General features: G+C 41.7%; 10 protein-coding genes and 1 pseudogene across 25 annotated transcripts; 8 read left to right on the forward strand and 3 right to left on the reverse strand.

Annotated features, from left to right (window-relative positions):
* The first annotated feature begins 9824 nt into the window (after positions 1-9824).
* pi15b (peptidase inhibitor 15b) lies at positions 9825-13194 on the forward strand. Of its 2 annotated transcripts, none has more exons than XM_024435671.2 (6): positions 9825-10355; positions 10595-10883; positions 11369-11487; positions 11659-11791; positions 11981-12117; positions 12435-13194. In XM_024435671.2, the coding sequence occupies exons 2-6, from the start codon at positions 10617-10619 to the stop codon at positions 12568-12570; spliced, it is 792 nt and encodes a 263-aa protein (XP_024291439.1). In that variant the 5' UTR covers positions 9825-10355; positions 10595-10616; the 3' UTR covers positions 12571-13194. The 2 variants fall into 2 exon arrangements, with proteins under 2 accessions (XP_024291439.1, XP_024291441.1); XM_024435673.2 differs by having other exon boundaries at positions 9838-10355; positions 12002-12117.
* A 1417-nt stretch (positions 13195-14611) lies between these two features.
* On the forward strand, positions 14612-25175 carry LOC112260510 (cysteine-rich secretory protein LCCL domain-containing 1). 2 transcript variants are annotated; one of them, XR_006084334.1, is made up of 16 exons: positions 14612-14865; positions 15282-15601; positions 17559-17677; positions 17938-18070; positions 18170-18285; positions 18442-18542; positions 18639-18809; positions 18957-19017; positions 19683-19749; positions 20337-20467; positions 21751-21794; positions 21885-21957; positions 22045-22114; positions 22471-22604; positions 23054-23588; positions 24762-25175. XR_006084334.1 is itself a non-coding variant. In XM_042328792.1 (15 exons), exons 2-15 carry the CDS (start codon positions 15344-15346, stop codon positions 23103-23105), a joined length of 1530 nt encoding a protein of 509 aa, XP_042184726.1. In that variant the 5' UTR covers positions 14612-14865; positions 15282-15343; the 3' UTR covers positions 23106-25175. The 2 variants fall into 2 exon arrangements, 1 of the variants encoding a protein (XP_042184726.1); XM_042328792.1 differs by having other exon boundaries at positions 23054-25175.
* Positions 25176-31747: 6572 nt separating this feature from the next.
* Positions 31748-35290, forward strand: LOC112260511 (suppressor of cytokine signaling 6). 2 transcript variants are annotated; one of them, XM_024435677.2, is made up of 2 exons: positions 31748-31853; positions 32712-35290. In XM_024435677.2, the coding sequence occupies exon 2, from the start codon at positions 32791-32793 to the stop codon at positions 34330-34332; it is 1542 nt and encodes a 513-aa protein (XP_024291445.1). In that variant the 5' UTR covers positions 31748-31853; positions 32712-32790; the 3' UTR covers positions 34333-35290. The 2 variants fall into 2 exon arrangements, with proteins under 2 accessions (XP_024291445.1, XP_024291444.1); XM_024435676.2 differs by lacking the exon at positions 31748-31853 and adding an exon at positions 31895-32405.
* Positions 35291-46921: 11631 nt separating this feature from the next.
* Positions 46922-48163, reverse strand: LOC112261117 (cerebellin-2-like). Its single transcript, XM_024436456.1, has 3 exons — positions 47856-48163; positions 47645-47764; positions 46922-47553 (listed from the first exon to the last, which is right to left on the reverse strand). Exons 1-3 carry the CDS (start codon positions 48105-48107, stop codon positions 47356-47358), a joined length of 570 nt encoding a protein of 189 aa, XP_024292224.1. The 5' UTR covers positions 48108-48163; the 3' UTR covers positions 46922-47355.
* Positions 48164-62923: 14760 nt separating this feature from the next.
* Positions 62924-63559, forward strand: LOC112259610 (annotated as a pseudogene).
* A 4514-nt stretch (positions 63560-68073) lies between these two features.
* Positions 68074-83212, forward strand: LOC112260512 (E3 ubiquitin-protein ligase MARCHF6). 5 transcript variants are annotated; one of them, XM_024435678.2, is made up of 26 exons: positions 68074-68371; positions 69118-69217; positions 70948-71021; positions 73366-73509; positions 73612-73684; positions 73824-73998; positions 75000-75177; positions 75509-75570; positions 75673-75705; positions 75817-75868; positions 75971-76029; positions 76210-76290; positions 76406-76474; positions 76705-76779; positions 76874-77008; positions 77130-77249; positions 77370-77470; positions 77719-77856; positions 78074-78272; positions 79566-79635; positions 79766-79965; positions 80376-80510; positions 80706-80795; positions 80932-81079; positions 81198-81333; positions 81599-83212. In XM_024435678.2, exons 1-26 carry the CDS (start codon positions 68353-68355, stop codon positions 81687-81689), a joined length of 2757 nt encoding a protein of 918 aa, XP_024291446.1. In that variant the 5' UTR covers positions 68074-68352; the 3' UTR covers positions 81690-83212. The 5 variants fall into 5 exon arrangements, with proteins under 5 accessions (XP_024291446.1, XP_024291447.1, XP_042184727.1 ...); XM_024435679.2 differs by having other exon boundaries at positions 79766-79947; XM_042328793.1 differs by having other exon boundaries at positions 75003-75177.
* Positions 83213-90545: 7333 nt separating this feature from the next.
* LOC112261118 (ankyrin repeat domain-containing protein 33B-like) lies at positions 90546-96184 on the forward strand. Its single transcript, XM_024436457.2, has 4 exons — positions 90546-91582; positions 94204-94333; positions 94543-94683; positions 94786-96184. Exons 1-4 carry the CDS (start codon positions 91130-91132, stop codon positions 95598-95600), a joined length of 1539 nt encoding a protein of 512 aa, XP_024292225.1. The 5' UTR covers positions 90546-91129; the 3' UTR covers positions 95601-96184.
* A 2866-nt stretch (positions 96185-99050) lies between these two features.
* LOC112260513 (catenin delta-2) lies at positions 99051-237527 on the reverse strand. 7 transcript variants are annotated; one of them, XM_024435681.2, is made up of 23 exons: positions 237278-237527; positions 218781-218914; positions 203160-203272; positions 164077-164111; positions 163251-163361; positions 159639-159784; positions 157787-158339; positions 157425-157568; positions 147231-147540; positions 142467-142523; positions 122295-122427; positions 118578-118791; positions 115172-115355; positions 110964-111081; positions 108886-109071; positions 107560-107748; positions 107051-107201; positions 104990-105221; positions 103962-104046; positions 103249-103375; positions 102103-102234; positions 101854-101930; positions 99051-101747 (listed from the first exon to the last, which is right to left on the reverse strand). In XM_024435681.2, the coding sequence occupies exons 2-23, from the start codon at positions 218907-218909 to the stop codon at positions 101496-101498; spliced, it is 3678 nt and encodes a 1225-aa protein (XP_024291449.1). In that variant the 5' UTR covers positions 218910-218914; positions 237278-237527; the 3' UTR covers positions 99051-101495. The 7 variants fall into 7 exon arrangements, with proteins under 7 accessions (XP_024291449.1, XP_024291452.1, XP_024291450.1 ...); XM_024435684.2 differs by having other exon boundaries at positions 147231-147471; positions 163245-163361; XM_024435682.2 differs by having other exon boundaries at positions 107575-107748; positions 163245-163361.
* Positions 237528-250338: 12811 nt separating this feature from the next.
* LOC112261119 (probable G-protein coupled receptor 141) lies at positions 250339-251413 on the reverse strand. Its single transcript, XM_024436459.1, has one exon. It carries the CDS (start codon positions 251395-251397, stop codon positions 250492-250494), a length of 906 nt encoding a protein of 301 aa, XP_024292227.1. The 5' UTR covers positions 251398-251413; the 3' UTR covers positions 250339-250491.
* Positions 251414-260553: 9140 nt separating this feature from the next.
* Positions 260554-263629, forward strand: LOC112261120 (retinol dehydrogenase 12-like). Its single transcript, XM_024436460.1, has 7 exons — positions 260554-260693; positions 260975-261090; positions 261478-261633; positions 261783-261887; positions 262048-262257; positions 262635-262827; positions 262961-263629. The coding sequence occupies exons 1-7, from the start codon at positions 260671-260673 to the stop codon at positions 263061-263063; spliced, it is 906 nt and encodes a 301-aa protein (XP_024292228.1). The 5' UTR covers positions 260554-260670; the 3' UTR covers positions 263064-263629.
* Positions 263630-274494: 10865 nt separating this feature from the next.
* On the forward strand, positions 274495-276478 carry LOC112260515 (protein transport protein Sec61 subunit gamma). Of its 3 annotated transcripts, none has more exons than XM_024435689.2 (4): positions 274495-274637; positions 275561-275675; positions 276102-276204; positions 276343-276478. In XM_024435689.2, exons 2-4 carry the CDS (start codon positions 275582-275584, stop codon positions 276350-276352), a joined length of 207 nt encoding a protein of 68 aa, XP_024291457.1. In that variant the 5' UTR covers positions 274495-274637; positions 275561-275581; the 3' UTR covers positions 276353-276478. The 3 variants fall into 3 exon arrangements, with proteins under 3 accessions (XP_024291457.1, XP_024291455.1, XP_024291456.1); XM_024435687.2 differs by lacking the exon at positions 274495-274637 and adding an exon at positions 275032-275158; XM_024435688.2 differs by lacking the exon at positions 274495-274637 and adding an exon at positions 275062-275158 and having other exon boundaries at positions 275564-275675.
* Positions 276479-278723: the final 2245 nt, after the last annotated feature.

A 278723-nucleotide genomic window follows, 5' to 3' on the forward strand; every position in this document is an offset into this window, starting at 1 on the left:
CTTTTGATAGACTTAAAGGGGCAACCAGTAGTTGCTACATTAATTTTTGGATTGATAAATTCTATATATACAGTACCAGTCAAAAGTTAGGACACACCTACTCATTCAAGGGTTTTTATTTATTTGTACTATTTTCAACATTGTAGAAAAATAGTGAAGACATCAAAACTATGAAATAACACATATGGACTCCTGTAGTAACCAAAAATGTGTTAAAAAAAGCAAAATATATTTTATATTTTAGTTTCTTCACCCTTTGCCTTGATAACAGCTTTGCACACTTTTGGCATTCTCTCAATCAGCTTCACCTGGAATGCTTTTCCAACAGTTCCGACACATGCTGAGCACTTGTTGACTGCTTTTCCTCCACTCTGTTGTCCAACTGATCCCAAACCATCTCAATTATGTTGAGGTCAGGTGATTGTGGAAGTCAGGTCATCTGATGCATCACTCTCCTTGGTCAAATAGCCCTTACACAGCCTGGAGGTGTGTTGGGTCATTGTCTTGTTGAAAAATAAATGATAGTCCCACTAAGCGCAAACCAGATGGGATGGCGATTTGCTGCAGAATGCTGTGATAGCCATGCTGTTTAACTGTGCCTTGAATTCTAAATAAATAACCGACAGTGTCACCATCAAAGCACCCCCACACCATCACACCTCCTCCTCCATGCTTCATGGTGGGAACCACACAGGCGGAGATAATCCTTTCACCTACTCTGCGTCTCACAAAGACACATCGGTTGGAACCAACAATCTCAAATTTGGACTCTACAGACCAAAGAACAGATTTCCACTGGTCTAATGTCGATTGCTTGTGTTTCTTGGCCCAAGCAAGTCTCTTCTTCTTATTGGTTTCCTTTAGTAGTGGTTTATTTGCAGCAATTCTACAATGAAGGCCTGATTCATACAGTCTCCTCTGAACAGTTGATGTTGAGATGTGTCTTTTACTTGAACTCTGTGAAGCATTTATTTGGGCTGTAATTTCTGAGGCTGGTAACTCTAAATAACTTATCCTCTGGAGCAGTGGTAACTCTGGGCCTTCCTTTCCTGTGGCGGTCCTCATGAGAGCCACTTTCATCATAGCACTTGATGGTTTTTGCGACTGCACTTGAAGAAACTTGAAAAGTTCTTGAAATGTTCTGTATTGACTGACTTCCTGTCTTAAGGTAATGATGGACTGTCGTTTCTCATTGCTTCTTTGAGCTGTTCTTGCCATAATATGGACTTGGTCTTTTACCAAATAGGGCTATCTTCTGTATACCACCCCTACCTTGTCACAACACAACTGATTGTCTCAAACACATTAAGAAGTAAAGAAATTCCACAAATGGACTTTTAACAAGGCACATCTGTTCATTGAAATGTGTTCCAGGTGACTACCTCATGAAGCTGGTTGAGAGAATGCCAAGAGTGTGCAAAGCTGTCATCAAGGCAAAAAGGGTGGAGACTTTGAAGAATCTCAAATGTAAAATATATTTTGATTTGTTCAATACTTTTTTGGTTACTACATGATTCCATATGTGTTATATCATAGTTTCGATGTCTTCACTATTATTCTACAATGTAGAAAATAGTCAAAATTCAATAAAACCCTGGAATGAGTAGGTGTCAACTTTTGACTGGTACTGTGTGTGTGTGTGTGTGTGTGTGTGTGTGTGTGTGTGTGTGTGTGTGTGTGTACAGTATACATATTTTTTAAAATTGTTTCTTGAATAATTAAACTTAGAAATGCCTCTTGAGCTTAGTTCAACTGTTACACTCCATGAGAACCCAAAATATAGGCTTGTTTTTCTCTAATGTTTGTAAACATTGTAAATGTAAACAAATACTGTGTAGCCTCATAACATGGTAAAACAATAATATTGATATCATGGATGTTCAGTCCTTGCATCCATAGCTCTGTCTATTAATCTGAGAGTGGTTACATTTCTCCAGGAACATCCCTCCAGCTTTTTACCAAAACAGAGGCAGGGTGTCATTTTGTTATTGTTTCAATGAGCTGTATAGGGCCATAAGCAAATGCTCATCCAGAGGCAGCGCTCCTAGTGGCCAGGGACTTAAATCTGTTTTACCTACTTTCTACCAGCATGTTAAGTGTGTAACAAGAGGGGGAAAAAACTCCAGACCACCTTTACTCCACACAGACAAGCGTACAAGCAGTAACTAAAGCAGTAAGTACCAGTGACTCGCTCACTAAGGAAGTGGTCAGAGGGCGCAGATGCTAAGCTACAGGACTGTTTTGCTTGCACAGACTGGAATGGATTCTTCCGATGGCATTGAGGAGTACACCACATCAGTCACTGGCTTCATCAATAAGTGCATTGATGACGTCATCCCAACAGTGACCACACGTACATACCCCAACCAGAAGTCATGGATTACAGACAGCACTGAGCTAAAGGGTAGAGCTGCCGCTTTCCAGGAGTGGGACTCTAACCTGGACACTTATAAGAAATTCCACTATGCTCTCCGACGAACCATCAAACAGCCAAAGCGTCAATACAGGACTAAGATTGAACCGTACTACACCGGCGCTGACGCTTGTCGGATGTGGCAGGGCTTGCAAACTATTACGGACTACAAAGGGATGCACAGCTACGAGCTGCCCAGTGACACAAGCCTACCAGATGAGCTAAATAACTTTTATGCTCTCTTTGAGACAAGCAACACTGAAGTATGCATGAGAGCATCAGCTGAGAGTATCAATTGTGTGATCACGCTCTCTGTAGCCGATGTAAGTAAGACTTTTAAACAGGTCAACATTCACAAGGCCGCAGGGCCAGACGGATTACCAGGACGTGTACTCCGAGCATGCGCTGACCAACTGTCAAGTGTCATCACTGACATTTTCAACCTGTCCCTGACTGATTCTGTAATATCTACATGTTTCAAGCAGACCACCACAGTCCCTGTGCCCAAGAACATCAAGGTAACCTGCATAAATGACTACTGACCCGTAGCACTCATGTCTGTAGCCATGAAGTGCTTTGAAAGGCTGGTCATGGCTCACATCAACACCATTATCAAATCAAATCAAAGTTTATTTGTCACGTGCACCAAATACAACAGGTGTAGTAGACCTTACAGTGAAATGCTTACTTACAGGCTCTAATCAATAGTGCAAAAAGGGTATTAGGTGAACAATAGATAAGTAAAGAAATAAAACAACAGTAAAAAGACAGGCTATATACAGTAGCGAGGCTATAAAAGTAGTGAGGCTACATACAGACACCGGTTAGTCAGGCTGATTGAGGTAGTATGTACATGTAGATATGGTTAAAGTGACTATGCATATATGACGAACAGAGAGTAGCAGTAGTGTAAAAGAGGGGTTGGCGGGTGGCGGGACACAATGCAGATAGCCCGGTTAGCCAATGTGCGGGAGCACTGGTTGTTTGGCCCAATTGAGGTAATATGTACATGAATGTATAGTTAACGTGACTATGCATATATGATAAACAGAGAGTAGCAGCAGTGAAAAAATAGTGTTGGGGGGGGGGGGACACTGCCCTTTCCCACCTGGACAAAAGGAACACCTACGTGAGAATGCTATTCATTGACTACAGCTCAGTGTCCAACACCATAGTGCCCTCAAAGCTCATCACTAAGCTAAGGACCTTGGGACTAAACACCTCCCTCTGCAACCGGATCCTGGACTTCCTGACGGGCCGCTCTCAGGTAACAACACATCTGCCATGCTTATCCTTAGTACAGGGGCCCCTCAGGGGTGCATGCTCAGTCCCCTCCTGTACTCCCTGTTCACCCATGACTGCATGGCCAAGTACGACTCCAAGACCATCATTAAGTTTGCAGACGACACAACAGTGGTTGTCCTGATCACTGACAACAATGAGACAGCCTATAGGGAGGAGATCAGAGACATGGCCCTGTGGTAACAGGATAACAACCTCTCCCTCAATGTGATCAAGACAAAGGAGATGATTGTGGACTACAGAAAAAGGAGGACCGAGGATGCCCCCATTCTCATCGACAGGGTTGTAGTGGAGCAGGTTGAGAGCTTCAAGTTCCTTGGTGTCCACATCACCAACAAAAGAACATGGTCCAAGCACACCAAGACAGTCATGAAGAGGGCATGACAACGCCTATTCCCGCTCAGGAGACTGAAAAGATTTGACATGGTCCTCAGATCCTCAAAAAGTTCTACAACTGCACCATCGAGAGCATCCTGACTGGTTGCATCACTGCCTGGTATGGCAACTGCTCTGCCTCGGACCGCAAGGCACTACAGAGGGTAGTGTGTATGGCCCAGTACATCACTGGGGCCAAGCTTCCTGCCATCCAGGACCTCTATACCAGGCGGTGTCAGAGGAAGGCCCTAAAAATTGCCAAGGACTCCAGCCACCGTAGTCATAGACTGTTCTCTCTGCTACCGCATGGCAAGAGGTACCGGAAAGCCAAGTCTAGGTCAAAAAGGCTTAACAGCTTCTACGCCCAAACCATAAGACTCTTGAACAGTTAATGAAATGGCTACCCGGACTATTTGCATTGTCCCCCACCCCCCATTTTTATGCCGCTGCTACTTTCTGTTTATTATCCATGCATAGTCACTTCAACCTCTACCTAAATGTACATATTACCTCAATTACCTTGACTAACCGGTGCCCCCGCACGAAGACTCTACCGGTACCCCCTGTATATTAGCCTCGCTACTGTTATTTTATTGTTGCTCCTTAATTATTTGTTATATTTCAAAAAAAAATAAAAAATTCTTAACTGCATTGTTGGTTAAGTACTTGTAAATAAGCATTTCTCTGTAAGGTCTACACCTGTTGTATTCTCATGTGACAAATACAATTTGATTTGATCTGTGGATTTGCCATTTAAACAGCTGCATATTATCAAGATATCAAAGTGTCACCAACAAAAAGGGAAACAATAGGCAAATATCAAATGCAGCATATGGCATTCATTTTTCACATGTAAATAGCCCTTTTCAGTAGTGGTCAATGCATACCATTCTATGAGCGCAGCATTTATTTTTCAAATCGATTCAATGAGCCCAATCAGTCCTCCATGACAACAAAATCATAAACAACAGAGTTGGGCTGGCTAATAAATCCTTAGTTTTGAGATTATGCTCAGGTAAAACAATTTGGCTAATCTATACTACCATATTTCCATATCCTATTCTTGAAGATCAATGGGTATAACATGCATTGGAATGATTGGAATTCTGATAGAATTTAAAAATTTAAAAAATGTATTTATTTAACCTTTATTTAACTTTGGGTAATCTAAAAGTTACGTTACTGATTACAAATTTGGACAGGTAACTAGTAACTGTAACGAACTACATTTAGAAAGTAACCTACCCAACCCTGCAGCTAGAATAGGTGATTTGGTATTACTGATACACTTACCCAACTCACCTTTGTCCTATTATATGAGCTAAAAGAGCAAAGGCTAAGCTACTTCTAGCTCTCTGTGAGGCACATGGAGTTGTTGTACATGGAAATGTTGGAATTGTTTTTATGCCAACTCCTACCAAAGACTTATAGACTTTTTAGGCTGGTTTGGAAAGCGAAAGAATGCCAGATTCTCATGCCTCTGAATGATGCTTTATAGCCACCGAAACAGTGATAGCTCTTGTTAAACAGTAGTATGTCATCGAAGGAAATAAGTTGTACAATTCCCACACATAGTTGTCTGTGTGTTAAGGAGTTGATGGGATCTTTATGCAACTATTTGGTAGACCAAATGGAAAAGAGAGTATTTATCCATAATTAGATCAAATCAACCATGTTTGACAAATTATCCAAAAAAGTCTAAAGATTCAGTAAAACTTCAGGAATTATATGTGTGGAATCATGATGTTAGTGTAAAGTTTCTAACCCCCATATTGCAATGCAATTCATACAGTAGGTGTATGACCTTCAAACTGCCCACTTGATAGAAGGTGTAGGGGTACCTCCTCAGCCAGTAACCCTTACTGACAAAGCAATGCAGAGGTTATGCTGGGACAGCACTGCATTCCCAGTCCAGCTTCAGGCCAAACCAAAGTAACTACTGTGCTATAAAACAAGCAATAAATCTATTCTTATGTGTGCAGAGGATGTAGTGCTTAAACTTTCACTATTCTGACTTGTTACTGTATAACAAAACCATGAGAACTAGAGCGAAACATTTCACAATGTCACACCCTAGCGATAGAGAGGTTTTTATTCTCTATTTTGGTTAGGTCAGGGTGTGACTCGGGTGGGCAGTCAAGTTTCTTTATTTCTATGTTTTCTATTTCTTTGTGTTTGGCCGGGTGTGGTTCTCAATCAGAGGCAGCTGTCTATTGTTGTCTCTGATTGAGAATCATACTTAGGCAGCTTTTTCCCACCTGTGTTTTGTGGGTAGTTGTTTTCTGTGTTGTGTCTGCACCAGACAGAACTGTTTTGTTTTGTTCCACGTTGTTAGTTTGTTTCAGTGTTCAGTTTGAATAATCATAAACACGTACCACGCTGCGGTTTGGTCCTCTTCTTGAGACGAGCGTTACAGTCAAACTCTCGAAAACACTCCCAAGATTACAATATATAGAGAAAAACTATTTTTCCAATATCACCTACTGTATTTCAAAACAAAAAAAAGAACAAGATATAAAATCTTTGCTAAATGTTCTGTTCATCCGAAAGGTTTTTATTAGGAGCAATTGGTTGATAAACAACCAGCATTCACAGCTGATTCCCATTATAGAAGTTGAGAGGCTCTGGCACAAAATGGGACAATGGTGTGTATCTCATTCTCATGGAAGTGATTTCAGAACCACTAAAGAAGTTTAGACTTACAGTACTTTCATGTACTGTAACTGTAACAGACTTTGGAGAAAGGCTTTGTAACTGTACTTGAGGGAGGGGGCTGTGGGTATCGGGTGTTTTTCCAGTTGTCAGCTAGCTTACAATCAATGGGAATGAGATTCATTATTTCTTTCTCTTCTTGGTTCTTCCATCATATAATCATTGTTGCATCCTTGTGCTTGAGGTTAATGAAAACAGAAATGACAGAAAAGTTTGTCAGTCAGTAAATGCAAACATCTGCTCTTCTAGGAAACAACCAGGGCCACTATGATGTCAGGGGCATTTTGATATTCTACGGCAACACAGCAAAAGTGGACCCTGTTTGTACTGCTCGCTTCAACACAGTCGAGATATATGCGACCCACACAGATGTGTTTCACCAGCTGGTCAGATTTGCTTTGGCTGAGAGGTTTGGTTCTGTGTGAGTGGCAGCCAACCATCAATGCTTTCCTTTTAAATATTCTCACAGTCCTCCTCCCACAGCATCCACACCTGTTTACTCACATTATGCAAAGCATGTTAAATCAACCAGAACATTGTCCAGAGATGATAAGACCTTACATTTTTGCTTAGAATAAGTTTAATAAAATTATATAATCCGTTTGTACTGTCTGGCATGCAGCTTATTTCATTGGCATTAACATTTGGGTTGGATCTGCTAATTTGCCGAGCAGGTTTGAGGGTGCGTGCCAATAGAGCTGAGCTGCCCTGCCCGTCTGAGTAACATACTGGCCACAGCAGTGTGGGGTCTGAGGTAAGACAGGCCCAGGATCTGAAAAAACAATCTCACGGTCATCATCTTTGGTTGATGGCCAGTTTGCTGTCACGGGCCTGCCAAGTCTCGATAATCTGTGAGAAGGCCAAACCTGAATTTAGAATACTAAGCCATAGAAAGCCCATTATCTCAATTAGAACAAGCCAACAAAGGGGAAATATACAGTACGTAAAGGAGTGTGTTGATTGCTTGATTTCACTACAAAATATGACTAATTCTGTATAGAATAATATTGAGAATTTGAACATGTGCAATATACCATTTTATTACCGTGAAAGTCAAGCTATAACATAATGGATATGAGTCATTCAAAAACATAGTTTTTGCTCTGATTGTTTTATTTCAGTATGAAATTGGGATAGTGTCATCACAGAAACTACATTTGTCAGTTCAGTCACAAATTACAGTAAGTCTTGAAACCAGCCTTTTGGGAGACTGCATTTTGCCCATGCTGTCTGGTTCGTCTGAAACAGCTTGAAACCTGTTTCTAATATTTAAAAAAAATGAATGCTTAAGTCCACAGAGAAATATTGTGGGTTTAACTGGACTGTTTCTCTTGGACAGAAAAGGGGATCAATCAAGCTCGCCTTCGCTCGGAGGTGGGAGATGGGCCTATGCCACCGGTTCAGATCTATTGGGACTGCATGAGACTCTGAATGCACTGCAGAAGTAGTCTTAGTTTTTATGTCCCTGGAGGAATCTCATTCTGCCCCAGTTGCTGATCTTTTTTTAAAAATTATTGTGAAAATAGAACACATGAGAGGTTTGGAATGGAATAGAATATTTGAGAATAGACAATGGAATATTTGAGAATAGGCATTGTATCCCTGAAGAACCCCATTCCTCAATTACATGGTTTACTAAGCTATATAGGTCACCCTTCAATTCTAACTTTGTAATTTGTTTGGCAGCTGGAGATCTCATTTAGGGTTGCTTACAGCCTTACTAAGCTTGTATATTTACACATCTAACTGGTCTATACGAATTGTACATTTATATGAATGTTTTAAGGGTAATACCAAAACACAAGCCAGATGGGAAAAAAATACCATAACTAGTTTAGTTTTTTATATAATGTAATTGATGTGAATGCAGTTGTGATTTCTAATGAAATAAAGCCCAAAATGGGTCAAAATACCAAAACTGATGTGAGCTTGTATAGTTTTAACATCTCATTCTTTCAAAATGGTCAAGTCTACGGTTCTAGACTAACCCCTGCCAATGGGTAAGAATATAATTGGGTGGAGTGCACAAGTGGCAAATTGAAGAGTATAGTATACTTTTAAACCACCACATAGTTTCATGTGTGTCTCCAATTTGGTCAGCTTTACTGGAATATTCTTCACTTCTCCAATACCATAAAATGAGAAATAAAATTAAAATACATTTTTTTCATCTTAAATTAAACTATCCAAAATAATATATTTGGTTTGGACAAAACTAAGTCAATGGTAACAGTCAAAATCCTGTGTCCCTTGAACAGCTGCAATGGGAGAGAGTCAAAATCTTAACAGGCATGAATAGATTTTTATAATCCATAGTATAACAAACATTAAACCAGTACAGGAAGTTATTCCAAGCGGCTAATTACACTCTTCTTGTGTAAAGAGTGATGATGTCACACCAAAAGCTACTGCCTAGTGATCTAGCTCCACTGTACAATCAATCACACAGGGAACTAAGTCCTTGTGGCTCAGAAGGGAAAACACTGCCTTGAATGGTAGGCTACCACTAAATGACCATGAATGAACATCACTTGAACTGTGCTTTTAGTTTCTTCTAAGCTGTAGCCTAACGTATTATTTATGTCATTCTTTGCAGGCAACAAAATAGGACACAACTCCCTTGATGTATATGAATTGTCATTCTTGATGTTGCAATATTAAAACTTGAGTTAACTGAATCAATGGAACTCAAAGACGGCTCTGAGTTTACAGCCAAGTTTTTATATCACTGCACTATTTGGAAGAAAACAAGTATGTCATTCTTCCAATAAAACTTTCAAAAGCACTAAGCAAAATAAGCAAAATAACAGAAACGATGGGGTAAATCACTGAAGCACTTTGCTTCAGTTCATTTCCAAATGGCAAAGAAATGTATGACCCTCTTGAGGTTTTTTCAACTTGGCACTTATTTTATTCTAGGGGGAGGGGGGAGAGTGCCCAGGCAGTAGATTTGGCCACTGAACAAGTGTAATCCTTCCATTACAATGAACATGACAAGAAACCCTAGGCACAGGAGACCTCAGACCAGGAAAATGACTTGCAATACTGTAGTTGGAAAACCTGAGACTATCTAAATCAGTGTTTGTTCTCTTCCTGGCAAGGTTTTGTTGCTCAAGGGCATGAGCCTGATCCAATTTCAAATAAGAGTAGAAAGTTAACTGCACCATGGACTGATAACTAATACAATATCATCGGGAACAACAAGCATGGCATTGTGATGCTGACAACCAACTGAGAGAAGTCATGAAGAAGACACCTTACTATTACAGTAATATAAAGGATATAATCCTAACTTGACCTAAATGTAATGCAATTTGATTTTCAATAAATAAGCATGCAATAAACAATGTTACAAGTAGCATACAAATGATATAATGTTGACAGTAACGCCGCAGACACTGTTTACCATATGCTCCTTGAGCAATGACAGATTATAAAAACCGTGGCCAAGGCAGAGGCATGTCGCAGTAGAGTGAGAGGGACTGAACAGAGTACGCAGGGAAGGGAATTGTACAACTTTGAACAGGCACCTCTGAGACTTTCTGAATTGCGGGTAAGACATTAGCTATTCAACAATGTATTTTGGATCAAACGTTAGTGTTATATTTTGAATCTAATCAGGGAAGTGATAGTTTGAATAGTATAGTTATTTGCAAAAACATTTTTTAAAGAATTGATGTGCTCTTTCTACCTTTGCGTTTTTATTCAAGAGCATGACATAATTATCCAGAGTAATGTAGGCTACCTGTTTTATTTCAAACGAGACTGTTATTTCTTTGTTTTTCTTTACAGTACGTGACTAACCTGGAGAAGAATGAAAGGCATGTGCTATTTTACCAATGTGGTCCTGTTCTGCATAGCCAGTGGAGCAAGTGGATGGCTCATCCATAACTCGACAGATTCCACTTCAATAGCCAATTTCACCGACATGAACTCAATGTTAAACGCGCAGGTGTCTGCGCTCATCCCCAAGTCTAGACGGAAACGCTGGATTTCACAAAGTGACATGCTTGCCATCCTTGACTATCACAATAAAGTCCGAGCAAACGTCTTTCCACCTGCTGCAAATATGGAGTATATGGTGAGAGCAAGTTTTTAATTGAGATTCAATTGAAAATGTTTTACATGCTAAACTAGTAGGCTACTTTTTATTTGAGATTTGTTGGCGTAGTGTTGTCTTTGTGATTTGATCCGATAATTTACTGTATAACTTTTTTTGCCAATTAAAATGTAGGTATGCATCATGAGTCATGTGCCTACTATGGCTTGGTCTATGGCTCACCCTGCTGGAAACATAAGTTTACTACATAAAATCAGTGTGCTCATGGTCACAGATTTTTTTTTTCTTTTTGGGGGGCGGAGGGGGGTTCTGGCATCTATTCGATATCATTGCAAGAAGCTTTACTCTTTCTATTCGGTATCAACATATAACTGATGAGAAGTTTTGTGCATTTTGTTTTCATGCAAGGTAATTCAGGTAGATATTTATGAGAGCAGCTCACAATACATGGTTTTTGTGCACTTTTAGGTTCAATGAATGCATTATCATGTCTGCAACACATACAGGTGTGGGATGAAGGCCTTGCCAGATCTGCTGAAGCCTGGGCAGCCACGTGTCTCTGGGAACATGGACCACCATTTCTACTGAGATACCTGGGACAGAACCTGTCGGTCAGAACAGGGGGGTATGTAAAAGCCTGGCATGTGTCAATCATATATCAACTGACCACGTGTTGATACAATATTTTATTTGTTTTTATTGATTGAGGGGGATCCGAGCAATGCCATCTTTGAGTCCAACCTCATGCAATGTTGACTATGGCACAAAATGAATGTACTTGATATGTTTCTTCCAGATATCGCTCCATTCTGCAGCTGGTCAAACCTTGGTATGACGAAGTCAATGATTACATGTTTCCATACCCTCGTGACTGCAACCCCAGGTGTCCAATGAGGTGCTCTGCACCGATGTGTACACATTACACTCAGGTACAGTAGCCATCTAGGCACCAGATTTGGGAATGTTTGGGGTAGTATTCTCCTGACGAAGACCCTGATGAAGGTCTATTGACATAAACATTGCTTCTACGAGATCAATTCAATCATTTGTGCAGTATTCAGGATAACCAGGGTGCTGGAGTTTCTTATTTTTCAGGAAAGTATTTTTATCCTCAAAAGACTTATCTGACTGATATTCAGATGGTGTGGGCTACAACAAACAGAGTTGGCTGTGCAGTTCAAACGTGCTATAACATGGTTGTCTGGGGAGCCATGTGGAGACAAGCAACATACCTGGTCTGTAATTATTCCCCAAAGTGAGTCCTGCTTAATACCTTAACAAGCTCCACTTATCACACCTGAATGATTGATATCCTCTCTCTTACATTTCAGAAACTCATTGTCAGACCGAATGGGAACAGATTTATAGGTGTCCGCGTAAACTGATGTCATTATGAAAGCATCAAGGCTATTTTATGCAAAATAAAAAAGTATAGCTGCTATTATGCTTTAGATTTGTGAAATGGGAAATGACTACTACATTAATTCAAATTGGAAAATTACATGTTTAATGCCCAAGGGAGCATCTTTCAACTTCAACAAGAATGACACATTATTACTCTTTCTTTTCCAGGGGGAACTGGGTAGGAGAACCTCCCTACAGAGTTGGCATCCCATGTTCAGCATGCGCACCAAGCTACGGAGGCTCATGTAGTAACAACCTATGTTTCCCTGCAATAACGTCCAACTACATGTACTGGTTCAAGTAAACCATTTAGACATCTGTTTTAATAATGAACTGTCAGATATCATAATTTCACATTGCTTCAAATGTCAGATGTATTTCCCCCAAGTACTTTATATGTACAATGTACCTTTTTATACAATTACACATTTTGAATTATAAGCTACATTTGATTTGGTTTTGAGATGTAAATGAGTATCATACATTGTTATGTTGTAGCATACAACTTATTGTTGTCTTACCATCATATTGATGGTCAAATGTATTGATCAGCAATCATGTTGTTTTTGTTGGTGACTTTTGATTGACTATTTGGTACAGAGGTCAAACCTACAAATACCTCCACTAAGGCAGTGGTCAATAAGCTTCCTCATAATTATAAAGACAAGAGTATATTGGATCGATCGACTCCAGCTCACTGTACCATATGTCAGTAGCATTTTCAACATTGATAAATATTGTTTTATTAAAGATTTACTGTATTTTTGTAAGTACTTCTGAAGTGTTTTCCAGAACATGAATTACATGTTGTTGTTTTTATTTGCATGAAGCTTCATATTTTTACACCATTGAATGTCACTTATATTTGTGTTCATGTAATTGCTGTGGCCTGTTACCATTGTTATAGAATAAAGACTGCTAAACTGTATGTCCTGCTTGAGAAAGTGTGTTTGGAATGTCCAACTGCATCAGAAGAGGTTTTAGCAGCTGTAGTGAGGAAAGGAGAACACCAGAGGGCAAGCCTGACAAAGTAAACCTTTTTTTTCTCAAATCAAATTGTATTTGTCACCGGGGCTACACAGTTTACAGCAGGTATAAAAGGTGCAGCAAAAAAAACTCTGCCTGCAGTGGACTATTCCCTTGTGAATATTCAACAATGTCCCTGTGACTGAAGACAGAAGACTGATAATTATGGAAATGTTGCACATAAGTCACACAAAGACAAGTCATGAAATGAATAATAGGGAAAACAACACAGGAAAAGGTTATTTAGACACACGTTCTGTACACTGCTAAATAAAATCAAAAGAATGTCCCTGGTCAACATCATTACAGAGAATGTGTTTAGGCCCGGCCCATAAGCCAATTATCTCTCGGATCTGTTCAGTTCCCCACTGACTTGGAGTCTTGCAGTGCTATAACCCAAATGACCCCTAGCATGGAGTGTCTGCATCTCTACTGTAAAGCACCGAAGAGGACTATCAATGGGATTAAAATTCCCTTAGTAGGCAACTTTGATTTGGCAGTGGTATTTATTCACCCAAAATGTATTTGCTTGTACAAGTTACCCCATCAATGCAGTCACCTGGAAGCAACCATGGCACTGTACAGCAACCTTTTACAGGTCTTAGCTGGGCACTGACTTCATTTCCACCTGAGTGGACTTTTCTTGGTCATGTGGGTTGATTCCTCTAGACATCTTACTAGGAAGGCATGATTGAAGTCAGCATGACCTAAGGTGCTGAGAGTCTGATGCCCAGGAAGGCACTCATAAAACAGGGAGCACAGCATGCCCTCTACCCATAGGATACCAGCTATCTCCATGATACCCACCTGAGGAACAGAGTCTGTTTCTCAAACTTGGCTTGATGCTCACTGAAGTGGAAAAAGCCTAATCAGTTTTGATGGGTTTGGCCATCCTTAAGCTGCAGAGCTCAGTTGGGTTGTGTTGCTTAACAGGGAGTTTGGGAGGACAGCAAGTTCAGAGTGAAGCTTTTCTTTGTGTCATGGATGCAGGCACGAAGCTAGAGAGGCTTGTAATAACATAGACAGTGATGTTTGGGGTGTACATTACAGTAATAGTTCATTCATCCATTCAACTCAAATCCCATTACAGTAAATATGATAATTGAACATCTCAAAATCTTACCAACAAACATGAACAGAAATACTATTCTAAAGAAATACTAAATTTACATGTGAGTGGGCTCTTATTACCCAAAGTTTACCTTGCTGTAACTTGAGTGGGATGGCTGGGATCAGAACCAGAGTCTTCCAATAGTTCAATCTGGGAACACAGGAGGAGGCCAAGGGCGGGGTCTGCGGCGTTACGCATCGCTAAATCTAAATTTGGCATATAAACGCAGGGAGCGCTCATACTTGAATGATTATACAGGTACGCTCGAGAATCCTTGGTGGATGTACGATATCCGAACTTACTTACTTATTACGTATATTTAGGCTCCTATAGATGTCCTAAATCTTAGGATGTATGAAGAGTAGCTTTCATGTTCACCATTCTGCTTCAATACAACTTTTGGAGCTGGACATTGTTTCCCGGGGATAGTTGACCAGATTGAACAAAACGTTTTGGTAAAAGGTACATTAAAAATATATATATATATTTGACACTGGGATAACGAAAAATACTGTTTTGAATTATAACTTTGTATTACAACAGGATCGGAGGTGATTGCCTTGCCTTGCCTAGGCTGTGAGAGAATTTCGCAAGCAATACGCATGCTCATGAAATATTGCATGTGCTTGGCAAAAACGTATTTTTTGTGTGAACAGTGCAATTGACCTACTGTCAAGAGCTTAAAATACACCAAAGCCATGTACAGTATTATCGTTCTAATACTAATGTATGATATCCTTGTGCCAGAGATGTGATAATTCATCAGTTCTCACATTCAAGGGAATGCATAAATCAATAACCATTAATATTAAATTGAATAAAGATCTCTGAATGCTTGACCAACCATCATATTCTATTTCATTTTTAATTTTGTTTAGCCGACAGAATACAGATTTTGTATTGGAGTGAATCACAGAGGCTGGAGAGGCTGATCATCATCATGAAGGGTGTACCTCAGGACTGGCTGAGAGGGTTCGGGTTGTTATTCTTTGCCCAAACAGTAATTTCTATGGTGATCCCTAACTCTACTCACCTGGAGGCTATACTGGAGAAGTATATGAACAAAGATGATGAGTGGTGGGTGTCCAAACAGAGAGGGAAGAGAGCCATCACTGACGGTGATATGCACCTCATCCTCGATTTGCACAACAAGCTCAGAGGTCAAGTTTATCCTCAAGCTTCAAATATGGAGTATATGGTAAGAAAGCTAAACCAGGACCATCTGTGTCTGCTATATTTATGTTATGTTTAGGTTTTCCTAAGCTGGACTGTAGGCAATTGGAATATGACACTTGCCCCTACTGAAGAAGGAGATTGTACAGTACTACAGATTGAAGCAAGTGTTAGTTACGTATTATGCACTCATACTTCATCTAAGCTAACGTGTGATACTTGTTCATAGACTCAAGACATCTAGGCTTGAGAATCTGGAACATTCTCAAACCCATTCAACCAGAATGGTTTTAGCAGATCACATTTGGAAAGTCAGGGCCAATGCAGAGGTTTCACACCAAGCTCTGAGAGCCAGTGGTGTAAAGTAACTAAGTCAAAATTCTTTGACGTACTACTTAAGTAGTTTTTTAGAAATATCTGTACTTTACTTGAGAATTGATATTTTTTTACTCCACTACATTCCTAAAGAAAATATGTAGATCTTTACTCCCATATATTTCCCCTGACACTCAAAAGTACTTTCGAATGCTCAGGCAGGACAGCAGTATGGTCCAATTCACAACACACCTACCAATATAATGCGTTGTCATCCCAATCGCCTCTGATTGGGCAGATTAACTTAACAAATACTGCATTTGTACATTTTTGTCTAAGTGTTGGAGTGTTGCCCCTGGCTGTCCGTAAATGTAAAAATATGATAAAATTGTGCCGTTTGGTTTGCTTAATTAATATAAGGAATTTGACATCTAGCATTTACTTTTTACTTTTAAGTATGACAATTGAGTGAATTTTCCACAACTATACTTATGTAAAAACAAATATTTTTACTCAAGTAGTATTTTACTGGGTGACTTTCACTTTTACCTGAGCCATTTTCTATCAAGGTATCTTTACTTTTACTCAAGTATGAAAATTGAGTACTTTTTCAAAACCTAAAAACAAGCCTGACCAACAGCCAAGCAATAAAGCCAGTATGTTACTGCCCCTGTAAAACCTCGAGCTCTGGCCCCTGCCTTGGCTACCGACCAGCTCTCTCTTCCACTGTTATTGTGCACTCTGCCTCAACCATTTAAACTCACGTTTTCAAATATTAGTCTTTATTTAATTGCCTTTGGCAACAGAGCTGGGTCTGTGTTGACTCAAACTTTTAACAGTTGAGCAGCATCCTTTGAAGTATGGTTGATCAAATATAGGTTTCTGCAAAGGATTCCTGGAAGCAATGTAAAGTACTGTTCCCAGATGGAGGGGTTAACTGTAAATGTTGAGAAGAACACAAAGGATTTGCCATTTAGAGGACATCATTTTGATGTCTTAATGTAAATATCCAACACTATTTGGACAATTTGGACGATTTACATGTATAAACAAAGATTAGTATCCAGGCTTACAGTATGTCCATTTCCTTCAAGCCCACTGCACTAACCCTAAGCAGTGCATAATGCATATATCACTAATGTAATGTACTACACATGGAAGACATTAGGACTGTACAGGGAAGCCGACTGGCACCTTTTTCAATTAACCTTGATGGGTGTTAGTGCAGTTAAACAGCAGAACAGCAGCACACTACACCTATTCTTCTAATGGACAATTTTACTACAGCTTGGCAGAAACATTAGAATTCCTCACATCATATCTACCTAGCTCTTTGTCAGAAACAAGTGGCGCACAAATAGTTTATAGTGTCAATTGACCCAATACAAGATCTGTATCATGTGCAGATTGGTGCACTTTAGTGCAGAGTTGTTGCAAAGAGGCCAGTAGTACTAAAAATGCCATCAGGTCCCCCAATACTTTCTGGGAAGAATGTTAAGATTTGCATTTCCAATGTTTGTTTATCAAGAATGCTGTATTTCTAGAGTCTAAGTAACACTAATACAAGCATTTTTAAGTTTTAGTCTCAGTAGCTCTAGCACCAATCTGATGAGCCTGCAGATATGCATTTAGCTTATCAGAGTAACTCTGACTTTCACATTTGAAAGGTTTGGGATATGGAGCTGGAGAGGAGTGCTGAACACTGGGCACACACCTGCCTGTGGGAGCATGGACCACAACACATGCTAACCCAGATTGGACAGAACCTGGGTGCCCACTGGGGAAGGTCTGTATAATAACAGAAGAGATGACCAGTTTGATTATATGCATTATGTCATTATAGAGTAGTACTATATATCCATTTCCTAACATGATTACTCCTAGATACTTTGTTTTAGGTGGCTTCAACAGGATGAATGACAGTTGTGTGGTCATATAAACTCATGAGGCAACAAATGTGTGATTAAACAGTGGAGTACAGAGTACTGACATATTGCCATGGGTTGTGTCCAGTTAGCTCAATTGTTTTGTTTCCACTTTCCTCAGAGACCGACCACCAACATTTCACGTCCAAGCCTGGTATGATGAAGTGAGAGACTACAGCTATCCCTATCCACAGGAATGTAACCCACACTGCCCTTTCAGATGCTCTGGTCCCGTCTGCACTCACTATACACAGGTAAGAGTTTCCTATGACAATATCATAAGACTTTATTTAAGGACAGAGAAGTCTGAGAGGACCATTATCTGAAGGGAGCTACTTTGTCTGTCTTTGCAGATGGTTTGGGCAACAAGCAGCCATATTGGATGCGCTATCAATGTGTGCTACAATATGAATGTGTGGGGCATGATTTGGACTAAAGCTGTGTACTTGGTTTGCAACTACTCACCGCCGTAAGTTTTCCAGTTTAAAAAAAAATATTCTTATGTTTGTCCCCCCCACAAAAATGTTTTATTAAGTTCAAATTGCTGTATATTATGTAGTGTATTGGAACTGGGAGGGATTGAGTCAAAAGGTTCAGTGTGTTTTATGATGTAATTTGTGTGCAGGGGAAACTGGTGGGGGCATGCCCCATACAAACATGGCACCCCGTGCTCTGCCTGTCCGCCCAGCTACGGTGGAGGCTGTAGGGACAATCTCTGCTACAAAGGTAGGCTGCTTTTTTGGTGCAAAACAAATTGGTTGCTTTTCACATTTTTGTTTTGCAGGGCATATAACATGTGATGTGGCTCTTGTTCTTCTTCAGAGAACGGAGTACAGAGACGTCCTGCCCCTGAACTAGAAGAGACAAATTACATTGAGCCGGAGACGCAGCCAGAACCGAGGGCCCAAGAGCCTAGGGCGAGACCACTGCCCCCAACACCATCATCCAATGACAACGTGGAGAGGAATGAGGTGGTCAGCACAGTGCAAATGTGTAAGAATTTATCTCTCATTTGATTGCACTGTATTTCATATACAATGTCATTGTATAGTAGGACATTTCTGTCACCAGACAGATAAGTTTATATTTGGAATGACTGCCAGAAGATCTAAGTCAGATTGGTTTTCTTGTTTTATAAAGGTCAACAGATGGACTGTGAGACCAAGCTGCGTGATCGTTGTAAAGGAACCACTTGTAATAGGTAGGCCTAAGTTGTAAAGGAAACACTAGTCATACTGTAGGTAGGCTTAAGTTGTAAAGGAAACACTAGTCATACTGTAGGTAGGCCTAAGTTGTAAAGGAAACACTAGTAATACTGTAGGTAGGCCTAAATTGAAAAGGAAACACTAGTAATACTGTAGGTAGGCCTAAATTGAAAAGGAAACACTAGTAATACTGTAGGTAGGCCTAAATTGAAAAGGAAACACTAGTAATACTGTAGGTAGGCCTAAATTGAAAAGGAAACACTAGTAATACTGTAGGTAGGCCTACGTTGTAAAGGAAACACTAATAATACTGTAGGTAGGCCTACGTTGTAAAGGAAACACTAATAATACTGTAGGTAGGCCTGTTTGTTTTACTTATTCCATTATGTTTGGGGCGGCAGGGAAGCCTAGTGGTTAGAGTGTCGGAACTGGAAGGTTGTTGCAAGTTCAAACCCCGGAGCTGACAAGGTACAAATCTGTCGTTCTGCCCCTGAACAGGCAGTTAACCCACTGTTCCTAGGCTGTCATTGAAAATAAGAAACACTAGTAATACCGTAGGTAGGCCTATGTTGTTCCTAAAGTCGATGCTGTCACTTACCAGATCTTACTCATTCCTGTGAATCGGTCAAAGCTGAGTTATAACTATTGTTTCTTCTTGCAGGTACGAGTGTCTTCCTGGATGCTTGTCTAGCCCAGGAAAAGTAATAGGGACTGGGTATTATGATATGGTATGAAAAGAAAACACAATTTTGTATATGTCAATTTGTTTTGTCTATTCTCAGTGCACAAGTTGTAGGATATAAAATAATGATATAAAACAACTTTAGTCATTTTGCTCACATATTCTAATTCTTGAACAGTATTGGATAACACCCCTCAGAGCGGGAGTTGAACAGTTGGGGATGGCCATAGTATACTGTCATAATACATAAAGCGGGGGTCCCCAACTAAATTCAACTGCAGGCCGAGGATGGTCATGGGGCCGGAACGTAATTATAAATAATTTGTACACTTCAAATTGACCACAATAAGAAGAAGCGCAAACCGATATAGTACCTGACAAAAACATAGTGATTACATTGGGATACGATCACATATGTCTCTCTATTTATTTGGGAACATAATTCCTCAAATAAAATCACTTGGAGCTGATTTCCTGGTGTTTTTACAGTGTTTTATGTCCAACAATGAAAATTCACACAAAAAATGAATATGCTCATTAAACTTGGGGGGCCAAATAAAATGATTTGGCCCACGGGCCGCCAGTTCGGGATCCCTGGTATTAAGAGTAGTGAAACATATTTTAATTTTTCAGCAATCAAGTGTTTGCGGAGCTGGTTTGCACGCTGGAATCATAGACGATGGCGGAGGCTGGCTGGACGTTACAAGACAAGGAAGAAAATCTTATTTCACAAAGTCCTACAAAAATGGTGTTCAGTCTGTTGCGTGAGTTAAAATTTTACTCACTCCATTATATTTGTTTTACTCATTCCAGTATGTTTGTTTTACTCAATACACTATGTTTGTTTTACTCATTCCATTATGTTTGTTTTACTCACTCCATTATGTTTGTTTTACTCATTCCAGTATGTTTGTTTTACTCATTCCACTATGTTTGTTTTACTCATTCCATTATGTTTGTTTTACTCATTCCATTATGTTTGTTTTACTCATTCCATTATGTTTGTTTTACTCATTCCACTATGTTTGTTTTACTCATTCCATTATGTTTGTTTTACTCATTCCATTATGTTTGTTTTACTCATTCCATTATGTTTGTTTTACTCATTCCATTATGTTTGTTTTACTCATTCCACTATGTATGTTTTACTCACTCTATTATATTTGTTTTACTCATTCCACTATATTTGTTTTACTCATTCCACTATGTGTGTTTTACTCATTCCACTATGTGTGTTTTACTCATTCCACTATGTTTGTTTTACTCATTCCACTATGTGTGTTTTACTCATTCCACTATGTGTGTTTTACTCATTCCACTATGTTTGTTTTACTCACTCTATTATATTTGTTTGACTCATTCCGCTATATTTGTTTTACTCATTCCACTATGTGTGTTTAACTCATTCCACTGTGTGTTTTACTCATTCCACTATGTGTGTTTAACTCATTCCACTATGTGTGTTTTACTCATTCCACTATGTGTGTTTAACTCATTCTACTATGTGTGTTTTACTCATTCCACTATGTTTGTTTAACTCTTTCCACTATGTTTGTTTAACTCATTCCACTATGTGTGTTTAACTCATTCCACTATGTTTGTTTAACTCATTCCACTATGTGTGTTTAACTCATTCCACTATGTGTGTTTTACTCATTCCACTATGTGTGTTTAACTCATTCCACTATGTGTGTTTTACTCATTCCACTATGTTTGTTTAACTCATTCCACTATGTTTGTTTAACTCATTCCACTATGTGTGTTTAACTCATTCCACTATGTGTTTTACTCATTCCACTATGTGTGTTTTACTCATTCCACTATGTGTGTTTTACTCATTCCACTATGTGTGTTTTACTCATTCCACTATGTGTGTTTTACTCATTCCACTATGTGTGTTTAACTCATTCCACTATGTTTGTTTAACTCTTTCCACTATGTTTGTTTAACTCATTCCACTATGTGTGTTTTACTCATTCCATTATGTTTGTCATAAAGCCAAACCAACAAGTGACACGTTTTCACACCAAATGATTCAAATTTACAGGATGAACAGGAGTGCAAATGCCTTCAACGTATTTACTGTACCAGGTATGTCTGGTCTACTATCATGTTGTGCACCTTTATGTCTCAGTAATGCATGTATTGTTTGAATGACATTGTGGCATCTTTGCTCCTCAGTAAAAGCAGTCACATGTGAGACCACCGTTGCACGGTTTTGTCCCTACAAAAAACCTGCACGGCACTGTCCAAGGTAAAGAAAGAGGTCACTTTCTAATAAACCGAACTTGACCTTCTACTGTAAAGTTGATACCGTGTTTAATAGATATTTTTCCACCAGGATGTATTGCCCCCGCAATTGTCTGCATGAGACCCGTGCCAGAGTCATTGGAACACAATGGTATTCAGATGTAAGTCCTTGTCTGTCTGTCTGTCTGTCTGTCTGTCTGTCTGTCTGTCTGTCTGTCTGTCTGTCTGTCTGTCTGTCTGTCTGTCTGTCTGTCTGTCTGTCTGTCTGTCTGTCTGTCTGTCTGTCTGTCTGTCTGTCTGTCTGTCTGTCTGTCTGTCTGTCTGTCTGTCTGTCTGTCTGTCTGTCTGTCTGTCTGTCTGTCTGTCTGTCTGTCTGTATGTCTGTATGTCTGTATGTATGTATGTATGTATGTATGTATGTATGTATGTATGTATGTCTGACAATGGCCTCCAAATATTTTATTTCTCTCATAGAACTGGCATGTGTTTTACGCTAACCTACCTTGTTCTTTTCTAGAAATCCAGTATATGTCGAGCAGCCATCCATGCTGGTGTCATTCAGAATGACTCAGGAGGCTACCTGGATGTGCAGCCCGTGGACAAGAGGAGACAGTACAGTGGTAGCTATCAGAACAGAATCTCTTCAGAAAGGTAAGGGACATGAATAAGGGAAACGCGTGCCAATTGTGGGGTTTTGACTCTGTTGCAAATGCTTTTGGATGAGTAATGGCTAGGGACCAAGATTTTTTCTTGGTCGGCTCATGTGGTCAGAAAAACTCTTTGCCTTGTCAGATTTGGGGCGGCAGGTAGCCTAGTGGTTAGAGTGTTGGACTAGTAACTGAAAGGTTGTAAGATCAAATCCCTGAGATCACAAGGTAAAAATCTGTTGTTCTGCCCCTGAACAAGGCAGTTAACCCACTGTTCCTAGGCACTCATTGAAAATAAGAATTTGTTCTTAACTGACTTGCCTGGTTAAATAAAGCTCAAATAAAAGATACATTATAGGCTAGTATCAGTGTCATATACTGTACCTTGGCTTGACTATGTGAACTGTTCTAAGCTGAATGCAAACTTACACAAGTGTCTATTCTTCCTCCCAGCCTACAGAATCCTTCAGGTGGCAAAGCATTCAGAGTATTTGCAGTCATTTGAATCCACATTGCAAGGACACTGGCAATGAAAATGAGCACTTGTCATTTCACGGCCGGTAATTACACTGCTTGGTTTCCTTCTCTTGCTAAGCTGCACCTCAGCTTCTCAAGGCTGTTCAATTCACTTTGATCTCAACATATACAAAGATACACTGTTCAAATGTAGATCTTTTAAGACTGTATATTGGATGTATATAACATGTTGTAAATAAGTTGAATGTCTAACAAATTGCAATCTCTCATAGATATTTGTATCAGAACAGAAAAATATGTAATGTGCATGCATGGTAAAGGTTTTAATTCTATGATATTTCAAATCTTGTATTGTTTTTAAAAAATGTGTAAGTATTTTATACATTTTGATGACTGATGTTGATGTTATATTTCATGATACAAAATTGTATAGCCCTTATTCATAGATTTTTACAGTTCAAGCCTGGCTGGCCAGGAGTGCGTCAGAGAATTTCATAGCACGAACCACATGGTGAGACACCCAAAATATGCATTATTTATTTACATTTGTGAAGAAATCATTGTTATCAATGGTCAATTCTGGAAGGACAGTTGGGATTTTCATAGCATGTCTTTAAGCTGAACATACAGTATAGCAATTATGATATGTTTCATGAAAACCTTATCAGTTCTCCATTGATTGCTACTGTTCATAATACAGTAGCTGTATGGTATGTAGTTTATAAAGCACTACCTCACATTGTTAGAAAGGCACCATTAATGTACTGGAAACTACTGGTACCCTGTCTGGATGGCAGAGAGAGTACTGTCTTACTGTCCTAAATCTAACATGTGTTTGTCAGGTTCACAGGGCGTTACTGTGTGATAAAGGGCTAAATCCTGGTGTACTCAGTAGTAGCTTTTCATATTTCTACAGCCCCCCCCCCAAACCCAATTATCTGGTTGAAACATTAATCATATTTTTTATATACATTATACAGCTATTACACATGTTCATCTATACACAGAACTCAGGCACTCATATTCAACATTTCAAAAACAGAATTTGTAGAAAGCCCATATCCTTTCCAGGCAGGAGCAGTAAAGAATGAAAGCTGAGCAAGCCCTTATGTTAAACTACTCGGGCCCACTGGCTGTGCGCTAGGTAGAGCAGACAAAGAGTGACTTTGTGTGTGTTGATCTCGATCTCACTTCCCTGGATGCATTTCCCCCACGCCTGCCACAGATGTGGTCAACCCCAGCTGAAAGGTCTCTGTCAGTCACCCGTACACACACATACCCTCTGTGGGATGCTTTATGTAAGGGTTGAGATTCAAGTTCAGTATATTTTACTCAATAGTTTCGTCTGAAAGGAGTTTGCTTCGGATAACGCATTTTAACTAATGCTGTAACTTTTTTAAAGGGGCAAGATCATATCTAAGATAATGTACGGTATTCTCTAATTTTGTCAAAAGCTCTTGTTAGACTACGTATATAGTCAGTCAACATAAGAGATGGTTAAATATTAAAGCTGTAAGTGGGTCAGACTTACTTCAATATGGAATAGAAACAAGGGAATCCAACAGGACAGACATATTGACCTTTATCCATAAACTTTTTCCATTCTTTAGAAATAGATATTACATACTAGCTTCCATTGCTAGTGCAACGCTATGGTTAATACATTGTATACACTGTATTGTAGTGGTGACCCATTATAACACACAACCCCCACTATCACCACCATTCTGCTGAGTGACCGGGGGGCTGGACTGAGAGGAACTTTTCCAGGAAGAGGACCAGGGCTGATAGAGAGCTGCTGATGGCCTCATTGAGTTCCGCACCACTCTCCAGAGAGAAGAGGCATGCATCAGAACACTGTCAAAATTCACAGGGCAGTGTTGCAGAGGAGTCCACTGGCAAATACGCCAACTGTTCACTGCTGCAGGAGTGTTATACAACATGAAAAGACCCCACCGTCACAGACCCGCACAAGGATCAATACATCACCATCTCAGAGGTGCTGTTTGGTGAAATTAGATTAGTTTCCTTTCATTTGAACTGTAGCGACTGCTAATAGTATACCTGATACTAAATAAAATAATAATCAATCAAAAAAGTTGGAGAATATTATGTGTTTATCATGTATTTAATGAATGTCTTCCAGTACTTAATGCTTGTCCAATGTCTGTGGTTGCTGTGAGTAGAAATCAGCTCCATCAAATGAATGTTGTTATAGTATAACCCTCCTAAATTTGACACACTGTAGTACAGTGCAGTACAGTACAGTGAACAGTGTTCCCACTGGGCACAGACATCAGTTCAACATCTAGTTTTGATTTACATTTGGTTGAGTTGTCAACTAATGTGAATTCAACGTGAAATCAACAACAACAAAAATTGACCATGCCATTGGATTTAGGTAAAACATTTGGTGGGAAAAAAATGTATGACTTTTAGCAAATCCAATCATTTTTGCGCGTTGATTCAACATCATCACATTGAGTTTTTTTGTTGAAATGTTGTGGAAACAACATTGATTCAACCAGTTTTTGCCCATTGGGTTCTGTGCAATCATGATACTTTATATCTTTATAGAATTATCTCACTTGATCCAATTTACTCCTGAGCCTCTAATGACATCATTTATGTTACTAGTTAGAGTGTGAGTACTTTTAAAATATTTTTGATTGTGGATGTTGGTTTATTGTACAGTACAACTACTGTATGTAAAATATAGTCAGTAATTATATGAGTTTTGAAGTATGTTTGAAATGTCAAGGCAGCTAACCGCTAGAGAAACATTAGCTGGTGTGTAGAGGTGAGTGGTTTCTAAATATGACTTGTACAATCATTCTCATGCTTTATAGCTTGCTCCTGAGGTTGACTTCTGGGTGGACATATATAATGTACTGTATATGGGGCAACAATCACTAACTCCAGAAAAATAAGTGTTGTGGTGGTTAGTGCCTCATTCCTGTACTCCCTGAGAGAGTTAACCATTATTATGGTAACATAGTTGCCAGCTGTGTTTAGTTGGAAGAGAGTAATTATATTTGCATTGCTGGTTTTATAATGATAATGTGTTATATATAACAGCGATAATTTAAATTCACTCTCACATGCAATAGATAGGATACATGTCACGGAATTCCCCCCCAATTTATTTTTAAGAATTACAGTAGTCTGGAAATGATTTCAAATTCTGTGTCCTGTGAGATGTGTTCAATTCAAATGCAAGAATTGAATTGGAATCAAAGAGCAATTTCCCACTCAATTCAATTCTGACCCCAACACTGCACTTCAGAACATGTAGCCTATAGAGTTTTTACAACCCATAGGGTACATATTCTGAAGTAGGAAATGCAACAACAAACTATTCTCAATTTCCATTTAAAACTCAAGTTTTTATTCACAACATGAGCATTTCAGAGTTAGAATAAGGTTCTCCTGCATCTCTACATAGTGGATCAAACATGTGCAGCCTCCTGCTCTGACCTCATCACCCTTCCTCCTCCACACACACCCACCCAGTTGTGATGATGGCAAGCCTCTCTCTTTCTCTCCCTATTTGTTGGTATCCCACACACAGACTTCCACTGCCAGTGTGGCAACCGTGCAATATTCCCCACAGCCTCGCACTGAAATAGTAGAACCAGTCAACTCTTTATGGACTCTCTTCATGCCCCTACTGTTTGTCCCTAAAGAACCCTATGAAACTTTTTCCGTAAATCCCAGAATAGTTGTCTAACGTCTTGGCACACTTTATTGGTGCCCTCCTGTCGCTGCCTTGAGCAGAGTACACATAAATGATGAGACTATTTTCATCTTAATATTTATGAAATTCATTAAATCTGTTTTTGTAACATCTGTTATTAGGCTACCCCCCATGCAGCACACTGCAGGATAAGTGTTCACCAGTGGCGGTCGTGACGTTTAAGATGAGGGAGAACATTTTTTTTTTTATGAGCATGGCCTTATTTCTATTACAGCATATTGAATGACTCTCATTCATATTGCATTCACCCAGTTCAATGTAACAGTGATAGGTTTAGGCTACTACATGATACTCTAATTGTCCCTATATCCATCATGAGGTTGCTACAACCCAGCCTATGAATGAAAGGTGCACAGGTTGAGATATAAATTAGAGTAATCAAGGTGACAGACAGTGACACATTCAATACCACCTTGCATACCTCTGCCTGCATCTGGCTGTTCTAGTTGGTAATCATTAGTCTAACAGTTGCAAATGAGAGTTTCTATTGGACAAATTCTGGTATGTTCATCTCCGTTTACTGTTGTCTAAGAAACATTTGTCAACAGAATCTGTGGAATGAATACACCCCTGACCACACTCAAACACAGTTCACTTTCACATCATCACATACAAACAGCATGATAATTTTGCTTGTTGTATAAATTCCTTCTTGCATCTATGCGCTCTCCTCCTCTCACCTTTCCCTTCACTTGTGAACAACACATCAGCTGTCTTTTCGAAGGCAAACTATATCATAACCGCTAACTGCTACACACAGCCTACATCATTTTCACCATATTAGCTAATGTCTTAGACAACATAGCTACCAAAACTAACATGTTAGAAAACCTGCTACAATCATACAGTACAGTCTACAGTCAGCAAGCAGTTTAGCGGTTACACCGGCAGCCTCGGTGGCATTACATCTATAAAACCAAAAGCTTACATTGACTTGGAAGAGTTCCAGTGTTGGATAGCCATAGCCAGCGAGCTAACATAGCAACCCTCTCTGTTTGAGCCTGGTGTTTGAGTAGGCTAAGCTAGCTAGTGGCATATGCTAGCTAAGTGAAAGTGAAATACAATGAAATATAGCTAGCTCTCTCTCTTTCTCTTGCTTCTTCTACATTTTTAAAGAAATGTATTTGTTCAAAACTGTTCAACTATTGTCTTTCTCTCTCTTTAAGTCAACAACTCATCACATGTTATGCACTGCAGTGCTAGCTAGCTGTAGTACATGCTTTCCGTACTAGATTCATTCTCTGATTCTTTGATTGGGTGAACATGTTTATTCATGCTGCAAGAGCTCTGATAGGTTGGAGGATGTCCTCTGGAAGTTGTCATAATTACCGTGTAAATCTATGGAAGGAGGTGAGAACCATGAGCCTCCTAGGTTTTGTATTGAAGTCTATGTACCCAGAGGAGGACGGAAACTAGCTGTTTTCCGGCAACACCATGGTGCTACTGTACAGAGTGCTATTGAGGCTACTGTAGAACTTCATTGCAAAACAGTGTATTTCAATCAATTATTTGGTGACGTGAATATATTTAGTATAGTTTTATCTAAAAAAGAATAACTTTTTTAATCTTTCACTATTTTTGTTTTTATGAAATTCACTGAGAAGTATGGTCCTCCTTTTCCTCCTCTGTGGAGCCTCCACTTTCATTATACTAATACTCATTAATTAGTCACTTGTGTACAGTACAGTACAGTACAGTACAGTATACAGTACGTCTTACAAACATTCAGCTTTGCATCAGTTAGCCCCTCTGTGGGGCAACTGGTTTACTCTTTACTTCTTTTGACAAACACAATATGCTTTCTGACTGGAGACCTGCATTGTGAATGCAATTGAAAGTAATTGTAGATACTGTGCCCTACAGTATGAAATACACAACCATTCAAAAGTTTGGGGTCCAGCATCCTGGAGTCGCCTCTTCGCTGTTGACGTGATACTGGTGTTTTGCGGGTACTATTTAATGAAGCTGCCAGTTGAGGACTTGTGAGGCGTCTGTTTCTCAAACTAGACACTATTGTACTTGTCCTCTTGCACAGTTGAGCAAGGGGCCTCCCACTCCTCTTTCTAGTCTGGTTAAAGACAGGGGCACCGGTACCGAGTCAGTGTGTGGGAGCGAAGTGACTTTTACAACATTAACAATGTCGACACTGTATTTCTGATCAATTTGATGTTATTTTAATGGACAGAAAATGTGCTTTTCTTTCAAAAGCAAGGACATTTCTAAGTGACCCCAAACTTTTGAACGGTAGTGTATATAAAAGTTAATCTACACAATATATCACCCACTTGCATTTTCACTGCACAGTAGAGACTCAAAATAACCTCTGTAGTGACATAAGAATTCGTCCAAGCCTCCATATTTATTTAGTTTCTTGGGTTTGGAGTGCAGACTGTAAACAACAAGCAAGGCTACAAATAGAATTTACACACTTAAGAATATAGTCACCAAGGGGCTGGGCCTCACTCCCCACGTCATCTCTGACCTTTTTCTGTTTACAGGAGGGTTTTGATTTCTCCTTTTTTTCACCATTCACACATAAACCATTCTAGAATCGTGGAGTATAAGGAGTATAAAATAGTAGCTTTTTGTCTTGATGAAATGGGGGTGCAGGATCAACATGCAGCTGCCAAGCCATAAAAGAATGGTGCCAACAACCAGCACCAATTGCCAGCTCCAGCCCTCACCTGTTTTTTATTACGATTTCCACCTACATAAGGAACCAGGCTAGAAAATAGACCTGAGTTTATGTACTTTACTTCCGTTACTTAGAGTCACCTAACTGGGCACAGACGTCAGTTCAACATCTAGTTTTTATTTATTTGGTTGAGTTGTCAACTTTAATGTGAAATCAACAAAGAATTTGATCATATCATTGGATTTAGGTTAAAAGTTTGAAGAAATTCCCTTACGTTGATGACTTTTTTCAAATCCAATCAGTTTTCACATAGATTTTTTTTTTTTTATGACGTGGAAACAACATTGATTCAACCAGTTTTGCCCAGTGGGACTGTACACTTATTATGTCTAGAGGTATGTGCAAACGAACAATGACAATGATGCCCTCTGCAGGATAAAAGTTATGTCAAAGCACTGAAGATAATGTAATGTATGTATACTCATGTACCATTAGGGGAACATACAGGGCACAGAGAAAGGTCCCTATGGAATATCTTAAGTGTCGTCTCGTTCTGATCAAACCACAATTTATAATAATCATTTCTAATCAAAGAAAGTAAAGAAATAGCTAAACGTAATCAGCTACATTCTGGGGGTTCTACACAGTTAAATTTCTTGAATTACTTTAATATTTTATATTTTAGCAGAGATGCCATTGCACCTCTTGGTGGCAGCATCCCACTTTCCCAGGATGCCTTTCTCCAGCAGTGGGTGGCATGCCAGGCCTGGGGGGGCAGAAAAATATTGGACAGGAAGCAGATACAGAATAGTGAGGGGTCAAAAGAACAAACAAACCGACTAGGACTGGGAGAGGAAGAGATGAGAAGAGATCAAACTCATTCTGCTGACATGAGTTACTTTTAACACCTACCCTCAAGCTCAAAGTGCACAAAATGATCCAAGGTGGAGAAATGGAAATAATGAGAGAGAGAGAGAGAGAGAGAGTGAGAGAGAGAGAGAGAGAGAGAAAGAGAGAGAGAGAGAGAGAGAGAGAGAGAGAGAGAGAGAGAGAGAGAGAGGGGAACCTGGCCAATTCTTGTTAATTTACAGCTCATTATATCCAACAACTTTTTGTCTATTATTCTTACAAGTTCAAGAAGTTAACCATGTTCCTCAGTGATCAAGATCTTAGTTAAACTGCCCCCAAAGTGAACAGAATGAGGGTTCACATGAACAATCAGTGTTAATTTATGATCTGTCATTCACCTCACTCAGAGATGCTGGGATATACTTAATTTGGAGAGATTGGAACAGCTTGTGATTTAAGTCATTGGGAGCTCTCTCATACTGAGCTTCATTGCAGTCTAATTAACCTTATTGCCGCATACGCTGTCTGCTCCCATTATACAGCCGCCATGGTGCATGTCTGTGTTAAAGAATGACTTGTCAGGGCTTTGAGTTTTGACCCAGTGACCACACAAATTACTCATGCTCGTTTCCCATCTGGCTGCACCACCACTTGCCTCGTGACTCAGTATAAAGTCAGATGATATTGAAAAAAACTCATTCTCCTCAAAAAGCATGAAAGCAATGTCTGCCTCAATCTGTTTTGTAATTTTAAGGGTAAAGATAATTTCTAGAGCATAACATAGTTTCTCAACAAAATACGCATTGGGCATCTTTTACATCCTTTCCTATTAAAACAAACATGCTTTACTTTCGGGACCATACAGTGCACAAAGCAGTGCCTGAAGCCCTTTTTATGGACAGTGCTGTCATTGTCTGAGAAGTTCATTTGGGAGCTCTTGTGGATATGGGAGTGGAATTGCTGTGTTTTCTTTTTTATTTCATGCTGTCCAAAAGCAACAGTTCTGTAGAACATTAATAATCTATGTATCCTCCATTACTAAGCAAACATTCAAACCTAGGCCTATGAGACATGAAGCAGTGGACTTCCACGGCATGGAAGGACATAAAGTAGGAAACTAACATGCAGGATCAATATTAAAATTAAATACCATGCCTGTTTAGGTCTTTTGCCCAAATATCCTATATAGGCTAAGTACTGTTACAATAATTTTACAATAAAACCGTTTACTCCAAACGAAAAACATTTTCAATGAAAACGAGAGTTTCAGGTACGTCCCTCCTCGTTTCGTTCCATTTTCTCTGTTTGCTTCCATTAGGTTCCTAGAGTAAACGGGAAACGGTTTCCTTTACAAAACGTTTTGCAAATCCTACTAATGAATAAACCTCGGGGGCGTATTCATTACGGAAACCGGTTACCATCAATAAGGAAATGGAAGCAAACAGAGTAAAACGAGAGGTTATATTGACAAATTCAGGTTTTGCAACAGAATTGGCAGAATGAATACACCCTTGGAATCTAATTCTAAAACAAAGGTTAAGGTTTTATTTTGGAAAGGTTTTGTGCTGATTTAAATCAAATATGTGACACCAAATGTATTGTGTAGGCTAAATATGAAAATTACATGTACATTTAAGTGATTATCAATGCGTTCAGATCTGGGGAATTCCTTACCTCTTTTCCCACAATGCAATAGTCATGTAAACAAAGGACAACGACAGGAAGGGAGACTGAAAAGTTCTAGCTAGATAGCTAGCATTAGCTAAGTATAGCTACAAATGTGCAACTTATTAGCTACAGCAGTTCTGCAAGGAATATTCAAAAAAATATATATAACGTTATTTAGCTAGCTTCCTAACCAGTTAGACATAGTTTGTATTGCTTTTTCTACATTGTATCGTGTGGGATCTCTAAAGCCAGTTAGCTAGCTAGATGCCTGGCTAGCAGCCTGTCAGAAGCTAGCTAACGTCGTTAGGCAGTAACGTTAGCTGTCAAAACCAAGCCAAGTGCTTTGATTTCCCAGCGAACTCAAAATGCATCGATCTTGACAGTTTACTGGGGAAACCGTTTTTAACAGAGGATGACAGGTAATATCAAAAGTTAATCGAAGTATGAAAGAAGCTAGCCAGCTAGCCCTCTTTGTTTCTTGGGTGGCCACCTTAGCCGGCTAGCTAGCTAGCATCCAAACACTTCTACTAGCAGCAGGATGTATCTGTAGTGTTGGGCTTCTTCATAGATATCGCCAGCAGTTGGAAAAATAGGCTACTGTAGAAAGGTAGCTAGCCATGATTGATAAGACAGCGGTATTCGAAATGTAATGACAACTACTGAGGATATGTATTCTTTGTCTTGTCTTGATGTGGAATAAATTAATGGGATTTATTCTTCTTCAGGGATGACTGCTTTTGAAGGACAACCTTTGTGGCCATCCACACATCTATGAGATCCCCACATGTCTGAGGGACTTCCAAAATGAAGAAAATTAGTCTGAAAACAATACGAAAGTCATTCAACCTAAAAGGCAAAGAGGAGGGAGAGGATGTTGTACCACAGCCAAATTCAGATACCAACTTTTCAACAGATTCAATGTTTGGAAAATGTTACAGCAAAGAACTTGTTTGTAACGATTTTGATCACGAGGAGAAGAAAGGCCGTAAGAACGGCTCAAAAAGTGAGAGTCTTATGGGATCACTGAAAAGGAGGCTTTCGGCAAAACAGAAAAGTAAAATAAAAGAAAGTTCCACATCCGTAACCTGTGAAGATGACACATTCTCGTGCTCCTCAGCACCCATTTTCTTTAACGACGTAAAATCACAGCACCATCTAAGATCTAGTAGTCACCATTATAGCCCCACGCCATGGGCCCTCAGGGCAGCGAATTCTGAGGAAACATGCCTTAGAATGGATGGGAAAGTGAAAGCTATGATACACTCATCAGACCCCAGCCCATCTCTTTATGGCATTCAGAAAGTATTCCCTGACCCCCAGATGGATAGGCCTTTTCAGGATTCATCTGAGAGCACTGAGCCTCAGAATTGTGATTTGCATCTAGATATTGATGTGGAAAATGTGCCTGCGATTATTGGACTATCACCTCAGAACTATATTCACTATGCAATGCCTTTAGATGATGACCTTGAAAAAGGCTTGGATAATTCCTCTCCAATAGATGAGGTGCCTCAGCCCGAGGGCTTCCCTCCTCATGCAGCGGAAGACCCCATTGACCAGGAGGAGCTGATGTCACCAGACATATTCATGGACCCATCAGTGAATAGACTGCTCTATGAATCTGCAGGTGTCTTTATTCCAGACTCTAGAATAGATTCTCCTCTCTCCCCTTTGCTACCTCAGCTACCTGGCAGTCACATTCGAAGGAGTTTCCAAGTATATGGTGGTTCTTCTCATTCGCATGGTGCAGAGAGAGTAATGCACCATCTCAACTTTGACCCCAATTCAGCCCCTGGCGTTGGCAGGGTTTATGATGCTGTTCAGCACAGCGGGCCCATGATTGTAACCAGCCTTACAGTAGAGCTAAAGAAACTGGCCAAGCAGGGTTGGTACTGGGGTCCTATAACGCGTTGGGAAGCTGAGGAAAAACTTGCTAGCCTGCCAGATGGGTCATTCTTGGTGCGAGACAGCTCAGATGATCGTTATCTTTTGAGCTTGAGCTTTCGTTCACAGGGTAAGACCCTCCACACCAGGATCGAACACTCCAATGGCAGTTTCAGTTTCTACGAACAGCCAGATGTGGAGGGTCACATATCAATAGTGGAACTCATTGAACATTCCATCAGAGATTCTGAGAGTGGAGCCTTCTGCTATTCACGATCTCGTACACCAGGGACTGCCACGTATCCTGTCAGACTGACAAACCCTATCTCAAGGTTTATGCAGGTGCGTTCCATGCAGTACCTCTGTCGGTTTGTCATCCGTCAGTACACACGGATTGACCTTATCCAGAAATTGCCTTTGCCAAACAAGATGAAAGATTACTTGCAGGAAAAGCACTACTGAAGAAGATCAATGAAACCCAGTTGGACTTTCTTGCACATTTTAGATCAGCAACATAATGAAATAGGCCTAGTTTTTAATCTTTTGGACATGACCCTAACCCAGTGATGTGTCCACCAGCCAATGCCAGTAACTGACATGTCTTGTGAGCCATACAGTTATACTCCCCACCTCAAAGCCAAGGATTGAAGCTGAATCTTGATCAGCTTTTTGTTACATTGAATTATTTCTGTAAATTCTGTTTTGATAGACCAAGTGTTTTGTTATATAAAGCATGTAAAAAGAAAGAATTTCGTACACTCAATATGCTCCCAACAATTTGGGTACAACCAACATTTCAGCACTCAGTGCTTTCTTCAGGGTGTCAGTCAGTCAGCACCTCTGCAAACATTTTTGGGTGTGCGCCAACTCATGTTTTTTTACTAGACTGTTATATAAAGCACATACATTATCTAATCATTACTACACTCAACTTTTCCTCATTATCCTATGTGGTTTGTTGTCCTACATTAAAACAGTTTTTGTTAGGGGTCTGTAGCTAGTATGATTTTGATACCTGAAAGTCGCCTCTGCTGAGTCTTTAGTTAGAAGTTTTTTCTTTTGCCTCATTGATGGTTACTCATTGCATGTGAATTACATTGCGTATATGGAGAACTAATATTTGATCACCACACACCTGAAGCTGATTTGGGAGAACTAATCGGCATTGACTGTGTATAACCATATAGGGATAATGGCTTGTTTTTGTAGCCTTAACTTGACTGTTTGCCTGTCACTAAGTATAAGGAAAATTGCTTCACCTTGTTACTTTCCAGATCATGAGTTGCTACCTATGGTAAAATACTTGGTATCACCTAAACATACTTTTATGAACGGCTGTACACCGTTTTTATTGCACATCTTGAATGCAGTTAAAGGAGGGGTGTTTATTACTGTTAATAAAATACTTATTCACAGATAAGTCTGTATATTGTTAATCATCATACAGAAAGTTTTCGTTTGAAAATGTGACTCTGAACTTAAAATGACGCAATACATATTTAAAATGTCCGGGCTTCTCAATCTACAGAGATCACGAATCCTCCAGTTAAAGTGGTGTTAAAACTTAATCCCACCCCGTCTTTGCCAGCTACTCCCTCCTCTTCTCAACATGCCACTGGATCCTGTATCTCTCAGGCGACTGAAAAGTAGCCTCAGCCTTGCCAGCTGCCCTAATCACCAGAGTGGCCTACTATCTTTATCTATGAACAATGCATTTTCATAACCAACTTTTAACTACTAACTTTGCTCTTTTGTTTAACAGTGTTGATTATACAACAAATCATTCTAAGGATGAGGCTGAGTATTTTTACATTTTTATGAATGCCCTCTGAGAACAGAAGAGGAAGTGGCAGTCGGCCCTCTTGTGGCTTTAATCCCAGGTGATGGCACTGAAACAGCAGGAATAAGCCTAATATGATTTGGGCTCCCGAGTGGCGCAGCGGTCTATAAGGCACTGCATCTCAGTGCAAGAGGCGTCACTACAGTCCCTGGTTCGATTCCAGGCTGTATCACATCCGACCGTGATTGGGAGTCCCGTAGTGCGGTGCACAGCGTTGGCCGGGGTAGGCCGTCATTGTAAATAAGAATTTGTTCTTAACTGACTTGGCAAGTTAAATAAAAAATATATGTTTTTTTGGATTATTTAATAGTAGAGGCTGTAATTACCGATAATCATTGTATGTTTTATTTTCCATCAAACCACCCATAGACTACAGAGTCAAACGGTAATCTCAGTACTTACAGCGGGTTCTTGGCCCTGCAGAAGTTTGTCACATTGATGCTTTGTTCTGAAAGTCATGCCATCTGCCACCACTAACCCCAGAGGGCTTCTTATCCAGCGCTGCATGTATCTTCACATTAGAGGGCTTCTTATGCAGCACAGTTTTGAATAATAATGTGAAACGCCATGCATGCTCATCCAGTGACAGCTTCACTGAAGTAGGAGATTACTCTGAGCTGGCTGCCTATACATGCAGATGTGACCAATAATCATGTTTGCCAAGCAGGATGAAGATTGAATATGTCCATGGTGGATATGGAAAGGATATATATATAGATATATATATAAAAAAGAACAATGTCTACACTGTATTTCTGATCAATTTGATGTTATTTTAATGGACAAAAAAAACTCTTAAGTATATATACAGTGGGGCAAAAAAGTATTTAGTCAGCCACCAATTGTGCAAGTTCTCCCACTTAAAAAGATGAGAGGCCTGTAATTTTCATCATAGGTACACTTCAACATTGACAGACAAAATGAGAGAAAAAAAATCACATTGTAGGATTTTTTATGAATTTATTTGCAAATTATGGTGGAAAATAAGTATTTGGTCACCTACAAACAAGCAAGATTTCTGGCTCTCACAGACCTGTAACTTCTTCTTTAAGAGGCTCCTCTGTCCTCCACTCGTTACCTGTATTAATGGCACCTGTTTGAACTTGTTATCAGTATAAAAGACACCTGTCCACAACCTCAAACAGTTACACTCCAAACTCTACTATGGCCAAGACCAAAGAGCTGTCAAAGGACACCAGAAACAAAATTGTAGACCTGCACCAGGCTGGGAAGACTGAATCTGCAATAGGTAAGCAGCTTGGTTTGAAGAAATCAACTGTGGGAGCAATTATTAGGAAATGGAAGACATGATAGAAAACGTTTGACCTCTGTCATTGCCAACAAAGGGTATATAACAAAGTATTGAGATAAACTTTTGTTATTGACCAAATACTTATTATACTGTATATACAGTGGGGCAAAAAAGTATTTAGTCAGCCACCAATTGTGCAAGTTCTCCCACTTAAAAAGATGAGAGGCCTGTAATTTTCATCATAGGTACACTTCAACTATGACAAACAAAATGAGAAAAAAAATCCAGAAAATCACATTGTAGAATTTTTAATGAATTTATTTGCAAATTATGGTGGAAAATAAGTATTTGGTCAATAACAAAAGTTTATCTCAATACTTTGTTATATACCCTTTTTTGGCAATGACAGAGGTCAAACGTTTTCTGTAAGTCTTCACAAGGTTTTCACACACTGTTGCTGCTATTTTGGCCCATTCCTCCATGCAGATCTCCTCTAGAACAGTGATGTTTTGGGGCTGTTGCTGGGCAACACAGACTTTCAACTCCCTCCAAAGATTTTCTATGGGGTTGAGATCTGGAGACTGGCTAGGCCACTCCAGGACCTTGAAATGCTTCTTACGAAGCCACTAAAATAACATCAAATTGATCAGAAATACAGTGTAGATAGACATTGTTAATGTTGTAAATGACTATTGACTAACTAGTCTAAAGAAGGCCTGTTTTGTTTCTTTAAACAGAACAACCATTTTCAGCTGTGCTAACATAATTGCAAAAGGGTTTTCTAATGAGCCTTTTAAAATGATAAACTTGGATTAGCTAACACAACGTGCCACTGGAACACAGGAGTGATGGTTGCTGATAATGGGCCTCTGTACACCTATGTAGATATTCCATAACAATTCTGCCGTTTCCAGCTACAATAGTATTTTTTTAATTTAAATTTTAACCTTTATTTAACTAGGCAAGTCAGTTAAGAACAAATTCTTATTTTCAATGATGGCCTAGGAACAGTTTGTTAACTGCCTGTTCAGGGGCAGAACGACAGATTTGTACTTTGTCAGCTCGGGGATTTGAACTTGCAACCTTCCGCAACAACATTAACAATGTCTACACTATGTTTCTGATCAATTTGAGGTTATTTTAATGGGCAAACATTTTCAAAAACAAGGACATTTCTAAGTGACCCCAAACTTTTGAACAGTAGAGTGTATATATATGTATATAAATACAGCACCAGTCAAAAGTTTGGACACAACTACTAATTTGTTTGTTTTTTCTTTATTTTACTATTTTGTACGTTGTAGAACAATATTGAAGACATCAAAAGTATGAAATAACACAAGGAATCATGTAGTAACCAAAAACGTGTTAAACAAATCAAAATACATTTTCTATGAGTTTCTTCAAAGTATCCACCCTTTGCCTTGATGACAGCTTTGCACACTCTTGGCATTCTCTCAACCAAAATATTCTCAACCAGCATTTCAATTAACAGGAGTGCCTTGTTAAAAGTTAAGTTGTGGAATTTATTTGCGTCTTAATGCGTTTGAGCCAATCAGTTGTGTTGTGGCAAGGTAGGGGTGGTATACAGAAGATAGCCCAATTTGGTACAAAACCAAGTCCATATTATGGCAAGAACAGCTCAAATAAGCAAAGAGAAATGACAGTCCATCATTACTTTAAGACATGAAGGTCAGTCAGTACGGAAAATATCAAGAACTTTGAAAGTTTCTTCAAATGTAGTCACAAAAACCATCAAGCACTATGATGAAACTGGCACTCATTGGTCTGATGAATTAAAATGTGAGATTATTGGTTCCAACTGCCGTGCCTTGGTGAGACGCAGAGTAGGTGAACGGATGATCTCCGCATGTGTGGTTCCCACCGTGAAGCATGGAGGAGGATGTGTTATGGGGTGGAGGTTCTTTGCTGGTGACAGTGTCTGTGATTTATTTAGAATTCAAGGCATGCTTAACCAGCATGGCTACCACAGCATTCTGCAGCGATATGCCATCCCATCTGGTTTGCGCTTAGTGGGACTATCATTTGTTTTTCAACAGGACAATGACCTAACACACCTCCAGGCTGTGTAAGGGCTATTTGACCAAGAAGAGTGATGGAGTGCTACATCAAATGACCTGGCCTCGACAATCACCTGACCTCAACCCAATTGAGATGGTTTGGGAAGAGTTGGACCGCAGAGTGAAGGAAAATCAGCCATCAAGTGCTCAGCATATATGGGAACTCCTTCAAGACTGTTGGAAAAGCATTCCAGGTGATTACCTCATGAAACTGGTTGAGAGAATGCTAAGAGTGTGTAAAGCTGTCATCAAGGCAAAGGTTGGCTACTTTGAAAAATCTAAGATATAAAATATATATTGATTTGGTTAACACTTTTTTTGGTTACTACATGATTCCATGTGTTATTTCATAGTTTTGATGTTTTCACGATTATTCTACAATGTAGGAAAGAGAACAAATAAAGAAAAAACATTGAATGAGTAGGTGTGTCCAAACTTTTGACTGGAACTGTACAGTCGTGGCCAAAAGTTTTGAGAATGACATAAGTTTGTATGATGGCAATTTGCATATACTCCAGAATGTTATGAAGAGTGATCAGATGAATTGCAATTAATTACAAAGTCCCTCTTTGACATGCAAATGAACTGAATCCCCAAAAAACATTTCCTCCTGCCACAAAAGAGACCAGCTGACAGCATGTCAGTGATTCTCTCGTTAACTTCTTCGATATAGGGGGCGCTCTTTTAATTTTTGGATAAAAAAACGTTCCCATTTTAAACAAGATATTTTGTCACAAAAAGATGCTCGACTATGCATATAATTGACAGCTTTGGAAAGAAAACATTCTGACGTTTCCAAAACTGCAAAGATATTATCTGTGAGTGCCACAGAACTGATGCTACAGGCAAAACCAAGATGAAATTTCAAACAGGAAATGCCCCAGATTTTGAAGGCGCTGTGTTCCAATGTCTCCTTATATGGCTGTGAATGCACCAGGAATGAGCTTACACTTTCTGTTTCCCCAAGGTGTCTGCAGCATTGTGACGTATTTGTAGGCATATCATTGGAAGATTGACCATAAGAGACTACATTTACCAGGTGCTCGCTTGGTGTCCTCCGTCGAAATTATTGCGTAATCTCCAGCTGTGTGTATTTTTCCATTTGCTTCCGAGGAGAAACCCAACTGCCACGAATGATTTATCATCGAATAGATATGTGAAAAACACCTTGGGGATTGATTCTAAACAACGTTTGCCATGTTTCTGTCGATATTATGGAGTTAATTTGGAAAAAAGTTTGGCGTTGTAATGACTGGATTTTCAGGTTTTTTTCTTAGCCAAACGTGATGAACAAAACGGAGCGATTTCTCCTACACAAGTAATATTTTGGGAAAAACTGAACATTTGCTATCTAACTGAGAGTCTCCTCATTGAAAACATCCAAAGTTCTTCAAAGGTAAATGATTTTATTTGAATGCTTTTCTAGTTTTTGTGAAAATGTTGCCTGCTGAATGCTAGGCTTAATGCTATGCTAGCTATCAATACTCTTACACAAATGCTTGTGTAGCTAATTTTGAAAATCTGAGATGACAGTGTTGTTAACAAAAGACTAAGCTTGTGAGTGAATATATTTATTTAATTTCATTTGCGATTTTCATGAATAGTTAACGTTGCGTTATGGTAATGAGCTTGAGGCTATGATTACGCTCCCGGATACGGGATTGCTCGACGCAAGAAGTTAACACAGGTGTGAGCGTTGACGAGGACAAGGCTGGAGATCACTCTGTCGTGCTGATTGACTTCAAATAACAGATTGGAAGCTTCAAAAGGAGGGTGGTGCTTGGTATCATTGTTCTTCCTCTGTCAACCATGGTTACCTGCAAGGAAAAACGTGCTGTCATCATTGCTTTGCACAAAAAGGGCTTCACAGGCAAGGATATTGCTGCGGATAAGATTGCACCTGAATCAACAATTTATCTGATCATCGAGAACTTCAAGGAGAGCGGTTCAATTGTTGTCAAGAAGGCTCAAGGCGCCCAAGAAATCCAGCAAGCACCAGGACCGTCTCCTAAAGTTGATTCAGCTGCGGGATCGGGGCACCACCAGTACAGAGCTTGCTCAGGAATGGCAGCAGGCAGATGTGAGTGCATCTGCACGCACAGTGACTTTTGGAGGATGGCCTGGTGTCAAGAAGGGCAGCAAAGAAACCACTTCTCTCCAGGAAAAACATCAGGGACAGACTGATATTCTGCAATAGCTACAGGGATTGGACTGCTGAGGACTGGGGTAAAGTCATTTTCTCTGATGAATCCCCTTTCCGATTGTTTGGGGCATCCGGAAAAAAGCTTGTCCGGAAAAGACAAGGTGAGCGCTACCATCAGTCCTGTGTCATGCCAACAGTAAAGCATCCTGAGAACACTCATGTGGGGTTGCTTCTCAGCCAAGGGAGTGGGCTTACTCACAATTTTGCCTAAGAACACAGCCATGAATAAAGAATGGCAATCAAATCAAATGTTATTTGTCACATACACATGGTTAGAAGATGTCAATGTGAGTGTAGCGAAATGCTTGGCCTTCTAGTTCCGACCATGCAGTAATATCTAACAATTTCACAACAACTACCTTATACACACAAATGTAAAGGAATGAATAAGAATATGTACATAAAAATATATAAATGAGCGATGACCGAACGGCATAGGCAAGATGCAGTAGATGGTATAGAGTACACTATATACATATGAGATGAGTAATATAGGGTATGACATAGTTTCCTAGGAATGTGAAGCGAGGAGGCCATCTCAGTCAGTGCCGGAAGTACCAACACATCCTCCGAGAGCAACTTCTCCCAACCATCCAGGAACAGTTTGGTGACAAACAATGCCTTTTTTTACAGCATGATGGAGCACCTTGCCATAAGGCAAAAGTGATAACTAAGTGGCCCAGGGAACAAAACATCTGTGTTTTCGGTCCATGGCCAGGAAACTCCCCAGACCTTAATCCCATTGAGAACTTGTGGTCAATCCTCAAGAGGCAGTGGACAAACATAAACCCACAAATTCTGACAAACTCCAAGCATTAATTATGCAAGAATGGGCTGCCATCAGTCAGGATGTGGCCCAGAAGTTAATTGACAACATGCCAGGGCGGATTGCAGAGGTCTTGAAAAAGAAGGGTCAACACTGCAAATATTGACTCTTTGCATCAACTTCATGTAATTGTCAATAAAAGTCTTTGAAACTTATGAAATGCTTGTAATTATACTTCAATATTCCATAGTAACATCTGACAAAAATACTTAAACTTTGTGGAAATTAATATTTGTGTCATTCTCAAAACTTTTGGCCACAACTGTTGAAGTCGGAAGTTTACATACACCATAGCCAAATACATTTAAACTCAGTTTCTCACTTCCTGACATTTAATCCAAGTAAAAAATCTCTGTCTTAAGTCAGTTAGGGCACCACTTTATTTTAAGAATGTGAAATGCCAGAATAATAGTAGAGAGAATGATTTATTTCAGCTTTTATTTCTTTCATCACATTCCCAGTGGGTCAGAAGTTTACATACACTCAATTAGTATTTCGTAGCATTGCCGTTAAATTGTTTATCTTGGAACAAACATTTCAGGTAGCCTTCCACAAGCTTCCCACAATAAGTTGGGTGAATTTTAGCCCATTCCTCCTGACAGAAATGGTGTAACTGAGTCAGGTTTGTAGGCCTCCTTGCTCGCACACGGTTTTTCAGATCTGCCCATACATTTTCTATAGGATTTATGTCAGGGCTTTGTGATGGCCAGTCCAATACCTTGACTTTGTTGTCCTTAAGCCATTTTGCCACAACTTTGGAATTATGCTTGGGGTCATTGTCCATTTAGAAGACCCATTTGCGACCAAGCTTTAACTTCCTGACTGATGTCTTGAGATGTTACTTCAATATATCCACGTAATTTTCCTGCCTCATGATGCCATCTATTTTGTGAAGTGCACCAGTCCCTCCTGCAGCAAAGCACCCCCACAACATGACGCTGCCACCCCCGTGCTTCACGGTTTGGATGGTGTTCTTCAACTTGCAAGCTTCCCCCATTTTCCTCAAAACATATGGTCATTATGGCTAAACAGTTCTATTTTGTTTCATCAGACCAGAGGACATTTCTCCAAAAGGTATGATCTTTGTCCACATGTGCAGTTGCAAACCGTAGTCTGGCTTTTTTATGGCGGTTTTAGAGAAGTGGCTTCTTCCTTTCTGAGCAGCCTTTCAGGGTGTCGATATAGGACTTGTTTTACTATGGATATAGATACTTTTGTACCTGTTTCCTCCAGCATCTGCACAGGGTCCTTTCATGTTGTTCTGGGATTGATTTGCACTTTCGCACCAAAGTTCGTTCATCTCTAGGAGACAGAACACGTCTCCTTCCTGAGCGGTATGACGGCTGCATGGTCCTATGGTGTTTATACTTCCGTACTATTGTTTGTACAGATGAACGTGGTACCTTCAGCTTTTTGGTAATTGCTCCCAACGATGAACCAGACTTGTGGTCTAATATTTTTTCTGAGGTCTTCGCTGATTTCTTTTGATTTTCCCATGATGTCAAGCAAAGAGGCACTGAGTTTGAAGGTAGGTGTTGAAATACATCCACAGATACACCTCCAATTGACTCAAATGATGTCAATTAGCCTATCAGAACCTTCTAAAGCCATGACATCATTTTCTGGAATTTTCCAAGCTGTTTAAAGGCATAGTCAAATTAGTGTATGTAAACTTCTGACCCACTGGAATTGGGATAAGGTGAAATAATCTGTAAACAAATATTGGAAATATTACTTGTGTCATGCACGAAGTTGTAATGATCTTCGTCTTCATCGGATGAGGAGTAGGAAGGATCGGACCAAAACGCAGCGTGGTAAGTGTCCATGATTATTTTTTACAAGAGACAGAACACGAACAGAACATAACACGAAAATACAAAATAACAAAGTGAATGTTAGAAATTAAAATCGAAACAGTCCTGAAAGGTGAAAACACAAAACAGGAAACTACCCACAAACACCAGGTGGGAAAAGGCAACCTATGTATGGTTCTCAATCAGAGACAACGATAGACAGCTGCCTCTGATTGGGAACTATACCAGGCCAAACACATAGAAAAGAAAACATAGAAAAACAACATCGAAGTAAAAGAGGCAAAAGGCCTCCTGCGGGGTCGGGGGCTGGGATTCAACTTCCATGTTAGAGTTGCCATGGGAAAATGGGCTTGTGATTAATTCAGTAAGATCTAATGAAGAATATGAATATAATAATGGCAAAGAAATGGTCATATACACTGTGTACACAAAACATTATGATCACCTGCTCTTTCCATGACAGACTGACCAGGTGAATCCAGGTGAAAGCTATGATCCCTTATTGATGTCACTTGTTAAATCCACTTCAATCAGTGTAGATGAAAGGGGGACAGGTTAAATATGGATTTTTTTTTAGCCCTGAGACAATTTAGACAGGGATTGTGTATGTGTGCTATTCAGAGGGTGAATGGGCATAATTTAAGTACCTTTGAATAGGATATGGTAGTAGGTGCCAGGCACACCGGTTTGAGTGTGTCAAGAACTGCAGCACTGCTGGGTTTTTAATGCTCAACAGTTTCTCGTGTGTATCAAAAATGGTCCACCACCCAAAGGACATCCAACCAACTTTATACAACTGTTGGAAGGATTGGACTCAACATGGGCCAGCATCCCTGTGGAAAGCTTTCGACACCTTGTAGTTTTGAGGCTGTTCTGAGGTCAAAATGGGTTCATCTCAATATTAGGAAGGTGTTCTTAATGTTTAGTACACTCAGTGTAAATTGCTAAGGCTGCGTTTACACATGCAGCCTAGTTCTGATCATTTGACCAATTTCTTTTTTTCAAGAATCTGTCAAAAGATCAGAATTGGGATGCCTGTGTAAACGCAGTTTATGATACCTTTTTGAAGCCAGTTAAAGAATAACCAGCATTCTGTGTGCCAAGTGTTTCCCAAGAGAGTTAAGTCAGGGTTAACTAGATACAGCCAGGATCAAGGTCGGCTGGGTTTCTGTGAAAAGGATACTTTCCATCTCAATAAGAAAGGGCAAATCCACATGTTTCAACGAGGAATGATTACGGACTTTTACATGCCAGTTGTCAGCATAGTGCAGATAGTTTTTTTCCTTGGTCATTCTACTGCTCTCTGTGTGAACTCAGAGGCAGAGGACAGACATCAAAAGGCTACAGCCATGGTCACACGCTGAGGAGCTGTTGAATTGGTGCTTTTCACAATCTGAGTACTTTATCCTGAAGGCACAGGGGTGCACGCTCACCAGACGTGACTACTGCTGGGGTAAGAGGGATATCACCATGAATGAGAGAGAGAAAGAAAGAGAGTGATTTTATAATGTCAAGGTAAATGATACGTGTCATCCTAATACACAAAAGGGTTCCAAAAGGGTTCTTCAACTGTCGCCATAGAAGAACCCTTTTTGGTTCCAGGTTGAACCCTTTTGGGTTCTATTTAGAACCCTTTGTGGAAAGGGTTTTACATGGAATTAAAAAGGCTTCTTCAAATGGTTATCCTTTGGGGACAGCTGAAGAACCCTTTTAGGTTCTAGATAACCTTTTTTTATAAGTGTGTATAGATACAGTTGAAGTCGGAAGTTTACATACACTTAGATTGGAGTCACTAAAACTTGTTTTTCAACCACTCCAAATTTCTTCACAAACTATAGTTTTGGCAAGTTGGTTAGGACATCTACTTTGTGCATGACACAAGTAATTTTTACAATTGTTAACAGATTATTTCACTTATAATTCACTGTGTCACAATTTAAGGAAATTCAATTCAATTCACATCAAGGAAACAGGTACAACAGTATCTATATCCACAGTAAAACAAGTCCTATATCAACATAACCTGAAAGGCCGCACAGCAAGGAAGAAGCCACTTCTCCAAAACCGCCATAAAAAGCCAGACTACGGTTTGCAACTGCACATGAGGACAAAGATCAAACTTTTTGGAGAAATGTCCTCTGGTCTGATGAAACAAAAATAGAACTGTTTGGCCATAATGACCATCATTATGTTTGGAGGAAAAGGGGGGAAGCTTGCAAGTTGAAGAACACCATCCCAACCGTGAAGCACAGGGGTGGCAGCATCATGTTGTGGGGTGCTTTGCTGCAGGGACTGGTGCACTTCACAAAATAGATGGCATTATGAGGTAGGAAAATTAAGTGGATATATTGAAGCAACATCTCAAGACGACAGTCAGGTCGTTAAAGCTTGGTTGCAAATGGGTCTTCCAAATGGACAATGACCCCAAGCATACTTCCAAAGTTGTGGCAAAATGGCTTTAGGACAACAAAGTCAAGGTATTGGAGTGGACATCCCAAAGCCCTGACATAAATCCTATAGAAAATTTGTGTGCAGAACTGAAAAAGTGTGTGTGCACAAGGAGGCCTACAAACCTGATTCAGTTACACCAGCTCTGTCAGGAGAAATGGGCCAAAATCCACCCAAATTATTGTGGGAAGCTTGTGGAAGGCTACCCAAAATGTTTGACCCAAGTTAAACAATTTAACGGCAATGCTACCAAATACTAATTGAGTGTATGGAGACTTCTGCCCCACTGGGAATGTGATGAAAGAAATAAAAGATGAAATAAATCATTCTCTACTATTATTCTGACATTTCACATTCTTAAAATAAAGTGGTGATCCTAACTGACCTAAAACAGGGAATATTTACTAGGATTAAATGTCAGGAATTGTGAATAACTTTATTTGGCTAAGGTGTATGTAAACTTCCGACTTCAACTGTGGGGGGTAATGAAAACGATGTTCTCTGTCTCATCTAACACACACACAGGTTCTAGTCAGTCGTCTTTATTTAGAGGTTAAACTGTTCAGTACATAATCTCAATGTGCAGAAATGGTCCAATTGCCAGCATGAGGAGGAAATAGTTTTTATTATTACAGTATTTCAATTACACTACTGCAACAACGTTGATACCAGAGCCAACATTCAATCACCACCTGTTGGCTCGATGCGCTTTGTGATTTCAGCACCACTGACAGCTACCGAGTAGATCTGTGTTTGCGGATTCAGGACCTTGGATAGCCACTGTGAGTGCAACTGACATTCGCTTGAACAGGTTACTATAATATTGAACTAGTTTATATAATATCATACCAACAGTCACATTCAGCAATACAAATCCCAACATTATAGCACAGAATAATTTCATCATAAATGACCAAAATAGCCTACTTTATCTCAGTCAGTTATACATTTCTTCAAAATTAAAGTCCAAAGGAGGGTGGCCAACGTCCTTGAATAAAATAAGAATCACTTGATTTGAGACTTAGAGTGGAAAAACCAAGAATCCAGAAAACGTGGAGTACCTCCATCCACCCATTAGATTTCCCCGCTCAAGCTTTAAGTAGAGTTTGTCCTCCCGTTCCATTTGCAGAAGAACTGAATTGCTCGCAGCCTCTCGAGTGACATCCTGGTCCCCGGCGAAAGCTGATATGATAGGGTATTCGTTGTGCATCAAGTTCACCTGCAGAATGCAATGCCATGGATATGTGATACAAAAAAACAAGTCCACAATTGGTGTCTCAACTAAATCAATCACCTCTCTGTGCGCTCACCTGTATAGTCTGCCGGTTGTAAACCTTCACCACATGGAAGCTGAAACTGTAAATGCCTCTTCTTGGTGCTTGAAACACACTTGCTTGTAGATCAAAATGGTTGCCAATGTTTACTAATAACTGAAAAAAATACAAATAAATAGTACACACGTACATTATGAAGATTATGCTAATTTGTAAACACAAATAATGGACAGAATTAATCCCTGACCTGATCAAAGTAGATGGTCAGAGACGTATTGCTCATATCAGAAGGTTCGTGGTTAGTTCCTCTGAGCGCAGAGAAAGCCACTTTAGCATCGCCTGCCTGGACAGATATCCCGAACGAAGAGGTGAACGCTCTCTCTGCAGACGGGTTCGCATCACAAACCACCAGACACTTTCCCTCCAAAACAAGAGGCCCCGTGTCATTCTGTCCCAACGAGAAGGCAACGCCAAAACCTAGAAGGACCAACGGCAGCATGGCACAAGATCGACTGTTACAGTTTATGGGGTGCGACTGCTCTGCTTCAGGCAATCAGTCCCCCTTCACCCCTCTCTCTCCTTACTCGCACATACACAGCACGCATAGTGCAGTGTCAATGCTGTGATATGAGTTACACTTGCACCATCAAGTGGCTGACAAATGCAACAAAGATGTAGGCCTGCAAGTTTCTGTCTATATAAAAGGATTTAACAATATATGGTAGTAACAGTCTGTTCTCAAACAACGTTACCCCTCAGTTTGGCCCCAGTCGGGCTCTGAAGCCTTCATCCAGTCTGCAGACTTTCATTGTCTCTGTGTGTAGGTATAACACAATGTTCTGACATTCATAGAATGTCCAATGGAGACTGATCTGTATTATTTCACATTTACACTCAATATGGCCTACTTTTTATTCTTAAAATGATTGCTTACCTTATTGAAACAGATAGCATGTCTGGCAATAATTTTGTTTCTTCTCAAATCTCTGAAGTCTATTAAAACAAGACTTCAATCTCTGGTTTTGGATTAGCCCCATAATAATGTTTAGTAATGTTTAGTGGGGAGAGTGGAGGGACTCCTGAAAGATACACCACACTTGCCCTGATATTCCAAGCTTGCTGCAATTGCATGTGGCTCCATACAGATAATATTGTGTAATTACAGATGTGATACTTAGTGTACATGCAGGGGTCTCAGATTGGCTAGACTGTGCATGCAGGGGTCTGCACCAGCGCTCATGGCTATCTTAGGTTGTACCGGTATATCAGATTAGCTCAATCACCAAGTGATCAGCCTCTGAGTATCACAGAAACACTTTGATTAACAAAAACATTTTCATAACAATTGGCTATGGATGAAATTTAACAAATTAGTTGTTCAAAACATCTGCTCAAAAGTTTGGACACTGTCCGCTGGCATAAAGGGTCAGGAGGCCAGCAGGAATGCGTAATAGGTTTTTTATTTACCCAAATTTACAAAGACCAAACAAACAAACAAACATGTATACAAAACACAGGGTTGAGACGCAAACAAAAGAGCGATGAGTACCTCAAATAAATACACTGGGGCGAGACCCGTAACATACACACAATGATTCCACACGGGACAAAACCCGTAATCATCTGCACACAACAAGTGGCACGGAAGCCAAAACAACGAAGCACAGGTACAGTGCCTTGCGAAAGTATTCGGCCCCCTTGAACTTTGTGACCTTTTGCCACATTTCAGGCTTCAAACATAAAGATATAAAACTGTATTTTTGTGAAGAATCAACAACAAGTGGGACACAATCATGAAGTCGAACGACATTTATTGGATATTTCAAACTTTTTAACAAATCAAAAACTGAAAAATTGGGCGTGCAAAATTATTCAGCCCCCTTAAGTTAATACTTTGTAGCGCCACCTTTTGCTGTGATTACAGCTATAAGTCGCTTGGGGTATGTCTCTATCAGTTTTGCACATCGAGAGACTGACATTTTTTCCCATTCCTCCTTGCAAAACAGCTCGAGCTTAGTGAGGTTGGATGGAGAGCATTTGTGAACAGCAGTTTTCAGTTCATTCCACAGATTCTCGATTGGATTCAGGTCTGGACTTTGACTTGGCCATTCTAACACCTGGATATGTTTATTTTTGAACCATTCCATTGTAGATTTTGCTTTATGTTTTGGATCATTGTCTTGTTGGAAGACAAATCTCCGTCCCAGTCTCGGGTCTTTTGCAGACTCCATCAGGTTTTCTTCCAGAATGGTCCTGTATTTGGCTCCATCCATCTTCCCATCAATTTTAACCATCTTCCCTGTCCCTGCTGAAGAAAAGCAGGCCCAAACCATGATGCTGCCACCACCATGTTTGAAAGTGGGGATGGTGTGTTCAGGGTGATGAGCTGTGTTGCTTTTACGCCAAACATAACGTTTTGCATTGTTGCCAAAAAGTTCAATGTTGGTTTCATCTGACCAGAGCACCTCCTTCCACATGTTTGGTGTGTCTCCCAGGTGGCTTGTGGCAAACTTTAAACGGCACTTTATGGATATCTTTAAGAAATGTCTTTCTTCTTGCCACTCTTCCATAAAGGCCAGATTTGTGCAATATACGTTTTTATACGATTGTTGTCCTATGGACAGAGTCTCCCACCTCAGCTGTAGATCTCTGCAGTTCATCCAGAGTGATCATGGGCCTCTTGGCTGCATCTCTGATCAGTCTTCTCCTTGTATGAGCTGAAAGTTTAGAGGGACGGCCAGGTCTTGGTAGATTTGCAGTGGTCTGATACTCCTTCCATTTCAATATTATCGCTTGCACAGTGCTCCTTGGGATGTTTAAAGCTTGGGAAATCTTTTGTATCCAAATCCGGCTTTAAACTTCTTCACAACAGTATCTCGGACCTGCCTGGTGTGTTCCTTGTTCTTCATGATGCTCTCTGCGCTTTTAACGGACCTCTGAGACTATCACAGTGCAGGTGCATTTATACGGAGACTTGATTACACACAGGTGGATTGTATTTATCATCATTAGTCATTTAGGTCAACATTGGATCATTCAGAGATCCTCACTGAACTTCTGGAGAGAGTTTGCTGCACTGAAAGTAAAGGGGCTGAATAATTTTGCACGCCCAATTTTTCAGTTTTGATTTGTTAAAAAAGTTTGAAATATCCAATAAATGTCGTTCCACTTCATGATTGTGTCCCACTTGTTGTTGATTCTTCACAAAAAATACAGTTTTATATCTTTATGTTTGAACCCTGAAATGTGGCAAAAGGTCACAAAGTTCAAGGGGGCCGAATACTTTCGCAAGGCACTGTACTCACACGTCCAACGAACATTGTAACAAGAATCGACAGGACAAATGGTGAACAAAGGGCCCACTTATACAATTACTAATCAATGGGAATAGGGGCCAGGTGTGCGTAATGACAGTTTCTGGAAGGATCCTTGACAGGATCCCTTACAATTTTCTACATTGTAGAATAATAGTGAATACATCAAAACTATGAAATAACACAAATGGAATCATGTAGTAACCAAAAAGTGTTAGACAAATCAAAATATATATTATATTTTAGTTTCTTCATAGTAGCCACCCTTTGCCTTGATGACAGCTTTGCATACTATTGGCAGTACAGAGAGATCCTTCATGAAAACCTGTTCAAAGCACTCAGGATCTCACACTGGAGCGAATGTTCACCTTCCAACAGGTCAATGACCCTAAGCACCCATCTAAGACAATGCAGGAATGGTTTCAGGACAAGTTTCTGAATTTCCTTGAGTGGCCCAGCCAGAGCCCAGACTTGAATCCGATTGAACATCTCTGGAGAGACCTGAAAATAGCTGTGCAGCGACGCACCCCATCCAACCTGACAGAGCTTGAGAGGATATGCAGAGAAGAATGTGAGAAACTCCGAATTACAGCTGTGCCAAGCTTTTAGCGTCATACCCAAGAAGACTCGAGGCTGTAATCGCAGTCAAAAGTGCTTCAACAAAGTACTGAGTAATTTCATTTTCATCATTCATTTCATATTTCATTTTTATTTTTTATTTATCAGCCCAAATTTCTAAAAACCTGTTTTTGCTTTGAAATTATGGGGTATTGTGTGTAGGTTGATGAGGGGGGGAAAACTATTTAATCCATTTTAGAATAAGGCTGTAACGTAACAAAATGTGGAAAACGTAAAGGGGTCTGAATACAGACTGTGTTGCACCCCTTTTGTCTTCAGAACAGCATCAGTTCATTGGGATTCTACAAGGTGTCGAAAGTGTTCCCCAGGAATGCTGGCCCATGTTGACTTCAATGCTTCCCACGGTTGTGTCAAGTTGGCTGGATGTCCTTTGGGCGGTGGACCATTCTTCATACACATGGGAAACTGTTGTTGACAAACCCAGCAACGTTGCAGTTCTTAAATATTTTGTCTTGCCCATTCGCCCTCTGAATGGCACACATACACAATCCATGTCTCAATTGTCTCAAGGCTTAAAAATGTTTTTTAACCAGTCCCCTCTACACTGATTGAAGTGGAGATAATAAGTGACATCAATAGGGGACCTGGATTCATCTGGACAGACTATGTCATGGAAAGAGCAGTTGTCCTTAATGTGTTGTTTTACTCATTGTATTTTTGAGAGGAAAAGGTGGCTTGAATTCGTGTCTAGACCGTTTTTATGCAGAATGTCCACGGGAAATAAACACCACAAGCACTGATGATGATGATGATGATGTGCACTAGGACTACTAAGGCATGTGGCAGATTTAACGCGGAAAATTTTCACTTGTGAAGTCTAGGCTCATAGATACAGAACACATGGTATATCGCTATGGCTGGGCTACTCATTGGAGGATTGAAGGTTGCTGTCAATCGGTCGGATTGTCATCGCTGCACTTAGATGGAAATCAGTATTCAGGAGAACATTTAGACCTGTCAAAGCAGCAGCAGCAGATGGATTGAGACAGTTGTTCCTCCGGTACCTTTGTATTTCTGTGTTTATGTGGACATAAAATCGGGATATCGTGGATATAATTTCTCCGATTTATTGTTGAATTGTCCCATTACACAAAATAATGATTCGGTCATTTGGTTTTGGAAATACAGCGAGGATTAGGCTAGACATGGTGGACAAATTTGACTTGCCTCTTGGTAAATTCAGTCTTTTGTATTGCATCTCATCAAATTCATAGATAGATGCTCAACTTTAATACTTTATATTAATGCTTGCCATTGGACTTTCCAGCAGTGACACATTATTTATAAAGGCTAAATGTGACTGAAATATGCTATGAATTTCTGGCTATTGTGGAACATCATTTTATTTGGCGGTTTAGGAACAGACACAATTTCTGTAGCCAATTGTTTTACTGTGATTTTATTTAATATACAACATTAATTTCCTTTGATTTTTACAGCAGTAGTTGCAAGTCTAATCACTCTTGGGTTGCCTGGTACACCTGAAAAGAAAGCAGGTAACACTGAAATAGCTTATACACATAACTATTTATTTTTGTCTGTTTTGTTGAAATCTACACCTGTGAAAATGATTGTTAATGAATGTGCTGCGAAGAAGACAATGACACACCAGATCAATAAAAATACATTTGACACATTTTTCATGTTAAACAAAGCTGAATGGTATAATGGAACAGAAATGTTCTGTCTGATTGAGACCTTAAAATGACTCTTGTGCTTCAGTGACGAACAATTCAGGGGTGACCGCAATTGGTCAATTTGGCATCTGGATAAAGGAGGCTGAAGGTGGTCTGTTTACCTCCCCCAACTACCCCCCAGAGCAAATGTGTATTTACATCATTGAGGGTAAGACATATTAACACCATCTCAACAATTAAGAGTTTTTTTATTGGATGTTGTGTTACTTTTGCTTACATTTCCCCGCTATTTTCCCTCAGCTTCACCAAGATAATGCATCAACCTCTTCTTTGACGAGAAGTATTCAATAGAGCCTTCATGGGAATGAAAATTTGACCACATTGAAGTCCGCGATGGGCACTTTCCCTTCTCCACATTAATTGGTCGATACTGTAGCCAGGAAAGCCCTTTGTATATTAAATCAAGTGGGCGATACCTGCATATAAAGTTTGTAGTAGACAGGGAATTGGAGGCAATTTGATTTTCTGCACGATATAACTTCACTCAAGGTAAGGTATTGTTTGAAATACATTGATTTATTATATGTTTTTTGATGTTATTCTGAGGTTATTGAATATATTTATTTATTTGATTTGTTTCACCTTTATTTAACCAGGTAGGCAAGTTGAGAACAAGTTCTCATTTACAACTGCGACCTGGCCAAGATAAAGCAAAGCAGTGCGACAAAAAACAACACAGAGTTACACATAGGATAAACAAAAGTACAGTCAATAACATAATAGAAAGATCTATATACAGTGTGTGCAAATAGAGTGGGGTAAGGCAATAAATAGGCCTTAGTAGCGAAGTAATTACAATTTAGCAAATTAACACTGAAGTGATAGATGTGCAGATGATGATGTGCAAGTTGAAATACTGGTAAATACTGGTGTGTAAAAAAGTAAACAAAAACAATTTGGGGATGAGGTAGGTAGTTGGGTGGGCTATTTACAGATGGACTATGTACAGCTGCAGCAATTGGTAAGCTGCTCAGATAGCTGATGCTTAAAGTTAGTGAGGGAGATATAAGTCTCCAACTTCAGTGGTTTTTGCAATTCGTTCCAGTCACTGGCAGCAGAGAACTGGAAGGAAAGCCAGCCAAAGTGGGTGTTGGCTTTGGGGATGACCAGTGAGATATACCTGCTGGAGCGCTTGCTACGGGTGGGTGTAGTTATGGTGACCAGTGAGCTGAGATAAGGCGGAGCTTTACCTAGCAAAGACTTATAGATGACCTGGAGCCAGTGGGTCTGGTGATGAATATGTAACGAGGGCCAGCCAACGAGAGCATACAGGTCGCAGTGGTGGTTGGAAAATGGGTCTTTGGTGACAAAACAGATGGCACTGTGATAGACTGCATCCAGTTTGATGAGTAGAGTGTTGGAGGCTATTTTGTAAATGACATCGTCGAAGTCGAGGATCGGTAGGATAGTCAGTTTTACAAGGGTATATTTGGCAGCGTGAGTGAAGGAGGCTTTGTTGCAAAATAGGAAGCCGATTCTAGATGTAATTTTGGATTGGAGATGCTTAATATGAGTCTGGAAGGAGAGTGTACAGTCTAGCCAGACACCTAGGTATTTGTAGTTGTCCACATATTCTAAGTCAGAACCGTCCAGAGTAGTGATGCTAGTCAGGCAGGTGGGTGCGGGCAGCGATCGGTTGAAGAGCATGTATTTAGTTTTACTAGCTTTTAAGAGCAGTTGGAGGCCACAGAAGGAGTGTTGTATGGCATTGAAGCTCGTTTGGAGGTGTGTTAACACAGTGTCCTAGAAGGGCCAGATGTATACAGAATGGTGTTGTCTGCATGTGGTGGATCAAGGAATTACCCGCAGCAAGAGCGATATACACAGAGAAAAGAGTCGGCCCAAGAATTGAACCCTGTGGTACATCCATAGAGACTGCAACGGTCCAGACAATAGGCCCTCATATTTGACACAATGAAATCTATCTGAGAAGTAGTTGGTGAACCAGACGAGGTAGTCATTTGAGAAACCAAGGCTGTTGAGTCTGCCGATAAGAATACGGTAATTGACAGAGTCTAAAGCCTTGGCCAGGTCAATGAAGACAGCTGCACAGTACTGTCTTTTATCGATGGCGGTTATGATATCGTTTAGTACCTTGAGCGTGGCTGAGGTACACCTGTGACCAGCTCAGGAACCGGATTGCACAACGGATAAGGTACTGTGGGATTCGAAATGGTCAGTGATCTGTTTGTTAACTTGGATTTGTAAGACTTTAGAAAGGCAGGGCAGGATGGATATAGATCTGTAACAGTTTGGGATGACCACAGCAGCTTTCCAATCTTTAGGAATCTCGTGCGATTCGAAAGAGAGGTTGAACAGACTAGTAATAGGGGTTGCAACAATGGCGGAGGATCATTTTAGAAAGAGAAGGTCCAGATTGTCTAGCCAGCTGATTTGTACGGGTCCAGGTTTTGCAGCTCTTTCAGAACATCTGCTATCTGGATTTGGGTGAAGGAGAAGCTGGGGAGGCTTGGGAAAGTAGCTGTGAAGGTGTGGAACTGTTGGCCAGGGTTGGGAGTAGCCAAGAGGAAAGCATGGCCAGCCTTAGAGAAATGCTTATTGAAATTCTCAATTATCGTGGATTTATCGATGGTGACAGTGTTTCCTAGCCTCAGTGCAGTGGACAGCTGGGAGGAGGTGCTCTTATTCTCCATTAACTTTGCAGTGTCCCAGAACGTTTTGGAGTTAGAGCTACAGGATGCCTAAGGATGAAAAAGCTAGCCTTTGCCTTCCTAACTGACTGTGTGTATTGGTTTCTGACTTCCCTAAAAAGTTGCATATCGTAGGGACTATTTGATGCTAGTGCAGTACACCACGGGATGTTTTTGTGCTGCTTGAGGGCAGTCAGGTCTGGAGTGAACCAAGGGCTATATCTGTTCTTAGTTCTACATTTTTTGAAAGGGGCATGCATATTTAAGATGATGAGGAAATTACTTTTAAAGAACAACCAGGAATCCTCAACTAACAGGATGAGGTCAATATCCTTCCAGGATACCTGGGCCAGGTCGATTAAAAAGGCCTGCTCGCAGTAGTGTTTTAGGGAGCGTATGACAGTGATGAGGGGTGGTCGTTTGACCGCGGACCCATAACGGATGCAGGCAATGAGGCAGTGATCGCTGAGATCCTGATTGAAAACAGCAGAGGTGTATTTGGAGAGCAAGATGGTCAGGATAATATCTATGAGGGTGCCCATGTTTACGGATTTAGGGTTGTACCTGGTGGGTTCCTTGATGATCTGTGTGAGATTGAGGGCATCTAGCTTAGATTGTAGGACGGTCGGGGTGTTAAGCATATCCCAGTTTAGGTCACCTAACAGAATGAACTCTGAAGCTAGATGGGGGGCAATGAATTCTCATATGGTGTCCAGAGCACAGCTGGGAGCTGAGGGGGGTCTATAATAGGCAGCAACAGAGAGACTTATTTCTGGAGAGATTTATTTTTAAAATTAGAAACTCAAACTGTTTGGGCATAGATCTGGAAAATATGACAAAAACTTTGCAGGCTATCTCTGCAGTAGATTGCAACTCCTCCCCTTTTGGCAGTTCTATCTTGATGGAAAATGTTGTAATTTGGGATGGAAATCTCAGAATTTTTGGTGGCCTTTCTAAGCTAGGATTCAGACACGGCAAGGACATCAGGGTTGGCGGAGTGTGCTAAAGCAGTGAGTAAAACAAACTTAGGGAGGAGGCTTCTGATGTTAACATGCATGAAACCAAGGCTTTTACAGTTACAGAAGTCAACAACTGAGAGCATCTGGGGACACACAGGGCCTGGGTTAACCTCTACATCACCCAAGGAACAGAGGAGGAGTAGGATGAGGGTATGGCTAAAGGCTATCAAAACTGGTCGTCTAGTGCGTTGGGGACAGAGAAAAAAAGGAGCAGATTTCTGAGCGTGGAAGAATAGATTCAGGGCATAATGTACAGATGGGTATGGTAGGGTGTGAGTACAGTTGAGGCAAACCTAGGCATTGAGTGATGACAAGAGAGGTTGCATCTCTGGAGGCACTAGTTATTCTACAGTGGGGAGAACAAGTATTTGATATTGCAGGTTTTCCTACGATTTTGCAGGTTTTCCTACTTACAAAGCATGTAGAGGTCTGTAATTATTATCATAGGTACACTTCCACTTTGAGAGACGGAATGTAAAACAAAAATCCAGAAAATCACATTGTATGATTTGTAAGTAATTAATTAGCATTTTATTGCATGACATAAGTATTTGATCACCTACCAACCAGTAAGAATTCCGGCTCTCACAGACCTGTTAGTTTTTCTTTAAGAAGCCCTCCTGTTCTCCACTCATTACTTGTATTAACTGCACCTGTTTGAACTTGTTACCTGTATAAAAGACACCTGTCCACACACTCAATCAAACAGACTCCAACCTCTCCACAATGGCCAAGACCAGAGAGCTGTGTAAGGACATCAGGGATAAAATTGTAGACCTGCACAAGGCTGGGATGGGCTACAGGACAATAGGCAAGCAGCTTGGTGAGAAGGCAACAACTGTTGGCGCAATTATTAGAAAATGGAAGAAGTTCAAGATGACGGTCAATCACCCTCGGTCTGGGGCTCCATGCAAGATCTCACCTTGTGTGGCATCAATCATGAGGAAGGTGAGCGATCGGCCCAGAACTACACGGCAGGACCTGGTCAATGACCTGAAGAGAGCTGGGACCACAGTCTCAAAGAAAACCATTAGTAACACACTACGCTGTCATGAATTAAAATCCTGCAGCGCACGCAAGGTCCCCCTGCTCAAGCCAGCGCATGTCCATATCCATCTGAAGTTTGCCAATGACCATCTGGATGATCCAGAGGAGGAATGGGAGAAGGTCATGTGGTCTGATGAGACAAAAATAGAGCTTTTGGTCTAAACTCCACTCGCCGTGTTTGGAGGAAGAAGAAGGATGAGTACAACCCCAACAACACCATCCCAACCGTGAAGCATGGAGGTGGAAACATCATTCTTTGGGGATGCTTTTCTGCAAAGGGGACAGGACGACTGCACCATATTGAGGGGAGGATGGATGGGGCCATGTATCGCGAGATCTTGGCCAACAACCTCCTTCCCTCAGTAAGAGCATTGAAGATGGGTCTTCCAGCATGACAACGACCTGAAACACACAGCCAGGGCAACTAAGGAGTGGCTCCGTAAGAAGCATCTCAAGGTCCTGGAGTGGCCTAGCCAGCAGTTTTACAGTGGATTTCCTGCATTTCGCCATTGAGCAGAGAAAAAAAACTTGCAGTTTTACAGTGAATTTCCTGAATTTCTACACATTTTGCCATAGGGTAGAGAGAAATGTTAGCAGTTTTTAATGTGATATGTTAATGAGAGTGACTAGCAATATCCATGGGGGCCCCACAGTCTATAATTCGACCATGATTACTATAAGTTTAGATAGCTGGCTAGACTAATCTAAAAAATGTTAGCTGACATGGGTAAGTGACTGTCAATGACTGACATAACAAGAGAAAAATTGCTGATGTACAACCAAATTTCTAAATTGCACTTTCTGCTTTCTACTTTCTACTATTGGGTCTCAACAGTAGATTGAGACCCAGACTGAGTTCCTGGGTCTCAATTTACTGGTCCGTGAGCCTACAAAAGGGGATCATGCCACGGGCCGCCATTTGCCCATCCCTGCTCTAGCCAATAGAAAACTTTTACAGGCCTATGCTACTAGATAGATGCTGATTACCCAGTGTTTACATAAGAAATAATTAATCTTTTAGCACCAAATGCTAATCTCTTCTAATTCCTCTCATCAGTGGAAGGATAATTAATTGACCTGTTGTCGTCTTATTATTACACTATTACATAAGCGTGAGTGATTGCAGTAAATATTTGTTTTAAACTGCAAGTTTGAAACACAAGATGGACATACAATAGCAGTCAAAAGTCTCGACACACCTACTCATTCCAGGGTTTTCTTTATTTTTACTATTTTCTACATTGTAGAATAATAGTGAAGACATCAAAATTATGAAATGGAATTATGTTGTAAGCAAAAGTGTTAAACAAAATCAGAATATATTTTATGTTTGAGATTCTTCAAAATTGCCACCCTTTGCCTTGATGGCAGCTTTGCACACTCTTGGCATTCTCTCAATCAGCTTCATGAGGTAGTCACCTGGAATGCATTTCAATTAACAGGTGTGCCTTGTTAAAAGTTCATTAGTGGAATTTCTTTCCTTCTTAATGCATTTGAGCCAATTAGTTGTGTTGTGACAAGGTAGGGGGGTATACAGAAGATAGCCCTATTTGGTAAGAACAGCTCAAATAAGCAAAGATAAATGACAGTCCATCATTACTTTAAGACATGAATGTCAGTCAATGCGGAACATTTCTAGAACTTTTAAAGTTTCTTCAAGTGCAGTTGCAAAAACCATCAAGCTCTATGATGAAACTGGCTCTCATAAGGAAAGGAAGACCCCGAGTTACCTCTGCTGCAAAGGATAAAGTAATTTGAGTTACCAGCCTCAAAAATTGCAGCCCAAATAAATGCTTCACAGAGTTCAAGTAACAGACACATCTCAACATCAACTGTTCAGAGGACACTGCATGAATCAGGCCTTCATGGTTGAATTGCAGCAAAGAAACCACTACTAAAGGACACCTCGATGAAGATACTTGCTTGGGCCAAGAAACATGAGCAATGGACATTAGACCGGTGAAAATCTGTACATTAGTCTGATGAGTCCAAATTTGAGATTTTTGGCTCCAACCGCCGTGTCTTTGTGAGACGCAGAGTAGGTGAACGAATGATCTCCACATGTGTGGTTACCACTGTGAAGCATGGAGGACAAGGTGTGATGGTGTGGGGGTGCTTTGCTGGGGACATTGTCTGTGATTTGTTTAGAACTCAAAGCACACTGACGCCATCCAGCGATACGCCATCCATCTGGTTTGCACTTAGTGGGACTATTATTGTTTTTTCAACAGGACAATGACCCAAAACACACCTCCAGGCTGTGTAAGGGCTATTTGACCAAGGAGAGTGATTGAGTACTGCATCAGATGGCCTGGCCTCCACAATCACCTGACCTCAACCCAATTGAGATGGTTTGGGATGAGTTGGACCGCAGAGTGAAGGAAAATCAGCCAACAAGTGCTCAGCATATGTGGGAACTCCTTCAAGACTGTTGGAAAAGTATTCCAGGTGAAGCTGGTTGAGAGAATGCCAAGAGTGTGCGAAGCTGTCATCAAGGCAAAGGGTGGCTACTTTGAAGAATCTAAAATCTAAAATATATGTTGATTTGTTTAACACTTTTTTGGTTACTACATGATTCCATATGTGTTATTTTATAGTGTTGATGTCTTCACTATTATTCTACAATGTAGATAATAGTAAACATAATGAAAAACCCGGGAATGAGTAAATGTGTCCACACTTTTGACTGGTACTGTATGTCAGTACATTTTCCCTAAATGCTGACACATTTTCTCACAGACATGCATGCATGCACGCGTAAATACACCCACACACATACACACAATGTTAATAATCCATGATGCAGAGGTAAGAAACAAGAGGATTAATAAGGATTCATGGGTTATTTTCAGTTTAAGAGTTCAGCTGTCTCTTTGCAATGATCTGCCTCTAAATATAACTGTTTTATTTTAGCAAACTGGATTCTCCCTCAAAATCCAAAACGATGAGGGTATCATGAAACATTGTTTAGAAGTCCCATTTTATTACTCGGTTCATATTGCCTGCACAGCCTAATCTGTATAAAACTGGTCTAAAAATGATTAATCCATCTACAAATCATAATTGTGAAGCTTTAGGAAACAATTTCTGTTCTCTCTGTCTCTGCATGCTTTATTTTTTTAATGAAGAACAAGTTTATGATTGCATTATGGATTAAACTAAGCACAGGGCTCACATGGTCAAGATGATGCATTGCTGGCCTTTAACCTTTCCGACACAGAACATGTCATTTGTAAAATGGCAGAATGATTATACAATAGGTTTACTGTTGTGTGCTCTCTTTTCAGACATTGAATTTAAAGACATGGGTGCCCTACCTCCTCTGCCTTGTAGGTACACAGTTGTTCTTATATCACCTATGTAAACATACATTATATAAGTCTCCCATTGTAACAGCACACTGTGCAATGGACTGGCCTGTACTAAATCAAATCAAATCAAATGTATTTATATAGCCCTTCGTACATCAGCTGATATCTCAAAGTGCTGTACAGAAACCCAGCCTAAAACCCCAAACAGCAAGCAATGCAGGTGTAGAAGCACGGTGGCTAGGAAAAACTCCATAGAAAGGCCAAAACCTAGGAAGAAACCTAGAGAGGAACCAGGCTATGTGGGGTGGCCAGTCCTCTTCTGGCTGTGCCGGGTGGAGATTATAACAGAACATGGCCAAGATGTTCAAATGTTCATAAATGACCAGCATGGTCAAATAATAATAATCACAGGCAGAACAGTTGAAACTGGAGCAGCAGCACGGCCAGGTGGACTGGGGACAGCAAGGAGTCATCATGTCAAGTAGTCCTGAGGCATGGTCCTAGGGCTCAGGTCCTCCGGGAGAGAGAAAGAGAGAATTAGAGAGAGCATACTTAAATTCACATAGGACACCGGACAGGACAGGAGAAGTACTCCAGATATAACAAGAGTTTCCGAAACTGTACTACAGTTTCCGAATTTGATCTGCGTGGATCAGATGGGATCATTGATTGTACATCAATACTCAAAGAAGGCAAAGCCTTGCAGACAGAGGCTGTGGACTGTAGGTGGTTCATTGGAGCACCGCCAAAAGGAAAGGTCAGTGCAGTTCAATGTCCCTGACTTACATTATCCAATATAATTAGAAAATATACACAAGTTAAGTTCCCATTTGCTTGGTTGAAAACCAGTTATTTCATGCTTTTATTTGCAGATATATTTGTGATTTTTAGAATATGAGATGCGCAACTCCAATGAGTGCAAACATAACGTAAGCTGTGTATGATGGAAGTAGCTCAGTGGAGCACCGGAAGAACAAGTTCTGCAGCAAAGTGGTCAACGATGTAATGTTGGTGACCTTGGTGGGGGTCATACGAATGTAGGCAGCCGAGAAAGCTGCTTCTGGATTCTTTTCACAACCTTCCTAAAGAGTTAGTGGATTAATTTGACGGAATTTCAACCCAATCTACAGCTATGTTCAGTTGTTGACACAGTTTGAAAAGTTCCGATTAGTTTGTAAGGAGAGGCAGCAGCAGGGAATACGAAGTTCTCTTCTCTGGGTTATAGAGAAGAAACAACACTCGTGGACCGACCTTGATCTAAAGTCGCTTGCACTCGGCCTCCGTATGCTAACAGTGTGCAACCAGCTTAAGCCTTATTAGTTGCTTTTCAATCGAATTGTATGATTTTCAAACCCTATTTAATGTTAGGGAGTAAAGTTACATTCCCCTTGTTTTCATCTCCATGCGAAGGGGAGGCTTTCTTCTGCCATAGCAACATATGTATCAACACCAGTTTATTGTGCAACGGGATCAAGAACTGTGTCTACCCCTGGTATGAGAACAACTGCAAAGGTGAGACACCTGCTCCATTTGGATCTTGAGATGACAAATATGAATCATGCTTCAATGTTTTAGGTTTACCTGTAAGACAAAAGTACAAGTTAATGGTGCAATGTAAATGTAATCTTGATAAATCTAAATGTGACTTTCATCACACTATTCATCACAATTCGAGCCTAGAAAACTTGATGGTATGTCATGTTTACTGTCCCCAGAGAAGAGGAAAGCCAGCATCTTAGACAATCTTGGCCACACCAATGTCACAATCATTATAGTCACTTGTGGTCTGGTGGTTGTCCTTCTAATTGTGGCAAGTATCATTCAAGTCAAACAGCCATGCAAAAAATACATCATCAGAAGGGATGACTTTGAGGCCACATTGTTCTACGAGGACTTTAAACCTCCACATTAAGAACTGTGTACCCTGTGGAGGGCAGCTTCTGCCGATCACATGAACTTTGAGAAGTTTAACAAACTCAGATGATCTTCGTCCAAATGCATCCGTGACCACAACTGCGGCGGTCCTCACTCCCAGGTGTCCAGTGTCAGGGGCAGCCAAAGTAACCTGAATGTGCAGGACGCAGCCATCATATCAGATGTGCCTCTCTCCCAGTCCCACCACAACCGACAGCCGCAGGAACATACTGATGATGAGGCACAGTTACTCAAAGGGCGGGCAGGATGGCTGTGACCAAGGTGACAACGTGGATGATTGTCCCACCACCAGCCACCATGTCCTGAACATGCATGCCCCACAACCACAAAAATGATCTGTTTCTCTTTGCTTCTTCCATTTAAAAAAGGTTCACCTTCCAACAGGACAATGACCCTAAACACACAACCAAGACAATGCAGGATTGGCTTCGGGACAAGTTTCTGAATGTCCTCAAGTGGCCCAGTCAGACCCTGGACTTGAACCCGATAGAACATCTCTGGAGAGACCTGAAAATAGCTGTGCAGTAACACTCCCCATCCAATCTGACAAAGCTTGAGTGGATCTGCAGAGAATAATGGGAGAAACTTCCTAAAAACAATTGTGCCAAGCTTGTAGACCCGAGGCTGTAATTCCTGCCAAATGTGCTTCAACAAAGTACTGAGTAAAGTGTCCGAATACTTATGTAAATGTGATATTTCTGTTTCTTAATTGGTATAAATTTGCAAAAATGTCTAAGAGTCTGTTTTTGCTTTGTCATTAGGGGGTACTGTGTGTAGATTGATGAGGGGGAAAACTATTTAATACATTTTAGAATAAGGCTGTAACATAACAATGTGGAAAAAGTGAAGGGGTCAGAATACTTTCCAAATGCACTGTATCTTACTAAATGGAAGGAGACAGATTGACGTTTACTATGTTACGTCAACGCCTGAGTCCAGGTTGAGTGTGCAGCCTCTGCAAATTGAAGTTAAGACTGCACATTTAACTGCACAAACTGAAGGATCTAACTTCACAAGCATACATTCAGTCAATGGCTGGTCGTAAAATTCTTCCATTCCCACTTCGATGTCCACGAGGGATCTAGATCTCGCCTAAAGCACTCTCAGGACATTTTCCACCTGTGCTGTGGTTGTGGGGACAGAAGGTAGACACCCTTCTCAAAGCAGGTGCAACAAATGGTCCTGCAACAGCGTAGAGCGTTAGCTATGACCCCCAACAATCCCAGTTGCGATCATTTCTAAACTTTTTTGAAGCCTCTGTCTTGAGCATTAACGTTAAATTATATCACCTCAGTTTCCAGTAGATTGTGTTGTGTCATGACTCGCTACTTTGGATCAATGATGGTTGACGGCTGCAAGCTGCTGGAAACGAATCCTCACACAGTAGCTACTCATTCAAGGACATGCCTTGATAGCTACATCAATAACATGTAGAAATGATGAGACTATACTCTGAAAGTACACTTAAACACGGGGAATGTAGCTAAATTAGAAAATAGCGAACTGGCATGACGTTTGAAAGTCAAACAAGTCAAAAATACTGTATTACAAGTGAAACCTCATTCTGCACCAAGGTGTGCTGCAGATCGTTTGTCCCAAATTGATACAAAATGCAGTTTCCTTAGTTCCTAATTCCACTCAATCGACTTGCTTTTTCCTTTTCACAAATGTTTGGTCAACATACAACCCTTTTACAAGTGCCATACGTGTTATAAAACCAAGCTTTTAGTAATATAATGTTGATATAAAATTAGAGAATACATTTGTTAGTTTAATAACAAAACAGAAGTATTTGCAGATAAATGATAACTGAAATTTTCTGCAAAGGGACCAGGACGACTGATCCGTGTAAAGGAAAGAATGAATGGGGCCATATATCGTGAGATTTTGAGTGAAAACCTCCTTCCATCAGCAAGGGCATTGAAGATGAAACGTGGCTGGGTCTTTCAGCATGACAATGATCCCAAACACACCGCCCTGGCAACGAAGGAGTGACTTCGTAAGAAGCATTTCAAGGTCCTGGAGTGGCCTAGCCAGTCTCCAGATCTCAATCCCAGAGAAAATCTTTGGAGGGAGTTGAAAGTCCGTGTTGCCCAGCAACAGCCCCAAAACATCACTGCTCTAGAGGAGATCTGCATGGAGGAATGGACCAAAATACCAGCAACAGTGTGTGAAAACCTTGTGAAGACTTACAGAAAACGTTTGATCTCTGTCATTGCCAACAAAGGGTATATAACAAAGTATTGAGATAAACTTTTGTTATTGACCAAATACTTATTTTCCACCATCATTCGCAAATAAATTCATTAAAAATCCTACAGTGTGATTTTCTGGATTTTTTTTCCTCCTTTTGTCTGTCATAGTTGAAGTGTACCTATGATGACAATTACAGGCCTCTCTCATCTTTTTAAGTGGGAGAACATGCACAATTAGTGGCTGACTAAATACTTTTTTGCCCCACTGTACAGTAGGTGATGTCATCAGCCCTCATTATACCGTTGGAGAAAATATGCTCCTAGCGTGTGAGGAATGTGTTTGCTGGCCTCATAAATGCTAGTCAGCTAGCGAATATGTTAACCTGTTTGCTATACCTTTAGCGTTGCTTGCGAGTTTGGTGGCTAGCTATAGAGGTTACCTGGCTAATTAGCTACTGCATTCAGTTATTGTTGTGTTATCATATTTAGCCTATTCCACCGTTTGTTGAGTACTTACTGGCATTTGAATATAGTGCAGGAAAAGGGAACCCGGACACGGTAGACACATTTAAATGTAGGTGTAGAGGCGTGATGGGTTCAGAATTTCAAGATTAGAATTCTATTATCAGAATACTAAAGCTACATGAACTTTCAAATCTAGACATGGCCATAAATATGTTATCCATGAGTTCATCTGACTCTGGGGAAGTAGATAAATGGCTTCATTGCTAAAATCACGTAGTATCCCTTTAAGACACAACAGAGCCGGCATGATACATGGCTCGGAAAACGTACCTCAATCCAGGGATAAGAATGATGTTGTACTCCAAATTGTCATATTATTCCAACTGTTACACCAAGAAGATGAAACTAGCAGTCGTTCAATCTTCTTGGTGCAACAGTTGGGATTATGGGACAATTCGGAGGACAACGCATTTCTCATCCCTGGATCGAGATACATTTTCCGAGCCATATCTCTCGCCAGCTCCACGGTGTCTCAATCTACATGGGAAGTCTGTCCGACCCTAGCTGTAAGCAAGAGGGTCATATCTGCTGTCTAGCTAACATGCATTTTTTTTGTAAATGATGTACCCAGTGGTGGAAAAAGTATCCAATTGTCATACTTGAGGAAAAGTAAAGATACCTTAATAGAAAATAACTCAAGTAAAAGTGAAAGTCACCTAGTAAAATGCTACTTGAGTAAAAGTCTAAAAGTATTTGGTTTTAAATATACTTAAGAATTAAAGGTAAATGTAATTGCAAAACTATTCTTAAGTATCAAAAGTAAAAGTATCAATCATTTCAAATTCTTTATATTAAGCAAATCAGACAACACTATTTTCTTGTTTTTAAGAAAATGTAGCCAATACCCAATACAGGGAACAACTGTTTGGTCTTTCATTTATGGTTATGCCCTGGTTCCCATTTCAGGTCAGTTTTGCTCAGTAGGCCTACTAGAATGTTGTCATATTTGGAGTACCTCAGATGGAGAGATTTGAACTGTTAATTCTTTGCCAGTCTTGATAACAATAATGGTAGTTTGTTATTTTGTAAATGCCACCATGCATGGCACTGCATCAACAATATGACCCTCAATAGGATGTTTGATTGTATGACTTCACAGATGGATCAATTGGAGGTCAAATTGCAGGCAGAACTACAGAGCGCAGCTAAAGTGGTGGCCTGCCATTTCTTCTTTCCCACCCGGGCACCTGATGGCACCGCTGGAGAAGGAATAGGCACTGTGTGGGTATATGATGCAGTCATTCAAAACAGAAAGAGGAACACATCAGGGACATATTGTAATTCCACAAACACCACAGCAGACCCCGGGCACTGGTGGCACTATCTAAAAGTATTTGGTTTTAAATATACTTAAGTATTAATAGTAAATGTAATTGCAAAAATATACTTACGTTTCAAAAGTAAAAGTATAAATCATTTCTTATTATTTATATTAATCAAACCAGAAAACACTCAGACATAATTGACAAAAAAACGTGTGTTTAGTGAGTCCGCTAGATCAGAGGCAGTAAGGATGACCAGGGATGTTCTCTTGATAAGTGTGTGAATTGGACCATTTTCCTCTTCCGCTAAGCATTTATTTACAATTTATTTAGCAGACGGTCTTATCCAGAGCAACTAGGGTTAAGTGCCTTACTCATGGACACATTAACAGATTTTTCTCCTATTTGGCTCAGGAACTCAAACCAGCGACCTTTCAGTTACTGGCCCACCGCACTTAACCGCTAAACTATCTGCAATCCCATTCGAAATGTAATGAGTACTTCTGGGTATCAGGGAAAATGCATCGAGTAAAAAGTACATGATTTTCTTCATGAATGTAGTAATGTAAAAGTAGTACATTAGTGGTAATGTAATGTACAGATACCCCCCAAAACGACTTAAGTAGTACTTTAAAGTATTTCTACTTAACTACTTTACACCACTGGATGTACCTGTATTTAAAATAATAAAAAATAATTGTGATAAAAATCTATGCAAATTCCCCTTCGTGCATTCGTCACTACCAACACCATGTATTTAATTTGACTTAATATGAACTAAAACTGTCCTAAAACGTATTTGTTGAATGTTTATTTTTGGAATAAAAGTATACTCTTTTGGCGTATTTCAATACCGTAAGCATACTAATAGTTGCTGTGCACTTCTGTTTTTAGCGGAGCTAGTCTAGCCTTCTAGCAGTAGTAGTGCCATGATGAAGTGTGCCCAATAAATAGCTTCATTGTGTCACAACGGGGAATCAAATAGACAGGTTACATTGTATTCCGGGGATCGTTGGTGTTCGAATCGAACATCATTCTGAGATGTTATGTTTATTTTATTTCGCTGGCAGCTGGGCATTCCACCAACTAGTCAGACGGTGTTTCGTGCTGTGCTGACTGTAAAGAGGACAGTGTGCGTCAGTATTCAAGATGGACACCGCCGAGGAAGGTAGCTAGCAAGCTCGTCAACCCATATCGTTACATTTACGTTACAGTATTGGTTAACTTCCTGTTGTGACACACATTTGATTGGCCCTCAAGGAATCTGTTTTGTGGAAATGTAACAACTGTTTCTTTCTGTCGATTCTGCTACCTGCGTGTAGTAGCTAACGTAATCGTCAGTTAGCTATGCTAGTAAGCTAACTAACTTAAGCTACATTCACTCACTCACCACTAGGTCCGAGATATAGCTAACCAACATTCGTGACTGCTAGTTAACATGAGTGGTGCGCTAACTGCACTGCTACGCGTTGTTGTTAAACGTCAATTCAATACAATAGTGGCGTAGTGCTCAATGATACAATCAACATCGGTAGCTAGCGAACTAACATAATAGCAACATGATAAAATGTAAATGTTTGTTTGCAAACCCTCCCAGTATGTGCCACCCACCCATTACATTAGTAATGTCACTCACTTGATTGGTGTCAGTGACAAGTAAAGCATGTGCACGATTCATTGCTGAATGTAATGTTAATCAAAACACCCAGACTATTTACAAATGAAAGCCCTTACATAAAGAGTATTGAGATCACTGAAATATCTGCAAGGTTATCATGCAAGTTGCACATTACGGTTTCTCATAACAAAGCCAGTCTGATTTTCTGCATACAGAATCAGCATCAGGCCTTTTTCTTTGTTGGTAGAACCCTGTTCTCTGTGATTTTGTCTGATTCGTGTCCTTGTTTTCTGCAGGGGATATATGCCGGGTCTGCCGGTCTGAAGGAACCCCGGACAAGCCACTCTATCACCCGTGTGTTTGCACAGGAAGTATAAAATTCATCCACCAAGAATGGTATGTGGTGTTGGCGGTATACTCAAACACAGGGCCAGTGTCATTTCTTTAGAGACAGACTGTGTTCTAGGCAGAGCATGATTCATTCAAGATTGGGATTGAGCCAAGTATTACTAAGGAAAAGTAATACTTAGTCAGAGATGCACTCTGATCCTAAACTCAGCAAAAAGAAAAATGTCCTCTCACTCTGTTATTTTCAGCAAACTTAAATATGTGTAAATATTTGTATGAACATAACAAGATTCAACAACTGAGACATAAACTGATCAAGATCCACAGACATGTGACTAACAGAAATGGAATAATGTCTCCCTGAACAAAGGGGGGAGATCAAAAATCAAAAGTAACAGTATCTGGTGTGGCCACCAGCTGCATTATGTACTGCAGTGCATCTCCTCATGGACTGCACCAGATTTGCCCGGTCTAGCTGTGAGATGTTACCCCACTCTTCCACCAAGGCACCTACAAGTTTCCAGACATTTCTGGGGGGAAAGGCCCTAGCCCTCACCCTCTGATTACAACAGGTCCCAGACGTGCTCAATGTGATTGAGATCCGGGCTCTTCGCTGGCCATGGCAGAACACTGACATTCCTGTCTTGCAGGAAATCACTCACAGAATGAGCAGTATGGCTGGTGACATTGTCATGCTGGAGGGTCATGTCAGGATGAGCATGCAGGAAGGGTACCACATGAGGAAGGAGGATGTCTTCCCTGTAACGCACAGCATTGAGATGGCCTGTAATGACAACAAGCTCAGTCCGATGATGCTGTGACACACGGACCCTCCACCTCCAAATCGATCCCGCTCCAGAGTACAGGCCTCGGGGTAACGCTCATTCCTTTGACGATAAACCCGAATCCGACCATCACCCCTAGTAAGACAAAACCGCGACTCGTCAGTGAAGATCACTTTTTGCCAGTCCTGTCTGGTCCAGTAATGGTGGGTTTGTGCCCATAGGTGACTTTGTTGCCAGTGATGTCTTGTGAGGACCTGCCTTACAACAGGCCTACAAGCCCTCAGTCCAACCTCTCTCATCCTATTGCAGATAATCTGAGCACTGATGGAGGGATTGTGCGTTCCTGGTGTGACTCGGGCAGTTGTTGTTGCCATCCTGTACCTGTCCCGCAGGTGTGATGTTCGGATGTACCGATCCTGTGCAGGTGTTGTTACACGTGGTCTGCCACTGCGAGGGCGATCAGCTATCCGATTTGTCTCCCTGTAGCTCCATCTTAGGCGTCTCACACTACGGACATTGCAATTTATTGCCCTGGCCACATCTGCAGTCCTCATGCCTCCTTGCAACACGCCTAAGGCATGTTCATACAGATGAGTAAGGACCCTGGGCATCTTTCTTTTGGTGTTTTTCAGAGTCAGTAGAAAGGCCTCTTTAGTGTTCTAAGTTTTCATAACTGTGACCTTAATTGCCTACCGTCTGTAAGCTGTTCTTGTCTTAACGACCGTTCCACAGGTGCATGTTCATTAATTGTTTATGGTTCATTGAACAAGCATGGGAAACCGTGTTTAAACCTTTACAATGAATATCTGTGAAGTTATTTGGATTTTTACAAATTATCTTTGAAAAACAGTCCTGAAAAAGGGACGTTTCTTTTTTTGCTGAGTTTATATCTCTCCCCGTGCTAGATGTACTGATCTTAGGCATGGTCAATTTATCTTTTGCATTGCTGCAAATGTGACACTGCACTTATATAATCTGTCTGTGTTTTCACAGCTTGGTACAATGGTTAAAACACAGCAGAAAAGAATACTGCGAGTTATGCAAACACAGATTTGCTTTTACACCAAGTAAGTCATTCAATTTCTTTCTCTGTCTGTCTATGTGCCTTCTGTTTTAACATATTATTCAATTCAGCATTTACTTCTCGTTAGAGTGATGCTGCGAGCTTGTCTGAAGACTCACTGAATTATTCCGCTGCTCTATCAATTGTTACATACTTCAGAATGTTTTTAGGGCCGATTCCAATTTTTGGGGGTCAAGAAGGCGGATGGCCGATATTCAAAATCATTAGATTAGAGAATGTTGATGACAAAATGTCCCGGACACAGTCATGTATGCATTCATGTATCAATTTTTTAATTAAACAATACATTTTACTTTGTTTTTACCAAAAGTATCTACATAACAACATAATGGTAATACTTGTATTTGAATGGTAAATCTCTTGATAAACTGGATAAATTAAGATGTCATGGTCCCTCTCACAATACAGGTGAATGCATATGCATTAGGAGTGTGTGCATGTATTGAGCTGGTTTTGGCTGATCAGTGGAGTCTGTCATCTGTAGCACCATAATCTGTTTGCCTTCCATTTGGGACCTATATTAGCCTACTGACCAGCAACATTTCCTCCAGCATGTCAAGCCTGTATGGAAGGACATAATATAGGCACTGCTGTTAGTTTGAGAATATAAAATAACATATTTTCAATGGAAATGGATCCAACGTAACATCATGATTTGTGATCACGGATGCTTATGAAACTAGCATTATTTTTTTTTCAGTGAAAGGGAAAACATGTATTTTTTTCAGCTGTCAGGACTCATGTCTAGATATCTCAGCTGCCAGGGTGAAATTCAAAACAACTCAATTGGCTAGTTCAGCTATCTTAACAAAAAATGGGCGGGTTGTAACTTGATCCTACTGCTACGATTGGATAGAGCGAGGGTGTAGCTCCGCTCCCTTTCAAAACTCCTCTCTCCATCCCTCATATCACTTGGTTCTGTTTTCTGCTACTATGAGAACTAACTCAATGGCTAGTTGCACATTTAAGGCTTGTTAGCAAATGTCATATCAAACAAGGAAAGCAAGGGTAGGAAAAAAATATGAAACGTCAAGGCACGTTCTTTTTGACTCAAATTGGCCTATAGTTTCAAAAGGTCCATAAACATGCAGAAAGATTATTAAGTAGTTAACCCTATTGCCAATCTTTTATTTAGGTATTTTAAAACACTTCATTCTATCCCTTTTATGACAATCATCTAATCCGACTATCAACTGTCAATTTATGGATACGATTGCGGCTGGTCAGATCAGGACACCAGTAAATAGCTAATGTTAGCTAGCTATGTTGGCTATTACCGCCTATCTGATATCTTAGCACCGTGTTTATCTAGCTAACACCACAGATAAAAGGGTTAGTTATCGTAATCTTTGCTAACACGTCGCATAGCTATCTGCTTAGCTAGCTTGCTTATTGCATGCATGGCCAGGCACGTTGACACAATCCCTTATTATTAGAAAATTCACTAAACTAATATTTGCAACAGGAGTTTGATTTTGGTCACTGTCAATTTATCCATTTCTCAATACTGCACCTTTCTGTTGGAGAATGAGCTAGCTTTCTGCTGATTATTTTTTTCAGATAGATTTTCCTCAGCATTGTGCCCTGCTCATGGCTCAGGCGGTGTTGTTGCTAGCATAGCAGCAGCTTATATCGGTCCGATATATCGGCTCTTTCTCTAGTCTGAATCTGCTATCGTTGAAGTTGTTTGTGGTGATGAGGGGCATTGTACAAAACAAAGTTGTCAGCAATTGGATCGTCTAACCAATCAGAGTATCAAAGACAATAAAGAATTTTCAAAACTTTACCCATGTGTGTTCTGGCTTTGGGTGGGAGTCAAATCCAGACTCATTGTGGCGAAGAAACAAATGTTTGCAGGCGTGTCGTTGTGGCGGAAACCATGAGTCTGGGTAGCCAGGCAAGCTGTGAGCTGCCCTGGGTCATTATCATACAGTAAAGGTCTAGGGGACAGACACACAGCCCTGTTTAAACTAATCCATTTCTCTGGAAGTGTGGCTCAAGCTAATGTGCATGCAACAGCCTGCTCTTACTGTCTCTTGTGTTTTGAGATTATTAATATCTTGTTTTTTGATATATTTTTTGCGTGGTTTTCTCAGATGATTAGATTGTTTATCCTTTAGACAGTCTGTCATGATACCAATAGAAAATGGTACGTTTTCTGACCAGGCAACAGCAGACAAATCTCAGGATAACCTCTAATCTGATCCAATGCAAGCTTTTGTTAGTTCAGAATGGACCCAATTAGGACCAGTAAAGGAGCGTTGGCATTTGAGGATGTGAAAATGAAGTAGCCTATTTGATCCTTTCTTTCCTCTGTTCTTTTCCAGTCTATTCTCCAGACATGCCTTCCCGGCTGCCTGTCCAGGACATATTTGCAGGGTTGCTGACGAGTGTAGGCACAGCTATTAGATACTGGTTTCACTACACACTAGTGGCTTTTGCTTGGCTGGGAGTGGTTCCTCTCACAGCATGTAAGTACAAACATCCTAAAACAGACTGGTGGTACATGTTGTTCAGTAAGTTATCCATTGTTAGCCCTTTGTAACTGTTGCCCGGCTGTCTTATTCCTGCAGGTCGCATCTACAAGTGTCTGTTTACCGGCTCTGTGAGCTCACTCCTCACCCTGCCATTAGATATGCTTTCTACGTACGTTTTTCCTTTTTCTTCTTCTCCCAAACCTGTACAAAACTTTACTCTGTAAAAACATGAACAAATGTTGTTTTGTCATTTAGCAGATAACATTCGGACTCATCGTGAGACAATTGTCATGTCCCTTCATCCACAGAGAGAACTTGCTGGCGGACTGCTTGCAGGGTTGTTTCGTGGTGACGTGTACACTCTGTGCCTTCATCAGTCTGGTGTGGCTGCGGGAGCAGATTGTTCACGGTGGCGCCCCCCAGTGGCTGGAGCAGAATCAGCAGCAGCAGCCTCAACATGCACCAGCTCCACAACCTAATGAGGTAGCCAAAAATCCCACTGTCAAGTCACTCTTTAAAGATATACTTCTCCTTAATGCAACCGCTGTGTCAGATTTCAAAAAAGCTTTACTGAAAAAGCACACCATGCAATAATCTGAGTACAGCGCTCAGAGACCAAAACAAGCTATGTTGTGGAGTCAACAGATGTCAGAAATAGCATTATAAATATTCACTTACCTTTTATCTTCATCAGAATGCACTCCCAGGAATCCCAGTTCCACAATAAATGTTTTTGTTCGTAAAAGTCAATTTATGTCCAAATACCTCCTTTTTGTTCATGCGTTTAGTTCACAAATCCAAATTCACAAGGGGCAGGCACATAAGTTCAGATGAAAGTTCCATTACAGTTTGTAGAAACATGTCAAATGATCTATAGAATCAATCTTTAGGATGTTTTTATCATAAATCTTCAATAATATTCCAACCGGACAATTCCTTTGTCTTTAGAAAGGAAAAGGAACGTAGCTAACTCTCACGGGTGCACGTGAGACTGAGCTCATGGCATTGTGCCAGACCCCTTAGTCAAACAGCTCTTATTCTCTCCCCCTTCACAGTAAAAGCCTGAAACAAGGTTCTAAAGACTGTTGACATCCAGTGGAAGCCTTAGGAAGTGCAATCGGACCAAATTTACACTGTATATTGGATAGGCAAAGACAGGTTTTTGCCTGCCATATGAGTTCTGTTATACTCAAAGACATCATTCAAACCGTTTTAGAAACTTCTTCCGAGTATTTCCTATCCAAATCTACTAATAATATGCATATCTTAGCTTCTGGGCCTGAGTAGCAGGTAGTTTACTCTGGGCACCTTATTCATCCAAGCTACTCAATACTGCCCCCCAGCCATAAGAAGTAGCATTCATTTAGTGCAACTTCATAAGTTGAGTGTTTTGAAGCACTCAATACACTCTTTCTTAACCACCTATTCTAATGTTTTGGAGCTACCTGCCCCCACCTTCATGTCCCATGTCCTTTCCCTATCAGCAGGCCCCTGCTCCTGGGCAGGGGGCAGCTGAAAACCAGCCTGCTGCAGCTGAGCTCCCGGCGGACAATGGTCCAGCGGCTGAGGTCCCCGACATCCAGATGGACCCGGCAGAGGATATGGAGCTGGAGGATGAGGCTGGGGCTGAGGATGTAGCGGATGCCAACAATGGAGCACAAGGTACAAACCTCAGAATGGAAAGGTTCTAGGCCTGGTCACAGTTACGTTGTGCTTTTGCCAACACTATTGCTCATTGTCAGTGACTAGGAATTGGTTTAATAGCACAAACAGACTGGCACTCGGGCTATAAAGGTCCAAGATGCTAAGCTAATACAGCCTTATTCAAAGGCTTATTAAGGATGTTGCATTTGCATTTAACAGTATTCAACATCATATTCTCTATATTTGATAATTTTTCATAGACTTTCATCTGTTGGCGATATCTGTTTGTTTGTCAAAGTATGTTCCACAGTTGGTGTCAGTGAGTGAGGTGATGCTTTTGTCTTTGTAGATGACATGAATTGGAATGCCCTGGAATGGGATCGGGCAGCAGAGGAGTTAACATGGGAGAGGGTGAGTCTGGCTTAGAATTCCCTCAGGCCTATTTGTGTTATACCCATTGGTCATTGTGTCTTTGAAAATTAGAGTGAATTATTATTATTTTTTAAATCCCAGATGCTCGGTCTTGATGGCTCCTTGGTTTTCCTGGTAAGTAGCTCATTTTTGGAGGGGGAAAAATAGCATTTGAAGTTTTCCCATGTTTGATGAAATAGCACACCCTTTTGAGAATGCCTTCAGTTTGTGTTCTTCCTTTTTTAGGAGCATGTCTTCTGGGTGGTCTCACTAAACACACTCTTCATTCTGGTGTTCGGTATGTATCATTAAACTAATATTAAGAGAATGTGCAATTGATGAATGAACAATATAAAGAGAAATATTCAAACACCTGACTTGTATTGTTAATTCTTTTCAGCTTTCTGCCCGTATCATATTGGTCATTTCACAGTTGTGGGACTTGGCTTTGAGAAAAATGTAAGTATCAGCTTAAATTAAATGTTTACATTTTCTCTCACACGTGCAACCATATAGATTTTATTTAAAATCTATAGGAATTGATTTTGTGAAGTTTGTTTTGGAATCTGAATGACTCGTTCCATGGAGCACAGAACGAAGAAAATCCGATTATTTTGATTGTGTCATTTCCTGTTGCAGGTGCGGGCTTCCCATTTTGAAGGCCTCATCACCACCATCGTGGGCTACATCCTCCTGGCCATGCTATTAATACTGTGCCATGTATCCTCTGGTGTCTTTCACACAAGTGTTCTAGCCTAGTTTCAGTCTGTAATAGACATGTACTACCTGTGTTGTACAGTATGTATTCGTGTGTCTTCCTTAACAAAAATACCAGGGATTGGCAGCGCTGGTGAGATTTCAAAGATCCAGACACCTTTTAGGAGTGTGCTACATTGTTGTCAAGGTATCTAAAACGATGCTAATGATTTCTCCCATGATTGGGAATGCAAAGCTGGACTGGTATATGGCTTTTTTGTTTCTTATGGACTCGGAAGTATATACATATAGAATATTGTGTTTGTCGTCCATATGTTCTGAACTGTTACATAGCAATCGGGATTACATTCAAATCTGCCTTCTATTGCCATAAAATAAATACCAGTTATTATAACTATTGATATTATGATTAACCAGGTATCCCTGCTGGTAGTTGTGGAGATCGGTGTATTCCCTCTCATCTGTGGTTGGTGGCTCGACATCTGCTCACTGGTAAGCCAACCATGTTCTTCTGCTTCAATGATTCCTACTTTCGAAATAATAATTGATAAATCACTTAGAAACCAAGTTGTTTTCTGTATTGCAGGAGATGTTTGATGCCTCTCTGAAGGACAGAGAGCTGAGTTTTGACTCTGCTCCCGGCACCACCATGTTCCTCCACTGGCTTGTAGGGATGGTCTACGTCTTCTACTTTGCCTCGTTCATCCTCTTACTGCGAGAGGTGAGATGGTATTCTCTCATACCTTCATAGCTGTCATTTGCCATGATATTTCTGCTGTAGAATTATTCATATATATATATATATCTCCCCATGGCTGATCTGTTTCAAATTTTCGATCTAGGTGCTGAGACCCGGTGTTTTATGGTTTCTCAGAAACCTGAACGATCCTGATTTTAATCCTGTTCAAGAAATGATTCACCTGCCAATATACAGACATCTCAGAAGATTCATTTTATCGGTGGTGAGTCGCAGGTCGCAACTAATTTTTTTCTTGTTTAATGTTAAATGCCATATCTGTGGGTGTCTGGACAGGACATGTACAGAACCAGTAACACTGGGTTTCTCCTGTCTTTCTCCACAGGTGGTGTTTGGCTCCATAGTTTTGCTAATGTTGTGGCTTCCCATAAGGACGATCAAACTCATCCTCCCAGCCTTCCTCCCATACAATGTTATGCTGTACAGGTACGTCTAGGGGCCTAGAATGACTTGACTTAAGATCCTGGCTCATAGTAATGTAATAAAGCTGTTACGGCCCAAGACTCCCATTTTGCATTTACTGGAGGACAAACCATTGGCCGCATTAATGCATGCCTCTTTAGTAATAAAAAAAGCCTCTTCAGTAACTAACAAATACCCCTCTAATGTACTGTTGTGAGTGATGGTAATGTCTCTGTTGATTGGGTGATGTGTTGACGGTCTCCATCTCCCAGTGATGCTCCAGTCAGTGAGCTGTCTCTGGAGCTGCTGCTGCTGCAGGTGGTTCTGCCTGCGCTACTGGAACAGGGCCACACACGCCAGTGGCTCAAAGGCCTGGTCAGAGCCTGGACTGTCACCGCCGGATACCTGCTGTGAGTGTCACACACAAACATCACACTGTAGACTGGGTGTGTGCAGTTTATCATTTACATTGGAAATCATTATTCTACTGTGATATTGTTAATGCAGGCTCTCATCGTTCTCCCATAAAACCAAGGTAAAGACCCTGAATTTAGGTATTATAGACTCACACACATCCTTGGTCTCATCTCAGAAAGCCCCATGTTAACAGTGCTGTCTGTGCCACAGAGACCTCCACTCGTACCTGTTGGGTGACCAGGAGGAGAATGACGATGATGCAGACCAGCAGGCCAATAACAACCAGCAGAGGAGGAATAACAACAACGCCATCCCTGAGGGACTGCACGCTGCCCACCAGGCTATCCTCCAGCAGGGAGGCCCTGTGGGTGTCCAGCCCTACCACCGGCCCATGAAGTTCACCTTTAGGGTGAGACAAGACTATCACTCTCACCTTTTTATCATACAGCGCATTTGGAATGTATTCAGACTCCTCTTTGTTACATTACTGCCTTCTTCTAAAATTGATTTTCCCTCATCAATCTAAACACAATACCCCATAATGACAAAGCGAAAACAGGTTTTTAGAAATGTTTGCAGGTAGTTTACATCAGTATTCAGAACCTTTGCTATGAGACTCGAAATTGAGCAACCTGTTTCCATTGATCATCATTGAGATGTTTCTACAACTTGCGAGTCCACCTGTGGTAAATTCAATTGATTGGACATGATTTGGAAAGGCACACACCTGTCTATAAAAGGTCCCGCAGTTGACAGTGCATGTCAGAATACAAACCAAGCCATGATGTCGAAGGGATTTTCCATAGAGCTCCAAAACAGGATTGTGTCCGCACAGTCGGCTCAGTAAAAGGCACATGACGGTCTACTTGGAGTTTGCCAAAAGGCACCTAAAGGACTCTGACTATGAGAAACAAGATTCTCTCTCTGGTCTGAGGAAACCATGATTGAACTCTTTGTCCTAAATGCCAAGCGTCACATCTGAAGGAAACCTGGCACTATCCCTACTGTGAAGCATGGTGGTGGCAGCATGCTGTGGGGATGTTTTTCAGCGGCAGGGACTGGGAGACTAGTCAGGATCGAGAGAAAGATGTACAAAGATATCCTTGATGAAAACCTGCTTCAGAGCACTCAGGACCTCAGACTGGGGGCAAAGGTTCACCTTCCAACAGGACAATGACCCTAAGCACACAGCCAAGACAACTCAGGAGTGGCTTCGGGACAAGTCTCTGAATGTCCTTGATGGGCCCAGCCAGAGCCCGGACTTGAACTCGATCGAACATCTCTGGAGACACTTGAACATATCTGCGCAGCAATGCTCCCCACCCAAGCTTACAGAGCTTGAGAGGATCTGCAGAGAAGATTGGGAGAAACTCTCCAATACAGGTGTGTCAAGCTTGTAGCGTCATACCCAAGAAAACTCAAGGGTGTGATTGCTTGCAAAGGCTCTTCAACAAAGTACTGAGTGAAGGATCTGAGTACTTATATAAATGTTTTTGCTTTGTCATGATAGGCTAGTGTGTAGATTGACAGGGCGGGGGGGGATCCATTTTAGAATAAGACTAACGTAACAATGTGGAAAAAGTCAAGTGGTCTGATGACGATCACTCTCTCCTGCAGCAGTAGACTCTTCACTTGTTTCCTCTAAGCCATCTTTGTCTTCTTTCTCAGAGCATGATAATGTAGTGTATTCTTGTTTTTCTAGATTGTGCTCCTGATTGTGTTCATGTGTGTGACACTGCTGGTGGCCAGTCTGGCGTGCCTTACGTTGCCAGGTGAGTTTTCTGTATAGTCCACACAACCCACTCAGTCACTCACTGAATTACACTATCCACTCCACTGTCTTCCTCTTTCACCTACTGTCACCCTCTCTCCCTGTCTCAACCCCTCCGCCCCCTGCTACAGTATTCACCGGCCGGTACCTGATGTCCTTCTGGACAGGCAGTGCTAAGATCCACGAGCTGTACACGGCAGCGTGCGGCCTATACGTGTGCTGGCTGTCCATCAGGGTCATCACCGTGCTGCTGTCCTGGATGCCCCAGGGCAGGAGGGCCATTCTACTCAAGGTCCAGGAGTGGACCCTCATGGTAATGCTCTGCAACACGGTAATGACAAGCAACACCCACCACCCACATCTGTCATGAGTGAATTGGTCTTCATAACTATTTTTGTTTTTCCCCACGTACTGAATTAGAAGGAGAATTATGTGATTTTTATACAACAAAATCTAGTGTGGGAAGATGGTTTAAAACAGATATATTGACATGTAAAGACCCATAGAGAGATTTAAGTACTGTATGTTCATATTGTTTATGCTGTTTCTATTACACTGTGCTTTATGTTAGTTTGCAAGGGCTCACCTCCTTTGTGAGTTCATGGCTCTGGGTGATGAATGTCCTCTACATAGGCTGAACCAGAATACAAATTCAAGATGGCTCAGTAAAATGACACCCACTAGGTGTGTAGGTGAGGCCTGTGTTTCTAGCCCTCTGTGTTGCCTTGTACTGCACTGTAGATCCTGAAGACAGTGGTCGTAGCTGTGTTGCTGGCTGGCGCCATCCCTCTCCTGCTGGGCTTGCTGTTTGAGATGGTCATAGTAGCCCCTCTCAGGGTGCCGCTGGACCAGACACCACTCTTCTACCCCTGGCAGGTACTGTAAGGACCACTCATCTAACACCAGTGTCCATATACCATTATGGTATTGCAGTACATTAGATGAAAATGGGAATCTTAATGTTTTAAACTGCACCTAAAACATGTATGATGCTGTCGTTAGATTGCCTCAATTGGATAACAGAACAAGAGGCAACTACAGCCAACACTACTGTTTTGTGCTTTGTTTCAGGACTGGGCTCTCGGAGTGCTCCATGCCAAAATCATTGCCGCCATTACTCTGATGGGTCCCCAGTGGTGGCTGAAAACAGTGATCGAGCAGGTCAGTCCCACAAGATTGCATTTTACTATGATTATTATCACCTTAATTACTCTGAAGATGGCATTCATGATATAGCTCAGATTCATGTTGAATACGTGTTGGCATAATTTTGACTTCCTTGTGTTTCCTCTTGTAGGTGTATGCTAACGGAATTCGCAACATTGATCTCCATTTCATCATCCGTAAGCTGGCTGCTCCGGTTATCTGTGTGCTACTGGTGTCTCTCTGTGTGCCCTATGTCATCTCTGCTGGCATCGTCCCCATCATAGCTCAGTATTCCCCAGGTACGGCAAATATCAGTTGATGAAAGTGGAATTTGTGATTTCAGGTGTGTGAGAGAGAGAGAGCGCTGTTATAAGTGTGCCAGTTAAAGGGATGATCCTCTGATTGCTCTCTCTGCAGGAGTTACCATGGAGATGCAGAATTTGGTGCAGAGGAGAATCTACCCGTTCCTGCTCATGGTCGTCATGCTGCTGGGAATCCTCTCCTTCCAAATACGTCAATTTAAGCGCCTTTACGAACACATTAAGAATGACAAGTGAGCACCATGACATTAAGCTCAGCACAACCACACTTATGACTTATACTTATTGCCAATGCTGACCTGACAAAATGTATTTCGGATGTCTGACTGTCATCACAAAGTCTCCATTATTACAATGGACCACCATAGTTGCCAGTAAAATCATAAAATAACGTCTCCAAGCCTCTGAGGACGTACTTGTTGGAATTTTTACACTTTTGTAGCCAGTATCCTTTCATGGCAAGGTATTTCTCTCTGAAACTGTCTTTTTCTTTCCCAGGTACCTGGTTGGACAGAGACTGGTGAACTATGAACGCAAGGTGGCAGGCAGAAGCAGTACAGCCACACACAGCAGCTCTTCCCAGGAGTAGGAGCTGTTAACACCTGATCTGAGAGCAGCCTCTAGCTGTGTAGCCTCTCCTCCCTTTTGATGTTTCTTCACATTCATGACTCAAGCACTCACCTCTCACCATGCCTTATTTCACTCCTTGCTCTCAAGCACAGCTGGAGAAAGGAGTGTGTTTTACTAAATAGATTAAAAGGCAAAATTACCTTGAAAACCAACCAACATGGATTCAAAAAAGAATGTTTCATCTTTGTACATCTTGAAAAAAAATACATGTATTTTGTTAATTAAATCTAGATGTCACATTATTCTTTTCCTGTTGTTAGGTCTAGATGCGTTCCTGTTGTTAGGCCTGGATAGACTACTACATTATTTGGCCAGGAGGAGGCAGAGTCCTGAGAGGCCTCTGTACAGCTCTATGGGGTAATCCCATTGGAACACATGACGGAGGCTCCGCTTTAGAGAAGTGATGAGCGTGAGACAAGGCAGAAGAACTTTGGGATCAGTTTTTGTAGTTTTTATTTATTAGTTTGGATTTTCCTTTTAAGGGGTTTAGTATTACAGTGTGTGGGTGAGAGGTTATCTGCAAGAAAGACAAGTTCCTATTGGAATGGGTGATTTACTCTTTCTGCAGCAGGGTTCAAAGCCAGGTAATACAGATTCATGCATTTCGGTTCACTGTCTGACTGACTGGCCACAGAGGAGCTGTTGAGTGTTTCAGGCTTCCCTGAATAGCTTTATACTGGTGGTGATGGTCTCCTGTCTCAGGCTGGAGTTATTAATGAAATCCCAGCTAGCCAGCTATTTGTATCATGTAGCTCCAATATTTGGTTTCATTTGAGGGAACCCTGAAAGGAAGTCTGCTTTTTAGTTAGAAGTTACAAGATTGTAACTGTGCTCATGATATCTGTGTAATTTCTGCTCTACATTTCTTGCTACGCCTGTTGTACAGAGTAACATAGGTTGTTACATATGCATGAATATCAGTCTGTTGCACTTAAGCTTTAACATAGTGGCAGTCATTCATTAACCATTTTAGTGAAATCAAGTCAGTATTTCAATGTGGTGGTAATGACACTACAATACAGTGAAATATGATTTGCTTGACAGGAGTTTTGGATCAGGTTTGACACTTCTTCTTTTTTTGTCTGTTACTGAGATTGGTACAATGTTTGTAAATAAAGCATTTCTATGGTTTGGATTGTTTACCATGGCAACAAAAACCTATTTTCTTCTTTTCAATGTGTAAAATTGGCTGTGTCAGTTGCAGGTTTAAGACTGGATTTCTGACTGTTTTAGAGGGTATTAAATGCTGAGATTCTGACTGATTTAGAGGGTATTAAATGCTGAGATTCTATGTGACCATATAGTATCTTAACAAAACTGGGTACTGTCGTTAGCCTGTTATCCGGACCAATTTTTTTTTTAAAGCAAATTCCCTATTTTTATATGTGCGTATTGTGTAGGTCTTTTGTGTGCTTCGTGTTGTTTTTCTGGGTGGTTAAGTGTGTATTGGTCATCTTAATAAATGGCTGCTTTCTTTCCTCACAGAATGTCACCTTGACCTGTTTGTCATATTCACAAGTTTCAGTTAAATTGGACTCTGGAGAGATCAAGTCAGAGGTCCAAGCAAAAGCCAGCAGGCACATGACAGTCCGGGAATTGAATAGAAAAACGCAATGGATGTGAATAGCATAAAATACATCCTCTTGTGTTGTATCATGAAAGTAAGCCTTGCTCAATCACCTCTCCCTATAGCATGTGTAGTTGATGGGGAGACATTGGTTATATAACAAATCCCTCCAGTACATGTGAGAATACACATTTTTATTTGATTAAAAATAACATATGTTACTTGTGATAGGGAATTTTGGCGATGTGGAAATTTGATCCTCCAATGAGGAGCTACTTTTCACCACTTCTCCCTTTTCCCTTAATGATGGCAGCAGTGGGTTCAGAACAGACTGTAATACTGTCATTTCATAGCCAATAACATAATCACACCTGATAGCAGCTGTAAATCTACATTAATGCTGAATAATGCCAAGTTAATGGCACTCAAAACAACAGTTTATCCTATAGAGATATCCTGGTTGGCTAGTTCGTAAACCCTTAACCCTGATTGTCAAACTGTCTTGTCTCATCCCTCGAAAGCATGCCGTGTCATTTTAACCAATTGATTACCATCCCATATCATCCAAGAAATGTATGGCATGTTATTGTAGGCTGTGAAAACTAATGGTATGACATTTCCATCAACAGGTGTATAGAGCTCAAGTATGGAAATACAGTGAGCTCCAAAAGTATTGGGACAGTGACACATGTTTTGTTGTTTTGGTTCTGTACTCCTGTATATTTGAATTGACTATGAGGTTAAAGTGCAGACTGGCACTTTAATTTGAGGTTATTTTCATCCATTAACTGAAAAATAGTAATTTTATGGAATCAAAAGTCTTGGGACAAATGAACTTACATGTGTATTAAAATAGTCAAACATTAAGTATTTGATCCCATATTCATAGCATGCAATGACTACATCAAGCTTGTGAATAATGATGAGTGAGAAAGTTACAGAGGCATAAATATTATACCCCCCCAAAAAAGCTAACCTCCCCTGTTATTGTAATGGTAAGAGGTTAGCATGTCTTGGGGGTATGAAATTTGTGCGTCTGTAAATTTCTCACTCATCATTATTCACGATTCATTCAGGACTATCCATAAATATGGAAGCATCCATATGAATGTAGAATAGTTTAGAAATATATTATATTCTTATTTACAATAAAATGCACCCCAAAATGACACAATACATTATTTACCATGAATTTCTATTGGGCACAAAATAATCTGAAGCACAACTAAACCAATCGGCAAAAGCATCCAACAAGTTTGTAGACAAAAACTTGACATAATCATTGCGTGCTAGGAATATTGAACAAAATACTAAACTTTTGACTACTTTATTACACATATACAGTAACAGTCAAAAGTTTAGACACACCTACTAATTGAAGGGTTTTTCTTTATTTTTACCATTTCTACATCGTAGAATAGTCGTGAAGACATCAAAACTATGACATAACACATATGGAATCATGTAGTTAAACAAATCAAAATATATTTTATATTTGAGATTCTTCAAAGTAGCCACTCTTTGCCTTGATGACAGGTTTGCACACTCTTGGCATTCTCTCAACCAGCTTTAAGAGGAATGATTTTCCAACAGTATTGAAGGAGTTCCCACGTATGTTGAGCACTTGTTGGCTGCTTTTCCTTCACTGCGGTCCAACTCATCCCAAACCATCTCAATTGGGTTGAAGTGTGGTGATTGTGGAGGCCAGGTCATCTGATGCAGCACTCCATCACTCTCCTTGGTCAAATAACCCTTATACAGCCTGGAGGTGTGTTCGGTCATTGTCCTGTTTAAAAACAAATGATAGTACCACTAAGGGCAAACCAGATGGGACGGAGTATCGCAGCAGAATGATGTGGTAGCCATGCTGGTTAAGTGTGCCTTGAATTCTAAATGAATCACAGTATCACCAACAAAGCACCATCACACCTCCTCTCCCGTGCGTCACGGTGGGAACCACACATGTGGAGATAATCCGTTCACCTACTCTGCGTCTCACAAAGAGACGGCGGTTGGAACCAAAAATCTCAAATTTGGAATCTCCACTCAGACCAAAGGACAGATTTCCACCGGTCTATTGTCCATTGCTCGTGTTTCTTGGCCCAAGCAAGTCTCTTCTTATTATTGGTGTCCTTTAGTAGTGGTTTCTTTGCAGCATTTTGACCATGAAGGCCTGATTCACGCAGACTCCTCTGAACAGTTGATGTTGAGATGTGTCTGTTACTTGAATTCCGTGAAGCATTTATTTGGGCTGCAATCTGAGGCTGGTAACTCTAATGAACTTATCCTCGGCAGCAGAGGTAACTCTGGGTCTTCCTTTCCTGTGGTGGTCCTCATGAGAGCCAGTTTCATCATAGCGCTTGATGGTTTTTGCGACTGCACTTGAAGAAACGTTCAAAGTTCTTTAAATTTTCCGCATTGACTGACATTCATGTCTTAAAGTAATGATGGACTGTTGTTTCTCTTTGCTTATTTGAGCTGTTCTTGCCATAATATGGACTTGGTCTTTTACCAAATAGGGCAATCTTCTGTATACCACCCGTACCTTGTCACGACACAACTGATTGGCTCAAACGCATTAAGAAGGAAAGAAATCCCACTAGTTATCTTTTTAATTGAAATGCATTCCAGGTGACTACCTCATGAAGCTGGTTGAGAGAATGCCTAGAGTGTGCAAACCTGTCATCAAGGTAAAGGGTGGCTACTTTGAGGAATCTGAAATATACAATATATTTTCATTTGTTTAACACTTTTTTGCTTACTACACGATTCCATGTGTTATTTCATAGTTTTGATGTCTTCACTATTATTCTACAATGTAGAAAAGAGTAAAAATAAAAATAATAAACCTTGAATGAGTAGGTGTGTCCAAACTTTTGACTGGTACTGTAAGTTAATTTGTCCCAATACTTTCGATCCCCTAAAATGAAGGGAATATGTACTAAAAGTGCTGTATTTTCTAAAAGGTTCCCCGAAATGAATGAAAATACCCTCAAATTAAAACTGAAAGTCTGCACTTTATTCTCATAGTCGTATAGTTTCAAATCCAAAATGCTGGAGTATAGAGCCAAAACCACAGAAAATGTGTCACTGTTCCAATACTTTTGGAGATCATTGTGTGTTGAGATTGGAAATACTGTTGGCTGCATATCTAATGTTGATTGACCTGGGTTGCTGAATTTTTATTCTAACACACTTTTCACGCTATAGTGCCGACCCAAACTTTAGTTTCAGAATATTGTCCCTTCCAACACAGTTCTAAGCCAGCACGGCTCAGCCCTATCTGGCACAATAAGATACAGTTCCTTCAGAAAGCCCTCATACCCCTTGACTTACAGTGCATTCGGAAAGAATTCAGACCTGTTGACTTTTTCCACATTTTGTTACATTACAACCTTATTCTAAAATTGATTAATACATTTTTGCAAATGTATTAAAAATAAAAACGGAAATATCACATTGACATAAGCATTCAGACCCTTTACTCAGTATTTTGTTGAAGCACCTTTGGCTGTGATTACAGCCACAATCGTCTTGGGTATGACGCTACAAGCTTGGCACACCTGTATTTGGGGAGTTTCTCCCATTCTTCTCTGCAGATCCTCTCAAGTTCTGGCACAGCTATTTTCAGGTCTCTCCAGAGATGTTCGATTGGGTTCAAGTTCAGGCTCTGGCTGGGCTACTCAAGGACATTCAGAGACTTGTCCCAAAGACACATCTGTGTTGTCTTGGTTGTGTGCTTAGGTTCATTGTCCTGTTGGAAGGTGACCTTTCACCCCAGTCTGAGGTCCTTGGTTTTCATCAAGGATCTGTCTGTATTTGCTCCGTTCATCTTTCCCTCGATCTTTCCTTCTCCCAGTCCCTACCGCTGAAAAACATCCCCACAGCATGATGCTGCCACCACCATGCTTCACTGTATGGATAGGTGCCAGGTTTCCTCCAGATGTGGAGGCTTAGCATTTAGACTTAAACTTGACTTCTGTTCCTACTACGACACCGCCATAAGAACCGCTATGTGGATTACGGCTAAAGTGGATCTGATGAATAGAGGCCAAAATCTCTCTGGATAAGAGTGTCTGCTATGAATAAAATGATGATTATGATTAAATAAGTACTGAACCAAACTCACTGGAAAGTGAGCGCAGTTTGGTTTGAGACAGTAACGGTGAAAAGGGTACACAGGCTCAGCACAGGATGAACCTTTTTCAGATAATGCTTGTGAGATTTCTAACTGCGTGCCAGGCTGCCAATCCAGACAGGAATCTAGCAGGAATACTGTTATAAAGTGATCCTGTTAAAGGTTTAAAAAAATGCCTGTGGCGTAGACCCTAAATACTGGTCCATACATGAAGAAGGGCTGTCCACTTTTAAACAGCAACTGACCTAGTTCAATTCTATAACCAGGACTGACCAGAGCCTACTGTACTATTTGGTTGTTGGCAGAACTGCTAATCTGCTCACCACCCAGATAACATAAAGACTAGGATGTTATCTTCAAGCCGATTTAAGTCAAAACTGTAACTAGGCCTCTCAGGAACATTCAACATCATCTTGGTAAGCAACTGCAGTGTATAGTTGGCCTTGTGTTTTAGGTTATTGTCCTGTTGAAAGGTGAATTTGTTTCCAAGTGTCTGTTGGAAAGGAGACTGAACCAGGTTTTCCTGTATGATTTTGCATGTGCTTAGCTTTATTCAGTTCCTTTATATCCTAAAAAAACTCCCTAGTCCTTGCTGATAACAAGCATACCCATAACATGATGCTGCCACCACCATGCTTGAAAATATGAAGAATGGTACTCAGTGATGTGTTGTGTTGTATTTGCTCCAAACATACTGCTTTGTATTCACATGTAGTCACATTTTTGGCAATTTTACTTTAGTGGCTAATTTACAAACAGGATGCATGTTTTGGAATATTTTTTATTCTGTACAGGCTTCCTTCTTTTCACTCTGTCATTTAGGTTAGTATTGCTAAGAAACTACAATGTTGTTGATCAATTCATTAGTTTTATCCTATCACAGCCCTTAAACTCTGTAACTGTTTTTAAGTTACCATTGGCCTCATTGTGAAATTCCTGAGCGGTTTCCTTTGTCTCCGGCAACTGAGTTAGGAATGACGCCTGTATCTTTGTAGTGACTGGGTGCTACACCAGCCAATGTGTAATTAATAACTTCACCATGCTAAAAGTGGATCTGATGAATAGAGCCCTAAATCACTCTGAATAAGATCATCTGCTATAAAAAAAAGTCTGAATAATAATTAAATAAACGCTGAACCAAACTCACTGGTAAAGTGAGCTAAAAGAGCGCAGTTTGGGTTGAGACAGTAACGGTGAAAAGGGTACACATCTTCAACACAGAATGAACCTTTTTCAGATAACACTTGTAAGATTTCTACCTGTGTGCCAGGCTGCCAATCCAGACAGTAATCTGGCTGGCACTCTGTTATAAAGTGATCCTGTTAAGGTAAATATAGTTTGTGGTGTAGACCTTAAATACTGGGCCATACATGAAGGGCTGTACTCTTTTAAACAGCAACTGACCTAGGTCAGTGTTTCAACCTGGACTGACCAGAGCCTACTGTACTATTTGGTTGTTGGCAGAACAGCTAATCTGCTCAACTCCAAGATAACATAAAGACTAGGACGTTATCTTCAAGCCGATTTAAGTCAAAACTGTAACTAGGCCGTCGTCTTGGTAAGTAACTCCAGTGGATAGCTGGCCTTGTGTTTAAGGTTATTGTCCTGCTGAAAGGTGAATTTATCTCCCAGTGTCTGTTGGAAAGCAGACTGAACCAGGTTTTCCTCTAGGATTTTGCTTGTGCTTAGCTTTATTCAGTTTTTTTTATCCTACAAAACTCCCTTGTCCTTCCTGATAACAAATTCCTCTCTGGCAACTGAGTTAGAAGGCGCCTGTATCTTTGTTGTGACTGGATATATTGATACACAGCAAACTGTAATTAATAACTTCACCATGCCCTAAGCCGATCTGATCTTGTTGTTATTGATTTACGCTTCATAAGTGTTTTTAATCTTATTTTAACAGCCACTTATTTGAATGTCAATACATTAACTTTACTACATTATTTTGCCCTACTATACTATTTACTACATAGCAGATCAGGGTTGCCTGGGTTTAATTGTGTACTGATTTGATATTGGGAATTAAATGTTACACTCATAAGTAGTTTAGCATTGACCTGACATACAACATATTGCTAAAGGCTTACCAGTTCAGGGGCCTACTTCTGAGGCCTACTTCAGTTGACAGCATCAACTAAGGAATCAATTACAGAAATGATGCATTGCTTAATTAAGATCAGGTCCAATGTCTACCATACACAGTAAGCAATCAATCATTTCAAGATCTGTAGATTGCAGCTGAATTTGCATAGCCCCCGCCAGAACAATCTGTAAATCCAGCATTTGAACGTGCCATTATTTTTTTATCTAATTTTATTATTATACTGAGATCTTGAGTTTGATTGTTAGAATTCTCACTGTGTAATAGAGTGGATAGGCATGTGTGATGAGCAATGAACAGAAGAGACTTTCAAGAGGGCTGTTTTTGCCACCCACATGATCACATACAGTACAAATCACTAAGACTATGGCGCTCAGACAAGCGTGGGAACCGCAATGTCAAAAGGTGCATCGTAAAACTGACACATCCAAGCTACACCCAAGCCTTTAGCTGCTTCTAAAATAATGTCAAACAACAACCAAAATAATGTGAATTAGTGGCAAGAAGTGTAGCTATACACAGTGAAGGAAAATGGGGGAAACGTATGTAAGAGGCCATGTTATTTTTGCTGAATCCAATTACCAGTCAGTTAAAACAGATCTAACAGCAGCCACATCCAACCGTAGATTAGGGTCATGGACAAATGTTGCACAACTCGTAAGGGTTGGAGGTAAGGAGGTAATGTCATGAAGTCACTTTTCTGGGTGATCCCCATGTTACTGTTGGAACCAGATTTAGGGTATGGGTATTGGATATGACGCAAAACCAGTATAGCATAAGACAGGAATGCAATGAAAATGTAGTTGATGTGGTTGCACAAAATCAAAGATATGTGGTTGTACAAATTCTAAATTATCTGTGTTTTGAGCTTTAGCTATGCAGACCAAGAAAAGACAATACAAACTATGCATTGTTCAACTATGCATTTTGGGAGAGAGAGAAAGAGAGAGAGCAGAGAGAGAAAGAGAAAGAGAGGAGGATAGGGAGAGAGAGGGAGAGAGAGAGAGAGAGTGAGGACTGATTAAAGGGATTAAGTAGCGTCAGTTTAGACAATTCTTCTCTTCCACATCGGTATAAGGAAACAAAATGATTTACAGCGGGGGAATAGAAGATTAGGGTATCAGCACAGCAGGACGTAGACACTATCTAAAATAATTAAGTGCCTTTTGTTGAACAGCATTTTGTGGGACAACTTTGGCAACAAATGCATTGAAGAGATGAATTCTCAAGCTGTCACACCGTTGTTGGTTGTTGCCATTTGGAAAGTGAGAAATACACAAGGCAAATGAAGAGCTAATGAGAACAAGAGGATCCTTTGAGGATGACAAGCTCTTTAATGTCCTTCTAATACTTCAGAGAACAAGCTTTATTCATGGATTAAAGGGGACATTCGGAGACATCCTCCTCAAGTGGCTTTTGAACCAGAACAAATGTTCGATCATGTTCCAGTTAGGGGTCATACTGACTTCTGCTTCCTCAACAAGACCTAGCTAAGTATTTACACTTTGAATGAGAGAGAATTGGTCAGATGAGATTGGGATTTTGGTGCCTTGTTCTTGTTGTTGTGGTGGATTTTAACCCGCGAGTTAAATGGTGCTGATCATAGAGGACTCAGGTGGAGGTGGAGGGACGTTGTTAAAAGTTCAGCAGAATGGCATCTCTGGAGGTCAGGCGGGGGCTGTCAGGGGTCCCATAAATGAGGAGTTGGAGACGGTCGCAGACGACAAAAATGAGGATCCTAATGTGGGAGACAATGAGGACAACAACTTTTACGATGACGACGACGATGATGTCTATCAGGAATTTGAAGAGTTTGACTTTGACACATTGCCAGATCGGCCAGAGGATAGCAGGAGTATCGCCTCTGATGACTCCTTCTATCCACCTGATGAGTCTCTCAAATACAGGACTCCCAGCCCAGTCACCCCTGAACCGCTGTCTTTCTTCATGGCCTGCTCCAATAACAATTCCATCATAGTGAAGATTATGATAAGGCAAGGGGTGACAGAGGAGGAAGTGAGAGAAACAGATAAGAACAACAGAGTATGTTTGCATTGTCATTAAAGAGATGAACTAGTCAATGTTCTCTGTGATTTAGAGTATGTCCATATTATCAAGTAAAGGCTAACTGTACAAACTTATTATATGGTCTCTGTTTCAATGTCCACACGAACATCCTACTTAGAATTAAGCGATGTATAATGCTTTTTACATGGTATGCTAGTATGGACATTGGAATATAGATCTTTGTAAACGCCGGTTTCCGCAAGATGAGGAATAAGCTTTATGTTGATTTGATATGAAAGACAGCACACATTTTAGGCTTTTTGCTCCCGTTTCTGCATTTGTACTAGACACCCAAACTGTGTCATTTCTGTGGACAGTGACAATATCAGAGGAATACTCAGAGCGGTTGGTTAAGCCCTGGAACAGATGGGGGGGGTGCGTTGAAGCAGCTCGTAATCATGGCTGAGCTTTTAAAAGGTTCACCCAAGATATCAGGGTGCAGCAGGACAATACTAAGAGCGGGTTGGTGCTTCAAATCCCTTATTCTCCACACCATTCATGACCATCATGGGTACCCAACAGGTAGACATTGGGGTTAGGCATAATGCAATTTTGGTTGTGTTTCTCACTGCTGTATCCTCATCAGTGGTAAAGCAATAATACTAGGGATATAACATAGCAGCCTACACATTCAGTGACTACTATTGGTCATCATATTCAAAAGGTGTTGCATGTAGATTCCATAGAGAGAAGTTCCGTGATTTTCCTCAGCATCTGATCAAGCTGAGAAACAAGGCTTTTACCCACTGACCTTTTAAATCCCTTCAACGCGTTGTGAAGAGACAGACTAACACAGTATAAATACGTGGAGAACTCTGCTGTCATGCTACACCTACAGTAACGGTACGTGTCTGGATGGATAAATGCAAATGTCCTCAGTTGTTTCACGTTACATCCTACACTGGCATGACATGAGCCCTAATGTGTGTTTGTATACATGTTAACAAACACACACACAGCAGTGTTTTTAAATCAAACCCTCTGAATGCGGACTGTTTGAGCAGAGTAGAACCTTACTTTGGCAAATCTAAAACTGTACTTGTCTTTTTTCCAATTGACTCAGACAAATGATGTTCTCCCATGGGTTGTTTATACATGGGGTGTTGAATATGGAAACTTTCAGTGTTAATTCCTCTTTGGTCCCAAAGCTTTGGTATAGGCCTACCTCAGACCTTTACCTTAGAGTTGAATATCGAAGCCATAAGCAGTGGGAATACTGGAAGCTCTGCTGATCCTTCAGGTTTTCATGATTAGTGGGCAAAATTATTTGTTTACGGTACATATTTTCTAAGGTATTTTCTTCAGATGGCTTAATCGTGATTTGTTTCACAGTAGCCTTGGTGACTGGGCATTTCCCCAAATCCATAAACCGGGTCATTGAGCCACCCTTGTATACTGTTACCTATGCGTCATTATGCTATCTTACCATAGGGCTGGTGGACTGTGATTAGTACTGTAGGCAGCAGCAGGCAGATGGTTCAGAAAGCTCCAGAAAGACAATTAGCTGAGACTTAACTTGGAATTCCCTTGGGGATCATTAGGCCTGTCGGTTGGGAATCATTAGGCCTGTCGGTTGGGGATCATTAGGCCTGTCGGTTGGGGATCGTTAGGCCTGTCTATTGGGGATCGTTAGGCCTGTCGGCTGGGGATCATTAGGCCTGTCGGTTGGGGATTGTTAGGCCTGTCGGTTGGGGATCATTAGGCCTGTCGGTTGGGGGATCATTAGGCCTGTCGGTTGGGGATCATTAGGCCTGTCAGTTGGGGGATCATTAGGCCTGTCGGTTGGGGATCATTAGCCCTGTCAGTTGGAGATCATTGGGCCTGTCCGTTGGGGATCATTAGGCCTGTCGGTTGGGGATTGTTAGGCCTGTCGGTTGGGGATCATTAGGCCTGTCGGTTGGGGGATCATTAGGCCTGTCGGTTGGGGATCATTAGGCCTGTCAGTTGGGGGATCATTAGGCCTGTCGGTTGGGGATCATTAGCCCTGTCAGTTGGAGATCATTGGGCCTGTCCGTTGGGGATCATTAGGCCTGTCAGTTGGGGATCATTGGGCCTGTCAGTTGGGGATCATTGGGCCTGTCAGTTGGGGATCATTAGGCCTGTCAGTTGGAGTCTCTGGTTATAAGTCACCCTCCAAGCATATACATTTATCAGTGTTGCTCTAAGTATTTGTTTATTTTGATTCTACCGTGTCAACACAATTCTAACACCACACACCTAGAACTAGAATAGCTGTTAATGTGCCTCAAAAGACCAGAGATATTGAGCACTGAGACCACGGCCTTAAGACCATAACGCTCCAGGGAGTGTAACAGTGGCAGAGTCTTGGGTTGGTGAGCTTGCCTTGTGTCCTTAGTTAGCTACATTGTCATTTGTAAGCACTAGCAGCAGTCACGCCTGAACTTTGAGATCTAATGTAGACAAGTGACGTACAGGTAGTTGTGTGACGTACTCTACCTTATGTGCAAGGTCAAATGTTAGAGTTGAACAGTACAACACTGTGCGTCAACAGATTTACCTGAAGGGCAAATGTTTTTTGTTGTCATCCAAAAAGAGAGATATGTCATTGACCTTTGCATGTGGTTTGTGTTTTTCAGAATGGGCTGATAGTAGCCTGTTACATGGGCTGGGTGGATGTGGTCATAGCGCTCTCTCAGTGTCCCCACATCGATGTCAACTGGCAAGACAACGAGGGGAATACAGCCCTCATGACAGCTGCTCAAGCTGGTAAGAATCCACAGATGTTTTAAAGTTGAAGGTTTGTTGGTTCCTAGTACAGTATATTTTGGGAACGTGTCAACACAAATATGATTATTCTCAATGAAAACAGACAGATTAAGCAAACAGATGTATTGATCTGGAAACAATGGGTATAATTCCACGTGGTTCATTGTGAATAAGGTGAATAACACATTTGGTTTATTTTTCAATGCCAGGTCACATTATGATATCCAGCTACTTGATCAACTACTTCTCCAACCTGGACCTAGAGCGTAGGAACTGCCATGGATTCACAGCTATGATGAAGGCAGCCATGCAAGGGAGGGCAGATGTTGTTCGTTTGCTCATGTTGTCAGGTAGAGCTAAAATATTTAGTATTTCTATGTCATTTTTTACAATGTTTTCATTGTCTCCATTTTGTTGCTGGACTGCCTTTATCTGTGTATTTCCTATAAAAGGAGCGGACGTGGAGGCGAGGGACTACGGGCGCAAGATGACCTCCAGGGAGTGGGCTTTGTTCACATGCCGCTACGAGACGGCCTACCTGATGATGCGTCTGATGGCCCAGCCGTGCGCTGAGCAGTTCTGTGAATCCTACAAGCTGGAGTGGCCCATGCTGCAGGAACTGGTGGCCCAACGCCAGGAACCCAAGAACTGTTGGCAGAAGGTGGCAGACAAAGCCTGCTGTAGGTTCTCCCTCCGCATGAAGACGGACCCTGTGGACGACGGTGTGATGGACCACATGGTGCGCATCACCACCGCCCTGTCCAGCCCATTGATCGCCACCGCCTGCCACACCGTGGCCCTGAGAAGCCCGCCCTGCATTGGGAAGCGGCGCTATGCTGTACCGGAGATCCTCAGGAAGCAGCGAGTGGACGAGCTGAAGCGCCTGGGGCCCGACCGGATCAACAACTACAAGAAGCTGTTCAATAACTCCCGGGTGCAGTTGGTTCCTAAGAAGACAGACCGGAGGGCCAGCCTGCAGACCCAAATGTTGCAGGAGGTTGCGGTGGCCGGTACGTCTGCCCTGAGGCGTGCCAGCTTGCTGCCCCTGAACATGATGAGGAGGAGCAGCGTCAGGCCGGGCATTGTGATCCCCAAGGTGAGGCTGTGCAAGGCCCCCTCGGGGCCCGCCTCCGAGAAGAGAAGGAAGAGCAAGGACCCTGCGCTCCTCCAGCTCCCCAAGTGGAGGTACAAACAGGCTAAGGAGGAGAGGAGGAGGCAAGAGGAGGAGGAGAAGCAGAGACGTTTTCCCACAGTGAGGAGGCGGTGAAAGAATTGAGCTATGAGGAGAGGGCAAAAAAATGTCAGGAGCCTTGGGAGGTGAGCCAACCTTTTATTACAATTGGTACTGAGCTGAAGAGTTGAAGTGATCACCTGCATTCGAGATTTTAAGGATTTTGCTACTAGATTATACTGTAGCCATGGAGCACCATGTCTTCCTGTCCTACATTTGGGTACTCTGTGTTGGGATGGGAACAATTGGCTTGAACTGTGCACTCACTGTGGGGAATTAATACTTGAACTTTGATCCAGATTTATTTTTGTATGCATTCTTCAGATTATGACTATGTTTGATATTTCCATTGTAAAAGGACAACTCACGCTAACACAATATTACCTCTGCACATTGTTTATTGTGTCAACGTTTCAGTCAGACATCCCCAAAAAATACTGACACCTACTGCATATTTAGGTTTATCTGAATGTTAAGGATATTCTCAAAGCAGACAGTACACTAATCAGTTGGATGTTTCCTCAGCTGTTAATAAAGGATACATGTACGTACACTCCCCTATGTGTACTCCAGCATTTTGGAACAGAATGTTAGCTTTATTTGAGGGTATTTTCATACATATCTGTTTTACTATTTAGAAATGATTGCACTTTATGTATCTAGCCCCCCCATTTGAAGCTGTCATAAATATTTGTACAAAATAGTGATGTGATCATGATTAGATATAAGGAGGGGTATGGCAATTTCTACTGTAACACTGAAGGAGCAAAACCACCTTCTGCAGGGTAATGTGATTTCACAATACAGATATATCAGGACAGGTGGGGAATTATCCATTAAAAGAACAAAGCAAGGGTTGTTAAAGCTATCCCAACAAAACACTGAGCGATGTGGAGTGGGATGTTCCGGTGCCAAATGAGCCTCAGTTTGCCCAGTGGGTACTCATTCAGGTAGATTCAGCTGGAAGAATGCAAATTGACCGTTTGACTGGACAATTAAAAAGGTGACTCAAGATTAATTCAATGCAATGAATAGGTGATGTAGGTCTCTAACAGTCGGCTACAACTATTTGACTTCCTATCAGTCAGAAGGCTATATTACATAAAACAATGCTCCTTGTCTACATCACAAAGGCAATCCACCACAGGATTCGCTGCCCCTCCACACGAATATCAGTGAATATTGAAAATGGTCCAGGTGATTATATAACTGCTCTAAATTCTCTGCAGCATCACATATTTGCATAATCACAACATTACATGATGTTAGCATTTTCACATTGAAGAAGAGATAAAATAAAACATTTCGTTTACTGTTCCAAACGAATATCAAATTCATGGGCCATGCGGTCAGTAACTTGAGCACATTTCTGCTTAGTTGCATCGGTATCTGTATCTGCTGTGTGCATCGCAGTAGTACTAGGGTAGTCACTAGTTACCACAGCCAAAAAGTCATAAACCCCGCCTATTTTTAAAATGTATCTTCTTAAAATGTGATTTTAAACCTAACCCTAACCCTAACCTTAATCACACTGCTAACTTTATGCCCAACCCTCACCTTAAATGAAGACTAAAAAGGTCATTTTAGTTTTCATTAACGTTTAGATAAAGCCAATGCTGACTTTGTGGCTGTGGTAAAGAGTGTAAAACAATACTAGACCAAAGACATGTATAACTAAACCAAGATAGACCACAGCCCAACGTTTCAAATGAGAACAAATGAGTCATAGTGGGCTGAACAAGCAAGGCCATGCATGAGCTAGCGAGATCCCATTGGATCCCCGTTTCCGTTAGGGAACAGCTAGTCTGTAAAGTGCGCGTGTGCAATAACTCAAATCGCATTTGCGCTCCTAAACAACGATAAAAAAAACGTTTTACTTTGGCAAGGGGTAAAGTCTACAAAACTTTGTCCACTCTGTTCGTAAGAGTTCTAGTTTTGGGAACAGAAAACTGTGTTGATATCAAATGTTTAATTATGAGAAAATTAGCAGAATGTCGGCCGAAATCCATCTCGTTCAATCTTATCCCACTGCCGGCCACTGGGCTTCCTTTCACTACCATGTTTGGTAGTGAGTGGAAAAGCCAAGCGGATGCATCACATTCAATACATCCTGGGAAATATCTGTTCTATCTGTGACTAGGCCTTGCAGAGTAAAATGGCAGACCCGACCTGCATGAGGAGAGTTGTCCCCAAGATACCCACTAGAGGGCACTGCAGACTGGTCCAAACTGTTGACATACAGTCAGGCTACACACCGCATGCTCATTCCCAGCACACAGGCCTCAGAATGATGGATTCTCCCAGGATTAGCGAAGCAATTAAAAATTAAAGGGATACAATGGAATATTCAATCGCTTACATTCTAAAGTATAGATCGCTTCTTTTCAGATACACTAATGCTGTATCTGGCACACTGGTGAAAAATGTTAGCATTTTCACAGAAACACCATAGGCCTTCTTGTGCCTTCATTCATCCATTCATAATCTATGTTCTTAGCTTTTAGAGTGCAGTTTTGGGAGCTGTGATGATCCTAAGGCAGATGACAGAGAGAGGCCCTAGCTTTGGGAGCCACAGTGGCATGACAATGGATGGATGGTAACCTCGGATTTAGCATTACCCAACTAGGCCAGCAGCATGGCAATTAACACCTATCACAGTGGTAATTTCACAAGGCTGCAGCTCACACAGAGCTGTCAGCATTACCTCCACTCAATGTCAAAGAGAAAACATTTAGAGAGAAACTGTAAGGACACCCCTCAATCAGTCTGCTGCCCTCAATCCCCTGGCTGAGTTGGTTGTGGAGGATTTCTATCAGATTCTGATTGGCTTGAAACTCTTCACTAAGCCTTGAGAATAGGAAAATGTGGATTGGAATAAGAAAACAAATTATTTATACAATTATTATTATTATTATTATTTAAATACTCTCAAAGTAACTGTAACATGCTGTCGGCACATCTAATAAATATTGGTGTAATTTTGAATTAGCGGAATGGAAGCTACAAAACAAAGCTAGGAGTTTTGTATGGTGGTTTTGACTTATTAACAGTCACATTCCATTAGCAAAATGAGTTCACTGCACTGAAATAATTTGGGAAGTGTCTGGTTGGAATGTTAATTAAAATCCCACACTTTTTTGTTACACCGGTCTGTCTCCCTTGGTTACAGGGGAAGTTTAGGAAACACTATGTTCTGAATCTGGAACGTCACCTCATCAAATCACCATTCAGACACACAGGGCATTGTCTCATCCACAACCGTGTCTCATCCACAATGTGATTGCAGATCAAACTTTCTATTTGAGTTGAGTTCGGTTACTTCAAAGAATCAAAATATTTTCTCTATTACTTAACTATATGCACATATTGATGTAGAGGAGTAAACATCATTATTCTGGCTGAACCAAAAGTTTTCAAACACAGTGAGCACAGACAAACCACACAAAGAGTTTTTGGTAACGAACAAACAACCCCCAAAACAGTGACTCTTAGATGGTCAGTTTATATTTTTGTAGCAGTTTCAATCTGTTGAGGCAATAAAAAGTTTCACTTCTATAAAACACATTGTCTAGCAACAAAAAGGTTACTGACACAGTTCAATACACTTTGTCAGGTATGCCTACTTTTCACAAGGACTGTGTCTGTTTTCAGATGCTAACTAATGAGAAGGAGCATCGTTTTAGGATATGTTGAACAATTTGGGTGTTTGCATCATTTATTCATTGTTCAAGCATCTGAAGATAACCTAGAAACTTCTAAAACAATATGTAGGGGAGACCAGAGCTCGTTGTCAACTTTTAACATACATTTTTTCTCTCCTGCTTTCAGTTTTAGTGTGTAGTCTACCACTATATTAATTCACATCGACTTAAATAAGATTTGTTCATGCATTAGTGGGCAATGTAATATATTTTTCTCTATGTTGCCACATAACGTTATTGTAACATTTGATCAAAGGAGGACTCACTATGAAACCGTGTGTCATGCTGGGGGGAAGGGTGCTACAGGGTTTGTAGAAAATGACCACTTTTGTTCTTTCACAGATAAACACACACACAGACTGGATCATCAGCTCCATTGTTGATAACTGTTCACCACATTGACACGTTTAAGGAAATCCAACAAGGATAAAGGGGATCATTTCCTTAGTCGGTGATGAAAGACATTCACCTGTGACAATTTCAATATTCAAAGCTAGGGACATGAAGTGGCAAAATACATTCTATAAACACCAAAATACAACGTTCTGTAGGTGTAACTTTTAGCACCTTGTCTTGTAGTTACGAGGTCTGTGACAACCTCCGTAAATTGTGGATATTCAGCCCCTGGTCTCCCCTATTTCTCATAGCAACAACATGACTACAAAGTCAACATTTTAGTGTGCAGACCAGAAAATGAAGGTGAACAAAACCCTACATGTATTATGAAGTCTTTTCCATAATTGTGCTGCTTTAAGTGACATCCACGTCCCCACATAAAAAGTATATATTTATATATAATATATATTCATACTCTATTAACAGTTTAGTCTACCATTAACTTAATTCCCACCCATTTCTGAAGAAGTAAAAAAACGGACTTTCTTAAACATTGATTATCTTTCAACACAGATTCAACTAATTTGTACATATTTGGAGGGAATTAAGCTCTCAAAGATATTATTTTCGCCCCCTGGTAATGTTCCAGTCTTGTTACAGTGTATATATAGCTTTATTCCATTGAAACACATTAAAAAAAAAGCATTTACAAACTGGCATCATTAGAACCAACAACTTGCTGTTGAATGTAAACTTCAACAGAAGTTCAACGTTACCCCTCAGCTTGGATATAACCATGTTTGGCACATTTTAAAAAACTGACAATGAGCACAATTCACTAGGAGGCTTGTGGAGGAAAAAAATTGTTTTCATGTAACAGCGTTTTAGGAAATGAAACGTATTTTGAGTATATCTACCGTCCATCCGTAAACTGTTTTAGGCAGTGGAAGAGCACCAAGGAAGTGGAATGATGCTGTTGAGCCGCTTAACTCATTTAGGTCCACCAATTCACATAATCAGATTAGCAATAACTTTGAAATCCGTCCTTCATATCGCTGCGAAAACATGTTTCATTGCTTGTAGTGGTTTGTTTGTGTGCAGACATTATGCTCTCTATTATCCCCCAGAATGTAACAGACAGACTAACATTATGCTGAGACAATAAAGAAAGGGACACAGGCAATTGTGTAATATACACAATGCACATGTATCTCCGTAATGTACATCAAATATTTTACATCAGAATGAAGGATTAAAAAAGTAGAAATAAAAAAAGAATTATAACAAATCAAAAGATACAAAGTCTAGAAGCAATTATTTTGCCCAGAGATTATACTCCTTACACACAACACAGGTTGAAGCCGTACGTTAAAACCTAATAAGAGTTTGTGACTGACAACTATTCTCTAGCTTGTGTAAATGACACTTCATTTTCTTGTGCTTCACGTACTAATCTCTTTACTATACCACATATTTACAGTTGTCTTCCTTCTAGAATACTGCTGATCATCTCCAAGATATTCCTCTCCTTTACACTCCAACGCTCCAAGCTTTTGGTGGTGACCCCATCATTTAATACCTTCCTTTCGCCTTTTGTGAGTTGTTTCTTAACAATATCCTGCTCTTTCTTTCTTCCTGTCTCTCTTTCCCTCCTTCCTTCTCTCTTTCGGACTCTAATTCTATTCCTTCTGCTCTGTGACTCTCTCTCTCTCTCTCTCTCTTTCTTCAAAGACACATGGGCATGGGACCTCTCTCTCTAGGACAAACTAAACTCGCTGAAGAAATGTCTTGTAGTATGCATGCACATGCATGGCCTGTCTGTCTTAGTCTCTCTCTCGGCTCCTCTCCCCCATCACAGCACACTGCTGACGACCAGTCCTTCCTCCATAGTCCACTAGACCCAGGAGTCTGGGGAGGCTGGGTAGTGACTGGTCTCATAGTTGAGTTCACTGTAGGGGCGGGATGCTGAGTAGAAGTCCACATAGTTGCCCGTGGACTTGAGGCCCAGGTGCATGTTTAGGTCTGTGGCCTGAGGAGGGCGCTGGTGCACCTGGTCCTCGTAGAACGCCTCCTCAAACTGTACGCCAGGAGGGTTCTGAAACGGAGGGTAAGGCTCCTGGCCTGGGTTGGGCCCCTGAGCAGAGACCTATGGAACACACAGAGGTTAGATCACTACTCTGCTACTGGAGAGAGAGTACCTAACAGTGAGTGTTGCTCTTATAATGATATCAAGTCATTTCTTCATTCCTTACCTGGTTGTGTTTGATGTCATCACTGGGAGAGATGTAGGCTCCTCGGAACAATGTTGAGGTTCCACTTGAGATTTCAACTATAGGTGGGAGAGAAACAGAGAGAAGGTATGTGGTCATTGTAATCAAGTTGATTATTATAAAATGACCAAAAGGCTTCACACAGGTTTTAGAGTACACCTTATCTGATGAAAACACACTGACTCCAGAAACGAAGAGGAAACTGACGGAGGCCTTGAAATTCCTTCCTACCTGCCATGGTGTCTTTCCTCGAAGTGTGCTCACCCTTGTTGCCATGGTAACTGGCACTGGTGCCCGTTGACTCGTAGTCTGTCTTCCTCTCCTTAAGGCTGATCATCTCTCGGGGAGAGGCAGGGGCACTTGCTGCAAACACACAGATGACACATCACGTACACCATTACCAGGAAAAGACGTTTGACATCCACTTGACTCCCTTCATCATTATTAATCCTCCCACTCTCCTACATTGACATATTCTGTTGATACAAGGCAAGGAAGCTGAGAATAAAGCAGCTGATGACAACATCAGATAACGTTACTGTGCCATAAAACGGCATGAAGAAAACACGCATGTAATGAAAACAAATACATAACTAACTAGATGGGGATCTAACATCCAGAAATAGCTCTTCTATGAAATCTTTACTTAGAGAGTTTATTGCTTTCTAATAGGATCCATTAAGTTCAGCATTTCCACTTTAAATTTCATTAAACTCCAATTAGAGCACCATGTAACCTTAATGTCCCGAACGGAATCGACAAACACCCTCTCGTCCAAGAAGATCCTCCTATAATCACCATTAAACGCAGCCAATGGCTGGCTACAGTACCGGGTTCTAGGTTTTAATAACAGTAGTACCAATACCTCTTTCATTTACATTTTAGTCATTAAGCAGATGCTCTTATCCAGAGTGACTTAGAGTCAGTGCATTCTGACGACTATTCAGGTTTGTAGGCGTATTCTGCATTGGCCCTAACTGCCCCCGGAGCTAACTGTGCCTCCCAAGGTCTCTTCCATGAGGCTGCTGTGGTGACGAACAGAGACTCAGCTGTGGCATTCAAACCAGCCGTGAAGAAATCTGCTGGTGTATGTCATCCGAGTCATCCCTCCATCCTCCTCCTTTCCTCTCCTCTTCTTTCATCTTAAAGGGTAAGTGAGTAACTGGCAGTTGCTTATTAGCGTCTGTGCACCTCCGTGTCTAAGCAGACACCACCTCATTCTTCATTCATCCTATCTTTTATCTGAAATATTACTAAGCTTCCCAATTATTTTTGTCTGAAATTCATGGACAATTTTTGGGGGGAAATGTCTGGCAATTAAAGCTCTAAAGCCTTGTGAGTTTGCAAAAAATGTCTATAAAGATAGAATACACTAACCTGAGCGATTATTGGGAGATGTCCGTACAGGCGAGATGGATGGGGTGCGGGAGGAAGAGTATGGTCTTTGTCTATCTCTTTCTATTGTAGAGGATGAGCCAACAAAATGATACTGAAAATATCCATCCTGGGGAAAAAGGAGATTCATAAGGGAACTAACAATAATGGACTGATCTATACTGCTTACTATGCTGTAGGATCATACTCTATGACCATACTGTAAGATTTAAGATAATCTGGTCAAATACAAATGGGGTTGGAACTATACACACATTTAAATGAGGCCAAATCGAACAGGAGAACAATACGATACTGACTGGCTACCCATTAAAGTAAAGCATGCAACACCAGTCTTGCAGTTGATTTTTTTTCTCCCCCTCTCAAAGCCCTTAAACCTTCAAATTCTTAATCTGTCTTTCATTAAAGAATGTTTATCTACTCTCCTCGGGTCAACATTGAGAGATTCTTTAGTTCATTAAACTGCAGCCCAGAGGGATTCCAGCTTTACTCTCACTATCGATTCATACACTTAATGAGCTTGCTGAACTGTGTCACACATGACGCATGAACTGCTGTACAGCATACATTTTTGCCCTTTACCTCCTCTCCTTTACCTCCTCTCTGGAGGACACTCCAGAGACTAATGCGTTACACTTCCAGCAGCGCCTTCGGCAGAGTTCTTGTGGTGGCAGCAAGTTCTTTGTATTACACACCTTTTTGTAGAGGCTGCGAAGGTCTCTGTACTGCCACATACTGTTGAGGACTTGAGAGGCTGCCTTCACCACTTTGGGTGTGTGTCTGGGAAGAGAAAAACAACACTTTATTTTCCTTGGATGAACAGAACAAAATGTTCCAATCAAAAGGTATTGAATGCTCGCTGCTGGATGAAAGGTCACGAGCACAAAACATTAAAAAACACAAATTCAATAACAACAAAAATCTAAGCCCACATTAAATGGAAACAAGGTCATTCTGCACTTCAGCACCATAGTCATTCTTGCAACAAAAAAAACGAGAAAAATTGGAATGGATAAACGCAATTAGCAGAGACAAAATCCAATGAGTTTTGCATCAGAGGCCCCTCTCTCTCACACAGCACCCATCCTCTCCTCTATCTCAGCACAGCAACTCCACAAGCCACAAATGTCAGCGCTACAGGTGATTAAATTCACACCAGAGATATGGAATAATCATCAAGTTATTACATCATAGCACTGCAGATACTGTATAGCAACACTTCTCTTCTCTCAAGACTCAAAGAGTGTTTTGTAATTTCTTCTCAATGGGGCAATGCATTCCTACAGTTGTCCAGAGTCCCTAATCCTTGGCAACGTTGAGTAAGTGCATCACAGGACTATGAGGAGAGATAGCCAATTACAATACCCAATTACCTTGCTAATTGCAAACTAAAAGGTCCTAAGGGAAAACTGTTTTCATAAAATCCCAAAACAGAAAACCCACAATTAGCTACATTTAAAAGGAATTTCTTTACACTGGTGAGTTATAGGGAAAACATCCGAAAAATATCTACTAAAATACATTCAGAGGGAAACTAACAGAACAGTGCTTATGCCCGATCAGCAGTTACATTCATTTACATTAGGGTTGAAGGTTAGGGTGAACAGAGTCTGTCTTGACAGTGGGATAACATGTTATATAAAGTAGCTGGCCAGCACGTATGCAGCATTTGGTTCCAGGTTAGAAGATGAGAGTGAACAAAGTATGACTTCTGGACACCTACTTGTCTCCTTTGCTCCTGGCGATGCCGATGAGTTTCTCGATGCCTCCAGCGTCACGCAGAGCCTTGGTGTTCTCCATGTTCTTAGTGATGACCTCGTGCAGGGCACAGCAGATAGCCGTGATGGTGTCGTCTGACATGGTCTTCCCAATAGCACCGGCAGCAGTCCCACCACTGCTGTTGTTGTTGTTCCCCCCGGGCAAACGGTGGACCAAGTCTCTCATTGCGTACTTGCCTGTTGTGGAGAGAAAGAGACCTCATGGTTAAGTTCTACTGTACATGAACATTTACATCTATGTGCGACCATTTAGGAAACACATCATGAAAACCATGGGTGCAGAAAAACAATATTCTTTGATTTGATTTGAAATAAATATGGCAAACATGCTCTCCAAAAAGCAATGTTCTGTTTGTGACCAAAATACTTTGCAAGTCACAACAGCAATATAGGGGAAAGGGTAACAAATGGTCAAGATATCAGAAACGGATAAAGACACGCAGTATTTACTAAACTTCACATGATATGACTGCTGTAATCAAACAGTAGTGGCTTACTGGCTGGTCTATGACCCCTTGTCTAACCTTGTCACCACTCTATGGACACTCAGCAGGAGAGCCTTCAAGATCAGAGATGTGCACAAGCCCCTTGTCCTATAGAGGCTACGTCCCCAATGAGCACTGAATGACTGAGCTAAAGTGGCCCTCTTGACATGACAGGAGAACCATAAATACTGCACTTGACACTGAGGCATCTTGAATCATTTTAAAAAGACAGTGCTCTAAAAACATTGGATATACTAATCGATAATAATGATGTTTCAGCATTTACAGTAGTACAGTACACCTATGGGGTTTTAGTCACAGACAAGAGATCATAAAATACTAGAAAAGACTAGATAGGAATAGAGAGAAGGATAGAATAAGAGAGAGAGAGAGAGAGAGAGAGAGTGGAAGGAAAGATGGGTATCAGCATATGCGAAAGGCAGGAGAGAGAGAGAGAGAGAGAGAGAGAAGAAATTCAGAGCACGGTGCTTTTAATAATTCACAATACGGCCTCAAACTCCCTGCCTGACATTCACAGCTATATGATGAGGCTTTAATACATTGTCTGGTCAATGGGTCTTTTTTAAGACCCCGCTCAGCACTCATACACGACTGTAGGCCTGAGGACACTACATTTGCAGCTGGGATGGAAATTTCAATCCCCTCACGTTTAAAAGAAAGGCCTGGGAATGGGAACGACAGGGACGGTCTAGTCCTGCCAGGGCACAGTCACTATGCTGCGATTCATAGTAAAAGCATTAGCAACTACAACAGATGTTTGTAATGTAGATAAACAAAGAAACAGACAATCCATTGGAGCACATTCCATGATATTCAAATATATTATGCCCATTTTAGCAGCTATGACGTCAGAAAAAAATGTAATATGATAATTATTTTTAAGAAGCATCCCTCAATAAAATACTATTCTAAACTAAAGCTATTAAAACTACAGTAAAAATCCACCAAGTATACCCCATCATTGCTTTACAAAGTTCTTAGATGTGTCATATATAGCCAGACATAACATTGGTTTAACATGACTTAAGCATGTAAACAGATACTTGTGGGTTACTCTATTCTATCCACAGAGTAGGACGGCTGAAGGCCTGCGGCTCTACGACATGATGCACACGTCTACTTAACACAGAGCTCCAGCCTGAGACGGCAAGAGCAGTTGCTATGGAGATGGAAGTTCCAACAGAAAACCAAGTTTATCAGAGAGATCAATAGTCTTTTAGTGCTGTTATGAGGAGAATTTCAACCATGTGAACACAGTCCACAAAGAGAGCTCTGCACACCCATCTCAGCAGAGAAAGACGCTGGTATAGCTGGCTGCAGAGAAGTGCATGGATATTAGCATATGCACACACGCGCACTCACGAGCGCGCACACACACACACACACACACATGCGCACACACACACACACATACGCGTGCACCAAACACACAGCAAACACACACAGAGAAAAAAACATTTGAATGTTTTCGAATACTGAATAACTGACAGCCGAACTAACCGATGAGGTCTTTGTTTCTGACGTCTAAGGCCATGTTTCTTAAAGCTGTGGCCACGGCACACACCACCCTGTCGTTGTCAATCCTCAGCAGCTCCACCAGGATGGGCAGACCCTTCTCTTTCCTCACTGCCGCACGGATATACACAGACCACTGGAGAGGAGAGGAGACAGAGAGGTCTGATTCACACATGTTTATGTTCTATGCTATCAGTCAGAGTAGGATGACTATCTTATAGGATCTGGTATCTCTTTCTTAACTAACATTACGATAAGGGAACAGACCAATGACTTAGACCATATCTATCTGTAAGAGTTATGGTATCTTGGCAACGGCAGTTGGACAGCTCTGAGGAGGCCATAGCTTACTGTAGTGCTCCAGCTTTCTTGAATAATACAGTGAGTTAACAGTCACCAATTAGCTCTCTGGTTCAGGAAGTTCATTTACATGACAGTGTGAACAGTTAAATGACTGCCGTTGAGCAGCTCTAAGGAGGGAGACCATAGCTTACTGTACTGTGCTGTACCTTCCAGCTGCCTGCAGCCAGGTTCTGCAGGGCCCCAGCCGCCCCCTCCAGGGTGTCTGGGTTGGAGCACTCAGACAGGAGAGTGAGGTAGGGTTTGACAATGGTGGGGTGCCACAGCATCTGAATGCCTTTGGGTGGGTCAGCAGAGTCCGGGAAGGGCCCCACGCCATCCCACTGGATGACACAGGATGGTGGAATGTTACTACTGGCCAATACTACAGGCATAATACGGGACATCAAACTGTTTGTTGCTTAGTTATCACAAAACAGTGAAAAGGTGGAAACATTGAATATGGTTGAGACTTGAGTGACAAGTGAATCACACATTGCTTTTTGAAATATGAACTTATAGGATAAATACAATTAAGAATTAAGTAGTTAAGTTAAAATCTCTGGGGCATATCTCACATACAAAATCATCACCACCAAGCCAACCACATGAGCATCTAATGTATGCCAGAGTAGATGAGTTAATAGCATAATCCAACTCAGATGATAATCAAATCTTGGCTTTTACCTGGTTATTGTCCCAGACATGGCAGAGAAAACCATGACAAATCTCTCCTCTTCACATTATATTTATGTTATTTAGCAGACACTCTTATCCAGAGTGACTTACAATTAGTGCATTCTTCTTAAGATAGCTAGGTGAGACAACATATCTACAAAAGTACATTTTCCCTCAAAGTCTTAATCAGCAAAGTCAGTGCTAGAAGGAAAGGTAAATGCCATTTTATTTAATGAAGGGCGTGTCAGGGGTGCCGTGAGATAGAGATACTGAAGATATATACTCTTCAAAGGTTTCAGACGTTTTCGGAAGATGGGCAGGGACTTTTGACTTTAGGGAGAAGCTTGTTCCACCATTGGTGTGCCAGGACAAAGAAGAGCTTTGACTAGGCTGAGTGGGAACTGACTTCCTGTACTGGTAGAAGGGCCAAGAGACCAGAGGTGGCGGAACAGAGTGCTCGGGTTGGGATGTAGGGTTTGAACATAGCCGGAAGGTAAGGAGGGGCAGTTCCCCTTGCTGCTCCGTAGGCAAGCACCAGGGTCTTGAAGATGATACGAGCTTCGACTGGAAGCCAGTGGACTGTGTGGAGGAGCGGGATGATCGTAGGAAGGTTGAACAACAGGCGGGCTGCGGCATTCTCTTCAAGCCCCTCTTTCAGAACTAAACCCAGTAAATGAGTAATTACCCATAAGATAGACCCCCCTCCCTAGCCAGCTTCCAGCACCACTGCTCTAACACGCTGGCTAATTGCTAACAGCTGCAGTTGAGATGTAGAGGAGAGGATAGAAAGGAGATGAGCCCACCTGATCATGGGCCTTCTTTTTCTTCTTCTTCTTCCCCCAGCAACCTGAGCTCTCGGAATCCTTGCCATTGGCATCGCCACAAAGCAATCCGTCAAGCTCATCCGTGCCTATCTGCTGTCCCTGAGATGTCTCTGCAGCTAGTCGATACGAGAGGTTCCTCAAAATGCACACACAGTTTTCAATGGTCTGCAAGGACAAAAGAGGGAGATGATGAGAGATGAAGGGAAGGAGTGGGTGAAAGGAGAGAGGGGGAGACGAACAGAGAGAGAGAGAGAGACAGAAAGAGAGAGAGGAAGATAAATAGAGAGCAGTATTTCATTTTGAGGAGTGCCATGAGATGCTTTGCTTGTCGGCCATGTAGCGAACAAAGTAAAGTTGTGACTTTATTTCCTCCAATGTGAGCGGACAGGATGTTTTAGGGATGCTATAAACTGGGGCAAATGCATGAGTTGCTTTCGAATAGACAGAGCATGCAATGCAATAGACCATGACTGCATTTGATACAACACACACAGACCTTGTTACTAAACATTGCCTACTGTATGTTACACTGTTGACAGTCTATTATTTAATGACATATTCCACAGCGAAATAGAGCAGATGCCAACCCTTCAATGGAACAATTAACAGAATTAAAGTATGGCTCTTTATCTAGTCTAGAAAGGCAATTCAATTGGAACATTAATTGACCAGTCTGTTAAATGCAATTGGTACAGTAAAGTCAGGTGCATCTCTTTCTGATGAATGACTAACTCCTTGTACTTGTTAGATTGCTGTGCTGGATCCAGGCCAGAGCAGTACTGTAGTGACAATCCCATTGTAGTAAGCAGTGAGGCATTCAACACCATAGTGGGGGACTCTGATCTTGTAAAGAATTTTCAGTGGGATTAGGGCTGCCAGATCGCCTTCAAACTGGTTGGCAGAAAGTAGTCCAGACATAACAAAGACCCTCAGAAATCAAACGAAATACGGCACTCATTTAGAGCGCGTATGTAGAGGTACAATTGGAGGAGCTTTACGGTACCATAACCTACTGCACATAGTTATGAGCGTGGTAGAGAGGACAGATATGGAAGGCATTTCAATAGGGAAGAACCGTTTGTCATGGTTACTGCTTGACATCAGAAAAATGTAGATGGGCTGCGCATCGCTCGAGGTTATCATGTACTGTATGTGTAACTGGTGTGAAATGGCTAGCTAGTTAGCGTACGTGCGCGCTAATAGTGTTTCAATCGGTGATATCACTCGCTCTGAGATCTTGAAGTAGTTGTTTCCCTTGCTCTGCAAGGGCCGAGGCTTTTGTGGAGCGATGGGTAACAATGCTTCGAGGGTGGCTGTGGTCTACGTGTGCAGAGGGTCCCTGATTCGGGGCGAGGAGAGGGACCGAAGCTATACTGTTACATATGTACCTAGTACCTAGTCCATTTTCTCTCAGATTCACAAGGTCTTCTACAAGCCATAAACAGGTGAACTTGAACCACATTGTCTGACATTGACAGTGTGTCAATTTCTCCATGCATGACCTGTGATTGAATCCTTCCAATAGTTGAACACTGACTAGTACTTATAGAGGATCAAATCTTAACATAATATACATAGGCTTTGTTTCAATTATACTAAATAATGCATTTCAAAGCAGGATAAAAACACTAGCTCCATAGACTTTGAGGCATTCATTCGCAGGAAATTGGACATCTGGTATGAGCTTTTGGGAAATGACCAGTGTAATCAGAGCTGTTGATGATCTGTGCTAGCGTCTAGCGTCTAGCCTGACTGCACTGTACGGTAGATCATCACCAATACCAGGAAGTCAGCGCCCCCTATCTCTCCATGCAGAGCACCAGCAAGGACAGGATAGGTGTTGAGCAGCTAAATCATGAATAAAGAAGGCCATTTACAGGGGATGATGAGGTGGAGAGAGCCAGGGAGGCAACCTTGACAACACACTGATCCAGATCCACAACATGGGACGTTCGTGTGTGTGCTGTAATGATGGGCAGCCCCTGTCTGTGATTCCCTCCGCGTCATGTTAAAGGGTCTGCTTTATGAAAGGAGATGAGAGGAACACAAAGTCAAACCTTGCTATCGATCTCGCTGCTGCCCAAGGCGGTCTGGATCACGTAGAGCAGAGCGTCGGTAAGGCCCTCGCACTCCCTCATCCTCCTGCGAGCCTCCTCCCCCGCAGAGCTCACATTCCTGCAACAACAGCCAGTCAGACATTTCTCTTCAGCATTGTATCACTGTCATATAGTACAGTCATATTGTAGTTAACCATCATCATGATTTTTCAGTTGAATTTCAGGACTAAATATTGTACTTCTTCAGTGCTTGCCATCATAGTTGGTTGAATATAGGATAACTAAATAATGTTAAAGATGTATAGTTTGACACCATGACAAGCCTGGCCCATCATGTACCCACTCTGGGTGCATCCCAAATGGCACCCTATTCCCTATACACTGAGTGAACAAAACATTAGGAAAACTTGCTCTTTCAATGACATAGACTGACCAGATGAATCCAGGTAAAAGCTATGATCCCGGCAGGTAGCCTGGTAGGCAGGGGCATTGGGCCAGTTACCAAAAGGTTGCTGGATTGAATCCTCGAGCTGACAAGGTAAAAATCTATCATTCTGCCCTGAGCAAGGCATTTACCCCACTGTTCCCCGGGTGCCATGTATGTCGATTAAGGCAGCCCCTGCACCTCTCTGATTCAGAGGGGTTGGGTTAAATGCCAAAGACTTGTTTCAGTTGAATGCATTCAGTTGCACAACTGACTAGGTATCCCCTAATCAATGTCACCTATTAAATCCACTTTAATCAGTGTAGATGAAGGGGAGGAGATGGGTTAAAGAAGGATTTTTAAGCATTTTGTGTATGCGTGCCATTTCAGAGGGTGAATGGGCAAGAGAAAATATTTAAGTACCTTTGAAAGGGCTATGGTAGTAGGTGCCAGACGCACCGGTTTGAGTGTGTTAAAACCTGCAACACTACTGGGTTTTTCACACTCAACAGTTTCCCGTGTGTATCAAGAATGGTCCTCCACCCAAAGGACATCCATCCAACTTGACACAACTGTGGGAAGCATTGGAGTCAACATGGGCCAGCATCCCTGTGGAATGCTTTCGACACCTTGTAGAGTCCATGCCCCGACGAACTGAGTCTGTTCTGAGGGCAAAAGGGAAATATTAGCAAGATTTCCTAATGTTTTGGACACTCAGAGTTTATTTTTATTTAACTCTTATTTTACCAGGTAAGTTGACTGAGAACACATTCTCATTTACAGCAACAACCTGGGTAATAGTTACAGGGGATGAACAAGCCATTTGTAAACTGGGGATGATTAGGTGACCGTGATGGTTTGAGGGCAAGATTGGGAATTTAGCCAGGACACCAGGGTTAACACACCTACTCTTACAATAAGTGCCATGGGATCTTTAGCGAACACAGAGAGTCAGGACAGCTGTTTAACGTCCCACTTGAAAGACGGCAACCCTACACAGGGCAATGTCCCCAATCACTGCCCTGGGGCATTTGGATATTTGTTTTTAGACCAGAGGAAAGGGTGCCTCCTACTGGCCCTCCAACACCACTTCCAGCAGCATGTGGTCTCCCATCCAGGAACTGACCAGGACCAACACCGCTTAGCTTCAGAAGCAAACCAGCAGTGGGATGCAGGGTGGTATGCTGCTGACTGTAGGGTATAGTGCACTACATACTGTCTCCTCTCCGCTGCCCTTTAAATGTCAGGTCATTAAAAGTCTGTAATGGTGCAGCCAGCCTGGTCTTATAACAGGCCTTTGTATGGACAACATGGCCTATCTGTGTCTCCTGTTAGAGGTTTGGCCCAATTGATAGGGAGATTATTCTGCCATACCAAGAAAAAGAGCAGTAACTGCACATTTGGTCAAAATTAGTTACTGACATTTTTGATACATTAAATACATGCTTATCATGTGGACAAATATCCTGCCTCCACTGTGTTGAGAAAATTGGGCTCATGTTTGCAGTAACTGAAAAGAGTTGCAGTGAAACCAGGGACAAAAGCAGTAACTGCCATCACTCACATCAGTTACTGCCTTTTACCTTGGTTTCACTGATCTTTGGGCTGCAGTGTCTACGGTTTACCTTGGCATTATTTATTGTCCTTTGCTGATACAAGTATCAAACTATATGACACTGACAGCCACATACAAATACATTTATGAACACCAGTTGTGTGTATAAAATTTAAAAAATCACAATGTATTCCAGTGGGTGTACCAAGCAAGAAGGCACTAACTGCCGTCTAGGGTCACAGGTCATGTCAGAAGTCAGGGTTAATATGAATAAAAAACTGCCTCATGTTAAGACAACAGATAACCACATCTCTAGTGATCTGCCTACAACTCATTTGGCTGGACAATTTAAAAACTATAAAACCATTTTTCTCAGTTCCACACTATGAGCAGCTAGGGCTCTTTTGCTTGGTAGGTCAGTATGGATGGCCTGTTTGTGACTCCGTCGGCACCTCCAGAACTGTGTAATGGGCCTGATAAACAAAGCAGACCATGGATCAATCTACTGGATCAGTATCTGTTCTGGAGGTGCTCTTTCTAGGTCAGTGATGAGTGACTTGACTGTATAAGTGAGAGACGGGCTCTGGTTAGATAGAGACAGGGTCCATTATTAGGTAGTTCCTAAAACACAGCAGTCACTGCCTACTGACCACCCCGGGTTGATACAAACAAGGAAACATGGAGCATCTTCAATAGGCTTGTTGACTCTATTGTGCATTGACAATCTAACGGTAAGGGCTTGTTGACTTTATTGTGAGTCTGATCGATAGTGATAATTAGTATATTCTCTTGCTGTCAAGGTGGGCTATGGTCCTTTTGACACTCTTCCTCCCGTTAGACACCAGCTGATCCCTGGCAGAGAGGCACCCTGTGAAGAATGGCAGTCAGCTAGCGTGCTGCGTTCGCTGTTAGCCATGGTGATTCTGTTCTGAAGACAGCCAGCGTGAGTGTCACAGGATGAGGCACAGGTGTGTGATGAGGCGGCAGGTGGCGAGGCATCTTAGTCCTGCACATTACATATTCAATCAAAGCTCCTGTTCTGTTGTTCCTTAACGACTGATGAAACAGATTAATTAGCCTGCTGAGCTCAGGGATTTAATGTACAGTCATTCATACCTGACAGGCAGGCATTAAGACTCAGCACATTTCACTTACAGTGGGCTTCCTCCCACTCCACGCTGCTGCAGTGCTGATTGGATGGGCTGCAGAGAACTACCTGTCTGATGGCCAATGGGAACGGGGGGCGTGCCCACAAAAGTCCACCTCCCTTTCATTAATCACTTCCTGCTTTGACAAGGTAATGTGTGGGCATATTAATGGTTTCAACTATTAGCAGATAATACCACTAAAGAGAAGCGGTGACATATTGCACAGAGAGAGTAATGCACTGTAGGTAGAATGAATAACCCCAAAATTAACAGACAAGCAATGTATTAGCTAAGATCTCATTATTCTCCTTCTTCGCAGATGCTTCTCTTGCTGGTACGCAGGAGACGAGAGCCCAGATATAAAAGAGTAGAAACACTTGACACATAGCCAATTTTCTTCCGGTGCCAGCGCTATAATCAGAAAGTCTTTGACAATATTCCAGAATTATAGAATGCTTTAATGGAATCCTGCAGGGAGCAGAGCAGACAGTTTTAAGCCTCACAGAGTGCTGACATGGCGTTTTCACACAACATCCCTCATAGTGAAGGTAATTATGGGGAAGAAGCATGTTACATGGGCTCCCATAATCAGTTTGACACTTGTGGCATTCACTGTCTGTGATAAAACTTCCTTCATCAATAACCCTCATTCGTCAAGTCAATACTCACAATACGTACAAAGCTTCATGAGTATACTCTGTTTGAAAGAGCAATGTGTTACATCCTGCATCACCAACACAAAGGAACTGGGTGCAGGCAAGCCAGGCAGGGACAAAGCAGGGAGACATTCACCTGAAAGAAGCCGACCGCTCTGAGTGAAAGCTACACCAAGAAGAGGAATAGTCTCCAGAAGACACCTTACAACCCAGTGCATGTTACCTCAGGTTGACATACACTGTCATGACTTGTGACTTTTAACCTCTAACCCTGCCACTGTGCTGTCACTTCTGCTTTGCTTGCTCTTTGGGGTCTTGGCTCTGTAAATGTAAAGAACCTTGTGACTACTGCTGATGTAAAAAGCTAGCAAACTTTATTAAATACATTTGATTGATTGACCCGAGGGTCCAGTAACAGTACTGACCTGAGGCAGCCGGTGGCGTTGCGGAGAACCTGGGAAGAGTGCAGGTGCAGTTTGCGGTCCTCCTGATGGGGCGAGGTGTCCCAGCCCGAGTGGGGGATGATGACAGCGTTGGTCAGCACGGCCAGGGCATCCTGGATAATGGGCATCTTCAGGGCATCACACGACGACAGGTTCCACAGCACACCTGAACAGAGAACATCAGATAGGACAGGACGTTGACGAACAGTGGTTTAACGTGGGAGAATGGTCAGCTGTAGAGATCCCGGGAAGGGAATGGTGATATATTGTTGTATTTTTTTGGAGAACAAAAGTTGAATATACTTCCTCTGAAATTAAAATAAGGATCATGTTGGACCAAAACTGTTCAAAACATTAAAAAGAAAATGGAAAACTGTAAGGCTCTATAACTGTTTAATAACTTGTCACAAAACAGCATATTTCAACCCTATTTTTGAATTAGTGAGAGGTTGGCGTGATTGTGCAATAAACTGGGCACCTGGGGCTTCATAGATTTATCTATTTTCCCAGTCATTTAATGTGCAAACCAGCCAACCTAAAAAAATGAAGGAATTTTCTCTCGCCTACCAATTACATTCAAAGCCAGCGGCTTTGGCACAGCCTGTATGAGTAAACCACAAAGACACAGAGGGAGGAAGCGCTCTCTCTCTCTGCAGCTGGGCTCTCCTCTCTCTTTAACCACACTGACTACGACTTCAGTCTTCCTCCTCAAGCTGGGGTGCTTTACTAAACACTGAACAGGGGCAATACGTGTCCACAGATAGTATACCATCCCAATTTACATATGACTTAAAAAGACAACCGACTCGCGTGTCACTATAAATTGCTTTCAGTAGGATGTGGTCGGAACATGGTGACTCTGCCATGGATGGTGTTAAGAAGTGAGCAGAAGCTGTCAGCCAAAGATCGAGATACACACACAGCACAAGAGCTGGCCGGTTATCTACAAGAGGACAGAGGAAGAAGAGGAAGGAGGAGAGGGTCCTTCACTTTACCACCCTTCATACGCCATAAAAAAATATATATATATATAAATAAATAAAGCAACACCTCACGGCACAAAGCCTCTCCCCCATGTGACCTACTTGTTGTGTGTACTGACATGTACTGACATGTATGTGTAACTGATAGATGCACACACACACACACACACACACATATACTACATGTTCATGTTTTTAAATGTATGTAAATTGTAAATTCTTTTGTTCTGTAATGTATTTTTAGTTCTTGTGTCAGACCCCAGTAAGACTAGCTGTCGCCACCGGCGTCGGCTAATGGGGATCCTAATAAATCACATCAACAATCAAACCAGAGGGCACACCCACACAGACACACACACACACACACACACACACTCAGAGCACTGATTGTAATGACCTTGACAGCTGGCCCAACACATTATAATTCTTGTTGACCTTCACCACATCATGTCCCTCCTAGGACACCGTAGCCGTAGCATTTGTGATTGCAATTACCAGTGGTGAGGCCGTCAGTCACTCTTCACCCGTTCCTCTCACAACAACAATGTAATTACATAGATCTACTTTAGTCTTATCAGCCACGTTGGGATGTTTTCCTTGTGGTCTGCTCTGCTCTAAATAACTAGCTGCGTGGCTCATAATTAGCGGAGACAGTAATCTTGCAGAGAGCATTACTTTACCGCGCTCAGCAGCGCACAACATTTCTGTGTTTTTTTTAAAATGAAAGAGCTGCTGCCTATAGCGGTGGCGGCGTTGGGCTCGGCCGATAATAACCGCCTATAACATCATCTTGTTCTAGTGGGGAAGAAAAGATGGATGTTTTATTTCGCTGGATAGAGGAAAGAGGTTAATTGCCTCAGCCTTACATCATCAGGGAGGCGGGGGGTGCGAGAGCATCATTTCGTGGAGAGAAAGCAGGTCGTCTGCAGAACTAGACCTAAATTATCTCTACGGGGGGTAGTGGAAGTTGAGGGCACTGTGCAGGTTGTCAAGGTGACAGAAATGGCATTTTAGGAGCATGACGTTTTTATGTGGTTCAAGTGAGGCAGCCGCTATGTCGTGAGCCGACAGTGATTCAGTGCAGATGACATTCCAATCAAATCAGGTCAAATCAGAACACTCTTTACAATGAGTCACTGTGGTACCGAAACAAATGTGAAGAAATAAACTTCATCCCAGCTCTGATGGGATAAGACATATAGATAGATGTCTGTACATCTATGTTTGTAGATGGCTGTACATTTCTACCATTCTCCTCCAACTTCTACTACTTTTAAATGAACCTACTCCGATAACTCCTATCCCTCCATCCCTCCACTAGATTAGAATAATTTTTACCTTGGCTGTGTAAGAGCAGCAACAGGGGTTTCTGTTCGACATCACATGGAGTCCAGGATACAATCTACATCTTTAATCTCAGAAGACAAGAAATTTGCCATTAAAAATAGTTGTATTTTTCTGAATAATCGTCTTTGGCTCCTCTACATGCAAGGGGGGCTTCTTAGAGCAGCGGGGGAAACAACAACCTTGTTTGGCTAACTGTGATGTCATAAACCACCGCTGCCACCGCATGCCTAAGAAGGGCACCCGTTGGCAGGTGGTGACAAGGGGAAGGCTCAGGGAAGGCTAGGAGACAGAGAGAGACTGGTAAATGGTCCCGTTAATCCATGCCCAGTCACAGGAAGGGGAGAGGAAGCTCAGGCAGCCACTGTGACTGATTTAAACAGCCAGAAGAGAAGATGTGAAGAGGCAGAATTCCTCTGGGCTGGGAAAGGTTTTCTGCAGCCTGATTAATTTGTGACAGGAGGGACTGTGTTCCAAGCGTTGAATTGTTTTCTAATTTATATGGTAATCTCCGTTAAGACAGTATCAGCACAAATCATATATTTCCTAAGCATTTCCTGTTTTAAAAACCTCTCTACAAAATACATCATAAAAGGATGCAGCAGCATGCTCTCTCTAAACATGACTAGGGGATTTAACCTCTGACTTCTTATTGCCTTTTGGCAATGTTGACTTTTAGAACATCGTCATTTAATAGATATCTGTGGTGCCACACCCCAATGAAGTTTCACATCATATTGTATGTCATCATGCATTTTCTATCCAGTCATGTCATTTATGGATATTCGTGTTTTCATATTCAGTGTTTAACTAGCTGACTTATATTGATGAGCCACTACTATGGATGTTGATGTGACACGTCCCTTTGGGATTCTTTGCCTCTACAGCCTACCGTAGTTCTCCAGCCCCCAGTAACAGTGACAGTTAAACATTAGATAACACGCCCATACGCATCCAGGTATAATCCTTTAGAACTTGTTTTAAATACTTTTTTATAATGTCATATAGCAAGGCTATGTTATGTCTCTCTATGTTATATCTTGTCAACAAACTCTGTTTACCTGTGAGCAACTCCCTAATCTCCATGTCTGTGGTCTTCCTCAGCAGGCGGACCAGGGCTGGGATCCCCCCACAGTTCTTCAGGGCGATCTTGTTGTCATCGTTGGCCTTGCCGTACACCAGGTTCCTCAGAGCTCCACAGGCGCTGCGGTGCACGTCGGTCATCCTGTGGTCTAGCAGATCCACCAGCAGCTGGATCCCTCCTTGTCTCCGGATCTGGTGAGAGGAACAGGGAGAGGACGGATGTAAGTGGATCCACTGGATCAAAATGAAAAGATAGAGCAAGAGCAGTACAAATATACATGCACTAGTGTAGCTACTGTTCTTTACTTTTCAATTGTCTACAGCAAAAGTCATAGTTAGTCATAGTTTTCAGCATTGACAACAATATCCCTAAAGGCATCCCTATATAAATACTATTCTTCAATAAACTAGAGCCATGTCAAACACGTGGCTGAACACAGACAGAAAGGCCCAGGACACACTGTCACAGTGTTCTGCCATATTAGTGACAGAGTGACAGGATGACCTGGCAGAGTGTGTGTGTGTGTGTGTGTGTGTGTGTGTGTGTGTGTGTGTGTGAGAGAGAGAGAGAGAGAGAGAGAGAGAGAGAGAGAGAGAGAGAGAGAGAGAGAGAGAGAGAGAGAGAGAGAGAGAGAGAGAGAGAGAGAGAGAGAGAGAGAGAGAGAGAGAGAGAGAGAGAGAGAGACACAAGAGAGAGAGAGAGAGAGAGAGAGAGAGAGAGAGAGAGAGAGAGAGAGAGAGAGACACACACACACAAGAGGACTGGTGCCAACAGCAGATGTGTGCTGCCAGGTCCAACAGAATGGATCAGCATTGCTGCTGTTTCTGTACCTCTCAACTTCCATTAAACACAGAGGAGAAACATGATTAAAAATCAGAGACCCTGTTCATCTGGGTGCTCTGCTTCAATTTACTGACAATTCATTTAGTGACAAGGTTTATCCCATCATGGCTTCTGTTATTACACTACACGTGCCATTTTATGGCTGACTCATATTCAGTCAAAGCACAAACAAAGAGGTGTTGGCAAAGGTGATAGACACTGGCTCACTAGATTGCAGGCTACATGCTATCATTATTCAGTACATGCTGTACGTACAGTTGAAGTCGGAAGATTACATACACTTAGGTTATACAGTTGAAGTTTACATACGCTTAGGTTGGAGTCATTAAAAGTAATTTTTCTACCACTCCACACATTTCTTGTTAACAAACTATAGTTTTGGCAAGTCAGTTAGGACATCTACTTCGTGCATGACACAAGTAATTTTTCCAACAATTGTTTACAGACAGATTATTTCACTTATAATTCATTGTATCACAATTCCAGTGGTTCAGAAGTTTACATACATTCAGTTGACTGTGCCTTTAAACAGCTTGGAAAATTACAGAAAATGATGTCATGGCTTTAGAAGCTTCTGATAGGCTAATTGACATCATTTGAGTTAATTGGAGGTGTACCTGCGGATGTATTTCAAGGACTACCTTCAAACTCTGTGCCTCTTGGCTTGACATCATGGGAAAATCAAAAGAAATCAGCCAAGACATCAGAAAAATAATTATAGACCTCCACAAGTCTTGTTCATTCTTGGGTGCAATTTCCAAACGCCTGAAGATACCACGTTCATCTGTACAAACAATAGTACGCAAGTATATACACCATGGGACCACGCAGCCGTCATACCTCTCAGGAAGGAGACGCATTCTGTCTCCTAGAGATTAATGTACTTTATTGCGAAGACTGCAAATCAATCCCAGAACAACAGCAAAGGACCCTGTGAAGATGCTGACATAACCTGAAAGGCCGCTCAGCAAGGAAGAAGCCACTGCTCCAAATAAAATCCCCACAAAAAAGCCAGACTACGGTTTGCAACTGCATGGGAACAAAGATGGGGGACAAAGATCGTACTTTTTTGAGAAATGTCCTCTGGTCGGATTAAACAAAAATAGAACTGTTTGGCCATCGTTATGTTTGGAGGAAAAATGGGGAGGCTTGCAAGCCGAAGAACACCATCCCAACCGTGAAGCACGGGGGTGGCAGCATCATGTTGTGGGGGTGCTTTGCTGCAGGAGGGACTGGTGCACTTCACAAAATAGATGGCATCATGAGGTAGAAAAATGATGTGGATATATTGAAGCATCTGAAGACATCAGTCAGGAAGTTAAAACTTGGTCGCAAATGGGTCTTCCAAATGGACAATGACCCCAAGCATACTTCCAAAGCTCTGTCAGGAGGAATGGGCCAAAATTCACCCAACTTATTGTGGGAAGCTAGTGGGTTGCTACCCGAAACGTTTGACCCAAGTTAAACAATTTAACGGCAATGCTACCAAATACTAATTGAGTGTATGTAAACTTCTGACCCACTAGGAATGTGATGAAATAAATAAAATATTAAATAAATCATTCTCTACTATTATTCTGACTTTTCACATTCTTAAAATAAAGTGGTGATCCTAAATGTCCTAAGACAGGGAATTTTTTTAATGAATTAAATTAAATGTCAGGAATTGTGAAAAGCTGAGTTTAAATGTATTTGGCTAAGGTGTATGTAAACTTCCCACTTCAACTGTATGTATGTTCCCTACTGTTTATGAAAACACTTACTAGACTCATCTCCCTCGCTCTGCTGTTATCAAAATAAAGCACCCAGTTAGTCGTCATTCCCTTCACACAGCCTCCTGGTCCAAAAATAACCAAGACACCGTTGTAAAGAATACGAGGGGAGACAGAGAGCTGATTTCAAGCGTAGGGCGCAGCAGGTGTTTATTGTAAAGGACCACAGGAGGCAGGCAGCTGGGTCCAGGGGCAGGCAGAAGGTCATACACAGGGGGTCCAAAAAGGCAACAGTACAGGCAGGGAAAAGGCTAGTAACGTCGTCCGGGAGATCAGGCAATAGGTAGATAACAGGAAATCCGATAGGCTAAAGTATAGGCAGGGAATAGGCAAAAGGCGCCGTTAGTGGGGCAGGCAAAAACTATCATACACAGGAGGAGTAAATCACGCGAAAAACATCGCTCCGAAAGAAGTGTGTCACAAACCAACAATACCTCACAGTGACAGGGTGCAAAAACTGAACTACATAGTGTGTGATAATGACATACCTATGTGTGATCAGGTGATTAGAATTCAGGTGATTGGGATCTGGAGAGTGAGCTGCGTTCAGGGGATCTACGTGTTTGAGAGTGTGAGTTGGAAGCAGATGTTACAACCGCTAGGCGAGAAGGGACCATCATGACACACACAGCTAACGTGGATTGCGTTGCAGTACTCAGTACTATACATAGTGTGTGGGTGTGCCTGTGTGTGTGCATGCCTATGGGGTGTGTATGTGTGCAATCACGGATATGTGTGTGTGGGTCTGCCCATGTTGCCTGTGTGATGTATCTCATAGTCTGAGTGAGGCAATGGGATGAGCGTCAGCAGTGTTCCAGGGGAAGCCATCAGCTGACCTAATGACTTTCTTCCAATCCTTCCCAGAGGGCATCTGACCTGCAACTTATCCCTCCATCTCCCCATCCCTCCGACTCCCCATCCCTCCGACTCCCCATCCCTCCATCTCCCCGTTAGCCACTGATTTTACAACTTCATGGGGCCTATACATTTCATAATGTATAAGCAGTGGATGCAGGTGTCCCAGCTAGCACACAGCAGTAGAAACTGTATGGATCCGGACCCAACCGGTGCATGGTTACCTCAGACTTGATCTTGTTGTCTCCGAAGCACAGGTGTTGGAGGTAGGCTGCAGCGTTGGACTGGACCGAGGGGAACTGGTGCTGCAGCATCTGGATTACCTCAGGCAGCTCTGGGTCTCTCCAGCCAAACTCCCTGCAGAGGACCATGGGAAACACATGGATGAATACAGAACAGAACTGGATGGCTAAAAGGCTTCTGCGTCCCAAATGGCACCTTATTCCATGCCCTCATAGGGCTCTGGTCAAAAGTAGTGCACTATATAGGAAATAGGGTGCCATTTGAGACAGACACAAGCGTAGAAATACAGTGCTAAACAAAATGATCACTCATTGTGTATTATACTGCAATCTTCAACCTAACTTTTCAGATGACTGCTGTATGCATGTCTTTGTGTTGTTTCATTTTCATGGTAGATTGACATAGCAGTTGTGGTGGTAATTCCTCTAAGTGGTGTTGTGGTATAATGCAATTTCTGCATTAGGCATCTCTGTTCTCTCTTTCTTTTAAATGCCATGAGTTTGGCTTATTGTCTGTAGCTATATTGATGTTTAATACTACAGTATGTTCAAATCAAATCAAATTGTAATAGTCACATGTGCCAAATACAACAGGTGTAGACCTTGCAGTGAAATGCTTACTTACAAGCTCCTAACCAACAATGCAGTTTAAAAAAAATAGAGATAAGAATAAGAAATAAAAGTAACAAGTAATTAAAGAGCAGCAGTGAAATAACAATAGCAAGACTATATACAGGGGGGTACCGATACAGAGTCAATGTGTGGGGAAACCAGTTATTTGAGGTAGTATGTACATGTACTGTAGGTAGAGTTATTAAAGTGACCATGCATAGATGACAACAGAGAGTAGCAGTGGTGTAAAGAGGGGGTGAGAGTGGGGCACTGCAAATAGTCTGGGTAACAATTTGACTAGATGTTCAGGAGAGTCTTATGGTTTGGGGGTAGAAGCTGTTTAGAAGCCTCCTGGACCTAGACTTGGCGCTCCGGTACCGCTTGCCATGCGGAAGTAGAGAGAACAGTCTATGACTGGGGTGGCTGGAGTCTTTGACAATTTTGAGGCCTTCTTCTGACACCGCCTGGTATAGAGGTCCTGGATGGCAGGAAGCTTGGCCCCAGTGATGTACTGGGGCCTCAATCTTGGACTCAATCATGGACACTCTTACTGACAGTTGTGGCTGCTTTGCGTGATGTATTGTTGTCTCTACCTTCTTGCCCTTTGTGCTGTTGTCTGTGCCCAATAATGTTTATACCATGTTTTGTGCTGCTACCATGTTGAGTTGCTACCATGCTGTGTTATCATGTGTTCCTCTTGCCATGATGTGTGTTTTGTCCTATATTTATGTTATTTTTTTAAATATATATTTTTAAATCCCAGCCCCCGGCCCCGCAGGAGGTCTTTTGCCTTTTGGTAGGCCGTCATTGTAAATAAGAATTTGTTCTTAACTGACTTGCCTAGTTAAATAAAGGTTAAATAAAAATAAAAATAAATAATAAACTGGGCCGTTTGCACTACCCTCTGTAGTGCCTTGGAATCAAGGGGCCGGGCAGTTGACATACCAGGCAGTGATGCAACCATGCTCTCGATGGTGCGGCTGTAGAACCTTTTGAGGATCTGAGGACCCATGCCAAATCATTTCAGTCTCCTGAGGGGGAATAGGTTTTGTCGTGCCCTCTGCATGACTGTCTTGGTGTGCTTGGACCATGTTAGTTTGTTGGTGATGTGGACACCAAGGAACTTGAAGCTCTCAACCTGCTCTACTGCAGTCCCGTCGAAGAGAATGGGGGCGTGCTCGGTCCTCCTTTTCCTGTAGTCCACAATCATCTCCGTTGTATTGATCATGTTGAGGGAGAGGTTTTTGTCCTGGCACCACACGGCCAGGTCTCTGACCTCCTCCTTATAGGCTGTCTCATGTACTGTTGTGTCATCTGCAAATTTAATGATGGTTTTGGAGTCGTGCCTGGCCGTGCAGTCATGGATGAACAGGGAGTACAGGAGGGGACTGAGCACGCACCAATGAGGGGCCCCTGTGTTGAGGATCAGCATGGCGAATGTGTTGTTACCTACCCTTACCACCTGGGGGCGGCCCGTCAGGAAGTCCAGGATCCAGTTGCAGAGGGAGGTGTTTAGTCCCAGGGTCCTTAGCTTAGTGATGACCTTTGAGGGCACTATGGTGTTGAACGCTGAGCTGTAGTCAATGAAAAGCATTCTCACATAGGTGTTCCTTTTGTCCAGATGGGAAAGAGCAGTGTGGAGTGTAATAGAGATTGCATCATCTGTGGATCTGCTGGAGTGGTATGTAAATTGGAGTGGGTCTAGGGTTTGTGGGATGATGGTGTTGATGAGCCATGACCAGCCTTTCAAAGCATTTCATGGCTACAGACGTGACTGCTACGGGTCGGTAGTCGTTTAGGCAGCTTACCTTAGTGTTCCTGGGCACAGGGACTATGGTGGTCTGCTTAAAACATGTTGGTTTTACAGACTCAGACAGGGAGAGGTTGAAAATGTCAGTGAAGACACTTGCCAGTTGGTCAGCGCATGCTCGCAGTACACGTCCTGGTAATCCGTCTGGCCCAGCGGCCTTGTGAATGTTGACCTTTTTTAAATGTATTTTTATTTCATCTTTATTTAACCAGGTAGGCCAGTTGAGAACAAGTTCTCACTTACAACTGACACTTAGGCTACATTGCATTGAGATACACTTACAGAGCAGAAAAACAAAGTGACACGTGACATTTGCATTGTCCACAACCAGCCGTGGCCAGGAGCCCCATAGGCCGTGCACAATTGGCCCAGCATCGTCCGGGTTAGCTGAGGGTTTGGCAGGGGGCTTTACATGGCTCATCGCGCTCTAGCGACTCCTTTTGGCGGGCCGTGTGCATGCAGGCTGACCCAGGTGCCAGTTGAACAGTGTTTCCTGTGACACATGGGTGCAGCCGGCTTGCAGGGGTTAAGAGCACGGTTAGGCAGGTCATTTCTCGGAGGACGCATGACTCCACCTTCGCCTTTCCCGAGCCCGTTGGGGAGTTTCAGCGATGAGACAAGATCGAAATTGGGGAGAATTATTATTATTTTTTTTAAAGGTAACAAACATGTATGACAGATTTGCCAAACAAACGTAAGTTCTCTCCATCTGTTCCAATAGCACATGGCCTAGCGTTAAAAAAACATTTTAATAATAAGATATATTAAAATCCAAAACAAGGATGTTTTCTACACCCACAAGTTATGAATGAAATAATTTGCCAAAGAATGTTACAGACTAGTACTGAGTCCCTACTCTTGGAGAATGAGTGTGTTCATACAGCATTATCCTCTGGTGATGCAAGCTGTGGTTCTCCAGTGTGGTCGCCTGAGGCTAGCTACTGTAGGTGGCTGTCAGAGACCCCTGTCATCCCCACCACTATCTTCACCACCCCCACCACTATCACCCCCACCCCACCCAATTCTTATCGGCAACAAAGCGAGAGAGCAAGAGACACACACTGGTGTAAAGGCCGTGCTCTCCCTGTACAGTGTAAACACCTACCAGCAACTGTTCAACCTCCATCCATCACAGCTGTCCGCAATCAAGCCTTTCAGTTTGTCAGCTCTCAAAGACCGAGAATCAATTATATTAACGGCTGAGATCACGTGTGAGAGAGAGAGAGAGAGATGTGAGAGAAAAGGAGAGATGTGTTATGAGAGCGAGAGAGAGAGCCAGCGAGAGAGGGAGAGGAAAACTAGGAACAGAGAGCTAATTCTGATCCACAGGGCCACAGTCAGTGATGTATACACTACGAAGGCTAAAAGTGCCTCAGGACCATTTAATCTCCCCACAACCCATCTCCCAACAATACCAAGCATCACTAACATGAGCCAGGGAGAAATGGAGGAGGCCATGGCCATTTACAGAGAAAGAGAAACGTTAACTTTCAAAAAGGTCAACAGAACGATGGGGCTCTAGCTGGGATTCTCTCTGACCTCAATCACATAAAACAAAACCCAGCGAAATAAAACAACAGGGAGCCCAGCTATGGACGTCTCTCCTGAGCCCCTTCAGAACTGTTACATAGAAAGTGGAGTTTCACACAGTAGGTGGGGAGTGTACCAACCAAACACAGTGGGACATCATTCCATTTCCAGACTACACAGGCAGCTGCCAAGTCTTTCTGCACCCTTCTACCAAGCAGCAGAACCCCACACTAGTGGGCACTGGGCATGCTCAGTTCAGGCAGTAGCTAGGCTGCACTGAGCACGTATTGTTGAGTTATTGGAGCTGACTGGTGTGCAGTCGTCAGAAATGATTTCCTTGTAAATATAAGGCATCAAAGGGAACGAACACAGAGGAGCATGGAGGGATTGAAATCCTTTTGTTTCAGCAAATGGACCAATGGGAGAAAATATTTTTCAAAATGTTGTTTTTTCCCCTCTCATCGCTGATGATTATGAAGCTTGTTCACATGCTCTATGGTCTGCCCCTGTGAGGCATGGTTGCATTAGCAAAAACATTAATCCACAGTCATATTCATCTACTATAATGATGATCACAGCTGTGCATCTAAGTATTTGTAGATCAAATACAACTTCATAAAAAATGATCTAAAGATGATGTAACCTTGCATAAGTTACCTTTGGGTAATTGGGAAATCAAAATGCTCAATCAAAATGCTCAATCAAAATGCTCAATCAAGAATACTCAAACAGTTTGTGCAAACTACTGTCTGCTTAATCATATCCAATTCGGAAGTAGGTCGCTTGCTGAAACATCGCCTTCGGTCAAATGAAGTCGGAATGCATTACAGTACATAGGGTTTTAAGATATTTTCTCCCACAAACATTTCAGAGACACTGTTGTACGTACTGTATGTTTGTGTTAGCTTATCAGTTAATGTATACTGAACAAAAATATATAAACAACATGTTGGTCTCATGAGCTGAAATAAAAGATCCCAAAAATGTTCCATGCACACAAAAATCTTATTTCTTTCAAATGTTGTGCACAAATTGGTTTACATCCCTGTTGATGTCCTTTGCCAAGATAATCCATCCACCTGACAGGTGTGGCATATCAAGAATCTGATTAAACAGCAGGACCATTACACAGGTGCACCTTGTGCGGGGGACAATAAAAGGCCACTCTAAAAATGTGCAGTTTTGTCACACAACACAATGACACAGATGTCTCAAGTTTTTAGGGAGCATGCAATTGGCATGCTGACTGCAGGAATGTCCACCAGAGCTGTTGCCAGAGAGTTTAATGTTTATTTCTCTACAATAAGCCGCATCCAACGTAGTTTTTGAGAATTTGGCAGTACAGTTGAAGTCGGAAATTTACATTCTCCTTGGCCAAATACATTTAAACTCAGTTTTCACAATTCCTAACATTTAATCCAAGTAAAAATGCCCAGTGGAGGGCATAGGCTCACCCACTGGGGAGCCAGGCCCACCCTTGGCTGTGCCCCTGCCCACTCATTTGAAATCCATAGATTAGGCTCTAATGAATTTATTTCAATTGACTGATTTCCTTATATGAACTGTAACTCAGTAAAATCGTTAAAATTGTTTCATGTTGCGTTTATATGTTTGTTTCTGTATATTTGGTGTGCATTCGAAATTGCACCCTATTTCCTATATAGTGCACTTCTTTTCACCAGAGCCCTGGTCTCTGGTCAAGGGATGCACTATAAAGGGAACAGGAAACCATTTCAGACATATGTACATATGTATAAAGTATGTCTGTGTTAGTTTAGCCGTTTAGTCCACATGTATTGGGGTAGATTGGGAAGCTATATGAAAGGGTCCCACAGCCAGCCAGCCAAGCAGGCAGCACAGCCAGACAGACACCGAGGCTGGGCAGATCGAGAGGCACTATGTGTCTGTAATGAAGTGACCACAAAAGGACCACTACAAGAGTGTCCAGGTCGAACCATTAAAATGGAGGTTATGGCTCTTATTTACAGCACCAGAGAGAGGGTAGGTCCCTGAATAGGACTCTAGCGGCTGTGTTCATTGTTGTAGTGTCTGAGATGTGGCCGATTAGGCCGGATTAGCTTCAGCAGGGGAGTTCACAGGCCGACATCCCCAAGCACTGACACACACACACGGACACTCATGCGCATTCACACAAACACACACACACACACAAATATAAACTCAGCAAAAAAAGAAACGTCCCCTTTTCAGGACCCTGTCTTTCAAAGATAAATCTTCAAAATCTAAGTAACTTCACATATCTTCATTGTAAAGGGTTTAAACACTGTTTTCTATGCTTGTTCAATGAACCATAAACAATTAATGAACATTCACCTGTGGAACGGTCGTTAAGACACGAACAGCTTACTGAAGGTAGGCAATTAAGGTCACAGTTATGAAAACGTAGGACACTAAAGAGGCCTTTCTACTGACTCAGAAAAAATCCAAAAGAAAGCTGCCCAGGGTCCCTGCTCATCTGTGTGAACATACCTTAGGCATGCTGCAAGGAGGCATGAGGACTGCAGATGTGGCCAGGGCAATAAATTGCAATGTCCGTACTGTTAGACGCCTAAGACAGCGCTACAGGGAGACAGGACGGACAGCTGATCATCCTCGCAGCGGCAGACCACGTGTAACAACACCGGCACAAGATCAGTACATTCAAACATCACACCTGCGGGACAAGTACAAGATGGCAACAACAACTGCCCGAGTTACACCAGGAATGCACAATCCCTCCATCAGTGCTCAGACTGTTCGCAAAAGGCTGAGAGAGGCTGGACTGAGGGCTTGTAGGCCTGTTGTAAGGCAGTTCCTCACCAGACATCACCGGCAACAACATTGTATATGGGCACAAACCCACCATCGCTGGACCAGACAGGACTGGCAAAAAGTGCTTTTCACTGATGAGTCGCGGTTTTGTCTCACCAAGTGTGATGGTTGGATTTGCGTTTATCGTTGAAGGAATGAGCGTTACACTGAGGCCTGTACTCTGGAGTGGGATCAATTTGGAGGTGGAGGGTCCGTCATGGTCTGGGAAGGTGTGTCACAGCATCATCGGACTGAGCTTGTTGGCTTTGAAGGAAATCTCAACGCTATGCGTTACAGGGAAGACATTCTCCTCCCTCATGTGGTACCATTCATGCAGGCTCATCCTGACATGACCCTCCAGCATGACAATGCCACCAGCCATACTGCTCGTTCTGTGTGTGATTTCCTGCAAGACAGGAATGTCAGTGTTCTGCCATGGCCAGCGAAGAGCACAGATCTCAATCCCATTGAGCACGTCTGGGACCTGTTGGATCGGAGGGTGAGGGCTAGGGCAAGCCCCCCATATATGTCCAGGAACTTGCAGGTGCCTTGGTGGAAGAGTGGGGTAACATCTCACAGCAAGAACTGGCAAATCTGGTACAGTCCATGAGGAGGAGATGCACTGCAGTACTTAATGCAGCTGGTGGCCACACCAGATATTGACTGTTACTTTTGATTTTGACAGTGAGAGGATGTTTATTTTTTTGCTGAGTTTATATATACAGTTAAAGTCGTTAGTTTACATACACCTTAGCCAAATACATTTAAACTCAGTTATTCACAATTGCTGACATTTAATCCTAGTAAAATTTAATGTCTTAGGTCAGTTTGGATCACCACTTTATTTTAAGAATGTGAAATGTCAGAATAATAGTAGCGAGAATTAATTATTTCAGATATTATTTCTTTCATCACATTCCCAGTGGGTCAGAAGTTTACATACAACTCAATTGGTATTTGGTAGAATTGCCTTTAAATTGTTTAACTTGGGTCAAACATTTTGGGTAGCCTTTCACAAGCTTCCCACAATAAGTTGGGTGAATTTTGGACCATTCCTCCTGACAGAGCAGGTGTAACTGAGTCAGGTTTGTAGGCCTCCTTGCTCGCACACGCTTTTCAGTTCTGCCCACAAATGTTCTATAGGATTGACGTCAGGGCTTTGTGATAGCCACGCCAATACCTTGACTTTGTTGTCCTTAAGTCATTTTGCCACAACTTTGGAAGTATGCTTGGGGTCATTGTCCATTTGGCAGACCCATTTGTGACCAAGCTTTAACTTCCTGACTGATGTCTTCAGATGTTGCGTCAATATATTCACATAATTTTCCATCCTCATGATGCCATCTATTTTGTGAAGTGCACCAGTCTAGGACTCGTTTTACTGTGGATATAGATACTTTTGTACCCGTTTCCTCCAGCATCTTCACACGGTCCTTTGCTGTTGTTCTGGAATTGATTTGCCCTTTTCGCACCAAAGTACGTTATCTCTAGGAGATGAACCCACTGGAATTATGATACAGTGAATTATAAGTGAAATAATCTGTCTGTAAACAATTGTTGGAAAAATGACTTGTGTCATGCACAAAGTAGATGTCCTAACCGACTTGCCAAAACTATAGTTTGTTCATAAGAAATTTGTGGTGTGGTTGAAAAACTAGTTTTAATGACAGCAACTTTACTGTACAGTATGTAAACTTCCGACTTTAACTGTATATGCAGGCATGCACGTACCTTTGCGCACACACACACACACACACACACACACACACACACACACACACACACACACACACACACACACACACACACACACACACACACACACACACACACACACACACAGACACACACACACACACACACACACTGACATTTGACGATTGTCTCTCTCTACTTAGACCACAGCCAGACATGCATTACTTTACCATAAGAATTGTGCATGCCAATGCAGAGCAGCATATTAAAACATACTAATGCTGCTTAGCTTTTACCGTAGACTAGTGCTGGCCTGAATAGATGCACCGTATATTCTTTGTAATCATTTATTGCCCTCAGCAGAAGTCGTGTTTTTCAGCTACAATGACGGTTCTTCCTCAAACACATCTTTCTTTCAAGAGGGCATGGACGGAAGTACGATTTGCCGTCATCACTTCCTCCAGAGTCATATCGCCTCAGAGGATGGGTAGGCTCATACATTCCTCAGGGCTCCAGTGCTGTGTTGGCCATTTCACTTCTTCATTAGAGAATTACCCAAAGACAATTATTCATCCAAACGTCCGTGTGACCGCCCATGATAATTCCACTGTTCTCACATCTCATCTCGTCCTCCCTCTTCAATCCCACACCACAGCCCTGACCGCTATAAAAGGGAGAAGCATCGTTCAGCTCAGCTCAGTCAAATGACTTGAAAACATCATATGCCAAGTATGGGCAGTGGCTAGCAAATAATGTTTTACTCTAATTCCATATATTTATCTATTTGTCAAGGTTGGTACTGTAGATTCTTAACATTCTCTAAAGCTATTCTGTATGTATTCCCATCTCGGCGCTCTCAGAGCTTTAAAGCAGTAAAGAGCAGTTTGCATAACACTTCACATAATGAGTTAAGTATCTGGGTTCCAAATGGACTGGTTCACAGTGATGATTTCTCTCAGGATGCAACGACGGCCTGATCAAAGAATCTGCTGATTCACATGCAAACTGCCCAAGACAATGAGCTCTTTCTTTATCTTTCTTTCTCTCTCTGTCCCTCCCTCTCCCACGGCACTTGGATAACAAACTGAAATGTCTATAGCATGCATGCTAGAGCAGTGAAGTTTGCCTTTAGCCCTCAACTCCCTAAGCTGGCCTTTCAACAGCCTTTCCTGAGGGCTAAAATGTCAGCTTTTAACTTTGAATGCCGCTCATTTTGGAAGATAGGAGGGTGGTCTTCTAGTCATTTTCGCAAGGTCTCCATGTTATCTTGAAAAATCATACTGCACAAGGATCAAGGTTGGCAGGGGAGCTGAGCTGAGGTTAAATCCCCTCAGTAGAAAGTAATGTAGCATTTGGCGACTCACTGGATTGAAACTAACTCTCGGGGTTGCAGACGGATCGTCATTCAGGGCTTTGTTCAAGAGCAGCCAGGTGAACATATCTGTCGGCCCCATAGCTGGGAACATTTACACCAGAATACAGAGTGCCATGCTCGAGGCAATCAAACAATTCCCCCCTATAATAGAGTTATAAATGATGTATTCTAAATGCATGGCTCTGCATTCTAATTAAAGACCATTGGGGGTATACATTTTAACTGAGTATGTTGTTGACTAGTGCCTTGGGCCAAGAATTATATTTACAATGACTCAAGGCTTGTACAATAGAGTGAACACAACACACAGTTCAAAACTGTAAGCAAACACTGCTGCCTCACGCCACAAAGGAATGATACAGAGGGGAAAAAAGCATTGTTGATGACTCAGGCAACCAATCAAATAGACAGACAGACAGGGGCCTTTCAGATAGGAAGACACACACAGTCATTCAATGTGCATGACTTCATTCTTCAGCAGAAATTAACATCTGTTTCTGAAGTAAAAACAATATAGTGCTATTGTCAATGAGACACAATGATATAAAATCATCCAACAAACATTATCAAAAACATTTTGGTTCAACTTCACAATAAAGGGAGCTATACAATCTGACAGACCTTTCCAATTTGAAAAAGATGGCCTTTCCATTTCAATACTAATTAGTGCCATTATAGAAATCTGTTAGTATCTGTAATTAACCATGTGTTAACTTGGCCACAATATCAGATGAAAACTGGTTGTGCAGAATGACAAAACTAGTCTGAAGAGCAGTTAGCGGCATCAACGTTGTACAAGGGAACACAGTTGAAGTGCAATGGTCCATTTAATTGCCCTCACTCAATGTTCTAGTTTAGTTTAGCCAGTCAAGTGTGGACGGTGTTTAAACAAACACTTTAATGAGCAACTTGTTTCTCTGCTTTCTTAAATTCTTTAATTCAGCCTTTTTTTACTATTTTCTACATTGTAGAATAATAGTGAAGACATCAAAACTATGAAATAACACATATGGAATCATGCAGTAACCAAAAATAGTGTTAAACAAATCAAGATATATTTTCTTCAAAAATAAAAAAAAATAAAAGTAGCGACCCTTTGCCTTGATGACAGCTTTGCATACTATTGGCATTCTCTTAATCAGCTTCATGAGGTAGTCACCTGGAATGCATTTCATTTAAAAGGTGTGCCTTGTTAAAAGTTAATTTGTGGAATTTCTATCCTTCTAAAGTGTTTGAGACAATCCATTGTGTTGTGACAAGGTAGGGGTGGTATACAGAAGATTGCCCTATTTGGTAAAATACCATAATATGACAAGAACAGCTCAAATAAGCAAAGGGAAACGACAGTCCATCACTACTTTAAGACATGAAGGTCAGTCAATACGGAACATTCAAGAACTTTTAAAGTTTCTACAAGTGCAGTCACAAAAACCATCAGCACTATGATGAAACTGGCTCTCATGAGGACCGTCACAGGAAAGGAAGACCCAGAGTTACCTCTGATGCAGAGGATAAGGTCATTAGTTACCAGCCTCGGAAATTGCAGCCCAAATAAATGCTTCACAGAGTTCAAGTAACAGACACATCTCAACATCAACTGTTCAAAGGAGACTGTGTGAATCAGGTCTTCATGGTCGAATTTCTGCAAAGAAACCACTACTAAAGGACACCAATAAGAAGAAGAGACTTGCTTGGGCCAAGAAACATTAGCAATGGACAATAGACCGGTGGATATCTGTCCTTTGGTTTAATGGGTGCAAATTTGACATTTTTGGTTCCAACCGCCGTCTCTTTGTGAGATGCAGAGTAGGTGAGCGGATGATCTCCACATGTGTGGTTCCCACCGTGAAGCATGGAGGAGGAGGTGTAATGGTGTTTTGCTGGTGACACTGTCTTTGATTTATTTAGAATTCAAGGCACACTTAACCAGTATGGCTACCACAGCATTCGCAGGGATACGCCATCCCATCTGGTTTGCGCTTAGTGGGCCTATCATTTGTTTTTCAACAGGACAATGACCCAACACACCTCCAGGCTGTGTAAGGATTATTTGACGAAGAAGGAGAGTGATGGAGTGCTGCATCAAATGACTTGGCCTCCACAATCACCCAACCTCAACTCAATTGAGATGGTTAGGAATGAGTTGGACCACAGAGTGAAGGAAAAGCAGTCAACAAGTGCTCAGCATATGTGGGAACTCCTTCAAGACTGTTGGAAAAGCATTACGGGTGAAGCAGGTTGAGAGAATGCCAAGAGTGAGCAAAGCTGTCATCAAGGCAAAGGGTGGCTACTTTCAAAAATCTCAAATATAAAATATATCTTCATTTGTTTAATACTTTTTTGTCACTACCTGATTCCATATGTGCTATTTCATAGTTGTGATGTCTTCATTATTATTATACAATGTAGAAAATAGTCAAGTAAAGAAAAACCCTTGAGTGAGTAGGTGTCTCCAAACTTTTGAATAGTAGTGTATAGGGTTTATCCAGTCGATAAACCCTCCAAACAGCCTCCCCGACCGCTCGGAGGCCTTCGCATTGTCCTAAAGCACACCGTTGCCCTGTTTTGTATCACATTCTAATGATAAAACTGGTGGGTTGATATATTTCATTGAAATATTCGGATGGTTAAGGACATTTGGTAGTTTCAATTAAATCTGGTCGTTTCAATTCAAAATGTGACTCGTTCCATTCTCCATTCTCTTGCTGATATTATATCCTGGCCTTTATTTTCAATTATTGTAATTGTAGCCCATTCTCCGGTTCACAGTGCTGTATGGGTTTTGACTGACAGCCATTATAAACTTCAGCACTGTGTGCGACAAGAAGATGCCCTCATCCCTCCTGCTAATTGGGCTACTTTTGCACATTTGTTTTTGTCTGAGTGAGGGAAATGCTGATGCTTATTTCTATTGTCTCTATCTATTCGGTACCATTCCATAATCATTCATTCAGACGGTTAAAAACTGCTCTCGCTCCTATCCTCACTCAGATGACTGACCGCAGCATCTATCGGTAGCCTAAACTGTGGAACAAATTGGCGGATGTTCAGACCTAGCAGAGCTATTAGATGATCCTTTTGTAAATTATTGGAGGTGTGAATGTTTCAGTCCGAGTCTCTCTCCTCTCGCACTATAGAGTCCTGGCGGGTGGTCCGGAGTTGAGAGAGAGCTTGGGTAATGGTGCAATAACACTTGACATGTGGACTGACGATTTTCGAATAACAGGATACTTGTGCCTTACAGTATATTACATAAACAAAGAGTGGGTGCTCGCGGAGAGGATGCTATTCAAAACAGAGTGACACAGTTCCCAGCGCAAAACTGCAGGTAAGAGAAGGCCAGCTATTGTGGAAGAATACTTGGGGATCTTGCTGATTTTCTCTATCGCTTCAAAGAGGCCACAATCGCCTTGGAGGCAAGCAAGCAGCCTACTCTTCACCTGGTAAGTGTGTGGTTCTAAAGGATAGAGACATAATTACAGCTGAATAGGCCTGGAGTATATATCTACCTTTTTTTGAATCAACTGAAAACAATCTGTAATTCTGCTAAGCCTACAGACAAAGATGAACTTGTGAAGGCCATCAAAATGTTTTGGCTCGAGAAACTGACGATTCAACAATGCAACAAATTCATCAATAGATGTTGCTTTCTATTGGATATATATATATATAAATCATTACCTATTATAAGGTTGATTTGCTATTTGCTATGCAAAGTCGAATCACAGACACGCAGTCTCCCTCCTCTCACGACAGCTCATCTTGTGTGAATTATTATGTGGATTCTAATAAATTGACATATTTGTAAGGGGTTGGTGCATTTTTCATTGGGGCAAATCAGGTCTGAGATATTGAGTTAGAAATGTAAAACTTTAGTCTTGTGTCAGGTGAGCTGTTGTGTCCTCACCTTTGGTCTGATAATTTCCCAATAATCTCCTAAGTGTTCTCTTTCAATTGCTACTTCAATATAAACCATTTATACAAAAGTATGTGGATACCTTTCAAATGAGTGGATTCGGTTATTTCAGCCACACTTGTAACAGGTGTATCAAATAGAGCACATAGCTATGCAATCTCCATAGACAAACATTGGCAGTGGAAAGGCCTTACTGAAAAGCTCAGGGACATGGCACTATGATAGGATGCCACCTTTCCAACAAGTCAGTTCGTCAAATCTCTGCCCTTCTCCAACTGCCTCAGTCAACTGTAAGTGCTGTTATTGTGAAGTGGATACGTCTAGGAGCAACAACGACTCAGCTGCGAAATGGTAGGCCACACAAGCTCACAGAACGGGACCGCCGAGTGCTGAAGTACATAGCGTGTAAAAAATAATCTGTCCTCGGTTGCAACCCTCACCACTGAGTTCCAAACTGCCTTTGGAAGCAATGTCAGCACAATAACTGTTATTTGGGAGCTTCATGAAATGGGTTTCCATGGCCGAGCAGTCGCAAGATCACAAGCCTAAGATCCCCATGCTCAATGCCAAGTGTCGGCTGGAGTGGTGAAAAGCTCACCGCCATTGAACTATGGAGCAATGGAAACACTTTCTATGGAGTGATGAATCACGCTTTACAATCTGGCAGTCCGATGGACGAATCTGGGTTTGGCGGATGCCAGGAGTATGCTACCTGCCCCAATGCATAGTGCCAACTGTAAAGTTTGGTGGAGGAGAATTAATGGTCTGATTTTTTTCATGGTTAGGGCTAATGGTCTGTTTTTTTTCATGGGTCGGGCTAGGCCCCTTAATTCCAGTGAAGGGAAATTTTAAAGCTACTGCATACAATGACATTCTAGACGATTCTGTGTTTCCAACTTTGTGGCAACAGTTTGGGGAAGGCCCTTTCCTGTTTCAGCATGACAATGCCACTGTGCACAAAGTGAGGTCCATACAGAAATGGTTTGTCAAGATCGGTGTGGAAGAACTTGACTGGCCTGCACAGAGCCCTGACCTCAACCCCATTGAACACCTTTGGGATGAATTGGAACGCCGACTGCAAGGCAGGCCTAATATCCCAACATCAGTGCCTGACCTCACTTATGCTATTTTACCTGAAGTTCCCGCAGTAATGTTCCAACATCTAGTGGAAAGCCTTCTCAGAAGAGTGGAGGCTGTTATAGCAGCAAAGGTTGGACCAACTCCATATTAATGCCCATGATTTTGTAATGAGATATTTGGTCTTGTCGTGGTCATGTAGTGTATATCAATCATTCATTCAAGAATTTTAGTTATAAAACAAAATAACAAATGGAGCCTTGAATAATTAAACTATAAATAAACCTCAACATGTTGGTTAAAGCAATTGTATTCACAAATGCATGCGACTGTTTTTAATCTTGGCTGTGGTAAAGACTTTAAAAGCTTTTTTAGTTAGAATTTATGCAATTTTGGTGGGAAATTATTGTTGTGTTTGTTGTGTTGTTTACACTGTTCCAAATGACCAGAAAAAAAGATTGCTCACCTGTTTGACAAACATACTGGAATAAGCACGCAGTGCTCGCTCCTCCTTCTTGATCTCAAGTCCCTAAAAATAGAAATCAGCTTGGAAAGAGCCTATTGTCCTGCTGATAGCCCATCAAGGGTGGATGGCTTCTTTTGTGATTACAATTTATTGACAGAATAGGTAAGGCTGCCTAACCATTTACACCTGGCCCACAGCTTAGTAGCGCACTTATAGTGTACTTTCCCTCCATTCTCAGCCTGACTCTCTACCAATGCCACCAGATGCTTCTATTGTTGTTATATATCCAGTGACATTCCACTGGTAAATATAATACATACAACTAATCAATTAAATGACTTCCTGCGCCGACAGAGATGGCTGCCTCGATTCGCGTTCCTAGGAAACTATACAGTATTTGTTTTTTTTCCGTGTTATTTATTACATTGGTACCCCAGGTAATCTTAGGTTTTATTACATACAGTCGGGAGGAACTACTGAATATAAGAGTAACGTCAATTCACCATCATAACGACCAGGAATACGACTTTCCAGAAGCGGATCCTGTGTTTTGTCCACCACCCAGGACAATGGATCGGATCCCAGCCGGCGATCCAATACAATGACGCCGAAAAAGGGGCAGATGAAGCGGTCTTCTGGTGAGGCTCCGGAGACGGGCACATCGCGCACCGCTCCCGAGCATACTACTCGCCAATGTCCAGTCTCTTGATAACAAGGTTGATGAAATCCCAGCAAGGGTAGCATTCCAGAAAGACATCAGAGACTGTAGCGTTCTTCGCTTCACGGAAACATGGCTCACTCGAGCCTCGCTATCGGAGTCGGTACAGCCAGCTGGTTTCTTCACGCATCGCGCCGACAGAAACAAACATCTTTCTGGTAAGAAGAGGGGCTATGGGGGTATGCCTTATGATTAACGAGATGTGGTGTGATCATAACAACATACAGGAACTCTAGTCCTTCTGTTCACAACGCATATAAGGCCCTCCCCCGCCCTCCTTTCGGAAAAGCTTACCACAAATCCATTTTGTTGCTTCCAGCCTATAGTCCAAAACTAAAACAGGAAGCAATCTGAACAATCTGATCCCACGCTTCAAGATTGCATTGATCAATGTGGATTTGGATATGTTCCGCATTGCGTCAAACAACAACATTGACGAATACACTGATTCGGTGAGCGAGTTCAATAGCAAGTGCATTGGCAATGTCGTACCCAACGCAACTATTAAAACATTCCCAAACTAGAAACTGTGGATTGATGGCAGCATTCGCGTGAAACTGAAAGCACGAACCACTGCTTTTAACCAGGGCAAGGTGACCGGAAACATGACCGAATACAAACAGTGTAGCTATTCCCTCCGCAAGGCAATCAAACAAGCTAAGCGTCAGTATAGAGACAAAGTAGTCTCTCAATTCAACAGCTCAGACACAAGAGGTATGTGGCAGGGTCTACAGTCAATTGAGGATTACAAAAAGAAAACCAGCCCCGTCGCGGACCAGGATGTCTTGCTCCCAGAAAGACTAAACAACTTCTTTCCTCGCTTTGAGGACAATACAGTGCCACTGACACGGCCCACTACCAAAACCTGCGGACTCTCCTTCACTGCAGCCGACGTGAGTAAAACATTTAAAAGTGTTAACCCTCGCAAGGCTGCAGGCCCAGGCGGCATCCCCAGCCGCGTCCTCAGAGCATGCGCAGACCAGCTGGCTGTTGTGTTTACGGACATATTCAATCAATCCTTATACCAGTCTGCTGTTCCCACATGCTTCAAGAGGGCCACCATTGTTCCTGTTCCCAAGAAAGCGAAGGTAACTGAGCTAAACGACTTCCGCCCCGTAGCACTCACTTCCGTCATCATGAAGTGCTTTGAGAGACTAGTCAAGGACCATATCACCTCCACCCTACCTGACACCATAGACCCACTCCAATTTGCTTACCACCCCAATAGGTCCACAGACGATGCAATAGCAACCACACTGCACACGGCCCTAACCCATCTGGACAAGAGGAATACCTATGTGAGACTGCTGTTCATCGACTACAGCTCAGCATTTAACACCATAGTACCCTCCAAACTCGTCATCAAGCTCGAGACCCTGGGTCTTGACCCCGCCCTGTGCAACTGGGTACTGGGCTTCCTGACAGGCCACCCCCAGGTGGTGAGGGTAAGTAACAACATCTCCACCCCGCTGATCCTCAACACTGGGGCCCCACAAGGGTGCGTTCTGAGCCCTCTCCTGTACTCCCTGTTCACCCACGACTGCGTGGCCATGCACGCCTCCAACTCAATCATCAAGTTTGCACTACAGTGGTAGGCTTGATTACCAACAACGACGAGACGGCCTACAGGGAGGAGGTGAGGGCCTTCGGAGTGTGGTGTCAGGAAAATAACCTCACACTCAACGTCAACAAAACAAAGGAGATGATTGTGGACTTCAGGAAACAGCAGAGGGAGCACCCCCCTATCCACATCGAAGGGACAGTAGTGGAGAGGGTAGAAAGTTTTAAGTTCCTCGGCCCCACACATCACGGACAAACTAAATTGGTCCACCCACACAGACAGCGTGGTGAAGAAGGCGCAGCAGCGCCTCAGGAATTCGGCTTGTCACCAAAAGCACTCACAAACCTTTACATATGCACAATCGAGAGCATCTTGTCGGGCTGTATCACCGCTTGGTATTGCAGCTGCTCCGCCCACAACCTTAAGGCTCTCCAGAGGGTAGTGAGGTCTGCACAACGCATCACCGGGGGCAAACTACCGGCCCTCCAGGACACCTACACCACCCTATGTCACAGGAAGGCCATAAAGATCATCAAGGACAACAACCACCCGAGCCACTGCCTGTTCACCCCGCTATCATCCAGAAGGCGAGGTCAGTACAGGTGCATCAAAGCAGGGACCGAGAGACTGAAAAACAGCTTCTATCTCAAGGCCATCAGACTGTTAAACAGCCACCACTAACATTGAGTGGCTGCTGCCATACATGTAAAAAATGTATCACTAGCCACTTTAAACAATGCCACTTAATATAATGTTTACATACCCTACATTACTCATCTCATATGTATATACTGTACTCGATACCATTCGATGCCTATGCCGTTCTGTACCATCACTCATTCATATATATTTATGTACATATTCTTCATCCCTTCACACTTGTGTGTATAAGGTAGCTGTTGTGAAATTGTTAGGTTAGATTACTCGTTGGTTTTTACTGCATTGTCGGAACTAGAAGCACAAGCAGGTCGCTACACTCGCATTAACATCTGCTAGCCATGTGTATGTGACAAATAACATTTGATTTGAAATAGGTCAGGTCTTGAAAATGTGTAAAATGTGCGTAAAAGAGGCCCATATAGACGACTTGGGTTTTCCTCGCCGTACTCTCTTTCATTCAGTTTCTTCTTCACATCAGCAAAGAACGACTCTGCATTATCTGCTTCATATGAGGCTTTAGTTTAGGAAGGTCATAAAAAACATCATACTAAGACAACGTATTTCAAATCAACAGAATAGCATGTTTTACGTTTTATTTATCTGGGCTTAGTAGCCGAGGCTATGTGGCTGCACCATCAACTTGTTCATTTAGCAGACATCACTCGCGTATATTCAGTCAACACATATATTTAAAGATTATAATGGAATATAACAGAACATTTTTGTTTCTCTTAGGATAAAAACCTTACCGTGTAACAACAGTTATAGTAAGTAATGAACTACAGTCCAGTTACAGCTTCTTCTGACAGAATAGAAACAAAAAAAGAGGTGTCTTATTCCGAATGTGCACACGGGATAGAGGAAGAGCAATTCTTACACTATTGTTTTAAATTCAATCAGCTTCATCTTCCTCATTCAGTTCATTCAAATTAAACCGTGACATCAGGTACACAATTATCTGTTTCTATCACCTGTTCATCAATTCACGTCATTCATTCAGTGATGTGAAAGACACATTAACGCCTCGGTACTAAACGCTTTAGACTGAACTCAAAGGCATAACCAGGGTTCTAAACTCTCCCTTGCTGTGACGCAATGTACTGCACTATATCACAATCTACCTCAATGCGCTGTGCCAAAAACTCAAAACGTTTCATTGAGGAACCACTGTATACGTACTAAAATGTAACAGCTTATGAATCGGCAACATTATTCATGCGTAAATTGTCAACTACATCATAGATATCAGTATGAGTATTACTTAAGAAAAATAGCATAAAGGTAGTATGATCAGATACTGCAAAAGTGACATTTAAGTAAATGGATTCTGCCCCTTAATTACTGCACATGTCACAGTAAATCTTGGGATGATGAAGCACATTTAGAAAATGATGAGAGAAAAATGATGATGAATGATGTAAAATGAAGGAGAAAATGTATGATTTTTGGATAATGGAATCCTACTGTTGCTATCCTCACACAATCAGCAAGTACCAGTAACCTACCCAAAAAGCTTCCAACTGCTGTCACTTTTAGAAAGCCATAAAAGCTTAACTAAAGAGTAACTTCACAACATCACATCTTACCTTTAATTACTAGACAACCTGAAGAGTAAACTTGAGAAACTTGGAGGCAAATAGATACATAACCTAATCTGTGAGAAGACACTGTATATAAAATTGTGGACAGCACCAATGGCACTACCTTTACTTTACTTTTCCTGAGGAAGTCACATGAAGCTTTCAGTGAAGTAGCTACTGTAAGTAAATGGGAATCAGAGGACAATGCAATGGAAAAAATAACTGAACTATTGTCATTCATGCTCTTTCATTGGTAAGGAAATGTTCCTGGTATTTGTATAGTAGACATGAAGGACAGTTTCAGTGAATGAGAGATAGAAATATGTAATAAATGCTGGATTACTTTGTCATTCTTTGCTCGGCTTGATTTTGATTCCAGACAAGGAATTCAGGGTCGTACCTATCAGGAGACAGGCAGAAAGGAAAAAAATGTAGGTGGGTGTCTCGCACAAAGGAGCTTGACAAGAATAAAATAATACTCATTTGAATGTCTTTCTTTCTCAACAATTTTCCTATTACACACTTACACTGGATTCAGAACATGCACTAGATGATTTGATTGTGGTGTATGGGGATCTTTTAAAGAGGGGGTCTTACAAAACCAAGAAATATGGAGATCAATTTGCTATCAGCTAGGTCAATTATGGATTGTTCAGTCATCAGAACCATTATCATGGTTTGTGGAGAGACACATTCCAGTGATCTTGTCATTGTTTTTCTTAAATATGAATAGATGTATTTAGGACTATGCTTTCCTATAATTTAGGATTCTGCTAAATAGTGACATAAATTATATCACGCAAACAACCATTGGACATTAGGAAAGTTTTAATTTACAGCTACATAGCCAAATATAACAACCTTAATTGTGGTTGAGTATTTATTTTATAGAGTATTGTTTTGGTCGTTGACTTTGAACATGATTCATTAAAACATTTAATTAATCTCTTTCTAGAATTCAACTGATTTGCTACACACAATACAGGCCTAGTGTTTCCACAATTAATTGAAATTAAGATCGATTGAAGACCTGCTTTGGTGAAACCCGCCCTTTAACAATAATGAATATGAAGTAACCAAAAAAATAGGGAGTCATTTCTAATTTGGGGATTACTGTAATTGACTGTGCATGTTGTGAAGTTGGTTGCAGCCAGCAAATCAATGCATCACAAGTCAATCCACTGAAAGCGTGTACAAACGCCAAAAGTAATGCCAGAGCTACAGCAGATACAGTGCAATGTGGAAAAGGAAAGAAAGATAGAGAAACAAATAAATAGTTCAGGGGATGGTGAATGAAGAAAACAGAATGGGATAAATCAAAAGAAATGAACTTGTAGAGTATTGCAAACATACAGTTGAAGTCGGAGGTTTACATACACCGCAGCCAAATACATTTAAACTCAGTTTTTCACAATTCCTGACATTTAATCCTATTAAAAAATCCCTGTCTTAGGTCAGTAAGGATCACCACTTTATTTTATGAATGTGAAATGTCAGAATAATAGTAGAGAATGACTTATTTCAGATTTAATTTCTTTCATCACATTCCCAGTGGGTCAGAAGTTTACACTCAATTAGTATTTGGTAGCATTGCCTTTAAATTGTTTAACTTGGGTCAAACGTTTTGGGTAGCTTTCCACAAGCTTCCCACAATAAGCTGGGTGAATTTTGACCCATTCCTCCTGACAGAGCTGGTGTAACTGAGTCAGGTTTGTAGGCCTCCTTGCTTGCACATGCTTTTTCAGTTCTGCTGACAAATTTTCTATAGGATTGAGGTCAGGGCTTTGTGATAGCCACTCCAATACCTTGACGTTGTTGTCCTTAAGCCATTTTGCCACAACTTTGGAAGTATGGTTGGGGTCATTGTCCATTTAGAAGACCCATTTGTGACCAAGCTTTAACTTCCTGACTGATGTCTTGAGATGTTGCTTCAATATATCCACGTAATTCTCCATCCTCATGATGCCATCTATTTGTGAAGTGCACCAGTCCCTCCTGCAGCAAAGCACCCCCACAACATGATGCTGCCACCCCCCGTGCTTCACGGTTGGGATGGTGTTCTTCGGCTTGTAAGCCTCTTCCTTTTCCCTCCAAACATAATGATGGTCACAGTTCTATCAACAGTTCTATTTTTGATTCATCAGACCAGAGGACATTTCTAAAAAAACTATGATATTTGTCCCCATGTGCAGTTGCAAACCGTAGTCTGGCTTTTTTATGGCGCTTTTGGAGCAGTGGCTTCTTCCTTGCTGAGCGGCCTTTCAGGTTATGTTGATATATGACTCGTTTTACTGTGGATATTGTCACGACTTCCACCGAAGGTAGTTCCTCTCCCTGTTCGGGCGGCGACGCCGACTACTAGTCATCACCGATCCCTTTTTCCTTTTTTGTTTGTTTTGTCTTTGGTTCTTTTCACACCTGGTTTCATTTGCCTTAATTTCTGTGTGTATATATTTACACTGTTGCCTGCCTAGGTTTGTGCGGAATTATTCTTTTATTGTGATGTAGCTCGATGAGGTTATGCCCTATTTCTTGTTTTCACGGATTTAATAAGAGTGTGTTATTGTCGGAGCTTTGTTTGTTCCTCTGTGCGTTTGTACGGGTTCTCTGTTGTCGAGGGCATTTTACTTTTTTGATTGTGCCATACCTGTGTTGGTGGACTTGCCAATTAAAAAGTATGCTTCTCAGACATCTCTGCTCTCCTGCGCCTGACTCTTTCACCTACCTCCTAATGCAACATTATCACAGAATCCCGCACCACTTCGATGGAGTCAGCAGGAGCGGACTCGCTCCCAATATCTATGGAAGAGCGCGTTCAACACCACACGGCAGTGTTACACCGGCTGGGGACCGCGATGGATCAGGTGATGGCGACGATGGATCAGGTGATGGCGACGATGGAAAGATGGGAGAGAGGTGGCCTTCCCACACCTCCATCAGCCACACTCCAACCAGTACCACAACCCTCACCTTCATTGCCTGGGTCCAGTGGTATTCGATTCGCACTCCTGAGGGAGTACGATGGAACGGCGGCCGGGTGCCAGGGATTCTTACTCAAAATGAAGTTATACCTGGCAACCGTTCACCCGACTCCTTCGGGAGGTGAAATCGTGAACGCCCTCGTCTCCTGCCTCTCAGGCAAAGCCCTAGAGTGGGCCAACGCGGTATGGAATGATCCTGACTCGGCGAGGCACCACTACCCAGAGTTGAACAGCTGTTCCATCTAAGGCAGGAGAAGAGGGGTGCTCAGGACTTCGCCCTAGAGTTCCGGATCTTGGCCGCTGGCGCGGTATGGAACGACAGGACCCTGATCGATCACTATAGGTGCAGTTTGCGTGAGAACGTCCGTAGGGAGCTAGCCTGTAGAGACACCTCCCTCTCCTTAGACCAGCGGATAGACATGTCCATTCGGTTGGACAACTTGCTGGCGACCCACGGGCGTCCGGATCGGGTCCTGTCAGTTTCATCCCCCAGCCCCTCAACTCCAACGCCCATGGAGCTAGGAGGTGCTGCAGTGAGGGCGACCAGAGGAGGGGGCCTTTCCCGTACCAGCTGTGGTCGTAGAGGGCACACTGCTGACCGGTGCTGGATGGGTCCTACAGGAAGTGTGTTATTATCAGAGCTTTGTTTGTCCCTCTGTGCGTTTGTACGGGTTCTCTGTTGTCGAGGGCGTTTTACTTTTTTGATTGTGCCATACCTGTGTTGGTGGACTTGCCAATTAAAAAGTACGCTTCTCAGACATCTCTGCTCTCCTCCTAACGCAACATTATCACAGATATAGATACTTTTGTACCTGTTTCCTCCAGCATCTTCACAAGGTCCTTTGTTGTTGTTCTGGGATTGATTTGCATTTTTCGCACCAAAGTACGTTGATCTCAAGGAGACATAACGTGTCTCCTTCCTGAGCGGTATGACGGCTGTGTGGTCCCATGGTGTTTATACTTGCGTACTATTGCTTGTTTAGATGAACGTGGTAACTTCAGGCATTTGGAAATTGCTCCCAAGGATGAACCAGACTTGCGTAAGTCAAATAAATTTTTTCTGAGGTCTTGTCTGATTTCTTTTGATTTTTCATGATGTCAAGCCAAGAGGCACTGAGTTTGAAGGTAGGCCTTGAAAAACATCCACAGGTACACCTCCAATTGACTCAAATGTTGTCATGGCTTTAGAGGCTTGTGATAGGCTAATTGACATAATTTGAGTCAAAAGGAGGTGTACCTGTGGAGGTATTTCAAGGCCTACCTTCAAACTTTTTCTGGAATTTTCTGGAATTTTTCCAAGCTGTTTAAAGGCACAGTCAATTCAGTGTATGTAAACTTCTGACCCACTGGAATTGTGATACAGTGAATAATAAGTAAAATAATCTCTTTGTAAACAATTGTTGGAAAAATTACTTGTGTCATGCACAAAGTAGATGTCCCAACTGACTTGTCAAAACTATAGTTTGTTAACAAGAAATGTGTGGAGTGGTAGAAAAACGAATTTTAATGACTCCAACCTAAGTGTATGTAATCTTCTGACTTCAACTGTAGATATTCCTGTTTTCTCTGATCTTTCATTACTATGTATTCCTAGTGATTAAACATGTTTTTGTTTACAAGCATTGACAGTATTGTTTTTTAAATATTTGCTCTAAAGGAATAAACTCCTTGATCAGACCCACACAAAAGCAACTCTGATAGTACAGCAATACAGCCATAAAGCTTATGACTCAAGGCCACTCCCAGTCAAACACTTTATGACACACACATACACACACACACACACACACACACACACACACACACACACACACACACACACACACACACACACACACACACACACACACACACACACACACACACAAACAAACAAACAAACAGCCCAGACAGACACACACACACAAGTAAAAGTTTAAACAACACAAGGTGAAGGAAGGTGAGGTTCAACAAGCTTCATGTGCCCTCCAGAAAACAGTGGCTGTGTCATTCAAGGCGTAGTGGTACCGACAGGCCAAACAGAGGAGCGACTGGTAGCCGGTGATGTGGAGGTGTGCTTTATATTCAGTGGTCTGACTGAAGGAGAGGTGAGGTGTAATAAATAACAGCGCTATAGTGACACTCACCTGGGATCCTTCTGGATGCTGTCGACAGAAGGTGAGCGGGCCAGTGCGGCCTCCGGGGGCAGCACGGGGCCAGACTTGCTGTAGGGCAACTCGGTGGTCGGGCAGAACTGGAGGGTGCGGTACGGGTTGGCGTAGTCCGAGCCAGTGGCAAAGCTGCTTCTCTGGTAGGGCAAAGTGCCTGAGGCGTTCTGGCTGCCTGTACGCTGCAAGGGGATGGAGTCAACACCAGGGGAAGATGGGGCTACGGCAGGAGGGAAGTAGGGACAGAGCAGAAAGTTCAGGACCTCTTCACAAAACTGGTTTACTGGGTCTAGGCAGAGGAATGAGCGAGCACACAGTGAGAAGAGAAACAGAACAACCAAACACCAGAGAAATAAGAGGAGGGGAAGAAGAGGGTGAAAGCAAAATCAAAAGAAAGACAGAAAGGATCATTCATTTAATTAATGTTTCAATACTTCCCTTGGCAGCCAAGAACTATAAGAAACAATACACAGAAAAAACATACCGTGTCACAAAATATTCCGGTACATTTCAATACATTTCATAACTTTCAGTACATTTATCATGTATGAATTATGACGAATGCACTAAATGTCACTTTGTCAAATTACAGTTAGATAAACACAATTGACAAATGGCCAGAAGAAGAAGAAGTAGGCATTCTGTAGATGAATGATTATTTACTCCAATAGAACACATCAGATGTACCTCTCTCAGAACACTGAAAAGACCTTAGGCAGTCAGTTTATTGTGAAATGTATTTCTTTACTAACTTTGTGTTTTCATAATCTACAATGAGGAGCATTGAACATGATCTTAAACGCAGAACACCTTAATTTCCACACAGTATTGTGTTGGTTAAAATTAATTTCAGAACAATTCATGGAAGACAGCGGTGAATGGCTAACAATTTCATGTCAAACAAAGTCCAATGGAGGCTCCTGAAAAGTCATTTTTCTGTCTGAAAAGACTGCTTTTCAGGAAAAATGAATGACAGGTATTAGGTTAGAATCACTGTGAGGCCAACATAATATAGTGAAAAGTCAATGTTATTCTGAATATATACATATACAATTTGTTGATTTGAGCAAAGCCATGGAATGAGACACGATTCTTTCACTCATTGCCATTTATCTTTGAGGTATGTATCACTGTAGGGCTGCAGACTACTGTGCTGCATTCCCTGGTCAGGGCAGAGCTGCTGCTGCTACTGCTAATCGTGATCATGTGGAAGGCCTCCATACATCTCTAGGGAGCCCTGCCTGCCTGTCAGTTTAACACAGAGTGAGAGGTAAATAGAGTTACCGTGTAGCAGCTTTTACACTGCACCCGCCTCCCTGGCAGCCATGACCTAGGCTCCACACATGAAACTCCCACCTGGGCAGTTCTCAGTTGTACTATGGTCGGATAAACATTGTACACGGAGTGTACAAAACATTAGGAAGCTAATATTGAGTTTCACCCCGTTTTGCCCTCAGAAGAGCCTCAATTCTTTACAGACTTGAATGTCCCCGTGGGGAAATGTTGTTGCAGTGTCATGTACACATTTAAAGTGGCGTTCAAATAACAAAACAAATTGAAAATACAACTTTCACAACAGTTACATGCCAAACTTCATTTGCCACATGCGCCGAATACAACAAGTGTAGACATTACAGTGAAATGCTTACTTACAAGCCCTTAACCAACAGTGCAGTTTAAGAAGAAGAAAATATTTACCAAGTAGACTAAAATAAAAAGTAATAATAAAAAGTAACACAATAAAAATAACAATAACAAGGCTATATACAGGGGGCACCGGTACAGAGTCAGTGTGCAGGTATACAGGCTAGCTGAGGTAATCTGTACATGTAGGTGGGGACGAAGTGACTATGCATAGGTAACAAACAAACAGCAAGTAGCAGCAATGTACAAGAGGGGGGAGGGTATTAATGTAAATTGTCCAGTGGCGATTTTTATGAATTGTTCAGCACTCTAATGGCTTGGCGGTAGAAAATGTTGAGGTGCCTTTTGGCCCCAGACTTGGTGCTCTGGTACCGCTTGCCGTGCGGTAGCAGAGAAAACAGTCTATAACTTGGGTGACTGGAGTCTTTAACAATTTTATGGGTTTTCCTCTTACATCGCCTGGATGGCAGGAAGCTTGGCCCCAGTGATGTACTGGGCCATTCGCACTACCCTTTGTAGTGCCTTATGGTCAGATGCTGAGCAGTTGCCATACCGGGTGGTGATGCAACCGGTCAGGATGCTCTCGATGGTGCAGCTGTAGAACCTTTTTAGGATCTGAGGACCCATGCCAAATCTTTTCAGTCTCCTGAGGGGGAATAGGTTTTGTCGTGCCCTCTTGACGACTGTCTTGGTATGTTTGAACCATGATAGGTAATACGGACTCAGTCAGGGAGAGGTTGAAAATGTCAGTGAAGACACTTGACAGTTGGTCCGCGCATGCTTTGATTACACGTCCTGGTAATACGTCTGGCCCAGCGGCTTTGTGAATGTTGACCTGTTTAAAGGTTTTGTTCACTTCGTCATCCAGAACAGCTGGTGCTCTCATGCATGCTTCAGTGTTGCTTGCCTCGAAGCGAGCATAAAATGAATTTAGCTCGCCTGGTAGGCTCGCGTCACTGGGCAGCTCGCGTCTGGGTTTCCCTTTGTAGTCCGTAATAGTTTTCAAGCCCTGCCACATCCAACGAGTGTCAGAGCCGGTGTAGTAGGATTCAATCTTAAATCTGTATTGATGCTTTTGTTTGAGGGTTCGTCTGCGGGCAAAGTGGAATTTCTTATAAGTGTCCGGATTAGTCTCCCGCTCCTTGAAAGCGGCAGCTCTAGCCTTTAGCTACATGCGGATGTTGCTTGTAATCCATGGCTTCTGGTTGGGATATGTACGTACAGTCACTGTGGGGACAACATCATCGATGCACTTATTGATGAAGCTGATGACTGTGGTCAGATTTGCCAAATGGAGGGCCTGGGAGTGCTTTGTATGCATCTTTGTGTGTGGAGTAAAGGTGGTCAAGGATCATTTATTCCCTGGTTGCACATATGACATGCTGGTAAAAATTTGGTAAAACTGATTTAAGTTTGCCTACATTAAAGTCCCCGGCCACAAGGAGTGCCGCTTCTGGGTGACCATTTTCTTCTTTGCTTATGGCCTTATAGAGTTGGTTGAGAGCGGTCTTAGTGCCAGCTACACTTTGTGGTGGTAAATAGACGGCTACGAATAATACAGATGAGTACTCTCTTTGTAGATAGTGTGGTCGACAACTTATCATAAGGTACTCTACCTCAGGCGAGCAATAACTTGAGACTTCTTTAATATTTGACATCGCGCACCAGCTGTTATTGACAAAAAGACACACACCCCCACCTCTCGTCTTACCAGAGGTAGCGTCTCTGTTCTGCCGGTGCATTGAAAATCCCGCCAGCTCAAAATTGTCCATTTCTTAGTTCAACCACGTCTCGTTGAAACATTGTTACAGTTTCTAATGTCCCGTTGGTAGGATAATCTTAATAATAGAGTTGAAGTCGGAAGTTCACATACATACTGTATTATTGAGTGGCAGACGTCCAGGGATTTATTTAGGATGGCTCAGTGAGAGAATCAGATCCAAGATGGTAGTGTCTCGACCAACTGATTTAGATACAGTTGAAGTCTTAGCCAAATACATTTAAACTCAGTTTTTCACAATTCCTGACATTTAATCCTAATAAAAATTCCCTGTTTTAGGTCAGTTAGGATCACCACTATTTGAAGAATGTGAAATGTCAGAATAATAGTAGAGAGAATGATTTATTTCAGATTGTATTTCTTTCATCACATTCCCAGTGGGTCAGAAGATTACAAACACTCAATTGGTATTTGGTAGCATTGCCTTTAAATTGTTTAACTTGGGTCAAATGTTTCAGATAGCCTCCCACAAGCTTCCCACAATAAGTTGGCTGAATTTTGGCCCATTCCTCCTGACAGAGCTGGTGTAACTGAGTCAGGTTTGTAGGCCTCCTTGCTCACATACGCTTTTTCAGTTCTGCCCACAAATATTCTATAGGATTGAGGTCAGGGCTTCGTGATGGCCACTCCAACACCTTGACTTTGTTGTCCTTAAGCCATATTGACACAACTTTGGAAATATGCTTTGGGTCATTGTCCATTTGGAAGACTTATTTGCGACCAAGTTTTAAACTTTCTGACTGATGTCTTGAGATGTTGCTTCAATATATCCACATAATTTCCATCCTCATGATGCCATCTATTTTGTGAAGTACACCAGTCCCTCCTGCAGCAAAGCACCCCCACAACATGATGCTGCCACCCCCATGCTTCACAGTTGGGATGGTGTTCTTCGGCTTGCAAGCCTCCCCCTTTTTCCTCCAAACATAACGATGGTCATTATGGCAAACAGTTCTATTTTTTTTCATCAGACCAGAGGACATTTCTCCAAAAAGTACGATATTTGTCCCCATGTGCAGTTGCAAACCGTACTCTGGTTTTTCTATGGCGCATTTGGAGCAGTGGCTTCTTCCTTGCTGAGCGGCCTTTCAGGTTATGTCGATATAGGACTCAATTTACTGTGGATATAGATATTTTTATACCTGTTTCATCCAGCATCTTCACAAGGTACTTTGCTGTTGTTCTGGAATTGATTTGCACTCTTCACACCAAAGTACGTTCATCTCTAGGAGACAGAACGTGCCTCCTTCCTGAGCGGTATTACGGCTGCGTGGTCCCATGGTGTTTATACTTGGGTACTATTGTTTGTACAGATGAACGTGGTACCTTCAGGCATTTGGAAATTGCTTCTAAGGATGAACCAGACTTGTGGAGGTCTACAATTTCTTTTCTGAGGTCTTGGCTGATTTCTTTTGATTTCCCCATGATGTCAAGCAAAGAGGCACTGCGTTTGAAGATTGGCTTGAAATACATTCACAGGTACACCTCCAATTGACTCAAATGATGTCAATTAGCTTATCAGAAGCTTCTAAAGCCATGACATCATAATCTGGAATTTTCCAAGATGTTTAAAGGCAGAGTCAACTTAGTGTGTGTAAACTTCTGACCCACTGGAATTGTGATACAGTGAATTATAGGTCAGTGAATTATAGGTCTGTAAACAATTTTTGGAAAAATGACTTGTGTCATGCTCAAAGTCCTAACAGACTTGCCAAACCTATAGTTTGTTAACAAGAAATGTGTGGAGTGGTTGAAAAATGAGTTTTAATGAAAATGAGTTTTATTTAAGTGTTTTAAAATGTAAATAAATAAGTGTAAATAAATTTCACGTTAGCAAGGAGAATGGAAGGCATTGGGAGCTTACTCGCTCGCCTCAGGCTTCTCAGAAGGATCCCCGATCTGCGTCCCCTTTTCTGCCGTCTTTTCTTCACGCGAAAGGCGAGGATCTGGGCCTGTTCCAGTGAAAGCAGGATTTCCTTCTCGTCGGACTCGTTAAAAGGAAAGATTTTCCAGAAGTTATTTTCGGTCATCAGAGACGGTAGCAGCAACAGATGTTTGTATTCCTCTACAATCTCTATGTTCTGACCTCTGATAGATGTTGTAGAGGTAGGTGTTGTACGCTTCCTGAAGTCTATGCATCTCTTTGGTCTTATTGGTATTGAGGACCAAGTGTGATTCCTCACACCACTCTACAAAGTCATTTAGGACCGGGCCATGATGTTCCTCGTCATCATGCAACAGGCTGATCAAGGCAGTGTCATCAGCGAACTTAACTTTCCCATCATCTGTCAGGATGGGAACTAGTACAACTATTAGTGTACAAGATGTACAGGCTCACCTGTTTGTTGGGACATGGACTACAAGGTGACGAAAGCGTTCCACAGGGATGCGGGCACATGTTGAATTCAATGCTTCCCACAGTTGTGTCAAGTTGGCTGGATGTCCTTTGGGTGGTGGACTATTCTTGATACACACAGAAAACTGTTAAGCGTGAAAAACAAACAGTTTTGCAGTTCTTGACACACTCAAACAGGTGCACCTGGCCCATTTTACCATAAACCATACCCCGTTCAAAGGCACTTACATATTTTCTCTTGTCCATTCCTCCTCAAAATCACACACATGCACAATCCATGTCTCAATTGTCTCAAAGCTTAAGAGCTCAGTAACTTTCAACGCGGCACCATCATAGGATGTCACCTTTCCAACAAGTCAATGCGTCAAATTTCTGCCCTGCTAGAGCTACACCGGTCAACTGGAAGTGCTGTTATTGTGGAGTGGAAACATCTCGGAACAACAACGGCTCTGCCACGAAGTGGTATGCAACACAAAATTGTCTGTCCTCGGTTGCAGCACTCACTACTGAGTTCCAAACTGCCTCTGGAAGAAAAGTCAGCACAAGAACTGTTCGTCGGGAGCTTCATGATATGGGTTTCCATGGCCGAGCAGCACTACAGCATACAATGACATTCTAGACGATTCACTTTGGGGAAGGCCCTTTCCTGTTTCAGCATGACAATGCCCCCATGCACAAAGCAAGGTCCATACAGAAATGGTTTGTCGAGATTGGTGTGGAAGATCCCATTGGGATGAATTGGAACGCTGACTGTGAGCCAAGCCTAATCGTCCAACATCAGTGCCCGACCTCACTAATGCTTGTCACCCCAGCAATGTTCTAACATCTAGTGGAAAGCTTTCCCAGAAGAGTTGAGGCTGTTATAGCAGCAAAGGAGGGACCAACTACATATTTTGGAATGACCACACACTTTTGATCATGTAGTGTATATTCCCGTCACAAAATAATTGATTAAAACACACTGTTTTGCAATGAAGGTCTACAGTAGCCTCAACGGCACTCTGTATGGTAGCAACACGGTGTAATTGGAGGACAGCTAGTTTCCGTCCTCCTCTGGATACATTGACTTCAACACAAAACCTAGGAGGCTCGTGGTTCTCACCCCCTTCCATAGACTTACACAGTAATTATGACAACTTCCTGAGGACGTTCTCCAACCTATCAGAGCTCTTGCAGCATGAACCGACATGATGTCCACCCAATGAAAGGATCAGATAATTAATCTAGTACTGAAAGCATAAGCTACAGATAGCAAGCACAGCAGTGCATAAAATGTGGTGAGTAGTTGACTAAAGTGAGAGAAAGACAATAGTTGAACAGCTTTAAACAAATGAATTTCTTAAAATATGAAGGAGAAGCAAGAGAGCGAGAAAGAGAGTATTTCATTTTTTTTTGTTGCTTTCACTTACTTAGCTAACAAATGCAGCTCGCTAGTTTAGCCTACTCAAACACCCGGCTCAAACAGAGAGGGATGCTATGTTAGCTAGCTGGTAAGCTTATGGTTCTAAGAATTTATTGCCACGGGGGCCTGCCGGTGTAAGTGCTAAACTGCTTGATGACTGTACACTGTACTGCATGATTGTATCAGAGCGGGTTTACTAACGCTTTAGTTCTAGTAGCTATGTTGACTTGGCGTTAGCTAATATGTTGAAATGTAGGCGGTGTGTAGTTAGTGATTATGATATGAAGGTTTGGCTTGGAAAGGTTTTTTCGCCTGGCCACAGACAGCTGATGTGTTGTGCACTGATGTCCAAAAGCAAAGGAAAAAGGTGAGAGGAGAAGAGTGCGAAGATGCGAAAAGGAATTATCCAACAATCAAAGGGAGATCATGCTGTTTATATGTGGCTGTTACGAAAGTGAACTGTGTTTGAGTGTGATCAGGGGTGTATTCATTCCACCGATTCTGTTTCTTAAAACTTTCTTAAAAGGAAGCAAACGTAACTAAAACATACCTGAATTTGTCCAATAGAAACTCTTGTTTGCAACTGCTGGACTAATAATTAAACCCTAGATCAGCTAGATGCAGGCAATATTGTGGAAAGCACTATTGAATGTGTCAATGTCTGTCACCTTGATTACTCAAATTTGTCTTGACCTGTGCACCTATGTTGTAAACTTGAATTCATAGCCTAGGTTGTAGCAGGGAAAATCGAGTATCACGTAGTAGACTTAAACCTGTCAATGTTACTTTGAGCTGGGTGAATGGAATATGAATGACAGTCATCCAATATGCTGTAATAGAAATAAAGCCATGCTCATAAAACAAATTCTTGTCCTCCCTCATCTTAAACAGCACTGACCGCCACAGCACACAGTGTATATCAGATCAATGAATGTTGGTTGACTGAAATAAATATTATCACAGAAACAACATTGTGGCACTGTCTGAAATGTGAATAGGCCTACAAAAAGGTGTCCCATTGCAATGTGTGATTTCATTATATATTTGATGTTGATGCAACACTTTTGGACAACCAAAGAGGCAAAAAACAACATTGAACCACCAGATGTGAAATGTTGCCCTGGGGGTTGCCTAAAGGCCCACAAACTATACAATTTTAGCCTTCTTATGCTACGATTTTACCACCTCAGACAAAATGTCCACATTGTGGGCAAATTATTAGGTCATAAACGATTGTTGGACGTCTTGGCTCGTTCAGTGTGACAGGGTCTAGGTCTGTAGATTAAGTACCACTATGTGCGGTCGTAGGCTTTGACAAAGTTCTGGCACTGTCAGAAATGTTGAGCCTTTATCCGTGTAGTGTGGATGGTGTTACGAGCCGATACCAGAAGGAACAGGTCTGGAAGGAACAGGCCCAATACAAACAGGTCCGGCAACTGTGAATAGCTATATTAATATAATAGTTTGATTTAAACATTTACATGCATTGCCAGAACAACGATTTCCCTAATAATCTTGTTTACATGGACATAAACCAAAATCAGACTACCTGATGGGATTTTGATAAAAGCACAAAATCGGCAAGAATTACCTTCTACCGCGTTATTTTTGGGAAGCCTCTGACATACAAACTTTATATGTGAAAACAATTTCTAAGGTGCATACTTTCAGTTTTTCCGAACTCACTTCACTAGCGCATAAGCACAGAGGCTTGTGCTGCCGATGCAGATCAAATACACTAAATTGGTTATATCGTAAAAATCAGCAAAACAAAAATGTGCTTTTTGGTCTTCATCTTAGTTTATGGATAGGCATTAGGGTTAGTAGTGTGGCCAAGGTTAGGGTTAGGTTTCAAATCAGATATTATGACTTTGTGGCTGTGCCAGCTAGTGACCACTCTGCACAGCTGCCTCCATGGCAAGATTAATGACAATAAATACCAACCTGCAGTGTGACACAATAATCGTAAAAGACAGAATCCTACATACAGTGTGAGAAGGGCTAAAAGGAGGTGAAAGATTAGGTTGAGAATCAGCAGAGGAGGGATACAGTACTGGCTGTGAGGAAATGATCCAACAGCCTTCATGGACAATCTGTACCATCTCAACCCATGCTCAATAAAACACCAGTAAGAATCATGGTATCCCCTCCGGTCTTTCATATAGTAGCCTGCATTCTTTACAAACTGCTCAGGAAGCAATATCATAACTCCAATTCCCTAGCCTTTAGGAAACTAAAGCTTTTCAGATCGTATAGTAGGATTTGATCATATGCAGTGAAGTGAGGCGGAAATTCTGTGGAGGGGATACACATGCTCATTAAAGAAAGCATTAGGCTAAATACTGTGGAGTGAATTTGACCATGGTGGGTGCCTCATACTCAGTTTTCAATGCTTGAGCATAAATCCTGTGAGATTAATTGAGATTAATTTCTGTCTAATATCTAATGATCTGTGACTACAAAACAAATTGCCATCAAGATACTAATCGGATTTGCATACCTGAACTGAAAAAATGTAGATAAGCTAAACAATCTGATGGAGCGATAAAAATTCTGTTTAAAAAAAAATCACTAGTGTTATTTGCAAGAAAACCACAGTTTAAAGGCCCATCTTCTGAGTTCTACCTGAATGATAAGCTAAATGTGAGGCATTGACTGTTGAAATTCCTGCTTCCTTACCTTTTTGGCTTGTTGTGTTTGCTTGATTCCCATCTAATTCTGACATTATACAATTTTTTGTTGCATTGAGTAATTTCTCCTATCAAGGATTAATCCAGTGCTGACTCAGAACCTCAAAGAGCCAATAAAAGATTAGCAGCTATCTAAAAACAATTTTTCCTCTTGAACCTCTCATTGAATGAGAACCCCCTATAACCTACTGTGAAACAATAACACTTGGTTGGCTAAGAAGTGAGAAAGCCACAAAGTTATAGTATAATATAAGGGGATGCCCAGTGCTGCGGGGCAAGGGCTCCGGACCAGCTGACTCACCCTGGTTCTGATTGAGATTCCTGAGAGTGGGCTTCTGGTAGACCCTGTCCTCGTAGATGGGGTCAATGTGGTGCTCAGGAGATTGGAGAGGTCGCAGCTCTGAGCCCAGGTGACTGTGTTGGCTGCTGTAAGAGCCTCTGGACCCTGAACACCACAACACAAACACAGGAAACATTGTTAATTGATTCCAAACATGGTTAATAACGACATCTAGTATTATCAAGCCTATTAACTACAGCATTTAAAACAATTTGGGAGAATATTTATTTATCAATATATAGACTGCTGAACTCATAGAAAACACAATTTTAGACATAATATATATAAAGATATTATCTCTCTGTCTGAGCATGTGAACCCACCTGCCAAGCTGCCAGGCCTCCCGAGGGTGGCGTTGGCGTAGAGCTCGTGGGAGATCTTGTACTGGTCAGAGGAGTGCTGCATGCGCTTGCTGGGGGACAGGGTGGCGTAGTTACCCACAGTGGAGCTGAACTGATGGAGAGGGGACGAACCCGAGGCATTGCCTGAAGAGGCCATGTGCAGTGGAGACGTGGAGGACAGCCCGGCAGACCCCACCACCATGTTTATGGGGGAGCTGGTGCTATAGGACTTTGCCAGCCGGCTGGGGGACTGCTTGGGCGAGGAGACCCGCTGCAGGGTGGCGTAGCTGGGCATGTCGGAGGCTGAGCCAAGGCGCTGGAGCTTGGTGGGCGAGCCCACGGCCTGTATGGAGTGGGGGGAGCTCACGCGTTGGGCGGGCAGGGTGGAGCAAGAGTAGTACATGGAAGGAGTGGGTGGGGCGTCAGGCATGTGGAAGGCGCTGCCATGGCTCTGGGCAAACAACTCTCTATCTCTGCACTGGGACTGGGAGGAGTCTACACTGGCAGCCAGCTGGGCTGCACGGCTAGATGTCACCTGGAGAAACACAGGAAGAACCTTATTATTGTTTCAACTGACATTTACTCTGTTCCCAACCCCAAAAGGACATGTATCATTGTTACAGCTGTAAATATAGTGAGCTCTAAAGGTATTGGGGCAGTGACACATTTGTTGCTGTTAAGGCTCTACACTCCAGTACTTGGGATTTGAAATGATACAATGACTATGAGGTTAAAGTGCAGACTGTCAAATTTAGTTTTAGGGTATTTTCATCCATATCATTTAGAAATTACATCACTTTTGTAGATAGTTCCCACATTTTAGGGGACCAAAAGTACTGCGTAACTTGACAATTTTAATGTCAATAAGAATATAATATGTTTCTAACACGTCTACATTAATGTGGATGCTTCCATGATTATGGATAGCCCTGAATGAATTGTGAATAATGATGAGTGAGAAAGTTACAGACACACAAATACCATACCCCCAAGACATGCTAACCTCTCACCATTATAATAACATGGGAGGTTAGCATTTTTGTAAGCTTCTCACTTACCATTATTCATGATTCATTGAGGATTATCCGTAATCATGGTAGCATCCTCAAAGTGTTTGGAAACATATGATATTCTTATTTACAATAAAAATGACAATACATTATTTACCATTAATTTCTACTGGGCACAAAATAATCAGAAAAACAACCAGAACAAACAGCAAATGCATCCAACAAGTTTGTAGTCACAAGCTTGATGGGGGACTATGTACAAAAGGTGCTGTAATTCCTAAACGGTTCACCTGATACGGATGAAAATACCCTCAAATTAAAGCTGACAGTCTGAACTTTAACTCCATAGTAATTTTATAATTTAAAAGCGAAAGTGCTGGAGTATAGAGTCAAAACTGCAAAAAATGTGTCACTGTCCCAATACTTTTGGAGCTAACTGTGTGTATGTATATATTACCGTATTATTATTTTTATTTTATTTTTTATTATTGTTTAATTTACATCTCTTTTTGACCTGCACTGTTGGAGCTCGAAGCTTAAGAATTTCACTGTACCCTGCAAATACATCTGCGAGTGCGACCCTGTGCATGTGAGTAATAAACTAAACTAATCTAATCTTCTACCTAGATCACATGCCATCTTGAAATCCAGACTATACAGCGAAAAGGCTAAATTATCTTTGACCGTGGCAATCTAAGAGCCTGTTCCAAATGGCACTCTATTCCTTATATAGTCCATTACTTTTGACCAGGGCTCTAAAACTAGTGCACTACTGTATATAGGGAATATGGTGCCATTTGGGACACACAATAAACCTCACCCACCTGGTTGTAACTGTGGATTGCCCCTCCCACCTGACCCCCGCGGGGTGGGGCCTCTAGTGTCTGGTTGCTGTGGTAACCGGCTGGGTAAGGGAGTGTTCCATCCTGATTGTTGAGCTTAAGTGCACTCTGGGATAGCAGGCCTTGTCCTGTTTTGGAAGGAGAGTGGAGCTGAAATATTGAGACAATCTCTTACCCCCTGTGTCTGTATCCCCCATACTCTCTTTCCCCTCTGCCTCTCTGCATCCATCACGCTCTCCCTCTCTCTGCCTCTCTTTCAGCATCTCTCTCCCAGTCTGTCTCTCCCAGTCTCTCTGTACGTAACTACCTTTCTATCTATCAACCTCTTTCTCTGCCTCTCTATCTGCCTCTCTCTCTCCCTCCCTGTCTCTCTCCCTCTTTCAGACCCAGAGAGGCAGAGAGGGAAAGCATGTATAATGGATCAGGAGGAATTGGGAGTCACTGAGCACAAGTGGTGCAGAATGAGGCCGACAATAAAGGTAATCAGACTACAGAGTTGTTTTGGCCTCTACTACTCTCGTACGGGAAATTTCAATAGCATGCAGAAAAACGAACGCTGACCTGCATTTTTGTGCTTTGCCAGAACTCCTGTAAATAACAGCACAGTTAGCATTCAATTCAAATAGTAACACTAACATCAGCATTTTATTTCCATAGGCCTACATTTTCATTACATTTCCCAAGCAATATTATGCAGTATATTGTATTTTATACTGTATATTAGCCACAGTGTTGTAAATCAAAAATAGAATTACTGCACACAAAAATAAATACAATTTACTCCACACTACAGTATAATAGCACACAATCTTCAGCAACATAGCTGTGAGTACTGTGCGTGTCATTAAATAAAATGCTGTGAACCTGTTTCTGTGTGACCTGTTTCAGTGCTCTACACCGCTCTCAGGTCAGTGAGGCTTCCTGCATTGACTGCCTTCACACCTTCCTCTGTGTTTACTCTCACATCCATGTTGTTCTGGCAACACCCAACTCATTTTCACATTAGCGTGGAGTAACTGGCCCGATGACTGCCTTTGTCACACACATGCGCACGCAAACACACACACACACAAGCATCTCATCTCTCACCCCCCCCCTCCCCCGCCATCATTTTCAATCAGAAAAAGTGAGCTAGCTCATTATGAAAATTATGACTGTAACTAGCACTGAAAATGCTGTCGTAAGTGACTCTATATTATTTATCTTGTGACATTTATTTATGAGCGGCTATATGAAAATGACCACAGAAATGTTTCTGCAACAACTTCATACTGTTACATATGTGCATTGGAGCATTTAAGTAGTTGAGTATTTCATAAATACATAATCAAGTCAATGGTATCGAGTTTTTGGTTGAGGATTTCTGGAATTTAAGTGAATATTACAGGGTCCTTCTTAGAAGAGTCCGTGTGCGTGCGTGCGCGTGCGTGTGGTAAAGTAAAGTAGTCCAGCAGTCCAGAGGAATATCCCTGGCAAGGTGGTCACTCAGGGTGCTTTAAATATGCAGGGAGTGGCTCCTTTAATTCATCTAGTCTATAACACATTTCCATTTTTCATCAAGACGCTATTTTTAGCGTAACTGATAGAGAGGGAATGTAGAGTGGAGTGCACGTGCAAACACAGTCTATGACACACACGCATGTACGCACGCACACGTACGTACGTACACACATAGAAATACAGACACACACACACATAGACAGCATATACTATCTGCATATGTTCTTTCTTTCTAGCCCCAAAAACCTCTCTGCTCTTTTCAGCACAATGAATATGAATGTGATTGCTTTATAGTGGCTGATTTGAAACCATATTCCTCGTACACATGTGTACTCTGCTGTGCTCAAAGGAAGCTGCTGACGCCTCGGCGAGACATCATTTCCATATCAAACCCTTGACATACGCTGAATCTCTCCTGACAGCTAATACTCTCTTAGTAGGTCATAGTAAAAAGATGAAGATCATCGCTTGGATCAAATGAAGTGAGGGCATTTGGGATCAGAAGAAAAGGGAAAACAACTGTTTTGAATGCAGAACGCAAACGTGATAAGAGACTTGAACACCTGCGGTATCTAGTTCCTGATTAAAACGTTCAAAGTCATTGACATCACTCAGTGCTAAAAGAGAAAGATCCTATCACCGAGCATTTCTGTATCTGGTTGATTTTGTATAGATCATTCTTGACATTCTTCTTGACATTTAGACTATTGATAAGCATAAAAAGTGTTGCAGTGAACTTATGCTATTTGTGTTGGCTTGAACAATATCTTCCTGCCTGTTTCATTTGGGACGGCATGATATTTGTCTATTTCTAGTGAATTCATGAATTCTAAAATACACTATATATACACAAAAGTATGTGGACACCCCTTCAAATTAGTGGATTCGGCTATTTCAGCCACACCCGTTGCTGACAGGTATATAAAATCGAGCACACAGCCATGCAAGATCCATAGACAAATATTGGCAATAGAATGGCTTTACTGAAGAGCTCAGTGACTTTCAACATGGCACCGTCATAGGATGCCACCTTTCCAACAAGTCAGTTTGTCAAATTTCTGCCCTGCTAGAGCTGCCCCGGTCAACTGTAAGTGCTGTTATTGTGAAGTGGAAACGTCAAGGAGCAAAAACGGCTCAGCCGCAAAGTGGTAGGCCACACAAGCTCACAGAACGGGACCGCCAGTTGCAACACTCACTACCGAGTTCCAAACTGTCCATGGAACCAACGTCAGCACAAGAACTGTTCGTGGATCATCATGAAATGGGTCTCCATGGCCGAGCAGCCGCACACAGCCTAAGATCACCATGTGCAATGCCAAGCGTCAGCTGGAGTGGTGTAAAGCTCGCCACCATTGGACTTTGGAGCAGTGGAAACATGTTCTCTGGAGTGATGAATCACACTTCACCATCTGGCAGTCCGACCGACGAATCTGGGTTTGTCGGATGACAGGAGAACGTCACCTGCCCCAATGCATAGTGCCAACTGTAAAGTTTGGTGGATGAGGAATATTAGTCTGGGGCTGTTTTTCATGGTTCCGGCTAGGCCCCTTAGTTCCAGTGTAGGGAAATCTTAACGATACAGGATACAATTACATTATAGACCATTCTGTGCTTCTAACTTTTGGGGACAGTCCTAATCGCTCAACATCAGTGCCCGACCTCACTAATATTCAGCAATATTCCAACATCTAATGGAAAGCCTTCCCAGAAGAATGGAGGCTGTTATAATAGCAAAGGGGGGACCAACTACATATTAATGCCCATGATTTTGGAAGGGGATGTTCGACAAGCAGGTGTACACATATTTGGTATGGTAAGGATACAATGTCTTTCAGCTTGGAAATCAACATTTTTATTCACGTTTCAACTTTTGAAAAAGGTGACATTCAATGTATATCTAAAATTGTGTGAGATCTGTCGACGTGCCCTTGAGCAGGGTGTTGACCCTGGTTGCTTCTGTGGGTCGCTCTGGATGGGAGTCTGTTAGATCACTGAATGTAATGTAAATCGGCTTCACTGCAAGTAGATGGTATGTTTTAATATATAAAAAAATGTATCTGTACTGTATAACGTAAGGAGTGTCCTTACTGTCACCTGTGGAGAATTCCTGGGAGTCAAGGATCCCAGATTCCTGGAGTGACCTAATGCAGGAGTCCACCAGCTCCAAGCCAGTCGTCAGTTCCTCCTCAATGTCCTTCTGTCCATCTGTGGAGACACAGCAATGAATGGAGAAGCAGGATTATTGTCCCATTACCTCACAAATAGTCAAATGTTTACAAGCAGCTGAGGTTTACTACAGGCACCCTGACGGCAAAGTGGTAGTGACCATGTTAGATAAGCCAAAAGCTATGTAGCTTCACTGTTTACTGAAACGTGTCTCTGCCATGCTGTACCGTCTCCTTGTCTATCTGTCTGTCCGTGCCTACAGAAACGGACATACTTGTCCGAAAATGTATGCGTCACTACCGTAAGTCACTCTGGATAAGAGCATTTGCTAAATGACTAAATGGTAATACAAATCAGTGGAACTTTCATAGAGTAGATGACTAAGGGGAAGCAGAAACCTGAACATGACTTGCAGTCATAAATCTTTTAGCACTGCTTCAATCAAATCCTAAACTACCTGTGTTTGATACTTTAGAAGACAAGGTTGCGGTCTGTGGTTCATACTTTGCTCGAAGCTCATCAATCTAGTCTCAACTAGATGTGCATATTTCACACTGGACAGACAGCTCTGTTGCTGTTCTGTCTGACAAATTATGACAGCTGTCCAGACGTAGGAGCAAGGCATGGTCCACACCACTCCACCCCCAAGATGTACCTATCTTTACAATATGTACACAATTCCAAGGAGGGTTCTGCATGCTCTGTCACATAATATAGAACAAGATGCATTGGTGCAGGATTTAGTACAACATACCTTGGTTATTCCAGCGAAACTTCTCATCTGCTGAACTGAAAGAGAGAAAGAAACAGATCATGGTCAGAATAGAAAAGCAGCAAACCTTCATTTTTCTCTGCCGTAGCATCCTAATGCCCCAGACCTGAGCACTACCTGATGACTGGAACATTTTCATCCATTTGTCTGTCTGTCTGTCTGTCTGCGTGTGTGTGTGTGTGTGTGTGTGTGTCTGTCTGTCTGTCTGTGGTGTGACTAGGCTACAGTACTGTAGAGCAGAGCACAATGGGAGTGGGGATGACTAAAGGGATCCCTTCCTCCCTTCCTCTGGTCAACATGGGGTCATCTGTCAGAGCAGCCCAGCCAGCCAGCACTAAGCCTGAACAGGTTCTCCCTCCAGGGGGAGGTGAGGGGTGTGCACAACACACCATCCAGAGAGACAAGGGACACGTCGTCTGGAGAGAACAAGCTTTCAGAGCCACCAGTGCACCCCTCTCTCCCCCCCCATAGCCACCACCCCACCCTCCTCCCCCTGCCCCTTCAGAACCGCCACCCACCCCTCCCCCGAAGTACTAGGAGGGTGACAAATATTAACAATGTAGCCATGAAAGCACCACCTAGCTAAAGCTTCTTAGGGATCGGCGTCCCGTCAAGGGGACAGTTGTAAATCATGCAGCACCTTGTGTCATGATCGCAGATTTTAGAGAAACAACAAATGTCGGTCCATATAAGTGTCTTATATCGGCTGAAAGCTTACATTTTTGTTAATATAACTGCACTGTCCAATTTACAGTAGCTATTACTGCAAAAAAATGCCAAACTATTGTTTGAGGAGAGCTCCTAACCGCTATAGAGGTTTGATAAATTCACCTCTGAAGGTGAAATGTGAACTTACATTCTGAAATCTTGCCCTGATTTCTCATCCAAAAAGTCCCAGAGATAACATGAAGTGTCGTTTTGTTAGATAAAATCCTTTTTCATATCCTAAAAAGGTCCATATAGCATGCACAATCGATTTTGTATTTAATCTCGTTCAATTTGCAAAGAAAGGAATCTGTGAAAATCTAACCCTAAACGTTGTTTCAACCGGTCAAATCACGTTCATATGTATTCCTCAGAGATCCTAGAACGTAACCAGACTTCAAATCAAATAAAAAAATCAAATCAAATTTTATTTGTCACATACACATGGTTAGCAGATGTTAATGCGAGTGTAGCGAAATGCTTGTGCTTCTAGTTCCGACAATGCAGTAATAACGAACAAGTAATCTAACTAACAATTCCAAAAAAACTACTGTCTTATACACAGTGTAAGGGGATAAAGAATATGTACATAAGGATATATGAATGAGTGATGGTACAGAGCAGCATAGGCAAGATACAGTAGATGATATCGAGTACAGTATATACATATGAGATGAGTATGTAAACCAAGTGGCATAGTTAAAGTGGCTAGTGATACATGTATTACATAAGGATGCAGTCGATGATATAGAGTACAGTATCTACGTATGCATATGAGATGAATAATGTAGGGTAAGTAACATTATATAAGGTAGCATTGTTTAAAGTGGCTAGTGATATATTTACATCATTTCCCATCAATTCCCATGATTAAAGTGGCTGGAGTAGACTCAGTGTCATTGACAGTGTGTTGGCAGTAGCCACTCAATGTTAGTGGTGGCTGTTTAACAGTCTGATGGCCTTGAGATAGAAGCTGTTTTTCAGTCTCTCGGTCCCAGCTTTGATGCACCTGTACTGACCTCGCCTTCTGGATGACAGCGGGGTGAACAGGCAGTGGCTCGGGTGGTTGATGTCCTTGATGATCTTTATGGCCTTCCTGTAGCATCGGGTGGTGTAGGTGTCCTGGAGGGCAGGTAGTTTGCCCCGGTGATGCGTTGTGCAGACCTCACTACCCTCTGGAGAGCCTTACGGTTGAGGGCGGTGCAGTTGCCATACCAGGCGGTGATACAGCCCGCCAGGATGCTCTCGATTGTGCATCTGTAGAAGTTTGTGAGTGCTTTTGGTGACAAGCCGAATTTCTTCAGCCTCCTGAGGTTGAAGAGGCGCTGCTGCGCCTTCCTCACGATGCTGTCTGTGTGAGTGGACCAATTCAGTTTGTCTGTGATGTGTATGCCGAGGAACTTAAAACTTGCTACCCTCTCCACTACTGTTCCATCGATGTGGATGGGGGTGTTCCCTCTGCTGTTTCCTGAAGTCCACAATCATCTCCTTAGTTTTGTTGACGTTGAGTGTGAGGTTATTTTCCTGACACCACACTCCGAGGGCCCTCACCTCCTCCCTGTAGGCCGTCTCGTCGTTGTTGGTAATCAAGCCTACCACTGTTGTGTCGTCCGCAAACTTGATGATTGAGTTGGAGGCGTGCGTGGCCACGCAGTCGTGGGTGAACAGGGAGTACAGGAGAGGGCTCAGAACGCACCCTTGTGGGGCCCCAGTGTTGAGGATCAGCGGGGAGGAGATGTTGTTGCCTACCCTCACCACCTGGGGGCGGCCCGTCAGGAAGTCCAGTACCCAGTTGCACAGGGCGGGGTCGAGACCCAGGGTCTCGAGCTTGATGACGAGCTTGGAGGGTACTATGGTGTTGAATGCCGAGCTGTAGTCGATGAACAGCATTCTCACATAGGTATTCCTCTTGTCCAGATGGGTTAGGGCAGTGTGCAGTGTGGTTGAGATTGCATCGTCTGTGGACCTATTTGGGCGGTAAGCAAATTGGAGTGGGTCAAGGGTGTCAGGTAGGGTGGAGGTGATATGGTCCTTGACTAGTCTCTCAAAGCACTTCATGATGACGGATGTGAGTGCTACTAGTGCTAGTCGTTTAGCTCAGTTACCTTAGCTTTCTTGGGAACAGGAACAATGGTGGCCCTCTTGAAGCATGTGGGAACAGCAGACTGGTATAGGGATTGGTTGAATATGTCCGTAAACACACCGGCCAGCTGGTCTGCGCATGCTCTGAGGGCGCGGCTGGGGATGCCGTCTGGGCCTGCAGCCTTGCGAGGGTTAACACGTTTAAATGTCTTACTCACTTCGGCTGCAGTGAAGGAGAGACCGCATGTTTTCGTTGCAGGCCGTGTCAGTGGCACTGTATTGTCCTCAAAGCGGGCAAAAAGTTATTTAGTCTGCCTGGGAGCAAGACATCCTGGTCCGTGACTGGGCTGGGTTTCTTCCTGTAGTCCGTGATTGACTGTAGACCCTGCCACATGCCTCTTGTGTCTGAGCCGTTGAATTGAGATTCTACTTTGTCTCTGTACTGGCGCTTAGCTTGTTTGATAGCCTTGCGGAGGGAATAGCTGCACTGTTTGTATTCAGTCATGTTACCAGACACCTTGCCCTGATTAAAAGCAGTGGTTCGCGCCTTCAGTTCCACACGAATGCTGCCATCAATCCACGGTTTCTGGTTGGGGAATGTTTTAATCGTTGCTATGGGAACGACATCTTCAACGCACGTTCTAATGAACTCGCACACCGAATCAGCGTATTCGTCAATGTTGTTGTCTGACGCAATACGAAACATCTCCCAGTCCACGTGATGGAAGCAGTCTTGGAGTGTGGAGTCAGCTTGGTCGGACCAGCGTTGGACAGACCTCAGCGTGGGAGCTTCACTATATCATTAGGGGTGTAGTATATCCTATAGGACACCATATTTGGTCAAAGATCAATGACGCGGGCAGTCTTCACTTGAACGACTCTAACTTTGTCAAATAAGCACCAATCGGTGCTAATATGGCTACTAATACTGGAAAAGCTAAATCAAAGTCCAAGTATACAGATTTGCCTATATTCTGAAAAATGTCATACGAACGCAAATGTCTCCTTCACGATTTGCACAAATGTACCTGGGTGACTTCACACTAAATGTCATGTAGTTCGCTCATACTTCAAGTTATCCGTCTGAAACTTTGCACATACACAGCTGCCATCTTGTGTACACCATCGGAATTACAACCAGAGTGATGGCTAGAACTGGGACCTTTCTCTTGCATTTCAAGGATTGTGGTAAGAAAACAATTTCTTTCTTTGTATTTTCTTCTACCAGATCTATTGTGTTGTATTCTCCAACATTCAATTCACATTTCCACAAACCTCAAAGTGTTTCCTCTCAAATGGTACCAATAATATGAATATCCTTGCTTCAGGGCCTGAGCTACAGGCAGTTAGATTTGGTATGTCATTTTAGGCGACACTTGACAAAAAAAAGGGTCTATCCCTAAGAAGATTTATTAACACATCACAATGAATTGCAACTCACTGCTGTTCATGGAGACCTGATTCTGCCAGGTTACAGCCAGGGGTGCTTAATTCTATACAGGCTATATTTCTAATTCTACATGAGTGGATGACTATTCCAGGTGGTAAAATGGCTCCCCACTGAGAAATCAACTGCTGCCCTCTCATCAGAGCAGAGTCTGGCACAGAGTGCTGCTTCTGCCAGCCAGCCTTTATCCTTTTCATGGGGCGATATGTTGACGTAGTCGCTAAGCCAGGGCCGTCACATGGACTCAGATAACCACACTGGGATCGATGGGAGATTATCTCTGATCTGGAGCACACAAACAACAATCATAATAACTATGGAGTCACTGGAAATGGGAGCTTGAGTGGAGTATCGGGATCTGCTGTCCCCCATCACATGATTAATGAGAGTGTCCCAGTGAAGGTCCGGCCCAACGCTAGCTGCCTCAGAGCTCAGCCGCCACTGTGATCACTAGGCTAAATGGTCATTCACTGGCCCTTTGACCAAGTAGCAGCTGCTAAATCATCCTATTGATTTCTCCTTCACAGTTCCTATTGTGAGGCTGTCTCCGTTTACAGTGGGGTGACGAATTGCCAGAGAAAACAAAACTAATAGGGGCTCAACATCGGCCCGCAAGTGCTCATTCATCACCCGTTCTTTATTGAACAATAAACACATACAGCACCGCACCGGCACAGGGCAGGGGAGGAAGAGAGGAAAGGGAAGAGGGTCAGTGTGTTGGGCTTGAGTGGCCTCTCACAGAGACACTCTGATGGTCTGAAAGGATTGATGATAATAACCAGTACCTCCTATCTCACTCCTGTGTTTGCCTCAATAGTTTCCCCCTACTTTTTAAACTATAGCATGCCTGTAGGCCTACATCTCAGTCTACAAGTCTTAAGCTCTAAAACTACTAGGATATACAGTGACATGACTCGAGAGAAATAGAAGCAATTAAAAACTAAAAACTAAGTTTCAAAGATGCACTACGCAGAAATCGCTCCCCCATTTCCAGGTTGCTAAAATTCGAATAGTTCGCCTAATTTCATTTTATGTGACAAAACAAGCAAGTATAGTGTAGAAAATCATTGTACCATCTAAACCGCTGTGAAATATATTTTCCATAACCAGCAATATTGTATTTTCAGCAGGTGTACAATAACAAAAGTAAAAGATGCAAAAACAAAACTTAAGAATTAGAAGCATATATAACAGTATAGCTTCCGTCCATCTCCTCACCCCTACCTGGGCTCAAACCAGGGACCCTCTGCACACACTGACAACAGCCACCCTTGAAGCATCATTACCCATCACTCCACAAGAGCCGCAGCCCTTGCAGAGCAAGGGGAACAACTACTTCAAGGTCTCAGAGCGAGTGACGTCACCGATTGAAACGCTATTAGCGCGCACCACCGCTAACTAGCTAGCCATTTCACATCGGTTACACATAGAAATAGTGCACATAGAACAGATCTACTGCCTCGTAGACTTGCTTTCAGTGAGAATGATCTATATTACGCCCAAAAAGTGTCATATTGCAGCTTTAAGTGAGAGGTAGCCATTGGACTGAAGCCGAAAAATGAAGGAAATTCACATGAGCACTACAATGCATACTTCACCCATGCTCTACCAAGGTTTTCCAGCACACAGCTTCGACCTACAATAGTAGCTATGTTGGTACTTCTAACATTATGTAGGCAGGTTGCTTATGATTCAAACTTTCTTAAACAGCCTAATTCATACTCTTCAGAGGTATAATGAAAAGCCAACTGACATTTACTCCTGATGTGCTTACCTGTTGCATCCTCTACAACCACTGTGGTTATTATTTGACCCTGCTGGTCATTTATGAACGTGTGAACATCTTGAAGAACGATCTGGCCTTAATGACCATGTACTCTTGTAATTTCCACTCGGCACAGCCAAAAGAGGACTGGCCACTCCTCAGAGCCTGGATCCTCACTAGGTTTCTTCCCAGATTCCAGCCTTTCAAGGGAGTTTTTCATAGCCACCACGCTTCTACATCTGCATTGCTTGCTCTCTGGGGTTTTAGGCTCGGTTTCTGTATAAGCACTTTGTGACAACTTCTGATGGTAAAAAGGGCTTTACAAATTAATGTGATTGATTGCTTGATAATGGACTTTACAGGGTACTGCTACTAAGAATTTATGAAAATGTGAAAATTATCATATCTAAGTGGTTGCTTGTCAGATATATTTTTTTTTAAGTGCCATATTCATCCTGGGGGTGTGGATCTGTGCCGATTCCGGCTGAGAGTCAGACTCGGCCGACGTCATGTGGCCCGAGTCTGTGCCGCCTTCAGCAGTATTTCTTATGGCTTGGATGCGGGGATTGAGCTTGGGCCGATTCTAGTGTGAGTTATCTGGCCCAAATGTATTACTTGGAGCTCGGGCAGATTCCGGTGAGAGAAAACTGGCCCAAATGTATTACTTGGGGCTCAGGCCCATTGGGGCTACTCTCTGGCAGATGATTACACGGGCTGCTTTATATAATTAACATTTCATTATCTATTTATTTTTTCATATTTTCCTCATTGTTTCTGTGATCAAAAAATACAATTAACATTTAAATGAAATTCTTAAAGAGTCCAGTATAGTATTTTAGCATTTTGATACTTTGTGCAAGGCCATTGATAAACATTAAAAACTTTGTAGATGGAACTTCCCGAGTGGTGCAGCGATCTAAGACACTGCTTCGCAGTGCAAACTGCGTTTCTACAAATGCTGGTTTGAGACCAGTGGGAGACCCATGAGGCGACGCACAATTGGCCCAGCGTCGTCCAAGTTAGGGGAGGGTTTGGCCGGCCCGGAATGTCCCTGTCCTATCGCGCTGCAGCGACGCCTGTGGCAGGCTAGGCGCATGCACGCTGACACGGTCACCAGGTTTATGGTGTTTCCTCCGAGACAAAATTATTTTTTGTGGATGGGTATAATTTGTATGTATAAAATGTATAATAGTAATATTTTAAATGACTAAATCTGGTAATTTTGTATACATTTATTTAAATTTGCATCAGGCCGCTTCTGGGGGGATTCTGGTAAGATGCCGCTAAATTCTGGTAGACTGAAACGGCCGATGTACTTGGGCCAATTCTGGGCAGTCGTTCATTCTGATTCCGGGCCGAGTCCAACACCCAATTCCGGGTCGATTCAATCAGTTCCGGCTCCCCGGAAGAGGGCCACTTCTGGGCCGATTCCTCATTGCTAACAGGGTATGAACAGATTTGAATAACATTCCATGTTGCAAAAATGCTGTCAGTTCCACTTTAAATGCAACAATGTTTCACATAAAAGTTATTTTCAAAGAGGTGGCTAACAGCAAGCACGCTGCATTAAAAAATACAGTTCCACATACCAGATGATGATCATTTGAAACTTAACTTGTTGAAAGTTATTTTTTAAAAGGGAGAAGCTAACAAATTAGCAACAACATCCTCTTTGATAACACCTGCTGCAGCTGCTGCAAACTAGCTGACAACAAAAGCTAGCTAGCTAGACCATGGGAAAATTTCTACTCGCTATTGCGCAGTGACCGTTGGCCTTCAAGAAGGCAGAAGTTTCCATACTTTTTGTAAAAATGGTCCACTCATTAAGTCAAAATGGGATTGGATGATTCCACTGTCACACCCACATTTTTCCCTAATACAGTTAAATGGCATATGCCTTTAACTAGCTAGATTTATCTCCCCAGAGACCAGGAAAGAAAAAATCCTGATTGGATATTTTCTTTTCAGCTTCCAGGAATTGTATACAGGTCCTTGCGACATGGGGCTGTGCATTATCATGCTGAAACATGAGGTGATGACTGCGGATGAATGGCACGCAAATGGGCCTTAGGATCTCGTCACGGTATCCGTGTGCATTCAAATTGTGATCGATAAAATACAATTCTGTTCATTGTCCGTAGCTTATGCCTGCCCATACCATAACCACACCACCACTATGTGGCTCTCTGTTCACAATGTTGACATCAGCAAACCGCTGCCTGGTACAGTTGAAACTGGGATTCATCCGTGAAGAGCACACTTCTTCAGCATGCCAGTGGCCATCGATGGTGAGCATTTGCCCACTGAAGTCGGTTACAACGCTGAACTGCAGTCAAGACCATGGTGAGGATGACGAGCACGCAGATGAGTTTCCCTGAGACGATTTCTGATAGTTTGTGCAGACATTCTTTAGTTGCTCAAACCCCCAGTTTCATCAGCTGTCCGGGTGGCTGGTCTTAGACGATCCCGCAGGTGAAGAAGCCGGATGTGGAGGTCCTGGGCTGGTGTGGTTACATATGGTCTGCAGTTGGGAGGCCGGTTGGAAGTACTGCCAAACTCTCTTAAACGATGTTGGTGGTGGCCTATGGTAGAGAAATGATCATTAAATTCTCTGGCAACAGCTCTGGTGGACATTCCAGTAGTCAGCACGACAATTGCACGCTCCCTCAAAATTTGATTCTTTCTGTGGCATTGTGTTTTGTGGACTTTTATTACCCCCAGCACAAGGTGCACCTAGGCCTGTTAAGGTGACTGTATTACTGCCACACCAGCGGTCATGAGTCATGGCGGCAGTTAAATTCCACTTGCCCGTTTAGTCATTAGTAGCTTACCAAACTTGCTAATAACTGCCTGGTACTCAACACTATTGTCCCTCTAATCACTCTGACATCAAAGCAAATTTAATCTAAAATCTAGTTAAACACTTCATGAGAACCCATGAGATTTCCTATAGGCTATGCAATTGTGTGAGAAAACAGAGTTTTGATTGACTCTATTAAAAAAGTAGGACCCCATCAGCTTTCTATAGGCTAGGCCTACATTTATTTCTCAACTTTCCTAATATTAAGCACTATTTACAACAGTAGTGTAGCCTACCTGGCTGGCAGGAAAATTAACCATGGGAAGAGCGTCCTCCATTTGCTATTTAAATGCATTGATTACATGTTTTTTTTTGCTCCTGCCCCTTGTTTTGAGACAGGTGCATGATAATGGTACATTTCTAAATCAAAACAAATTTCACACATATATTATTTAGTATATGTAAAGACAGGATTAAATCAACAATATTCTGATGGGTGACAATATTAGCCTATCACTTGGCAATGATGATGCCCAGGTTGTGTGCATTAAGGAGAGATACTTTTTCAAATCACACCTAGCCCATAGGCTTATATGATTTGGCAAGATTTGTATCACAACTAAAAGTAGCCAAATAACATCTTAAAATTTACAACAGGTGTAGAGCCTAACTGGCATACATATGCAGCACGTGAGTTTCAAGTTTGGGGAAGATCATTTTCACCATAAAAATACACCTTTATAATAGAAGCATTACATGCATAATCGCATTTGTGGTCACTTTTGAGAATGGTGTTTTCCTGCTAATTGATTGCATTTTGGAACATTTGCGCTGTGCGTGCATTGCTGTGCTTATAATGTGAAGAAATAGCCTAATAGTTTATCAACATTTTAAGCGAAACGTTCTGATCTGTTGCATCAGTTTCATTGCTTTAAAATAATTGGTTGATGCTAATGGTTGTATTCATTTGGGCTCTATCTACCGCATCCCACAACTGTCCCAGACAATATTTATTTCTCGCACAGAATAGAATGTCAACTTTTGTACTATGGGGGATAGTAGATTTAGCTGTTTGTTAGGCCTACACATATTGTTGGCTGACAAAAAGGAAAAAATACACAAGTGCTACTGATAGTGTGCAATGTACTGTGTGCATATGAATAAGCGTAAGTCGTTTGTCAATTCCATGTGTGCCAGCTTGACACATTTCTTAGCTTCACAAATGACAGAAAGTGGCACCTGAAAAAGAGAAACGTTTATAGCCTGTGCAACTTATCACGTGCATTTGTATGGTAGGGTTGGCCTTGCATCTGAGGGATGAGGGCAACGTCTTCCTTGAGAGTTTGAGAGCTGGGCTCGTCACCGTTCTCTCTTCCGTAGGATCAAGACGCGAGCAATAGTACCCATCACACTCCCTGTCCCTTGCCACCCAACGGTGCCTAACGAACCCAAATGATCTTTCAAGAGACACCTAATAAATTAAAATAAGCACACACTGTGCGTGTATTTTTCGGGAAAGGAAGGGGGTGTAGTAGGATGTCCCTTGGGGGCATCCGTACCTATGTAGGACATGCAAGGGTTAGGTGAATAAACAGGCTGGAGCTAGAACCTCGTGGTCGCACGTCTTTATTTTAGATCATACTACATGGTGTCAGAAGTGGTTTTAAAATTCACATAAACGTGAAGGAGGTCCAAGTAAATCATACATTCAGGCTGTTTCAAAGCAGGGAGGGCACAGTGTTGGATATAAAACAGCGCATATCATTATTTTGCTAGCTAACGAGCAAGGACTAAGCTACTGCTAAGCAACATGTTGTAAGAGGAAGAAGCTGGCGGGATTTCAGGGTTTGCGACTCCAAGTTCAATAGGCTCTGGCGCAAACACGGACAGGCCAGTGGCTAGTGCTGACGGATTTCGCATTAGTCCCCGGAGAATTTTGTTTGTATGGACATTCAAAACTGGCCGAAATGGATCAGGCGCTTTGAAAGGTACAGGGTAGCATCAGGCTTAAACGTGAAAAATGAGGCATTTCAAGTTAATACACTGATCTACTCTATGGGTGATGAAGCCGAGGATATATTAAATGCTTCAACGTTGACCGAGGAAGAGAAACTTAACTACAGTGCCGTTAAAGACTGTTTTGAAACACATTTTGTAGGGAGACACAACATTATTTTTGAGAGAGCTAGGTTTAATATGCGCAAACAGGAGCAGGGTGAAACCACCAACAGTTTTATCACAGCTGTTCACAAACTAGCAGAACATTGTCAGTTTGGCACGCTCAGGGAAGAGCTGATCCGAGATCGGATTGTAGTCGGAATAAGAAATATATCACTTTCTGAAAAGTTACAGTTGGATTCCCAGCTTACCTTGTCCAAAGCTGTAAACCAGGTTAGACAGAGTGAGACAGTAAAAAGACAGCAGACGATACTGCACGACAGCAGCTCATTGCAGAACGAAGAGAGTGAGGAAATACATGCATTTTCATACAGAGCAAAAAAAACGGAGGGGAACAGAGACAGACGTGGAGAAAACAATCACAGACAGCACCAGTAGCTAGTTCAAATGTTTGTCGCAAATGTGGGAAATCCCCTTTCCACAGATGGAAAGATTGCCCAGCAAAGGATGCGTAATGCAGGAAATGTCACAGGAGAGGACACTTTTCAGCTGTCTGTCGATTATAGCAAATGCATGAGGTTTCAGAGGAGGTACAGCAGGACAGCATCCTTCTGGGAGAAGTAAAGGGAAACAATACTGGCTGGCATTCAGACATTAAACTCAATGGGGAGGTTGTGTCATTTAAACTAGACACTGGGGCAGCAGTGACAGCTATCCCAACTAGGCTGTATAGCTATAGCAGAGATGGCCCTTTGCTCTCTACAAACAAAAAACTGTATGGACCCAGTAATAACATTTTACCAGTGGTAGGGCACTTGGTGATTAAACTGGGGAGTAAAGACAAAAGTGCCATCCAGGCTGTCTTCGTCATTGACTCTCTAGCCAGACTGTTGCTGGGGCTGCCAGCAATTGAAGCATTGCAACTCATTGAGAGAGTGAGCGAACTGGAGGACCCAGGTGAGGTTTTCAAAAAGAAATTCACAAAAGTGTTTTCTGGTCTAGGAAGGATAGAAGGTGACTACAAAATCCGCCTGAAAGAGGATGCTGTCCCCTATGCCCTTACCACCCCCCCCGGGTGCCTATCCCTTTATTGGCCAGAGTAAAGGAAGAGTTGGGGAGGATGGAAGAAATTGGGGCGGTGTCTAAAATAGAGAGTCCCACAGACTGGTGTGCAGGGATGGTGGTGGTCCCAAAAGCCAATGGGGAACTAAGGATCTGTGTCGACATGACTAAATTGAATGAGGCACTCTGCAGAGAGAGACACATCTTACCATCAGTGGAGCAGTCACTTGCTCAGTTGGATTGCTCACAAGTCTTCACAAAGCTGGATGCCCGCTCAGGTTTCTGGCAGATACCGCTGTCATCAGAGAGTAGGGCACTCACAACGTTTATAACACTGTTTGGCCGTTACTGTTTTAATGTTTTGCCATTTGGAATCGCTTCCGGTCCTGAGCATTTCAAAAGACACATGTCCCAGCTGTTGGATGGGATGAGTGGGGTCATAGTCCATGTGGACGATGTGCTCGTGTGTGGAAGGGACAGAGCAGAACATGATGTAAGGCTCACAGCAGTTCTGACCCGACTCCAGGAGACTGGCCTGACACTCAATGAAAAATGTCCTTTTGCACAATCAGAGGTCTTGTTCTTGGGACACAAAATCAGTGCAGATGGAATAGAGCCGGACCCAGAGAAGATCAGCGCCATCACAGATATGCCCAGACCCCAGAATGTGGCTGAAGTCAGGACCTTCTTAGGCATGGCCACATATGTGGGTAAGTTCCTCCCACAGTTCTCAGATACAACCAAACCTCTGAGAGACTTACTAGCCAAAGAGAATGACTGGTCATGTGGTCACATGCAACAGGTAGCGTTTGACAAAATCAAAGGAGATCTGGCCTCACAGAGAGTGCTGGCCCAGTACCGTCCCCACAAAAGTATCAGCAGATGCATCATCCTTTGGGCTAGGGGCGGTCCTCACACAGATGCAGGACAACATGGAGTGGCGTCCAATAGCATACATTTCCCGAAGCTTATACGACACAGAGCAAAGATATGCTCAAGTGGAGAAGGAGGCGTTGGCTATCACATGGGCATGTGAAAGGCTCAGCCAATACCTTATTGGCCTGCAGTTTACAGCAGAGACTGACCACAAACCAATGTTGGCTCTGTTAGGGACAAACGCACTGGATGACTTGCCTCCCAGAGTTCTGCGCTTCCGCCTCAGATTACTGAGGTTCACCTACAAGATTGTGTATGTGCCAGGGAAGGCACTGATCACAGCAGATGCACTCTCCAGGGCCCCAATTAAACATCCATTATCAGAGGAGGAGCGATGTCTAGAGGGTGAGGTACAGGTGTCCATTAATACAATAAGGGACAGTCTACCTGCATCTCAGACCAAACTGCAGCAGATTGCAGAGGAGCAACAATGAGACCACATCTGCCAACAGATAGTGCAGCAGTGCAAAAAGGGATGGCCCAGGCAGGAGGAACTGCCTCAGCTGCTGAAGCCCTATTGGGTTCACCAAAGTGACTTCCACTGTAATGGAGACCTTCTCATGAAAGGACAACAGATAGTTATCCCAGAGACTCTACAACCAGAAATGCTAGACAGAGTGCATGATGGACACATGGGGATAACCAAATCCAGACTGAGGGCTCAACAGTCAGTGTGGTGGCTTGGTCTGAGTACTCAGATTGCCAAGCTAGTGGCCCAGTGTGAGGTCTGTACAAAATGTCAACCTTGTCATCCGGAGCCAATAATGGCAACGGAGCTGCCAAAACGGCCATGGCAAAAGGTAGGGGTGGATATGTTCTATTGGAAAAATGACACTTATCTGCTAGTGGTAGATTACTACTCAAGATACATTGAAATAGCAAAGACACCCATAACCACATCAGCTGGTGTTATCAATGGATTAAAGTCAATTTTTTCCAGGCAAGGGGTCGCTGAGGTCCTGGTTACAGATAACGCTCCCCAGTTCTCTGCGAGCTCCTTTTCTGCTTTTGCCGCAGAATATGACTTCATACATGTGACCAGTAGGCCCTACCATGCACAGAGTAATGGTGAGGCAGAGAGAGCTGTGAAAACAGTCAAGGGACTGCTGAAAAAGAACAAGGATCCATACAGGGCTCTGTTAGCTTACAGAGTTACACCACTGCATCATGGGCCGTCGCCTGCCGAGCTCCTGATGGGCAGGAGGCTGCGTTCCCCATTGCCTGTCTCGCCGGCTCAGCTTAAACCCAGATGGCCTAACAGAAAGGCCTTCGCTGAGAGGGACAAACGTCTGAAACAAACGCAAACTGGAGACTTTAATCGGAGACACCGTGCTAAGGAGAGACCAGAGCTGACCGAAGGTCAACACGTGTGGATTACAAACTCAAAGACACCAGCAATAGTGCTGAGGAAAGCGGATGTCCCATGCTCCTATGTGGTGGACACAGGCTCATAAGAGGTAAGAAGGAACAAAACACACCTCAGAGCTCTTCCAGATCTACCAGCCACACAGACCGAGGCCACAGAAAATGCACAAAGAGGGTGAAGGAGAGAGAATGCTCACAGAGCCACAAGCGTGCCCAAAAAGGGATGCGAAGCCACCAGAGTGGCTGAAAGACTATGTTATGTGAAGAGAAAACATACTGCTGGGGAACATACCCAGCAAAAAGAGACTGTACCTATAAGTTAATGTTCATACTGTGTGATTTAATGCTTTCATACTGTTTCAGGATGGGAAGTAGCATGTTAGAGAATAATACTGTTTTCCAAATTGCATTTCAGTTATGCTTCAGTGGTTATGCAGGTTGAGTTCTTGTTCATGGGAGAGGGGAAGATGTAGTAGGATGTCCCTTGGGGGCATCCGTACCTATGTAGGACATGCAAGGGTTAGGTGAATAAACAGGCTGGAGCTAGAACCTCGTCGTCGCACGTCTTTATTTTAGATCATACTACGGGGGGGTCAAAAACTATTCCCTCCGGGAGGTGAACCCAGGACTGTCAACTCCCAGGGCAGGAACGCTAACCATTTTGATGTTCATGTTTGTTTTACCTGGAAGCTTCGTGCGCAACCCTGCTACTTTTTACTTGTGGATGGAGACTTCAGGTTTTAGGAAAGACTGTTGATCAGTTAGTGAACATTTTGATCATAATGACAATAATACAATTTTATTGACAGAGGGAGTGAACCGGGTAGAGATTCAATTTACAAGATGTTCGCATTGTAAGAAATGCTACAAAAAGGTAGCATATTGTTGGTATTTATTGGGCAGAAATGTACCTACAAATGGATCTAAGTGTAATGGTCACTTTATGGACACTGTAGCCTTGTTTTAATTCGATGTGTAGAATTTGAGCTAGGTTTAGGCAAACCATTTTCTAATGAGCCTAATGCTAATGACCCTGTCAAATCTGGTATAGTGGTTCTCGGTAATTGCTAGATGGATCATGACGAGAGGTCAGGAATGTGTTGTGTACCTCCAAGTTGATTTTTACATTTTTATCGACACTGGTGTCATATTGGAATAGATATGATGGTAATAATATTTAAATTTAACATTGCGCTTCAAACAAATGCATACTGTAATGTAATGAAACGGGCAGGGAGCAAGCCTCGGACCTTCTAGCCCGAAGTCCAGCGCGCTATCCACTGTGCCCCAAAAGCATGCTCACAAGCGACAGTCGATATCAGCGTTTATAAACCCAGGGTCGTTACACTATACTCCCTCCTTTTAAAAGAGCGCGTCGTCTCGCTAGCTTGCGACTCAACATCTTTTATAGGAACGCGTTCATCGGTCAAGCACACGCACGTTCGTGGATGCAAGGTCTGATCACTTCTGACACCAATGCAATGAAACGGGCAGGAAGCAGGCCTCGAACCTTCTAGCCCGAAGTCCAGCACGCTATCGACTGTGTCCCAAAAACATGTTCAAGCGGCATAGTCTATATCCGCGTTTATAAACCCAGGGTCGTTACAATAAGAGCAACCTACTTTCATCAGCGATCTGTTGCACCTAAAATTCTTTATTCTATGATCTTGATACACACTACTCGTGTGTTACGACAGGTTATATTTCAAGTCTCTAAAGAGCTAGTTGAACTTTAGCTCAAAACAGTTTCTCATATTGATTTACTACTACACAATCAATCCAATCTGTCTGGATAATAACTTTAAAAGAGAGCGTAATTGTTGGTGTGATTAACAAGTGCTGCAGCTGCAGGTCACCATCTGTAGACTCAGTTAATCACACTGCTGTTATCTCGATGTGCTGGTTATTGACAGATAATCGAATCTCAGGTTACATTCCCATGATGAGATCATCAATATTAACCCTCTCATATAATTAGGTTGGTGGAAATTAAGAAAATATGCATATATAAGCTACTATAATTGTAGCAAAGTGTGTGTGTGTGTGGATATTGTGTGTTAGTGCTAAGAGCAGCACTATAAAGTGAGGACAAGAAGAGCAAGGTTGAGTTCAGAGTGTTTAGAGCAGTTAAAGATATAACTGTAACCAATGGCTTATTAAACCGGAGGAGGTTATGCAGCATGGCAGCCGAACACTCCTGTTTAAACATCATAGCTATTTTATCACCATTGAGACCAAGGTCTCTTTTGCAAGGGAACCCCCATGGGAGCCCTGTTACAACACCTCTCTACCCCAAACAGTCTGCTCGTTCTCTACCACCAATTTTTACATCTTTTATTTACATTTGAATCATCTAGCAGACACTCTTATCCAGAGCAACTTACAGTAGTGAGAGCATACAGCAAAGCAAAGTCTTCATGGCAAACCACAGTAAGACTTTGTAATGCAAGATGGCAGCCAATCAGTCTGTCTGTTTGTATGTCTGATCTTTCAGATTAGAGTTTTAATGACCCTGATCCTGTCTACAGAAGCAAAGACTTTTGATGTGAAGGTGGATGCTGTATATAACAACTATTCTTGAGATGTATAGTTATGCTTTTATTGTTGATCTCTGGTAATGTGAGATGAAACTCTGGGCTGGTAGATCCCATGCAATCTCTAGCGACTCCCTATGATTTAAAAAACAGAGGAGGTTTTGGCCTTTTGCATGTAAATGTCTGAAATCTATTTCCAAAAATAGACATGATTAGAACATGGGCCAATACGACAAATGCGGACATAATGGTTTTATCAGAAACTTGGCTAAAGAAATCTGTGTCATATAACTTGATTTCTATTGATAGGTACACGGTTTTTAGAACGGATCGGATGAGTAAAGGAGAAGGGGTTGCAATATATGTGAAATCCAAGTTTAACACCTCTGGAATTCTCTCAATTACCAAAGCCAAACATTTTGAATTGCTTGCGGTTAAAGTGAACGTATACAGTGCATTCAGAAAGTATTCAGACCCCTTGACTTTTTTCACATTTGGTTATGTTACAGCCTTATTTAGAAATTGATTAAATAATTTTTCCCCCTCATCAATCTACACACAATACCCCATAATGACAAAGCTGGAAATGTTTTTGGGAAATACTGAAATATCACATTTACATAAGTATCTTCTTGAGGTCTTCTTGGGTATAACACTACAAACTTGGCACACCTGTATTTGGGGAGTTTCTTCCATTCTTCTCTGCATATCCTCTCAAGGTCTGTCAGCTTGGATGGGGAGTTCACAGCTATTTTCAGGTCTCTAAAGAGATATTAGATCGGGTTCAAGTACAGGCTCTGCCAGGGCCACTCAAGGACATTCAAAGACTTGACCCGAAGCCACTCCTGCGCTGTCTTGGCTGTGTGCTTAGGGTTGTTCTCCTGTTGGAAGGTGAACCATCACCCCAGTCTGAGATCCTTAGCACTCTGGAGCAGGTTTTCATCAAGGATCTGTCTGTACTTTTCTTTGTTCATCTTTACCTCAATCTCCCAGGCCCTGCCGCTAAAAAACATCCCCGCAGCATGATGGTCCCACCACCATGCTTCACCGTAAGGATGGTGCCAGGCTTCCTCCAGATGTGACGCTTGGCATTGAGGCCAAAGAGTTCAATCTTGGTTTAATCAGACCAGAGAATCTGGTTTCTTATGGTCTGAGAGTCCTTTAGGTGCCTTTTGGCAAACTCCAAGCGAGCTGTCATGTGCCTTTTACTGAGGAGTGGCATCCATCTGGTCACTCTACCATAAAGGCCTGATTGGGGGAGTGCTGCAGAGATGGTTGTCCTTCTGGAAGGTTCTCTCATCTCCACAGAAGAACTCTGGAGCTCTGTCAGAGTGACCATCGGGTTCTTGGTCACCTCCCTGACCAAGGCCCTTCTCCCCGGATTGCTCAGTTTGGCTGTGCGGCCAGCTCTAGGAAGAGTCTTGGTGGTTCCAAACTTCTTCCATTTAATAATGATGGAGGCCACTGTGTTCTTGGGGACCTTCAATACTGCAGAAATGTTGGTACCCTTCCCCAGATCTGTGCCTCGACACAATCCTGTCTCGGATCTCTACCGACAATTCCTTCAAACTCATTGTTTGGTTTTCACACTGACATGCACTGTCAACTGTGGGACCTTATATAGACAGGTGTGTGCCTTTCCAAATCATGCTCAATCAATTGAATTTACCACGGTTGGACTCCAATCAAGTTGTAGAAACATCTCAAGGATGATCAATGGAAACAGGATGCACTGGAGCTCAATTTCGAATCTCATATCAAAGGGTCTAAATACTTATGTAAAAATGAGCAAAAATGTCTAAAACTTGTTTTTGTTTTGTCATTATGGGGTATTGTGTGTAGATTGATGAGGAAAAACATTTATTCAATTTTAAAATAAGTTGTAATGTAACAAAATGTGACTACTTTCTAAATGCACTGTATAAGAACTCCCACATCACTGTAGTCAGCTGCAACAGCTTCCCTCAGCTTCGGGAGACACACTTAACTCTGTTTCTGATTTCCTACACAAGTTAAATGACTATGTATTGGACTCTTGTAAAGAACTGTATTACTCTCTGAATCTCGGGCAAATTAATTAATGTGCCTACAAGACCGATTCCCAGAGCACCTAACAAATCAACGCTATTGGACATTCTTCTAACAAATACCCCTGACAAAAACACATCGACTGGGATATTCTGTAATGATGTCAGTGTTCACTGTGCAATTGCTTGTGTTATAAATACAAAAATTGGGACTCCCAAGTTGCGCAGCGGTGTAAGGCACTATATCACAGTGCTAGAGGCGTCACTATAGATCCGGGTTCGATCCCGGGCTGTGTCCCAGCCGGCTGCATGAGGCGGCGCACAATTGGCCTAGCATCATTTGGGTTAAAGGAGGGTGTGGTTGGCCGGGATGTCCTTGTCCCATCGTGCTCTAGCGGCTCCTGTGGCGGGCCAGGTGCATGCACTCTGACACGGTCGTCAGTTGGGCGGTGTTTCCTCCGACACGATGTGGCTGGCTTCCAGGTTAAGCGAGCAGTGTGTCAAGAAGCAGTGTGGCTTGGCAGGGTTGTGTTTCGGAGGACGTATTGCTCTCGACCTTCGACTCTCCTGAGTCTGTACGGGAGTTGCAGCAATAGGATAAGACTGTAACTACCAATTAAATATCACAAAGCAAAACCCCATTATATTTTATTAATACATTTTTGACAGTTTGATGAGCAAGCGTTCTTACATGATCTGTACTCGAATATTGACAGAGTAAGTCTGATTCCCGATGTTGACACTGCCTGGGTCTATTTTGACATGAAATTTGTGTCCATTTGTGATAAGCATGCCCCTATGAAGAAATGTAAAATCAGTGGAAGGGACAATCCCTGGTTTTCAGATAACTTGGCAGAATGAATTAGAAAGAGGGCCTTGGGGCCTCCAGAGTGGAGCAGGTGCCTGTGCTAGCTGTGCCACCTATAGCTTCTGGGTTCTAGTCCAGGCTCTGTCGCAGCCGGCCGTGTCCGGGACACTCATGGGGTGGTACAGAATTGGCCTAGCGTTGTCCAGGTTAGGGGAGGGTTTGGCCGGCAGGGATGTTATTGTCCCATCACATACTGTCGACTCTTGTGGCTGGCCGGGCAAAGTGCACGCTGACATGGTCGCCAGGTGTATGGCGTTTCCTCCGACACATTGGTGCGGCTGGCTTATGTTTTAAGTGGGCATTGTGTCAGGAAACAGTGTGGCGAGGTTGGGATGTATTTCGGAGGGTGCACGGCTCTCGACCTTCACCTCTCCCGAGTCCGTACGGGAGTTGCAGCGATGAGACAAGACTGTAACTACCAATTGGATACCACGAAATTGTGGAGAAAACAGGGTGAAAAAAAATAAGAAAAAGAAAGAAAGAGGGCCTCGATCAGAGCGCTAAGAAACAAATGTACAGGATTGATCAGGAAGTCCAAATCAGATTTCTATCTAAGTTATGGAAGCTAATCAAATATAATCTAATCAAATCAGTGTCAGGTTCTCATGTATCCTCTGTCCTTCCTGACCATTTAATGATGGATTCTAATGTAGTGAAGGATAAAGTTGATGTAAGTTATGTTACAGTAAACCATGATATAGGCCCTCATGTGAACCATTTTAACTTTGAGCCTGTTTCTTATGCTGAGGTCTATAAAGCACTAAAGGCAATCAACACTAAAAAGTCTGCAGGTCCAAACAACCTGGATCCCTACCTCTTAAAGATAGCAGCTGGTATTATTACTGAACTTGAGTCTCTTGATCAATTCCATACCCAGCATTTGGAAATCAGCTTATGTCCTCCCACTGCTAAAGGGTGGAGATCCCTCAGATTCTAATAACTATTGTCCTATCTATAAGCTCCCTATCCTGGCCAAAGTCTATTAATCCCTAGGGAACTTTCAGTTAAAGAACGTCTTAATTGAAAAGAATACAACTAAGTGGGTTTCAGTCTGGCTTTAGATCAGGGCATAGCACCACAACTGCAGCTATGGCCGTGGCAAAATACATCATAAATGCACTTGATTAAAAAACAACCATGAATTGTTGCTTGCTAGACTCAGTAACATTGGTCTCAGTGAAGGGTCAGTAAATTGGTTTAGGAACTATCTTTCTGACAGAACACAATGTGTATATGCTGACAATCACAAGTCTAGCTTTCTTGAGATTAATAGAGGTGTGCCCCAGGGTTCAAATAATATTTTTCTTCTAAAATGTATATTAATTATTTGGGAAATGGGATGCAACCAGCAAAGTTACATCTATATACAGATGATACAGTCATATTAATGTGCTCCGTCTCTGATTCAGGCTGTTGAAAAGCTCCAGACTGCTTTTCAGTCACTGCACACATCCCTTTAAGGTCTGAAACTGGTCCTGAATGTACAAAAAACTAAATGTATGACCTTTACCAGAGCTCGCACTTAGACAGAGAAGGTTAGCATTGTCACATCTGGTGGCTTATCCATTGAAAATGTGTCATCCTACAAATACCTTTTATATGGTTGGATGACAAGTTGTCCTTTAAAGTTCATATGGATAATCTTGTGAGGAAGCTTAAATTGAAATTAGGTTTTTATTTTCTTATTAAGGCCTGTTTACCACTTATGGCTAGAAAGAAGCTTGTTCAGGCCACTTTTCTCTCTGTAATTGATTATGGTGACTTGTTGTGTATGCATGCAGCCTCATCGGTCTTACAGAGACTGGACTCTGTTTATCATGCATCTTGTGCTTTATTACAAATGCCAACTCAGTCACCCACCATTGCACCTAGTACCAAATGGTGGGTTGGACCTCATTTTATATGCACAGAAAGCTACATTTGTATGTGTTCATCTACAAAGCCCTTTTGGGTAAACTTTCTCTTTACCTCTGTAGTCTTATCTCCTTCACCACCAGCAGTTACCATACCCGGTCTGCTAGGTGGTTGCTACTTAAAGACCCCAGGACATTTACAGTATTAGGCCAGACTGCCTTTGCATCTTGTGCACCAGTGGCATGGAATAGTCTACAATCCAGGCTTCATCTAGATATGTTAGCGCCACTGAATGAATAAAACATTTTGATGGGAGACTGTTACAGAGGATTGTAAATGCTTTTTCTTAGGCTGGATCATGTTGTTTTATGTTTTAATTCTGTAATGTATTGATTGTTGCTGCTTTCTTGGCCAGGTCTCCCTTGAAAAAGAGACTATGGAGCTGCAGTCAAAACACTTAAAATACACCTTATCCCCACTTCTGATGAAGTATCATGACGCCTGACGAGAATACACTTGCAGGGCAAGGGGCGAGGGAGGAAGGAGTGATTTTTAAATGGCCCGCCCTTGCCCGGAAAATCGCCATCCTTCATCCCGCTATGATTGTGTTTTCAGCCACCGGTAGCTTGTGGGTGCTTTATATGTGCTACAGTCAATTATGATTGCATGTCTACTTACATTAAATATATAATTATTAATATAGCAAATTATTTAGCTTAATAACATTAGCCCGCCAAGCTGGAACTTCTGAAGAAGGAAAATGTTTTATTTCTACAATTTCCAAAAGCTAACCAAACAAAAACATAATTCCTTTTACGAGACATGTTTGTACCGTCATGTGCATTAGTAGCACAATTTCTAAATTATTTACATTCGTTTTTACTTACACTTGTATGTTGACTCCATATTGACGTTGAGGTTTTAATTTTTGGCTGACTTTTCTTAGGGGGATGTACAATCGTCCCAAATTGAATTATGGGGAGTTTCAGGCTCCGAAGTGAACATAATTATACACTCGCAAACTCGAACAAAAACGAGGGCTGAGTGGCTTACGTTGCAAACTTCCCTTGCTTGGCTAATCCTTTGGACCGCCCTCCAAGATGTTGATGGGGATTCCCCCAAGGGCATAAGGCAAGGGTAAGTGGACGAGGGTTCAAACTCTTTTTGAACCGCAGCCTGGGTCTCAATGGGCTTTTCCTGGTTAATTAAAAAAAGATATATATTTTCAGACTTTTTTCATACTGGTCCCCCGTGGGATGCGAACCCACAACACTGTATTGGTAAGCGCCATGCTCAACCAAGGACTCCCTCACAGGACTCCCTCACCCCTCACTGAATATACAGTACAGTGCAGTAAGACTGAATTACATTTCAAAGAGATGCATGTGCACAGTACAAACAAGAGGTCGACCGATTATGATTTTTCAATGCCGATACTGATTATTGGAGCACCAAAAAAATCAGATAACGATTAATCGGACGATTTGTAAAATGTATTTGTAATAGTGACAATTACAACAATACTGAATGAACACTTAATATTATACATCAATAAAATCAATTTAGCCTCAAATAAATAATGAAACATGTTCAATTTGGTTTAAATAATGCAAAAACAAAAGTGTTGGAGAAGAAAGTAAAAGTGCAATATGTGCCATGTAAAAAAGCTAACGCTTGAGTTCCTTGGTCAGAACATGAGAACATATGAAAGCTGGTGGTTCCTTTTAACATGAGTCTTCAATATTCCCATGTAAGAAGTTTTAGGTTGTAGGTATAGGAATTATAGGACTATTTCACTCTATACCATCCATTTGTATTTCATATACCTTTGACTATTGGATGTTCTTATAGGCACTATAGTATTGCCAGTGTAACAGTATATAGCTTCAGCCACCTCTACTCGCCCCTACCTGGGCTCGAACCAGGAACACATCGACAACAGCCACCCTCGAAGCATTGTTACCCATCGCTCCACAAAAGCCACGGCCCTTGCAGAGCAAGGGGAACAACTACTCCAAGTCTCAAAGCGAGTGACGTCACCGATTGAAACGGTATTAGCGCGTACCCTGCTAACTAGCTAGCCATTTCACATCGGTTACACCAGCCTAATCTTGGGAGCTGATAGGCTTGAAGTCATAAACAGCTCAATGCTTGAAGCATTGAGAAGAGCTGCTGGTAAAACGCACGAAGGTGCTGTTTGAATGAATGCATACGAGCCTGCTGCTGCCTACCATCGCTCAGTCAGACTGCTCAATCAAATATCAAATCATAGACTTAATTATAACATAATAACACACAGAAATACGAGCCTTTAGTCATTAATATGGTCGAATCCGGAAACTATAATTTCGAAAACAAAGCGTTTCAGTGAAATATGGAACTGTTCCGTAATTTATCTAATGGGTAGCATCCATAAGTCTAAATACTCCTGTTACATTGCACAACCTTCAATGTTATGTCATATTTACGTAATATTCGGGCAAATTAGTTCGCAACGAACCAGGCAGCCCAAACTGTTGCATATACCCTGACTCTGCGTGCAATGAACACAAGAGAAGTGACACAATTTCACCTGGTTAATATTGCCTGCTAACCTGGATTTCTTTTAGCTAAATATGCAGGTTTAAAAATGTATATTGATTTAAAGAAAGGCATTGATGTTTATGGTTAGGTACGATTGTGCTTTTTTCGCAAATGCGCTTTTGTTAAATCATCCCCCGTTTGGCGAAATTGGCTGTCTTTGTTCAACTGCTGCATATACCCTGACTCTGTTGCAAGAGAAGTGACACAATTTCCCTAGTTAAAATAAATTCATGTTAGCAGGCAATATTAACTAAATATGCAGGTTTAAAAATATATACTTGTGTACTGATTTTAAGAAAGGCATTGATGTTTATGGTTAGGTACACGTTGGAGCAACGACAGTTTTTTTCGCGAATGCGCACCGCATCGATTATATGCAACGCAGGACGCTAGATAAACTAGTAATATCATCAACCATGTGTAGTTAATTAGTGATTATAATTGATTGATTGATTGTTTTATTATAAGATAAGTTTAATGCTAGCTAGCAACTTCTTACTACATTCGCGTAACAGGCAGGCTCCTCGTGGAATGCAATGTAAGGCAGGTGGTTAGAGCGTTGGACTAGTTAACCGTAAGGTTGCAAGATTGAATCTCCGAGCTGACAAGGTCAAAATCTGTTCTGAACAAGGGGGCAGTGTTCTTAACTGACTTGCCTAGTTAAATAAAGGTGTTAAAAAATAAATCATCTTTTTTTTTTAAATCGGCCAAATCAGTGTCCAAAAATACCGATTTCCGATTGTTATGAAAACTTGAAATCGGCCCTAATTAATCGGCCATTCGACCTCTAGTACAAACCCTGCTCCCACAACATGTATGTGGGGGAATGCATCACATTTGATTTGATTTATTAGGCTCACCATTAGCCAACATCAATGGCGACTGCTGGTCTTACTGGGATCCGACACATAACAAAAAAGCCATTACAGACTAAATACTTTGCAATTTACATACAGTACCAGTCAAAAGTTTGGGCACACCTACTCATTCAAGGGTATTTCTTTAATTTGACTATTTTCTACATTGTACGATAATACTGAGGACATCAAGACTTTGAAATAACACATATGGAATCATGTAGTAACCCCAAAAAAGTTTAACAAATTCAAATATATTTAATATTTGAGATTCTTCAAATAGCCACCCTTTGCCTTGATGACAGCTTTGCACACTCTTGGCATTCTCTCAACCAGCTTAACCTGGAATGCTTTTACAGCGGTCTTGAAGGAGTTCCCACATATGCTGAACACTTGTTGGCTGCTTTTCCTTCACTCTGCAGTCCAACTCGGTTTGGTTTTGCCTTGGTTTCTCAAATGATTGCCTCGCCTGGTTCACCAACTACTTCTCTGATAGAGTTCAGTGTGTCAAATCGGAGGGTCTGCTGTCCGGACCTCTGGCAGTCTCTATGGGGGTGCCACAGGGTTCAATTCTTGGACCGACTCTCTTCTCTGTATACATCAATGAGGTCGCTCTTGCTGCTGGTGATTCTCTGATCCACCTCTACGCAGACGACACCATTCTGTATACTTCTGGCCCTTCTTTGGACACTGTGTTAACAACCCTCCAGGCAAGCTTCAATGCATTACAACTCTCCTTCCGTGGCCTCCAATTGCTCTTAAATACAAGTAAACCTAAATGCATGCTCTTCAACCGATCGCTACCTGCACCTACCCGCCTGTCCAACATCACTACTCTGGACGGCTCTGACTTAGAATACGTGGACAACTACAAATACTTAGGTGTCTGGTTAGACTGTAAACTCTCCTTCCAGACACATATCAAACATCTCCAATCCATAGTTAAATCTAGAATTGGCTTCCTATTTCGCAACAAAGCATCCTTCACTCATGCTGCCAAACATACCCTTGTAAAACTGACCATCCTACCAATCCTCGACTTTGGCGATGTAATTTACAAAATAGCCTCCAATACCCTACTCAACAAATTGAATGCAGTCTATCACAGTGCAATCCATTTTGTCACCAAAGCCCCATATACTACCCACCATTGCGACCTGTACGCTCTCGTTGGCTGGCCCTCGCTTCATACTCGTCGCCAAACCCACTGGCTCCATGTCATCTACAAGACCCTGCTAGGTAAAGTCCCCCCTTATCTCAGCTCGCTGGTCACCATAGCATCTCCCACCTGTAGCACACGCTCCAGCAGGTATATCTCTCTAGTCACCCCCAAAACCAATTCTTTCTTTGGCTGCCTCTCCTTCCAGTTCTCTGCTGCCAATGACTGGAACGAACTACAAAAATCTCTGAAACTGGAAACACTTATCTCCCTCACTAGCTTTAAGCACCAACTGTCAGAGCAGCTCACAGATTACTGCACCTGTACATAGCCCACCTATAATTTAGCCCAAACAACTACCTCTTTCCCTACTGTATTTAATTTATTTATTTTGCTCCTTTGCACCCCATTATTTTTATTTCTACTTTGCACATTCTTCCATTGCAAAACTACCATTCCAGTGTTTTACTTGCTATATTGTATTTACTTTGCCACCATGGCCTTTTTTGCCTTTTCCTCCCTTCTCACCTCATTTGCTCACATCGTATATAGACTTGTTTATACTGTATTATTGACTGTATGTTTGTTTTACTCCATGTGTAACTCTGTGTTGTATGTGTCGAACTGCTTTGCTTTATCTTGGCCAGGTCGCAATTGTAAATGAGAACTTGTTCTCAACTTGCCTACCTGGTTAAATAAGGGTGAAATAAAAATAAATAAAAATAAAGTAAACTCATCCCAAACCATCTCAAATTGGTTGCGGTCGGGTGATTGTTGAGGCCAGATCATCTGATGCAGCACTCCATCACTCTCCTTCTTGGTCAAATAGCCCTTACACAGTGTGGAGGTGTGTTCGGTCATCCTGTTTAAAAACAAATGATAGTGGGACTAAGTTCAAACCAGATGAGATGGCGTATAGCTGCAGATTGCTGTGGTAACCATGCTGCTTAAGTGTGCCTTGATTTCTAAATAAATCACAAACAGTGTCACCAGCAAAGCACCCCCACACCACCTCCTCCATGCTTCACAGTGGGAACCACACATTACGGAGAATATCTGTTCATCTACTCTGCGTCTCACAAAGACATGTCGGTAGGAACCAAAAATCTCAGATTTGAACTCATCAGACCAAAGGACAGATTTCCACCATTCTAATGTCCATTGCTTATGTTTCTTGGCCAAGGAAGTCTCTTCTTCTTATTGGTGTCCTTTAGTAGTGGTTTGTTTGCAGCAATTCGACCATGAAGGCCTGATTCACGCAGTCTCCTCAAAAATTGATGTTGAGATGGGTCTGTTACTTGAACCCTGTGAAGCATTTATTTGGAATGCAAGGTAACTCTGGGTCTTCCTTTCCAGTGGCGGTCTACATGAGAGCCAGTTACATCATAGTGGTTCATGGTTTTTGTGACTGTACTTGAAGAAACATTCAAAGTTCTTGAAAGTTTCCGGATTTACTTACCTTCACGTCTTAAATGAATGATGGACTGTCATTTCTTTTTGCTTTTTTTGAGCTGTGCTTTCCAAAATATGAACTTGGTCTTTCACCAAACAGGGCTATCTTCTGTATACCACCCCTACCTTGTCACAACACAACTGATTGGCTCAAATGCATAAATAAGAAGGAAAGAAATTCCACAAATGAACTTTTAAGAAGGCACACCTGTTAATTGAAATGCATTCCAGGTGACTACCTCATGAAGCTGGTTTAGAGAATGCCAAGCTGTCATCAAAGCAAAGGGTGGCTATTTGAAGAATCTAAAATCTAAAATATATTTATATTTGATTAACATTTTTTTTGGTTACTATATGATTCCATATGTGTTATTTCATAGTTTTGATGTCTTCACTATTATTATATAATGTAGAAAATAGTCAAAAGAAAAAAGAAAACCTTGAATGAGTAGGTCTGTCCCAGCTTTTGACTGGTACTCAACATGCACATCGTTCATGGCACGAGGGATCATCAGAATCTTTCCTATTTTTTTTCTGTGCAAATACAGTACAGATGAGAGCATCAATATTGCAGTGTGCCTTTTCGCGTCTGGCATTTGGACACCGCAACTCACCTTCAAGGCAGATCTTGATCAAACATTCAAAAAATGGATACTGTGCTGGAGCAGTGAGGAGGAGTAGTATTCAACTTCCCAGCCACTGCCCCCATGATGTGTGAGAGGCTGTGACAGTGTATATAACAGAGGCAGGGAGACATCTATTGTTCTCCACAGATGAATGTGAAAGGAAAGAGCAGAGGAGAGTAGGGCCACACACTGATGGGGGTCACAGTGGCAGGCCCACACAGAGGACAGAGAGAGAGGGACGCACCAACTTGGAGTAGTGGAGCTAGACACTGACTGGAGATGTCAAATCTAGTACAAACTAGTCCCACACTATATATCCTATAAATATGGAGTAGCTAGTTACTCACTAACTGGAGTGACCAAATGTAGTGCAAAGTAGTCCCCCACTCTTTCCTATAAAAAAATATAGCACTTCTCATATAGCCTACCTTTTTATAGGATAGAGAGGGGGACTACTTTCACCTAGTAACACCTTGTGGTGGAAGTGAGCATAGAGTTCAAAATGATGTGATTAGATAGAAATAGCAGAGTAGCTAAATACATAATATTGTGTTGAACTAAATTGTTAGGATATCTATTTTTGCTGGTGTGGTTGCCCCTCTCATTTGATCAGAGAGCATGTTGCCACCAGTGAGAGGATTGTTAAGATGCTTGAGAGAGGGGTATGGTTTTACCTAATCACTTAGTTCCCCCCACTCAAAGTAACATCCACTCAATGGGCGCTGCACTACACAGGTGTGGTCAGTGTCATGATGTGAGAGGGATTCCATGTCATAAATGAGTACATCCCAAAGGCACTCATCCGCTAAAATAACTGAGACACCCCCAGCATCCATTATAGGAGTGGGCGAGCGAGAGATCATGCTCATCATACCTCCCATTGTGCCCTCCTATCAGGACAGTGCACAATGGCGTCTGTATCCCTAGTATGCATTAGTGCATTGAGATAATAGGTGGAAAAACACGAGTGAGAAGCTTGGTCTGTGACTGTGAGAAGAGGTAAATAGCCCTGACGGAAATTAATTCTCCCTAATTTAAATCCCAGGAGAAACAGATCAACTGTAGAGTGGGGAATTCTGCTGAGTCAAGGGAGATGGAAGCTTCATTACAGTGAAGGTTTGCCAGGTAGCTCCTGTGAGGGAGGGGGGAAAGTAGCCAGGCACATCCCTGGATCGCCATAATGACTCTTAATTATTTGTTAACTGCACAGATAAAACACCCTGGCTGTGTCCCAAATAGCACCCTATTCCCTATGTAGTGCACTACCTTTCACAGGGTAGTTCAGTATATATATGAGATCTCTGATTAGGTGCTCAATCCTTTATTTCAACTGCCAAAACTAACAAAACTTCATGTCACACAGGCTTTGGATATTAGTAATAATAGGTTCTACAAAGGTCATAGGCCAGGCTTTGGATAATGTTCATGTTGATTGTAGTATCCTAGATGCTACAGTAGCCTCGTTCATGTCTCAGAAACACACATGGTCTGACTTGGGCATTATGATTCATCGGAATAGGATACAGCATAATGGTGTGGGAAACCTAAGCCTACCTCTGTTGGAAGTTTGACCATTTTCTTTCTTCTACACTTTCACTGAAATTGGATTTCAGCTATTTGTCTCCCCTCATTAGCTTCAGTAAATCACATTTTCCTTTGTTAGGGAGCTGTCTGTGTTCCTGCTGTTTGATTCACTGTCAGGTTGAAAGGGTTTCTATTATCCTAATGTTAGTACGGAAGACACCTAACTGTCAGTGCGCCCAGGTACCCCTGGCCAATTAGTTTTGAAACATGACGACTTGGCCTGCGTGTCTATGTCACATACTCCAGGCACCGCCATTTATAACTCTCATTGAAGAGGAGGTTGATGATTAGAGGCCCTGTATGACGAACGATAGGAGGTCTGACCAAATTGTATCCTGTGAACCTTTAAATTGGGGAAAATTAATTCATATCCTGCCAATTTGGACCTTCTTTGTTGATAATGGTCCAAGAAGAACTGAGCCTGAATCAGAAGAGAAGACCCATGTTGGTTTTCACCATAAGATTCAAATCCTACTGAGCCACGAGCCCTCCACTTGGCTGAGTCTGGTGTGACAGACAGACCCCTGGTTCCCGGGCAGAGAGGGAAAGTCTCTCTAGCTGGCCCTGGCAGACACATGGAAGGAAGCTAAGCTGTCAGATGGTTTTGGGCCATAACTCTTTGCTCCATTAAGAGATCTAGGACATATTCGTTATCAGTAGTGATGAGCAACGGCCAACCTGTATTATTGAGTGGCAGACGTCCAGGGATATATTTAGGATGGCTCAGTGAGAGAATCAGATCCAAGATGGTAGTGTCTCGACCAACTGATTTAGATAGAGTTGAAGTCTTAGCCAAATACATTTAAACTCAGTTTTTCACAATTCCTGACATTTAATCCTATTAAAAAATCCCTGTCTTAGGTCAGTTAGTATCACCACTATATTTTAAGAATGTGAAATGTCAGAATAATAGTAGAGGGAATGATTTATTTCAGCTTTTATTTCTTTCATCACATTCCCAGTGGTTCAGAAGTTTACATACACTCAATTGGTATTTGGTAGCATTGCCTTTAAATTGCTTAAATTGGGTCAAACTTTTCGGGAGGCCTTCCACAAGCTTCCCAGAATAAGTTGGGTGAATTTTGGCCCATTCCTCCTGACAGAACTGGTGTAACGAAGTCAGGTTTGTAGGTCACCTTGCTCGCACACGCTTTTCAGTCCTGCCCACAAATTTTCTATAGGATTGAGGTCAGGGCTTTGTGATGGCCACGCCAATACCATGACTTTGTTGTCCTTAAGCCATTTTGCCACAACTTTGGAAGTATGCTTGGGGTCATTGTCCATTTGGAAGAGCCATTTGCGACCAAGCTTTCACTTCCTGACTGATGTCTTGAGATGTTGCTTCAATATATCCACATAATTTTCCTCCTTCATGATGCCATCTATTTTGTGAAGTGCATCAGTCCCTCCTGCATCAAAGCACCCCCACAACATGATGCTGCCAACCCCGTGCTTCACGGTTGGGATGGTGTTCTTCAGATTTCAAGCCTCCCCCTTTTTCCTCCAAACACAACGATGGTCATTATGGCCAAACAGTTCTATTTTTGTTTCATCAGACCAGAGGACATTTCTCCAAAAAGTACAATCTTTGTTCCCATGTGCAGTTGCAAACCGTAGTCTGGCTTTTCTATGATGGTTTTGGAGCAGTGGCTTCTTCCTTGCTGAGCAGCCTTTCAGGTTATATCAATATAGGATTCGTTTTACTTTGGATTTAGATATTTTTGTACCTGTTTCCTCCACCATCTTCACAAGGTCCTTTGCTGTTGTTCTGGGATTGATTTGCACTTTTCGCACCAAAGTATGTTCATGTCTAGGAGACAGAACGCGTCTCCTTCCTGAGCGGTATGACGGCTGTGTGGTCCCATGGTGTTTATACTTGCGTACTATTGTTTGTACAGATGAACATGGTACCTTCAGGTGTTTGGAAATTGCTCCCAAGGATGAACCAGACTTGTGGAGGTCTACAAAATTTTTTCTGAGGTCTTGGCTGATTTCTTTTGATTTTCCCATGATGTCAAGCAAAGAGGCACTGAGTTTGAAGGTAGGCCTTGAAATACATCCACAGGTACACCTCCAATTGATTCAAATATGTCAATTAGTCTATCAGAAGCTTCTAAAGGCACGACATAATTTTCTGGCATTTTCCAAGCTGTTTAAAGGCATAGTCAACTTAGTGTATGTAAACTTCTGACCCACTGGAATTGTGAAACAGTGAATTATAAGTGAAATAATTTCCTGTAAATAATTGTTGGGAAAATTACTTGTGTCGTGCACAAAGTAGATGTCCTAACTGACTTGCCAAAACTATAGTTTGTAGACAAGAAATGTGTGAAGGGTTGAAAAACAAGTTTTAATGACTACAACCTAAGTGTATGTAAACTTCCGACTTCAACTGCATGTCTGCTATGTTTGAAATTTCAAGTTGATACTTACACCAAAATTATTTTCTTGCAAGCTCTAAAGCTGTGAGATTCCACAACAGCACCATGTCTGCTGGCATTTTATAGCATCTGTGGCATAGAGCCATGGTGATGCTGCATTACATGTTGGAGGGGAGAGCAGAGCAGCAACCGACTGGGTTTTTCTGGATTCATAGACCCACAATAAACCATTTGCCTCTTCTCTTTTTTTATTTTCTAATCCCAACCAAACCCAACTTCACCTGTTTCTGTATTGTGTTTTTTCAGTTCCAGCTAGCCTGACAGTTCTAGTCTCAGGGTTACAGTAAGACTATTGTCGTCCTGAATGCTGGATCTAGAGTATTTCTGTCAACAAGGCCGGTCTACAGACTTAAGCTGGAGTCATTCAGAGAAAGCCTTGACTGTCAGACTGAGGGTAGCTTGGAAGCTTTCATCACTGCTTTGGCATGACGGATTGGCAGGCGAATCAATACGCTCCGTCTTTCCCTACTGTACAGGGAAGGCAGTTAGTATGAGTCATTCAGACGCCCAGACAGCCTTAATAAGCCTAATACCCTTTACAATCAGACAGGGTCTGTCTGGGGCACTCCAGGGTAGACAGCAGACGGGGGATGGAAGGGTGGTGGTGGTGGGTGTGTGTGTGTGGGGGGGGTTAAAGGCTTATTACTCCAGGAATTCATTCCATTGCCTTCAACTGCAAGAGGTCTTTAACCTTGCCACTTGTTTAGATCAATAAAGAAGACCTTATGGATCGTACCAGATGCTGTCATTTAGAATACAGGTGATGGCTTTGTTAGGAGAATAAACAGAGTCAATGGTTAGAGAGAGAAAAAGAGAGAGACTGGGGGAGCAGGGGCTGAATAGCATCCATTATCGAGACCAGTCCCTTATAGTGTCATGCAGAAATACGAACTGAAATTGATCACAGTGTGATCCTTGATTCCATACAGTCCTTTGATGTCATGTCAAATCAACTTTTATTTAAATGTTTGGATGAAAATATAATGCAGTCCAGTCCATTCACCTGAACTGTAATCACGATTCAAAGCCATTGCCGTTGGGTGCCCTTTAATAAAATCCAGCAATGTTTCATCAGAGCATAAAGTTGCCAGTACATTGTGAGCATGGCATTTAGAAGACTTACACTAGAATTTCATATGATGTCATTTAACAGGAAGGGGGGACTCCAAATGTCCTTATATATTTTTTAATTTAAATGTAAGACAACAGCCCAATATTTCATACAGGATTTTCAATACACCATAAGTGCACGATCAATCTGCAGTCTGATGCAGAACAACATAGATCTATTGTGGCAATTGCAATACCATTGTCCAGCTGTTATGTTGATTCTGAAACTGTTGTGAAACATGCATTTCATGATCCCAATCCCAGTTTTCCACATTTCCATATCAAACCGTGTCAGTTGTCAAAATGCCAACATGATGACATTGAAAGCAACGAAGAGCCCAATACTACACACGCACCATAATGTCTCTCACTCTCAGGATATATCCTAAATGAAAGCCTATTTCCTATATAGTGTACTACTTTTAACCAGGGCCCATAGGGCTCTGGTAAAAAGTAGTGCACTATAAAGGGAATATGGTGCCATTTGGGACGTAGCCCAGTGTATTTCATACTGTAGAATGTGCTAAAGCCACAGGCTGGGAGAGACTAAGCTGGCAGGCAAACGCTCTGACAGCTTTTTCTTAATACGTCCTCGCTGTGCCTGACAGACAGCATTTAGGAGGCTGACAAACCCACGCCCTGGGAAGTGGCTTGCTCCGGCCTGAACGGAGCAAAGAACCACCACCTTACCACAAGCAGCATCTGTTTGGGGGAGACACCTGGGCTCTGCCTACAGGAGCCCCTGTTGGACTATTAGATAAGCAGGTTGCAGTCCTATGAGCAAGGGCTCTCAGTTTAGCACAATGCTGTCCACCTGAATTCCTGAAGATACAGGACAAACATAGCCACTGCAATGAACTAGACCAGACTTGGCCCCAGGGAACGGTCTATCCATAATTTGTGCTGAGGCAAATATGGGGAAAAAAGAGGTGTGTGTGATGGAATGTCAGAGCTGCAATTGTCTATTTTATTCATTGAAGTGGATGTGATGCGAAATATTTAGGACACAAGATTAAATATAGCAGTGTGTAGAGTGCAATAAGCATAAAGAAGATGATGACCCCAGGCAATTGTTTTTCACTGTGCTTTCAGGTTCTGTGACACATTTCCTCTGGGATTTTGATCATTTCAATCACCGTAAAACACAGATGCATACTGAAAGTCTGATTCATAAATGTTGAATAAGAAACCAGTCATAAAAGATTTAATCAAATCACATACTTGATTGGCAGCTCACAGACACCACCTCAGGTCACGTAAAACATAGACACACAGATATTGACAAGTAGAATCCATTATTGGATTCTTTATTTGCTAACCCATAGGCCTGGCTGGTGTGGTCTTCCATGAATAAATGATCAGAGGGATAAGTGGGATCTGATCTCCTGTCTGTCAGAGGAGAGAACAGCTCCCCCATTACTGACCCCACCCTGACCTTCACCGTGACCTTCAGTTACCTCAGGGACACAACGCTCAGTTTCAGTGGAGGAGGAGCAGGGAATGTCATTCAAGCTTCATACAACACTGATTCAGCAAGAAAATCAATTTGCATCCTCTGCTTTTGCATCAAACCTTTCTGACAGGTAAATCAGTCTGCCCTCCAAACTATCCATTTGAAAAACTTGAACAACCCAACTTAATGATATACACGGTCTGAGAGGAGATGAGCTGTCATGATGTAAGGGGGAATGTTTTTAAAGGTCAATCAAATCAACTTTAATATTTCAGTCAACTGTAATCCATTTCTGAATGGGAAATGAGGGGAGAAAGAATCTGTTTTTGGAAGTCTTGAATAAGAGTTAACTGTGAGTACGAGCTTGCCTAATGGATTGACTGCAGGTGGAAACCTGTGATAAAAATGTGTCTGGATGAAGTGCCATGGGAAATAGGCCCACTGCATCACACTCAAACAAAGACAAACACACTTGGCTCTTCAGTTCAGTCAAGCTCACCAACATTTTCTAAGAACAACTCAAGCTAAATGGACACTAACCACAAATGTAGACGCTTTGGGGTGCCTTATTGTCCTGTCTTGACAGAATAAACTAACAAAACTAACAATGTGAGGCCTGTGAATCTCACTCACAAGTCTTCAGACCCAGCAACAGCAAGCAGGCTGGTGTAATAATACTGTGGATGAGAGACTTTTGAGTTTCACCTGAGATCTGCAGGTGTCTGACCGTCTTGGTTTGACTTAACTGATGAAGTAACATATGGTTCTCTGATTAGACAGACTTTCATAAATCCCACGCAACATTTTCCACTGCTGATTCTATTAAAAATTATTCTATGGAGAGACAGTTTCTTGACTGTGTCCAACTCGCTAATAATCACTCAAATGAAAGCTTAGGGATTTTGAGGGGGAAAACAAACTCAATTTAATAAAAAATAACTAAAACCTAATCAAAACGGTGTAGAAATGATAATGGACCTACATTTATACAGTTTCTTGATTGTGTCCAGCTCACTTATAATCACAAAAAAAGAAAGCTAGACAGTCAGGGAGCATCAAAAAAGTTTTTTTTAAATGATGGATAGAAATTTTGACTGCGAGGAAATATAACCAATTTTCAGTGAGGCCCTCCAGACCTCGTTGAAGGCGAGGGGCAAAATGAGTTTAACACCCTTGGTTTAGTGCTTAAGATTGGTTAACTGGAAATCAGAATCAGCGATTTTAGAAAAAGGGCCCATATCAGGTGATATCTTTACATGACACGTTTTTGATATTCTACAGAATACAGACCATTTCCAATGCATATTTTGAGGTTTGTGGAATGCACCATATACAGCCAAATTCAGAATCCAGATGTGTCTTTTAGACATATATGATATTGGGATTACTCCGAATATCACACATGGACATTTCCTATGGCTGGATATGGACACATTCAATATCCTGAGATATGTGACATCATATTTTCTCTCATCGTGTTGACAAATACTAACTGTATACATTGCAAATGTGTTTTTTCAACCCATTCAAGATATTAAGCTATATTGATTCCAGATAGGCTTCTCTTGGCTCAGGTCCATATCCGGATCTTAATATGCTTTTTGATATACTGAAAAAAAGGACAATTTCTGATGCATTTCTGAGTTTTCAGCACACGCTCAATAATTTGACAAAAGATGAAATCCATATTTTTCTTTCATGCACAAATCATTTTTGGATTCCCAAAGTATATCATACATGGTATGGCTGGATATCGACTCATTAGATATCCTGAGATAGGCCTATGTGAACATCTTATTTTCTCTATATGATGACAAATACTGACAGTAGGCCTACATAGTATATATTCTCAGCATATACAATGCATTTGATCTTGACTGAGGCCCATATCTTGATATGCTTTTTGATATGCTAAATAAGGACAATTTCGGATGCTTATTTTAGTTTTGAGGACATACTCAATAATTTGACATATATTAAATCCATATAATTCTTTCAGACACTAGCTAAACATAAAAAAATGTTTAGGCTTATTGTATTACTGGTTAATATAAGATAGCTAGCTAACTAACTTAGCTAGCAACTTAGCTAGCTAGCTAGTTTTCTGATCATGAATGAAGCAGGTAGAGTTTCTACCTTGTTGTATGCTTATGCGGAATTACAATATTTTCTTGCAATATTGACACAATTTTGATTAATGATTTATGCATTGACAGTATGGAGTGGATCACAGACCAACACTACCACCATGTCGGGTCTGGACTGCGAAGGACCGCCACCGCTGACAACCCAATCTGCACCCGTCAGTCACATCCATCATCCATAACACACAGAGCAGGCAGGGGTATTGAGGGTGTGCAACTTTTATTTTCTGTTTAACAAAATACATTTTTAGCAAAGATTGATCTACGTTTGCCTCTTTACAGGAAACGAGCTCTGGATTTGCTATGCTGTATTTTTTAAACAGAAATAGCAGAGATGTACTTTGGATTAAATATGAAGATGTTTGCCTTTTCGTACCTTGTAGCTTACTACTGAAAATGGTACAAATGCTCAGATATGCCATCTTCATGTGAAGAAGCACAATGATTTTTCGGCGCCTGAACAGGTCAAATAATTTGGGCGCTGGACATTAATCATGAGTCGGATTTAGCCCATTTTTGATCAGACATATGGGGATGAATATTAAATATCATATAAGGATATCTACTGAAATGGTATATAAAATAAAACTATATGGATCCATAAAATGCTCAGGTAATGACTATAGATATGATACATTTCTGAAGGTATGTGGACTCGTTCATGCCTAACTATAAATGCATGTTGACACATACCCTTTCCGGAGTTAAAATATTCAACAAGTATGTAAGCTGGTGTACGCGCATCAGGTGCGTGTCTTGAGGAAATCTCAACCCAGATATCTCCCTGGACTCATATGGTAGCAGGGAGATTTCTGAGGTCTGGATTGGACATGGAAACTGTTCCATTACATAGAGTATCCTAGCTCCATATATGAAATTAAGGACATGGGTATCTGGAGGATGTGTACGCCTTATATCTAATAAAATGTCAGATATCCGGAAATATAAAGATAAAAATATCCCCTGATATTGAGGCTTTTCGCCCAGTGGTGTCTTTATTGTTCTGAGATTGGAAAGATGTGATATTGGTGGGGAAGGGGTAAAACCACTTGAATATGTTTTCTTTTCTCCAAAGTGAACAGCATTTTTCTCACTGGAGTCTGGCAACACTTGCACAACATCATCTACCTCCACATCATCACCTGCACATCTATCACTCCCGTGTTAATGCTAAATTTAATCCTAAATTGTAATTATTTCACCTCTATGGCCTATTTATTGCCTCACCTCCCTACTCTTCTACATTTGCACACACTGTACATACATTTTTCTATTGTGTTATTGACTGTACGTTTGTTTATGTGTAACTGTGTTGTTGTTTTTGTTGCACTGCTTTGCTTTATCTTGGCCAGGTCGCAGTTTTAAATGAGAACTTGTTCTCAACTGGCCTACCTGGTTAAATAAAGGTGAAATAAAATAAAAAATGAAAAAAACAAAACCTGGCTGTTAATTTCATATCTCTACCCAGGTTTTCAGCAACATCAATGCTGACCACCATATTGTTTGAAGTACTGTCTGTCTCTGATGGAAAATGTACAAAATAGTTTTCAGCTAACTGAGCACAGCTAATGCAACAGACAGGTAGGGGGTCTAGGAGTGGCAGGTTGCCTAGCGGTTTGAGCACTGGGCCAGTAACCAAAAGGTTGCTAGTTTGAATCGCAGAGCAGACAAGGTGAAAAATATGTCCATCTGCCCTTGAGCAAGACACGTAACCCTAATTGCTCCAGGGTCGCCGTCAATAATGGCTGATCTCTAGCCGTGACCCTCTTCTCTGAGGGTGTCTCAGGGGAAGTTGGGATATGCAAATAATAAATGTGAAACATGACAAATATAAGCACCCCCTATTTGAGGTAGAGCCAATCCACTGAACACACTTGATGAAAACAGGTAGGGAAGAGGATAGGGAGGGCTGGCTTGCATCACAGAGGAAAGAAAGAAAGAAAGAAAGAAAGAAAGAAAGAAAGAAAGAAAGAAAGAAAGAAAGAAAGAAAGAAAGAAAGAAAGAAAGAAAGAAAGAAAGAAAGAAAGAAAGAAAGAAAGAAAAGAAAAGAAAGAGTGAGAGCGAGCATGTGGTGCCACTCTACTGAACACACCTGATGCTACTCATGCTGCCTGTCTCAGATCCTAGCTTGCATCGCTCCAGTTGGGTGGCGACAATCTGCCGCTCGGCTTCCAGTTCTCGAGTCAGTCGCTCAAATTGCAGCTCCTGTAAAGAAATGAAAAAGTTATTGTCAGTAAGCCTATCTATATTGTGCCACAAAGGATCTAGCTTACTGTATTCATGAATCTTTCTCAAATTGTTCTTATGAGGATTGTGACAATTCAAATGCTTCAAAACATCCAGTTATTGTAGCCTAACCACGCTCACCCTCAACACTGGTGTCCCTCAGGGGTGTGTGCTTAGCCCCCTCCTGTACTCCCCATTTACCCACAACTGTCTGGCCACGCACGACTCCAACTCCATCATCAAGTTTGCTGACAACACAACGGTGGTAAGGAGGAGGTCAAAGAACTGGAAGTGTGGTGCCAGGACAACAACCTCTCCCACAACATCAGCAAGACCAAGGAGCTGATTGTAGACTACGGGAAACAGTGGGGAGGACGAAATATACAGCTGCACCCTTGAGGGCATCCTGACTGGTTGTTGCCCTACAGAGGGTGGTGCCAATGGGGGTAAGCTCCAAGCCATCTAGGACGTACAGATGTAGGATCTTAATTTGAGCCAGTTCGCTGCAGCAGGAAAATTATTCTGGAGCAACAGGAAATGTGAATTATTATATGGATTATAATTCATGGACATTTTGTAGGGGTTAATAATTTTTTTGTTAGGGCAAATCAAGTCTGGCATTTCAAAGTTGAAATTATAAACTTTAGAAGCCTTTTTAAAACTCAAATACACTACAAGTTTGCAGGAAAATTCTCAGCAACAAAAAAGTGATAAAATTAAGATCCTACATCTGTATATGTCAGGTGGTGTCTGAGAAAGACCCGAAAAATTGCTAAAGACTGTAGCCACCTGAGACATGGACTGTTCTCCATGCTCCTGTCCAGCAGGCGGTACCGGTGCATCAAGGCTCAGACCAACAGACTCCTCAACAGCTTCTATCCCCTGGCAATAAAACTGTTAAATGGCTAATCCCTAGTGCTCTCCCTCTCCCACTGACTATCCACACTGACTCTATGTCCATCCACAGGTCTCTACCCACTCAAACACAACCTACGTTGTTGCTAATTTGATTATTGATTAGATGTATTACTCCATTAAACTGCTGTCCATTGATTATTGATTGCCATTACCATTAGTATTTATCTGTTTATCCTCTACTGGTCACTATTACTCCTGTTTACATGTACATTACCATTAATACATTACTCTAAATATTTATATATTCCTACTACCAGTCACTTTTCAGCCCTGTTAACATATATATCCTACTACCAATCACATTATATGTATAAACCCACCTCAACCACATCAGTACCTCTGCACATTGAATAAGGTACTGGCACTAACCTTTATATACATGAATTCTCATGTTTCTAACTCACATCTTAGTTCTTTTGTTGGTTTTAATTGTACTTTTTATTCGATTTTCTATTATTATGTATATTATTATTATCACCGCATTGTAGCTTAGTGGTTAGAGCATTTGACTAATAAGGGAAAGTTTGCAAGATCGAATCCCAGAGTTGACAGGGTAAAAATCTGTCGTTCTGCCCCTGAACAAGGCAGTTAACCCACTATTCCTAGGCCGTCATTGAAAATAAGAATTTGTTCTTAACTGACTTGACTAGTTAAATAAAGGTAAAATAAAATAAAAATACAATTGTTGGAAAGAGCTCTCAAGATAAGAATTTCACTGTATTGTTTTACACCTATTGTATTCTGTGCACGTGGCGAATAAAACTTTGAAACTTGGGTAGCACTTTATAACAACTTCACGTAATAAAGCATTTATAATGGCTTAGTAAATACTTTATTCATCATTTATTAATCTAAATTAATCCAACATCTGTAAATGTTAGTAACCTAGTTATTCATACATTTATAAACAACTTTTAAAGTATTTCATAATGATTCATAAGATCATCCATAAAACCATTTATTAATCATTAGTTAAGTCTTTTTGCTTGGCCTCATCTAAAGTGTGGGCTATATATAATGTATAAATGTTTTGAGTGACAGGTGTAATTTCTCACAAAAAGATGGACATGCCATTGGTAGACATTGCAGCAGTACCTGATGCCTCAAAATGACTGAGAACATATCAATGGTTAAACAATAAGCACACAATAGAGGGGAAAATACATTGACAAAAACAGTCACACTGTTGTAATAGTGTGATGTGTAACTTCAGACACTCTCTATGCTGAGTAAAACATTTTAGTCAGAAAATGCTAACATAAGCGTTTCTTGGCAGTGACTTATCTACAAAAGCCAAAGTGTGGATTGCAGTCACTCCTTAGATCAGTCTAATCTTGGTTAACCCAGAATTAAAATCTTGCGTAATTTGGTCAGCTGCGTGATTAAGTTCTGGGCCATACATGTTAGAAATTGGGAGTTCCGGTTTGCAAAGTCTCCACCCTCGCAAAAGAAAACAGCCAAAGACCACTGCTTATGAGGTAAGGAAACACATATCTGAATACATCCCATTATTTTTAAAGAGTTACTACCCCAGTTAAGGTGCCGCCAAACAAACCATGTGTGAAAATAGTCTGCACTTAAAAGACTGAAGCACAGGAAACATTTAAAGGTTATACATAAAGGTTATACACAATTGCAAGGTTGAAAATTCATAATACAATTTAAATATGATATACAATGAGTGCACAAAACATTAGGAACACCTGCTATTTCCATGACATAGACTGACCAGATGAATCAAAATCAATCACATGCACCGAATACAACAGGTGTAAACCTTACAGCGAATGCTTACTTACAAGCCCTTAACCAACAATGCAGTTTTAAGAAAATCCCTAAAAAAAGTAAGACTTAAGAATAACAAATAATTAAAGAGCAACAGTAAATAACAATAGCGGGGCTATATACAGGGGGTACCGGTACAGAGTCAATGTGTCAATGTGTGGGGGAAACCGGTGTCGAGATAATTGAGGTAATTGTGTACATGTAGGTAGTTATTATTATTCAATTATTATTAAAGTAGCATACATAATGACAGAGAGTAGCAGCAGCGTGGGGGGGGGGTAGATTAGTTGTTCAGGAGTCTTATGGATGAGAGGTGAAGCTGTTTAGAAGCTTCTAGGACCAGACTTGGTGCTCCGGTACCACTTTAAGTACCGCTTGCTCTGCGGCAGCAGAGAGAACAGTCTATGACTAGGGTGGCTGGAGTCCTTGACCATTTTTAGGGCCTTTCTCTGACACCGCTTGGTATAGAGGTCCTGGACGGCAAGAAACTTGGCCCCGGTGATGTACTGGGCCGTACGCACTACCCTCTGTAGTGCCTTGTGGTCGGAGGCCGAGCAGTTCCCATACCAGGCAGTGATGCAACCCGTCAGGATGCTCTCGATGGTGCAGCTATAAAACTTTTTGATGATCTGAGGACCCATGCCAAATCTTTTCAGTCTCCTGAGGAGGAATAGGTTTTGTCGTGCCCTCTTCACGACTGTCTTGGTGTGCTTGGACCATGTTAGTTTGTTGGTGATGTGGACACCAAGGAACTTGAAGCTCTCAACCTGCTCCACTACAGCCCCGTTGATGGGAATTGGGGCGTGCTCAGTCCTCCTTTTCCTGTAGTCCACAATCATCTCCTTTGTCTTGATCATGTTGAGGGAGAGTTTGTTGTCCTTGCTCCACTTGGTCAGGTCTCTGATCTCCTCCCTGTAGGCTGTCTCATCTTTGTCGGTGATCAGGCCTACCACTGTTGTGTTATCATCAAACTTAATGATGGTGATGGAGTCATGCCTGGCTGTGCAGTCATAAGTGAACAGGGAGCACAGGATGGGACTGAGCACGCACCCCTGAGGGGCCCCCGTGTTGTGGATCAGCATGATGGATGTGTAGTTACCTACCCTTAACACCTGGTGGAGGACCGTCAGGAAGTCCAGGATCCAGTTGCAGAGGGAGGTGTTTAGTCCCAGGGTCTTTAGCTTAGTGATGACCTTAGCTTAGCATCTTCTTCATCTGACCACTTTTTCATAAACAGAGTCACTGGTGCTTCCTGCTTTTATGTTTGCTTGTAAGTAGGAATCAGGAGGATAGAGTAATGGTGAGATTTGCCAAATGGAGGTCAAGGGAGAGCTTTGTACGTGTCTCTGTGTGTGGAGTAAAGGTGGTCTAGAAATGTTAACCCTCTGGTTGCACATTTAACATGCTGATAGAAATTAGGTAAAGCTGATTTAAGTTTCCCTGCATTAAAGTCCCCGGCCACTAGGAGCGCCGCCTCTGGATGAGCGTTTTCCTGGTTACTTATGGCGGACTACAGCTCATTGAGTGCAGGTTTTAGTGCCAGCCTCGGTCTGTTGTGGTATGTTGACAGCTACGAAAAATACAGATAAACTCTCTAGATAGATAGTGTGGTCTACAGCTTATCATGAGATACTCATCCTCAGGCGAGCAAAACCCTGAGACTTGCTTAGATATCATGCACCAGCTTTTGTTTATAAATATGCATAGGCCCCCGCCCCGTGTTAGGCCCCCGCCCCGTGTCTTACCAGAGGCTGCTGTTCTGTCCTGCCGATAGAGTGTATAACCCGCCAGCTGTATGTTCTTAATGTCGTCGTTCAGCCACGACTCAGTGAAACATAAGATATTACAATTTTTAATGTCCCGTTGGTAGGATATACTTGCTTTCAGTTCGTCCCATTTATTTTCCAGCAATTGAAAGTTAGCTAGCAGAATGGAAGGCAAGGGCAGATTAGCCACTTGTCGCCTGATCCTCACAAGGCATCCTGATCTCTTTCCGCGAAACCTATGTTTCCTTTTCCGGCGAATCACGGGGATTTGGGCCTGGTCGGGTGTCCATAGTATATCCCTTGCGTCCGACTCATTGAAGAAGAACTCCTCATCCAATCTGAGGTGAGTAATCCCAGTTCTGATGTCCAGAAACTCTTTTCGGTCATAAGAGATGGTAGCAAAACATGTTACGAACAACGGGAAAAAACAAACAAAATAGCATGGTTGGTTAAAAGCCCATAAGACGGCAGCCCTACCCTTTGGCGCCATCTTGATAATCCAGGTGAAAGCTATGATCCCTTATTGATGTCACCTGTTAAATCCACTTCAATCAGTGTAGATGAAGAGGAGGAGACAGGTAAAATAATTTTAAGCCTCAAGACATGGATTGTGTATGTGTGCCATTCAGAGGGTGAATGGGCAAGACAAAATATTTAAGTACCTTTGAACAGGATATGGTAGTAGGTGCGAGGCACACTGGTTTGAGTGTGTCAAGAACTGTAATGCTGCTGGTTTTTTCATGCTCAACAGTTTCCTTTGTGTATCAACAATGGTCCACCACCCAAAGGACATCCGGCCAACTTGACACAACTGTAGGAAGCATTGGAGTCAACATGGGACAGCATCCCTGTGGAACGCTTTCAACACCTTGTGGAGTCCATGCCTCAACGGTGTTCCTAAAATTTTGTACACTCAATGGATTTCCTTTAACATCATGCGTTGTGTGCTTATTATTTAACCATTGATATGTTCTAGGCTATTTTGAGACCTTAAGGAGCATTAAGTACTGCTGGAATGTCTGCCAATGGCATGTCCATCTTTTTGTGAGAAATTACACTGGTCACAAAACATTTATAAAGTATAAATTGCCCACACTTTAGACAAGGCCACAGAAAAATAATTAAGCAATTATTAGTAAATGGTTTATAAGGACCTATATTAAACATCTTATGAATGGATTAATGATTCATTCAATATTTACTAATACATTATAAATGCTTTGTTATGTGGGGTTATTATGAAGTGCTACTAAAAATGTAAACTAAATCATATACAGTCACAGTTGGAAATGAATACTAGTAGCTTGTGTTGATGCAATTTTTAGATTTACACCAAAGTTCAATTTACAGTATGCCTATTAATGCACATTTTAAGTAATGATTAATTAAGTAAAGCACGTTTTAAGTAAAGAGCTAATGATTAAGAAACTACACTTGCCAAACCATACCCCAAATCAGTAACTGTTAGAATAGATATACCGCGTTGTATGAAATTAAGTGACAAACATGCCTGGGCTAAGAGAACAAAATCCCCAAGCACCTCTTAAGAATAATTACTGAGAATATCCCATCTGAGCAATGAGCCTCAGGCAACTCCAGTCAATACAAACTGTCCACTTTTTCTGTGACAAGGCTGAAATTAGTCCAGTGCCCACAAGGTCAAACACTCTCCCTGGAGCAGTTAAACTAAAGACTGCTACAAAATGTATCACCTTTATTTTGGGCAAGAGCCCAGAGGATCGAGGTCCACAGAAATATCCAATTAAACTCGACGAAGAAAGATCCAAATACAACTGTTATTAAACAGACTTTGAGCTACTTGTATACTATCACAGTACATGAGTCCGTAGACTTGCATTCAAATGTACTTCCCTTGGTATAATAGTTGCATTTACATAACTTTGTACATGCAAGCAACTGTTGATATTGTCTGTCTTAGTTATCTAGATCTTCCAATATACATATTTTGCATAACTTATAAATAACTCAACTTCATATTTTTCAGCACAAATAAACTTTGTTCTAAGAAGATGCAGTATTTTGGGAAAGAAGAACAAAGAACAAAGGACCAACAAAGTTGAAGTGCTTGTTTTAGTGTATGCGAGAGCAAACTAGCTACCTGACGGAATTCAATCAGAGCTGCAAACAAAACCACTGACCCACAATATTCCCTCCAAATGTAGCATAACAAGAAAACACCTGTTACCACTGACAGAGTATCAGAATGAAAGTTAACAAAGACATACCTTCACATGGACCATATTTCAGAGAAAGTGACAAATGCACAGAAATCCACTTTTTGCCCCATCCACAACATGTCTAGAAGTTCATCTGTCCTTATTGAGAAACCGTCATTAGAAACCTGCAAGCCCAGTAGTGACTGCCTCAAAGCAGTAAAGAATAGGAGCTAGGCACAAAGGTCTCCATGGCAACAGATAATTTAGAACCCCTTTGGCATTACTTATGCAACATTGCATCACAAAAGGACCCTCCCACCAGTCTGCCTGCCAAATCCTGCCGCTTTCCAATCACTCTTTTGACTGCTCCTCTCCTTAACACCATCTGCACCCCCCACTGAAAAAGCAGAGAGGGGGTAGCTGGGTGGAGGTTGTGGGGGGAGCAATGGAGTGGGGGGAAGGAAAAGCTACAAAGACTGGAAGGATTGTGAGTGTAAGTATTGTGGGGTTGAGCCAACAGAAATGTCTCCTCTCCCTCTCTTCTGGCCATAGTTTTGCATTGTGTTCTCCAGGGATACACAGTGACTGCTGTGCCTCGCTGAGAACTTAGGTAATACACGATACAGTCACTCTTTAAATATAGCTCTGTAAAAAAGACAGGAGAGAAGAAGAGAGGGCCACAGAGGCTTGGGAAGTCACTATTTACTTCCTGTCACACCATAAACTCTGTATATTTATATCCTGTATGATGCATTGTAGTGAAGGAAGTATTTCAGGGGACCCAAGAAAGACAGTCATAAGATAATGAGGTAGTCAGTCTATACCTGCGTAAATGACTCGGTCAGTAACTAAGCTACGTTACCAGTAAAAATACTGGTACCCCTACAATAATGCATCTCAACTTGCAACTGTCACTAACAACTGTAACAATAGGCCTGAGAAAATATACATTTGGGTATGATTGAGAAAATTATTGAATGAAAAGTAATTTTGATCAAATGAAAACTGATAGAGCTGAGGGCAGCTGAGAGTGAATAGCAGCTGAGAGGTCCTCTAGAGTGAATAAACAAAGCTATCTCCTCCCAAACCATCTCTTTATTCAAATCGTCATTGGGCCAGTATACCAATTCAAAAACATGTTCAGAATTTGAATAACCAAAGCTTAACAAGACACCAGACATATGTCTGCTGGAACTGAAAGACATAGCTAAATTGGTGAGCAGGATAGTTCCATACACAAACTGTGGAACAGTGTAGAATACCCTGAATTCAAATGGGGGGGGTATGCCCAATAGCTTGCAAACAGTACATCCCTGAAAACACCATTAAACCTATTAGTTGGTAGAATAAATGACTAGGGGAAAGAAGATGGAATTCTGCAGCTTCAGGAAACTATAGTAGCTGTGGTCCTCGAGTGGACATGCCTAATTGTGCCCTGTGGTACCGAGACTGACATTTAACTTCTTCAGAGGAGACAATTTGATTACAAAATGTCATCCTGGGTATGCCTCACACATTCTTTTGGGGGTTTCATCTGATTCCTAAAAACCAAGAGGTGAACTTAATCAGTAAAAAAAACAAAGACAAGGAACACCCTGTAACCGAATAAGACTGTGCAGGGAACGTTGGCTGGAGAAGATAAAAAAGTGATGGAACGTTCAGTACAGGCCTACACAAAGTACACCACATTCATATGAAGCTAGGGGTGTCCTACCAAATAACATTGAACTAACTCAAAACATTAACCATTGAGATACAGGGTAGCCTATTAAGCCTAGGATAATAGTATTGGCTGAACTTGAGTAGAGAACCTATGGGCGTTAAAATCCTTGGCTTAAATACTCCCGTTGAGACAACATTTCAAAGCTTTTCCTGGGTTGACTGAGAACTCACCACTACTGACTGTCTTCCCACTCCTCAGCTGAGTAACACAGTGCTGGATTTCAGATTGATCTGTCTAATGCCTCATTCAGATTTGTTAGAGCAACTGTATGCCTCTAAGCCACTCAAACTGCACTTCTACCTCTCTGCCATGGTTGTCTGATTCTCTCATTCAAGCCAGATGCAAAGCCAATTTTCCAAGTTTTTCCCCCTTGAGTCAACTGACAAAAAACCATGTCCTATATGCCAACACTTAGCAGTCTGAAACAAATGAATTGTAAAGAAATGAGAACTCCAAATCCCTGCCTTATTCCCCAAAAACCTCTCTTACTGAATAAATATTGGATCCATTTTGAAATCCCTTCTTTTAACAATACAGTACTATGGAATTATAAGCCCTGTTCACACAGTATCAGACATGATTGTGTCAGATGTATTGTTAATTGGTTGAGTTAATGTAGGCAAACAATTTGGCTTTGTAATATTACAAAATGAGACACAAGGACCAACACTAACAAATAGCCTAATAATTGATGAATGTATTGTATAATTCAACAATGAACACAATTAACTATAACTGAGGGATCGAGAATTTATCACCCTGATTTAATGTAGCTAGGCCAGCCATGACACCAATCATCAACTTCAGTTTATTTCATGATGAACAATAAATTATAAGATGTGTTATTCCTAATATTGGCCCTGTCCTGCATGATCCTCATATACATCTTCAGTATCTGGGCTCGACATTCACTCACAGTTAAGTCATGAGTGACAGTCTCCATATTGAACCTTTTGTTCGACAAGACTGGTAAAGAGCAGGACTGTAATATTCTGAATTTGATTGATACGCTAAATGCTATTATGCACATAATTATGATATGGACAAAGTTGGGGGAGGGGATTGATGAAGAAACTACTCAATGTAATTTACTGATGATATAATAACAATATAGAGTAACAACATTAGGTTTTCAAATTAAGTGACCCTTTTTTCCACAGCCACTATTCAGTCTCTATAACTTTATTTGAAAACGTCCTATTCATTATAATAGTCTCCTGTCCTCTATCAGCAAAGCAGCCCATATTCTAGAATGGTACAAATTAGAGGGACTATTTCACAAGACTTAATAATTCTCATTAATTATTTCAGGCTGCTGAAATGACATCACTTCAGCAAAAACCCATTTGTTTAAACATCCATTAAGTCTAAAGAGGTGACCATGATAAAAAATAAAAAAAAAGATTAGCATTCTCTCCCCAAACGAAATAACACATCTGAATATTCTAGCTCAATGCATTCCTCACGTTGCTGTAGAAATGATTGCTAGATGTTTGATATGCCAGCGCTCTGAATAAGATGACACTGATTTGCATTCCTAATTTGCCCTCACGTGTAAGCTACTAATGGCTCCGGCTGGTTTCATTTGCTCACCCTGTTGCCTGCTGCTGATTTGATTCCTGATTTTAGAGCTTCCAATATGAGAGGACAAAATGAGGCATCACACGTTGGCATTTACAGCACTACTTCAAACCATGGTCACTGGCAGATCTAAATGAGGCTCAATAATAACCAAGCATGGTGGAACATAGTTCATCTTAATATCCTTGGGGACTGAAAACAAAGTCACACCATACAGTACTAGAACCACCCCAAGGTTACAGTCATTTAAAGACCGGGAAGTTAAATTTGAAGTTTCACTTCAACCCAATGTCGATAAACCTTTTCCACCAACACACTCCTCAAGCCCGTTTATTGTTGATGTCCAAAGCCAACCAACCCTATGACTGAAAAGTGTAGTGGTTATTTGTCCTGGTAAATCCATTGGAGGGCTGATGCTGTTTGCCATTTACTGATGTGGAAGTAAGCAACCATTGACCATTAACACTGCATTTCAAATATGTATCACTGTTACACATTTGACGGTACAGTATATTGTAAGATAAACAAACATATCTAACATCAAACATGAAACGTGAAAACTGACAATACTAACAATGGAAGAAGACATGAAAATACATACACTACCGGTCAAAAGTTTGGACACACCTACTCATTCAAGGGTTTTTCTTTATTTGTCCTATTTTCTACATTGTAGAATAATAGTGAAGACATCTAAACTATGAAATAACACATATGGAATCATGTAGTAACCAAAAAAGTGTTCAACAAATCTAAATATATTTTAGATTTGAGATTCTTCAAAAAGCCACCCCTTGCCTTCATGACAGCTTTGCACACTCTTGGCATTCTCTCAATTAGCAGGTGTGTCTTCTTAAAAGTTATTTGTGGAATTTATTTCCTTCTTAATGTGTTTGAGCCAGTTATTTGTGTTGTGACAAGGTAGGGTGGGTATATAGAAGATAGCCCTATTTGGTAAAATACCAAGTCCATATTATGTCAAGAACAGCTAAAATAAGCAAATAAAAACAACAGTCCATCATTACTTTAAGTCATGAAGGTCAGTCAAATCGGAAAATTTCAATACCTTTTAACGTTTCTTCAAGTGCAGTCGCAAAAACCATCAAGCTCTATGATGAAACTGGCTCTCATGAGGACCGCCACATGAATGGAAGATCCAGAGTTACCTCTGCTGCACAGGATAAGTTCATTAGAGTTACCAGCCTCAGAAATTTCAGCCCAAACAAATGCTTTACAGAGTTCAAGTAACAGACACATCTCCACATCAACTGTTCAGAGGAGACCGTGTGAATCAGGCCTTCATGGTCAAATTGCTGCAGAGAGGCCACTACTATAGGACACCAATAATAAGAAGAGACTTGCTTGGGCCAAGAAACACGAGCAATGGACATTAGACTGGTGGAAATTTGTCCTTTGGTCTGATGAGTCCAAATTGGAGATTTTTGGTTCCAACTGCCGTGTCTTTGTGAGATGCGGTGTGGGTGAATAGATGAGATGTTTTCTGCATGTGTATTTCCCCCCGTAAAGCATGGAGGAGGAGGTGTGATGGAATGAGGGTGCTTTGCTGGTGACACTGTCTGAGATTTATTTACAATTCAAGGCACACTTAACCAGCATGGCTAGCACAGCATTTTGCAGCAATACGCCATCCCATCTGGTTTGGGCTTAGTGGAACTATCATTTGTTTTTCAACAGGACAATGACCCAATATACCTCCAGGCTGTGTAAGGGCTAGTTTAGCAAGGAGAGTGATGGAGTGCTGCATCACATGACCTGGTCTCCACAATACCCTGACCTCAACCCAATTGGGATGAGTCGGACCGCAGAGTGAAGGAAAAGCAGCCAACAAGTGTTCAGCATAGTTGGGAACTCTTCAAGACTGTTGGAAAAGCATTCCAGGTGAAGCTGGTTGAGAGAATGCCAAGAGTGTGCAAAGCTGTCATCAAGGCAAAGGGTGACTATTTGAAGAATCTGAAATATAAAATATTTTTTGATTTGTTAAACACTTTTTTGGTTACTAGATTAATCCATATGTGTCTTGATGTCTTCACTATTATTCTACAATAAAGAAAAACCCTTGAATGAGTAGGTATTCTAAAACTTTTGACCGGTAGTGTATATTCCTAAAATTCGTAGAGCTTTTCTTGCCCCAGTGGGTTTTGTGTGGTTGCTCACGCTTGAACTCCCTCCTCTCGCTGCTCCACAATGCACAGGAAGTAGACAAATCCCCTGAAAAGCATCAACAACAAAAACGTCTGCCTTTTATTTGTATTCAAACAACTATCCCAATGCTGTCAACAGAATAAAAAAACAAAGAGCCAGCCGTGACTGAGGTGCACCAGCTTGAATAAATGCAAGCTTGTGGAGGTCTGTATATATATATATATATATATATATATATATATATATATATATATATATATATATATATATATATATATATATATATATATATATATATATATACACACACACACACACACACACACACACACACACACACACACACACACACACACACACACACACACACACACACACACACACACACACATGCATGTAGGCTTTTATTTTTACCCTCCTGTTAGGGCCATTAGTATGTCCCAGAGCAGTCCCATGGGTCTGCGTTGCGGTGGCCCACTTTACCATTCCACAGCTTGTCCTTTTCTACCTTTTTCTTAAAAGCAGGAGGAGTGTCTGTGTAACCACTGTCATGATGCAGGGGATTGTCATGGTTCATTTCCCATCTACACACATGGTCTTGGTTCTACTCTAAAATGGCTGCATGTGATGAACATAAATAGGCTATATCTTATTGCTGGTAAGGAATATCAGTAGGATACTTCCATAATGTAACTACAAGCCAAATATATTATATTGAGCACAAACTCTTATACAACTGAACATAGTTTTACACCGCAAGCATGTATACAATGACAATGTGCAGAATTTATTTTCCAGGCCAACTTTCTCCATGTTCCGTACTACTGAATGACTAACTTTATTAGTTACTATATTATTACAGAGATATTCTTGTGAGAGATAAAATCTAATCAAATAAAAAAATGTGTAGCTGTTAATGCGAGGTTAGTGAAATGCTTGTGTTCCTAGCTCCAACAGTGCAGTAGTATCTAACAATTCACAACAATACACACAAATCTAAAAGTGAAATAATGGAATAAAGACGAGCAATATAGGAGTGGCATTGACTAAAATACAGTAGAATAGAATACAGTATATATATATGAGATGAGTAAAGCAGTATGTAAACATTACTTAAAGTGACTAGTGTTCCATTATTAAAGTGTCCAGTGATTCCCTGTTTATGTATATAGGTCAGCAGCCTCTAAGGTGCAGGGTTGAGTAGCCAGGTGGTAGCTGGCTAGTGATGGCTATTTAACATTCTGATGGCCTTGAGATAGAAGCTGTTTTTCAGTCTCTCGATCCCAGCTTTGATGCACGTGTACTGACCTCACCTTCTGGATGATAGCAGGGTGAACCGGCCACGGCTCAAGGGCCCTGCGGTTGCGGGCGATGATACAGTCCGACAGGGTGCTCTCAATTGTGCATCTGTAAACGTTTCTGAGGGTCTTAGAGGCCAAGCCAAATTTCTTCAGCCTTCTGAGGTTGAAGACTTCACCACACTGTCTGTGTGGGTGGACAATTCAGATCATCAGTGATGTGTACACAGAGGAACTTTAAGCTTTCCACCTTCTCTACTGTGGTCCCGTCGATGTGGATAGGGGCATGCTCCCTCTGCTGTTTCCTTAAGTCCACGATCAGGTCCTTCATTTTGTTGACGTTGAGGGAGAGGTTATTTTCCTGGCACCAGTCCGCCAGGGCCCTCACCTTCTCCTTGTAGGCTGTCTCGTCATTGTTGGTAATCAGGCCTACTACTGTTGGAGGTGTGCTTGCCACACAGTCATGGGTGAACAGGGAGTACAGGAGGGGGCTGAGCACCTTTGCACCTTTGTGGGGCCCCTGTGTTGAGGATCAGCGAAGTAGAGGTGTTGTTTCCTACCTTCACCACCTGGGGGCGGCCCATGAGGAAGTCCAGGACCTAGTTGCACATGGAGGGGTTCAGATCCAGGGCCCTGAGCTTAATGATGAGCTTGGAGGGTACTATGGTGTTAAAGGCTGAGCTATAGTCAATGATCAGCATTCTGACATTGGTATTCTTCTTGTCCAGATGGGATAAGGCACTGCTCAGTGCAATGGCCGATTGCATCATCTGTGGATCTATTGATGTCTAGGGTGTCAGGTAAGGAGATGATATGATCCTTAACTAGCCTCTCAAAGTTCTTCATGATGACAGAAGTGAGTGCTACAGGGCGATAGTCATTTAGTTCAGTTACTTTTGCTTTCTCTTTCTCAGTTACTTTCTCTTGGGTACAGGAACAATGGTGGACATCTGAAGCAAGTGGGGACAGCAGACTGGGATAGGGAGAGATTGAATATGTCTGTAAACACTCCAGCCAGCTGGTCTGCACATGCTCTGAGGATGCGGCTAGGGATGCAGCCTTGCAAGGGTTAACATGCTTAAATGTCTTACATTGGCCACGAAGATAGCTACATTTCAAAGGAATAGCATAATATTAAAACGGGCCTACACAAAGTCTAGTCTCCCTATAGTCTCACCCGCTAATCAGAGTCAATGTTTACTGTCCTCTGCACCACACACTCACAGAATACAAATGGCACCAATTACTTGTGTCTCTATACCTCACTGCACCCTCCAGAACACTGACACGTTTACTTCGTCCTCAGAGAGCAACACTGAAGGGCTAAAAAGGATTTCAGGCACTGAAGAGGATCTGATGATGAAAAAAGTAATCTGACTGGCAGTAGCAATTCCACCACTTTTCAACCTAAATGTCATTATCTCCAGCACAATACCAGTGTCTACATATGTGAAGCCTGCACCATTCTAAATTTTGTCGAAAAAATATGTATAGTTAAAAAGTTATTCCGGATGACATCATAAAAAGTTCAAACATTTTAACAACAGTGATTTTCATCACTATGAGATTTAGGGTGGCGAGAGGAGCAAGCAAATACCCTTGTTGCAGAATCTTTAAAATCACTGTTTTTCATACTTTAATCCTACCCTGTGATGTTACAGGACTTTTCTTCATATCTTTTTAACGACAGGTCATGGAAGTGCTCATTTTTCACATTATATAAAAACTGGTATGATGCTGGAGATAACGAAAATGAGGTTGAAAAGTGGAGGAATTGCCTGTTAAAGGCTGCATCAACCAAACCAAAAATATACTTCATACTAAGTTGCCATCAGTTAAAGGGGAATTTTACTTGAATGTATATTATTCATTAGTCCATTTTTTATACAGTCACACAAAATTGTGCATTCAAATGTCATTAAAGTTTTCACAATATATTGCTTTCAATCTCCTGATGCCTAAAATCATGCAAAAGCTCACATGTTCCTCTCATTATGACGTGTTTTGCATGGAGGGCCTTGCTCTTACTCTGAAAGTCACCCCTGTATGTTACAGAGTAAAACTGGAAGGCCTTACCTGTTCCTTGACAGAGGCCAGTATAGCTGACGTTGTCTCCGTCTCGGAGACGTCTCCATTAGAGGCATTTAGAACTGGACTCAGCATGGTGGAGTTCTCAGAGTCAGAGGCTGGTTCTGGAACTGGCATAACTCCTGAAAGGCAAAGGATAATGTTAGGTCAGCATTAACATGGGACATCCTCCACTATAGCATAAAATGCAGAAATTGTTCAGTTATGATATTAATCACTTAACTTTCATGAAACAGTTTGAAGTCTGTTTGACTTTTCTCATGTTGGTTCTTCACAAATCACAACATGATGTGATAGATTGCCATTGGGGGAGAGATCCTCAGCAAAATATATGACTGTATATTGTAGTTTCTCTCATACCGCTCACAATTCCTAACCCTTACTTTCTGTAAGTGGGTACTTTGCCTCGGTAGAAAATCTGGATACAAAGAGATTAATCTGGTTCAATCAGATTGTGAACATAGCTAAGACTTGTAAACTATATCAGTCATATCATAATCTGCTCAGTAATCATCTGGGCAAGAGCATGTACTAATGATTTCTCTGTGTGCGTGTGTGTGTGTGTGTGTGTGTGTGTGTGTGTGTGTGTGTGTGTGTGTGTGTGTGCGTGTGGCGTGGCGTGGGGTGTGTGTGTATGTAACAATGACTCTACCGTCACCTCGAGCAGAAAGGACCTAAATCTCCAGATAATCCTAATGTAGTGAGAGATCAAATAATGGCCATGACAGCAACACAGATGGCAGCTTCTAAAAGCTGATGAAAGCTTGTCAAAATTGATCCTTCCCATCCAAGTCTCTGTGCGTGTATGGCCGTCACTAGATCCCCCAGTCAGTCGGGTTGAAGGTAAGGGGAAGTCGAGCGTAGCCTGGAAGCAGACTGGATCTAGACTATTCTGGGATGCTGCCAGGCAACAAGCCATGGACACTGCTAACATGGCAGACCAACATCCTTCCCTTGTCATCCATTTTAGTCTCTCTCTCTCTCTCTCTCTCTCTCTCTCTCTCTCTCTCTCCCACTCACTCACACTTGAGATCGACCTAGTTCAGTGCTTCCTCTTATCTTCTCCAGTTTATGAGTTCTAACACTGGCCACTTATCTGAGGAATGTCTTCTCTTGCCACTGTTTCCTCCCTCCAGGGTCACCACATCTAATGTCATCCTCATCTTTCATTAGCATGGCGCTCTGCCTCAGTTACATACTAACATTTAGTGCTACACTATGACTTTCATAGCAAGGATTTTTTTGAATTACAATAGGATTATCCAAATTGAGTTATTTTTGTAAATAGTGAAAACAAAATTAAACATTTTCCATATCCCAACTAGATGCTCTATTTTGCCATCTGTGCAGACAGAATGGATTGTAAGGAAGTATTAAAATGGATTATATATTATTATTACTATTAAGTCAATATGTCAACGAACCACTGTTAGTATCAAAAAGCCCTTAAATTAAGATGCTGCAGTCCATTCTAGGTTGAACTTCCAGTCTGTGACCAGTTCCTAAGAATTGACCTGTACAACACAGCTTCACCAGTAGCAGCCCAGCAACATCTGTGTCTGTACATATAGACAGGAAGTGACGGTACAGCTGAATTAGGGCCATATTTTGATGTTGAAGTAATCTTAAAATATGAATCTGCCTCTGGTTGATACAATCTGTGATGAAACATCAAGAATAAACCTAATTGCTTTGTACTCTTATCAGTCGAAGAGAAACAATGCTTTGAAAAAGGCATCAGCATATCTGTATATAATGTATAGTCATCACAATACTGTTGTCCAACTCATTCCATTTCTTTTACTTTTGTCAGACTTCTTTCTGCACAAAGTAAAGCAGTATTGATCGTAAATTCCAAAGTTGTCAGTCAAAGGAACATTTTACAATGTACTGTATCTCTGTTCATTCAAAGCAAACAAAGATTAATTCCAATTCCCACTGCTTCAGACTGTAAAATCCAAACATAAACTCTGTATATTATCACAAAGGATTTATGCTTATGGAGTGTATTTGTGTATTTGAAAAAGTGTCCCCTGCTGTCTCATTAAAACTTACTGCACAATTTATTTTGCATTGGTAGTCATCCATGGATCTGTCTAGACACAGGCTCCTGTCAAGATGTCAAAGGAGGCCCATTTAAGTAAAAAAAAAAAAAAAAGGACAGTAATGGACAGCTAACATGCAGACCACACCGCTCGAGTCACGTGTGCGAGCGTTGCGAAATAAATGTACACATACAGTACATGTCATTCAATCATTGCTCCCATACTTCTCACGCACATCAACGGGCGTCTGCGTATCCAGGCGCTAAAATAGAACTTGGTTCTATTTGTGACACTTGACGCGTTGCAAGTCCCGCCTCTGCCATATCTTCATTGGTTTTCAGGAGCATATACCCACGTGGGTGATTGAAAAATAAACTGAGGTTCACACTCCAGTCCAGTTGGTGGTGGTAATGCACCTTAAAGTTGGTTGTCAACTGCCATATAAAGTCCAAAGAGGTAGAAGAAGCCAGAAGGAGGAGAGATTACAAGAAACAAACTCAGTTTACCCTTTTATCTGTGGATTAATTCTCAGACTAGAGGACCTTGTGCATTTCAGGTAAAATAACAACCCAATGTTTCTATCCCTAGCAACAGCAAACTAGCTAGCTAAATTGCCATAAATGTTTAATGCTTTTCGACCTGTCCCCAAATTAATATAGTTGGTTCAGAGTTTGTTGCGATATTTCAAATCAAATTGGTCACATAGACGTGTAGCGAAATGTTTGTGTTTCTAGCTCCGACAGTGTAGTAATATCTAACAATTTCACAACATATACCCAAAACACACAAATCTAAGTAAAGGAATGGAATTAAGAATATATAAATATATGGACAAGCAATGTCAGAGTGGCATAGACTAAGATACAGTAGAATAGACTAGAATACAGTTTATACACTTCCCGTCAAAAGTTTTAGAACTCCTACTCATTCAAGAGTTTTTCTTTATTTCTACTATTTTCTACATTGCAAAATAATAGTGAAGACATCAACACTATGAAATAACACATATTGGATCATGGAATGACCAAAAAAGTGTCAAACAACAAATCAAAATATATTTAATATTTGAGATTCTTCAAATAGCAACCCTTTGCCTTGATGACAGCTTTGCACACTCTTGGCATTCTCTCAACCAGCTTCATGAGGTAGTCACTTGAAATGCATTTCAATTAACAGGTGTGCCTTCTTAAAAAGGTAATTTGTGGAATTTCTTTCCTTCTTAATAATGTGTTTGAGCCAATCAGTTGGGTTGTGACAAAGTAGAGGGGGGGGTGTACAGATAGTCTGACCAATCGGAATCCACCCTTGGACTGGGATATGTTCCGGATAGCTTGCGAAAATAATTTAGATGAATACACTGAAACGGTGACTGAGTTCATCAGAAAGTGTATAGGAGATGCCGCACCCACTGTGATTATTAAAACCTACCCTAACCAGAAACCGTGGATAGATGGCATGGTTAACCCTCGCAGTGCTGCCGGCACAGACGTCATCCCTAGCAATGTCAATGGAGCATGCGCAGACCAGCTGGCTGGTGTGTTTACTGACATATTCGATCTCTCCCTATCCCAGTCTGCTGTCCCCACATGCTTCAAGACGGCCACCATTGTTCCTCTACCCAAGAAAGCAAAGGTAACTGAACAATATGACTATCGCCCCATAGCACTCACCTCTGTCATCATCAAGCTCATCATTAAGGCCCTGGGTCTGAACCCCGCCCTGTGCAACTGGGTCCTGGACTTTCTGACGGGTCGCCCCCAGGTGGTGAATGTAGGAAACAACACCTCCACTTCACTGATCCTCAACAATGGGGCCCCACAAGGGTGCGTGAACATCCCACTCCTGTACTCCCTGTTCACCCATGACTGCGTGGCCAAGCACGCCTCCAACTCAATCATCAAGTTTGCAGACAACACAACAGTAGTAAGCTTGATTGCCAACAATGACGAGACAGCCTACGGGGAGGAGGTGAGGGCCCTCGGAGTGTGGTGCCAGGAAAATAACCTCTCACTCAACGTCAACAAAACAAAGGAGATGATCGTGGACTTCAGGAAAGAGCAGAGGGAGCACCGCCCTATCCACATCGACGGGACAGTAGTGGAGAAGGTGGAAAGTTTTAAGTTCCTCAGCGTACACCACGGACAAACTGAAATGGTCCAACCACACAGACAGCATGGTGAAGAAGGTGCAATAGCGCCTCTTCAACCTTAGGAGGCTGAAGAAATGTGGCTTGTCACCGAAAACACTTTTACAGATGCACAATCAAGAGCATCCTGTCGGGCTGTATCACTGCCTGGTAAGGCAGCTGCTCCGCCCACAACCGTAAGGCTCTCCATAGGGTAGTGAGGTCAGCACAACGAATCACCGGGGGCCAACTACCTGCCCTCCAGGACACCTACACCACCCGATGTCACAGGAAGGCCAAAAAGATCATCAAGGACATCAACCACCCGAGCCACTGCCTGTTCACTCCGTTATCATCCAGAAGGCGAGGTCAGTACAGGTGCATCAAAGCTGGAACCGAAAGACTAAAAAACAGCTTCGATCTCAAGGTCATCAGACTGTTAACAGCCATCACTAACAGTGGCTGCTGCAAACATACTGACTCAAATCTCAAGCCACTTTAATAATAAAAAATTGGATGTAGTAAATATCACCAGTCACTTAAACAATGTCACTTTATATAATATTTACATACCCTACATTACTCATCACATATGTATATACTGTACTCTATACCATTTACTGCATCTTGCCTGTGCCACACGGCTATTGCTCATCCATATATTTATATGTACATATTCTTATTCATTCCAGTACACTTGTGTGTATAAGGTAGTTGTTGTGAAATTGTTAGATTACTTGTTAGATATTACTGCACGGTCGATACTAGAAGCACAAACATTTCACTACACTCACATTAACATCTACTAACTATGTGTATGTGACCAATAAAATATGATTTGAAGGCGAGGTCAGCACAGGTGCATCAAAGCTGCGAACGAGAGACTGAAACACTGCCATCACTAGCACGTTAGAGGCTGCTGCCTATATACATAGACTTGAAATCATTGGCCACTTGAATAAATGGAACAATAGTCATTTTAATCATGTTTACATATTTTGCATTACTCATCATATATATACACTGTATTCTATTCTACTCTACTGTATCTTTGTCTGTGCTGCACTGACATTACTCGTCGATATATTTATATATTGTTAATTACATTCCTTTACTTAGATTTGAGTGTATTGTTGAGAAATTGTTAAATATTACTTGTTCGATATTACTGCACTGTTGGAGCTAGAAACACAAGCATTTCGCTACACCCGCAATAGCTTCTGCTAAACACGTGTATGTGACCAATAAAACTTGATTTGATCTTCCACGGTCTGCATGTTGATAGGTTAGGTTTGATGGACTACACACCATAGACCTCAACAGCCCAAATGTAAACGGACCAGAGAAGACATCAGCACAAGCTGAAGCAATTAAAAATCTCCCGGAATAATGTTCTCACCAATGAAAAAGTGTAATTATGTGGGACTTGCTGTGATAAAGCAAGCCCCGGTGATTATTAACATGTTCTCTTACAAACTCTGTGCTGATTAGGTTGGAGTGCATTTTTCCCCCTAAATAGAATGCCAGTGTCTGCTTCAATTAATTGACTGGCTAATTTCATTAAACAAACAGATTTTTAAATGGAACAACACATACATAATAGAAAAGCTACCTGGCATTGCCAAACAATTCAATCAATCTCTTCATACATTAATTAAAACACCTGTTTCTTCAATTTACTACCTTAATCATTATTTAATCTTGATTTCGGCAGGGAGACAAACCATCAAACAGGCAAAGCATCAATACAGGACTAAGATCGAATTGTACCACATCGGCTCCGACGCTCGTCGGATGTGGCAGGGCTTGCAAACTATTACAGACTACAAAGGGAAGCACAGTCAAGAGCTGCCCAGTAACACAAGCCTACCAGAAGAGATAAATAACTTCATGCTCGCTTCGAGGCAAGTAACACTGAAACATGCATGAGACATCAGCTGTTCCGGACGACTGTTGATCACGCTCGCCGCAGCCGTTGTGAGTAAGACCTTCAAACAGGTCAACATTCACAAGGCCGCTGGGCCAGATGGATTACCAGGACGTGTACTCCGTGCATGTGCTGACCAACTGGCAAGGGTCTTCACTGACATTTTCAACCTCTCCCTGTCTGAGTCTGTAATACGAACATGTTTCAAGCAGAACACCATAGTCCCTGTGCCCAAGAACACTAAGGTAACCTGCCTAAATGACTACAGACCCGTAGCAATGAAATGCTTTGAAAGGCTAGTCATGGCTCACATCAGCACAATTAACCCAGAAACCCACTCCAATTTGCATACCGCACCATCAGATCCTCAGATGATGCAATCTCTATTGCACTCCACACTGCTCTTTTCCACCTGGACAAAAGGAACACCTATGTGAGAATGCTATTCATTGACTACAGCTCAGCGTTCAACACCATAGTGCCCTCAAAAGTCATCACTAAGCTAATGACCCTGGGACTGAACACCTCCCTCTGCAACTGGATCCTGGACTTCCTAACGGGCCGCCCCCAGGTGGTAAGGGTAGGTAACAACACATCTGCCATGCTGATCCTCAAAACGGGGGCCCCTCAGGGGTGCGTGCTCAGTCCCATCCTGTACTCCCTGTTCACTCATAACTGCACTGCCAGGCACGACTCCAACACCATCATTCATTTAGCTGATGACACAACAGTGGTAGGCCTGATCACCGACACAGATGAGACAGCCTATATGGAGGAGGTCAGAGCGTGACCGTGTGGTGCAAGGACAACAACCTCTCCCTCAACGTGATCAAGACAAAGGAGATGATTGTGGACTGCAGGAAAAGAAGGACCGAGCACATGCCCATTCTCATCGACAAACTTCAAGCATTGATAATGCAAGAATGGGCTGCCATCAGTCAGGATGTGGCCCAGAAGTTAATTGACAGCATGCCAGGGCAGATTGCAGAGGTCTTGAAAAAGAAGGGTCAACATTGCAAATTTTGACTCTTTGCATCAACTTCATGTAATTGTCAATAAAAGCCTTTGACACGTATGAAATGCTTGTAATTATACTTCAGTATTCCATAGTAACATCTGACAAAAATGGCAGCAGACTTTGTGACAATTAATATTTGTGTAATTCTCAAACTTTTGGCCACGACTGTACATGTACATAATTACTTCAATTACCCCCCGCACATTGACTCTGTACCGGTACCCTCTGTATATAGCCCCGCTGTTGTTATTTACTGCTGCTCTTTAATTATTTGTTATTCTTATTTCATACTTTTTTAGGGATTTTCTTAAAACTGCATTTTTGGTCAAGGACTTGTAAGTAAGCATTTGACTGTTTCAAGAGAGCGCTGCATGACAAGACCAGCAGCAATTACAAAATAAAAGTTAAGAGGCATAGATATGACAATCTAATAGCAATTCGTTGTTATGGACTGTACTGTAGCATTAATATTTTTTTTATGGCTTATGTATGTCCTCAAAAATAACTTCACTCCATCTCAATCACTTAGGCATCCAAGGTGCTGTGAAAGAACCTGGGCCCCATTATGACAGAGTGTGCTAAAGTGCCTCATGGGTGGTTCATACCTAATGTCATGCATAAGCTGAGTTCCTGTAAATACTGTGTGCTCCAGTGATGATGATGCTGGAGGGTTAGCTAGTGCTCCAAGGCTTTAACTGCTTGACCAACTGTACTACTACTACTGCTGCTGCAGCTGCTGCTACTACTACTACTTCTGCTACTCTGCAACAGAGAGAGCAGGTCAAGCACGACCACTGACTGTTCATGCATTAATGAACCAAACCAACCCTTGGCTATGTTGAAATTGAAGCCGTTGAGGGCTTAATCACCCAATGTGAGGTTGGGGATGTGAAGCCAGTAGTAGCTACAATAGTTGCATGGCCTGGTTTTCTTCTAGCCCAAGGCTCAGCTTCCCTGCTGAATGTTGACTTTATATGAGACTGTGGTGTTAGCAGAGACCCTGCATATAATCACGATAACAGAAGAATACCCAATCAACATTCATTAGATTGGTTGGATGTTGGATCTCTTACTAAAAAGGATATGCATTGTAACCCATATCAACCTTCTTGCATAAACTTCTTTATTATAGGACATGACAACACCATGCCTATCTATCTGCATGTTGAGATATGGTGATCAGTGACATGGCTGTGGCTACATAAGTGGTTGGAGAGAACGTTGCCAGAGATGACCCCTGCTGGTCAGCTGATGACAGGACAGCAGGAAATAGAAGACCAGACCTCGGGGCTGAGTCAGAGTGGGTAGGAGTGAGGTAAGCACAAAGCTGCTAACCTCCCTGTTGCAGTATCCACAGCACTGCCACATCCCCACACACACTCCAGCCATGCACTGCATTGTACAGTAAATAAACTGACCTTGAAGCAGGGACACATTCAAAATCCACCCTGTTATTGATGGATATGCAGCTCTGCTCACCAAAGTCACGCTGCTCTGTGTTACTGACATGATTCCTTTGAATGTTCTTTTTCACATATGTAGCGTAAAACAGACACTTATCGCAAAGCAATACCACAACAATCTAATGTTGATGTGCTGTTGTGAGCTGGATGTCATAAACTGAAGGGATTTGTCATGGGCCCTCAGATCCTCAAGAACTTGTACAGATGCACCATCGAGAGCATCCTGACTGGTTGCATCACCGCCTGGTATGGCGACTGCACTGCCGGTGACTGCAATGCTCTACAGACGGTGGTGTGGATGGCCATCACATCACTGTGGGCGATCTCCAAGCCATTTAGGACATTCATACTAGGCAGTATCTGAGGAAAGCCTGAAATATTGCCAAAAACACCAGTCACCCTAGCCATAGACTATTCTCTCTGCTACCCTCCAGCAGGCGGTACCAGAACATCGGGTGTCGGACCAACAGGCTCAGAGACAGCTTCTTTCCCCAAGCAATAAGACTGCTAAACAGCAAATTTATAGCCGCCCACCCTCTCCCACAGACTATCTGCACGGACTCTATGCTCACTCACAGGTCTCTACCCACACACACCTATACTAACACTCTTGCACACCACGCATACACTCACACACACACACACACTCACTTACGTACTGAAGCCACACACATACACTCACACAAACACTCATCACGATGCACACACGCTGCTGCTATATTGATTATTATTACCCTGACTATTTATCCTTCTACCAGTCACTTTTTAACCCGTTTGCATGTACATACCTACCATAATAACTCCAGTACCCCCTGCACATTGCAATAATGGTTCTGACACTGACCTGTATATAGCTTGCATTCTCATGTTTTTTTCATATTTCTTGTGTGTTTTCTGACCTATAGGATTACTTTAGATGATTTCCTTTATTTTCTCTCACCTTGATACTGAATAGTGAATACCGCCTTGTTGGGAAAGAGCTTGCAAGTAAGCATTTCACTGTACTTTTTCACAAACAAAAAGGCGTAATGGACCGTACTTAAAAAGATGTTGCATAAAGCTTACTTCATTATTTTATTTTTTTCTTCACTGCATCAGGGACAGCGTACACAGATGTTTCGGCTTTACATCCTTCATTGTGTAGCTACAATTTTATTTTAATTCATAAAAGCATTTGTAGGGATCAACCGATGAGCAGCAGGTGCTTCTAATCAGGGTTGACACTCATCTGCCAATCAGGGATGTGGCTTTTCTGGTCTACCTGTGTACAAGATAGTCACAAAGAAATACAGAATTGTAGGCTATGGGAGAGGGCACGTAGGGCAATTCATGAATCAATTGGCTTTGGTGTCTGCTCATTTGGATACATTATATCAGTTCATGAGATAGCTTACCACACAGGACATCAGGCTCAGCCGTTCATAAATATATGGGGCTGACTCAAACGATATGCAAAATCTGATATGGACAGTGTTCTTGTATAACAGTCTAAATTTGGCCTACAGGAAGGAGGTGATTCTTCGTTTAATCTAATTCTTCATTTAAACCTCATGGAGATACAGAATTGAATTTATATATACACATAGCTGTATTATACTGTTTTACACCTGCTGTATCCTATGTATGTGACAAATAGACTTTAAAACTTGAATTAAATGGACATTGATCTCTGTATTTGTCGAAATTGGAGAACATCTAGATCCAAATACACCATTGCAAAAATTCCTTAAATAAAAATGAGCTGTCATTACAAGTGAGTCTTCGTTATAATAATAGGTCCAGCCTTGTTTTAGGACACTGCTGTTGCTCTAAATAAGATCTAAAAATATAATCAACATCATGAATTTCTACAGATCTACTGAGTGAGCAGGAGTGTTGCTGAGTGACTTCACCACACAAATGTTTTGAAAGGTTGTGATCACACTGTAAAGACTAAACGGGTACACTGCCTGAGTGACACCCACACCCTACCATTGATGTTACATGGCTTGGCTATTACAACTTCCAAGTGGGACTTCACACTCGAGACTCCTGCAGTTAGGCCGCTAACCTATGGCTAGATTGGTAGACATTAAGATTTCAGTCATTTCCATGTAAAAGGAGCCATGAGCACCAACATGTGAAGTTCATAGGAACGTGTGAAATTGGGTGTCAAATGAAAGCGATGAGTATAATTTTTAGAAATGAAGGAATATATACATTTTTCAACCATTTCCATCCTAAAAATGTGGAATACCCAAGCTGACACGGTGAAACATCTGCTGATGTGCCCTTGAGCAACGCACTTCTCCCTAATTTGCTCCAGGGGCACCGTACTACTATGGCTGACACTGTAAAACAACACATTTCACTGCAGCTATTTGGTGTGTAACAATTAAACCTTTTATACTGAACTATACTGTACTAAACTACACAGTTCTGTGCTCTACTCTTCTGTACTCTTCTGTACTCTACTTTACTTCTACAGTGTCAAAACATGTGAAACATAGGCGTTTATGATTGGTTCAGATTTAGTCCGGCCTGACCAACCAAATTTGGTCTTGTTTGGGGGCAGAGCTCACTAAAATAATTTCCAGTGTGTAGAATAATACCCAAATATTCAAAGGAGGATATTGCATATTTATATACACCTTTGTGTACGTATTTAGGATACATCACTATGAATTGAATGATATTCATATCCATAATTATGCATTTCTGTGTAGTACAGATCCGAAATTCTGTTACCGGGTGTAAATCCACTTCACTTACTGTAGTTTAATAACCAAAATAGATGTTTTCTAAGTTAATGTGTTATGTCATAGCTGACACCCCATTCGATCCCCATCATTGAATCTTAATTCAGAGCAGATATTCAACAGACTTTTGAAAAGTAAGACACAAAAAACTGAAGTAGATTTTACCAACATTCTCTTAATAAATCTGCAGTTCTTCCAGTAAATGTATTTTTGTAAAATGTTCAGTGTAAATTGTTAAAAGTAGTCCTTGTGCATAGAGTTGTATGGTTTGTTAAACGTTGAAATCAATGGTTTTTGTTAAGCATACATTTTAAGTGAAAAATCTGTGTCTCAGTGCAATTTCGTTACCGTGGAATTACTACAGATGTAGAATGAAATTGCAAAAAACTAGAATTTATAACCAAGCAGTGGCTACATCCATAATAAATCTGATTTACTTTGAAGGTCCCAAGCAGACATGACGTCATTAGAAAATGCTCTGTGGTAGCATCAAAGCATAAAACTACACTATGGTACTGTTCTCGCTTATACATAGGATATCATACAAGCATGATAAGAATATGTATGTTCCATATACTGGATTTTCATCATAAACAACAAAAGAAGTGTTGATGACATGAAATATTGATGGAGCTCAGTATAAAGAAAGAGAAATCACATCAGACAGATCACACATGAAAAAGTTATGCTTCCTTCCAAACAACTACAGAGGGAAAAGTAGCATACAGCTACTATGTATGCAATAACAATAGATAGTAGAGGTCGACTGATTATGATTTTTCAACGCCGATACCGATTATTGGAGGACCAAAAAAAGCTAATGCCGATTAATCGGCCAATTTTTATATATATTTGTAATAATGACAATTACAACAATACTGAATGAGCAATGCACACTAATTTTAACTTAATATAATACACTTAATGAACACTTAATATAATACATCACTAAAATCAATTAAGTGGCATGGTAGACTAGTGGTTAGAGCGTTGGACTAATTACCGAAAGGTTGCAAGTTCAAATCCCCGAGCTGACAAAGGTACAAATCTGTCATTCTGCCCCTGAACAGGCAGTTAGCCCACTGATCCTAGGCAGTCATTGAAAATAAGAATTTGTTCATAACTGACTTGCCTGGTTAAATAAAGGTTTTTTAAAAATGGTTTAAATAATGCAAAAACACAGTGTTGGAGAAGAAAGTAAAAGTGCAATATGTGCCATGTAAAAAAGCTAACGTTTAAGTTCCTTGCTCAGAACATTTGAAAGTTGGTGGTTCCTTTTAACATGAGTCTTCAAATAATCCCAATTAAGAAGATTTAGGTTGTAGTTATTATAGGACTATTTCTCTCTATACCATTTGTATTTCATATACCTTTGACTATTGGATGTTCTTATAGGCACTATAGTATTGCCAACCTAATCTCGGGAGTTGATAGGCTTGAAGTCATAAACAGCTTCAAGCATTGCTAAAAGCTGCTGGCAAATGCAGGAAAGTGCTGTTTGAATGAATGCTTACGAGCCTGCTGCTGCCTACCACCGCTCAGTGAGGTGGTGTAACTGAGGTGCAGTTAACTTCAATGAACTTATCCTGTGCAGCAGCGGTAACTCTGGGTCTTCCTTTCCTGTGGCGATCCTCATGAAAGCCAGTTTAATCATTGTGCTTGATGGTTTTTTTCGACTGCACTTGACTGACCTTCGGATTGACTGACCTTCATGTCTTAAAGTAATGATGGACTGTCATTTGTCTTTGCTTATTTGAGCCGCTCTTGCCATACAGAGGGTAATGCGTACGGCCCAGTACATCACTGGGGCCGAGCTCCCTGCCATCCTGGACCTCTATACCAGGCGGTGTCAGAGGAAGTCATAGACTGTTCTCTCTGCTACCGCACGGCAAGCGGTACCGATGCACCAAGTCTGGAACCAAAAGGACCCTGATCAGCTTCTAGCCCCAAGCCATAAGTCTGCTAAATAGTTAACCAAATAGCTACCCGGACTATCTGCATTGCTCTACTTTGCACTAACTCTTTGGACTCATCACATACGCTGCTCCTGTTGCCTATTACCTTTACCCCTACATTTGTACATGTCTACCTCAATTACCTCTGCACATCGGTACTGTGCCCCGTGTGTACTGTATAGCCAAGCTATCATTACTCATTGTGTATTTATTCCTTGTGGTTATCTTTCTATTATTTTTCTATTTTTCTCTCTGCATTTTTGGGAAGGGCCTGTAAGTAAGCATTTCACTGTTAGTCGACACCTGTTGCTTATGAAGTATGTGACAAATACATTTTTATTTGATCCTCGTGTAGAAATATGTTGTGAAAATAAAGAGGGAAGATTAGTCAGTGTCAGAGCAGCCTTTGGAGAGGGAGGCTAATGAAAAGAGAGGTTAAGTCCACACAATGGCTGAACTCATCTTTGATATCCATAGACCTGACTGCACTTCCTACTGCAGGGGTTCCCAAACTTTTTTTCGTCCATGATCCCATTTTGATATCTGAAAATGTTTGCGACCCTAACCACGTGAAAAAAAAAATATGCAATTAACAGCCAAAGTTTACTTGGTTTACTTTTTCATTTGGGACTATGGCAGTCAATTGCAAAACATTCTAACAGTATTTCTGATTGTCTTCTCAACTGTGGGGCTATGACAGTCAATTGCAAATGAATCACTGATGAGATGGGTGTGCTTGATATATGTCGCGTCCAAGCTTCTCAAAGTCAGGGTGCGTGATCAACAGTGCCTCACCTCACCTGTCACATCCAACCATAGATCGATATTTGGTTTTAATTCAGACGAGAGCACTGCTGAATCCAGCTTCACACTGATATGAGCTGGCAAAGGGTACCATGAGTTTTAATGCTCTGAGGGAGATGGCAGGGTATTCCCTTTGAGTCAGGAACCAAAACTCCTGAGTAATAAACTGTGAATGCTTTGTCTGCAGCATTCGGTCACATGACAGCTCGAAAGGCCACACTTGACTGCTGCACTTGAACCATTCCGATTCAAGCGCAACAGTGAAGTGCAGCCTTTTCCCACGATTTAAGGGCACTCTGATTTAATTTTATCTATTAGAATTCAATCATTTTCATTTCAATTTTATTTAGTTTTTGGAAATTCTTCCGCGATCCCATTTTCATATCAGGGGACCCCGCATGGGGTCACGGCCCCTAGTTTGGGAACCACTGTCCTACTGGGTGAGTGAGAGAGTGAGAGAGTGACCCAGCCCTTTCACTTCATGACACACTCTTGTTCCTCCAACAACCCAAACTGAGATATATATTTTTTTAAATGAGAGGAAACAAGACCAGGACAGAGTGAACAAACTGTCCGAAAAGGAATAGAGTGTTCTATACAGTGCAGTATAATAACTGTCTTTTTCACTCCATAATAGACAGTGCATTAGGCTAAATCTACTGCACCTGACACAAACAACCAAACGTCATCATGGCAACAACTTGGCAACCATTAAGGGGCATTGATTGATTGGGAAAGCAATACAGCATGGCTTTGAGGCATGACCTACAATATGCCCACTGGGCTTACAGACACTGGTGTAGCGCAGTTTCTCTTGACCCCCACAAAGTCAGAATTTGCCTCCCCCTCTCCGTAAAAAAAACATATATTGTTTCTATTTAGAATGCTGGCTGGCAGCAACAATGCATTTACTTGTTCAATAATTAAAGTGGGAAACATTTGCCACTGGGTCTCTGGCAGTCATCATCTTGGTTTTCTGGGAGAGAAGGAGGGCTGGCACTCTCACTAGAGGAACTGTCACTAGAAGAGAAAGAGCAAGGGCACTGTCATTACCGGGCCCAGGCAGTGAGGTCTCTGTCAGGACTGCTAGTGCTAGCTGCTGCATAAATAAGCCTACTAGCTTCCACCTGCCATAGTGTTGCGTCATTCGAAGACGAGGTGGTAGCGGATGTGGTTATCTTCTGTAATTTTGCACAAGCTTGATCAGACAAAGCTTTTATGCAGCGTTTGTGTGCACCACTTGGTCTTTCCATTTGTTTATCCATCTTGAACAACGCACTCAGTCTCCATCCGAGTCCGACCTGATGAACCTAACTTTTTTAAAACTTGATAGTTAATTAGATGAGGAGGCCAAGGGGGGCTGGCACCGACGCCGCTGAGAAATTGGCTAATTAGATACATGACAACTATATTCTATGGCTGTCTCACCTACTACCATGTAGAATGGACAACATAAACACTTCACTTGCTATATGTGAAAATTAAAAAGGAGGGTTACTGTCAAAATGATTTATAAAAAATATTATTATAATAATTAGACATAGGTGTGCGATGACGAGCTTGTGGGCCACTCCCCTCCAGGGCCGGGTTCCGCTACTCCGGTACTTACAAAAAAAGCTGTGTGTCACAATCTCTTATTAACAATCTGTGACATACATCCAAGTATGCCACTTAAACTGAGAACACTGCAGACCAAAATACTGACTTATTCGTTTGATAGACAATGTGTCACTGTCTCTCATAACGTGACAAACTGTTGTGCATGACACATGCTGATTGAGAAAACTCATCTAGTCAGTGCAAGATTTCCTTTGGAGTTTAAATTATCCTACACAGATAGACCCAACCAGCGCTACCACTAATCAGCAGTAACACAGATGATACCATGAACAACTACTGGTTACTAACTCTCTTTTTTTAAACCAATCCTAATGTGGTAGATTCCGTGCACATGCAGCACTTTAATAATTAATGATAATAACGGCACTCTGCTAGTCTGAAACGTCAGATTTTTTTTTTTTACTACTACAGCCAATCATGGGATTGATGACCTAGGCCTATGTCCATTATCTTCCATCAACACAGGGAGGGCTCTGAGGCTGGGGTTGGGGACTGGGAGTTGGGCTGGGGCTGAGACAGACCATGATATCAATCTGCCGCTTGGATGATTGGAATATAGCCACCTGCACTCAGACGACAACTAATTTAACACAATTCCCTTGATGAAAAAAAGCTTATCATACAAGCTCATCAGGTCAAACAAAGGATGATTCAAATTGATAACAAATCGGGTGACACCGCTTTAAAACCCTATCTCCCAGTCAACTATAAGTTGAATGTCTTCCTTGTATCGAGGATAGCAGAAAGATTCTGTTTGACCACCAATAAATGGGAACAAGCCCAGGAGAGAACAGAAAACTTACCATACTACCACCACAACCTAGTCTCAGGAATCCCGGACTTAGGGAACATCAGTACATTGTGGGAGGCAAACCGTCTGTCTAGAGACTAACCACAATCCCTACTCTTGTGGCTTATGTCTCTAACCACTGTCAAAAAACCCACAAAAAAACTGAATTGAATAAAACAAATAGGCTGGGAATAGTTGTGGCATTTCAGATATCTGTGAGCCAACATTTCAGATATGTGAGCCTACATTTCAGATATTTGTGAGCCAACATTTCAGATATCTGTGAGCCTACATTTCAGATATCTGTGAGCCTACATTTCAGATATCTGTGAGCCAACATTTCAGATATCTGTGAGCCTACATTTCAGATATCTGTGAGCCTACATTTCAGATATCTGTGAGCCTACATTTCAGAAGTGCAGAGGGATGTCTAGTAGGCTATGTATTAGCCTACACTATAGTGTCTCTACAGTACACCATATATAATGATACCAGAGTTATACTCATTGAGTAGCCTACAGCCAATGAATGGTCTAGCCTCTCCGCACTGACTTGCCTATCTACAGCCTCTGCGATCATTCATCTAGCCAGCCCCTCAAAATCATAAGCCAAATGAAGGCGAGGCAATTGGATGGCAGCTCTTCGGACTTTAGCCCCCATTTTTCTCAATCCCTGAACCAGTAAGATGATGTATCAAATCATCCTGTCCATAATTGAGCCATCTCTAGTAGGCCTATATAAAGAACCCATTGGTAAGTCATGGAATAGGCCAAGGTTTCTGGGATACATATACACTGTATCATTGACGTTGATGACCCAGTGAGAGCCAATAGTCCCTTTTGTTGGCCCTAGGGAAACAAGCATCATAATTGTCTGACCAGAGGATGTGTCCTATTGAAGATAAATTGTTTCTATCAGGGACTTATGATTTGAATATGATTTGTCCATAAAATATATCGCATTTTGACTGAGTTTTTTCTCCATTTACACACAAACAAGTCTGCAGAATCTTGAATTATATAAATGTCTAGCCTTACCTATAGGCCTGGACTACCATTTATCAATAAATTCATGCATTCAATGATGTGTAATGGTTTCAACATGGCTTATACCTTCAACTTAAAATCACCAGTGTTATTATTCTTGATGGAGCAAAACAAGTGTTTGACAGCTTTTTATTAAGTAGCTACAAACCATGGGCTCAATTTTGGCCCCAAATAAATGGAAACAATTATATATATGTAGCCTACTTTTTACAGAAAGCAACCCAAACGATGAACATGCATAGGAAAAACATGACTGTTCTTGCAACATGCATGCCAGGCATTGCAGTCCATACACGATCAAACGCCGAGCATCACAAGCATCACATGCAAATAAAAATGAGGGCATTTTTATATGGAGTTGATCTAACTGAGGTAATGCATCCTATTTAGATAAATAAAAATGATGAAGATAGGCTACCTTTGGTGATGAAAGACCTGTTAGTCATACAAGACATAACCATGCATAGTCATGGAAACCTAGAATAAGATGCTTATTCATAGGGGGTCATCATCAGCTATGAAAACGAGACATTAATCTCACCATTGCACCTTTTTTTTTTTTTTTACAGCATTGCATTACAAACAAAAGAATGACGGTCATCTGCGATCTGCTGTCGACCAGTATATTCTTATAAATATATCGTTGAAATGTAGGTCAACCATAAAGTAATAGTTTCTTCTTGTTTTGCATCCACGCCATTTTCAGTCTATAATCAATGCAACACCCTACATATAACCCACAATAAAACAAAAAATATGACACTTTCGTGTGCTGGAAAAAACATCTGTCTGAATAACAAAAGGCAAAAAAAAAAATGAATACAAAGGCAAGCCAGAACTAGCGATTTTTCCTCCCTTCCGAGACGAGTGTCAAATGCATGCTGTTTTGTAATTGTGCGGTGTGCATGGAGTGTATGACAGCTGGAAAAGCAACTGGAATGACATTGCGCTTACTGTAAAATATGCCGGAGAACCGCGTTCTTCTCGACTCCCCTCGATTGGTACCCAAAATTCAAACCATGTAAAACATTCCTAACGAAGGGTCCGAAAACATTACGCTCGACGATGGTGTTTGCCGAAAAGACAGCATCCACTGAATGGTCAAGAGAGACCTCTGTAAGTGCGGGCAGGGTAGGGAGACCAATTCGCTGCGGTGTGCAGCAAAGAAGGCAGCGGCGCTTGCTCTCTACCATCCTCCCCCGTCTGTAACATCCCCCTTGCTGTCAAACAACATCGTGCAGCTCAGGTACGAGTATAGGCAGCGACACCTGCTGGTGATGCACGGATGAGCATCTCTTTCTCTCCCACATTTCACGGCATCTGTAGACTAGTCTAGGCTACACAGCCATACAGTTAATAGGTATAATCTGATCTAACATGGTCTACTCTTCTCTTCTTACTAGTTCTTACTTTGAGCTGAATTTACTAAACTCAAGATGTCCGTAAGCTATATCATAGTTATATAGGCTACTTACTGCTTCAATGGAAATTTAAATGAGGTGTCCATCCATTTAGTCCATAGGACCTATTGATCTTTAGGTATCCACTGTGCATATGATGTGATCGACAAAGATTACACTTTAAAAAAAAAGAGTCTAACAAGGGTCTATTTCCCTCTCCACTCTCCTAGGCATCCCTCTATTGTCTCGCTCAACCTAGTTTAGATGACATCATCTGTCCCCCAGGCATAGAGCACCAATATGACTACTGTACAGATGTGGGCCAGTCGCCACCACTTCCTCTTTGTCAAATGGGCACACCACTGAGTCAGACAGCTACATAAGTAGGCCTAATGTTAAAAATATTTGTATTTGGGTTGGGGTGAGTGGATAGAGGTTTTGAAAGTTGATAAAAATTCCTACCACCCACTCATAATTTAACCCCTGTTGAAAGAAAGAAATGCATAAATATGCATTACGTGGAGGTTTGCTATTCCTTCTGCACACACTTCCAAGGTGAATGGCCCTGAGGGAGCCTGTTTATAACACAATTCACATAAAGTAGCCAGGAGCACATATTTTGCACCTGTTTTTCTAACAAAAATAAATACTAAAAGGTCATATAGAAAGGAAATTCAAGTTCAAACAATGGTATACACAGGATGCAGGGAAAGCTTTGTGAAACACAAAATCATGTTTTAGTATTTTGTGTACACCCCTAAACAGGTGCACATAAATACTAAAGTACATTTTACAGTAAACGATGTTCATCAGTATTGTTGAAGGTACCTATTTTAAGATATAGCGTTGCATAATAATTCAACATGGTGGTAGAAGGCACAGGTTCCCTGGCTGCTGCTCATTGTTTTTATCAGTCGTGTGTCATCCTGTCCCCAGGGACAATAAGAGCATAGCACACCTGATCTCACTCTCTTCTCTCTGGTATCACACACAATGTACCGCTCTTATAGCCCAAGAAATACCTGAATACCTTTGCACTGTGTTTTGTTATGGTGTGGAAAAATCCATACTCTGTAGCCACTGCTGCTGAGTTGAAAGGAGATTTGCCAGCAAAGGTATGCTCTACCTTTGATTTGTATCTCACTTGAGGTTGCAGTATGTTTATTTTATTTACCTAGGCAAGTCAGTTAAGAACAAATTCTTATTTTCAATGACAGCCTAGAAACAGTGGGTTAACTGCCTGTTCAGGGGCAGAACGACAGATTTGTACCTTGTCAGCTCGGGATTTGAACTTGCAACCTTCCGTTTACTAGTCCAACACTCTAACCACCATGTGATGTGATGGAGTGTCTCCTTCACTAGACATTGGACTCGTAAATGTGTATGCAAGTATTTATTCAAGAGCAAGATGTTTAAAAAAAATAAAAATAATAATTCACCAGTCAAATCCCTCCATTTTCATCATCAGCACTTGGGATGCATGGGGAATGTTCAGCCAGTGTCAGAGGAGTAGTTGCATAGTCTCTGGTAAACCTTGAATGAGAAACAACACAGTGAGTGGACTAATTTGAACAATACAGAGTATGTTCCACAATTCATATCCCATAACACAAGTCAAACAATTCAATTGCTCACAAAATAGCATTGTGCCATAATTGCTTTCCTTGGTGAACCTTAGCAACAGAACAGCCCAGTAGACCATGCATGGGGTGGTGAAGTCATGTGAGCATTGCTCCCCCGTGCCCTGGCCTGGGGAGCGTTTACAATGGCACGCTATTCCCTACGTAGTGCACTACTTTTGACCACAGCCCATATAGGTTCTAGTCAAAAGTAGGGCACGCAATAGGGAATAGGGTGCCATTTGGGACACCGACTGGTAGATGAAACCAGGCTATAATCCCCAGCTGAGCCAGTCTCCCTGGGCTCGGAGGCCTCCCCACAGAGACAACGGCAAAGTCTGAGCCCAAGTGCTTCCATTTTGGATCCATGTCCTTTTTCTGGTCGATATAGAAAACTAATTCGCTTGTGACCTTGAAGAGGAGATTATAGGATGAAAGGCCAGGGATTTAGCCCCCAATGCACATCCCCCCAACCCAAGCACAATCTAACTAAATGTATGAACAAGAGACTAGAGAGAGAGTGTGGGGCACCACTGCTCTATTGAAATGTAGCTCTCCCTTTTACTTAGGCAGCTTGAGTCACATATGGAGAAATTAATTGCAAAAGTATATTTTCAATCATTATTCTGACAAATGTGAATGTACAGCTTTTTGACAATGGACACTATTGGTATTTTACAGTGGAGCTCTGCTGTTGTATACAGTGCTACATTCTAGTTTACCAACTATAGGTTTCCCCAGTGCCCAGCTTGGCAGTAATGTGATGAAATGCTATAATCATTTTAAAACACCTTGGTCATATGCTGTACTGAAAAGTTATATGACAATATGTTACCATCTAGTGGACTTATTGATTACTGCAGGGATGACTGATCATCCTTCTTTCACTCCACTCAAATTACACTGCTCAAAAAAATAAAGGAACACTAAAATAACACATCCTAGATCTGAATGAATGAAATATTCTTATTAAATACTTTTTTCTTTACATAGTTGAATATGCTGACAACAAAATCACACACAAATTATCAATGGAAATCAAATTTATCAACCCATGGAGGTCTGGATTTGGAGTCACACTCAAAATTAAAGTGGAAAACCACACTACAGGCTGATCCAACTTTGATGTAATCTCCTTAAAACAAGTCAAAATGAGGCTCAGTAGTGTGTGTGGCCTCCACGTGCCTGTATGACCTCCCTACAACGCCTGGCATGCTCCTGATGAGGTGGCGGATGGTCTCCTGAGGGATCTCCTCCCAGACCTGGACTAAAGCATCCGCCAACTCCTGGACAGTCTGTTGGTGGATGGAGCGAGACATGATGTCCCAGATGTGCTCAATTGGATTCAGGTCTGGGGAACGGGCGGGCCAGTCCATAGCATCAATGCCCTCCTCTTGCAGGAACTGCTGACACACTCCAGCCACATGAGGTCTAGCATTGTCTTGCATTAGGAGGAACCCAGGGCCAACCGCACCAGCATATGGTCTCACAAGGGGTCTGAGGATCTCATCTCGGTACCTAATGGCAGTCAGGCTACCTCTGGCGAGCACATGGAGGGCTGTGTGGCCCCCCAAAGAAATGCCACTCCACACCATGACTGACCCACCGCCAAACCGGTCATGCTGGAGGATGTTGCAGCCAGCAGAACGTTCTCCACGGCGTCTCCAGACTCTGTCACGTCTGTCACATGTGCTCAGTGTGAACCTGCTTTCATCTGTGAAGAGCACAGGGCGCCAGTGGCGAATTTGCCAATCTTGGTGTTCTCTGCAAATGTCAAACATCCTGCACGGTGTTGGGCTGTAAGCACAACCCCCACCTGTGGACATCGGGCCCTCATACCACCCTCATGGAGTCTGTTTCTGACCGTTTGAGCAGACACATGCACATTTGTTGCCTGCTGGAGGTCATTTTGCAGGGCTCTGGCAGTGCTCCTTCTGCTCCTCCTTGCACAAAGGCGGAGGTAGCGGTCCTGCTGCTGGGTTGTTGCCCTCCTCCAGCCTCCTCCACGTCTCCTGATGTACTGGCCCGTCTCCTGGTAGTGCCTCCATGCTCTGGACATTACGCTGACAGACACAGCAAACCTTCTTGCCACAGCTCGCATTGATGTGCCATCCTGGATGAGCTGCACTACTTGAGCCACTTGTGTGGGTTGTAGACTCTGTCTCATGCTACCACTAGAGTGAAAGCACCGCCAGCATTCAAAAGTGACCAAAACATCAGCCAGGAAGCATAGGAACTGAGAAGCGATCTGTGGTCGCCACCTGCAGAACCACTCCTTTATTGGTGGTGTCTTGCTAATTACCTATAATTTCCACCTGTTGTCTATTCCATTTGCACAACAGCATGCGAAATGTATTGTCAATCAGTGTTGCTTCCTAAGTGGACAGTTTGATTTCACAGAAGTGTGATTGACTTGGAGTTACATTGTGTTGTTTAAGTGTTCCCTTTATTTTTTTGAGCAGTGCATATTTTTAAACCACATATATTTTGGATTTAACGCCAAAATAAACTATTTCTCATTAACCATGATCAATGTATTAGAGAGCCACTTGGGAGTGGGGACCACATCAAGTGCAATCACAGAGATGCTATAAACTTGTAAAGCTAAAATCAATTTGGATAAGTGCTGCACAAAATATATACAAGTCTGTTGAGGAGGGAGTGCATTGAAGACGTTTGTTTCTGACTTGGCTGATACCTCATGCGCTCTCATCCTTTTGTGCGCCCTAGCTAATGATAGCACTGATGTGCGTTAGGTTGCCGTTTAAAACAGCTGCTCCCCGGCCGCCGATGACATGTACGTCGATTACGTCTCTTTGATTCAGAGAGATTGCGTAAATGCGCAAGACACATTTCGGTTGAATGCATTCAGTTGTGCAACTGGCTAGGTATCCCATTTCCCTCTATAAATGCTGCGTTCATGTGCTAGTCGGAACTAGAATAGTCGGACATTTTGACATGTTAACTGGTTATAGATACACGTGCCGCTTTCAACAAATCAGCAGGTGGGACATTTCGACTAGCATGTGAATGCAGCAAGAGTACCACAGTATGAATCATAAAAACTAGCGGTCAAACAGCGAAATGGTTCCAATTGTTTTTAAGAAACTTCAAATAGGGGCTGTTTTTCGTGTAGGCTCACTCTGGCATGACGTTTTGACAACCATGTAAATCTCTCTCAGACAATGTGATTTATATGAATATATTTGCCTGTATTTACCCCCAACAAATGAAGTACTAATTAGCAGCTAATGTGACTATCATAAAGAACCACATATGCCATGATGATCTGGAAAAGACTGCCGAATCGAGGCAAAGGTACGAATCTCTGGATGAACTATCGAATGTTAGCTAAATGTTCTAATGAATAAATTGGCCACATTTCTTTAAATGTACCTGTTAGCAAAGGTGGCAGATAGAGATTAAATGCAGGAGCTTGTAGGGATTTGTAGTCTTGCATGATGTCTACTTTGATGCTAATGAGCATTTTTCGAATTTTTCGAAGAGTGAATACAGCCAAATATATTGATAAAAGTCACCTTGTCCGAGAGAGATTTACACGGTTATCAAAACATCACGACAGGGAAAGTCTAGATAAAACACAGACCTTGTTTGAAGTGGTTCTAAAATCCCCCCAAAAATGAATGGTGGAAAGAGTATTGGAACCATTCCGTTTGACCGCTAGGTTTTATGGGTATTATGACACCTCCACTGTGGGGCTCTTATGTGACTTGTTAAGCAAATCTTTGTCGGAGCTGAAGAAAACGGCAAGGAAGTTAGGGGTTTGTACTGTAACCATGCATTCTATGTAAAGGCAATAGACCTAAGCAGATGTGAGTATCTAAATCCAGAAATGTTCACACGGTTTAGGGCAAATATTCCTGACCATAAAACCTACTCTACCTTGGTATCCACATTGAGTACAGTTTATTCATTTCATACTAGGCCTACGACTCGAATCCTCTTATATCACTCCCTCAAAAATGTAGCTCGGATTTTATAGTCAGAGGATGACAGATCAAGCTTACTCAAGGTAGATGCCGATATCGATTAACAACGGCTGGCTGGCTGCAACCAGAGTATAGCCCTATTCGCACAGGACTAGTAATACTAGAGAATGTTAGTCATGTACACTACCGTTCAAATGTTTGGGGTCATGTCCTTGTTTTTGGGGTCATGTCCAAGAAATGTCCTTGTTTTTTAAAGAAAAGCACATTTTTTGTTCATTAAAATAACATCAAATTGATCAGAAATAAAGTGTAGACATTGTTAATGTTGTAAATGACTATTGTAGCTGGAAACGTCCGATTTTTTAAATGGAATATCTACATAGGCATACAGAGGCCCATTATCAGCAACTATCACTCCTGTGTTCCAATGGCACGCTGTGTTAGCTAATCCAAGTTAATCATTTTAAAAGGCTAACTGATCATTAGAAAACCCTTTTGCAATTATGTTAGCACAGCTGAAAACTGTTGTCCTGATTAAAAAAAGCAATAAAACTGGCCTTCTTTAGACTAGTTGTGTATCTGGCCCATCAGCATTTGTGGGTTCGATTACTGGCTCAAAATGGCCAGAAACAAATTACTTTCTTTTGAAACTCGTCAGTCTATTCTTGTTCTGAGAAATGAAGGCTATTCCATGTGAGAAATTGCCAAGAAACTGAAGATCTGGTACACCGCTGTGTACTACTCCCTTCACAGAACAGCGCAAACTGGCTCTAACCAGAATAGAAAGAGGAGTGGGAGGCCCCGATGCACAACTGAGCAAGAGGACAAGTACATTAGAGTGTCTAGTTTGAGAAACAGACGCCTCACAAGTTCTCAACTGGCAGCTTCATTAAATAGTACCCGCAAAACACCAGTCTCAACGTCAACAGTGAAGAGGCGGATGCTTGCCTTCTAGTCAGAGTTGCAAAGAAAAAGCCATATCTCAGACTGGCCAATAAAAATTAAAGATTAAGAAGGGCAAAAGAACACAGACACTGAACAGAGGAACTCTGCCTAGAAGTCCAGCATCCCAGAGTCGTCTCTTCACTGCTGACATTGAAAGTTGTTGACATTTATGCAGGTTGCCTTTTATTATTTTGTTCAGTATAAAAATGACTGACATGGCAGATTTGGACTGGACTTAAATGAAGAATGTTGTGATTTGTCCTCGTGCACATATCTCCCCCAGTAAAACTAATCCTGTGCAAATAGGGCTTATGTCATTGACGGCACCGCATATATACTGCGCACTGTATTTTTCAAGGACGTGATTCGCATCAGAAATCCTGATCATGTTTGAAGCGGTCTTTTGAGTACCAATGATGGATGAAAGATGTGCATCATCTGCTATAGACAAGCCTAAAAATGTGTGCAGCGAGCGCACATTTTCCTTATCTGTTTGAATTAAATGTATTATAGTGATATTTTCTATTCATTGATTTAATTGTACAATATCACCTACAGATCATTAAAAAAAGCATTGGCCCCTTTTATTTCCCCAGCAAAGGTTTTCAGTCCAGTCAATATAACTCATTCACACTTTATGACCTCCATCCCACTGATGTAGCTATAACTGATGAAGGCCTAGCAGCATACAAAATATTATAATTTAGTTTATTGCTGATTGTAATGACATTCAAGTCAATGTGGTACATATTTTCACTACCATTTCTTCAGTGTTGTGAATGACACTTGTGTTTCCTTGTTTTAAGAGTGGCTATGTGAACATGTCAGTGATGACAGAAGTTAAAGCTACTTATGCAGACTTCATAGCCTAGTTGAACTGCATGATATCCTCCAAAGCTCCACTGACACAGATTCCAGGGATCTCCCGCTTAGCCTATCTCAACTAAACATCAACCAACCTAGTTATTCATTCAAATGTTCCTATTTCATTTGCTACATTATAGTGCTTATTCCCTATAGTGCACTACTTTTGACCCAGATTCGTATAGCCCCTGGTCAAACAGTGCATTATAGCGGGAATAGGGTGCCATTTGAGATGTAGCCATGATGTTTCAATACAAAGAGCTATCACCATTGTTTTTTTTACTATATCTCTCACTGTGTTGCAGCTGAATGAGGACATGTGGCTGAATGAGGACATGGATATTCAGCGAGCGGGATATACGCTGCACCGGCAAAATAGAACAGCACACTCCGTTAAGACGAGGGTGGGGCGGTCTTTGCATTTTTGTAAACAACAGCTGATGCACGAAATCTAAGGAAGTCTCTAGATTTTGCTCGCCTGAAGTAGAGTATCTTGTTATAAATTGCAGACCACACTACATGCCTAGAGAGTTTTCAGCTATGCTTTTCGTGGCTGTTTATTTAACACCACAGATGGATGCTGGCACTAAGACTGCACTCAGTCAGCTGTATAAGGAAATAAGCAAACAGGAAACCACTCACCCAGAGGCGGCGCACCTAGTGGCCGGAGACTTTAATGCAGGGAAACTTAAATCAGTTCTACCTCATTTCCATCAACATGTTAAATGTGCAACCAGACGGAAAACAATTCTAGATCACCTGTACTCCACACACAGAGATGCATACAAAGCTCTCCCTCGCCCTCCATTTGGTAAATCCGACCACAACTCTATCCTCCTGATTCCTGCTTACAAGCAAAAAATTAAAGCAGAAAGCATCAGTGACTCGGTCTATAAAAAAGTGGTCAGATGAAGCAGATGCTAAACTACAGGACTGCTTTGCTATCACAGACTGGAACATGTTCCGGGATTCTTCCTATGGCATTGAGGAGTACACCACATCAGTTACTGGCTTTATCAATAAGTGCATTGAGGACGTCGTCCCCACAGTAACTGTACGTACATACCCCAACCAGAAGCCATGGATTACAGGCAACATTCGCACTGAGCTAAAGGGTAGCGCCGCCACTTTCAAGGTGCGGGACTCTAACCCGGAAGCTTATAAGATATCCTACTATGCCCTGCGACGAACCATCAAACAGGCAAAGCGTAAATACAGGGCTAAGATTGAATCGTACTACACAGGCTCCGACATTTGTCTTATGTGGCAGGGCTTGCAAACTATTACAGACTTCAAAGGGAAGCACAGCCACGAGCTGCCCAGTGACACGAGCCTACCAGACGAGCTAAATCACTTCTATGCCCTCTTTGAGGCAAGCAACACTGAGGCATGCATGACAGCATCAGCTGTTCTGGACGACTGTGTGATCACGCTCTCCGTAGCCGACGTGAGTAAGACCTTAAAACAGGTCAACATTCACAAGGCTGAGGGGCCAGATGGATTATCAGGACGTGTGATCCAGGCATGTGCTGACCAATTGGCAGGTGTCTTCACTGACATTTTCAACATGTCCCTGATTTAGTCTATAATACCAACATGTTTCAAGCAGATCACCATAGTCCCTGTGCCCAAGAACACGAAGGCAACCTGCCTAAATGACTACAGGGCCGTAGCACTCACGTCCATAGCCATGAAGTGCTTTGAAAGGCTGGTAAGGGCTCACATCAACACCATTATCCCAGAAACCCTAGACCCACTCCAATTTGCATACCACCCAAACAGATCTACAGGTGATGCAATCTCTATTGCACTCCACACTGCCCTTTCCCACCTGGGCAAAAGGAATACTTACGTGAGAATGCTATTCATTGACTACAGTTCAGAGTTCAACACCATAATACTCTCAAAGCTCATCACTAAGCTAAGGATCCTGGGACTGAACACCTCCCTCTGCAACTGGATCCTGGACTTCCTGACGGGCCGCCCCAGGTGGTGAGGATAGGTAGCAACACATATGCCATGCTGATCCTCAACACTGGAGCCCCCCAGGGGTGCGTGCTCAGTCCTCTCCTGTACTCCCTGTTCACCCACGACTGCATGGCTAGGCACGACTCCATCACCATCATTAAGTTTGCAGATGACACAACAGTGGTAGGCCTGATCAACGACAAGACAGCGTATAGGGAGGAGGTCAGAGACCTGGTCGGGTGGTGCCAGAATAACAATAGCAAGGCACAATAGCAAGGCACTACAGAGGGTAGTGCATACGGCCCAGTACATCACTGGGGCCAAGCTTCCTGCCATCCAGGACCTCAAATCAAATCAAATCAAATTTTATTTGTCACATACACATGGTTAGCAGATGTTAATGCGAGTGTAGCGAAATGACCTCTACACCAGGCGGTGTCAGAAGAAGGCCCTAAAAATTGTCAAAGACGGCAGCCACCCCAGTCATAGACTGTTCTCTCTACTTCCGCATGGCAAGCGGTACCGGAGTGCCAAGTCTAGAACAAAAAGGCTCCTCAACAGTTTTTACCCCCAAGCCATAAGACCCCTGAACAGGTAGTCAAATGGCTACCCGGGCTATTTGCATTGTGTGCCCCCCCAACCCCTCTTTCATGCTGCTTCTACTCTCTGTTTATCATATACAGTATGCATAGTCACTTGAACTATACATTCATGTACATACTACCTCAATTGGCCTGACCAACTAGTGCCTCCGCACATTGGCTAACCGGGCTATCTGCATTGTGTCCCGCCACCCGCCAACCCCTTTTTTATGCAATTGCTACTCTCACTTCATCATATATGCATAGTCACTTTAACCATATCTACATAGACATACCACCTCAATCAGCCCGACTAACCGGTGCCTGTATGCAGCCTCTCTACTGTTATAGCCTTGCTACTGTATATAGCATCGCTACTGTTATTTTTCACTGTCATATTACTGTTGTTTTTATTTCTTTACTTACCTTTTGTTCACATAATACCTTTTTTGCACTGTTGGTTAGAGCCTGTAAGTAAGCATTTCACTGTAAGGGCTACACCTGTTGTATTCGGCACACGTGACAAATAAACTTTGATTTGATATAATGGTGCTGGTTGACAGTGGGATCTAGGTAGTAGATTGTACAGTTGGCCTATAGTAAATGGGGTTGCTGTAGCGACAAAGGAGTTCAGTAATTGTGATCTCCTACTTCCTTCAGAAACAATATCCAGACAGGGACCCATTTTTATTGTTTGGACCCTAAAATAAGTGTATATGTTATACAATATATATCACTAATCACTGGTTTTTGTTGAACACCGCTGCCTTGGATGTAAAACGTCTGATACCTGATATCGGCATTATTTACACTAGGTCTGTCAACATCCTAATTTGTGCAGTGTTTCTTTCCACACTTCTGCAATGTACTTTCACTATTTTATACATTTTGTGTGCTTTGTTTGGAGTTGTATTTTTCAACCGAGACTGTATCACTATTGATGTCGACCACAGATGCAGCAACCAATACTTTATGGCAAGTTAGTGTAACAGTTTACAGTGCTGTTGTTGAAGCTAAGCACCACTGAAGTGGGTACTTCATTATGAACTGTGCATGCCTACTCCTGCTATGTAATGCTTTAAAATGTAGCTGATGAGCGTTTTCAATGATTGAGCAGTATCTGCAGGTCTGCCGGTTTTGACGAGCATAAGTAACTTTTCGCAGCAGGCTAGGAGAACATGCATAATTAGGATAATTAACGTGGCGGGTTTAGGAGAATTAGGTTAAGGTTAGGAAAGGGTTAGCTAAAATGCAAAAATAGTCTCAACGCCACTCAAACATATTTATCTACATCCAGGCCTGCCCTGAGAACAGACTTGGTTTCCACTAATGTGATTCTGCACTAATTGCAGTCATTCGATGTAGATTAATTCTTATTATAAACTGGGTGGTTCAAGCCATGAATGCTGATTGGTTGACAGCCATGGTATATCAGACATTTTTTTTACTGCTCTAATTACATTGGTAACCAGTTTATAATGGCAATAAGGCACCTCAGGGATTTGTGGTATATGGCCTATATACCATGGCTAAGGTCTGTATCCAAGCATTCCATGTTACGTTGTGCACAAGAACAGCCCTTAGCCGTGGTATATTAGCCATATAACAAACCCTTATGGCCTTATTGCTTAATTATATTATTCCTTTCTAAATAATATGGACATGTCTTCCCAAAAGGGAGGGAACTGTGAACACAAGAAACATTGAACAAAACAAAGAGGAACATTTTAATCAAAGATATGATTCACTTGAAAATGTAGTTGTAAAAAATATAAAGATTGCATGATTTATCAACATGTATATGTTTGTTACAAAATTAGCATAAAATAGATGTAAATGTAACAGTATGACACACTAGGTGACTGGTTATTTAGGAATCAGTTTAGCTAACATGTACAAACCCATCAATGTGGAGTGGGAGTGTGTAACTACTTTGTTTAATGTTCCAGAACTTTACAACAGTTAACAATAAACACAGTTCCACTGTTTGTTTTCTTGTCTTTTCTGATTTGATCAGTTTGTAGAGCATGGTGTCCACAATGCCAAGATGGTGGGTTCAATTCCAGAGACAACCAATATGTAAAATGTATGCACACATGTCTGTAAGTCGCTTTGGATAAAAACATCTGCTAAATGGCATTATCATATCCTACTTAGGAAAGTGCTATAATGAGTAATTTACCTTTGAGAAGAGTTATAACTCTTTCACTTTGAAGGATATCAAAGTATATGCACTGAGTGTACAGAACATTAGGAACACCTTCCTAATATTGAGTTGCACCCCCTTTTGCCCTCAGAACAGCCTCAACTCGTTGGGCATTGACCACAAGTTGTCGAAAGCGTTCCACAGGGGTGCTGGCTCATGTTGACTCCAATACTTCCAAAAGTTGTGTTAAATTGACTGGATGTCCTTTGGATGGTGGGCCATTCTTGATACACACAGGAAACTGTTGAGCGTGAAAAACCCAGCAGCGTTGCAGTTCTTGACACACTCGAACCGGTGCGCCTGGCACCTACCACCATACCCCATTCAAAAGCACTTAAATATGTTGTCTTGCCCATTCACCCTCTGAATGGCACACATTCACAATCCATGTCTCAAGGCTTGAACATATTTCTTTAACCTGTCTCCTTCCCTTCATCTACACTGATTGAAGTGGATTTAACAGGTGACATCAATAAGGGATCATAGCTTTCACCTGGATTCACCTGGTCAGTCTATGTCATGGAAAGAGCAGGTGTTCCTAATGTTTTGTGCACTGTAGTTTTGTACATTTGGTTAACATGATGCAAATAAGGTGCAAATAGAATAATATTTGACTCAATAATCAGTATTGATAATCATGGTACACAGCATATTGAATCACAGGGTCTGAACGACCCTATCCCTATAAAAGTCAGCATGTCAAAGCAGCTGAATGTTGTGACGGCGAGAGCAATCTCATTCTTTACCTGGAGATTGGCATTAAAATGACTCACATAGTAAATCCTGAATGCATTGTATGGAACAAAGCATACTATAATGGCCAGCATAAAGAAAATACTTTTGATCTGAGCCCAAAACTCCTGTTGCGAGAAGATCATCGCCCTGTGAGTTCTGTACACACACCACAGAATACACATCTGACAACAGCCCAGGGCTAATGTAAGTATGATGATGAGAGCACTGAGCATGTAGTTCAGCACAGCTACAGCATGTTCCTCATCAAAAACCCCTCCAAAGTTAAAGCACTGATTGTCACTGGTGGTTGTGTTACTGTCTGTAGATGATCCATATTTCACAGCAGTTAAAGGGACCACCACAATTAGAATGAGGCCCCAGACAGCAGCACTTGCCCCCACGGCATGTAGCCTCCTGTAGAACACCTGCTTAGAACTCCTGAAGAAGTCGTGATAGCGGATCACCAGAATTATCACGTAGAAGATAAAGGCTAGGTACATGTGGGCGAGGATCATGGCACTGACCACCTTGCAGAAGTTAGGGCCGAGATGCCACTCGCCGGCCGCGTAGAAGTAGAGGCGAAAGGGCACGGTTAGGAGAAAGAGGATGTGGACCATGATCAGGTTCAAGACGGCTGTGGTGGTCACTGAGCAGGCGTTGAACTTGATGTTGTTGATCATGAGGGACATGCTGATGATCCCTCCAATAAGCACTATAGTGTATATTGACATCAATGCATATCTGTATGATTTAGGTATGACATTGTCATCTATGTTGTCGCAAGATGTATTGCTCTCATTCCCCATTCTCTCGTCTTGGGTCTCTGAAATGCTAAATAAGGAGTAAGTTTGAAGTAAGACACTTAACACTATTATTGAGAAACAAAGAGTATGCTTATAAATTCACTGTTTGGTTAGTTAGGTGGTCGTCTTACCTTAGTTGAATGCACCAACTGTGAGTGGCTCTGGATAAGAGCGTCTGCTAAATGACCAAAATGTGAATGTAGATGTAGAAGATAAGAGGCTGTGGAAGTAAAAGTGTCAATAGTACAGTATGTAAATACTGTTGTAGGCAACTGTATAGAACATGGACATTGATCTATCATACCCATAGAATCTGTACATAGCTAAACAGCACTGACAAATAACAGTAATGATCTAAGTCGTCTGAAAAGCTCAATAAAGAGATCTGGCAAAGGGAATACGTGAGAATATAGTAAAACAGACCAGATCTGAATAAATAGAAACACAAATTTAGCTGACCCTCTTCTGAAGCAACACATGAGAGAAACACATGGTCATACCTTTGACATAACATAAGGTTGTCCATTTCAGAGTACTCACCGGCTGCATACACACCTAAGAACTGGCCTCTCCAGCAGTCATTGGTATGCATATACGACCTATCAGGAGGTACAGTTGGATAATTATTGACTCCAATGACAAGAGTTTTCCTGCGTGTGGCTTGTAGCTGATAGATTTGACCAGATTTCTAGTAAAGTACAGTACCAGTCAAAAGTTTGGACACACCTACTCATTCAAGGGATTTTCTTTATTTTTACTAATTTCTACATTGTAGAATAATAGTGAGGACATCACAACTATGAAATAACACATATGGAATCATGTAGTAACCAAAATAACTGTTAAACAAATCTAAATATATTTTAGATTTTAGATTCTTCAAAGTAGCCACCCTTTGCCTTGAAAACAGCTTTGCACACTCTTGGCATTCTCTCAACCAGCTTCATGAGGTAGTCACCTGGGGTGCATTTCAATTAACAGGTGCCTTGTTAAAAGTTCATTTGTGGAATTTCTTTCCATCTTAATGCGTTTGAGCCAATCAGTTGTGTTGTGACAAGGTAGGGAGATGGTATAAAGAAGATTGCCCTATTTGGTAAAAGACCAAGTCCATATTATGGCAAGAACAGCTCAAATAAGCAAAGAGAAACGACAGTAAATCATTGCTTTAGGACATGGTCAGTCAATACGAAACATTTCAAGAACTTTGAAAGTTTCTTCAAGTGCAGTCGCAAAAACCATCAAGTGCTATGATGAAACTGTCTCTCATGAGGACCGCCACAGGAAAGGAAGGCCCAGAGTTACCACTGCTGCAGAGGATAAGTTAGTTGGAGTTACAAGCCTCCGATTGCAGCCCAAATAAATGCTTCACTGAGTGGTCAAATTTCTGCAAATAAACCACTACTAAAGGACACCAATAATAAGAAGAGACTTGCTTGGGCCAAGAAACAAGAGCAATGGACATTAGACCGCTGGAATTCTGTCCTTTGGTCTGATGAGTCAAAATTTGAGATTTTTGGTTCCAACCGCCGTGTCTTTGTGAGACGCAGAGTAGGCGAACGGATGATCTCTGCATGTGTGGTTCCCACTGTGAAGCATGGAGGATGAGGTGTGATGGTGTGGGGGTGCTTTGCTGGTGACCCTCTCAGTGATTTATTTAGTATTCAAGGCACACCAAAACAAACCTCCAGGCTGTGTAAGGGCTATTTGAACAAGAAGAAGAGTGATGGAGTGCTGCATCAGATGACCTGGCCTCCACAATCACCGACCTCAACCCAATTGAGATGGTTTGGGATGAGTTGGACCGCAGAGTGAAGGAAAAGCAGTCAACAAGTGCTCAGCATATGTGGGAACTCCTTCAAGACTGTTGGAAAATAATTCCTCATGACGTTGGTTGAGAGAATGCCAAGAGTGTGCAAAGCTGTCATCAAGGCAAAGGGTTCTAAAATCTAAAATCTATTTTGATTTGTTGAACACTTTTTTGGTTACTACATGATTCCATATGTGTTATTTCATAGTTTTGATGTCTTCACTATTATTCTACAATGTAGAAAATAGTACAAATAAATAAAAAACAGTTGAATGAGTAGATGTGTCCAAACTTTTGACTGGGACTGTAGATCAATTTATCTACGGCGGAAGTATAACCAAATACTTCCTATTACTGACAGGCGAGACATGAAAGCAAATATTGGCTGAATATCAAAGATAAGGTTACAGTAATTCCCTTTGGGTTTATATATTGTCACTGCTAATTTACCATTTACTGAGAGCAGGAGGAGGAGTCTCTGGATGCAGTAAATCTGTCTGCCAGGAAGGTACCCAACATGCTATGTAGATCATGACACTGAGACACTCGTCTTTATCTTAGGAGACATATTTCAAAATCCTTTATTAGTGCAGAATAGAGAACTGAAATAAGGAACTAAAACACCTTTCTAATCTACAGCATCACTAAATGGAAAGTCAACAAATACCCTTACATTTTCCTCCCAATGATTTTTTATTTTACCTTTATTTAACTAGGCAAATCAGTTAAGAACAAATTCTTATTTTCAATGACAGCCTAGGAACAGTGGGTTAACTACCTGTTCAGGGGCAGAACGACAGATTGTACCTTGTCAGCTCGGGGGTTTGAACTTGCAACCTTCCGGTTACTAGTCCAACGCTCTAACCACTAGGGTACCCTGCCGCCCCATGATAAAGCATGAACTGAAGAAGCCCAGAACGTTTCCTGATTCCTTTGTATTGCCTTTGTAAACCGGCTTAATTTAGCTATTGGTGGTACTGCATAAAAGTTATTTCCAACATTGCATCAATTGTACTGTATGCACAGCACATTCGCACAATGTCTTTAATTTTGAATTGTGTAGATATATATAGTACCATTTCATTTTTAAAGGCAATACAAAGAAATCAAGAAGTGTAAGGGGCTTCTCCAGTCCATACTTTATCAGTGGGAGGAGCATTAAAGGGTATTTGTTGACTTTCCATTTAGTGATGGTGTAGATTATAAAGGTGTTTCAGTTCATTGTTTTCAGTTCTCTTTTCTGCACCAATAAATTATTTTGAAATATGTTACCTGGAACCGGCTCCTGCACCTTGGGTCAAAGTGAGAGCCAGGTGAAACCAAGCTCCAGCACTTTACGGGTCCAAAGAGAAGTAGGTTAAAACACAGGTTAAAAGTACGATAAACTAAGGTTGGGTCTAGGGTTAACCCTAGCTTCATGTCCACATCCCGGTTCAACCCTGATGTCCACATCCCAGTTCAAACCTAGCCTCACCCACAACCCTAACCCTAGCTTCATGTCCACATCCCGGGTTCAACACATTCCCTTGCCTCAACCACAACCCTAGCTTCATGTCCATATTCCAGTTCAACTCCAACTCCAACCACAACCCTTATCCTAATCTTGGCATAACCCTAACTAGGTTTGAATAGCAACCGGGGTACGGAGATTTTCCACCCAAACCCACTTCCCTTATTCGGGATAAATATCTGCAAGAAACCGGTAAATTCCAATAAATTATTTCTATGAACAGCATGACGTGAAATGGAACTGTTAAATGATATGTGATGTCTAAATCTGTCTTCTCTATTGACCCCGGCCTACTCTCTGCTATCTGTATGATCAATCATCAAAGCTCAGGGTGGGGACAGACAGCGTATCTCAGTATAGAGCGCAGCGCATAATGCATGTATCGACTCATCAGGGTAACTTTTTTTCTTATGAAAGGTAGGACTACATTTGCTGCAGCAATATAAAGACTGAATGTGGTCTAATTTACATATCTCAATCTGGCGATTTGTTTTATTTAATTGCAGCTGCAGAGTTTTAAAACAGCATATCACGCAAATATTGTTACCTTAAATGACTGCACATGCGGGCACTCTCACAATCGTTCTATCTCTCCATCAATTCTATTCAAATTGCATCCAAAATGGACATTAATAAAACAGACCAGATCTGAATAAATAGAAACACCAATTTAGCTGACCCTCTTCTGAAGCAACACGAGAGAAACACATGGTCATACCTTTGACATAACATAAGGTTGTCCTTTTCAGAGTACTTACTGGTTGCACACACACATACGAACTGGCCTCTCCAGTAGTCATTGGTATGCAGATACGACCTGTCAGGTGGTACAGTTGGATAATTATTGACTACAATGACAAGAGTTTTCCTGTGTGTGGCTTGCAGCCGATACTATGTGTGGAGATCTCATTTCACTGTTTATCAAATTTCTAGTAAAGTACACTACCAGTCATAAGTTTGGACACATCTACTCATTCAAGTCATTTATTTTATTTTACTATTTTCTACATTGTAGAATAATAGTGAAGACATCAACACTATGAAATAACACATATGGAATCATGTAGTAACCATGCACATCTCATTTACATATCTCAATCTGTTGATTTAATTTAATTTAATTGCAGCTGCAAAGTTTTAAAACAGCCTATCACGCAAATATCGTTGCTTTTAAATCAGTACGTATGCGGGGACTTTCACTATACAGTCGTGGCCAAAAGTTTTGAGAATGACACAAATATTAATTTTCACAAAGTTTGCTGCTTCAGTGTCTTTAGATATTTTGTCAGATATTACTATGGAATACTGAAGTATAATTACAAGCATTTCATAAGTGTCAAAGGCGTTTATTGACAATTACATGAAGTTGTTGCAAAGAGTCAATGTTTGCAGTGTTGACCCTTCTTTTTCAAGACCTCTGCAATCCGCCCTGGCATGCTGTCAATTAACTTCTGGGCCACATCTTGACTGATGGCAGCCCATTCAGGCATAATCAATGCTTGGAGTTTGTCAGAATTTGTGGGTTTTTGTTTGTCCACCCGCCTCTTGAGATTTGACCAAAGGTTCTCAATGGGATTAAGGTCTGGGGAGTTTCCTGGCCATGGACCCAAAATATCGGTGTTTTGTTCCCCGAGCCACTTAGTTATTACTTTTGCCTTATGACAAGGTGCTTCATCATGCTGGGAAAGGCCTTGTTAGACACCAAACTGTTCCTGGATGGTTGGAAGAAGTTGCTCTCGGAGGATGTGTTGGTACCATTCTTTATTCATGGCTGTGTTCTTAGGCAAAATTGTGAGTGAGCCCACTCCCTTGGCTGAGAAGCAACCCCACACATGAATGGTCTCAAGATGCTTTACTGTTGGCATGACACGGGACTGATGGTAGCGCTCACCTTGTCTTCTCAGGACAAGCTTTTTTCCGGATGCCCCAAACAATGGAAAGGGGAATCATCAGGGAAAATGACTTTACCTCAGTCCTCAGCAGTCCAATCCCTGTACCTTTTGCAGAATATCAGTCTGTCCCTGATGTTTTTACTGGAGAGAAGTGGCTTCTTTGCTGCCCTTCTTGACACCAGGCCATCCTCCAAAAGTCTTCACCTCACTGTGCATGCAGATGCACTCACATCTACCTGCTGCCATTCCTGAGCAAGCTCTGTACTGGTGATGCCCCAATCCCGCAGCTGAATCAACTTTAGGAGACAGTCCTGGCGCTTGCTGTTCTGTCTTGGGTGCCCTGAAGCCTTCTTCACAACAATTGAACCGCTCTCCTTGAAGTTCTTGATGATCCGATAAAAGGTTGATTTTGGTGCAATCTTACTGGCAGTCTTATATAGCCTCTGTCTCTTGCACAAAAGAACCTGCGCTCCACTGGCCTCTCTCCTAAGAAAACGCTCCTTAACTCTTGGAGTCCCAGGAAAAGCTAGACTAGAATAGCTTGCTGAAAAATGTGTTTCTTATGCATTTCTTATGCTAATAGACTATTCCAAGCAGGATGCAAGCTCTTGTTTGCTGAATGTTAATACAGCAGTCAATATAACTCACAGGGAGAGAACCGTGATAGTGGTAGAATACAGCAGCTATTTATTCAGACCCATAACCATTCAATATACATGAAGAGAAGTGATATCCATCTGCATCTTATTCTATATCGTTACGATGATGAAGATAAGCACAATACATTTATTTTATTTAACTGTTGAAAGCCAGGAAGGAATGAAGCAACAATAAATATATAGAGAAAGAGAAGGTAGCTATGCAAGTTGCACAACATTAGGGGAAATATTTTGAAAGGTATATACAGTTGAAGTCGGAAGTTTACATACACCGTAGCCAAAAACATTTAAACTCAGTTTTTCACAATTCCTGACATTTAATCCTCGTAAAAATTCCCTGTCTTAGGTCCCTTAGGATCACCACTTTATTTTAAGAATGTGAAATGTCAGAATAGTAGTAGAGAGAATGATTTATTTCAACTTTTATTTATTTTATCACATTCCCAGTGGGTCAGAAGTTTACATACACTCAATTAGTATTTGGTAGCATTGCCTTTAAATTGTTTAACTTGGGTCAAATGTTTCGGGTAGCCTCCCCACAAGAAGTTGGGTGAATTTTGGCCCATTCCTCCTGACGGAGCTGGTGTAACTGAGTCAGGTTTGTAGGCCTCCATGCTCGCACACGCTTTTTCAGTTCTGTCCACAAATTTTATATAGGATTGAGGTCAGGGCTTTGTGATGGCCACTCCAATACCTTGACTTTGTTGTACTTAAGCCATTTTGCCACAACTTTGGAAGTATGCTTGGGGTCATTGTCCATTTGGAAGACCCGTTTGCAACTAAGCTTTAACTTCCTGACTGATGTCTTGAGATGTTGCTTCAATATATCCACATAATTTTCCTTCCTCATGAAGCCATCTATTTTGTGAAGTGCACCAGTCCCTCCTGCAGCAAAGCACCTACACAACATGTTGCTGCCACCCCTGTGCTTCATGGTTGGGCATTCTTATCCCTTGCTTTCTAGCTAGCCAGTCACAACCTCTATATAATCAACTCGGGGCTCTAGCACCTTCCACAGAGTTACATTATTTTCCAGAGAATGCATAGAGCCTCGAGTTGATTATCCCTTTTATACCATGGCTATAATTTAACACATTTACCACTATAAATGTGTTCATTTGCAGTTAGAAATGTTTTCCACATCCACTGAAGTAGCTAGCAAGTTTACTATATACCGTAGCTACAGTATTTGCCTTGGTATCCAAACAAACAGACCTGCTAGTTTAGCTAAGCAAACCATAAGTCCTGTCTTGCTATTATGAAAATCGAATTCAACAATGCCAATAATGTTTTTTATTCAAATTTTGCTTTCAAAAGCAGCTCAAACATAGAACAAGTAAGAATGAACTATAGCCATTGAATTCTACCGTGCTGATATACCGTGCGTTTTAGGTCAATAATGTACGCTCTAGAATGCCCTTCAAGCCAATCAGAAATTAGTATTCAATAATGCCACGGTATAAAACTAGATAAAGGGACAGTTGGAAAAGATAGATCCTGAGGGGTGCTGATTGTATGGAGATTGTGACAGCTGGTTAAATGGCGTCCATTGAGAAGGCAAGAACAAGATGTATGTCAGGAGAAGTGCAGTATTATCAGAAGGAGACTGAGGAATTGAGGGAAAAAGAGAGGTCTACGAGAGATAGGGAGAAAGAGGGTAAGCTTAAGTCTGTTTAAAAAAGGGAGATGGTTTGAAGACAGAGGGAGAAATATAAGTGAAGGAGGAGGAAGTATCAGGATAAAGATGAGTCTGTGACAGTAGGAGTGAAGTTTTTGGAAAAAGTGGACCCTTGCCTTTTGGCTGATCCATTTTTGGTTTCAGGGTGCTGTGAAATTGGTGAGGGTAACCAGAAGTGGTCTTGTGATAATTGTTTGTGTTTCTGCTGGTCAGAGGGAGCAGGCACTCTGCGTTAAGCTATAGGGGGCAAGAGATGTGAATTGTTTTGCTCTCAAGAAAAGGGCGCCATTGAATGCAGTGATTCCTGGGGTAGAGGTAAATGTGAAAGCTGACCAACTGAAGGGAAAGATTCCCGGTGTTTGTGATGCTCGTCGTTTGGTGCTACTCAGACAGGGTGGTGTGAGTGGTGAAACAGAATAGTCGTGTCTGTTCTTTTGAGTTTTGATGTTGAGTCTTTGCCCGACAAAGTGATGTTAGTTTATCCTGTGCAAGCTTTTGTGCCGAATACATTACGTTGTTACAGGTGTCAAGTTTATCACGTGTCAGCCAATCAGTATTCAGGACCAAACAACCCAGTTTATAATGTGGTCTAAAGCATATTTATTACTTGTTTGTTTCTTAGGGATTCATTTAACTATAACTAAAACACTATAGCAATTATGTTAACCACTAGATGGTGTTGTTGGTCAGGTTTTTAACTAAACTAGGAAAGTCCAGATACTATTTATTTAATATTTTGTCTACAATAGGCTAGATCTAATACAATGTTTTATTAGACGCTGTAATAGTCTTGTTCATCATCAAAAGACATGGAGAGACAAACCTCCAAAAGAATAACATTGGAAAGTAATAGCAGTATCTTCTGATCAAGTTAATCAGTTTATTAATCAAATTTTGTACTTATTCAACTATCCAATAATAAGAAGCATGTTTATTTAAATAGTTAATGCCCTAAACATCAGCTCATATTACATAACTCTCATAAATAATGACAAATATTCCTACATACAAATATATGTTTATTGTCCCTCTGCATTCCTGAGTGTAATAAAAAAAAAGATTGTTTTGCCTCTACTTCTTTTGAGGTTTGTCTCAGGATTAGAACAACCCTAATCTCGGTTAACCTAGAAGTGAAATCCTGCGTAATTTGGTCAGCTGTACATGCAGAATCTGCCCACGGGATATTAGTACAACTCTCTTCATTCAAATAGCCATTCCTTCTAGCTGAAATTCACTTTAACCTTTCCAGTTTTAAGAGTGTTGCGTTTATAGGTCAAAACAATATTAATAAACTTTTCTCATTCATAGTACGCTATCAATGGTACAGTATGTTACGTTGTGAAATTCTCTTTTCAGTATCGTCATCTCAATGTTCTCAAAATAGTATTTTTTTTGCTTTTCATTTTTTTCAAAAAGAAATGATTGCTTCAACATGCAGTCTAAAATCAGATCTCAGTAGTGTTCAAGAATTGCTGATATGTATTGAAATGGTTATATGCACAGGCTCCTGCTGATCCTGATTGGATCATGTGGCAGAACTTTAGCAGATTATCTAGGATTAGTTGTTACAACCCCAATCCGACCCACTACAATAATCCAGTCCTCAACTCTAACATAGCATACACTACACCCTTACTCGATCAGCAATTCAACTAGTGTAATTCTTTAGAGAAAGGACATGCTGTGAGACAACACGGTAGGGAGTCTGTGTGGCGGCCAACAGCTCTAGAATGTCAAACATTTATACAATAAGGTAGGCTGTGCATGCTCTTCTACTCTACTCATTCTGTTGTTGGTTTATGTGAATGTTGCTTTACTTGGCTCAAGTTGCTGCATTGATTGTACATCATCTGCCAGCTCAGTATGTAGGACAGTGATCCAACATAATTAAGGGGGGGGGTTACACCTCCAAAGTATTATTTGAAATGTATCAAAACCATTTCAAAATCTTTACTTATTCCAGGTCTGATTTAGCAACATATGTCATTTTTACTGTATCTGCTCACAATCACACGTGTTCCTATGTTTCTCTAGAGCTATTCTCTGTGGTCAGTGGTCCTCTAGTGAAAGACTAGATGGCAAAACGGTTATCATTACTGGAGCCAATGCTGGCATTGGCAAAGAGACAGCAATGGACCTGGCAAAGAGAGGTAAGTACACTTGTGTAACAGTATAACTTTAGACTGTCCCCTCGCCCATACCCGAGCGCGAACCAGGGACCCTCTGCACACATCAACAACAGTCACCCACAAAGCATCGTTACCCATCGCCCCACAAAAGCCGCAGCCCTTGCAGAGCAAGGGGAACCACTACTTCAAGGTCTCAGAGCAAGTGACGTCACCGATTGAAACGCTATTTAGCGCGCACCACCGCTAACTAAGCTAGCCGTTTCACATCCATTACACTTGCACCAGCATGTTAGTATACAGTACATGTACCACCATGTTGTGGTGAAAGGATGGGTAGCATGATGCATGTTTGTTGACATAAACTGTACATACTTGACATATACTCCGACATTTTTCTATAATCATCAGGGGGCAGGATAATCTTGGCCTGCAGAGACTTGGGCAGAGCTGAGGCGGCACAGAGAGAGATCATTGAGAAATCTGGAAACACCAATATTGTGACCAGAAAGATGGATTTGTCCGACACAAGGTCCATTAGAGAATTTGCAGAGTTAATCAACAGGGGTTAGTAGAGACTTGTCACTCGTCCAATCTCTTTATAATCTAAATGTGAAGACTTTGTCTAATGTAGAAATACAATATGGAATATAATACAAAACACAATCAGTCTTAACTTCAGTGATTACTTTTTTTATTTGGAAATACTCTTTCAGAAGAGAAACAAGTGAACATTCTTATCAACAATGCTGGGATCATGATGTGTCCATACTCTAAGACCGCAGATGGCTTTGAGATGCAGTTTGGAGTGAACCATTTGGGTGAGACAGAGCAACCTAACACAAATGAAGAGATACAAATAGGCTATAGGGGTGAAATTGTATATTATCTATAGTTCTTACCCTATGAAAATATTAGTCAGTAATACGTTGTGTAAGAAATCTACTGTAGAGTAGCATGTTAGAATATCATGTCTTTCAGGTCACTTCCTGCTCACCTTCCTGCTGATTGATCTGATAAAGAGATCCAGACCAGCCAGAATCATCAACCTGTCCTCCATGGCTCACAAATGGGGTTGGATCCAGCTAGAGGACATCAACAGTGAGAGGAGCTACCACTCCAGAAGAGCATATGGACAGAGCAAATTAGCCAACATCCTGAGTATACGGTCCCTGGCCAAGAGACTAAAAGGTTTGTGTTACATTTTTTTTCTCCCATATTGGTGTTGACATTATCAGTGGACCTGGGCAAGCAAAACAAACTGCATTGAAAACACTGCGGTTTATGATAGAAGCTTTGCAAGATTGGCTGGCTTTTCATCATAGAAGTTTTGCATCATTGGCTAGCTTAAAGATAATACTTTTCTTAGAACGTCTTATCTTGTTCACTAACAAACTTTCTAGCACTGCTGTTCTTTTTCAAACATCCAAGAATTACTGTTTTATGAGATTGTCGATCCAGTCCCCTAAATCTTGTTATTTTGTGCTTATTCGGTAAGATAAAAGGTAATATGTGATAACTGCACTATTTAGAGGTTTGATTCTCTACTTCCATTTTTCCTTTGTTAGACACTGGAGTGACAGTTTATGCAGTCCATCCAGGTATAGTGAGGACTGAGCTGAAGAGACACATGAATTTAGCCCTGCTGATATCCTGGAAGATTGTCAGACCTTTCACCAAAACTATTGTACAAGGTGCCCAGACCTCCATCTACTGTGCTGTGGAGCCAGAGCTGGAGACAGAGAGCGGTGGATATTACAGGTGAAATCACACAATGAAGTGAATTGTTTTTTAGACCACAGTGACATTTTAGATAAATCCTAGGTTTACATAAGATATTTAGTATATGATACACATATTATTTGTTACTGAATTGTATTTGCATTGTTCACAGTGACTGTAAACCCTCCAGCTGTACCAGGGCTGCCAAGGATGATGAGATGGCTCAGAAACTATGGGAACTCAGCTGCCAAATGCTTGGGATAACATGGGACTGAACATCATCCTTGAATATCATTATAGATAGGCTAGAATATGTCAATTGTTTGAAAAGTGCATGCCTTGAATGCTTACGCAATAGGTTATACTATGGAATCTATAGTTATACTATTGTTATGCATACTATGAATATGAATGCTGTATACGCAGAGCTTGACTTGGGATGAAATTGGTCCATTAGACTATGTACACAGAAATTCCCAAATGGCATTAGCCTATGTTATAGAGACCTGATTATTCAGTGTTAAGGGTTCATACTCAGTTTGACAGATGGAATTTCATAACTTTTCCATAACTTTTAACCAAATTTACATGACCATTAATTGGTGGCATCTCTATGTAGCCTACATGGAAAAAGTCAGCATAAATGTGGTATTGACACTAGAAGGCTGCTGGTCTCCGATCACATGTAGCCCTACTAGCTCCTGTCGTTGTGCCCTTGATCAAGGCACTTAACCCCCCCACAAAGTAGAATAACTGCACTGTTAATGAACCTCTACAGGATCGGTGTCCCCCTGCAGGACGGTTGAGCTAACATGCGCTAATATGATTAGCATGACGTTGTAAGTAACAAGACAATTTCCCAGGACATAGACATATCTGATATGAGCAGAAAGCTTAAATTTGTGTTAATATAACTGCACTGTCCAATTTACAGTAGCTATTACAGTGAAAGAATACCATGGTATTGTTTGAGGAGAGTGCACACTTATGTCCATGAAAATGTATCAATAAACTAATTAGGTACATTTGGGCAAACGTGATACAACATTTTGAACCGCAATGCAATGGTTCATTGGATTAGTCTAAAACATTGCACATACAATGCTGCCATTTAGTGGCCAAAATCTAAATTGTGCCTAAACTGGAATAATACATTGTGGCCTTTCTCTTGCATTTCAAAGATGATGGAACAAAAAAACAAATGTTATTTTCTTTGTATTATATTTTTTGTTATATTCTCTATTAATGACACTAGCTATAACATTTCCACAAACTTCAAAGTGTTTCCTTTCAATTGGTGTCAAGAATATGCATATCCTTGCTTCAGGTGCTGAGCTACAGGCAGTTAGATTTGGGTATGTCATTTTAGGCGAATATTGAAAAAAGGGTCCGATCCTTTTTTAAACATTGAGACATGAGCTGTGTTCGAATACCCATACTATTGGTTCATTTTAGTATACTAACAGTATCCTTTCAGTTGCGCGTACTAGAGCTACGCCTGTCTACCTGAAGTAGATGCTGTTGCTTTGCAACCCCTTGTTAGAATAACAAATTACTAGATAGATCCTCTATGACTTTGGGTGTGTTCCTAAATTTAATCTGGAGTGCCAGAGAGCACTCATAGTGCGCTCTGGGCATTCGTAAATTCAGAGCTTTTCAGATTGTCAGTTCATAAATTCAGAGCGTTTCGCTCTTGGATCGTTCTGAGTGCACACTTGACGATCTGGCCGACAGTAGGGTTGATCCAAGCGTTCAGACCTTACAACAGCAGTCAAGCACCTAAATTAACTGGCTAGCTTGCTAGCTACTTTCAGACACAAATGAGAGAGAACCTCACTCTGACCATTTTACTCGCCCTAGCAGAGCTGTTTAGGCTGTTTTCATGTTATCCAGAGCCTTGGTGACTGTAACTTTGCTGCTGGCAACAAATGAATTAAGCTTTTTTGCCGAAGTTAACTGACACCGGCCATGTTCAACGGGTGTTGAGTGTACCAGTTATTCAGATGATCGCACCCGAGTTAACAAGGTCCATAGAGAACGCACAACGACTATACCATTTAGCTAAGCATGACGTGCATAATCAAGTGAATACAAATTGGGTAGTTACATAGCATATATGTTAATATACTGTCAAGTTCGATGTATTAGTAGCCAACTAACGTTAGGTAGCTAGCAAACATACCGGTACATACTGCTGTAATGATATGCTAAACTCAGTAAAAAAAAGAAACAGCCTTTTTTCAGGACACTGTCTTTGAACGATAATTAGTACAAATCCGAATAACTTCACAGATCTTCATTGTAAAGGGGTTAAACACTGTTTCCCATGCTTGTTCAATGAATCATAGACATGCACCTGTGAAACGGTCGTTAAGACACTAACAGCTTACAGACGGTAGTCAATTAAGGTCACAGTTATGAAAACTTAGGACACTAAAGAGACCTTTTTACTGACTCTGAAAAACACCAAAAGAAAGATGCCTAGGGTCCCTGCTCATCTGCGTGAACGTGCCTTAGGCATGCTGCAAGGAGTCATGAGGACTGCATATGTGGCCAGGGCAATAAATTGCAATATCCGTACTGTGAGACGCCTAAGACAGTGCTAAAGGGAGACAGGACGGACAGCTGATCGTTGTCGCAGTGGCAGACCACGTGTAACAACTCCTGCACAGGATCGGTACATCTGAACATCACACCTGCAGGACAGGTACAGGATGGCAACAACAACTGCCCGAGTTACACCAGGAACGCACAATCCCTCCATCAGTGCTCAGACTGTCCGTGTCCGCAATAGGCTGAGAGAGGCTGGACTGAGGGCTTGTAGGTCTGTGTAAGGCAGGTCCTCACCAGACATCACCGGCAACAACGTTGCCTATGGGCTCAAATCCACTGTCACTGGACCAGACAGGACAGGCAAAAAGTGCTATTCACTGACGAGTCGTGGTTTTGTCTCACCAGGGGTGATGGTTGGATTCGCGTTTATCGTTGAAGGAATGAGCATTACACCGAGGCCGGTACCCTGGAGCGGGATCGATTTGGAGGTGGAAGGTCCGTCATGGTCTGGGGCGGTGTATCACAGCATCATCGGACTGACCTTGTTGTCATTGCAGGAAATCTCAACGCTGTGCGTTACAGGGAAGAAATCCTCCTCCCTTATGTGGTACCCTTCCAGCAGGCTCATCCTGACATGACCCTCCAGCATGACAATGCCACCAGCCATACTGCTCGTTCTGTGTGTGATTTCCTGCAAGACAGGAATGTCAGTGTTCTGCCATGGCCAGCGAAGAGCCCAGATCTCAATCCCATTGAGCAATATGGGACCTGTTGGATCGGAGGGTGAGGGCTAAGGCCATTCCCCCCAGAAATGTCCGGGAACTTGCAGGTGCCTTGGTGGAAGAGTGGGGTAACATCTCACAGCAAGAACTCGTAAATCTGGTGCAGTCCATGATGAGGAGATGCACTGCAGTACTTAATGCAGCTGGTGGCCACACCAGATACTGATACTGACTGTTACTTTTGTTTATTCATTTTGACCCCCCCCCCCTTTGTTCAGGGACACATTATTCCATTTCTGTTAGTCACATGTCTGTGGAACTTGTTCAGTTTATGTCTCAGTTTTTGAATCTTGTTATGTTCATACAAATATTTACACATGTTAAGTTTGTTGAAAAGGAACACAGCTGACAGTGAGGACGTTTCTATTTTTGCTGAGTTTTTGTGGCTCGTAAGGATAGCGTAGCAAACAAATTGTCAGCAAAGATAACGTGTAATGTAACTTATTTGAAAAGTCATTACTTTATTCCATTGCTGAACATGTTCTTAACATTTGTCATAATTAGTTAACACAATGAATTTGTATCTGCTGTTGTCGGACTTCGGCTACATATTTTCCCCCATTTTCTTCAAATCTGAAAACTTTGTGAAGCCACGCCCATTTTCTGAAGATATAATTATGGGCTCTAAAAGCACGGAAATAGTATCCACTGCTTGTATACTTTGTATTTTGGCGAATGTAGTACGACATCTGGGAACTTTTGACATACTAACTACATCCATACTATGACCAATAAGCATACTACATCCTCAAGTTACATCATAAATAGTATGGTTAATATGAGTATTCGAACACGGCTATGGATTATGTGTGCCATTCCGAGGGTGAATGGGCAAGACAAAATATTTAAGTGCCTTTGAAAGGGATATGGTAGTAGGTGCCAGGCGCACTGGTTTGAGTGTGTAAAGAACTGCAACGCTGCTGGGGTTTTTCACACACAGTTTCCCGTGTGCATCAAGAATTTTCCACCACCCAAAGGACATCCAGCCAACTTGACACAACTTTGGGAAGGATTGGAGTCAACATGGGCCAGCATGCCTGTGGAACGCTTTCGACACCTTGTAGATTCCATGCCCCAATGAATTGAGGCTGTTCTGAGGGTAAAAGGGGTTGCAACTCAATATTAGGACGGTGTTCCTAATGTTTTGGACACTCAGTGTAGTTAGTCTATCATTATTGTATAGCAGGGGTGCTCAACTACTATTTGAGACGGTCCAGTGACACAAATATCCTAGGTGGCAAAGGTCCGGAGGGATATCGTCCTTTATCAGCGCTGTGGTATGGCGCAGTAACAAACATAGTTGTCTACGACTTAGGAAACATGACATTATATAAAATGTGCATTAAATACATTAAATAAATGAAATGAGACAAATAACTTGAATTAATTACAACATCTTTCAAATTTAACATTGCTGAAGAACAAAAGTGGTTGCATAATTGTCTATGCAAAAAGTGCACTCTGAACCATAGGCCTTGAATGGACTTTTTGTATTATTATAACAAAGTGCATGTTTTCTGGAGAACAAAGGATGGCTTAACAAACATAATCTGAATGCACAGAATACCACTGTGGGCCATGCAACTTTATTGTATAAGTCACTCTGGGCCTTGCCATTGCATCAATGAGAGAAATGACACTTTCTGTCTCCTGCCAAGGCATTGAACTTTGGCACAAATGGTGTGAGAGCCACTCTGAGACACTGGTGCAGGTGTTCATTGGTGAGCCAGATGCGGTATTTGTTTTTCATAAAGTTCATTGTGGAGAAGGCTGATTCACAGCTGTATGTGGAGCCAAATGGTCAGGATGTATAGTGCCAGTTTCTTGAGCACAGGGACATCAGCTGCAGGCACCATCTTTCCCCAGAAAATAACAGGGTCACAATCACCAGCCTGCACATTCAAAGTCACATTTTCTTGCAGCTCTATCAACTCCATTTCTGTGATGTAACATCTACCCATCTGAAGATCTGTTTTTCTTCTACTGACAACTTTGTCACATTTGTCACATGCATTTCATTAGCTGTGGATGAATCAACAGATAACACTGATAATGCCCAGCTTCTGTGATGCAAGGTAAAGGAGCAATAAAGATTTTATGGTTGCTCCAACCAACAACGTTGTGATTAATGCCTTTTTAATTAAACCATCTCACCCAGTATAGCCGTGGGAAGTAGTGGTGTTGTGGGTGCTGCCTCACCCCCAGATAAATCAGAATAAATAGAAAAATGTAATAAGAAGCAGCAGCAGTTCTCTTCCAACAGTGAAGTCATCAAAGCGAGCCTTGAAGTTATCAAACAGCTTCTGGATGAAATCTACATGGTTGGGAACATCTTTATCTCCCTGCGTTTGTACCAGAAGATTGGAGAAATGGACAAGGTCTCCCTGGAGATCATTCTTGAAAAGCTCCAATTTATTCTGGAAAGCCTGGACTGCTCTTGTTATATCACACACTGTGTTTAACCGTCCCTGCAGCTTAACATTCAGTTGATTAAGATGTGATGTAATCTCTGTCAGAAATGCAAGTGTTTCCATCTTCTCATCTTCCAAAAAGGTCAGAAAACTGAGTTGCCTCTTTTGCTCTGATAAGAAAGTTTTGATTTCCTCCTAAATAGCCCATAAGCGTTTCAAAACCCTGCCTTTGCTGAGCCATCTTACATTGTTGCTAGTAGTAAGTCATCAAAACTGCCATTGGCCTCTGTCAGAATGCCTCGTAGCAGGCGATGTTGTGGAGATGATGTTGCTCTTCAAAAGTTGATCAGTTTCATCATAGTTGGCATGACCGCAGAATACTATTTTCCCAGAATGGCATGCAGGACAGATTGATGGATGATGCAGTGATATAATGTCAGGCCAGGGTGGTCATCTTTAAAACGTGCAACCAGTCCCCTCCCTCTTCCTGTCATGGCTGGAGCTCCATCTGTAGTGATGGAGACCACTGACTTCAGATCTTTCCCCCTTTTTGTCAGCATCCCTTTGATGGCCTCATAAATATCCTCTCCCAGTGTGTGCTTCTAGATGTGTTAAGCCCAACAGCTCCTCACAGAATTCCTTCTTTGTTTCATTATAAAATCTGACAAACACCAGAAGCTGGGCATTATCAGTGTTATCTGTTGATTCATTCACAGCTAATGAAATGCATGGTGCATTATGAATGGCCTCATCAATTGTGAAGTTAAATCTTCAGCCAATATTTCAGTTCTCCTCATTGCTGTGGAATCTGACAGTGGGATCTGTTTGATCTTTCCCTTACCTCATCTCTTTGTTTATCTTCAAGGAAGTTGTCAGCAACTCCACACATTTTACCATCTCAGCATCTGAAAATGTTTTTTGGTGTTTTCCCAAAACCCAGGCTAACCTCAGTGAACACTCCATTGCACGTTGTTGGGCTGTCAGGGAATTGGCAAGGACTTTGGTGGACCTCTCATGTTGGGATTTGAGTTGGTTAGTCTTGTTTGTTAATACCTCTGTGTTCAGGGGATACATCTGATCGAATTTAATATGCCTGGTGTCATAATGGTGCTTAACATTGGCACTTTTCACAAGAGCTACAATCTCGCTGTCACGGCCGTTGAAGGAAGTGGACCAAGGTGCAGCGTGCTGAGCATACATTTTCTTTTATTATATCAAATGACGCCAAAAAAACAACAAACGAGAAAACAACCGTGAAGCTACAGGCTATGTGCCATAAACAAAAGTCAACTTCCCACAAAGACAGGTGGGAAAAAGCGCTACCTAAGTATGGTTCTCAATCAGAGACAACGATAGACAGCAGTCCCTGATTGAGAACTCTACTCGGCCAACACATAGAAATACAAATAATAGAACATAGAATACCCACCCCAAATCACACCCTGACCAAACCAAATAGAGACATAAAAAGGATCTCTAAAGTCAGGGCGTGACAGTACCCCCCCCACTCCTTCCTGAACCTATAGGGGAGGGTCTCGGTGGGCATCTATCCACGGTGGCGGCTCAGATGTGAGACACAGACCCCGCTCCACCACTGGCTCACCCCACTTTGGTGGCACCTCTGGTGCGGTGACCCTCGTCGGCGACCCCGGACTGGAGACCCTCGTTGCGGGCCCCGGACTGGTGACCGTCGCTGGAGGCTCCGGACTGGAGACTGTCGCTGGAGGCTCCAGACTGGAGAACGTAGCTGGAGACTCCCGAACTGGAGAACGTTGCTGGAGGCTCCGGACTGGGGACCGTCGCTGGAGACTCCGGACTGTAGGCTGTCATGGTAGGCGTCGTGCCATGACTCCTCACATGGCTTCATGCCATGGATCATCACTGGAGGCTTCGTGCCATGGATCATCACTGGAGGCTTCGTGCCATGGATCATCACTGGAGGCTTTGTGCCATGGATCATCACTGGAGGCTTCATGCCATGGATTATCACTGGAGGCTTCGTGCCATGGATCATCACTGGAGGCTTCGTGCCATGGATCATCACTGGAGGCTTCGTGCCATGGATCATCACTGGAGGCTTCTTGACATGGATCATCACTGGAGGGAGGAGACGTATGGGCAGTCTGGTAAGTTGAGCTGCCACAAGGCTCACCAGGCTGGGGAGACATACAGGAGGCCCTGTCCTTCTGGGGACAGGCACAGGATACACTGGGCCGTGGAGGCGCACTGGAGGTCTTGAGTGTAGAGCCTGCACAACCCGTCCTGGCTGGCTGGTTATTTCCGCCCTGCAGATGCGGAGTGCAGGCACAGGACGCACTGGGCTGTGCAGATGCACCGGAGAAACAGTGCATCTGAGGAGTTGGCTCAGGAGTTGGCTCAGGAGACACAGAGGAGTTGGCTCAGGTCTCCAACCTGACTCAGCCACACTCCCTGTGTGCCTCCCCCCAAAACATTTTTTGGAGCTGCCTCTCGGGCTTCCTTGCTAGCCGAGTCCCTTCGTAACGCTGCCGCTCTGCTCTTGCTGCCTCCAGTTCCTCCCGTGGACGGCGATACTCCCCAGCCTGCCTCCAGGGTCCCATACCGTACAGGATTTCCTCCCAAGTCCATGAATCCTGGACACGCTGCTCCTCCTTACCACGCTGCTTGGTCCATTGTTGGTGGGAAGTTCTGTCACGGCCGTTGAAGGAAGTGGACCAAGGTGCAGCGTTAGTTGACATTGCCAAACATATGTTGACATTGCCAAAGCAAGTGAAATAGATAATAAACAAAAGTGAAATAAACAATAACAATTTACAGTAAACAGTACACTCACAGAAGTTCCAAATGAATAAAGACATTTCAAATGTCATATTATGTCTATATACGGTGTTGTAATGATGTGCAAATAGTACAAAAGGGAAAATAAATAAACATAAATATGGGTTGTATTTACAATGGTGTTTGTTCTTCACTGGTTGCCATTTTCTTGTGGCAACAGGGCACACATCTTGCTGCTGTGATGGCACACTGGTATTTCACCCAGTAGATATGGGAGTTTATCAAAATTGTGTTTGTGTTTGAATTCTTTGTGGGTCTGTGTAATCTGAGGGAAATATGTGTCTCTAATATGGTCATACATTTGGCAGGAGGTTAGGAAGTACAGCTCAGTTTCCACCTCATTTTGTGGGCAGTGTGCACGTAGCTTCCTCAATAGCAAGGCTCATTGAGTCTGTACATAGTCAAAGCTTTCCTTAGGTTTGGGTCAGTCACAGTGGTCAGGTTTTCTGCCACTCTGTACTCACTGTTTAGGGCCAAATAGCATTCGAATTTGCACTGTTTTTTTGTTCACTCTTTCCAAGTAATTCTCGTTTTGTTTTCTCATGATTTGGTTGGTCTCTCTCTCTATCCAAATTATACTTTTAACTATGTTGAGGCTGCATAGTGTTTGTTTACATTTTCTTTGTTTACAAACATTGGAGTAAAACAGGTGTATATTTTGGGTTCTTATGGGGTACGACAGTTGAAATAAGCTCATGAGGGATTTATAAATGATATTTGTCAAAAATCAATGGATAGCAGTCCAAAAACTAATGTAGGAACTGCTGATTGCCCTTTTAAGACATTGATCATGTATTTAAAAAGCAAAACACAATATTAAAATCCATGACATTCTCAATCTGTGCAATTTCAAATTTCATTCTGCTCCGTTTACATTGTGACATTTTTATTTCACAAAGTCTTGCCCTTTGAAAGGATAAGTGAAGTGTTTGTAAACGCAAAATGAGAGAGAGCCTGTCTCTCATCAGAGATCGCCTTTATTTGGGGAGATTGCAGAATATGACCTTTTCATTCAAGAAACTATTTTTAATTTTCTTCTGTGCTTTGGTAACTTCCTGTTCTTCAACGGCCTCTGGTTGGACTGAGGACAACACAATTGCAGAGCCTCTGGAGAAATACAGAGGCCAATTGAGCTCCATAAAAAGCCAATTTATGCTTGATCTGAAAATGTGGTCAGAGTGGGTGACACAATTGAAGAGCCTCCGGAGGTCAAATTGAGCTCCATACCGCATCACTGTGGGGCTCCCAAATTTTGTAACATTGCAGAGGGCTCTGTATAGCTCCTCATTGACATGATTGGTTGACGGTAGGTGGGAGCGGGAGGTATAAACACAAAGTTACTTCCTTGACAACTTCCTTCACAACAGCTCTGCTCAGCGAAGGCAAGAAGTATAAATGCCCTTCTGCTGAGGCCGTATCGCAGTAAATGCAAAGCCTTTTACAAAATGTGGGAGGCACACTGGAATGTATTATGGAGCTTGATTTGGCCTTTGCATGCCTCCGGGGGCTCAGCAATTGCGTCACACCCTCCATACAAAGCCTCCGACCACATTTTTGGATCAAACATAAATTGGCTTTATTATGCCCAGTTCGTCTTGCTATGGAGCCTTCAACCACAGGGTGGCGTTGCATTTCCACTCTGTTGTGGACGTCTCCATTGAAATGCATGACATCCAGTGCAATTTAACAGAGTGCTTATGTAATGTGAACCAGGCTGCCATGCTGGATTCACAGAATAGCAGCAAATAAACTTGAACAAAGCGGAATCAGGATATGAATGCCCACTCCATTACAGTGGAGGCTGGTGGGAGGAGCAATGGGAGTATGGGCCCATTGTAATGGCTGGGATGGAATTAATGGAACGCACATGTGGTTTTCATATGTTTGATAGCATTCCATACATTTCATTCCAGCTATTACAATGAGCCCGTCCTCCAATAGCTCCTCCCACCAGCCCCCATTGCTATTCAATGTAGATCCCACCTTCATTCCACTTTGATCAACCTTTTTTTGATGCTGTGTGTGAATCCGGGCCAGTGATAGACCACTATGTTTTATAGAGAAGCTGCTACCCATTTCCCCAAAAATGTGGATGCAGGTACAACGGTCCGGACAGCTCCGGGCATTTAATAAGCTGTTTTGGCAGCTCACTTTTAAGACACTTTATGTTGATGTTTCCTTTATTTTGGCAGTTACCTGTATGCACTTGTGATAAAATTTAATCAACAGTTATTTTAAAAAAAACTATTGATCCTCTGTGGCTAAATTATGCTCTCTGGTGTATTTTGAACACTGAGAGCTGGCTCCTGTGGTTAGATTTAAAAAATAAATAAAAGCACGTATCAGTCACATTTATTTATTATGCATTTATTTTAATCATATTTTTTATTAACCAATTACCCAATTGGCCCCCTACCATATACTGTATATATGTATTATTGTGTTGTTGTTTTTTACCTTAAAAAAACGTTTTTTTTTTACTGCATCTTGTGCCCCCCACCGGCCTGGACCCAGGGGCTTCAACCCAGGTAAGCTCTTGCATTATTCTGGCTCTGGCTCCGGCCCAAGTCAAGCACTGTGTATACAGAATCGTTTGTAATGGACATGTATAGAAACAATGACTCAAGGTCTTAAATTATGGTTTTTCTGAAACTGCTGCCACTGTTGTGAAATAAGACAGCCATCTGCAGTACCTTGCTGCTATGTAGTGAGTGAGTGACTGCAATCAATCGCGTACTGCTTCAATGCCTATGCTTGAATGATTGCGTCTAGAAATGGATTTCCATACATTTTAGGGGAATAAATAAGTGGATCTATATTTGATTTAACTGTGTCTGCATGAAGGCGGACCTTTAAAAAAATATGTTATGTTTATAAAAAAATATCCTATCTGGACAGGAGGGGATTTGAATTGTATTCACACAAACTGCTTACCACAATTAAATGATTGTTTTCAAACAGTTAATTAATGCCCTTTCTTCTTTTTGAGCATTATGTTCACATATGTAGGCTACATTATTAAGACATTCGACATTATCACGGGCACGGTGGGGCCATTTTAAACCACACCCTACGCTTGCTATTATGGTGGCAGAGATTGCATCCGGGTTATCTTTGAGCGCATGCGTATTAGTGCGGAAGATCAACCTCCTCCAAATGGCTTGGTAAACACATATTGGTGGCCAAAAAGCAGTGATCCAATTTCTCAAAAAAATCGTTCTCCCACTGGGGCAGAATCATCTCAGGTGGTGAGGCTCGGGAGACTTCACCACACCTGTAGCAGCAGGTACAATAGGCTTAATCATCCTCACTCTCGTCCGGTTCGATTACTAAGCATTCACTAGCAACCGACTCCATTTTGAGGTTATCAGGGGAGCATGTAGCCTAACCATTCCTAGGCATTAACGTTAGTTTATTCATAATAAATACAGGTGTGTAGCCCAGTCAAGAGACGAAGGTTTATACCAAAAAAAAATGGTTGTCGCAAGTTACCACAGCCACAAAGTCAGCAACCCCAACTATTTCAACAATGTATTTTTTTTTAAATCCGATTTAAACCTTAAACCTGCTCCTAACCTTAAAACCAAAAGGCTACGTTTTGTTTTCAGAATATTTTTGTTACGATATAGCCAATCTCGATTTTGTGGCTGTGACAATCAAAAACTTTACTTGGCGCCACTTTTCCTGTTTGCGTGCATCAAGAGTCCGCGTCATCCTTCCTAATCCCATCCGGGTTATAATCTTTTGCGCATTTACACGAAGTCGACGTCAGCTTTCGAGTTAGAACATACGTGTCTAAGTATTCCGGTAAGTGAACTAGAATTGCCCTATCAGATTAATTTACGGATGTATTTTTGTTCTATTAATAGTGTTATTTTAAAGTTGCATCAAGTCGCGCATTGTAATATCTTTACCTTGTATTAAGAAGAACAGTCGTTACAGTGTTATATAACTTTCATTGGCAGAGTAGCACTATCAGCTACAATGTAACACGAGTATTACTTTGTCTTCACGAAATGTTAAACATTGTTACAAATCAGTGTTTTGAAACATTTACCCAAGCCTGAAGTATAGGGGACTGGAGGGTTACACTGGTGTAGTAGGCTAACGTTTCCTAAAACACATTTTTAAAAGCTTATACTGTATTATATGTATATAGGCTTCTAAGTAAACATTAATTTATACATTTTATTTATTGTTCCCCCTCAGTAGGACAAAAACCTTTTCAACATGGACCAGGTAATGCAATTTGTGGAGCCCAGTCGGCAGTTTGTGAAGGACTCGATAAGGCTTGTGAAGAGGTGTACCAAGCCAGACAGAAAAGGTAATCTATCCTATATCATAGATATCCTTATAATGAATTGACCCCTACATGATTGACTGTTGTGAAGGGCTGATATCTTACTCAAACACTGTACCCTTGTACAGGAAATTAAATGTACTTACCTTTGAGGTATTCTCACAAGCCTCTCTCACTAGCATGCTGTGGTATAGATGCATTGAACTGACTGGTCATATATTTCTCTGTATTATAGATCATTATCACTCTTTCTGCTTTATTAATCAGTTGACTGTTCAAATTCATATATTGTTTACAATAACAATATTGTACATTTTATTGTATTGTATTTATTTTATGATTTGTTAGCCTCTGATTGACCTAACTTTGCAATGTAGCAGCTATCTGAATTTGGCCATGGAAAATCGGATTAAACTTTGTTCGATTAAACTTTGTTATTTCTAATTTCAGAATTCTCAAAGATTGCCATGGCCACAGCGATAGGTTTTGCTATCATGGGCTTCATTGGTTTCTTTGTCAAACTCATCCACATCCCAATCAACAACATCATTGTGTAAGTATTAATCGATAATAGCCTATTATTACTGTTAATCAACCACTGCACAGTGATGATAGATGGCAGTGTTCCTCAATGGAGATTGCTTTTTATATGAATGACTTTGCAATTAATTCATATAATTTTGTCTTGCAGTGGTGGTTGAATATCTCCCCTGGCTGATTAACTACCTGCAACTGGACATGGGATTAAAGTGTTAACATTTTTTGTATATTATAATTATCTTCAGTTCATATTTGTTTGCTTTGTAAATAAATTTGGATTAATAAGAGATCAAATCTCATGTGTTTATTTCCTCTAAATCACAGAAAATATTAACTTCGATCTAGGGCGTTGGCATTGGGCATATTGTTTTGATTAACACATTATTTGTTACATTTCCTGTAAGGAATGACTGATACTGTCTAACATGATCTGATTCTGAATGGGCTGATTAAATAAAGTTAATTATCTCCTGTTTTCCATTTAATCTCCATGTTATTCAGACTCAGTTTCTTTTGCACAATTTCATATCATAGTCAGATAAGATAAGCTTGCAGAGCTTCTGCTGCACATAACCTTTCTCCATTTACTATGTTCACTTGTGTAGACCTTGTTCCCTTATAAGGCTAGCAGAAAACATGACCTCTCTGTACAGTGCAGAATCTTGAGAATCAGTGAGTATCTCTAGGGAATTCTAAAGGAGTATTATGTGAACCTGTGTGTTCCACATTCTATGGCTTGGATTTTCCTCCCATTTTACTGCTATAAATAATGCAACACACATGAGGAAAACAAGTAGAGCTTTATATTTATAGGCAGAAGGAAATTAATTTGTAACGTGGTGTGAAAAGGTTCAAAGCCCAGTGTGAGTGAAAATATATATATTTTTATTTTACCAGAAGGGAAACCTGTATGGATTACATTTTGAGGTGAGTAAAATCGTAAGCTTCATGTTATGAAAATCATCTCCAAGGATGAATCGTTGATTCTGAGGTTGCATCGTCTTTCACATCGCCATAGGGTGGGGTTTCAGAGCAACGGTGTGGAAAAGACCAATATAAAATATCCCCATCAAATAAAATGCCATTAGATTTCTATTCAGATTAGGTCATACAAGTGGTTGACAGGCACAGGGAAGAGAAGATCACACTTCGAAGATTAACATTCATCCATTCACTACCACAGGTGTATTTTACATATTAGGTTTGCTCCAGTGAGACAGACAGAACTACATCTGGCACTTTTAATTTCCTAACATTTGAGCACAAATGACTTCTCTAGTCATATAGTATATCATTCGGACAAGTTTAATGATCTGATGAGGTAAAAAAAAGTCCAAATTGAGTAGGCTAGTGTAGTTTTCTTTGAAGTGTGTGCATCCACTGTTTGACTAAATTACTCATGGATAATGGATGAAAACCTGAGGCAAAAACAAATCAAACATTAAAATTTGAATTGTCCTGCACATTAGTGATTATTCTATGGCACTGGAAGAAGTACAAGATGAGACTATTATTCCTAACACCTTATAGTATTCATCTCTTTGTATACAGACTAGGCCTATAGCTATGGCCTGCAGACTACAACGCAGTAGATGTTGTTAGTTATGTGCTATCTATACATGTTTATGTCTTTTCAGTAGTAGGCTATGTTAAAAATAATTAATTGAAATAGCACATTAGTAATGGAAATAACTGAGTGCCGACGACTCAACATAATCATTCCGAGTAGCCTATAATTCAGAGATACACCGTAGCCAAATACATTTAAACTCCGTTTTTCATAATTCCTGACATTTAATCCGAGTAAAAATTCCATGTCTTAGGTCAGTTAGGATCACCACTTTATTTTAAGAATGTGAAATGTCAGAATAATAGTAGAGAGAATGATTTATTTCAACTTGTATTTCTTTCATCACATTCCCAGTGGGTCATATGTTTACATACACTCAATTAGTATTTGGTAGCATCACCTTTAAATTGTTTAATTTGTGTCAAATGTTTCAGGTAGCCTTCCACAAGCTTCCCGCAATAAGTTGGGGGAATTTTGGCCCATTCCTCCTGACAGAGCTGGTGTAACTGAGTCAGGTTTGTAGGCCTCCTTGCTTGCACATGCTTTTCAGTTCTGCCCACACATTTTCTATAGGATTGAGGTCAGGGCTTTTTGATGGCCAGTCCAATACCTTGACTTTGTTGTCCTTAAGCCATTTTGCCACAACTTTGGAAGTATGCTTGGGGTCATTGTCCATTTGGAAGACCCATTTGCGGCTAAGCTTTAACTTCCTGACTGATGTCTTGAGATGTTGCTTCAATATATCCACATAATTTTCCACATGATGCCATCTATTTAAAAAAAAAAATTAAAAAAAAAAAAATATATATATATATATATATATATTGTTTTTTGTTTCATTTTCACCCCTTTTCTCCCCAATTCCGTGCTATACAACTGTTAGTAGCTACTATCTTGTCTCACCACTACAACTCCTGTACGGGCTCGGGCGAGACAAAGGTTTTCCATGCGTCCTCCGAAAC

Source organism: Oncorhynchus tshawytscha, linkage group LG10, assembly GCF_018296145.1.
Source record: "Oncorhynchus tshawytscha isolate Ot180627B linkage group LG10, Otsh_v2.0, whole genome shotgun sequence".
NCBI lineage: Eukaryota > Metazoa > Chordata > Actinopteri > Salmoniformes > Salmonidae > Oncorhynchus > Oncorhynchus tshawytscha.

What these genes read in the sequence shown, in the direction of transcription:
- LOC112261119 (XM_024436459.1), bottom strand. Translation starts at nt 251,397, where the DNA reads ATGGGGAATGAGAGCAATACATCTTGCGACAACATAGATGACAATGTC.
- pi15b (XM_024435671.2), top strand. Translation starts at nt 10,617, where the DNA reads ATGAAAGGCATGTGCTATTTTACCAATGTGGTCCTGTTCTGCATAGCC. An exon ending in CTGCAAATATGGAGTATATG is followed by an intron (nt 10,884 to 11,368) that starts GTGAGAGCAAGT and finishes CAACACATACAG; the next exon opens with GTGTGGGATGAAGGCCTTGC. An exon ending in CTGTCGGTCAGAACAGGGGG is followed by an intron (nt 11,488 to 11,658) that starts GTATGTAAAAGC and finishes TGTTTCTTCCAG; the next exon opens with ATATCGCTCCATTCTGCAGC.
- LOC112260510 (XM_042328792.1), top strand. Translation starts at nt 15,344, where the DNA reads ATGAAGGGTGTACCTCAGGACTGGCTGAGAGGGTTCGGGTTGTTATTC. An exon ending in GGTCAGCACAGTGCAAATGT is followed by an intron (nt 18,810 to 18,956) that starts GTAAGAATTTAT and finishes TGTTTTATAAAG; the next exon opens with GTCAACAGATGGACTGTGAG. An exon ending in CCTGCACGGCACTGTCCAAG is followed by an intron (nt 21,958 to 22,044) that starts GTAAAGAAAGAG and finishes TTTTTCCACCAG; the next exon opens with GATGTATTGCCCCCGCAATT.
- LOC112260512 (XM_024435678.2), top strand. An exon ending in ATGGCTCCTTGGTTTTCCTG is followed by an intron (nt 75,706 to 75,816) that starts GTAAGTAGCTCA and finishes TTCCTTTTTTAG; the next exon opens with GAGCATGTCTTCTGGGTGGT. An exon ending in TACAATGTTATGCTGTACAG is followed by an intron (nt 77,471 to 77,718) that starts GTACGTCTAGGG and finishes TCCATCTCCCAG; the next exon opens with TGATGCTCCAGTCAGTGAGC.
- LOC112260513 (XM_024435680.2), bottom strand. Translation starts at nt 218,909, where the DNA reads ATGCCAGTTCCAGAACCAGCCTCTGACTCTGAGAACTCCACCATGCTG. An exon ending in AACGCCACCGGCTGCCTCAG is followed by an intron (nt 111,082 to 115,171) that starts GTCAGTACTGTT and finishes CTGTTGTTGCAG; the next exon opens with GAATGTGAGCTCTGCGGGGG. An exon ending in GCAGCGAGATCGATAGCAAG is followed by an intron (nt 109,072 to 110,963) that starts GTTTGACTTTGT and finishes TTGTCCTTGCAG; the next exon opens with ACCATTGAAAACTGTGTGTG.
- LOC112260511 (XM_024435677.2), top strand. Translation starts at nt 32,791, where the DNA reads ATGAAGAAAATTAGTCTGAAAACAATACGAAAGTCATTCAACCTAAAA.
- LOC112260515 (XM_024435689.2), top strand. Translation starts at nt 275,582, where the DNA reads ATGGACCAGGTAATGCAATTTGTGGAGCCCAGTCGGCAGTTTGTGAAG. An exon ending in TACCAAGCCAGACAGAAAAG is followed by an intron (nt 275,676 to 276,101) that starts GTAATCTATCCT and finishes TTCTAATTTCAG; the next exon opens with AATTCTCAAAGATTGCCATG.
- LOC112261118 (XM_024436457.2), top strand. Translation starts at nt 91,130, where the DNA reads ATGGTGCTGATCATAGAGGACTCAGGTGGAGGTGGAGGGACGTTGTTA. An exon ending in CATGACAGCTGCTCAAGCTG is followed by an intron (nt 94,334 to 94,542) that starts GTAAGAATCCAC and finishes TTTCAATGCCAG; the next exon opens with GTCACATTATGATATCCAGC. An exon ending in TCGTTTGCTCATGTTGTCAG is followed by an intron (nt 94,684 to 94,785) that starts GTAGAGCTAAAA and finishes TTCCTATAAAAG; the next exon opens with GAGCGGACGTGGAGGCGAGG.
- LOC112261120 (XM_024436460.1), top strand. Translation starts at nt 260,671, where the DNA reads ATGTCAAACATTTATACAATAAG. An exon ending in AATGGACCTGGCAAAGAGAG is followed by an intron (nt 261,091 to 261,477) that starts GTAAGTACACTT and finishes TATAATCATCAG; the next exon opens with GGGGCAGGATAATCTTGGCC. An exon ending in CCTGGCCAAGAGACTAAAAG is followed by an intron (nt 262,258 to 262,634) that starts GTTTGTGTTACA and finishes TTCCTTTGTTAG; the next exon opens with ACACTGGAGTGACAGTTTAT.
- LOC112261117 (XM_024436456.1), bottom strand. Translation starts at nt 48,107, where the DNA reads ATGCTGCCGTTGGTCCTTCTAGGTTTTGGCGTTGCCTTCTCGTTGGGA. An exon ending in TGACCATCTACTTTGATCAG is followed by an intron (nt 47,765 to 47,855) that starts GTCAGGGATTAA and finishes TATTTTTTTCAG; the next exon opens with TTATTAGTAAACATTGGCAA. An exon ending in ACAACCGGCAGACTATACAG is followed by an intron (nt 47,554 to 47,644) that starts GTGAGCGCACAG and finishes TGCATTCTGCAG; the next exon opens with GTGAACTTGATGCACAACGA.